The following is a 288358-nucleotide window of genomic DNA, read 5'->3' as shown; positions in this document are numbered from 1 at the left end:
TAGAGTGATAGAAATTGGACAAGTCATATCAATTCAAAGCAGAAATGACTTCTCTCCCATGGTCCTTGCTTCTATGATGTATAAAAGCAACTTTCATTCTCCTGACTGGTCGTCTCCAAGGCTTACTGCCTCTGTCTGCTAACCTAGGTCTATTCCTGGAAGCATCTAGTTTTTGTACAGTCAAATCTAGGCCTAAAATGTTTTCAGGCTCCGAGACTTATTGCTGAAGAAACTCACTCTTTGTAGCTCTTTCTGAACTCTTGACTGCCCGATTCAATCTAGCTGTTCTGGCTCAAACTCCTCTCCAAGCTGACTGATTCAAACTGGCTCTGCTTGGCTTCACATTCACTCTAACAGTCTGTTCTAATGTTCTGCTCCCTCTCATTCTCTGGCTCAACTGCCTTCACCTGTGTCTAGCTTGTTCACTCTTCAAACTGTCCCAAACTCTCCCAATAAAACTGGCTTCTCTCTCTCTCTCTCTCTCTCTCTCTCTCTCTCTCTCTCTCTCTCTCTCTCTCTCTCTCTCCTCTGTCTCCCTCTCTCCTTCCCTCTCTTTCTCTCCCTCCCTCCCTCTCTCTCTCCTCTCTCCCTCCCTCTCTCCCTTTCTCTCTCCCTCCCTCTCTCCCTCCCTCTCCTCTCCTCTCTCTTTCTCCTCTCTCCTAAGTCACCTCTCTTTTTCCTCTTCTGGGGATCCAGTTGGACATATGCTATTTTGTCAGATCTTTCTCTGATTTGTTACTTCATCTGCCTCTCAATTAGATGTGACTTTCAAACATGTGTACTTCCCATGTTTGAATTTTACCTTCATTGTTTGGGATTAAAGGTGTGCCCTAAGGGCATGTCTGCGTTCCAGCTGGACCACACAGACCTAGAAGGCCTTTAGATGTGATCAGAGCAGCCATGTTGCTGGAATGAAACCCCTCCGCAGTAATTAATGCAGGACCACCAGGCTGTAGTTGAAATTTTTTCCACTACTTTCTTCTATTTCCCCTTGGTCTTCTCCAGGATACTTAGCTATTGTTTACCAAAAAGAGTGGCCAACATCTCCACTCACAAAGGCTTGATGTAGTCGTTTTAAACACTACTAGTACTAGGCTTGGAGGAACTGAGCCCTGTTTGACTTGGTCTTTCCTTGTTATTCTGTGTAGTGATGGCCTTATGTCCTCTTATTGGAATTACTCAAGTCAGTAACTCATTTCTTCATTGCCGAAAGAAGCCCCAAAGAGTCCATTTCCTTGGAACTGTTAATGGATCCCCAATGGAAGCGTTCTTCTTGTAGAAATACAGACAGACTTGTAAGTCAGTAGAGATGTAAAAGGTAGCAAAGCCAGGACTACAGAGAACAAAATGACAGGAGTCAAGTTACTCTGTGTCTTCTACTTCCACCTGCACTAGTGGGAGGGGCTTATTTTGGGACACTAGTTCCAAGCATAAGTCTTGTCCTGTAAAACAAGGTGTCTTTAATCAGGAGAAAGAGCCTCGTCTTCTCAGACACAGGAGACAGAGAGGTTCTACTTGCAAGGGAAAACAGCAGCACCTGGTCTTTGAAGCCTGCTGTATTCACCTCAGTCCACACAGACGTCCCCCTCCTCTTCTCACAGTTCCAGTTTCCAATCCATGCCCCTAAACCAGCTTCTCTGCCATCCAAACCTCCAAACGTCGGTCGGGACTTTATCAAGCCCGTGGCTAAAAGAAACCAGCTTCTTTTAGCACCACTTAGGGAGCTCTCAGTTTTTGGATTGCTGGGCATTATTGGTTAAAGCCACAAGGCTAGTTGTGTTTGTTTGTTCCTTGTTTTACCTACTTTGTGTAAGGTTCTTTGAAGTGAGAAGCACCAACCGCCCTTGTGATTTTTGGATCATGTAAATTTTTGTTCCCAGCATAAATGTTGACTGGACAGTGGAGCAGACAATGACTTTCTCAAAACTTTGTCTTCAAGAAGGACTTCATTTTAGTAACTACAACCTTAATTTAAACACCTGTTGTTCAAAAAAAAAAAAAAACCTGTTGTTCGCTATATACCATAGGCTTTCTTTTTTCCTTTTGTTTTTGTTTTTGTTTTTTTTATTAAAGATTTATTTGTTTCTTATGTAGACAACATCCTGCCTGCGGGCCCACCAGCCAGAAGAGGGCACCACATCTCATTATAGATGGTTGTGAGCCACCACGTGGTTGCTGGGAATTGAACTCAGGACCTCTGGAAGAGCAGCCAGTGCTCTTAACCTCTGAGCCATCTCTCCAGCCCACCATAGGCTTTCTATATTCCATTATTCGCCTGATGACTGATTCTATTTACCCATTTCAGGTTTGATGGCTGATCTTAGAGTCTGTCTTATGTGTGTGTAGGAGGCAGGCACACTTGCTGCAGAGGTCAGAGGTCAGCCTGAAGGGTCATTCCTGTGGAGCCATGCACTTTGTCTCTAAGGCAGTTGACAGGTTAGGCTGGCTGTCAGAATCTCAGGGACCCGCTGCTCCTTTCTCAGAGACTAGCACGTGGCTTTTTATGAGGCTGCTCGGGCTAGCGTTAGGGTTCTTATGTCTGCATAAGAAGTGCCTTATCAGCTAAGACCCCTTCCCAGAACCTTAGACTCTATCTTCAAGGGCCCTCCTTTTATTTGTTTTTAATGTTTGCCACCATCAGTCGGTATCCAGTCCAGGAAAACCTGACTGGGTTTTGCTGTTATTGTTTTGGTTTGGATTTGTTTGTTTGAGACAGGGTTTCTCTGTGTGTGGCCCTAGCTGTCCTGAGACTAGCTCTGTAGACCACGTTAGGCTTGAACTCACAGAGATCCACCTGCCTCTGTCTCTTGAGTGCTGGGATTAAAGGCGTGTGCCAGAACTACCCGGCCTGACTCTATATCAAAAGCCAATCATGTGCACTGAGTGAGCCTGAGGCCTCAGGGTTCTCACACACTTCAGCGGGAGCTGGCAGGAGAGTGTGTAAAGTTTCTGTAGTAAGTGTGAGCAGACTGGGCTCTTAGGGGAGTGTGTGGCCCACCACATATTTTATTGGACATATGGACATGGTATGACTGTCTCTGTACTTTGATTTGATGAAATGGGTCCTACTTCTGGCTTTAAATTATATGTCTTGCTGGGCCATGGTGGTACATGCCTTTAATCCCAGCACTTGGGAGGCAGAGACAGTTGGATCTCTTTGAGTTCAAGGTCAGCCTGGTCTACAGAGTGAGTTTCAGGACAGCCATCTTTATACAGCCTATCTCAACAAACAAACAAACAAACAAACAAAACAAAACAAAGCAAATGATCTGTCTCCTCCAATAAGAGCCAAGAACTTCTTTATGCAAATTAGTCTGAACTTCTTTATGCAAATTAGTCTGCTCGCCTGGCTCTTTGTAGCCTTTGGTAGTTAGCACGTCTATGTACGAGTCTGTAAACCAATGTGGAGGTTAGAGGTTGACGTCAGATGTCCCTCAGTCACGCTCTATGTTAGTTTTTGAGACAGGGTCTCTCACTGAATGTGAAGCTCACTGATTCTTCTATACTGGCTGGCCAACAAGCCCCAGGGGTCCTCCTGGCCCCATCTCCCCAGGGTTGAGATTACTGGCCTGTACTGCACACACACAGCTGATACATGGATGCTAGCCATCCAAACTCAACGTCTCATGTATTTTACTGACTGGGCTATCTCCTTGACCCTAACATGCACATATTTTTCCCCCTATAAACTATCTTTTCCTCCCAGTGGGATTTCAAACTCTGAAGACAAGAAGCTTGCGTTATTTCCTTTCCTAGACCTCCACCCATACAGGGGAGTGGTGCCTGAAGGGTTAATGGGAGGGCCAATCATTCACTTCATTGGCTACCCCATTTGGCCTCAGAGAACTGAAATTAAACTAAAAAATAACCAAAGGAGCAGAGCTCACGTGACAGCGCTGGTGCAACAGTGAACGATTTCCAGGGATTAGCTGTAATGGGATTTCTGAATTCGCAGCAATGAGGGTTTTTTGTGTGGAAAGAGCTACATCCCCGCCTTCTGTGTTGAGTGTTGGAAAAGAGCACTGTTCAGTTGGTCCGTGGAGCTCTGCTTGGATATGGTAAGGCAACACAGAAGCAGTTTAAGAGAAGTGCTTAATATTAACGTCTGAGGTGGGGTGGCTGAGGGCACCAGTGTCAATTAGTTAAAAGTAGATTAATGATTTAGGTGTTTGGAAGGAAACACAGATTTTTTTTTTTTTTTTTAGTTCAAGCATCAGCGTATTTTATTCTCAAAACAAGGCACCGGAGCAGACCTGCGTTTGTGTCTGAAGATGGGAGAAGACAGAAGTAACTCAGCCAAGGTCAAGCTAACAGTAGTCCTCGAAGCCAGAACACCTCTGAGCCAGGGCACACTTCTGCTCGTGATCTCTTCACACCTGGATAGTGGTGGCGGCTTCAGAACATGCAGCTGCCGTAGTTCCCAGCTGTGCGAGATTCATCAAGATGCTACCTGCAAAGTTTGGGGTGTTTCGCTAAGCAAATTCAGTCTCAGGCACTTCCTGAGGGTGGATGATAAGAGTGGGTGAGGTTTCTGCTTCTGGAGGTAGAGGAAGGGCAATGAGCCCACAGAGGGCGACCTTTCCACGTGTTTACTCTCCCAGTGTTGGGGACTAAGCCCAGGGCCTTGTGCATCTGAGGCATCCATTCTACTGCCATGTCCAGGGCCGGATTCCACCGGTCCATGTGCTGAGCTGGGTTAGGTCTTAGGTTGTTGCCTGAGCCGCAGTATGGATGCAAACCTGTAGAGACCTTCGACAGCATCTTTGCTGGGGTGGTAGAAAAAACAATTTAGGACTTTAAGATGGCCGTGATAAGGCGACTCTCCCATATTCTCTGTGTAGTTCAGATTTACGTACAAAAGAATCACCAGCTGCAACCGAATCTCCTAGCAGGTAAGCCCTGCACTGCCGTCCTCACCTCTGGAGTTTCTGTAGGCGCTGCGTCTTGTGGTGATATGACAATGTCCGTTGACAGCTTTTGCCTTGCAGGCCTGTTCCCCTGCAGCCTTCCTAGAGTTCTTCCTCTACTTTCCCAAATTGTGGACCCCCTACTATCACAGAGCATGAGGTTCCCTGCAAAGGAAAGGAAACAGAGAGAGAAAGCAAGAATGTTGGGGACTAAAGCCTCAGTATACCTAAGAAGAATTTGTTTTTATAAAGCCATATGACCTTGGCGATAAGGTCAAGGAAACCAGCAGCTGCCCTGGCCCAGCTCCCATCAGTTAGACCAGGGCAACTCTTGCTTTGACCCCAGGCTTCTAAGGATATCCTGAGGCCCGGTGCCTGTGCACATTAGCTCTCCCCTGTGGCTAATAGACAGCAGCTGACACCTGGCACAGCCCCCAGGTGTGCTGTGCTGGCATCTAGACACGTGACTCACGTCGTTGTCCTGGCCCAGCTCCTAATAAGGGAGGGGATGTAGTAATTAACTTTTCCTACAGCTGTGCAAAGCATCTGACAGAAGCAGCTTCTCGGGGGAAGGGCTATCTTGGTCCAGGCTTGAAGGTCTAGCCTATCACCATGGCAAAAGCGTGGTGATGGGAGCATGATGCAACCATGCTCTGCCATGATTTATGTATTTGAAACCAAGCCCAGATGAATATTTGAAATCTCCTTTAGGGCCCAGGGATGTAGCTCAGTTGGCATGCTTGCCTAGGTCTCATGAAGCCCTGACCCCCCAGTGTCACCAAAGCTGGGCGTAATGGTGTATGCTTGCAGTCCTTAGCAGCTGAGCTAAGAAGGCAGGAAGACCAGAATTTCACGGTCATCCTTGCTGTGTAACTGCGTTCTAGAGTAGCCTGGGCTATCATGATTGTGTCTCAAAAGACAGAAACAAAGAGGGAAAAAAAATCCTGATTTGAATAGGATTAATTTGTTGATTTTACCAACGTCACTAAGTTGAATTTGTGAATGTCCTGGTCAGTCCTGCAAACAGAAGGAAAAGATGAGGAGGAGTGGGGGGAGAAAGAGAAGGAGGAGGAGGAGGAAGGGGAGGGTGTCACAAACTAGAAAAACAAGGATTTTGCTAAGTCATTCTTACCTTGGACTTTTCCAGGAGAACCCAATGTTGACTTTGCTGGAGTCGCCTCTTTTTGCACTATCTCTAACTCTTGTTTGTTTCCAAATTCCAAGGAGGGCAAAGGCCAGGTGCCTAAGATGTGGACTCTGTAATTGGAGAAATGAGAGTTTGGGCTTAGACCCGGACATGCGCATTTGGGTGGTGCCTCATGCGGGTCAGTCTGAAAAGCAAGGTAACGAAATGCCCTGCTACCGTGTTACTGTGGAATTGTAGCTGCTCAAACAGACACTGAGGAGACTGGTTCCTGAAGCTCTCTGTTAAGAGAAAATATAAATACAAATGTTCAAAGCAGAACAACTGAGGCACGGGTGTCAGGTAGAATTCTTGGGACCTGGCTTACCACCAGGTGTAAGGACACTTCAACAGCAGCAGCTGCAGCCAAGGATGTACCCAGAGGCAACATCTGGAGGGGTATTGAAGGAGAAGAAAAGGAGGGCAGTGAGGCCTTCAGGCATCCATCAAACCCTCCAAGGACAAGTAGGGAATCTGGTGCAGGGTGAGCTCAGAAACAAAGGTCAGACCAGGCAGAGGAGGGAATTAGGAACAGAGGTTGGGCTCAGAGACCGGGAGATCCCTGAGTGTGACCACCTGTGCTGTGTGGCTTGCAGTGCTCCCACGGGACGCAAACTGACCAGTGCAGTTTGCTTATGGACAACAGTTAGGTCTTTTCCTGTAGCTCCTAAGAATGCTTAGACGTTCGGGCCTGGAAGAGCAGTAACTGTCTCCCTACAATCTTGTTAGTGGATTATAACAGGGCATTGCATTTGGAGTTCTGCCACACACAGAGCCGCTTACCAGGCAAGTATTTATGAGCAAACAGGCACGAGGACTTTCCCAGGACTTAGTCTACAAACTCCATGAAGTCCCAAGCTCTCTGACCCCCTAGAGGGTCTGACAGCCTCTCATTTGTGAAGTGGGTTGAGACCCGCCCAGCTCAGTCATTTAGAGGAAACTGAAATCATAAATGGACACACAGGACCGTCCAGAACCACCGTCCAGGATCCAGCCCCAAAGGAGATGGACATCTTTCCGCATCTCACTTGTGCTCTGGACATGCAGGTGTAATCTGCAGGATGTGTACAGCATCGCCCATAAACTATTCAGTCTATACATAGTATCGGGTAATATTGTTTGGTCAATTTCAAGCACACAATGTGCCAAATAGAAGAATTTCTCTTGCCTGTGAAAATGTACTGGTTCACCCCGGAGTTGTTTATAGCCCCATTAGACTTACAATAGAAGTGAATGACATAAGTGATATGGCTTATCATTTGGGACATAATTTCTGAATTATCTTTAGAGATAAGTCCTTCCAGTCTTGTTGTGGGTTGAACTGTCTTTTTTTTTTTTTTTTCCATTACATTGCCAACATTGGCTTAAGACCCTTGGATTCAAATGCTTGTCCTGCCTCAGTATCCTGAGTGTTGGAAAGAAGTTTCTCTAGAGCCTTGATTTGCAGACAGAATTGTGGGGAAATAAATTTGTGCTGTTTCTCACCATTTCCTCGGAAGCCCTTGGCTACGACACTGCATAGCCTTTTGCTATCAGCCTTTTCCTGATCAGAATAGATTCTGGAGTGGGAAGCATGGTCCCGAATATTCAGTCAGTGCCAGGGACTGTGGGGCTGGCAGGCAGACGTATAGGACTAAAGAAAAACAACTTAAACAAAGACCCTATCTGTTCCACTAGGCAAGAATATATAGCACAGAATTTGTGTCTGTTCAGGGCACTATACCCAGGCTTCAGGGCTGCTGCTGGCAAATGGGATTCCTCACAAAAACAGCAGCCAGATGCCTTGGTGAGAGAAGAGACATTTCTGAGCCCACAGAACACCACTGTCACTTGATTTCTGAAATCAGTGGGCGTGGTGCCTCCAAGTAGCTTGGGAACACTTTATTTAAAAGTGTCCTCAAGAGGAAAGGAAGGAGGGAAAAAGGAAAAGGAGGGAGGAAAGGAAATGACATAGGTATTTGCTTCAGGCCATGTTTTCTAGGAAAATGGCTTATGTTTTGTATTTATGTATGTGTGTGTGTGTGTGTGTGTGTATGTATACATGCATGTATGTATGAATGTATGTTTGTATGTGTGTATGTGTGTATGTATGTATGTATCCGTGCATGTATTTGCCCACAGAGAAAGTTCTCCTGAGCTCATTTCTCTCCCTAGTATGGCTGGAAACAGAAAAGCAGCTCACTTCTCCTGATGGTAGAATCTTTGTATACCCTATGCCCTCTCCTCCAGGTCCTGTGAACACAATATTACATCATCAGCCTGGCAGATGAGACTGATTCCTTGTATATCATGAGGGTGGTAAAACAAAACAAAACTCTCTGTACTGGTCTATAGAGTGAGTCAAGGACAGCCAGAACCATACAGAGAGACCCTGTCTCAAAAAACAAAACAAAACAAATAAATCTCTGTAGACTAAACTTGGCACAATACCAAACACCTGACACCCTATATTAATTATAAAAGGAGATATGTCTTTGTCAGCTAAGACCCAACCGTGACCTAGGGACATTGCTCAGTGTCCCAGCATGCCTCAGGAGACCTGGGTTTGAGCCCAAGCACTACATAAGAGAGCCGTGGTGGTGTATGTGGAGGCGGGAGGATCAGAAGTTCAAGATCACCCTTTAACTACATAGCAAGTTCATGCCAGCGGGTGCTACCGAAGGACCCTGAGGTGGCCGGTCACACGCTGCCTGTAGTCAGGAAGCAGAGAGAGACGAAGGCCGCTGCTCCACTCCCTTTCTCCTTTTTACTCCACTTTTGGACTCCAGCCCATTAGATGGCACCCCACATTCTGTGTGGGTCATCTCACTTCAGTCAACCCTCTCTCGGAAACACACTCATAGGGCTTTGTTTCCTAGGTGTTTCTAAATCCCGTCAAATTGAAAACCAAGGCTGGCTTCCCAGGGAGATCCGTGCGCCACCCGCCTCCCCCAGACCCTTCCTTTATACCTAACTTCCCTGTAGCTTGGTTATCATTTACTTAATGGCTAAGAATATGTTTTACAGGTGGGTGGTGTTGGGTAGGGATGGGAATAGAGCGATAAGGGGGTGAGGGGAGGGGAGACAGGGTCGAGGCGGGAATTCAGGAAAAGACAGGTGGAATTGAAGGGCATTTGAAGGATGATATGGAAACCTAGTGCAGTGGAAACTTCCTAAAATATATGAAGGTGATCCTAATGGGGTCTCCTAATAATGGCCAACTCTTGTCACCAAATGAGGCTTCCAGTAGCAGGACTGGGTTGCATTCAATTGAGTTGTTGGCCAAGGGGGTCCCCTGGAAATCCCTAAACAAGCCAGGTTGCTAATACGACGGGCTGTTCTCTGAAACTGACAGCAGGGCCTCATTGCAGAGGACAATACCCACACAACTCACTGAATATCCGCTACGATCCTATGAGCTTAGAGACTGAAGCAGCAAGCACGGGCCTACGTGTGTGCACCAGGCCCTCTGCATATATATTGTAGCTTTCCGCTTAGCACTTTTATGGGACTCTTGAGTGTGTGAGCAAGTAGGTCTCTGACTTTTGTGCCTACTCTTGGGGTTCTTTTCCTTGCGTTTAGGTTGCCTTGTCCAGCCTTGGTGTGATTTGTTTTCTTTATCTTCTTATATTTTATTTTGTCAAGAGAAATTCTTTTTTTTTGGTTTTTTTTTTTTGTTTGTTTGTTTGTTTGTTTTTTGAGACACAGTTTCTCTGTGTAGCCTTGGCTGTCCTAACTCACTTTGTAGACCAGGCTGGCCTCGAACTCACAGAGCTCCACCAGCCTCTGCCTCCCAAGTGCTGGGATTAAAGGCATGTGCCACCACCGCCTGGCCAGTGTTGGTTTTTGTTTTTGTTTTTTTTTTTTAATATTTATTTATTATTATGTATACAGTGTCTGCCTGCGTGTACACCTGCATGCCAAAAGAGGGCAAGAGATCACATTATAGATTGTTGTGAGCCACCATGTGGTTGCTAGGAATTGAACTCAGGACCTCTGGAAGAGCAGTCAGTGCTCTTAACCACTGAGCCATCTCTCCAGCCCCAAGAGAAATTCTTAATTCAACACGTATTAAAATAGTACCAACAGTTGTTTTAGGTGCTCTGCAGCACTGCTACCAGCTTCTAAAGCTGACCCCTTCATGGTGATGGAAACAGCAGTAAGTCTTTCTTTTAATTTAATTCACATGCTGTAGAAATTTGTTATTTTATCTTCTAAGAAAGACAAAATACTTTGTTTCTTAGAACATTCAGGATACTACTAAAACAGTGTTGACTGAGTGATTCATAAAAGCCTAGCTTTCCACTACCGACAGTTCTGTTGAAGGCGCATGGGTGGTACCTGTGTCTGTGTCCTCAAATTGAAGCTGACAAGTTCTCCTAGACCTCTTTGGTGAAGGGAGTGATTTTACTCAGGATCAGAGACAAACTCTACCACAGTACTGAAAGCACATGCTAATGGTCATGCATTCAGGATTGTGTTGTGAGGCACTAACTTGGAGTGCGCCCAGCATCTACGCACTTACATTGCCTACCTGTCAGCTGCGGTCTAGATTAAGCCAGTCAGTGGTCAAGGGCTTCCTGAGGAAGCAGCATGAGCAACATGTTTTGCTAACTGACCAGGGAAAGCAGCTGACACCCAGAGTAAAGTGGAGCAAAGTCCCCTCACTTTTGAAAATCGAGTTTCCTACTAATGTGTGTCTTGCTAGTTTTATTGCAGTTACATTATATCACTGGATAAAATTGGAAAATAAGTTGCTTTTTCCTTCATTGTGCCTTTTCAGCAAAAATATATTGCGCTCTAAGTCTTTTTTTTTTCCTCTAAATTTTATTGTCTAAAAAGATGGACATGTATAATAATAGTGGTTTTTTCTTCTTCTTCTTCTTCTTCTTCTTCTTCTTCTTCTTCTTCTTCTTCTTCTTCTTCTTCTTCTTCTTCTTCCCCTCTTCCTCCTCTATCCTCCTCCTCCTTTCCCTTCTCCTCTTTCTCCTCCTCCTCCTTTTTCTTTTTTTCTTTTTTCTTTTTGGTTTTTTGAGACAGGGTCTCTCTGTGTAGCCTTGACTGTCCTAGACTCACTTTGTAGACCAGGCTGACCTCGAACTCACAGTGATCTACCTGCCTCTGCCTCCCAAGTGCTGGGAATAAAGGCGTGCGCCACCACACCCAGCGCTTCTTCTTTTAAGAAAATAAAGCTTAACTATCAAACATGGCTCTTTAAGTAAGAGTGCAAGCATGAGGGCCTGAGTTTAAATCTCTGTCAGCCATATTAAAACAAACAAATAAACAAACAAACAACAGCAATAACAACAAACTGGGGGCTGCATGTGCCTGGAACCCCGGCAGGATGGGCTGGAGACAAGCAGACCCTAGAAACTTACTGGTAATCCAGCCAAGCCAGAGCAACACACTTCTGCTTCAGTGAGAGACCTCTGGTCTCCACACACAAGTCTGCACGTGTGCACACCCCACACAGGAAGAGAGAAAAGCATCAGAGCATCCTATTCCAGTTCTGGTAACCCACCATTTTTACTCCAGGTCCATCTGGGGTCCACCCGTTTATGAAGGCATCTGCTGTGGCTTTCCTGTGCCTGTTCTCCTTGTAATGGGGCACACTGTCTCACAGCTGAAGGCACCTAGGCCATTGAATTCTGGCCAATAGAATGTGGCTAGATCAGAGTGCCAGTCTGGGGTGTGGCTCAGCTGGGAAAATGTTTACCTGGAATTCAGGGGACCTAGGTTAGACCTGCGTACCACATGGTCTCAGATCACAGCACTTGGATGGTATAGGCAGGAAGATCAGAAGTCTAAGGCCAAGCTTGGTTACATGGTGATTTTTGAGGCCAGCCTGAGATTGTCCCTGAATAAATTTTTTTAAAAAGTGAAGGAAGGTTGCTATGCTGATAGTTAAAGTGTACTGTCTTGGGCCAGGAAGTTTTCCTTACCTTTCTGATTTCCACCCATAATGTAGAAGCACAAGAGTGGGTGAGGTCACTTTAGGAACCCACACAAATGATGGAAAGTGTCACATCTGGAAAAATGGAAAAAACCTGAGATGTGACTAAGAAGACACATCCTGTAAGGTCCAGAGGTCAAAACAAAAGTGTGCCCTAGAGAACAAGAGAAGTCAAGAGTACTCATGTCACACAAGGCAGGCAGGTTGACTGTCACACAAGGCAGGCAGGTTGACTGTCACACAAAGCAGCAGGTTGACTGTCACACAAGGCAGGCAGGTTGACTGTCACACAAGGCAGGCAGGTTGACTGTCACACAAAGCAGCAGGTTGACTGTCACACAAAGCAGCAGGTTGACTGTCATACAAGGCAGGCAGGTTGACTGTCACACAAAGCAGCCGGTTTACTGTCACACAAGGCAGGCATGTTGACTGACTGTCACACAAGGCAGGCATGTTGACGGACTGTCACACAAAACAGGCAGATTGACTGTCACACAAGGCAGGCAAGTTGACTGTCACACAAAGTAGGCAGGTTGAGTGTCACACAACGCAGGCATGTTGACTGACTGTCACATAGAGCAGCAGGTTGACTGTCACCCAGAGCAAGCAGGTTGAGTGTAACCCAGAATGAGGAATGACTGCTGAAGTTAATAACATCAGGGCTATTAGTGTCTTGTCTGATATTTTCTTACGGTTAAATTCAAGGTTATGCACTTTGGATAAACACACCACAGAATGGCCGAGCATGGTGGTCTATACTTGCAATGCCCGTCCTCAGGAAGCGTGGTCAGTGTGTTCAGTTCAAGGCCATGATCTTGACTGTATAGTGAGTTTGAGGCCACCCTGGTCTCTCAGAGACCCTGTGTTGTCAACAACAACCAATAAAAACCTCACAGAGGACCCACAGACATGATGCTGTGCCCTTGTCAGGGTATCATGTAGGAGATACAGAATGTTGAGACATTTTGCTCATGGTGACATTCCCTCCTTTACAGAATCCTCCAGGCTTAATTTAATATCTTCCATTTGGACTGGCCTGGAGGGATGTATTTTGAGTCCATGATCATGTCCTCTTTGTAGTTTGACTGGCTGATGTTAGTATCTGGCCTGAAATCATTACTTCTGATGTTTGCTACAGGCAGTTTTAACTTTTCTATTATCCTTCAGTCCTCACTAACTAGAATTTACCTCGAAGAAAGAAAGGTTCCTGATTGTTGTTGAAAATAGGCTCCCTGGTGTCCTGGCTGCTGGCCAGGTGGTTTGTCTCTGACTTGAGGTCACCTTTATGCAGGAGAGAAACCAGCAGGCCCAAGGAAAGGGGGTCAACATCTTGACCCTGGAAGAAAACATCGCATTTCAGTTTCCCCCGTTGCTCTCTAAGTCTGGACCTGCTCACACTGTCTGAACCCAACGACAACACTTTTAAGGTAAGATAGAGACCACAGCACGGCTGCCTGACTACCCTTGGGTAACGCTACTATTCATCAAGTCTGAAGCGGAAGAGGAAGGGCTGGGTAATGAAGCCAACATGGAGCATTCATTTCCCGCCACATGTTAGAGGCAGTGAAAGGCCATGGCTCTCAAACCCAGCGGGAGTGAAATGGTGACCTTCATGAGCTTTGATGGCTTCAGGTAACCAAACAAAGCCTTTTCAACACACTTGGCAGGAGGCTCCCAAAGGGCCTTTGACCTCAGAATGAAACTTTGACTTGAAAGGGACTATAGTTCGTATTTTTCCTTCGCAGGCGGGCAGGCAGAGAAAACAACCTTTTTCCTTTCTTACAGCAACTGCACTCCCTCACGTAGGTGGAGAAATAAGGGCAGGACCTTTCACTGGGTGAATTCCAAGTGTTTTAGGGTAGGGAACTCACAGTTCTCCACAGTACTTCCTTGCAGATGGGCGGGGTTTGGTGAATGATTCCTCTTTGTGTCTAAACCAGAGAGGGCGCTTTGAGTGGAAACCAGTCAGTGCCTGCAGATGGGTGGCGGGACTGAGCACAGGGCAACCGGCTACGATTTCAAGAAGTGCATCCCAGAGGTGTGCCTCCCCGCACCCCCACTATGATCATCATAGATGGTTTCCCCTGCAAATTTCTAGACTTCTTTCATGCAAAAAATAAGCCTGGAAACAAATGGCTGCCCTTCAGCGGGAACATGGTAATGTAACACTCTTAACTGGAAGAGAAGAATTGACCGTCAGTTTCTCCCATCTGGCCCTGAGATCTGACATTGCTGCAAACCAAACAACACTTTCATGGTTGCCTAGACCACAGCGAGACTGACTGGGCCCTTCACCGATGTTGTACCAATAAGCCAGGAAGGTGTAAATAAATCTCTTTCTTCAGGTGGCTTCCACTGGACCCGACAGGATGAGGCTCCTCTTCCTTTTGTTTTTTTCTGTGTTTTGTTTTGTTTTGTTTTTCCAGAGCAGGTAGAATGTTGGAGGAGGGAAGTTAAGAAGTGAGCTGAGGTCTAGACCATCAGGATGGTTCCTTCCACACACGCCTGTCATTCTAGTGATATCCATGTTGATCAAATGCTACATGCTTATGGCCAGCTCCACCTCCACAGCTCAGGCCCCGCTGGTCACTGCTTCTCTCCTGGGTGACTGTAACAGTGACTGGAGATGCCCTGGTTTTCTCCATTTTGGAAAAAATTTAATCTTTTCTCTTGCGGAGGAAACCTGGTTGGATAAAAACTTTCCCATAACTGGCACTGTTGTCTTCCAAAGGAATATCCAGGGATTCTACCTCTGTCCCCTTTAATGCAATTTTTTTAAAGATGGGACCTCAGGTGGCCTAGGTTGATGTCATGTGTTGTCAGGTATGATCTAAAGTGCTGGCTCCTCGGTCCTCTCTACCTTCCAAGTGCTGGGACTACAGGTATATGTAGTGCAGGCCACTGAGCCCAGGGATGCATGGCTGCTGGGCGAGCGCTCCACCCACTGAGCCCAGGGATGCATGGCTGCTGGGTGAGCGCTCCACCCACTGAGCCCAGGGATGCATGGCTGCTGGGCGAGCGCTCCACCCACTGAGCCCAGGGATGCATGGCTGCTGGGCGAGCGCTCCACCCACTGAGCCCAGGGATGCATGGCTGCTGGGCGAGCGCTCCACCCACTGAGCCCAGGGATGCATGGCTGCTGGGCGAGCGCTCCACCCACTGAGCCCAGGGATGCATGGCTGCTGGGCGAGCGCTCCACCCACTGAGCCCAGGGATGCATGGCTGCTGGGCGAGCGCTCCACCCACTGAGCCACACCCTCCAGCCATTCTCTTGTTTTTGTGTGGCAGCCTCTGTCTTGCATGCCAAGTAGCGAAGAAAAAAGGGTGACAGGGTAACAAAGCCACCAACCAGATGTGAGAAGTGGCATTGGTGTTGTGATATAAGGAGTGAAAGACTGGACCAAGCCAATCCATCCTGCCTGAAAAAATGACAGTGTGATGCAGCTGAGTGTGCAACACACAGGATCAGACGATGGGCTTTAGAACGTTAGAAGTTCTTCAAGGAGGCAGAAGATCCCATCAGAATCTTGTTGAGGGGGAAAGGGGATAATACACACACACACACACACACACACACACACACACACACACACGCACACACACACGCACACACACACACACGCACACATTCACATGCTCACATACACACAAACACTCACACATTTATATTCATACACACACTCTCATGCTCACACACATACACAGAAACAGTCACACACACTCACACACTTGCACAAACACACACCACACTTGCACTCTTTCACACACATCTCATACACATACACACTCACACACATATACACACACTTACATACTTAAATATACACATTCACATCACACACTTACACACAGGTACATACACATACACACACATTCACACGCAGACATTCACATACTCGCATACACACCAACAAATACACACTTACATACACACTCTCATGCTCATACACTTACACACAGTCACACGCATACACTTGCACACTTGCACAAACACACACCACACTTGCACTCTTTCACACACACTTTATACACACACACACATATACATGAACTTACATACTTACACACATTCACACATCACACACTTACACACTTACACACAGGCACACACACACACACACACACATACATATTCACACACAAGGCCTTCGGTAGTTGCCAAACAGTGCTTAACCAACCAAGTCTTCAGTGTCCACTCAAGGTTGAGTGGGTTTGCAAACTTAGTGTTTGTGAGGTATTGCATCTTTCCAGGGTGGAGAGAGAGGACATAAAAACAAAACGAAACCACAGACGTTGCCTGGCATGTGTGTGTATTCTGGAGATTTCCTAGACTGCCTAGCAGCAAGCCTGCCAGAGCTATGACATCGCCATGGAAACCTAACCCTTCTTTAGAAATGCTGGACACTGGCCTGATTTCTGGACATCAAGTAAACAAAGGTTCTCTTTATCGCATTGTCCAAACAACCTCCTATTTCCTCTGCTAACAAGTACTGTTAGTTAAAAGGGTAACTATGCAGAGAAAATAAAATAACATACAACAAAATAAGCAAGAGCGAAACACTGGTAGCCATTATTTTAGTTTTCAGTGTTTCACAGAATTCATCTGAGATAACATTTATTAGGTTTTTTTTTTTGTTTTTTTTGTTTTGTTTTGTTTTTTTTGTTTTTTTGAGACAGGGTCTCTCTATGCAGCCCTAGCTATCTTGGAATTCACTATATAGACCAGGCCGAATTTGAACTCACAGAGATCTGCCTGCCTCAGCCTCCTGAGTGTTGGGATTAAAGGCGTGCAACACTGCGCCTGGCTAGGCTAACATTTAAAGGCAGGCAAAGTTATCCATGATGTGTGTGTGTGTGTGTGTGTGTGTGTGTGTGTGTGTACCAGCACATCCACGTAGTCTGAGCCAGTGTTGCGATGAGCTGTCTAGGCAACCAATGCATGTACCTGTGTGTGTGTGTGTGTGTGTGTGTGTGTGTGTGTGTAGACCAGAGGCTTGGGTGTCTTTCTCAGCCTCTTTGCTACCCTATTTTATTTGTCGAGACATCTTTTCTCACTGAGCCTGGCTCTTGCTTGCCATTTCAAATAGGCCTGGTGTTGCAGCACTGGAGAAGCTGAGGCAGGAAGATTTGCTGCAAGTTGAAGGCCAGCCTGGTCTACAGAAGTGATTTCCAGGTTAGCAAGAGCTATAGAATAAGATCTTGTCTCAGAATAACTGAATACCCACATAAACAAACAAATAAAAGGTTTTCTCCATGAGTTTCATGTAACATATATCTTACAGATAAACATTTGCTTTTGATTTGGAATCATTCATATATTGAGAAAATTATCAAATGTAAGTCATTTTTTATTTTCTGGTGTTCAATGTGAGTAAAAACGACAATGCTGCCTTTACTTGAGAGCAGCGTAAGGATTGTGGGGGTGTGGAAAAGTTATAACTTCCTCAAGCTATGCAGGATGAGGGTGGGTGGCTGTAGAGGAGACACAGACCTGGGTGGGTAGAAACTACGCGAACACTGAAACGTCATCGGGTTGTTGTGCATGAGAGCAGGGCTCATCCCGGCAAAACAAATGTTAGTCAGCCAATAGCTTCATCTCTTCCTTTATACATCATCACTGTCCATGTGGCAGCTGTGCTACTACAAACTGAAGGAGCCAGACGGAGCCTAAGATGCTAGGTTATGGATGCTCCACAGACACTGAGTTACAGACACAGACCATCGGCAACTGGGCCAGAGGTGCTGGGTCTGAGTGTCACAAAAAAGCAAACTAGAACAAAAAATCCGTGTAAAGAGCTACTCACAAGAGGCTATTGGCACTGTAAGTAATTTCAAATCTCACCCTCACTGAGGCAATCGTGTTTAGATGGAGAACAGTCTATTGACTGGTCAAAAGCCAAGAAGCAAAGATCTTCACCATTTCTATATCTGACAAAGGGCTAATATCACACACACACACACACACACACACACACACACACACACGAATCAAAAAATTAAACACCAACAAACAAAATGATCCAATTTTTAAAAATGGGGTACAAAGCTAAACAGAGAATTCTCAACAGAGGAATCTTGAATGGCTAAGAAGCCCTTAAAGAAACATTCAACACCCTTAGTCATCAGGGAAATGCAAATCAAAATGACTCTGAGATTCCATCTTACACCTATCTGAATGGATAAGATCAAAAACTCAAGTGACAGTACATGCTGGAGAGGATGTGGAGCGAGAGGAACACTCCTCGCTGCTGGTGGGAGTGCAAGCTTGTCCGACCAGTTTGCAAATTAATCTGGAGGTTTCTCAGAAAATTGGGAATAGCTTCATCTCAAGACCCAGCTATACCACTCCTGGGCATATACCCAAAAGATGCTCCACCCTGTGACAAAGACACTTGCTCAACTATGTTCAGAACAGCTTTATTCATAATAGCCAGAAACTGGAAACAACCTAGAATGGATTGGTTGAACTGAAGAATGGATAAAGAAAATGTGGTATATTTACACAATGGAGTATAGTACTCAGCTATTAAAAACAAAGGCATCATGCAATTTCAGGCAAGTGGGTGGAACTAGAAAAGATTATCCTGTGTGAGGTAACCCAGACCCAAAAAGAAACACAGTGTGCACTCACTTGTAAGTGGGTATTAGCCATAAAGTACAGGATTACCAAGGTACAATCCATAGACCCAAAGGAGCTAAGTAACAAGGAGGGCCCAAGGGAGGAGGATGCTTGGATCTCACTCCAAAGGGAAATAAAATAGACATCTAAAGTAGATGGAGGGAGGGAACTGGGTGGGAGAGGGGGTAGGGAAGGGAATGAGGGTGGGGTTCAGATTTGGGGAGAGGGAGAAAGGTGGAGGACTCGCATCGAGAACAAAACTCAGTGGGGTTCACTGCATGCATTGTCCTCGGTTGGTACAGCAGTTTGAGCAGACGCCCCCTGGGTCCAGATCTGCCAGCCTTGATAGTCTTCTTGTAGATTTCTAGGGCCCTCTGGATTCTTCTGTTTCCCCATTCTCCCATACCACTCTCACCTGGAGTCCCAGTAGCAAGTCCCAGCATCTGTCCAAATCCCCCGCTGAGTTAAGACTCTCAGAGGAATCCATGTTGGGCTAGTATCCAATTATAAGTGAATATATACCATGTGTATCTTTCTGGGTCTGGGTTAACTCACTCAGGATGATCATTTCTAGTTCCATCCAATCACCTGCAAATTTCAAGATTTCCTTGTTTTTTTAATAGCTGAGTAGCATTCCATAGTGTAAATGTACCACAGATCTAGCCAGTGGACAGCTAATTCTCCATGGTTGTATGGAGAGCAGGTACTGAGTCTGACATGAACTCTGGTGCCCCTATTTGACCACTTCCCTTTGTGGGGAGACCTGGTGACACACAGAGGAAGGGGAAGCAGGCTATCTGGATGAGACATGATAGGCTGTGGTCATATGGTGGGGGAGGAGGTCCCCTTCTGTCACAGCCTAGGGGAGGGGAGTAAGGTGAAAGATGGAGGGAGGGAGGGGGGAACAGAAGATACTAGTGAGGGGATAACAATTGGGATGTAAATTGAATAATAAAAGTTAAAAAATTTTTAAAAAATCAGTGGGGTGCATCTTTAGGAAGAGGGAGGCTTGCCGCCTCCTGTTGCCAGGTGGGACTTCCAGTGGAGGGAGGGGGACACCAACCCACGCATAAAATCTTCGACCCAAAATTTGTCTTACCTATAAGATGTGCAGGGATAAAGGTGGAGCAGAGATTGAGGAAGTGGCCAACCAATGGCTGGCCCAACCTGAAATGCATCCCATGGGAGAGAGCCAGCTGGCAGCCCTGACACTATGACACTCTGCAATGCTGGCAGACGGTTAGCTTCAAATTCCTGAGCTCACGAAGGCCTCTTGCCTCAGCCCCTGGAAGGTTGAAGCTGAGTCCTTACTGCTGTGCGCAAGTTGACTCTCTGTTCTTTTTTGCTATAAATTCTGATGTTCTCTCTCCCACCTCACATGATTATTTGGCAGTACAGTCTGGAACATCACAAGCAATACAAGAGAGCACCACTCCCTGAATTCTGTCATTTCTGGAAAAAACCCAAACAACTCCCCGTCTTAGACAATAGGAGAGTGGATCTGAGGTCATCTGGTAGTCGGCACAGTGCAGGGGGTACAGTCTCACATTGGTTGGGGACTGTGAAATCTGAATTTAGAAGGAATGTAAGGAAAATGCAAGGGATCCCATCTCTGACATGAAAGAGGCTGGAGACACAGTGGAGCAGTGACTTGCTTGTGAGGTGTGCAGGCGGTCCAGGGTAACTACATAAGTAAGGAAAATGGCCTTGAAGATTAGAGTGAGGTTTGGAGGCTTCTCTGTCAGTTCCTCAGCAAAAAGAACAGACGTGCAGCTCTTACATGTACCAAGGTGCAGTGCACATACAGTCTTGCGCTGTGGAGTATCAAGGGTGTTTTTGCCGCCAGTTTGCTAGACTTTAATTTCCCAACGTGATTACATGATTCTTTCTTGGTTAAGGTTATATAAAGAATGAGAACAGTTCTGGGACTCCAAGTTCCAAAATAACCCTTTGCCTTGTGTCCATACCCGACAGCACTCTAAACAGTTTATTCAAGGACTGATCCGGCGGCTTCTACCATCTCACAGATGTTTTTGCACACAGCTCCCATGGAGCAGGAGGAGGAGACACAGCAGCTGAGCAGCAGGCATCACACCAACAGAGGGAAACGGGCTTCCTGCTGTCCTCGGGTTGAAGCAGCCCGATGGATGGGCAGCGCATCAGTAACAGGGACCCTGGGCTAGGGAAGATGCAGACCCAGGATCCTGCCCTTGGCCGTTCTTCATGAGTATTGTAAGAGGTTAGTTGTCTTACACTCAAGGCAGTCACTTAAGGTCACCGAGGAAGCCTACAACAAGACTGTAACTCAGTGCTTGGGTTGCAGAGACTGCCATAGTGCTGACACCGGTACGGCATCATCCTCAGCCCGCATCGGCAGCATCTGAAGTCATCAGTCCCATCCCAAGAGGCTCCCGTTATGGTCTACGGGCTTGATTTGGTTCATTTTCTCTGCAAGTTAAAGAACTAAAAGGCAGGGGGAAATGTTGGCATGGCAGGTAACAGGCAGGAAAATTCGGAACACAGCAAACAGGGCCAGTATTTGGAGAAAGGCTTTTATTAGGTCTAAGGAAACACACAAGTGCAGTAGACACACAGAGATAAAGAGCCTCCACAAAGAAGAGGTGTGGCGGTGGTGGTGACGACCCAGGAAGCCAAAACCCAGCTTCTCCGCGAGGAATGGGAGCCTTAAAAGCTTTTGAAGAGTCAATGTGAAGAACTGCTGCATGGTTGACTCGGCTGCATCTGTTGTGCAAACACAGATACTGATCCAGCCTTGAATTTGTTTGCCGCAGTCAGTCCTTTAGCAGAAGAAAAGGCACACAGGGCCTTTGTTTTTTGTTTTTGTTTTTTTTTAGATACCACAGCTTTTGTTTCAGGTCTGAAGGTGAGGGAGGAGCCGGTCATCTTGGAGGTGCACCATCTTTATTACCTAGTGAGGGCCCCTCTCCCTATCGTCCATCTAACTCCCAGTCCCCACTTCCGGTCACTCGCCTAAAGTAAGGAGAACCACAGCTTTGCTAAGCAGATCAAAGTCAAGCAGGAACTGGGCTGGGCTGTGAAACAAGAAGTGCCTGCCTCTGTCCTTAGCCGACTTTCTCTCTCGCTATTGAACCTCTCCACCTCTCCGTGTCCCCAGAAAGGTCGCCTGAGGCCACTCTCGAGGAGAGGTAAGGAATTTACAAATCTAGGAGGAAGGATTCTGTGCTCAGAGGCAGCTGCCATTTTTTCCTTTCCAGTGTTGAATCAAAACCCCTCTGTGGGTGACACAAGCAAACGTCAGAGCTCAGGCGGGGAGTTCCTGTCTGCCAAGATTTGAAATAGCATCATGGGAACAAAGCTCCTATCTGGCCACCTGAGTTCTGCACGACCTTCTCACAGGTACCAGTGAGATGCTGCCCCTCGCCTCTGCAGAAGGATAGAGTGACAGTTCAGTTACAGGAGTCTGACTCTACGCTTGCACTGATGGCCCACAGGAAAACATCCAAGACGCTGCCACAAGCTGGGTCTGTGAAGATGTCCTCGCTGCTGTCACTAAGTACAGGCACTGTGCCTTCAGGGACTGTTCGCAGAGCCCCATGCTGAGAAATGCTAGTTCACGTTCTGATGGTGGCTTGCTACCTCAGTGCTACCCACCACACTAGACTGGATTCTAGCCAGGTATTGCCCCTTTGCCTCGTGAGGTCCTGAGACAAAACTCCATGTGACAAAGTGCAGTTGGCAGAGTCTGGGCAGGTGGGTGTGTCTTAGGGGCAAAGGAGCTGGAGTCAGGAGAGCATCGAGTTCCCATTTAGGAAGGCTGCCCCTGCGCCTCAGCAGCCCAGACCTCTACACAGCGTATGAGGCTTTGATGCTAAGTGGCCAATGAGAACAGCAAAAAGCACCCCTGTTACTCACTCCAGTGAATAAACGTAAGGCAAACTATTGCTTCCTTTTGGGGGTAGATATGTTCAGTTTCTGTCTCTAACTATAAGAAAGACAGCTTGACTCTTAGTCCCTCTGTTTGTTTATTTGTTTTATTTTATTTATTTATTTGTGACTGGGCTTCTCTGTGTAGCCCTGACTGTCCTGGAACTCACTCTGTAGACCAGGATGGCTTTGAACTCAGGGATCTGCCTGCCTCTGCCTCCCAAGTACTGGGATTAGAGTTGTGTGCCACCACCACAGCGAAGTCTTTTCAAACATAGCCTGGCATTAGTTAGCCATCAAGTTTCAGGCAACATTTTGAGGACTAGACAAGCTTTTCTGGTTTATTTAACTATGCAATGGACAATGATGACAATTGTACAACACGGGAAATATCCCTTTAAAAACCTTTGTGTAGGGCTGGAGAGATGGCTCAGCAGTTGGGAGCACTGACTGTTCTTCCAGAGGACCCGGGTTCAATTCCCAGCACCCACATGGCACCTCATAACTGTCTGTAACTCCAAAAGCTGACACTCGTAGACATACAGTGCACATAGAATAAAAATAAATAAATTTAAACAAATTTGTGTATGTGTGGATACCTAAAGTTATATATGTGTTTGTGCATATGAGGAGCATGCGTGTATGTGCGTGTAGCTATGGAAGCCGGGGGTTGATGTCAAGTGTCTTCTATTCCTCTCCACGTGTTTTTGTTTTGAGACAAGGTCTCCCACTGAACCCAGAGATCGCTGATCAGCTAGATTGGCTAGTCAGCAAGCCCCAGGCATCTTGCAGTCTCTGCTCCTCTAAGGGCTACAGATGAGTGCTGCTAACTTTGACCTTTCCATAGGTGGTAGGGATCTGAGCTCAGGTCTTCATGCTTGTGTGGCCGGCACTTTTGTGACCGGTTCACCTCCCCAGCTCTTTTATTTGGGGGAAGCAGGAGAGTAGAGGTGGGGAACAGGGTCGCACATATCCCAGTTTGGCCTCATAGCATCTGTGAAACCAAGGATGGCTTTAAACTTCTGATCTTCCTGCCTCCACCTTCCAAGCACTACAATTACAGGCTAGTCTCCCTCAGTGGTGGGGAGCAAGCACAGGGCCTGTGCATGCTAGGTGAGCATTCTACCAACCGAGCTACACCTCCAGTCTTCACTCAGGGTCTTCCTAAGGCCACTGAGCTCAGCGCTCTAAATGGTTAAAATGATAATTTTTTCATATTGAGTTTATTTTATCTTTTATTTTTAAAAAGTACACTAACTTTAACCATGTTTCCCCGAGGGCCAGCATGACATAGTGGGCATGAAATGGAACAAGCACAGCATATGGCCTGCCCTCGGCTCCAGAGATTGGCCCGGAGTGTCCCATGGAGCTGTGATCATTGCTCTGAGGAAGAGCTTCCTACATTACTAGTGGCTTGGTGTTAGGTCAGGTGTTTCCAGGACCTTTGGCCAAAGAACTGAAAATAAGGACTCACACAGATTTACAAAGGCAAGAAGACAACTTTATTCAGAGCCAAACAACAGCACAGATTAGAAAGAGACGCTATCAAGATTGAAAGATGGCCACATGGAGGAGAGGACTCAAGGTCCCCAGTGTTTGGACCCTCTTCTAAATGAGGCTAGGTACTAAGAGACATAGTTTGGGTAGTCCTCTACTTTGATCGATGAGGTCATATACTTATTTTTCTCATAGTCCACATATCTTCCTGTGCTGTGTCTGATTTTAGTTAGCCATATGCATACCCAATTATGCATAGGTATAGTATGGTAAATAGGGATTTATCCTAAATGTTTACTAAGAGACACAGTATATATCCCGAACCAGTTCAGCAAACCTTTAAGTTTCCTCCTTGCTAGCTGTCACTTACAGAGCTAGATAGTCCTGTGCAGCATGTTATAGGGTAAAGTGTCAATGGTCTACCCAGATGTAAACTCCGCAAACTGTAACACTCACCTGCCTAGAAAGATGTGCCCATTGGTTTGATGGTGGCATTGCTGTTATGGTGATAACCACCTGCTCCAAAATCGATTAACTGTCTACTCTCAAAAGTTGGTCCCAGAGTATTTCAAGAGGTATCAGGCCCTAGGGGTTGGGGGAAGAACCTAAGATGGCTGCTTAGTAGAATTGGTATAGCATTAAACCACCTCCTAACTATCTGTGTATGCCACATACAGAGGCCACCCTCATTTTTACACAGATATATTTCTCCTTGGAGTGAGGAGATAAATTCAAAGACTCAGTATGGTATGAGATGCTGAGAATAAAGGGGGGTTGAGCCTAGACAAGGCTTAGCCCTAGACAAAATATTTATACCGTGATGTTAAGGCTCAAGAAACATTTGAGGAAGAGGTTATGGAAAGAATGTTAGAGCCACAGGGAAGGGAGGCCATAAAATACCATCTTCTAAGCATTCAAGGCCATGGCAACCGCAAACCTACAGCAGCAGTGTGTACTGACAACTGGGTTCGTAGGAGCTGGGAGGGAAGGGACTTACAGGGCACCTTTGTTTACTGCTGAGCTGTTGACAACCAACAGATCATGGGAGGGAGGGAATGGTATTCCATTGTATACCCACTGTTGAGCTCACTGGGCTGTTACAGTTATTTCTAAATTCAGGGTCAAACAGATGGCCCTGGCCAAGTTTCGTGGGGAAGAGATTTGTAGTGTGAGAGTTACATGGGAGAGGGTACAGGAGGAGTCTCCGGAAACCACAGGATACATATGTAGAACTGTGAGGAAAAATTCTTTACTAATGAAAGCAAAAGAAAAGCAGCTCACTGTAGATTGGCCCTTATTCTATTTAACTTAATACACTGGGAATAGACTTGAGTAGAAACTGCCTACATTTGGTTGTTACTAAGGATGGGACAGCTTGTCCTATTGACGGGAGGACATGGAGATCAATGCAGGTATAAGGGGTGGAGTCCAGAGGGCTCTGAGGGCTCTGAGCACATTGCTTGGAGAGAGGTGTGTAAGCACAGTCCATGCGGGTTAAGGGACTGGAATGCCAAGTGCACTGTTACAGAGTGTTAGGTGTATACAACCAAACCCAAATAAGGTCCCAGCCTAAGTTATAAACTGTGCTCGCCTGCCTCATCTAGATGTCTTCCCCCCTTTTTTCACACTTGACAAGTATTCATATATAGCGTCAATGAGCCTGGAGCAGTGGTGTATGACTCCAAACTCAGCTTCTCTTGAGGCCGAGGTGGGAGGATAACCTGGATCCGAGAGTCTGAGGCCAGCCACACCAATACGGCAGCATCACCTGTCAAAAGAAAAACAAAACAAACAGCAGCATCAGTACCAACAAAACTGGTGATAGCTAGGGAGGTGGACAGGGTTCCTCAATATTCAACCTTAGTCACATCACCCCATCTGTTGGTGCTGCTGTCATCTCATTTATGATGTGGAGAGAGTACTGCCACTTACCATAGGGTTGCAGCAAGCTAGCATACTCGAGCCCAGCTTATACTAACTAGTGCCCAGCTTATAATCAGCGCACAGTAGGGTCAGCTACTAATAGTTCTTCTTAAGTAAAGCCACATCTGGAAACAATCCATCCTACTTCCTGTCCTTCCTGAAATTTCACGATAGAATCTCAATCATCCCACCACAGCTGGGATCATCGGTGCTATCCCTTGTGCAGCTAGAGTTTTCTCTTTGAAATGATTTTGTATTTGAGAGTTGGAGATGTACCTCAGCTGGTAGAACGCATGCGTAGCATGCATGAAGCTCTGGGTTCCACACTTGGCCCTGAGTCATACTGCCCACATGCCTGTAATTCCAGCATGTGGGAGGTTGACACAGAAGAACTGGAAGTTCAATATCATTCTTAGCTACAACAGCAACTAAGTGACTAACCTAGGTGACTTAGGTGACTTTTAAGATGTGGGGTGACAGTGATGAGATGGCTCAGCAACTCAAGGTGCTTGTCAGTAAGTCTGATAACCCAAAAGAGTTCAACTCAGGAACCACTTCTACAAAGGCACCATGTCCCCCTCCCCCCCCCACCCCCCCCCCCCCTGCCAATAAATAAATAAGTAGATAAGTAATTAAAGTATTGTAACACCTATGCTCACCTATATAGTTACACATGCTATTTATATGTAAATAAGCGAGATTTATGTATGTGTATGCTGTGTGATATGCACAGGTATGCACGCATATGTACATATGTCTATGCATATGTATGGAGATTTATTAAGCCCTCAACTACACAACCACGGGTGCTGTGGGTGGGACAGTGAGGCCCTTCACACTCAGCTGTAGCCTCAGAAGCTGCAGAGTCAGGGAAACTGGTGGTGTCACTCCAGCCTGCGCCTGAGGGCCTGACATTGAGGAGAGAGTCAAGGTGTGAGAACAGAACAGAGGGACCGCCCTCAGGCCTGCCTCTCCGCTCTGTGGGAGCCCGCAGCAGAGCAGATGACACTTGCTCACAGAGATGAAGATAGCTTTTTATTCACACAGTGATCTCTTCAGGAAACACCTTGGAAACGCTGGAAAATATGTACTGGCTACCCAGGCATCCGTTAGCCTGCTTACATTAGCACATAGTGCTAACCAACACAATTTTTTCAATCTGCAATGGGCTTAAAATAGCCTTTCTTATCTTACAATGCTCATAGGTCAGCAACCAGTAGGGCCAGGGTGGGTGTTCTCATTTTTTTGGGTCTGTCATCAAGGCGTTGGCTGGTAGGGTAGGAGCTTTGTAGTTACCACTTACTTGTGTTGTTAGAGGGTTTAGTTCCAACACAGCCTTGGTGGCAGGCCACCCTCAGCGCCTTGCCACAGGAGCCTCTCCCCACACAGTATCCTCCTTCATCAGAGTGTAATCAGTGCAAAGATGGTAAAGGAAGACGGACATCACAGTCAAGTGTTGCCTAACCTGGGAGGCTGTGTTCCAGAACTCCACCTGTTCCACTCAACAGAGACAATCTAGGGGGCAGTCAGATGGAGCAGGAGCAAGAGGGCCGTGTCAGAGCCGTGTAAGAGGTGGCTAAGGACAGGGATGCTCCTCCCAAAGTCAGCTCTACAAAAGATGAGATAAGCTGGAAGGATAACTCTGGGTGTTGTGTTATCTTGGTTGTGTGTGTGTGTGTGTGTGTGTGTGTGTGTGTGTGTGTGTTGTTTGATTTGGTGGCTTCTTCTTTTTTTTATTTTTAAGTCAAATGCGTGGGCTTTTCTTTTCTTTTCTTTTTTTTTAAGATTTATTTATTATTAATATGTATACAGTTCTCTATCTTCAGGCCAGATCACATTATAGATGGTCGTGAGCCACCATGGGAATTGAACTCAGGACCTCTGGAGGAACAGTCAGTGCTCTTAACCTCTGAGCCATCTCACCAGCCCGTTGGTGGCTTCTTTTTAAAGAAAGATTTACTATTTTAGTTATGTATATCTGTGTGGATATGTGTCTGTGACAGTTGGTGCCTCTGGAGCTGGAGTTAAAGGCAACTGTGAACTGCCAGGAGTGGATGCAGGACTTACAAATTTTCAAAGTGAGGGACTTCCTCATGTAGCTGTCACTTTGATTTTTCCCCTCACACAACCTGAACAAATGTCTATTTACCCTAGATATGGCATCAAGGAAAGAGCAAAGACTGATTCCACCCAACTCAGCTCAAAGAACTATTGAGTTTATTGGATCTGTTCACAGGAATATGGTGATTACTCACAAGAATGTGGCACTGCCCCACCCCCCCCAAACTGTTGCTGCATTGTGGGAAATGCCCACCCTCACATGAATGAAGATTTCTGCACAGAGCCCTCCCTGCAGTTAACTTTCTGTCTCCTACATACTCTGCCAGCCACCCAAGATCAGGTATGTCAGGGACAGACATATGTGCAGATGAGGGGTTGGGGAGCAGGCGGGCGAGGCCATTTATCTTGCAACCCTGTGTCATTTGGGCTCATGCACAACCTTCTCTTCCATGAATGATTTTGGCAGCCTAGCTACTTGACCGGCATGTACTGCGCAACACACATCTGTCTCCAAACAGTACACCTGGAGGGCTCAGCACGCTGTCAGCCCTCCCCCGGCTCCCCATCCACGCTGAGCTACTCCCGTCTCTGAGCAATAGTATATGTTTCCACCCCTAGTAACAAGTCAAATTTAGGCTCATGTGTACTCCCAGTGTATCCAGGTATGAAGAACAGAAGGGCTGATCTGATGGGCTAACTGGTATGGGGTACATAAGCAATGAGACAAAGCTATGTCTAGTACGCTTTCAGGAGAACTTCCTGTTTGCCATCCACGTCATTTACTCTTCTGTTGCTGCAATAAAACACAAGGAAAAGGGTCCCAGAGGAAACACAGACCACCACGGTGGCGAAGGCATGCAGGAGCACAAGGACAGCCTCAAAGTCAGGAAGCCAAGATGCCACTTTTCACTGCACACAGGAAGCAGGAAGTAAGGACAGGAAGTGGGGCCAGACTATAAAACTCTCAAAGCCCACCCCCAGGGATGTAGCTCCCCTACCAAAGCTCCACCTTCTAAAGGCTCCATAACATCCCAAACAGCACGAGCTGGGACCGAGTGTTCAAACTCACGTGCCTACGGGGAACATTGCTAATCGAGACCATTGACCATCTTAAGTCTATATATAATCGGACACACATATTATTAAAATTAGATGCGTTATGGGAAGAAACATGGACAGTAGTCAAAGTAGGGAACCACTGAAACTGCACCCATGGTACCCAACTCCTTTCTTTACATCCCATAAAGAGACCCCAGGCTGTAACCCAAGGAACTTGAGTATTGTCACCCGTCTGGCCTGTTGGCTATCTTGACAATGTACCTGCCTTTAATCTGTACTCTTGCTTTGTTCTAAATAAAAAGACCTTGCTTCTTTTGCGAATATGTGTGAACACTTATTTTGAATTCGTTGGATAAGAAGTCAAGAATCTGGTAACATCCGGCCCAGATCTCCAGCAATGGTAGCAGAGGCAGGCGCAAGAGGGAGTGACTGCAATCAGAGACTTCGCTCATCCCCTCCTTCTATGGGACATCAGCAAGCCCAATCTGGTTGACAGTCCCCAGTGGACAGTCATAACTATGATTAAATGTTGTACTTGGAAGGCAGCTGTCCAGAACAGTGCCCATTGTTACGAGATTAAAGCTTTTCCAGTGACCAACTCCACTCATTTTCACAGGAAGCCTAGGGTTATGAGCAAACACTGCTGGGTGCCACCTCTCACTTCCTTCTAGTGTCTATACTCTAGGCAGCCCTGTGTTTCTGAAGAGGCAGCTCCAGCCTCTTCAAATGATGAGTCTACACGACTTGCCAGTAAGTAAGTGGCTTAGGGCAGGACGTGTGATGTGACTTTAACTAGTAATGATGACACCTCTGTCATGGGGACACTTATGAGAAAGCTTACTCTTCCGTTCTTAAAATAAGACACAAGGCTGGGATAGGGTTCTTCTAGTCTTTTATTTTCTTTAACAATTTTCCGGCTTTTCATAGTTCTGTGGGAGGATATGATGTTTGGAGCTTTGGTTAGCTACACCATCACCAGGAGACAAAGTTATTGCCACTCCAAAGATGGCAGGACAGATATCTAGAAAGGACCTGGACCTCCAATAATATTATTGAGCTATGCATATAATTATTATGCCTCTGGGGAAAATATACTTCATTGTGTTAGGGTTAACTAATTGAGATAAAGTAATTTGTAGCTAAAAGTACCAATCTTATACAAGAATCCGCACTATCTCTGTTCAGTAGATAAACACACACACACACACACACACACACACACACACACACAAAATCATGTTTGAAATGGGTTCAATAAGTTGCTAAAATCATGCATATTTTTGCAGTGACAGTGTGCATGTCAAGCAAGTGTTCTACTGCTGAGCCTTTCCCACAGCCACAAATACCATGAACAAAGCTGTATGCATGCCTATTTTATACAGTTTCCTCTAAACATTTGAAACTCTGGTTAACATCTTTTTTTTTTTTTTTTTTTTTTTTGGTTTTTTGAGACAGGGTTTCTCTGTGTAGCCTTGGCCATCCTGGACTCACTTTGTAGACCAGGCTGGCCTCAAACTCGCAGCGATCTGCCTGCCTCTGCCTCCCGAGTGCTGGGATTATTAGAACCTTGATGTCTGGGATGGAGCTCAGTGATAGAATTTATGCTTACCACATGTAAGACCTCTGCATAAGAAAGGAAGGAGAAACACAGGGAGAACAGAGGAGAGGAGAGGTGAGGAGAGAGAGGAGAAAGAGAGAGAGAGAGAGAGAGAGAGAGAGAGAGAGAGAGAGAGAGACTGGGGTTTATTTCTACTTGTTTTTCAGATAGTCTTTGTCCTTAAATCTAATTTTATAAGATAATATAAATAACTTAAGACTGTGTAGAGCTTTCTTTATTTTCCCATTAAGGAGACTGTCTTGCAAAAATTCTTGCTTGAATAGTTAGCAATAATAAAAAATTATAGCTGGGAATGATGGTATATACTTATATAATCCCAGTCTAAGTTACATAGTGAGACTGTGTTGCAGCAATCATAAATAAATAATTTATAAATAGTAGAAATTGCCATTTACTTAATGTTAACGGGCCAAACTTACACATGTGTGCTTATACAGCTAAACATACACGTTTACGAGTGTGGATATTTACACAGGTATATAATTTCTAATTCTCATGAGAGTTTTATTGAATACATATTAATAATCCCCCATTTGACAAGGAAATGTTTTGAAAGAATATAAATTAACTACAAAGAGAAAATAGAGTATCTAAATAAGAAGACATGTCCCCTTGAGCCGGGGTGAGGTGGCTCAGTGGTTAAGAGCACTGGCTCAATTCCCAGCACCCACATCACAACCACCTGTAGCCTCGGTTCCAGGGGATCTTCTGATGCCTTCTTCTAACCCCTGAGGGTGCCAGCATATGTGTGGCACACACACACACACACACACACACACACACACACACACACACACACACACACACATGTGCGCATGCGCATATATACATATAAAACAAAAATTTTAAATGCCCACATGTCCGCTTGTCTCAAAAGCTATACTTTCCATCTTCCATAATGTCTTCCTCTGTGCTGCCGACAGCTATTTAGAAATCCAAGGGGATGGTGTGTTGGCTTCCGTCACTGTGACAAAATGGCTGAGGCAACTTAACTGGAAGAAATGTGTATCTGGGCTCAGGGTTTTAGCCCTGTTGCTTTCGGGCCTGTGGGAGAAATACCTGGTGGGGGACATCATGGCAGCATGGAGCCAGAATTTTCATATCCCAATCCGGGGGACATGCAGCAAGTTTTCTTCTGCGAAGTCCTACTTATTGTGGGTCTCACCACCTCCCAGTCCTTAGCATCTGGACCTACAGAGGAAATTTAAGATCTCAGCTACAATGGATGCCATGATATAGCCAGGCCCCTCTCCCCAGATCAACTCCCGTTGAGAGTCTAAGAGGTCCAACTGTGGTGAGGGAGCTGACAGAGCAATTTGTGCCCACATAATACTTTACCATATCTCATTTGAATCTGTGATGGTTTCAGCCCATCATAGCTCTTGCCATAAAGAACTTTTCCTGGATACAAAGATACTCAGTTCTGAGTTTTAGTTGGAGGAAGAGGAGGAGGAGGAAGAAAAAGCAAAAATTTAAATTCTCTCTTTACTGAACAGTGCTTGGTAGCCTGATTCCCTTGTGACTGACCCTCTTCTTGTGTGGCAGGTGAGTGCATTGTCTCCTCTTGGGAGAGGACATGTCAGGGTAGGGGATGGGGCTTAATGCTGGGTTTCTCCGTGGTAATGTGCTCTCATTAGAATATGTGGACCCCATGAATGTCTCAATGCCTATGAAAACACCTGGGTCAAAAAAGCCATCCGTTCCAAAATATCAAAAGAAAATCATAATCAGGTATTATAGCTGTTTGTTTAACTAAATATTTACACAAAACAGCTGATGACAACTTCATTCATTGCTAATGTTTGTACTCAGAGTTAGTTACCTTTGAAGGTGACTTGAAAGGTCTGGTTTTCTCACTGTCCAAGAATTCCCAAACACACACACACACACACACACACACACACACACACACACACACACTGCACTATTTATAGCACTATCGGAGCCTGCGACAAAACAAACAAGCTTAAATGCAAAATGTTTTCAAAGATGGTTCTCATAAAAATGCAGTGTGTATTCTGTAAGTACATTCAACTTATGGTACAATTTAGACTCACGCTCCCCATCTCAGCAGCCTCGCAGACATGTGACCTGGGCAGCCCAGGACGCCGAGCTTAGACGGACTTGTTTAATGAGTTGCTGCTGTCATCTGAGGAAACTTCATAAATTCTAAACCACGAGCCCCAGCTTTTCATTTTGTATTAAGCCCCAGCTTTTTGCATTGAGTTCCAGAAACGAGGTAGCTGATACTGTCCAGACCTCACAAAGACAAAGTCCTGGTGAGAGCTAACTTCCATTCTAAAACAGTAGAGTGGTGTTGCTTCCTCTTACAGGGAATTGCTTTCAGGACCTTTTCTTAATTCATTTGAAAAACATGTGAGAGTGTGTGTGTGTGTGTGTGTGTGTGTGTGTGTGTGTGTGTGTGTGTGTGTGTGTGTGTGTGTGTGTGTGTGTCCCTTACAAGTTGGCTGCTATGGTTAAAATGTTTATGCCCAGAATTCTCAATTTGAAATTTAATCCCCCAAAATCATATTTAATGGTGTTTAGAGACAGGATCTTTAGGGATTGAGTGGCTCAGGATTCTGTCTTCATGAATAGACTGGTCCATACTGAATCAGTGAATTAATTAGTTATGAAGGAAGGATGTTACCAGAGGATTGGATGTGTTTCGGTGAGATCCTTCCTCCTTTGATGCCCAGTGGAACATCAGGACCCTATGCGGAGTCCCTGTCAGTGAGAAGGTCCACACCAGATGTGGAGCTTTGATCTTTGACTTCCCAGCTTCCAGGGCCATAATACACATATGTATCTGGCAGCAGGGGTGTGGGAGTGTGCTGGGGTGTGTGTGACATGGAGACTTAAGAAGCCAACTCCTATAGCCAGGCAGGACTTCCAGTTGAGGGAGGGGGACACCAACCCATCCACAAGCCTTTGACTAGAATTTACCCTGCCTACAAGATGTGCAGGGTTAAAGATGGAGCAGAGATTGAGGGAGTGGCCAAACAATGCCTGGCCCAACTTGAGACCTACCTCACGGGAGAGAGCAAAGCCCCAACACTATTAGTGATATTCTGCTATGCTTGCAAACACAAGACTAGCATTAACTGTCCTCTGAGAGGCTCCACTCAGCAGCAGATCGAAACAGATACAGAGTCCCACAACCAAACATTAGGCGTAGCTCAGAGAGTCTTGTGGAAGAGTTAGGAGAAGGATAGAGGGACCCAGAGGGGACAAGAACTCCACAAGAAGACCATGGGGGCGGGTCACAGAGGTGGAACCACCAACCAAGGACCATACATGGACTGGACCTAGGCCCTCTACACATGTAACTGATGGGCAGCTTGGCCTTCATGTGGGTCCCATAGCAATTGGAGTGGAGGCTGTCTCTGACATGGACTCCCAAGTTTAAAAGCAAAGTGTTTTTGAAGAAGACTTTCATAAAAATATAGTTGTATAGTCTGCAAATGCATTTTGACATATGGCATAATTTAGACTTACACATCACCATCTCAACAGCCTTGTAGACATGTGACCTGTGCAGCCCGGGACCCCATGCCATGCCATGACAAAAGTTGCCTGTTTTTAGATCACTTTTTCCTAGCTGGGCTCCTTGTCTGACCTCAGTGGAAGAGGATGTACTTAGTCCTGATGTGACTTGATGTGCCGGGGTGGGTTGGTGCTGGGTGGGAGCTCCCCTTTTCTGAGAGGAAGGGTACTAGGGAAAGGGTGTGAGGGTGGAACCAGAAGGAGAGGAGGGAGGGGGCTGCAATCCAGATGTAAAGTGAAAACATAAAAACATCAATTAAAAGTCAAACAAAACAAGACAAATAAAAAAGTTCTCCTAGACACAAGCATTCGGGTGCAGCAATCGAAAACAGAGTAAGAAAATAGCTAGATTGTGAAGGTTGGCAAAGTATTGTGCTAACTGAAACAACACAACAACAACAGCAACAACAACAACAAAAGGTCTCCTACTAACCAACAAGACCAAGCTAGAAGGCACCACACACAGTGCTAAGAATTCATAAACAATCAATCAAATCCAGGCTAAGTGTACGAGAAGCATCAGAAACCAGCTGCACCCAGGCCACAGACCTAGAGCACACAAGCAGTACTTCAGCAGATTAAATTTTAATTGGCTGCAGGACATTTTCATCTAACGAGAGAAAGTTTGAAAATGCCCCCACTGTCCAGACAAAAGGCTGCATTTTTGTGTTTGGGGAAGCCAGGGGAGGGAACTATCCAAGCCGTATCCTGTTGATACCCGAGGCGGCTCAGAGGCAGGATAAAGCTCTGAGTGCACAGGGCAGCAGGGCCGCCAAGCACGGCATCCTCCTCTTTCCTCCAGGCCCCTGAGTCACCACCAGGGTCAGGTGAGGACATGAAAAGGACGCCTACACTGTGGATTGACGAGCAGGCGTACACCCATCCCCAGAAGTTCCCAGGGCTCACGGGACAGTGCAAAAGGCAGATGGGACCAGCCAGGAGCTGCTGGTCCTCATCAGTTCCATTACTAAATTCACTTTAACTTGTCGGCATAGTTAAAGATTTATACATGCTCATCACAGGAAGTTAGAGAACAGGAAAGTGGCACGAAGAAATCACCTGTAATTCTAGTTTTTAGAGAAATAATTGAATTATCAAAGTAACTGGATGTATTTCCTCCTGAGTTCCTTTTCAGGCAGGATGGTGTCCCAGTGGCCTGGAGTGGCTTGGCCAGATGGGTAAGAGCTGAGGGGAGCCGCTCCTATCGGTTTGTATTACTTTGTCAGGAGATCCCGGTGCTGCACCTGCGTGTTTTGCAGTATGGCAGGGAAGATTCACTCCCTCTTCCTAGTAAAGAGAGTTACAGAGGCACAAAGCAAGTGCAATTTTAATTTGTATTGTGACACAGGAGACAAATTTGCCAGCTGTTTTGCTTAGAAGTACTTAAATATCAGGTCCACGATTTTTAGTATAAATAGGATTTGGCATTTTCTATCTTTTCCAAGTCACTAGCCAGGGGTCTCAGTACCATTTGTGGAATCAGGTGTCCATTCTTTTACATTGTTGTCTAAAATTGGAGGACACTGTGTTTCATCATTCTTTTGGTGTGAGAGTATCTTAAATATTTCTAAAATTTTTTTCTAAATATCTTTGTATATTTCTCTCAATTGTCAACTTGATTTTGGGGTGAAGATGCTTGGGATAGTGTCTGGGGCCTCGTGTATACTGAACGTACTCTGTACCACTAAGCTACGTCCTTCCCTGACCCTCTAATGTCGTTTCTGCAATCTCTATTCTGTGTAATCTTTATGCCTTTAAAATTCTTGGAACTTTTGTTCCACGTAAGCCATATTTGATCTAATGGGGATTAATATTTCTCCTACGTTTTACTCCAGCATTACTGATGTCCTTGTAGTGATTTATTTAAAATTAAAAAAGAAACAATTTGTGTATATGGGTGCTTTGTCTGCATGTACATCATTGTATCACGTGCACTCCTGCTGCCTGTGAAGGTCAGAAGAGGGTGCTGGATGCTTTGGAGCTGGAGCTACACAGGGTTTCGAGCCACCACGTGGGTGCTGGGAGTTGGACCTAGGTTGTCCAGAAGCTCCAGATCATGGAGTTGGAGTTCCAGGTAGCTGTGAGCCACCTGCTGTGGGTTCTGAGAAGGAAACTCCACTCCTCAGCAAGAGCAGCAAACCTGCTTACCCAGCGAGCCATTTCTGCAGCCCGTCTTCGTCTTCTTGTTTAAGGCTGAATAATGTTCCACTGCCGTCGCTACATGTTGCAATTTGTATGCCCACTTGAGAAGTTACACTCTCACATTTATTTTATTCAGATCACACACATACAGACACACACACAGACGCACACACACAGACACACACACAGATGCGCACACACAGACACACACATACACACAGACACACACAGAGAGACACACATAGACACACAGACACACACACACAGATGCACACACACATACACACACACACACAGACACACACACAGACGCACACACAGACACACAGACACACACACAGATGCGCACACACAGACACACACAGAGAGACACACAGACACACAGACACACACACACACAGATGCACACAGACACACACAGATGCGCACACACACAGACACACACACACACACACACACACACACAGACGCACACACACGCTCTGTGAGGTTCATGTCTGGGAATAAAACCTACAGTTATTTAGTTCCTTCTGTGCAACTGCCCATTTATTGGCTCCGTAAGGCAGCCGATCCACCCAACATGCCTGCTGTTCACTCCGCTTTAGGTCCTGAAGAGCAACGCACATTTTCAGATGTAAAAAGGCGCCCAGGATTCACTCGGCAAGCACTGCAGATGGGTAGAAATAAGGATTGCCATGCTCATGTTATAAAGTGTTCCAGAAAAGTCTAACTCTGATTCAAAATGTTCTCTACCTCCATACATAGCCTGCCATGTTCAGTCTCAGGGTGTGGCTGAGTTTTAAAAGTTCTATTTGCTCCTCCTCTACTCATTTGTATGGGGGCATGTTTGTGTGTTGTGCAACCCCCCCCCCAGCCACGAGGGAGCATTCATCTGCTCATGCATGTGCATATAAAGACCAGAGGTTGACTTAGTTATCTTTCCTTATCTCTCTCCATCGTTTTGAGATGGGGTCTCTTGCTGAGTCTGGAGCTTATGGTTTTGGCTCAGGGCTGGCCAGGCCCCACCCGACTCAAGATGCTTTATTCCCCAGGCCAGCTTCCTTCTCATGGGGACCCAGCCTCAGGCCTCTAACGCAGGTGTGCTTTAAAATTGCACTTTTCACAGTCCGGACTGTTGGTTTTGTTAGTGGCATCTCGGGGTGCCGGTAAGGTGGCTTCTCTGTTGCTCTGATGGCAATGTGGGTGTGGAGTGGGGCAGTGTAGACTCCAGGCTCTAAAGGGCCACAGCTTTCTTGCCAGTCATGCTACCTGCTTGGCTTTGGTGACCTTGTGCCAGCTTTCTCTGAGGCACCTCCTGGCTTCTGCTCTTGGTCTCTTTGTTCATGCCGGCCTTGCGGTGTGAGATTGCATCAGGCACAGCACAGCTGCTGACTCACTGGCTGTGATCCCCGACTTCTGCCTGGAAGAGATGGGAAGGGGGTTATGGGGAGGGGGTTATGGGGAGAGGGTTATGGGGAGGGGGTTATGGGGAGAGGGTTATGGGAAGGGGGTTATGGGAAGGGGGTTATGGGAAGGGGTTTATGGGGAGGGGGTTATGAGGAGGGGCTAAGAGACTGAGGTGTCATAATAAGCAAGAACTTTGGCTAAATCTTGTTTTTCTCCCTAAACGGAGAGTTTATGTAATTTTGTTCTACACTTCTGTGACTCCAAGTACTGTTTGTTGTGAGGAATTAGTGAGGTGAAAAAGGTACAGTTCCCACTCAATGAAGGGTAAATATTATGGAAGAAAACAAAATTATTTTGAGGCCAACAAGGTGGCTCAGTGGGTAAAGGTCCATGACTCCAAACCTGAATAACTGAGCTGGAGCCCTGGGGCCCACGTGGTAGCAGCAAAGAGCTGATTACTTACTGTAAATTGTCCTCTGACCTCCACACGGACCACTGCATATGCACACGTGCACATGCTCATGCACACACACACACTACACACACACACACACACACACACACACACACACACGCCAAACAAATAAGTGTGTATGACATAACATTTGGCTTGGAACACAATTCAAGACCGCATCTGCTTCTTTGGAAACTTGATTTTTTTTTTTTTTACTTGTCTCTCATGAATACTGCACTTTGAGATAAATGACTTTAGTGATGGCTTAATGTAAGCAGTGTGTGTATGTGTGTGTGTGTGTGTGTGTGTGTGTGTTTGAGGAAAGACTTCTGAAATTCACAAAGTATCGGCTTTGTTTTTGAGACTGTGTCTCTCGTAGCCTAGAATAGCCTAGAACTTTCTATAGAGTGAGCATCTCCTTAAACATCTGCTTCTCCTGTGTGACAGGATTGCAGTGTGTTCCACTGTGCTGGGTTGGTGTGGTCCTGTGGATAAAATGTGGGGCTTCTTCAAGCTTTCCGAGCCCCAACAGGCTTAGGATACGGCTCTGGTGGAAATTACAATACTTCCTTTAAAAACTTATCTTTCTGCCCGGCGTGGTGCTACAAGCCTTTAATCCCAGCACTTGGGAGGCAGAAGCAGGCAGATCCCTGTGAGTTCGAGGCCTGGTTTACAAAGTGAGTCCAGGACAGCCAAGGCTACACAGAGAAACCCTGTCTTGAAAACAAAAAACAAAACCAAACCAAAACAAAAAACTTATCTTTCTTTCTTATAATGTCAATTTAGAAAACTTGGAAGGATTTCTATTTGCTTTGAGTTTTAATCACCTATAATCTCAAAATGCTCAGTGCTAGAGTTCTGGAACATTTTGTTCTGGCTGTTTAATTTCACGAATTCTGGAACATAATTGGCTTTATGGCTTCACATCACTATATGAGTGACATTTTTCTATCTTTAGTGTGTGGGACCCAAAACAATACCTAAAGACAAGAGTCTAAGTGCTGAGATGGGCATGTGGGGTGGGCCTGGAGTCCCAGCTGTTTGATACCTTGAGGTTGGGAGTTCTAGGGCACTCTTAAAAGAGCAGTGATGTGCAGTCTCAAAGGCAGAGCAGCTATGGACCAGTGGCAAAGTATAAAGGCCTTGGTTCAGTCCTCAGCCTGAAGGCAGGCCTGGAAAATATGAATATTATAGCTTATTTAGGTGGGGATCCCCACGGCACAGGGAGGTGGCGATGTGACATGGTGGCATGTCAGCTGTCCCTCCACCTCCTACGGTCTTGTTGCTTTCTTCTCTTGCTTCACTGTCATCCTTGCTCTTTGTGCTGGACGCTCTTTGCTTCGGGTTGGCTCCTGTTTTCACAGTACTCTGGCTCCGCTCCCACCTCCGAGCGGCCTTCCCTAGGTGCTCACAAACACAGGGATTAATTATTGTCTATGACTTTGCACTGTAATATCATTAAAATTCCTGAAGTGAAAGGATTGGATCAAAGGGGATGAACTCTTCTAAGACTCGCAGTGAATTCTGCCAAATCGATTTCTGAAAAGGCACTTGGACTAATTTTCTAGGTCAGCGTAAAAGTAATGGGCTTTGGTGCAGCACTGAAAAGCCTATTTTCTCTGATTTTTCTTAAAGACATTTTAATTCTTAGGGTGAGTGTTTTGCCCAAATGTCTATATGTGTACAGCATGAGTTCTTGGTACAGCCAGGAGTCAGGAGACAGTGGTGGGTCCCCTGTAACTGGAGTAACAGACAGTTGTGAGGCAAGTGGGTGCTGGGAATCAATCCCAAGTCCTCTAGAAGGGCACCTGTGCTTGGAACCACTGAGAAACCAAGGTTGTCTGCATCATCACTTGACTTTTATTCGCTCTTCTGCGGTGTGAAATGAGTGGCGTTAGAGGCTATTCGCTGGTAAGGACAGTGTTGTTCACTGAAATATAAAATAAGCCAAACCTGTAATTTTACATTTTAGTAAGCCATTTTTAAAAACCAACGTATCTAAATATTGTCATTTAAACCTACAGTCAGCATAAAACAAATCATTAGTGAGATATTTTTTAATTGCTCTATTGGTTTAAATCATCTTGTATTTTGTACTAATAGTACACTTCTGTTAAGACAAGCTACATTTTATGTCTTTAAAAATCTTTATGTGGAGTGGGGGGAAAATGGCGCAGCAAGTAAGGGGACCTCCCTCTAAGTCTGATGATCAGACTTTAGTTCCTGAGACCTACATGATGGAAGGAGAGACACAAGTTGTCCTCTGACCTCTACACCTCTACCGCTGACGCATGCCAAGAGCACACACACACACACACACACACACACACACACTCATATACACCCACAATCATAAACACACATGCTCATACACACCCGTGCACACTCATATATACACACTCATATGCACATACACTCTCGCACATGTGCGCTCTCTCTCTCTCTCTCACACACACACACAGTAAATTTAATAAAAAGCTTTAAGTCTAATGAGGGTAGTGCTGCCATACTGCACAGCCCAGGGATTTATGGTATCAGGACTTTAACAGATGCAGAAAATGTATATTCCGGAAATCAGAAGGATGTTTCCAATACGAACCTTTCAGAAGGATGTTTCTTGGTTTGGTTTTCCTGACAGCAGACCCTGAGACAAAGACTGGAGTACAAGCAGTTCACTCAGAGGTGATCCTGTTAGAGGCAGTGGAGCATAGGTCCACACACTGCAGCCGGTAGCAGCCTGTGCTGCTGACTGCATCATGGAAATAACTTCAGCGTGACTCAGTATTGCAACAGAGGTGGAATTTACTAAGAAAAGGTGAGTTTAACCATGGGTGTTAATAGAAAGAAACTTGTGCAGGGAAAGGTGTATCATTCCAAGTGTGGGTGTGGGCTTCTCACAGAGTCATGCCCAAGTGTCTGTGCAGTAGCTACACCTATGCTTTTGATGGATTCTAAGGTTACATCTCAAAGGCTTGCTAAAGACATTTACACACACGCACTATTTTCTTTTGGGGGGTGGAGAGGCAGATAATTCCTGACAAGCATAGAATAGACCATAGTTGAAAAGGAAAAAGCACAGGTCACAAGGGCTGCACAAGAGAATTAAGACACATTTATTTATTTATTTATTTATTTTTACCTGTGAATTAAGGTCAACTTTTTGCTATTGTGACACAACATTGTCACCTACAACCTTTCAATACCACGACATAACATTGTCCTCTACAAAGCTTATTCTTGAGAATCATACAGTCAAGTTACCTAAAAATTGCACATGCATAAAATTGTGTTGGGTCATATATTAGTTTCTTGTTACTGTGACAAATACCTGGAAAAAGCAACTTAAAAGGGAGGGAGAGTTTATTTTGGTTCATAGGCCCATCACGGCAGGACCCCCAGGAGCCAGCTATTTTGAATCTGCAGTCAAGAAACAGAGAGCAACCGATGCATGGGATGGTACTGACTACACAGTGGGTAGCTTTTCTCACCTCAGCTAACTCAGTCTGGAAACTCTCACCAAACACTCAGATGCGTATTTCCTCAGTCACTCTAAGTTGCGCAGAGCTGAGCTTAGCCATCACAGGCCACACTCAGAGCTGTGTTTGGACAGACTGGGCATGACTTTATAGCCTTGCTTCGGAGACTCCTAGAAATTGGAAAATTTCTAGCTAGAGAAATATAAGGCCACCATTGTCTCTTATAAAAGGAGGCATTTAACTGGGGCTGGTCTACAGCTTCAGAAGCTTAGGCCATTATCCTCATGGTGAGGAACATGGCAGCTGAGAGTCCTACCCCCAGGGCCATAGGCAGCAGGAAGAGAAATGCTCTGGGACTGGCTTGGGCTTTTGAAAGCCCAAAGCCCATCCACAGTGACACACTTCCTCCAACAAGGCCAAACCTTCTAAACCTTTCAAAGAGGGCCACTACCTGGGTGACCAAGCATTCAAATCTATGAGCCTATGGGGGCTCATTCTCTTTCAAACCACCGTGGCCATGTTTGACGGCCATAGGCATAGGTCATTGCTGTTTAACATTTTCAGTTGAAACATCTCTACATAAATGAAGTATGTCTTGATACAGGCAATCTTTACAGGAAAATTGGTTAATTATGGAATAATATGTGAATCTCGGTATTGGGAGGTTCCAACTGTACTTAAGGCTTAAGGCCTCCTTCCCTTCCCATAGTCCCTTAACAAAATAGTCCAAAGGAGAGGCAGAGGATTTGGGGTATTCATGTACCCCTTTCTAGTCCATCATTGGTCGCAGGCTGAGATATTTTGACTGATATTAAGCAAAGAGATGGGCAGGACACTTTCAGGTCTGGACCAAAACCAGACACAAAACAGACTTGAGAGTGATGCTGCCTGCTACCATAGGGCATGCAATCTATGCCGAGACCCTATCACGTTTTAAGACCCTAGAGACCTGGTGCCACCAAGATGCCTTCACGTCACCCAACCTCCATGCTAATGTGTCTTATAATGGTTCCAGTGTGTGAATGTACATTTTCATTATCCATTGTCTGTGGGTAGCCATCTAGGTTCAGCCCCTCCCCTCCAATTTCTGGCTAATGAAATATAGAGCTAGCGTCTCCGCAGTAGGATGTAGAGTCCTTGGGTACCCAGGGGTGGTAAATCTGGGACTTGAGGTAGATCTGCTTCCACCTTCCTGAGGAACCTCCACACTGATTCCCAAAGTGTCTGTACAAGCTTGTATGCCTACCAGCAAAGGATGAGTGTTGCCCTTGCTCCAGATCCTCGCTGCATGAGCTGTCATGTGTTTTATTGACCTTGGCCATTCTCACTGAAGATGAAATCTCAAGGTAGCGTTAAACTGCATTACCCTGATCCCTCTGCTTTAACTCTTACACAAGCCGAGTTAACCTGAGGTCACCCGATGCCAGCAATCTCCCATTGCTTCCTTTCTTTCATCTTAGGAAGACAGTAATTGAGAAAGTCTGGGTTTTGTTTTTGTTTTTGTTTTTGTTTTTTTTTTTGTTTTTTTCTGTGGCTGCTGTTTCTGCCTCTTTCTCTCTGTCTGCCTATAAAGCCATTCTTTTCTGTTGAGACCACGTAAACACTAACTCTATTTGTTTTAAAAAAAAAAAAAAGCCAGCAAGAAGCCTAAATGGTAATTTTGGCCTTTATCACTGGTAATTTACAATTTGCCAAGGCACACATTTCCATCCTGGGCCTTCAGTTTGGAGAGTGAGTCATCATTACAGGATGGAAACTTTCCCTTCACAGCCCCTCGGATTATGAAGGCCTGATAATTGGTGGGCCACCCATTCCCCATGGTTCAGGTTGCAGAGTGGGACATTTAGCTGAGGGACACTCTTGACAATTCCTGTTCCCTTTCCCATTCCACTCACCTGAGGAATGTAGCAGGAGAAATTAGGGATCTTCTGTTGGTCTCAGTCTGTCTGCAGAGGTTTACGCTAGTCTATACTCTATCTATTATACGCCCACCCTTTCTAAGCTGCCACAAGTGACCTTTGCTGACTGTCCTCTTGGGTCCCTCCTACTGGCTCCAGTCCAGACTCTCATTCTACTCTTCCCATCTGTTAACTCTTTACACCACCATATTCTACTTTTCTTAAATCCATATTTCACACCTAGGTCAATTTTCTCTTTCAGAAATATAGAGACTATTCTGAAAAAGTAAACTTTATTTTTCCCCCGATAGAGTTTCTTTTGTGTAGCCCTGGCTGTCCTGGACTCACTTTGTAGACCAAGCTGGCCTCAAAGTCACAGAGACCCACCTACCTCTGCCTCCGTGAGTGCTGGCATTACAGGTGTGCACCACCATGCTGGCTGTAAAAATAACTTTTATTCATTTACTTTGTTATCTTGAATGCTTGCTGAATAAGCTTACTCTTTCTAGCTCTTTCTGAACTCTGGATGGCAGGTTCAACTCAGCTGTTCTGGCTCAAACTCTTCTCCAAACTGATTGACTCAAACTGGCTTCTCTCAGCTTCTGATGGAATTGCTCTTCTTGGCCTCAATCTAACTCTAGCAATCTGTTCTAATCTTTGGCTATTCCTTAGTCTCTGGCTCAACTATCTTCACCTGTGTCTAGCTTTTCTCTACAACCTGTCTCTATAAAACTGTCTCAGTAAAAGTGCCTCCGAACTGCCGCAAACTGAACTGTCCCAAACTCAACTCCAGTGCACTACCTCTCAACTGACTGCTAATTACCTGACTCAGCTAAACTGTTGAAACTGACTGAAGTGAATCAACTCAACTCCTTTCTCTACTGCACTGTCTCCTCTACTCTCTACTGTCTCAACTCTTATATATTGCTCTTAGGTAGCTTCTCTTTCCTGTCTGTTCTTGTGAGAATTGGGAGTATCTTATTCTGCCAAATCTTTCTCTGATTTGTCACTTTGTCTATCCCTCAATTAGACATCACTTTCAAACATGACTGCTTCTTTCTACAAACCAACCTTATCTCCATTGTTTGGGACTAAAGGTGTGTATGTACTGAGGGCATGTGTAGTGGTGGCTTTAGTTTGTGTTTTTTGTTTTGGTCTCAAGTATGGGACGTGGGAGTGTTTTTCCACCTCTGAGGACAGTACTTGGTACCTTTGTTAGTGGAAAACAGACCCATGAGAGGGCATGTGATGTTTTTGATAGAAACTGTCTTGTGAGGGGGCACGTGATATTTTACTGAAAGCAGACACATGAGAGGGTGCATGATGTTTAGAAAGAATATAAATAGAACCCTATGGACAGTGAGAGGGTGCTCTTTGCATTGCTACACCTTTCCACGGTTTACATCTCCTTGCTGGTCTTCGTTTCATAGAGAGAAAAATGTTCCAGGTAACTTCTTGTGGTACTTCAGCTGAGTCTGGCCATTTCTGCTAACTCATGCTCATTAGGCAGAACTTTGCTGTTTCTCCTGGATTGTGCCGCCACTTCTGATTGTTTGGTGTTTGCTATTGGACTGAACTGCTGGTATTCTGACAACACAGAGTGGGACTGGCTCAAGGAACTACATCTAAAAAGGTTAACATCCCGCTGCTCCCATTAACCTTTGTTCTCCCCCACCTCTGGTTGATGGGTTGGAAGGGAGGTAGAAGTGTTTAAAAACCCTAAATAAAGTAGGGTTTGTTTGTTTTTTTGTTTGAAAAATAGAAGCCTACAAGCATGCCTGAATTGCAGCCAGTGCACATAGATCTAGAAGGTCTTTGGATGTGATCTCTTTCCAGAGCAGCCATGTTGCTGGATTAAAATTCCTCTACACTTTTCATGGTTACTTTCCTTGAAAGAGTACAGTTGGAAAATGAGGAGTTCAAAGCCGCCTTTGGTTATATACGATGCTCCCCTACATAGCAAGAAGGCTTCATGAGACCTGTCCCAACCCCTCCCCTCAAGTCCCCTATGAAAACAGAAACCGCAAACAAAAAGCACTTTTCCTTGGGGCTTTGTCCACCATGCATGAAGCCCTGTGTTGGATGCCCAGCACTGCACAAAACCAGATGTGGTATCGGAAGACAGAGACAGATGCAACAATAGAAGTTCAAGGCCATCTTCAGATGCATAATGAGGTCAAAGCTAAGGCCAGCCTGGGATTTGTTAAACCTCGTCTCAAATTAAATAAAAATAAAAAAGAGAAGTTCAAGTCCATAGAGTAGTTCACAGAGCCCCATGAGCCGGTAACTCCCTTTCATGCACTTGTTCCACCCAGGCAGGGCCACACTGTGACATTTTAGTCTTGTTTCTTAGGCTTTCTGTGGACACTGGCCTTTCCTGGACCCTGGGACCCATGAGCATGTGGTGACATTCTGCCCTTCCAAGCTCTTTATTGAAGCAGAAGCCTTCTTTATTAGTTATCTCCAGCTTGTTGTCATTGTCGTCGTCGTCATCATCATCATCGCTATTATTATATTTGGTGTTGGGTGTGGAACCCAAGGCCCTCTACCTCCCAGGCAAGAGCTGTACTACTGAGCTGTGCCCCAAGCCTGATGTTCCTTTAGTAAGTAACATATTCCATGATGGCTGTTGTCCACACAGAATTCTTTCCACCAAGTCCAGGACCTTTAATCTCTGACTCCATATTAGGATCTGCATACTAGAAGACTTACTAAAAGAAAAATTCCTGGGCTGTCAGATTGGCTTAGTTGGTGTCTGTTACCAAGATGGACAACCTGAGGTTGAGTCCTAGGACTATTAACCTAACTATTATTCACCTGACTTAATCGTTGACTCTGAGACTTACTGCTTCTGTCTGCTAACTAGGCCTAGTCCTGGAAGCTTCTAGCCTCCATACAATTGAATTTAGGTCTAGAATATTTTCAGCTTACTGCTGAATAAGCTTACCCTTTCTGGCTCTTTTTGAATTCTGGCAGGTTGGTTCAATTCAGCTGTTTTGGCTCAAAATCCTCTCCAAGCTGACTGATTCAAACTGGCTTCTCTTAGCTTCTGTCTGAATTGCTCTGCTTGTCCTCATACAAACTTTGTCAGTTTGTTCTAATCTTCTGGCGTGTCTGTCTTCACCTGTGTCTAGCTTGTTCTCTTTCTACAACCTGTCTCTGTGTAACTGTTCTGGTAAAACTGCCTCCTCCCTTTCTCTCTCTGCACTGCTCTCCTAAGCCTTCTCTTTCCTGTCTGTTCGCACGAGAGTTGGGCGTATCCTTTCTCTGACTCATTCTGTCCAACCTTTCTCTGACTCGTCATTTTGTCTGCCCCTCAGTTAGATGTCACTTTCAAATGTGGATGCTTCCTTCTACAAACTAACTTTACCTTCATTGTTTGGAAAAGATGTGTACTATGGGTGTGTCTGTATTCTAGCCAGAGAGATTAAAGGTGTGTGGCATCACACAGACCTAGGTCTCTGGATGTCCTTATGATAGCAGCCATGTTTCTGGATTAAAATTACTTTACATAGGACTCTCCTGTAAAGCATTATGTCACTTTCATGTACCTAGGGACATGTACAATTAACACACACACACCCCAAATAAAAATGTCAATTAAAAACAAAATTAATGCACAGATTCAGCATGAGTCAGAATTTCTTGAAGGCAGAAACTGTCAACCTATGTTTTCAGATGGCATATGTTAATATAAAATAAATATTTTCAGTTTAATGAGCCTTAAACTTCTGAGACATAATTCTCACATTATATGATCTTCTATTTACTTTTTTGTGGCCTTGGAGATCACACTCAGCCTTCTACATGCTTAACATGCTGTCTAGCACTGTTTTATTTCCAGTCATTTTTCTCTTTTGAGAAGAAGTCTTGCTAAGTTGCCCAGACTGGCTGTGTAGCCCAGGCAGGCCTGAACTTGTGATCCTCCCGCCTCAGCCTCCTGAGTAGCTGGGGTTACCTGTGACACCAGGCCTGGTAACTGTTTAGATTTTAGCATTTCCCTCAGCAAAGGCCCCACGGTTAATTAGCACCTACCCACTGAGATAAGAGGCTTGGTTATTTGTGTTTGAAGGGGATATCCAGATGCTCCTCCTTACTGTGCTTCCCTGAGGGTGAGTTGAAAGTCTTCCTTAGCCATCGACTGGGACCATCATGATGCACTGAGACACCACAGGGCAAAGGGACTTGGCCAAGTGACCCTGGACTCAAACTCAGGGCCTGAGCCTAAACAAACCTCTTAAGCTCGTTTTCTCAAGTGTTCGTTTGCTTTGTTTTCCTCACAGCAATGGGTATTTTATTTTCTCTGTTATTTCATTGCTTGGTATTTTGAACAGCTCTGTACAAATTTGTATTTGTTGTGTTTCTGTAGGGGAATCTCCATGTGTGCCACTGTGCTTATGTGGAAGTCAGAAGACAACTCGTAGGAGTCAGTTTCCCCTTCTACCATGTAGGGCCTGGGGATCGAACTCAGGCTGTCAGGCTTGGTGGCAAGTGCATTGATCCACTAAGCCCTCTTGCTGGCCCAAGCTTGGTGTATGTGAGTATGATAGACACACAAGCACAACAACAACAACAACAACAACATATACCACATCAAAATATATATGTATTTTAAAAACATAAACTTGATACATATGAATGCTCTGCCTGCTCCTATGTATGCAGACAGTGCTCATGCCTGCTCCTGTGTATGCAGACAGTGCTCATGCCTGCTCCTATGTATGCAGACAGTGCTCATGCCTGCTCCTGTGTATGCAGACAGTGCTCATGCCTGCTCCTGTGTATGCAGACAATGCTCATGCCTGCTCCTGTGTATGCAGACAGTGCTCATGCCTGCTCCTGTGTATGCAGACAGTGCTCATGCCTGCTCCTATGTATGCAGACAGTGCTCATGCCCAGTTCCAGCAGAGATCAAAAGTCAGCGCTGGATCCCCTGAAACTGGAATTAAGGACGGTTGTGGGCCAATATGTGGGTGCTGAGAATCGAACTCGAGCCTTCTGAACGAACGAAATCACTTAACCACTGAACCCATCTCTCTAGCCCCCGCAAGCATATTTTTAGCACTTTCATTCTTGCTGTTAGCACACATAAATGATCTGTTCTTCCTTCGTGAAGTGCCAAACGCCATTTCGTTACATGGCTATGACACGCTGGATGTGCCCTTCCCGGGCGTGTGCTCTTCCCCTTTTCTGAACAGCGGCGCTCTGCTCTTCTGGTGCAAGCTTTGGTGTGGACATGCACTCTCATTTCTCTTGGCCGGATTCCCAGCAGGGAGCTGCTGAGTCACCTAACTCCAGCTGCTGTGCGCTCCAGCCACACACAACACTCTGTCAGAGGGGCTGGGTGCAACAGTTTCTTCCTCCCTGACACTTGTTATTGTTTGTCTTTTTAGACGTAATACTGCATTAGCAAGCAAGTAAACAAATGCAAACAGAGGCCTTTCTTCCACCTCTGCACACTAGTGATTGGCCTAACTGTACAGCGTAAAGAAGGCATTCACTAACTGAAAACACACAGGCTCTCTCTGTACACACTTACACATGCTATACATACATACACGTCTGAAAACACACAGGCTCTCTCTCCACACCCACACATGTTCTACATACCACACATGTCTGAAAACATGCAGGCTCTCTCTCCTCACCCACATGTTAAACATATACATATATGTCTGTATGTTTTGGAGTGCTGAGCATCCCAGCCAGGGCCTCATGCTAAGCAAACACTCTACCCAGTATCTGTAAACAAACGAGCACAGCGTCTTTCATCTCTATGTTGCCTTCAGAATGCACCAGGGAGTCGGAAGGCTCACGGTCACCTGACAAACAGAGTATGAATTCCGAATGTCGTTACAGACCTGAGAAAAATAAGGGTGAGCAAGGCTCGCGATTAAGGAAGGGTGAAAAACCTTGTTCCCCTAAGGCCCCTTCTACTGAGACACTGGTTCCCGGCATTTCTCCCAAACGCCATGTCAGTTAATGTTCAGAAAAGAATGTTAAGAAGCTTCAAAGTGGCTCAGCTAGAAAACTAAAAGCTGAAGGGACTAGGTCAGAGCTCTGGCCCCTTGGAGCCTGCTAACTGCAGCAGGCACGGGGGTGGGGGGTGGGAGGTGGGGGGGGGAGTGGGAGGCGGGTCACTGGCCTTCCGGCTTTAGCAAACAACACTGGGCTAGAGATAGGAGCGTTGGAAGTTAGGTACTGCCTGTCTATTTTGGCTTATGCATCTCTTATCTGAGAGAGCACAGAAACGAAGGAAGCTCTGATTGGTCAGCTCTCATTCCCATGGAAATGCTTCTCCTTTTGCAGTGGGAACTCACGCACCAAACACCCAGAATACTGCATAATAAACTTCATTCAGTTCAAAATGGTCAGTGGTTTGCTACTTTAAGCACCTGACTTTTATTTACTCTTTTTTCTCTTTTTGGAAGGCAGACATAGCTATGCTGTGCAGGTTGACCCTTCTGCTGCCTCAGCCTCCTGAGTGGCTCAGCCTTTATATCTGTTATGAATCTATTTTCATGTTACACCATACACATGTAATTTGTGTGTGCTTGTGTGTACAAGTTGGTTGCTACTCAAGCGCCATCCACTGTCTATTTTTTGTTGTTGTTGGATGCAGGGTCTCTGACTGCACTGGAACTTATGAAGCAGGGCAGACAGGATGGGCAGGGGCCTTGTCTTCGCCTCTTGTGCTATGACTGTGTGCCAGCAAGCCAGGCTTTAGGGCAGTGGGATGAATTCGGGTCCTTGTGCTTGCAAGGCAAGTATCTACCTCCCACGATGTCTTCCCAGGCTCAAACACATCACTAGACATGAGATGAAGGGGGTCTGGGGTTCAAGGTCATCCTTGGTTATACATGGACTTAAGAGGCTAACTCGGGGTTCGTGAGACACTGTGTCGATTCTTCTCTCTCTTTAGGCATCTCTATCTAGTTAGATCTAGAACTCTCTAGGACTCCCTTCATCTTGAACTTCCTATCTTTTTGCCTCAGACTTCTGAGTGTTGCTGCCTGGTTTATTACTTTTATGTCTATTTATTTATAGACAGGGCCTCTCATGTGGGTTAGGCTGGCCAGGAACTCTCTAGTCCACCAAAGATGTCCTTGAGTTGTTGTTCCTCCTGTCTGTACCTCCAAAGTGATGAAATTAAAGTCATGGACCACCACATATAGCTTGACTTCTAAATAAATGCTTATTTAAACTAAGATGTTCTGTAAAAACCATTGCTAACAAGGCCATTAAAATAAGTACATATGGGAAATGACTAAAGAAAGTTGAGTTGGTTACTTGAAAGCTGAGTTAGTCACTCTTTTTTTTTTTTTAAATCATCAACTGGACACAACCCAGACTCACTAGGAAAGTGGGAACTTCAACTAAAGAACTGTGCAGATCAGCCTGGTCTGTGGCCACTATGAGGGAGTGTTGTATTTGAGATGGCATGAAGGCCCAGCCCACTGCAGGCCTGAGTCAGCAGGCAGCCGTCCTCAAGGCAGCTTCAGCCCCATCGCCGACTTCCCACAGCAATTGGCTGTTATCTGCAAGTATAGCCTGATACAAACCTTTTCCTCCCCAAGCTGTTTTTGGTCAGAGTGTTTTCTCACAGCAGAAGGAGAGGTGAAATTGTCCCTAGTACCATTAATTCATAATCTTTCTTCATGCAGTGCTGAAAATGGAAACGAGGAGGCGGTTCACTCAGCCACGAACGGAACCGAGGGCTTGTGATCAGGAGTCCAAAAGCTAGAACCATTTCTTACAGCGTCGGTGGTACAGCCTGCCACGTCACACACTTACTGTCCATCCCTGAAGCAGTCCAAGTTCACAGGCCAGCTTGAGTACAAATCAGATTTCATCATCACTAACCTTAAGATCTTGGGTGAGCTGGATCTTTTGAGTCTGAGTTTACTCGGTAAAATAGCAATAACCATCTCGAAAAGGGCACCGCACAAATTCAAAGCAGAGTAGGCACACAGAAAGGCACACCAAGGTGTCCTGTGACGTTGGTTCCCTTCGCCACTGTTTCTCTGCTTTCCTCTCGGGGCTCGGTGAAAGAAACATGACAGGCAGTATATCTGATCTCCCTTACCCAACCTAAGAGGGCAGCCAACCGCTCACAGAGGTCGGCCATGCCATACCAAGCAATACAGCAAAGGCCCAGAAGCTGCTCACCAACAATCGCAACATTCACTCATCTCCCCACATCCTTGCGTTCCTTCGTGTGGCCCAACTGGTCTTCACCCCTTTCAGGTCGGCAAAGGCAATCTGTTAAACTCTGTTGTTGTTCCAGGTCAGAGCCTTGGCCCGCAGGAGGGGGAACCTCCCACAGCACCCCGTTTGGTCCTGATGAGGGCAACACGCCAAAGGTGAAGGCAGCCAAAGCCAGGCAGCTCTCAGCAAGATCTCCAGAAGCGCGCAGCCCAGGGGGCGTTCCTGAGCGCGGGGGCGGGCTCAGACCGCGCCGCCCCCGCCACCTTCAGGGTGGTGCTTGGGTGCGTTTCTTAAACTTGGACGAAGTTTGCCACGGGTCCCAAGCACGTGCTGCTTCCTCGCCCGGCCTCGCGTCCTCTACCCTCCACCCCCGGGCCGCCGCCCGGCACCTGCACGCGGTCCCCGCCGTCCCCCTGCGCTCTCACGCGCCGCACCGCGCCGCTCCCGGGCTCCAGGAGGCGGCGGCGGCGCCGACGCGTAGCCGGCGCCCCCGAGGATCCCCGGGAGGCGGGGTCAGGGCGGGCCGGCGCTCGGTTCCCGGAAGCCGCTGCCTGTGAGTGAGGCTCCCGCCGAGCGGACCGGCGCCGCGGCCGGAGGTCCAGCATCCTCTCCCGCGCCCTCCCGGAACCGCGCATACCGCCACCACCGCGGTACCCCCGGGGCAAGATGCTGCCGGTGCACACCCAGGTGAAGCCCAACCCGTTGCAGGACGCCAACCTCTGCTCGCGCCTGTTCTTTTGGTGAGTGCCACGCCTGGGCCGGTCTCGCCGGCCACCGGGTCGGGATGCTCCGCGCCGGGTCGGAGGATGCGTTCCCCGCACGCACGGCCGCACACTCCGGGAGGCGGGAAGGGGGGGATCCCCGTCGCGCGTGCGCCGCGCCGCCTGCGGTTCCCCGCCGGCCACCCCACGCCTGCGCCGCTCCTCGCCGGGAGGGGCACGCGGGGACCGGGCGTTAGGCACCGGTGGCGCCCACTGGACGGCGCGGGGATCAGAGGGAGGCGCGGAGGTATCCGGGAAGGTGGACCCTTCATGCCCACCTTGGCTGGTTTCCCATACCAGGCTCAGGGCTTGCACAGCTCCCGCGCCCAAACTGCATCCCGTTCTTTCTCTTTAAAATAACCAGCTGGTCTTATCTAATTGCTGCTGAAGCTGCTGAAGAGGCCTGGACCAGAGCCTAGCTCTTGTGTCCCTACCGAAGCACCTCACCAGACATTTTTCTTTCAGCTCCACCTATTGCCTGTGTGTGGGTGCGTGTGTGTGTGTGTGTGTGTGTGTGTGTGTGTGTGTGTGTGTGTGTGTGTGTCTGCAAGGAAGTTTTAAAACCTCTAGATCTCTTTCTGGCTCTGTTGTCGTACCTTAGTATGGCTGATCTCGTGTGGGTAAAATGATGTCTTATTTACTTATGAATGGGGACACTGTTCCCAATCTAGATCTGCATGCCTTTTCCTTCTCCACTGACTTCCAGCCATAGTGGAGCATGCCTTTGCCTGTTAGATGGACTTTGCCCCCTGCCTTTGATGACTACATCCCTGTTGAGGATGAGTTTCTGAAGCCCGTGGCGTCTTAATCAAGATCTCTAGTCTTCAGAGACAGCATCCATGGCCTCGATGCCTAAAACCATGTGTTCCCTTCTCTGGCCCCAGCCCTGCCCCTTTTATTGTAGGAAACAGGTGAAAAGGCTTAGTTAGGTAAGTGACGTTCCTAAGTAGTTTTCCATCTGGTAGCCTGGGCTGGCTAGTACTCACGCTTGGCTAACTAGTATAGTTTTTATTTCTTGGCCTCTGACATTTCATCCTTATCGCATTCTGTTGTTACCTTTTTAAAATGGGAAAACCTAGGGAATTTCAAAGAGTCATTTACCATCGTTTTAATGGCATATACAGTGTGTGCAGGATCTGATTTTGGTAGAGAGGAGCATGCAGGAAGAAGGAATATGGGTGGTGTAAAAAAAAAAAAAAGACAAAACAAACAAACAAGAAACCAAAAAAACAAAAACAAAAACACCCAACAAAATAAAACAAAAACAACTCAAAGCGGGTGAACTGTCTTGGCCTCCCGAGCTTTTGGCAAGACACAGAACACTTGATGACCTTCTGTGAATGGACTTTCAAAATGTAGGTGAAGGGAGAGTGGGGCGTGGGTGGCACATACTTGTAGTCCTAGTTTCTTGGGAGGCTAACCTGGGGGATGACATAAGCCTGAGGAGCTGAGACCAGCTGAGACAATGTAGCAGACATGGCATTTTGTTATTTGTTTGTTTGAGACAATCTCACTCTGTAGCTCAGGCTGGTCTTGAGATCTTTGAATGCACAGCAATCCTCCTGGCTACCTCAGTTTCTTGTGTGCTGGGATTGTAGGTATGAGCCACCACGTCTGTCAATACCCAGTCTTAAAGAATGTAAGTAATAGCTGGGTGTGGTGTCATGTGCCTTTGAGCACTCAGTAGACAGAGGCAGTCAGATCTCTGAGTTCAAGACCAGCCTGGTCTTCATAGTGAGTTCCAGGATAGTCAGGGTTGTAGAGAGACCTTGTCTAAAAAAATTAAGTAGTGGCTTCCTCTTGCTGTCTTGGGTGGGCACCCATTTCCACTTCCCAGTTGGGGAGAAATTGGCCATCTAAGTCTGTGAAGGTACCAAGCTGAGGCACTTTGATTAACCTGTCTAGGATCACACAGCTACGGAATGTCCAGCAGGGTCCAAACCTGTGCAGTGTGGCTCCCAGGAGCTTCTATGCTGTGCTGCTTGTCCTGGGGAGCAGGCCTTCCGGTGCATGGAGTAGGAAGATGCATTTCTCAAGGGATGGTGGTCTTACAATTCCTGCCATTGAAGATGCACTCGAAGCATCCGTGGTCATACTGTATGGCATCCACTGCTGAAACAGGACAGGCAGAGGGCAGCATCAGCACCACCTGAGAGCTTATTAGAAGGTGCAGATTCTCCAGTGCCCCTCAAGACTGATTCAATAAAGTCAGAAGCGATGAGGGTCCGTGGTACGCCCCTGTGTGTTTCACAGGGAGCCCGGGTGGTGCTGATGAAGGCTGAGGTGGCCCTACTGTGCTATGGCACTCCTTCTGTTGACATCACCTGTCCAGTACTATACTTAGCAGAAGGGCCATGACTTGGTGAAGTTACCAGTGGACAGTGATGACAGCTGTCGTCTACCTACCCAGTGCACCGTTTCTCTGTATCTCAGGCTCTGTGGTTTCCTGTCGAGGAGACCTTCATTCACATTGTATCAAGGTGTATTTGATTCTTAGTTGTTGAACCAGCAGTGAGCTGAATGCTAACAGATTCATTGCTATTGAGGACTCTCCTGTCTCAGTGTTGTGTAAAAAAAAAAAAAATCACTCTCCAATTATCTCGAATTGGCTAATAAAGAAGCTAAAGAACCAACGACTGGGCAGGGGAGAAAGTAGGGGGGACTTCTGTTCCCAGGTGGGGGGTCCCAGGTGGAGAGGGGAGGGGGAGAGTAGAGAGGAGGGTGGGGATGTAATGTTGAGGCTGGACTAAGAGAGGAGGGTCTCTGGGCTGGAGAAGGTTGCTGTGCCATGAGGAGGATGTCACCATGGAGGACTCAGTGGGGACAAGGATGGAGCAGAGGTGGCCATGGTGAGCCTAGAGGATGGGTCAAGGGGCACATGCCCGGGAAGTAGGCCAGGCTAGTGTAGTTGAGTAAAAATGGATCAATGGGGCTACAGAGATGGCTCAGTGGTTAAGAGCACTGCCTGCTCTTCTAAAGGACCTGGGTTCAATTCCCAGCACCTACATGGCAGCTCACAACTGTCTGTAACTCCAAGATCTGACACCCTCACACCAATGCACGTAAATTAAAACTAAATAAAAATATTAAAAAAAAAAAAAAAAGAATAGATTGGTGTCTGCGTAGTTATTGTGGCCTATGTTTCATTGTCTGGGAGCCAAAGCTGGCACAGGAAAAACCCTCCATCCCAACAGCTTCCTTTTGCAGCTGCCTAGCTGCGGACGGGGAACCCAGAATGTGGGTTCCTGCAGTCACGCACCTTAGAGAGCAAACCTGATTTCTCACCTTCTTTCTGGAGTGTTTGCTTCAACTCCCACACTTCGCTTCCTGGATTCCCTGGCTTGGTAGCTGCCCAGCCAGGTGAGGGCAGCCAACACAATAGGCCTTCCCGGGATTTTGGTGAATTTGTAGCAGCATGCCTTGATTTGGGCTGTACATTATGATATATTGAAAATTGTGCATTTCAGGAGATGACTGTTTCCCACTTAAGAAACTGCAGACTATTGCAACACCGGGATGGGATAAGGCTGCTAATTTCAATTCGCCTAGTATGTGTGCTGGTATTTTAGCTGTCTCTTGCACCCATTTGTTGTTCGGATGCACACATTTACAGGCACACTAAGCAAAACTCTAAAGCCTGCTTGCTACACATCCTTTAGTTTTGTGGTGGACTTTGAGACGTGGTATTGTCTGACTATGGCTTGTGCAGGTGTTCACTGTTGGTGAGCCTGCCTACCGTAAGCGTATGCAGCACTAATCCGTGGCCATATAGTTTGGTGTCCTCCTCCTCCTCCTCCCCTGTCTCAGGCTGTCGGTGCTGGGGGCGGGGAGGGTTAGAGCAAAGCCTTGCGCAGGTTACACTCTACCACTGACTATCAGTCAAGCTCCATCAACATGTCTCTCTTACATCCCAGGATCACATGGATTCCTTGTTTTTTTTTATTTATTTTTATTTTTATTTTTTAGCTATTGTGTTGTTTTAACAAAGCCCACCAGAGTTTCTTTTTGCAGCTGATATAAAATAGGTACTGGATTTTTCAAAACAGCTCATCTTCCCATCACTTTTTATTGAGTAGTTTGTCATACCTGTGACTAGAAATAAATGGTGTGATATATAGCTTATGAAGTACTGTGTCCAGCCAGGCCATAGTGGCACACATCTTTAATTCCAGTACTCTGGAGGTGGAGGCAGGAGGGTATCTGTGAGTTTGAGACTGGTCTGGCCTACAGAGAGAGTTCTAGGACAGCCAGGGCTATGTGAAGAAACCAAAATAAAAATGCAAAACAAAATACAAAACAGAAGGAAAAAAATAAATACTGTGTCCAGCTGGGCATAAGAACATCCAAGGCCTACACTCTTCCATGGGTTGTCCTACTTCCCTGCTGCCCCCTGGTGTTGTCACCAACATCCAGCAAGGCCTGTGGGTGTACTCTGTATTTCTAGGGCAGGCCTCCTACCCAGGACGTCTTGGGGCTTGCAGCAGCAGATGGAAGGTTAGCTGGGAAGCACTTTCCCAGGGTGCTAGTGTTGAGGTGCTCTGGGGGACAGATGCATCTGGCCCCAGAGAGTGCTTATGTCCTCATTCTCCTGTAGCTAGCTGGCTGTGTCTCTGTTGAGAGAAGTCATCTTGCAAGGCCCATGCTGTTGTAGAAACTGCCACTGGTGATGAGACAGACTCTCTGGGGACTCTGAGCTTAGACAAAGCTCAGGACCTGGGGATAGAAATTGCAGAGGTTGGCAATGCTGAGTGTTTATTTACTTGCTTTACTTTCTGATTCCGGGTGTCACTTTTTATCCCAAACTATAGGCTAAACTCGTACCTTCTTGCCCTGAGTGCTGGGATTACAGATGGAATCCATATCTAGCTTGGCAGGGTTTAATTTTAAACTGGCGTTTTGGTGCCATATTTTCAGTATTTTTTTTAAACACACACACACACACACACACACACACACACACACCACATATACAAAACACAAGAACACACACATACACACACACCACATATACAGAACACAACAACACACACACACACCCTACCCCCCACACTACACAACACATACACACAGCATCCCTCTCATCCCCCCCCACACTCAGAACACACACATGCACCCCCCACCCCCACCCCACCCCTGCCTTATCACGTGTGAAGGTAAGAGGGCAACTCACTCAGGTCATCAGGCTCGTGGCAAGCACCCTCATCTGCTGAGCCATCTCTGTGGCCTTGCTGGTAAGAGGCAGAGTGTCAGGTTTCTGAAGGGAAAAACAAAACAAAACAACAATAACAACAACAACAAAAACCCGCCTGGCCCCCAGAGTAGGAAGGAAAGTCTCAGATGAATTTAAAGATTAACCCTTGTAAGAAATCTTCATGTTATGTGCAATATGAAGGGACAGTGAAAGCAGAGGTAAGCAGAATGGGAGCCCAGTGTCTAGCTATTAAAACCCGTATTTACCTGTCTAGTAATGACCTCCAACATGGCATCCAAAATGGCATCCAACATGCTTTTCAAAGTGTAGGTCGAGATGTAACAAGAATAAATTAATAATAAAAAATTTAAAAAAAATTAAAATTTTTGTTCAGTAAAAATAAGAAAATTCTAATGTCCCTAGCCACAAGGGACCAATTCCACTTTGAACAGTGGGAACTTAAATTTTTGAAAACATTTAGGGACAGGGAAAATTGACTTTAATTGGCAAATGTTCCAGTGGAGGTGTGTGTTTTTGTTGGGATGTGTTACATTGTATGTACATGTCTATGGACAGAGGCTTACTAAGTTTATACACGGTTCAGAAAAGATGGTTGGTAATATCTTGACTATTTGTTTTTGTTAATTATCTCAATAAAATCCCACTGGAACTAAAAAACAAAAAAAAACAACCAAAAAAAAAAAAAAAACCAAAAAGAAACAAAGTGTAGGTCATGGGTCTCCCTTGCTGTGAGGCCCCAGGGAGTCTGGTTGGGTCCTGGGGCTCTGTTTTGATGGCTACCACACATTGAGAGGCACAGGTCAGATGGGTTGGGCATCTTCTTAGGAACCTCATAGCTTGGACGTGGCTGTGTCACAGCTGAAATGCTTCCAGGTCATCAGAATACGTCATAGGTGTTTCCCATCAAGCCCAGAAGTGCTCAGTGTCTGCCTGCCTGCTCGGCCCTAGCAACAGGCAGGTGGGTATGTTGGCTGACTGAGTGTGTATGCTGGCTTTATCATAGGCCTTTTCGGTTGTTAGTGAATAAATGTGTTTTTCACAAGTGTGCTTCCTCCTGTGCTGCCTGGTTTCATGTTGACTTGACACAAGCTGGAGTCTTCAAGAGAGGAGGGAGCCCCAGCTGAGAAAATGCCTCCGTAAGATCAGGTTGTAGGCAAGCCTAGAGGGCATTTTCTTAATTAGTGATTGATGGGGTAGGGCCCAGCCCATTGTGGGTTCTGCTGCCCCTGGGCAGAAAGATGGTCCTGGAGCCTATAAAAAAGTAGGTTGAACAAAGCAGGGAAAGTGAGGCACTAAGCAGCCTCCCTCTGGCTTCTGCATCAGCTCCGGCCTCTAAGTTCCTGCCCTGTTTGAGTTCCTGTCCTGACTGCCTTCAACAAACTGTGAGATGGAAGTGGAAGGGAAAAATACACCCTTTCCTCCCCAAGCAGCTTTGGCTTTGTGTTTCATAGGCAGAATTCTCATTTCACTGCTAGCATCGTTATCTATCTAGTTATCATCCTTTTTAGCCCTTATCCTCTGGCAGCGGACACTACCATTTGGCTTTAGAGATGCCTGTGGGGTCATTCGTTCATCAGCTCACTCACCCACCCAACAAACGCTGATGTTTCCTCAAGACCCACCCAGTAAACGCCGATGCAGTGTTTGGGAGCCTCGGGGAAACGTGGTGTTTTCTCAAGCCTGGCTGCTGGCTTTTAGCTCTTTCTCTTTTTCTTCCACTGGAAGCCAAATTACCCTAAAACAAGTTGGGACCACCCTGCTCAAAAGTTCTTGTGCTTCCTGCTGTTCTCCGGAGCAAACCAGAATTCACATTGTGTCCGTGACTCCGGGTGGGGCTGCGACCACAGTTCAGCTGTGGCTTGGAGAAGCTTCTGCCAGACACTTTCTGAAAAGGGGTAGGCAGTACATGCGTCTGGCTTTGCTGCGTGCCGTCCCTTTTGCAGCGTGCCGTCCCTTTTGCAGCGAAGGACTCAACCTATTTTTACAGCTCATGGTCTTAAGTATCACTGAGCCAGGAGGTCTGATGAAAGATGTATCTCAGGTTCCAGGGTGTCTCCGAGGGATCGGCCTCAGCAAAGGGCAGGATGGAGACACTACTGAGGGAGCTGATGAACCCTGGAGAGGACCGGCCAGAGCATCGTTAACAGCGCCATCTGCGGTGCAGCCCACTGGCCTCTCGGTCTGTGGGGTTTGTCCTCACATAGCCTTCTGCCTTATTTCTATTTTCGTGCACGATATCAGTATCAGAGCTGAGTGGCTCACCGCTGCCACTTAACGGTTTTTCGTGTGAGCACTAGGAAGGAACAGGTCTAGAGAATGTCCTCGAAGGTGTGGCTGAGTCACTTGCCAACACTTTCCACAAGTGTTAGGGGAGAGATCACCTCACCTGCCCCACGGGAGTCCGGAGGTGTTGAATCTCCTGGGTGGCCATTTCCCATGAGGGAAGTGGTTGGTGTGTTGGCAGCATTTACTTTGTACAAATGCAGGCTGCTTATATTCATGAATATATTCTCAGCTTGCCCCCTTCATTTGACTCCGGGTGGAAATGACTTCCTCTTATTTAAGTTTTTGGGATAGGTTCTCATAAAGCCCAGGATGGCCTGGAACTTGTTATGTAGCCCAGGCTGGCCTTGAACTTCTGAGCCTCCTGCCTCTACCTCCCAAGTTCTGGGATTACAAATGTCTACCTCTGTACCGAACTGACAGCAGTTATCTCTACGAAGCTCACCAGCCTGTTTTTGTTTGAATTCCCTTCTCTCTTCTGATGGTGGTACGGGTTGAACGTGGGGCTCCAAACGTGTCCAGCACACGCTCTGTCACAGAACTGCACCACCAGCCCTGGTTAAGTTCTCTCAGGGTGACATGGCCAAATCGGTGTCTCTGGCTTCACTGTGGCTGTTCATCAACAAAGGAAAACTTAAAGAAAGGCCCGAGGCCAGCCCCTCCCTGGGCCAGTTTGAATTCTGATTCTAGAAGGCAACACCCAGGCACAAATAATTTTAAAAGACTCCTTCCTTCCCTTTCTGATGGACAGTAAAAACCCAGAACCACAGACTGCAGCATCCCCAAGGTCAGTGTGCTTGACTGAACCTCCCTATTTTTAGGCCAAGAGTTCTGAGCCACCCTCATCCCTTGCAGGTCTCTCTTAGCACTTGCTGACCTTAAAGGGCTGTGGCTGCTGTGGAGTTGGCTCAGCAGGTGGCAGCGGGGGCCGGGGCCCATGTGCCAGGGGTCTCGGGGATAGTGGGCTATTTGATCCTTACAGGAACAGCTTGGGGTGTGGGCTCAGCCCTCACAGTGAGGAAACTGAGGCTGGAGAGACCAGGAAATGTACCCTGCCCGCTTGGGTGGGCAGGGTGCAGCTGTGTATCGGTTCCGTGTTTCTGAGCATCCTCAACCTGCGCTGCTGTTTCTGCCTGATGCTCTGTGCAGCCGTATGGGGATGGTGCTGTGGATGATGGGGCCAGAGACTGACCTTGGGAGGAGCTCAGTGGAGGGGAAATGCCAGCTGTTCTCTTATAAAATTGCTCATCCAGTGTATGGCTTTTAGTCTGTAGGTCTTGTTGGTCAGCATGTGGCTGAGATCCAATTGAGCATTTCTGTTAATGCCACCTCTTAAAGGGTCCCTTACCAGCCAGCAAGCTCCTTCCCTTACAAGACCGCAGGCAAGACATATGTCCTGTTTATATTTAAATTTTTTTTCATTTTTTAGAGATTTTTTTTGTTTTGTTTTGTTTTTTGTTTTCCGCCTGCCTCTGCCTTCAGAGTGCTGGGATTAAATGTGCGTGCCACCACCACCTGGCATTCTTTAAGTCCTGTGAAGGGATATGTACATGTGGGGAGGCCAGGGTGTGGGTTCCTGTTGAGCTGCTCACCCCTGTCCTTAGCAGGAGCAGTGCAGGCTCCCAACTGCGAGCCGACCCCCCAAGCCCAGGTTGTCTCGTTTTTGTTTTTGTTCTTTTAAAATGTTATGTACCAGGATTTAAGTGAGATTTATTTATCTATTGATTTTTGCGGCTGGGTCTCTAAATGTAGCCCTGGCTATCCTGGAACTCACTTGCTGTGCAGATTGGGCTGACCTCGAGTTCACAGAGAGCTAGCTGCCCACCTTCGTGTGCACCACCATGTCCAGCCCTTTGTCCTGTTTCAGGTTAACAGAGGTGAGATGATTGACAACTTAACCGGCCAGGCCTGGGCCTCAAGGGGGCTCAGTGTTCACAGGCTCCAGATGTGGTGTTTGCAGGGCACCGGCTGCTTGTTCAACAGTTCGGTTTTCAACTGTAATGCCGACTCTGCTGGTACAGTGTATACCCAGTATGCATGAGGCCTGCTGAAAAATAGCGTCCCCCACTCCGGTGTGGGGCTGTGCATTGCACCAGCACTCCCCTCTGATCTGCATTCTCAGCACCCCCATCATAGGAGTCCTTTTAATTGCTCCGCATGACTGAGTCTTACTGAAATCTTTGTGGCTTAAAAAGAAAATATCTAAAGTGTTAGCTTCCTGGATCCAGAACCTAGTGTTTCCTCACTGTCATCTCAGTGCGAGGCCAAGCCACTTGTCCGCCCTGTGCCTCATCACTGATTGTAAATGATCGTGTTAGGCTTCCTCTGGGCCGCTCGAATCTGGAGTCCATGACACCCTACCTTACAAGTGAGGAGCTGGATCGTGTAGTGTGAGCTAGAGAACTCGAGAGTTCTGTCCGTGACCTTTCATTTAATACCTGTGTGATGCCGGACAGGATGCGTGGCCACGCTGGGCTTTGTTGGTAGAATAAAACTGTCTCGGGGCATGTTCTTACTGAGACGGTTAAATTTTCATGATCAAGCTTGGCTGGATTTTAAGTTGCCGAGGAGATTGGAGAGGCCCCTCTGCTTGTGTCTTGGGGGCTTTTCCAGAGATGTGGGAAAGGTTACCTTCAATACGGTAGTGCCATTCCAATTCCGTGAGCTGAGGGCTTGGATGAGCGCACAGTGGGAGAGGGGGAAAGCCAGTCTACTGGCGGCATCATCGCCACCCAACCCCTGCCTCATGTCTGGCTGGCCATAAAGTGGGCAGATCTCCACCATTTGGCCTCTGCTGGCCAGCCCCCTCTTTCCTCAAGCTGCGCTGCACCTGGCAACCACGCCTCCTTGTCTGAATGCAGGGAGGGGCCTGGCTGGGACAGGTGGGCTGGTCCTTTGCCACTTCTTGGCTGGAGCTGTTCCGTGTGAGAGCCCAGAGTCTCTGCTGCTTCTGCGAGGCTTCAATAATCCCTTCTTTGAGATTTGCTGTGCTCTGTGGCACGAGCCCCACTTAGCATTCTCTCTCACGAACATGTGGTTCCTAGCAGTTGGTGTGAGGTTTTCCAACCACACCCATCCTTTGTTGTTCATTCCGAGTGCACACATACACGCTGGCCAGGTCACCTGTCTCTTAACCACCACTGCTGAAGTCCTGCTGGAAAGACACACTTATCAACGGTGCTCAGTCCTTTACCTCAGCAGTGTGGACCTGCTGGGTCACATGCCCCGTGTTTGGGGAAGTTGCTGTTCCTCTTCTTTTCTTTGCATAGTGTTCCTTGTTGGTAGGAGCTGTTTATTTTATTTTTTTACATTTAGCCCTCCTAATTTGCCTATTTGTTTGTTGTGTTCCTCTTTTTATTTTTATTTTTATTTAAGATCAACATAGAAAAGAACACGTTTCATTATGTCATATCCATCCATCCATACCTCTTCTCAATTCCCTGGGAGTAAAGAAAAAAAAAATTCCCATAACATCTCTGTGTTTTTAAAGAACCCAAAATTTGTCACTCCAAAGACCTGGCCTATGTCAGAGGCACTAATGGTTGTAGCGACCTTCCCTGCCAGATCAGCAGAGACAGGTACTGGGAGTGAGGAAGTCACCTTGAGTGCATGGGAAAGGGGGCCTGAGATACCCCAGGATGACATCACTGGCGTTGCTTATGGCAACTCCCTGTGCAGTGACCGTGCTGTGCTTTATGTATTTGGACCAGTGTAGGCCTCCCATCGGGGCTGCAGAGGTGGCAGGCACTGTAACAGCTCCCTTACCCTAGCACCAATAACCCAAAGGCAGTACGGAGTTGTAGCAGAGAGGTACCGCCTGTGCCCCCAGCCCGGGTCTGAGCTGGCTTGGCTCTTTTACCTTGGGAAATAGCAGTGTCTGTTACACCGAAGGCCAAGCATAGGTTAATGTTTGCAATTGCAAAAGTTAAGGCCCTCGTCCAGGCTCAAAGCTGAGCCGTAGCCGAGCAAAGACCCGTGCTCTGCAGACCTAGAGATCTCGACACTTAGTGTAGTCTGCCACTTGTCAGCAGGAGTTGTGTGGCAGACGCTGGATACTTGCTGGTCTGACAGAGGAAAGTAAGAGGACCAAAGTGGAGGGGGAAACTGGAAAACTTGTTCTTAGTGAGAGATTTCTGAGGGAGGGTGACCAAGAATAGAGGGCGGGGTCTCCTAAGGCCCAGCCTGGCAAGAAACCCCTGCCCATAGAGAGGAGGTAGCTATTTAGGAGGGCTGTGCAGCCCCGGGAGTGGTATTACTGGCTAGAAGCCTCTTGTCCTCAAGAAAATGGGAACGTTTACTGCACGTATTGTTCTTGGCTGGTGCCATAGTTTGAGCAGGACCCCTGGGCCCAGATCCGCCCGGTCATAATGTTCTTCTTGTAGGTTTCTAGGACCCTCTGAATCCTTCTATTTCTCCATTCTCCCATGCTTCTCTCACCTAGAGTCCCAATAGAATGTCTCAAACTGTGGCACCAGCCAAGGACAATACGTGCAGTAAACGTTCCTTCGAACCGCTTCCCAGATCTAGCCAATGGACAGGACATTCTCCACAGTTGAGTGGAGAGAGGGGTCTGATTTTCACACAAACTCTGGTGCCCCATATTTGACCAGGTCCCCTGGATGGGGAGACCTGGCAGCACTAAGAGGAAGGATAGCAGGCTACCAAGAAGAGACTTGATACCCTATGCGCATATACAGGGGAAGGAGGTCCCCCTCAGTCACAGTCATAGAGGAGGGGAGTAAGGGGAAAATGGGAGGGAGGGAGGAATGGGAGGATACCAGGGATGGGATAACAAGTGAGATGAAATATGAATAAATTAATAAAATATATTTAAAAAAAGAAGATGGGAACGGTCTAAGGTTAAGGGGGCGTGGCCAGAGAACGTCTTTCAGAGTCAAATGCCCGGATGCTGCTGCCGGTCTGTGCTGTGGCCCCATGTCACCAGGGCTATTGGACTGGGAGCTGTAGGCTCAGCAGTAGCAGTCCCCAAAGAGCTTCTGGTCCCAGCAGGGTCAGCAGATGCAGAGGCCCCGACAGCCCTGGGGAGTGAGCTCTGGGAATGGCAGGGCAGTGCTGCACACCTGAGGCTTGAGACACCACCAACGCTGTGTTTTTAGCGCTTTGATCCCATTCTAAAAGTTTCACAGAAGGAAAGCAGGTGTGGCACTTTCTTACAGTCCTAGCACTTGGAAGAGAGATGGTGAGGAGTTCAATATGTCCTGGGCTGCATTGTCTCAAAACAAAACAATACTCAAACAAAAACAAACAGCAAAACCAAACCAACCAACCAACCAACCAACCAAAAAATCCCCAAAAGAGCCCTACGCCCCCCCAGGTGGAGTGGCAGAATTGACTCTTGAAGTTTGTCTTTATTTTAAATGAATACATTTTCTTTTTAAAGCTTTCCTTCATCTGTTTCCTTGACCTTAACCCCTCAGTTCTTACTCCCCTGCCCTCTCCTGTTAACTAAAAATGCCTAGGGCTACCCTGTGTGGTGGCATTGAGTCCATCCCTGCCCCTTGGTCCAAATGAACCATGCATGGCCTGCTGCAGTGCCCCTCACAAATATTCATTAAATAGACATTTGCTAGAAACACACACAGACACTCCTCCCCCACATACACTCTTTACAGTGTTATATAATGAATTAAGATGCCTGCATTCTCGCCCTCTCTCCTGTGCAGCAGGTGATTTATACACTTGCTAACAGGTGAGACTTCCAAAGGACAAGACCCTCTTTTACAAAGGGCAGCACACTGATCGCAGCACACTGATCATTAAACAGCGGCAAAGCCACCCATCATGGTCAAAGCCTATTTAGCTGGTTTAGGGACCACGATAAACCATAGCCCCACTTTTGAGCACACCAAGAAGAGTACCCTGCTCTGAGGGTCTATCTCTGAGGACCCTTGCTCACCCTGAGTCTTTTTCCATCTTTCAGTTTCAGATCTTGGATCCATAGGCTCTGACCCCCCCACCCTCACCCCCACCCCATGCCCCACAGATCTGGTCCTGCCTGTCTTTCCACTTGTCATTCTGTGGAACTGGGGACTCCCAAAATCCTTATGTGGAAAGCCCAGCCCCTACTATTGTAGACTGTGATTGTACTTTGAGATGAGGTTTCTAAATGGGTAATTAAGAGTGAATTAGCTGGTTGAGGCAAACTTTAACTTAATAAGGCTGGTGTCCAGATTTCTTCATTGTATGTGGACACTGTATACAAGGTGGACATCTGAGTGCGGGGAGGCAGAGAGAGGGCCCTGCCAAGACTCAGGGAGAAACCGCATCCAGGGGGAAGTAAAGGCCTCAGAAGAAACCTGCTCTGTGGTCACCTTCCATCTCGCTCTTCCTGCTTCTACAGCTGGGAGGGGGTAATTTTCTCTTTGTTTGCAGCCACCCGGGCTATTGTTCACGGTGGCCTGGGCAGAGGAACGAACCTACATGCCTTCCAGAAGCCGCAGCTAAATGAAGTGTCCCTTTGTTATTGCTAGATGTGCTGTTGTTTTAACCTGCCCTCTGTTGGGCTGAGCTTGCCCGGAGTCTTCACTGGGCACCCGGCAGCTCCTCACACAGCCCTCCCTCATTTTTCCTTCCGAGCTAATGAGTAGATTTCAGTCTTAATTCCAGAATGTCTTCAGATGTGGGACCAGATCCCATAAACTCTTCAGAACCCTCTGCTGTGTGTTGATGAGAAGCAGGAAGGCTTGCTCTGGCCCTGGACAAGCAGTCTCAGTGTTCTAAGTAAATTATGGCTCTTGAAGCCGGGTCCCTGTTATTGTTGGTCTTGCTCCCCCAGCGCCGCGGCGGCAGTGGGGTGTGTCTTTGGCATAAGTTTCTGTGTTTCTTCCAGGCTGTGAAACACAACATCCCAGGCCCATACTCTGAACTTTCTCTTTCACATGCAAATGCCCTGGACTGGTTTACTTTTGGGAAAACCCCAGAGAAGTCTTTGGCGGGAATGGGGGGGTGGGGGGGTGGGGGGGGGGGGAGTGGGGGGGCAGGGGGGCAGGGGGGTGTCCAATATTAGCAGCAACGAGAGAGATGGCTCCGCTGTTCTCTTTGGCAGACTTCGAATCCTTTCTCCTCTGTCCCTTTAAATATAACACAGGTGCTTGTTTTTCCTTAAAGGCTTTGAAAAGGGGAGATGTGTCCCCTAGGTTAAACCAAAACAGGGTCCTTCTTCATCCCTTTCCTGGGTGGATGGTGACCACTTCTGCCAGTAGCTGCCCAGCAAGTAAGCTGAAGGGGAATTCACGGAGCTGCCTCACCCTCACAGCTCCTGGGGAGGGATTGGAGGAGGAGGAGGAGGAGAAGGAGGAAGAGGACAAAGAGGAAGAGGAGGAGGAGGAGGAAGAGGAAGAGGAAGAGGAGGAAGAGGAAGAGGAGGAAGAGGAGGAAGAGGAGGAAGAGGAGGAGGAGGAGGAGGAGGAGGAGGAGGAAGAGGGTGAAGAGGAAGAGGAGGAGGAGGAGGCACATTTTTTCAGAGTCCCTTCCAGGAAGGATAAGGCGCAGCCGGAAGGGATCCCACAGAGCGGCCAGCTCAGGGACTTTGGGGAGGGAGTTAATGGCCTTTGATTTCTGGGAGCCGACCATTTAAAAAAATTTTTTTAAAGGGCTAAACAAAGCAACTACGTGGCAGCTAATACTGAACATTATGAGGCCATGGGAGAGGTGTGAGGGTGTTGTGACCCCATCAAGCCCTGACTGGCTAAATCTGGATGACGCTTAACTGCCATTTTGATTCTCTGTGGAAGTGCGCTAGGTGCATCTCATTTAGGGTCTCCAGAGAACACTCAGGTGCATTGCCTTTTTTCCTTCCTAGTATTTAGGTCCGTTTCCTGGGAAGCATTTCACAGAAAGAGGGGCTGTGCTTGAACATGAGTTTTTAAGGACCCCAGTGGCAAGTGTGGTGACCACAGTGTCCTTCCTGGGGGAGTAATTCAGAGCCTTAGAAGAAACAGCCTAGCCCTGTGTGTCCTGCACCCTCCCAGGAACTGGCGCTGGCTGTTGGCAAGTGTCAGCTCCAACTTCCTCCCTGGGCCTCGCCTCCCTCTGCCTCCTCTGCCTCCGCAGGCTTCTCCTGTCTCCGTTCTGAGGTGTGTTTCTTCCTTCAGGCTTCTGAGACCTGGGTGGGTCCCCGAACCTCCTCATAGGCAGCTTTCCTGAGACCAGTGAGAATGGCACCTGCAGCCTGGCTGTCTGCCATATTCTGTCCCCAGAGGACACTGGGGCGCCCAGGTTAAGGTGCCAACAGCAGCAGCATGAACAAAAGGAAGGGGCAGGACTGGTGAGCTCCTGTCCTCAGCTGCTGGAAGGCAAAGGCAAGGAGAGAGACGCGCTCCCTAGCGGGCTTCACGCGCAGTCTACACAGTCAGGGGAAGGCTTACAGCGAGCGGTGTGTGGTGGGTTACTGTCTGCAAACTGTGCTTTCCTGCCCTGAATCCATCAAAGTGCAGCTCCTGAAGCACACACACCACACTGCGCAAACTGTTGCTGGGTTTAACAGTCTAAATATCTCAAGTGTTGCTGGGTTCCTAAGAGATTTGGCTTCTGCTTTTGATGGTAGTGAGGAGGGTCAATGCTTTCTGGACCCAAGTCTCCCTCTGGCGTATTTTCCTATGTGGTGGTGGTGGTGGTGGTGGTGGTGTGTGTGTGTGTATGTGTGTGTGTCTGTATTAAACCCATGGACTTCCACATGCTAGTATTCTGCCACTGAACCAGGCTCCAACCCCTTACTCATCCTTGCTTTTTAAAGGAAGTGGTCACTGTGGCAGCTTCTCTCCCATTTCCCCTTCCCCACAGAGGAGGAAGATAACCGGACCCTGATTTACCATGAGATCAGAGTAATAAAGGAATTTCTAGTTCCCTGGGATGGGAGCTCTCCGCCCTCCTCACTAGAACTTCCCGGCTGGCCCTGGGCTTGCTATGTAGCTGAGCCTGGCTTTGAACTGATCTTCCTGCCTTCCCTTCCGAACTGCTGGGGTTAAAGGAGCATGCCACAACACCTAGCTTTCACTTATTCTTTCTAAAATCCTTTTCACTCCTGCCAGGTGGCCTCGGGTGTACCTGGGTCCCGCCTTGCCCGTGGACAGGACAATGTAATATTCAATAAGCTTTACGCATATTAACGGTTAGTGGCAGCTTAGTACTCTTTTATATTCTTGAGCAGGCATCTTCAGAAATGAACTATGACCTTTGCTTTCTATATAGGATAACGGCCGTGACAGCTGCAAAGCAGAGTGTGTAGTCTTTTCCCTTCTGTCCTGGAGTCACCCATAGCTTGTCCTTCGAGTGAGTCAGACTTTCAAACTGTTATACCTGGCCATTTATGATAGACATCTACTCTTGGTCCAGTCTCCTGGAGAAAGAGGTGAGTGCAGTTAATGGTGAAAAATAAGCAGCTAGCTTCAACGATCTGAGCCCGAGGCAGTGCAGACATGGCGGACAGAAGGCCAAAGTCAGGACAAACTCCCAAGTGTCCCGGTTTCACCGAGAGTCTGGGGCCTCTGAGCTCACAGGGTCCCCAGTTCTTAGCTACCTGAACCACCTGGCTGCTCTGTTGGGGGACATGTCTGACTGTCCTGCTGTGGGCAGGATGAGACAGTGGACCAGAGAGACACCAGCGAGACTCCTGAAGCCTTTGGGGTTTACTCAGGTGGCAGAGAGTGGGGAGCAGTTTCTTTGGTATTAGAAATAAGTTTGGCATAGAAAAGAAAGAGACCGCCACTCCAATTGATGTCTCTGGATAAGGCCAGTTTTACTCTTGATCAGGAGGGTGTGCTGGGAAGACGAAACACACAGACAGGAAGTGACTGTCATTCTCCTTTTGGCTGGGGTCTGACCTCACAGTCTTAATTCAGTTGGGTGGTCTGAAAAAAATTACACACAGGTAATGAAGCAAGGGGAGGTGGGGGTCACTACTTCAAAGAGAAAAGGGCACTGTTCCCGCTGTCACATTTCTAGACTATAGCAGTAAGCAAATAAGGTGGTGTGTGTGTGTGTGTGTGTGTGTGTGTGTGTGTGTGTTAAAGGACTTGTCCTAAACACAAGTTTTTAGCATTTAATAGAAGGGACTCCGACTTGATATTTTGTTCATTCGGTATGTGGGAACCCCACGTCTGAGAGGCTGGGGATTCGGGGTGCATTTGCTCTGTATTTGAGTAGACCTTCCATCTTGGTCAAGCTGTCATTTGATCTGGTATCTTTTCTGTTGCCACTGCCTTTAAATGTGTATGGGTGTTTTGTCTGCATGTTTGTCTGTGCACTACATGTATACATGGGCAATGCCTATAGAAGCCAGAACAGGACATCAGATTCCCTGGAATTGGAGTTGTAGCCATGTGTGAGCTGCCACGTGGGTGCTGGGAATTGAACCTGAGTCTTGCAGATGCAAGCTGCTCTTCACAGCTGAGCTGTCTCTGTACTCACCCATCTGAGTTGGATATTCATCCTGCGGAGTGGATGGAAGAAAGAGGAAGTTGTGTTTGATGTTTTCCTGTAGGAACCAGTTTGTTGTTTTTAACAAAATCTCAAAAGTATGATTTTACCAATAAAGACTCAGGAGTCAGATGCTGGGGTGAAAGCTCAGAGAGGCAGAGAAAGCACCCACCTGACCTTCCTCCTCAGCCGGCATCCCAGCAGGCATGCCCTCTTTTTAAACAGAATGTTCCTCCCTTTTCCCTCCTGTGTACCTCTCTATCCGTCCTTCTGGCTTTCTTCTGCTCTCTATGGCTTCTTCTTAACCTATGTTCACATCCTGTCAACTGGCTGCTTGCTCCACCTCTTGACCTATGATTGGCTTTATTTGATCCTGTTTACAGCATTCAAGTGAAAAGCTCTTGGATTAAAGGTGTGTGCTAGGGCTGAGCCACACCACAACTAGACGCAGGTTTTTTCCCCCATCAAATGGCACGGTCTCCAGGTTCACACTGTGACATCAGCTCCCTCTCCATCTCCCTACTCATCACACTCTTCCTTTCTTGGGACAGTTTAGTGATCACTCCCAGCACAGACGGCAGCACTCAGAGACTGCCAAGGGCTTCCTGAGAGTGCACTACAGGCCTTCTGCCCTTTGTGCTGTGTTTAATTGGAACACACTGGCCCCCACTTACCACTCAGGGAGCATGTCTCTTGCTGTCTAAGCTGGCTGCTCCCTCTCTTGTGGCTTCTCTTTGGTTTGTTGTGTGACTGTTAACTGTGTTTTAGAGTCTGTTGTCTTAGCCTGGCTGTCTTCAGTAACCCAGAACGGGAGTTGCATAGAGACCATAATCTGTCGTTTAGAACCTTTGGGAAGAACCTTTCGCATAGTGGATGCTTACGCCGTCATCAATTTGAATGAATTGTTATGATTCCAGCCTCCTGTAGCCCTGTCTCCAGACTCCTGGTGAAAAAAATTGAGCTGTGGGGTTCCATGTTGTCGTGTGCTATGGCTGAAGGCCCCTACCGTAGTGGTCAGGAAAAAGAGGCCCCCCGCCCCCACCATCCCCGAGTCGTGGTACTGTGTCTTGTGGGTTGGGGAGGGGGTGTCTTCTGGGGTTCTTGTCCTGGGGTGCGGGTTTCATCTGTGGGGTCTTCCTGTGCCTCATTTCTTTCCAGTGAGGCACAGGTGTCCTTGGAACAGAAGCCTGGCTAGAGTCCCCTCTGGGTTAGCTTGGAGATGGCATCAGGAAGCCAGACTTGTGATAGGATGATGGGGACAAGGGCAGGCTGGCCTGGGGATGAGGGGCTGCGCATGAGCCAAGGCTCTCTTTCACCCAGTTCCCTATCTGTTTGTGTTCTTCTCCTCTGCTTTAGTTTTTCCACCCCTGTGAGCAGTGTGGCCTCCATGGGATATTTGTCGGTGGAATTGGAGAAGGCATCATTGTTGTTGTTGTTGTTACGATGACGATGATGATGATGATGATGACCGGTTCAGAAACTGCCCTGAAATTCATTGTAGAGTTTTCTTTTCCTTCTTCATTTCCTACCAAGCAAGCCCTTTAGTAGGTTGCTGAGGGAGACTTGTCAAAGGCTGTTTTTGTTTTCTGGATCTGCAGCTATGCCGGCCGAGGGTTGGTATGTTTCTAACTCACCCATGATGCTTCAAGGCGTGAACTGGCTCAGCTGGAATTTTTCTTGTCTGCCTCATGGACACAGCGCTCGCCCACCCAGAAAGCCCTTTAACACTGAGTAATAGGTAGAAATGTTAGGGTGTAAATGGCTCTCAGTGCCGTGCGTTGAGTGCAGCGTCCCAGGGCAGGGGCCTGTAATTTGAAGTACAGTTTGTTCCTGGTTGGCAGAACATTGCTAACAAAGCTTATTTCCAGGTCTGGAGTCACAGCCGCACTTTCTACATGGAGCCCCTCGGCCAGAGAGGTGGGGTGGGTGTGGTTAGAGAAAAGTGCAACTAATTTGCATGGAAAATGCGTGGAAAAAGTCCTAAGCTAACATGGGGACGGTGGAGTTTTAGGTCAGCGCCTTCAGTTTTGTCGCTGAGCTGCTGAGGGCTGGCAAGCCTTGCTTCCCAAGCTAAAGCTAAAGCAAGCTCGACTGTTGTGGCGTAGATAGTCACCAGAGCTCAAACTCAGATCAGTGCATGTTTATCCAGCCGTTTGTCTTTTCTCCTAAGAGTGCAGGGTGCTAACATCATAAGAATTAAATGAAAACTTAGGCTCAACTACATCAACAGCAATTTTTCTTACTTACAGTAAAGCTATAGTTTATAGAACCAAATACTTCTCTTCTCAAGGCTTTGTACCACTCGCAAACAAACAAACAAACAAACAATCCTGAACTATAGGGTAGCTTAGGTCCCAAGTCTCTGTGCCAAAAATGCGCTTGAGGGGCCTTAAACATTGGAAGTTAAAAGGGAAGTGTGCAGAGTGCAGAGGGGTGCTCATCTCTCTGAGCTTGATTTCCCAGCACTGCATGAAATGTAAGTTGCTCTGTGGTCCTTCATGTGAGAGCCACTCAAGTCAGCTGTCTTACTTACTTCACTAGTGCTGTGACATGACACTACAGCCAATGCCTTCAGAGGGCAGAGTCCATGACTGACAGGCGGGCGGGCAGGCAGGCAGGCAGGCAGGCAGGCAGGCAGGCAGACAGACAGGCAAGGAGGCAGCAGGCAGACAGACAGGAAAAGGCAGGCAGGCAGGCAGGCAAGCAGACAGGGAGGCAGGCAGGGAGGGAGACAGGCAGGGAGGGAGGGGGTGAGAGGAGGGAGGGAGGGAGGGAGGCAGCAGACAGGCAGGCAGGCAGGCACTGGCTGTAGCGGAGAGCTTACATCCACAATTATGGGGCACAGAGAACTAACTGGGAATGCCATGGGCTTTTGAAACCTCAAAGCCTGTTCCTTGTTGCAACCCTGTGTCTGCTTCCTTCCCCCTCGGGTATCCAGGCTCCTTGCAGACCATCCTGGGCTGGTGGGTGCAATGCAGGATCTCAGGCACTGGCGAGTGTGCAAGAAACAGCCTTCTTGGGAGACGGCCTCAGTGGGGCATCCCTTTTAACTTGGGGAAACAAGGGCTGTATAAACCTTTAGGGAGTGGGCAGAGGTTTTTGGGATGGGTGTGCATCATTGGCCAGGGTGCTGGGGATGCCCGATTTGTATGAAGAGGAATTTAGGGTGCCTGTTGAACATGATCTTATAAGAAGAGAGGAAGTTTAACCTGGCACCAGGCTACACGGCCACCTCAGCGGAGTCAGAGGGGGACCATAGGTGTGCGTAGGCAACAGGTAGACCCAGAGCAGAGAGGAATCAGACCTACTCCTGCTGGTCTCAAGAGGAGATTTTGGGGGTTGTGGACACACTTCCACCTCACTCTTGCTCTAGCTCAGCACCTAGTGACACAAATTCTCCAACATGGCCACACCTGCTAATCCGTCTTTAACAGTTGCATCAGCTGGAGACCAAGTATTCAAATGCATGAGCCTATGGGGGCCCTTCTCATTTAAGCCATCATCTGAGTCCATAAGCGGAGACCAAGGAGAGGCCAGAAAAGTCATCACTCTCATGGGCTTAGAGGCAGGAGCAGAGCCACCTGGGTCACGTGACACCTGGGATGGTCAGGAGACAGCAAGGGAAGGGCCATGGACGTGCCTAGACCATGCCTTCGGTTGAATTCCTGACGGGGAGGTGAGCAGTTCAGGATTGGCATCTTCCGGTTTGTACATCTCAGAGGCATGCTCTTGGTGGACCCTCTTCCCTGTCTGCAGTTGGCCAGCTCCATCACAGTCAGCCTCTCCCTAGCTGGAGAAGGTTTTAAGGCACTAGAACATCATCCTGTACAGAAAACAGAACCGTTAAATGGAATAAAGTCTTTGCTGCGTTACAGTTGAGAGGGCAGCCTGATGGCTCCGGGCAGAGAGGAAACTTGCTTGGGCAAACATGTGAAGCTGGAGCAGGTGTCTTGGGGTTCACCTGAAGCCAGGAGGAAGAAGTGGGAGGAGTACATGGTGCTCAGTCAGGTCTCACCACCGGCTCCCTGACGCAGGCAAAGGAAGCACACCAAATGGCTGCCTTGTGATCTTTTCTGCCCTTCATCTCTATAGGTCGTTGATGGCACAGCCTGCATCTGCCGAGTGGGTGTAAAGTCAGAACCTGATGGGAACAGGGGCATGTCATCTGGAACTCTGCCCTGATTCGAGCTAAGTTCATCTACTGCCATTGTAGGGAGCCTGTGACGTCAAACCAGAAGGTGGTGTCACAGAGAGAAAGGCTCTGTGTTATTATATGGAATGTCAGTTTGGAGACTTTGGTAAAGATATGGCTGGGTTTTGTGGAGATTCCAAGTAACTAGGCACCTTGCTTCACATAAATTACTTTTTTAATTTGGAGAAAAATCAGGTGCCATAGATAAATAATAATTTCAACACTTGTAACCAAATTTCTTTGTGTCCTCTGTATTTTTTTTAGGACATTAGCTTAGTAGGGTTTCAAGGTGTGTGTGTGTGTGTGTGTGTGTGTGTGTGTGTGTGTGTGTGTGTGTACATGTTAGTTTTTGGCTTTAAGTAGCAAGAATCTAGGTTGGCTGGGCACACACTTTTCTTTATGCTAGAAGCTTTAGCAAAACAAAATTGTCAAAAGTAGTCTCCTCATGAAGCTTGTACCCCATACAAAGTAGAGAGGGCTGGGTTAGACTTTGTGTTGACTCTGAAACTCTGAAACACAGAATGTGGCCAGGTGTGGTGGTGCACACCTGTAATCCCAGCACTCAGGGAGGCAGAGACAGGCAGATCGCCATGAATTCAAGGCCAGCCTGGTCTACAAAGTGAATGCGGGACAGCCAAGGCTACACAGAGAAACCCTGTCTCAGGAAAAATTTAAAAAAGAGAGAAAGGAAGAAAGAAAAGATAAGCACAGAATGTGCTGCAAACTGCTTTTCCATCTCAGTCCTGTGAAAATTGTTTTCTTCCTTCTTTCTTTCTTTCTTTCTTTCTTTCTTTCTTTCTTTCTTTCTTTCTTTCTTTCCTAAGAAATGATTTCTCTGTGTAGCCCTGGCTGTCATGCAACTTGCTTTGTAGACCAGGGTGGCCTTGAACTCACAACAATCCACCTGCCTTTGCCTGTGCTGGGATTAAATGTGTGCTCCACCATGCCCAGCCAGTGAAATATGTTCTTAAAACACCTAAGCAGAATAGGTTGCATTGCCTGGGAATGTCACAAATATATTTTACCCTTGAACATCTACTATGTACCCAAAGTAGTTGCTTGTTCAGCAAATGGCCTGGAGCCTTTCCCCAGGAGTTACTTCATATACTTGAGACTTGCTTGCATATATTTGCTAATTTAGATTTTTTTTGTGCGTGTGTGGATGCAGCGAACTTCTCTTGAAGTTGGTAGGTAGAGGCATACAGGCAGTGTTCGGGGTGATCAAAACTTCCTATATTGAGGTCAGCCTGCTTTTCAAGCTGTCAGTGAATTGGAGGCCATGAAAATTCTGTTCGCTTTTCCCAGTTTTGCGTGATGTCACATCACACAGTGTACCCTGCTTCTGTTAGGACCAATGCCTGTCACATAGATAGGGCTATAAAGTAGTCCAGATGGTTCCAGCTCAGAGCAGAGCTTCCCAAGCTATTCGTGAGGGCTCTCATAAGTTGATTATCTGCTTACTGATAAGTTTGGACAAACAGGGCAATTAATACACACTGACTGCTCATATGGTGGGGGATAACGTGATGCAAATAGTTTTAAGGATTTGTAGACTAACATCCTCTTAAACAGAGCAGTGGCCTGGAAGAATAAACAGCCTCCACTTAGCTTTTCCACCATCAAACTGCCTGGTGTGTTTGTGTGTGTGTGTGTGTGTGTGTGTGTGTGTGTGTGTGTGTGTGTGTGTGTTCGTGGGGTGGGGATAGGGGGGTTATCTGAGCCAAAGGCCAGCGCTGCGTCCTGCTTTCTTGCCCCCTGCTTCCCAGCCAGTTTCGCAGTGCTGTGGCTGTGGTGGCCTTTGGTCATCTGTTTACAGCCCCATGACTGACTCAGGGTGGAAGACGCTATTTTAGACAGAGCTCAGCCAGTCCCTATCAGATTGCACATTAGCGCGAGCGATCTGTCCAAAGCCATCTTCGCCTTTGTTTGCTTGCTGCTTGCTCTTTCAGACTCGATGTAAGCACAGACACCCAAGTTAAACTCAGCCTGTGTCAAGAGAAAAAAGCAGCCACTGGCCCCTCTTGGTTGGGTCTCTTCCTCACCCTCACTCCCTATTCTGTTTATTCTTTGATGAAACAAGCACAGAGGTGCTTTGGTGGCAGCTGTGCCCTGAGCCTCACTACTAAAATGTGACCCGTAGACCGAGGGAATGGTATTCCCTGTGTCTTGGGAGACATGTGGAGTCTTTAGGGCCATCAACAGTGCACCGACCCAGAATCATCATTGAGACCCCCCAGGGAATTGATGTGTCGGGGTGGGGAGCATGGGACCTAGACCAGACCAGACCAGACCAGACCAGGCCGCTGGTGTCGTCTACCTAGATAAAACTTGTTGCTGCCTCATTCTCAGGACAGGAAGAGGGAATGGTAGACATGTGCTCACGGTGCGTGTTTCTAACTCTACCTTGCCGTGAGCACTCACCTATGTGCAAGGGTTCCTCAGAGTAGAGGTGGGATTGTGAGGCAGGAGGTCAGGGGCTGGAGAATCCAGCTTAGGGTGTGCTTAGCTGAGCTCAGTTGAGGCTGTGGTTTTCCTGTCTGTCTGCCTTGGAGCACAACATGAACGAAAGATGGATATGGTGCGGCCTCCGTGGCCGATCAACACACAGTAATCAATCAGATTTGTTACCACAGATGACAGCAGCGTTAGTAGTTGGGTTGCTCGCCTCCTAGAAAGTTCACGGCTTACTGCACACCTGATGTGAAGACCATGCAAATGTGGGCTTCCTCCCCCTTCGTTTTTTCTTTGAGCAGTGGAAGCCGCAAGTATATGTGTAGGTGGGGCAGATGGAAGGGTGTATCGAGGTCCCAAGTAGCCACCCTGAGTGCCAACTGCGATCAGCTCCCAGCCAGTCCTGTCTGCGTTCTCCCCAAAGCTCGTCTCTACTTGGAGACAGGGGTACTTGGTTGCAAGTACGGCGAGTGAAAATTGATTTGATTTGTAAAGGGGCACTGTGGAACCACTTCCCCGTGGTGGGGAGGCCTGGTGGCACTCAGAGAAAGAATAAGCAGGCTACCAAGATGAGACTTGATAGCCTATGACCGTATAGTGGGGGAGGAGGTCCCCTTCAGTCTTAGACCCAGGGGAGGGGAATAGGGTGAAAGGGGGAGGGAGAGAGGAACGGGAGGATACAAGTGATGGGCTAACAATTGAGATGTAATCTGAATAAATTAACATAAAAATTATTTTTTTAAAAAAAGGAACCTTGACTTGTTAAAGCTGCTGCACATTTGTCATGTGATTTCCACAAGTATTCTACAAGATACTTAATCATTATATGTGCACTGTCCGTCTTCTCACTTCTTGTGTGTCTGTATGTGTTTGCGTGTGCACATCCGTGTGTGGCTGCATGTGTAGGCCACAGGTTGATATCAGGTATCTTCTTTAGTTCCTCCCCACCTTAGTTTTTGTGACAGCGTCTCTCTCACTGACCCTGGAACAAACAACCCACCCAGCTGGACAGCAAACCTCCCCAGTGCAGGGCAGCACTTTCTGCTGCCTGAATGTTCTAAATGTTCTTCGTCCAGGCTGGCCCACGGGTGCTCATCTTTCTCCATCGTATCCGGGATGGGTCTTCTTCAACCAGGTCCCTGCTGCAGCCGTCACTTCCCTCAGCTGTTGATACCTCAGTCTCTTCCCCAGCAGTGCCCAGCGGTGGCCCTGGCTGCCATCTGAGGGGACACCGGGAGCGGAGAGGCCTGAACATCCTCCTCATTCTGTCTTTGGGCTTCCGTGGACTTGTTGAGGTTCCAACTTCCAAAATTTATCTTGGACACCTACCACAGTGAGGAGAGGACATTACCTTTGGCTCATTTTTTTCCTCATGTTTCCTCAGGCTGGACCAGGAACCCTGAGGCCTGGGTTCACTGTTATAATTTAGCCATTTAAATGACCATGAGTAAGCTCCTCAGGGAAGTTTTTCCATGGGGGCTCAGGGGCTTTGCTAGGGTTTTTTGTTTTTAGGTTATCTCTAGTTTAAATCCTTTCTATCTATCTATCTATCTATCTATCTATTAATCTATCTGTCTGTCTATATATCTTATCTATCTATCCAATCTATCTATCTGGGGGGGCGGGCAGGGAGTCAGAGGACAAGTTGGAGTTGTGTCTCCTTCCACCATGTGGGTGCCAGGGATTAGACTCAGGTTGTTAGGCTTGGTGGCAGGTGCCTTTGCTTGCTGAGCCATCTTGTGGGCACAGGTTGGACCTTCTGTGACTCACCAGCCATCTCAGTGTGGCTTTTCTCATGAGTACAATCTGTCGCCCTCTGAGTCTTGACCTCAGGTCTATGGACTAGAAGCCCGACAAGGGTGGGACCCGGGTTTACAGCTCATGAGCATCACAGATGTTTTCTTGCAGATTAAAACTCAAGACCCCCATCTGAGTGTTAGAGAGTGCGGCCACACAGTAGGAAGAGGGAGACTTCAGGGCGTGTCTTTTCCTCATGGCGCTGGCAGCAGATGTGCTCACAGAGACAGTGATGGGCTCATAGGTACCGTGTTGAGGCTAGCAGTGTCATCTTTGCCTGAGGAGCAGATAGAGAAGCCATGAGGACAGGAGGCTGTCGGGACGAGGAGACTGAAGGGGAGCAGATATCTTCTTGACGAGCAGAGCTGATGCAGTGAGTGTCTTGAGACGTGACTCGGCCCTCAGTTCCCAGGGTTGGTCAGAACTTCACATGGCCATGTCTCCGACTGCCTCAAGCCTGTCTTCTAACCTTCAGAGCTCCTTTGTAAGATTGGAGTCCCAAAGACACTCTCAGTTCTGACCCCAGATCTCCTGTGACCCGCTCGGGTTCAATGAGATCATCTCACGGGACTCAGGGAAGTGCTGAAACTGAACGATGGAACCAGTTGGAACCAGTCAAAGAGAGTGTCCCAGAGGGCAGGGCCTGGCTGGATCATGAAGGCACAGCTTTCTCATCTTATCCCATGGAGTTTGGCTGTGCTACTTTCTGGACATGCTAATATCTGGCACGTTGGCATAAAATGATAGTCAGTGTTGCCAACTGAGAAAGCTCATTAAAAAAAAAAAAGTTACTGTCTTGAGTTTTCTTTCTGTAGGCGTGACTGATGTGCGTGTGGGTCATGAGGTCCATCTCAGTCTTCAGACCCCCTGAACCCCAGAGGCTGGGCTGACAGCATTTGACAAAGCCCACGCCTGTCATCACATGATTGGTCTTTCTGGGACTGCCTCCATCTGTAGTCACTGTAGTATAAACTTTCCAGGGGACCCACTGTGAGTCACCTAGTTAGCACAAACCACCAGGCCCTATGATCTGGGAAATTTCCGAGACACACACACACACGGGTCAAAGTCCAGCCAAAGCCTTCATTACATAAGTTTGCTCCGTTCCTTTGATTTGACCTTCCAAACCCACTCTGTCAACTTGGAGAGCATTCTAGAGCTGGGTAAGAAAAGCTAGGAAGAGCCAGAGAGTCCAAGAGGCAAATGGTGCCTCAGAGCCCCTGGCTGAAATGTTGATGCTCTGTCTCCTGGGGGAAGAAGGGACGCTGGCTGTACCCTCAGGGCTTCCAGCCCAATCCCCCACTGCCTGGATTAGAACCTGCAGTGCATCACACATGAACTGTATGGCCCTGGACAAACCACTTTGTCTTCCGTGTGCCACTTCCCCTCCTTCATGAAAAGAGAGACAGTGTTGTTTCGTTGTTTCCTGAGGCTGGTCGTATCAAGTGACTACACACTTGATGGTTCAAAACCACAGAGATTTTACACAGTCCTGGAGACCGGAAGCCTATAGTCAGGCATAGGTAGGCCTTGCTCCCTCTGGTGACCCCGAGTGAGACTTGTCCTGACTTAGTTCGTGCAGCTTCTGGCACTGGTGATTGTTGGCTTGTGGGTGTGTGTCCCTTCATTCTCTGGGCTCCTGCTCTCCTATGTATGGAGCTGAGCCCTCCCCCTCCACACCGGCATTTTCACTGTGCCTGGTATTTTCGTGAATGCCACGGAAGGTCCCCATGAGCCCAGGAATGGAGGGGGGTTTGCTGAAGAGCGAAGTCGGAGGTCACAGGGGTCCTGAGGGAGCTGGAACTTGAAGCAGGGGTTCAGTCAGGTGATAAGAGAACTCCAAACCCTCACATTCGTTGCCGGTGGGCACGCAAAACCAGTTCGTTGGGAGATGGTCTAGCGTTTTCTTGAAAAAAGGAGTGCCTTCTTATATGACACAGCTGGCACCATGGGATTTTACCAGAATGAGTTAAAAACCCTGCGCGTAGGCATTTATAACAGCTTCGTTCATGGAAGCAACCAGGGTGCTTAGCTGGTGAACGGACACATGAACTGCTAGAGTCAGTGGTATCCAGTGTTAAAGAGAGCTGTGCTCAACACAGAAGACCCATGTTTTAAATCCGTGGTATTAGCAGAACAAAGCCAATTGGAAAAGGCCACTTCCTACAGGAGTCTGACTTTGTGACCTTCTGGTTAGAGTGGAGGAAACGCGAGAGATTGCTCAGGATAGGGAGTAAAGGAGAGATGAAAAGTTCAAACAAAGGCCTCTGTGGTTGGGAAAATGGCTGTGACTTTACAGTGGTGGATGCACACCATTACACATCTGTCCGAGCTTGGGGAATGCACAGCGTTCTGAAGTCAGCCATGGAGGAGGCTGGCCACCTGCAGCACAGGCAGACCAGTGGGCGAGGCTGTGTCTGCATGGGGTGGGGGTGGGGGGGCACACAGAAGTGCTCTACTTTTGCTCAATTCTGCTGTGAACCCCAAAGCACTCCAAAATGTAAACTGTCACTAGCATTTTAACTGAGGACAAACGAAAGGGTAGAGGCTTACAGGGGGCAGGGGGGCGGTGGGGAAGGTAGAGCCAAGCATATCAAGGCACGCTGTTGGCACAAGTTGGCAACCAGATTGGCTGTGAGGTAGGGATCTTGCTGTGACTCGAAAAGCCGGTTGGGGCTACTGCAAATACACATTGCTTCAGCTGACCTAAATGCACGCATGCTTGTTTCCCACAGGGATGATATACTTGGGGCAATGTTGAGCCTGCAGTAGGGATCTCCTTTTAATTAGGCAGATGTGAATTACGGGTTTGTTTGTGGTCCAACTCTTACGACTCAAATAAAGCATGCTCTTTTCTGTTCTTCTTGATGCACAAATCCGAATGAGTGGCATCAAGCGCTCAGGTTGCCTTCCCTCTGACCTTCCTTCCCTCCCTCCTCTCCATCCTTCTGGGCTCTTTGAGCTTGGGAGCAAGAGCCACGCCCACCTTATGGGGATCAAGTTGATCACTTGGAGGAAAGTGTTTGATTCAGCGCCAGCCAGTGTCTTGGGTCTGTAGAGCTTACCTGGTGACAGTTCAGTTTTGTTCTGTTGCGCACACAGGTGGCCTCAGGTGGGCTAGTAGGAGTAGGATGGCCCCTGTTTCTTAGAAGAGCCTCTGTGTGGTAACTTGAAGGGACGCGTCTCTTGTCTGGTCCCAGCCATGTGGCTCCGGCCATCGGGAAGGGATTGTAGGTGTGGTTCTTCATTTTCCTTTGTGAGGTGCTTCTTTGAAGAAGATGGGGATGTTTGTCTGTCTTTCCATTCACAGTAAGGTCCATGGAGTTAGTTATTTGGGGAGAGGTAGCAGTGGGGGAGGGAGGCTGAGAAGCTGTGAACAGCACGGGTTCACTCGAAGGAGGAAAGAGAAACTAGGAGACTCAGGTGAGCGGGCAGCTCTTGAAGCCCTGGCTCAGAAACATGTCCTTGCCCTATTCTTTATGTCTTTCCTGGACCCCTTGAGGTGAGCATCTTTGGGTACCACATTCCTCCCATGACCTACTGCCTCACCACAGGCCAGGGTCAACCAAGCCAACCAAACACATATGAAAACCTCTGCACAGCATGTGAGGCTCCCTGGGAAAGGGGTGTAGACGGGGGTCCAGGAGCTGGGGACATCAGGTGGGGGCCATGGAGCTTGCTTATTTTATCACACACGGGGCAGGAGGCCTCCTGGGAATGGCAGGGCTTTGCGATTTGTTTGATTTGTTTGCTTTGAGACTGGGCAAATCCTAGGTTGGGCTTGAACGAGCTGTGTCCAAGATGACTTTTTTTTTTTTTAAAAATTTTTTTTATTGAAAAATAAAATCATTCATATTACATCTCAATTGCTATCTCATCCAAGATGACCTTGAATTCCTGACCCTTTGACTACTACCTTCCACGTGCTGAGATTACAAGCATGCCCCATCAAACCCCTCAGCAGGTTTTTTGTTTGTTTGTTTGTTTGTTTTTGTTTTTTGTTTTGAGAATGTTTTGGGAAAGATGGCAACTAGGTGCCTCATGTGTGTGTTTAATGTGGTTTGGGCATGAACCCAGTCTGTAGATGCCAAAGTGGTGACCCCACCCTGAGATAGCACAGCCACCACTCACTGGATGGTTCCACTGACACTTGTGCTGAGAGAGTGATGAGGAGAGCCAGCAGGAGTCAGGTGTGCTAGGCTTTGTTCCTAACCAGGCCCCCAGGGACTCTGTGATAAAGGAGGCTCTGGAGAATTTGGAGGATTTTGTTTGGTTATTCTGTTGCTTATTGGGTGGGCATGAGGTCAGAGCCAACTGACTGGCATGCTGGAGGAGAAGCCAATGTTGGTGTTTGCCTCAGCTCTTCCCTGGCAGCATTTAGTCACCGACCAACCAGGAACCAAACACCTGCCTATCAGTTCCTCATTTCACCTTCCTCCTGAGAACCTTCTGCAGATTCCAGGCTGAGAGCCACTTTTATTATTCCTGTGTGTCACCCGCGATGGTTCTACTCCATACCACAGATGGATAATGGGCTTTGAAGCTGAAATAAATCAAAACCAAGGGCGTGCAGAGAGTGTGTTGATTTACACACTGGGCAAAGCTGAGTGTCTTCTGTATGCCCCGGGCGTGCTGGGTGTGGGATTTGCTTAGCTTTGGGGGAAAACCCTTGTTTTAAAATGGTGAACTGTGATAGCCTTTCAAACGATTTCCCTGAGTGGGAAATTTAAGCACGGGTAAAGGAAAAGATGCCCCTCACAGGTGGGCCAGTGTGGCTATTTTGCAGGCCAAAGTGACAGGCTTGCAGTTATGTGATCTTAGAGCGACAGTTGGGATGCAACTAAGGGGTTTCCAAAACCCGGGCAACTGGAAGCATGTGACGTCTATTTACTGAGATGAAGGAGGCTTTCAAAGAAGAGAAAGTGAGTGTTTGGAGCATTTAAAGAATTGAGGTCTTTATCACACACACAGGAGGAGCAGCATGGAATAGGCAGTTGCTGGTGTGAGTCAGGTGTCTTTCTTATTTATGTATTTATTAAAATTAGGTCCATTGCAGGAAATCACTCATGTAGCAGTGTTGAAACCTGTGTGGTTTCAATACTGTGTGATAACCCAAAGATGCTCACCTCAAGGAGTCCAGGAAAGACAGAAAGAAAGGGGCAAAGATATGTTTCCAAGCTGCCCGTAGAGTGCTTTAGAGTCAAACAGTACCTGAGAAGTTCTGTATTCAGTGTCTTGAGAGGTAAAACAATTTTGCTAATAAAACCTTGTCTCCCCCCCCCCCCCCAATGACACTAGAGTTTCACCCACATTGGAGGAGGGCTTGGCTCTTTGTTGTGATCTCGTGAAGACTGGCACTGGAAACTTCCCATGATGCCTCTACTCCAATGGAGCCATTTCAGAGAGATGCTGACAGGGAAAAGCAGGCTGCATGCTAAGCCATCCTACTTGTGGGAGCGTGGGGAGCAAGGGAAGCTTCTCCCAGACACTTCCTCAGAGTCACAGGCATGGAGGAACTAGATGAGGAGCAGAGGCCGCACTATTGCCTTAGGGCTTAAGGATGCCCAGGTCAGGAGTCAGGGTTTAGGGCTCTGTACGTTTCCGTTTCTGTAGTAAATGACGGGAGATAAACAGCCTACAAAGAGAAAAGGGCTTAGTCTCTGGTGGCGCAGTCACATGAGGAGAGACTCTTTGATTCATGGTTGGGACGGGAGACGGAGGGAAAGCCCCCCCGATAATGCAGCTTCCTCCCCTTACAGTTTCCGCTCCTCGTGAACCTGGGGACTAAGTTGTCAAGGGCTGCAGATCGTTTTCAGAGATTTGACTGATGGTTATTTTGAACTTTATTCTTGTTTCCACATGGATAAGGTGCGGGCAGTGGGTATGAAGTCTCTGTAGTCTATTGTTTGATGTCTCAACAATCTCTCAAATCAGTTTAGTGTGTGTGTGTGTGTGTGTGTGTGTGTGTGTGTGTGTGTGTGTGTGTGTGTGTGCATGTGTGTGCGCGCCACGGCATGTGTGTAAAGGACACCTTCGTAGAATTAGTTCTCACTTCCCACCTTTATGTGAGTTCTGGGGATCAAACTCAGTTGTTGGGGTTCAAGTGCCTTTACTGTTGGAACCATCTCCTTGGCCCAGAAGTCTGTTTTTATTTTTATTTATTTATTTTTGAACAGGGTTCCATGTAGCTCAGACTAGCCTCCTCTTTATTATGTATCCAAGGATGTCCCCGAATCCCAGACATCTCGCCTTTCCCTCCCAAGTGCTGGGATTACAGGCGTGTGCCACTACACTGGCTTCTCTCCCTCTGTCTCTGCCTCTGTCTCTCTCCTTTACATGGGCTGCAGTGGAAGTTGATACCCCAGATGTCTTCACCTTCCTCTTTCCCACGTGATTTCTCATATAGTGTGTGGTAGAGGAATGCTGGGAGCACGAGGGGTCAAGGATGGCTCATCTGTCTAAATGCCCTCAGGGATAAATTAGAATGAAGGCACCAGTTGCCCACGGTCTCCCTGACAGCCATCCATCGCTTAGCTACAGAGACATATTCTGACGAATTGTCACCAGGCGCTCTGATAATCCTGTGTGTGCTTTCTTGCAGTGTCACTTGGAGCTATAGCATCCGAGAGATTACCATAGTATAATCAGTTACTGTTCACTGGACTGTCATGTGACCACAGATACTTTATTACACGGATGGTAGACGTAATTTTTTAATCGCAGTGTGTTTGCTGGACAGAAAAGTAAACCATATGTCTCAGCCTGGGTTTTTGAGGTTTGTGTAGTGAGAGCCTGGGGGTATCAATCTGTGGCATCCGCTAAATGACACTTTGAGTCTGTGTTGAGTTCATATTTTTTAATTAAACATGATGTTTCTACATATGACACAAGGTCTCGTTGAACACAGTTATCACCGCTGCTTTCCTGCTTCCTTCTTTGTTTTCTTCCAGGGGGTTGGTTCTTGGGGCCCCTACATGCTAAGCAATTCTTGGCTGTTTATCTGTACCCCAAAGACCCTTTTGTAACTATCATGTTTCTTCTCCAAGCTGGTTTTACCTGATGATTGAAAACCAAACCCACTACAAGCCATATCTAGCCATCTTAAGCCTAAAAATGCTAATGAGTTCCACTTGGAAGCACTGACTAGGAAACGCCAGATGTTCTACTGGGAGAGAGGGTTCAGGCATGTAGGCGGCCCCTCAGACATGTCTGGGGAGTCCACCTACACAGAGCCAGGGCAGGCGAGGTGGCAAGTCTTCTGAAAACTCCTTGGGGAGGGTGGTGAGAAAGAGGCGAGCTGATTGGTCCTTCTCCGCCATCCCTTAGGATCCCTTGGGTACATGAGGCAGGGGCATTGCAACCTTGGAAGTTTACCTTGGAAGCCCCTGTTGCGTATGGCAGAGTCTTGGGGGGCTGTCATGGCTCCCAGTCAAAGGCCTGTGCCTTTGGCGTGTCCCGAGTGAGTTGTGTGCAAGTTGCCCTAGCTCCCTGGAGCTGCAGAACTAACTACACAGAAACGTCTAAGCACCACCCTTCTCCAAGGGGAGGGTGTCCCAGGGAACACAGTCGCTGGTGAAACATGCCCCCTGAAGACCCGATTGGCTGGAGAGCCAAGATGAAAGACATTTGCTTGATTCAATAATTTCACCTACCAAAGCTTTCTAGAGGGACCATATTTAATTGCCGAGAGAGACAGAGATTATATTTCTTGGCCTTCTGAGGCTTTCCCACAAAAGCTGTTCCTGTTGGCAGCGGGTGGGGGGAGGGGCAATGGGGGATGGGGGTGGGGCGGGGAAGGGCTGAAGCAACCATGATGTAGAAGTTAGCACTGTCAAGTTCCCTTGGGTGCCTTGGCTAGATCGTGACAGAGGCTGACATTTGGTTTCTGGAACTTGTGTTGTTCATAGCCACACCCCAGAGGAGCCTCTTAGCATCTGCAGATGCCCTTCCATTTGTATTTGTCCAAGGCTGAGGGAGGGAGAGAGAGAGAGAGAGGGGAAGAGACAGACAGACAGACAGACAGACACAGACAGACAGAGAGAGCACTAGCTGCTTAGCAGTCACACAGCCAGAATGCAGCCCCGGCTAGACTCTCAGGCTGAGGGCTTCCAGCCAGAGCACACTCAGACTTCTCACTGGAGAGTGCCTTTCAGGGCATGCTCATCAGCCAGCTGGAGGGCCAAGGACTTGAGTTCAGAAGAACCATAGAATAAAGGACCAAACAGGTTTTCATATCTAAGTAGTGATAAATTTCACTGGTCTATCTATCATCTGTCTGTCTGTCTGTCTGTCTGTCTATCTTATTTATCTACATATACGTATACATATATGCACATACATGATATATATCAGTGACAAATATACGCATACACATATAATTTCACACACACACACACACACACACACACACACACACACACACACAGATGATAATTGGGACTAGGGATACATAGCGATAGGTCACAGAGGTGCTGAGCTCATGTAGGCGTAGGGAGAGGATGGCAGAGGCCAAGGGAGGAGGCTGAGTCCTCAGTCCTGGGCCTGGCATAAGAACCCTAACTCCGAGCTTCTAGCCCGAAATTCCTTGGAGGAACCAAACTCCTGGGGTTGGCAGAGCTTAGGGCTGAGTTTCTGTGACTGCACCCCGATGACTTAAAAGGTTAAACACTCATTCTTGGAGCACCCCTGCCCCCCTGCTTTTGCCCATGCTATTCTAGAGGGATCAACCAGTCAGAGGAACGTGAGCTCTGCTTTAGGAGGTTGTTGGTTGTCTGACCCTGGAAACATCAATAAAATCTCATTTACCCCTCAGCTCCCTGCGCATGTTATTACTTAAATAATTCTTATTAAGTGGTTGCTATTTTCATTTTATTCGTAAAAAGAATAAAAAATATTTATATTAGATTTTTTTGGGGGAAGTCCTCTGCTTACTATTTTTTCTTTTAAAAAATTAAAAGTAATTTGTAGAAGTTACATTAAATACCTCATGTTCTAGTTTTCTTTCTGTTCCTGTGATGAAACACTCTGTGGGGGAAAAGGCAACAGAAAAGAAAAGGTGTTTTGGCTTACGCATGCAGGTCACAGCCATCACCATCATCGGCGGAGTCAGGGCAGGAGCTCAAGCCGGAAGCTGAAACCATGGAGGGATACTATTTTCTGCCTTGCTCGGGCTCACGCTTAGCTAGCCTTCTTATATACAGCTCTGCTCCACTCATCCAAGGAATGGTGCTTTGCACAGTGGGCTAGACCCTCCTCAGTAGTTAGCAGTCAGGACAGTCCTCACACAGACACGGTCCAGTCTGATTTGGGCCATTCTTCCTCGGAGTCTCCCTTCTCAAGTCACTGAATGAGATGCGTGAGGTTGACAGTGGAATCTACCTGGGCAGCCTTTCCCATCAGATAGTCAGGGGTGAGTTTTTACCTTCTCTCTGTAGTTTTTCTTTTTGGGGGGAGGGGAAGAGGGTGTACCCAGTGCATGCCAGGCAAGCACTCGACCACTGGCCGACGTCCCCAGTCTTCAGTCGGGGGTTTTCTGACCGTGCTGCGTCCTCTGTGCAAGGGCTAGGTTCTTCTGTTGTTCCACGGAGTTCCAAGTCCCCCAGTTGGTCCAGCGGGGCCCTGTGTCGGGGTTTTCTGCCCTTGGTCGTATGTATCTTCTTGGTGCCTTGACTGTTTCTGTATTTTGCCGTACGTGAAGGTCCTTGCAGTCTGTCTAGTGCTTTTCTGCCCCCTGTAATTAGCCATTTCTTTAAGAAGCTCTGTTCCTTCTCAGGGAGGATGGTATTAAGAAATCAAGAAATGGTGCCTGATGTTACAGTGCTCTCGTTGGCGGCCTCCAGGGTCTCCTGATGTGTAGAACTAGAGTGTGTGTGTGTGCATGCGTGTGTATGCATGTGTGTGCACATGAGTCTGTGTGTGCCTGTGTGTGGCTGTATGTGCCCGTGCCTTTGTGTGTTGTGTGAATAAACACGAATTTAACCTTTTTTCTGTCTTTGTATGTTTAAAATTTGGAAGTTGACAAAATTCACAACCGCGGGAGCAGTTCTGAATATGCCATCGCTTTATGTCTTCAACAGGTGGCTCAACCCCTTGTTTAAAGCTGGCCACAAGCGGAGACTGGAGGAAGATGACATGTTTTCAGTGCTTCCAGAAGATCGCTCAAAGCACCTCGGAGAGGAGTTGCAAGGGTAAGCACGGAACAGTGAGAGGAGGAAATCTGAGTGTGCACACTGTGGCTTGGAGTAGTTTTGGCTGTCTGGAGCGCCCCCTCTCCCAACATCACACACTCTCCTCAAGTTGTCCTGTGTTGGTCAGACTGTTTTGGTAGCTGTGGCAGGAGCCAGCTTCTCAGGCCCTCGACGCCTGAGCCCTGTCCGTGGAGGTGGTTTCACCCAGGCAGGTACTTAGCTTCTCTGGCTACCAAGGCTGCTGTAATCTGCAAAGCTCGGCAGTAAGTCGTTCCCCAAGGTGTTCCCCCTTGAGGCCTGTTTTTTTTTTTTTTTTCTGGTGCAACCGAGTCAGCCTCACACATCTTTCTGGGTCCCTCGGGACAATTAGCCAGTGTTTGTGCAGCATCCTCAGAAAACCCCTGTCACAAACACTTACCTGTCCTTCCGTCACCTCCCCGTTTGACTCAGTGGCAGTGCATACTGTTTTTGACTCCACTTTGTCTTACTGTAGGTACTGGGATAAAGAAGTTCTGCGAGCCAAGAAGGACGCACGGAAACCTTCCTTAACTAAGGCGATCATAAAGTGTTACTGGAAGTCTTACGTGATTTTGGGAATTTTTACGTTAATTGAGGTAAATGCTCGGTATGTCCCGGCAGCAGTCTCTGAGTGGGATGCACCAGGAGGAGGCGTGCTACTGTCACTCTTTATTAGCATGAGGGGACCTGCAGGCAGAAGAGGCTGCCTTTGGGATGGGAGATGCTTCGGTGACTGAAGGTGAAGCATGTTACCCCAGCGTCTAACTAATTACGGTGCGTTGGTAGCAGGGACGAGCACTTACTGCTGCTCGAGCAGAGATGGGGACATAACAACTGCTCCTTAGTCCAGTTCTGGGGATACTGTGCTATCTTCTCACTTCCATGGGCTCAGGCATGTACACAGTGCACGTACATCACACCCAGGCATGAGCATGCGTGCACGCGCACACACACAGACAGACAGACAGACAGACACACACACAGATACACACGCGCACACACACAGACAGACAGACAGACACACACACACGTGCACACCCATGCATACACACACATAACACACACACAGATACACATGTGCACACACACACACACACACACACACACACACGCACACACACACACACACACACGCACACTAAATACATCTTAGCAGAAGTCTGGCATCCGGTGTCATGGGAAGCTGGTGTGCTCTACTGTGAGTGCTGCTGTTCTCTCGATGCTGTAAATGCACGGAGTCATCTTTGATCAGCTCTTGAGGAGACATGTCCTGTGGTTTGGACGAAGTACATTTGGACCAGAGCCAAGAATAACCAGTGCCCAATGAGTAATTGTTAACTTCACCATGCCAAATCTGATAAGTGCTTTCCTGGGAAGGTATTGTCAACTTTCCCCTTGCAGGTAAACAAGCCTTGGTGCCATGTGCCTGGGCTGGCTGCAGTGCCCCAGAGGCCAGAACTCACTGGACCCAGGAGTTACTCACCCTCTTGCCAATGGCTGGGCCCTGAGAGCTGTACCTGCACAGGGCCTTGGTCCAGCTTAAACTCTAGTGGTCTCCTGTGCTATTCATTTTGTTCTTGTCATGGAGTAGATTGCTGGCCTAGAATTGAGCTTTGGCAGCCTGGAATCGCAGGGAGATACATGACGTCATTCACTGACAAAGAATGAAAGCCACAGGACCCTTTAGGGTTAGCCGTTGAGATAGTCTTCCTCCTAGGGGACAGTGCCTGTGCTGGTCAGTGGCCTGCTGGAGGGGATCCAGAAAATCTGGCTGTGTGGCTTGTCCCTTTGGTGGTGTCTTTAAGAGAAAAACATTTGGTTTTCAAAAACTTATGTCTGTGTGTGTTTATGTCACATATATTGGGGTGTCTGAGGAGGCGAGCTGGAGTCACAAGGCAGGTGTGAGCCTCCTGACATGGGCGATGGCGTCTGAACTCTGGTCTTCTGGAAGAACAGCGAGCACTCTTAACTGCTGTGCCATCTCTCCAGTGCCCTGCTACCTCATGGCTCCCTTAAGAACGCTGGCGGTCTCGCAAGTAGTTGGATATCCTAGCTACGGAAGTTGTAGTTCTGCAGAAGGGTGGCTTCTGGTGCAGTGGGGTGGGACATTGTCATAGGTGCATTGGGTAGCATGAGATGAGTGACCATCCAGCTTGAAGCCGGAGAGCAGGTGCCTGCTGAGCGCGGCCTGTGCATGTTGAAGGGCGCAGAGGTCGGCCCTGTGCCATCAAGAAAGGGAGGGGCGTGTTAGCTAACGGGTGCAGCTGGTCCCAGAGATTGACCCTCTCGTGGTTGCAGAGGTGCCAAGGTGCTTGTGCCAGGAGCTGAGCGCTTCCTTTGAGAGGGTTGTTCCTACTGCCTGGAGGCTGCTTGTAGCTTGGAGAAAGGTAACCTTACGACGCAGGCCCATTGGGGTGACTCGAGGGTGGGAGAGTGTGCACCCTCAGGCTCCTCCAGCCTGGCTCTTGTTTTGTTTTGCTTGTGTTGAGTGTCACAATGATGGTATTTTTTCCCCCATGGCTGCAGTAAGTCTCAGTTTAAAATGAATGACAAGGCAAGCTGCTGTCTCTGTGTCTAGATGTGTGGTGTTTCCCTGCCAAATGACATTGTGTAACCCTGTGCCGAGGGAGCTCTGGAGTCTTCATAGGTGCTTGGGGCACAAGGCAGATGTCAGGTGGGTGTCAACAGGAACCAGTGGCTGCCTTCAAGGTGGCTTTGTGTAGCTATGCCACTTCTTGGAGCATCTGCTGCCTTGTTTTGTAGTGTACCTCTGTAACCAGGCACTTGACAGTTTGCCTCTGGAACTGAGTACTTAACAGTTTAGCACTGTACACATGGAAAGCAACATGTTCCTAAAGGGTGGAACATGAGTCTGGGGTTGACCTGAGCTTCCGGTTGTCCGTAGTATCAAAGGCTGCCCTCTCCTGGGGACAGGGCGGTAGCTAAGCCCAGATGTCAACCAGATACCATTTCACAGTGAGCGTGGGTCTTGCTTAGCAGGGCTTGGGGAGATAGCTACAGGTAGAGGCGGCAGAAGCTGGGTGAGTGGGGACAGCTCCACTGACCTACGACAAACATCAGCGTCCGTCTTGTCCAGCATTCGTTGTGATTGCTGCTGGAGCTGGGAAAGGCAGGAAGGTAGGAAGGGCTGTGACAGCACAGCTAGCAGAATGCTGGCCTCTCTCTTAGGGAGTTGCTTATTGGAAAATCATGGCAGAAAAGTGGAGGATGGAGTGCCTGGTGGAGCGTCTCCCTGGGAGTGGGGATGGCAGCAGCAGTCTCAGCAGCACGACTTATGAGGGTCAGCAGTGCCCGTCCTCGGGCGATGGAGTGTTCTTTGGTGTTATGAGCAGCAGGACTCAGCACTGGGGCTGTGCTGGCTCGCTTTGTGTTCATGTGACACAGCCAGTATCACCTGAGAGGAGGGAACCTCAGTTGCGAGAATGCCTCCACAAATTCCAGCTGTAAGGCATTTTCTTAATTCGTCATCAATGGAGGAACTGCCCAGCCCATTGCGGTTGGTGCTGTCCCCAGGCTGGTGGTCCTGGGTTCCATAAGGAAGGAGGCTGAGGGAGCCACGAGGAGCAAGCTGGCAAGCAGCACCCCTTCATGGCCTCTGCATCAGCTCCTGCCTCCAGGTTCCAGCCCTGACTTCTTTCCCTGGTGGGCCACAGTGTGGAAACTCTTTTCTCCCCAAGCTGCCTTGGTCTTTTATCATAGCAGTGGTCGTCCTGACGAGGACAAGCACCAGTCAGCAGCAGCAATGGAGTACTCCCCAGTAGTGTCACCTGAAACAGCATTGGCAGTATTGCTAGGGCCCATATTCAGTGGCAGTGCTGGTAGTTCAGTAATAGTGGAAGGTTCTTGAAAAATACTTTCTCCCAGGAACCATGCATGAATCCTTTATACTTGATGCTACCTTTATTTCTTTGAGGAATTTGGTGAGGTGAGGGTGCTGGGGGGTATTATTATCAGCAAGCTCCCCAAGTCCGAGTTGTTGGTATCATGTGCCCAGGGCCACTGCAAATATAAAGACAGAGCCGAATTCTGTTTCAGACACTCTGCCATGAGCCCAAACCTTCTAGACTGGGGCCGCTCACGAACTTTACCCTTAGCATCACAAATGGCTGTTGCTTGACCTTAGCCTCAGGATAACGGTGCCAAGATGGCCTTGCAGCAGTGTTGGCACGTGACTTTGTCAATTAGGAGACTGTCCAAGGTGCAGTGTCTCCTGGGGCCAGAAGGTCATGTGCAGTACTGGAAAGTGGCTGTCATTGGCAAGTTGGTGTGTTGCAGTGTGCCCAGAATGGACCAGGTGTCTTGTGGAAAGCTGCCTTCCACCCATCACCACCTGTACTTGTCTGAGGACGGACTGCCTCGTACACTCAGCATCCTCCATTACAGAACTGCCCACTTGGCTACTGGTGGTCTTGGATGGCAGTGGCATTAGGAGGATGCCAATTGTCTGGGCAGAGGTTGAGAGCGCTGTTTTGATTGATCCCATAGGCAGGGTCCTAGAGTAGGTGCCATTTGCTGGGACTCCGGATCAAAGGGCATGGTGAGGATAGCTCTTTTTCTCTGTCCTATTTGCAGGGTCAGCCCTGGCTTCAGGGATTAGGGTGGCAGGTCTGGCAGTGCAGTGTTGGAGCTGGTGTGGCCGGCTTTCCCTGTTAGAGCTCTTACGCTGCACTGTGTTTAGATACGTTTCTGGACACTGAGGCATAATTCCCTTGATTGATATAATGATAGTGCTGGAGGCTCCCACTGATCTGTGTTTCTGCTAGCGTGACTAGCAGACCTTCCAGTGCAGTGAAATCCGGGGAGCTAAGGAGTCATTGTGTTGGGCTAGGAAAGCTTATTTTTCCTGTCAGCAAAATGAAGCACGCATTCCAATACAAATACTTCTGTTTTCACAGGCCGGCCTATTAATACTTCTGGTTCGGAGAAGTCAAAACTTAACTTCTTATGGGGTAGCTAGTAAGGATCCAGCTACGTTTCAAAAATTCACGTCCCAATGGATGTCGTGGCAAACAAATGCCTGTTACTCAAATAGGTGGGAGTTTGGGCAAGTGCAGACAGAGAGAGTGCAAGGTTAGCCTGGGCTACAGAGCGAACCCCTGTGTCAAAAGGGAGGAATCACCTTCGGATGACGTTTACGGTTTTGTATGCGTTCCTTTGCTCCTGGCTGAGACCCAGTTCCTGACGAGAGCAGCTTAGCTCATCCTGGTGAGAAGGAGGCAGTTGGTCCACTGCATCCAAGACGGGAGACAGTGACGCGTGCCAGTGAGACAGTGACGCGTGCTAGCGCTCTGCTCCATCTTCACCTTCTCTCTGGTCTTCCCACCTCAGTTGGCCAAGTCTAGAAATCCCTCACAGGCAAGCCCGCAAGTTTGTCTCCTGGGTAATTCTGTATTCTGCCAGGCTGATAGTCACTACTAGCCAGCACGGGTTTTTATCACTGTGGCTAGCTCGTGAGCCAGCTGGGACGAGCATTAGAGTAATAGCTGGTGTTACGAAGCGATTTCTCGTTTTGCGATGGTGGCTGTGTTGTCCGTTGGTCTTTGGGTTTTTAGATAGTAGATGGATGAACTCAATGTGGCATTTTTATACAAAAGAGCCATGTTTCTTGGTACCTCAAAAACACATGGAGCTCCTTTAGGAAGACAGCACAGCCGTATGACTGACCGTTCACGCCGGCAGGGCCTTCCCTGGGTGCTAACGGGGCACAGGCATGTAAGAGCTGACATGCTGCTAGCTGCAGGAGGAGCCTTGCGTTGGGATTTCTAAGTAGTGCACCACTTTGTCTTATCAGAACTGAGGACTGTCTGGAATGTTTGGAGAAATGAGTAGGATGGTGACTCTGGGCCAGTGAAGGCCAGCTCCGAGCGGACAGTGAGTTCCCGGCATGTCTGCCCTCTGTGTGCACCTCCAGGGAAATGCTATGGGGACAGAAATGACTCTGCATCCAAGGACTTCACTGTAAAGGGAGCATTGTGGGGAGAGCTAGCACAGTCTACCTCCTCACATTGTTCCTGGCCTGGATTTTGAGGTAGAAGGTGTCTTGGCTGCAGACGAGTGAAGTTGGGGACATCAAAGGAACCTCTGTGGACTCTGTTTGTGGTGCTTGCCATAGGCAGAGTGTGACGGGTTGGTTAAGCCTTATTCTCTTGATCTGTGGCAAGAAGGGCCACTGTAGTGTGACAGCCTCATCTGTTGACTTGGCTTTTGGCCAAGACTTAGGTTTTTTTTTTTGTTTGTTTTTTTGTTTTTTGTTTTTGTTTTTTCCAAGACAGGGTTTCTCTGTGTAGCCTTGGCTGTCCAGGGCTCACTTTGTAGACTAGGCTGACCTCAAACTCACAGAGATCCTCTTGCCTCTGCCTCCTGAGTGTTGGAATTAAAGGTATGAGCCACCATTGCCCAATGACTTTTTAAAGGGTTACTTTTATTTGTATGATTGGTGTGTGTGTGTGTGTGTGTGTGTGTGTGTGTGTGTGTGTGTGTGTGTACACACTTATGTATATATTCATGTGCACTACATGCATTTAATACCCACAATGGCCAGAAGAGGGCATTGGATCTTCTAGAAATGGTACTGGAGACTGTACTGAGCATGGTCAAGGCTTTTACTCTGATTTTCTGTGGTCCAGGTGGAGGCTGCCATCTGAGGTAATCCTACCTGTGGAACTCAGATCCAAGGTCAGAGGTCAACGGTCAGTTCCATGGTGATGTCTGTGCTTTCCTCAGGGCTGACTCCTGAGATGTGTCCGGGTTTGCTTTTCTCAACTCTTTCTTCTAAGTGCCCCTCTCCTTCAGCTCACCCGCCATGGGGAAGATGACCTAGGCAAGGAGGGGTGGAGCAAGCCTTTAGTAAAGCAGGTGTGGTTGGTTGTGTCCTGTGGGCTCTTGGTCACTCTTCATTAGCTTATTAATGTGGACAGTGATGACCCTGAGTAAGAAACAAGGGGAAATGCTTTGAAGGACCAATTGCTTTGCTGGAGAAAGATTTGTGTTTATAATGGCAGGAAACCAAGACCAGCAACTAAACACTGTCCTCAAACTGGATTCTTCCTGCAAAACCCAGGGACACTTTCATAAGCAGCTCTGGTCAAGACTCACTCTGCCACAATTGTCTGCAAGCATGGGGTGTCGAAAGCCATTTGTGAAGGCTGGTGTCTTAGCCACTGATTGTGGAGTTTGCTCAGGCCTCTTAATTTAGCTTAATGCTTTTTGTTTTGTTTTGTTTTTTACATTATGTGCAGAGGACTGAATCCAGAGCTCTGAGTCTATCAGGCTCCCTCTAGCACTGAGCCACAGTCTCTGTAACACAATAAAACCAGCCCCAGCTCACATGTCCAGGATCTTCTGACATAGACAGGGCAGATTACCTCAGCTGTGGATGAGGAGGCTGGCACATGTGACTTGTAAGTGTCAGACCTCTGTTATTTCCAGATACTGCGTCCTGCTCCCTCATACACTCCTGTACAGACTTCTTGGAGGGACAACAAGAAGAGGGAAATTTGTATGTCCCCACCCTGTGGTCCCTCTTGCTCAACTGCTTGCCAGCAGGGCCAAGTGTCATGGTATGTTTTCTTTCTTAGAATTTAAAGAACATTCCAAACCCACAAAACTAGAGCAGAAAGAGTGCCCGTTTGCCTGTGAGCCACACTTCCGTGACTCAGCAACTCACCTTGAGACTTGAGTTGCCCATTGCTCTGCTTACTCCATTCCGAAGCTGGTCCCATGTATCACGTCATTTATCCAAGAACATATTAATTCGTACCTTAAACAGTGAAGCTTTCCTCTGTAGAATTACAGCACAGCTGTTCCACAAACACTGTAACTAAAGCGTTACTGCCGTCAGTGTGTCTAGCCAGGACTCATTTCCCTCATGTTTTTTTTTTTAACCTGCATTCTATTGATTTATACAACTATATTGCCAACTAGGGCTTTGGATTCAAGTGTTCTTCCAGCCTCAGTTCTTAGATACTTGGAATTATTGGTGCAGGTACTTGGCATTCATTCACCCCTCCACCCACCCCTCCACCCACCCATCCATCCATCCACCCATCCATCCATCCATCCACCCATCCATCCACCCATCCACCATCCATCCAGCCACCCATCCATCCATCCTCCATCCATCCACATCCATCCATCACCATCCATCCATCCATCCATCCACACCATCCATCTATCCATCCATCCACCCCCATCCATCATCCACCCATCCCTATCCATCCATCCACCATCCCACCATCATCATCCATCCATCCATCCATCCATCCATCCATCCATCCACCCATCCATCCATCCATCCATCCATCCATCCATCCATCCATTCATCCATCCATCCACCCACCCACCCATCCATCCATCCATCCACTCATCCATCCATCATATGTTTTCTTGTGACTATGTATATAGATGTATGTCTGAGTGTGGGTTTGTCCACATGAGTACAGAGCCAACAGACGTCAGAAGAGGGCATAGAGAGTTACAGATCCTTGTGAATCTCCACAGGTGAATCTCCACAGTTGGGTATTGTAGCTTGAACTCAGGCACTCTTAACTGCCAGCCCAATTCCTTAGCACTGTTTTTCTTCTTCTTCTAATCTTTAAACTAGTAGTTCAGTGAGATGCACCTACTTGACTAAGGTGGCTTTGTGGGGTTTTTGTTTGTTTGTTTGTTTGTTTTTTTGTTTTCTATTTCTCTGTCTTTCACTCTACAGACACTTCTACTGTCATTTTTGACTTCGTAATTGAAAACGCCGAGTTGTTTCTTTAGCAGAGGATCCCCAGCCTGGGTTGGCCTGATGGCATTCCCTTCCAGAGTCATTGAACATGTTCCCCTGGCTCCAGAAGTTGTTTATAAGAAATGCAGCATATGCCTTCACCATCACTATAGGGGACCTAGCATATGCTTGCTGTTTTCACACGTGTGATGTTAGGACATGTTCCTGGTTAGCAGTGGGTAAGTCTGCTCTGGACAGCCTTGTGGAGACCCTGGGGTAACCAGGAAGTAAGAGAGTTTCTCACTTTTCTTCTTCTAAAGCTAGCTTTCAAACTGTGATGGTTCTCACGCAGCCTTTGCTGAGGATAAGGAGCTTTTTGTTGGCCCAGAGAAGAGATGGTCTTCAAAGAAGGCTGCTGTTCTTGCTTTCTCTGCTGCATTCCCACTCTCCTTTGGGAGGTGATTATATTTAGTTGTCCTTTTAAATTGTGTGTGTGTGTGTGTGTGTGTGTGTGTGTGTGTGTGTGTGTGTGTGTGTGTACATACATATGGCATGTCTGAAGGTCAAAGAACAGTTTTTTGGGAGTCAGTTCTCTCCTTTGACCATGAGTTCTAGGGATTAAACTCAGGTCACCATGCTTGCATGGTAGACGCTCTTACCCAATAAGCCATATGGATGGCTAAAGGTCGTGTTAAAAGCCAGTTCTGAATCATCTTTTCCTTTAGTAAACACCGTGCTTCCTGGATGTTGACTTTTTCCTGCTGTGCTGAACTGGAGTGCTTTTGCTATGTGGTTTGGAAACTTGTGGGGTCCCATGTGTGATGAATGCTGTGGAAGCAGTCTTCATTGAAACCAACTTACGGTCTTGCAGTTTCCACAACACGGCATCTCCAACATCCCCTAAGCCTAAGCCACAAAGATAGGGCAGGGCAGACATTAGTGATGTCATCTGGAAATGGTTTCTGCCTTCAGGAACTTCCTGTGGTGGTGGTGGTGGTGGGGTTCAGGCCCCCACATACTTTGCCAATGGAATTGGAATCTGTGATCAGTGGACTAGGGGACTCTGAAGATGCTTACACATCCTTTGTAGTCACGCCGTGTGTAGTCAGGCTGGAAGATCCCAATTCATGCGTCTCCGAGACCGTGGTGGTGATGTGTTCCCCGGATCTTGTGTATTTCCTGTTGTCTCTGATCATTAGCCACATAACCTTTGTTCCCTGCTCCCTCCTGCCTACTCTGTTCTCCCACAGGCCCACTCTTTCCCTTCCGGGTTTCACTGCAGCGTGACTTTTCTTTGCCAGCCTCTTGAGTTTTGTCTGCTTGTAACACAGATCAGAGACCAAAGTAGGACAGGAAGTGGCTTGGTGCTCAGGGAACATGAAAAGTGGTGTGCCGAAGTGCCAGGTAATGCTCGGAGGCTGAGTACTGAACGCTCCATTGAAAACCTGCTGCCTTCAAGGGCTGAGTCGGACAGAGGGTGTCAAACCCGGGCCTAGCACCACATGTGGCTCAGAGTAGCTACTCATGAGTCCCAACACAAGGCCGTAAAACTTACTTAAAACATTCATTTTTGTATGTGGGGTTCTTTTTCCTTTTAAATAGGAGCAGGAGGAGTGGGGAATTCATTGTGTGGCTCTAACTGAACTTTGTAGCTAACAGTGTGGACCAAAGGAGCCAAAAGGTTGGGGCCTCGAGGGGTTGCCTTGTACCCTAGGAGTTCTGTGAAGTTTCAGTTGGGAATTCTGCTGGCAGCAGAGGGCAGGAAGTGTCCTCAGCAGGGCACAGAGTGGCCCTGAGGATGAAGGGAGGGCGTTCTTCGAGACAACCTCTTCCGTGTAGTTCACGCTCCCTCAAACTCTTATCTTGCTGCTTCCACCTCCAAACTCTGGGATTATAGGCATGTGTCAGTACCCAGCCAGCCACAGTTTTACCTTCTCCCCAGGTTCCCAAGAAGCTTAATTTTATTCAGTTAGAAGTTTGGTAAGTATTTTTGAAGTTGTCTCATTGTTTCTTCCTGGGATGGGTGTCGGGGTTGGGATTAGAGAGGACAGGTCCATGGGAGGAGCCTACAGTACGTATTGGGCAAAAGCTAATGCTACTCACTAAGAGCCCATATACTTAAGGGGATTTTTAGATGCCACATTCCAGCTGGAACACACAGACAGTTGCGGAGCTGCCTTTCTTTGGTGACCTCTATTCCTTGTATTTACCACGCTTTCATTGTTCTCTCTGTCACTCTCACTCTCTGGGGGCCCCAGGAAGTCAGGAGAGTTGTGGAGCAGGCAGCCATAGCTCCATGATTGCATTCGGAGTCTCGGCAAATTTGGACTGGTAGGTGTTATCCCTGGGCTCCTGGTGAAGGGCCCAGGTCAGTGTGCTGTTAACCCAGCTGTTTTGCCTTATCCGCAGCCTAGGTCTCCCTTGTGAACAGCACGGCCTCCTTGATTCTCAGGATTTCATCTTAGTAGATGCTGCACAGCTATTGTGATCACCCATGCAGGTAGCCTTGCATTGATTCTCTGTACTTCCAGAAAGGTGTGATTATGGGGCCGGAAATGACAAGGAGCCTCTGAATCCCTGGAGTCTGATGACCTTGATTGTAACTCTTCTGTTGAGGAGCATGGCCTTGTGGAAGGCAGTGTATGTGTGTGTGTGTGTGTGTGTGTGTGTGTGTGTGTACAGAACGTGGGTGTTGTGGCTCACTTGAGGGAGGCAGCTCCTGTAAATGTGTTGACTGGGGACCAGTTGCTTGGGAAGACTGTTGTCCCTGTTGGGTTATTCTCGTAGCATCACATGGATAGAAAAGCAAACTTGCCGGCTGTTTGCATGTCTGCGATGCTTGGGAGGAAAAATTGTTCAAAGTTAAACATTTGAAAGATTTCCAAGCCTGGCCTTTTGTCCTTGAGGAGGAGGAGGAAATGGTGTGGCCTGTGTGTTTACTTTTGGTGACTTGGATTTGTAGTGTTTGGTTTTTTCCACGAGGGAGGGGTCTGTAAAGATTTGCGGGGAGGAAGTGGGTTAAGGGAGTAGGTGGCCGGCCTGTGAGTCAGGAGACTCTACCTGTTGTGCAAGTACTGAGGCCTCCCTCAAATTCTTCCATGCTGGACAGAAAATGGCTTCCCCTTAGCTCCTCTGAGGTGAGAGCCCCAGAGACTCCCACTGTTTGGAATAGGATTTTGATTTTTGTTTTAGAGAATAGATGGCTATTAATATTGATTTATAATTAATACCCAATGTTGTAAAGGCTGGTAGAAAACCTCTCATGCTGGGAGCTTTTAGCCTACTGTCTGTGCCATGTTTGGTTTCGCCCCCAGCCTATCTGAGTGAGGGTGGCAGTAATCCTGGGCACAGCTCAGCGCCTAGGGGAAAGAGACATACTGCACCCATCTCCCTGGGGACTCGCAAGCTCTGCGCCTTTTCAACACACCCAGTGGAAGGTCTGGGATGCACTGACATGCAGGGCTTGGGTGGAGTAAGGTGGGCAGGTTTTCTTCTTTGTCCTGTGTTTGCCCACATATCTTAGCCGATAGCAGCTGGGACAGGAGGAGGGGGTGGCATGACTGTGTCTCTTGTGAATGGGCCATACCTTCGCTTCTTGGTGGGCGGGGTGGGACATTGAGAGGCCATAAGAAACAGGGTGGATCAAGAGCTGGCATGTCTGTATTTAAGGAAAGTACTAGCCCTTTTCCTCTTTGGCTATTTTTTTTTTCTTATTCATTTTGTGCCAGGACTTACTTGGCAGCCTGCCGGTTGTGCTTTTAAAGCTGATTCTAACATGTACTGAGCATCCTCTGCCTGGACCAATCACAGTGAGCTATTGTCCTTGGGCCTGTGATTCCGAGTTTAGGCCGAGGGCTCATTTGCAGTAGTGTTGAAGCAGTTTCTTTTCTCTTAGTTCAGGAACGACTGACACATAGAAGTAAAGCTTGTGTTGGGAAAAACTGTTGTGGTTCATTTTTCTAACAAGTTTTTTTTTTCTTTCTTTCAGGAAAGCACCAGAGTGGTTCAGCCCATATTTTTAGGGAAAATTATTGATTATTTTGAGAAGTACAATTCCAGCGACTCCGTGGCTCTGGCCACAGCCTATGGCTACGCTGCGGTGCTGTCGGTGTGCACACTGATTCTGGCCATCCTGCACCACTTGTACTTTTACCATGTGCAGTGTGCTGGCATGAGGCTAAGGGTAGCCATGTGCCACATGATTTACCGGAAGGTAAGCACCCTTCACCAGAGACCTCGGAGCATTTTGGGAAAGTTTCCTGTAAGTTAGAATGATGTAAATATGCTGTGTGTTGTGGCACATGCCTGCACTCTCAGTGCCAAGAAGACTGAAGCAGGAAGGTCACAAGTTCAAGGCCACCTCAGACCGTCTGGAAAGACCCAGTCATAAAATCAAACTGTTTAATCCACGTTGCAGGAGCTTGTTCTTTGGCTTAGGCTATAAAATTTATTGTTGTTGTTGTTATTATTATTATTAATATTTATTCTGCAATGTTTCCCAGGGTAACATGGAAATCTCCTCTTGTTATCAGATTGTGGTGTTTATAGCACCAGGCAGGCTAATGGATTTGTGGTGAAATCTAGGTTAAAAAATAAACGCAGAAATGATTTTCCAGTGTTTTCATAGCTAAATCTCATAGATGTTTTTATGAATAGCCCTTTGTTGTTCACTAAACTCTTCGCTGGCCTTGAAATTGTACCAGACAGTGAACTTCAGGAAGCAGGCTCCTCAGAACCAAACCCAGGAGAGAACGCCATCCCTGAGAAAGGAAGTTACCTTTTTCCCCACCAACTGACTAGTTAGTTATATTGTATCTAATTTGTCAAGGAAACATATGTCAATACCTAGCCAAATGCAGGGCAGATTGTGGTTGTGTGTCTTGGTATAACAGGTTTATTTTGTAACTTAGAAAAAGTCGTTTTAGAGAAAACCCTAGTTTTCAACGATGTTTGTTCTCCTTTTAAGCTGTGCGGCATCTTTCTTCTCCTGAAGTTTTAATGTTGAGACCTGGTGCGATGTGCATAGCACCTTTGTGCTGGTCATGCCGCATTACTCCTGGTTTACCCTGATCAGAATAGTCATAAAGGGTCCTGTTAGGGAGCGGCAGCTGCGAGAAGTGCCAGTGTCGGGGACAGACGGCTTCATCGACCCCAGCACGAGTCATTCTACTGTGGCCTCCTGCTTTCCTGCTTTTACTTTTAAAAAATGTTATTTATTTTATTTTGTGTGTTTTCCCTGAATATATGCACACACACACAGACACAGACACACACAGACACACACACAGACATACACACAGACACACAGACATACACAGACACACACCCACAGACACACACACACAGACACACACACACAGACACACAGAGACACACACACAGAAACACACACACACACAGAAACACACACACACAGACAGACACACACACACACACACACACACAGACACACACACACACACACACACACACACACACACACACACACACACACACACACACACACACCCACACCTACCATGCCCATGGTACCTGGTGCCTGAAGACCCAGGCCCTCCTCTGTAAGAGCAGCAAGTGTTCTAGTTGCTAAGCTGGCTGGAAAGCCACTATCCTTTTTTTTTTTTTTTTTAGTTGAGTTGCCCTTTGGAAGGTTGGAATCACTGCACCGTTTAGCTTACTTTGGCTTACCTAGAACTTCCATTTGATTTTCCTCAGCAAACACAAAGTATCCCTATCGTGTCTTCCTTTGAGCGGTTTTATTAATCTTGGCTGTTCTGTGGATCGTGGAGGCCTGGCATCTTAGAATCTATTTTGGGCTTGAGTGAAGGCAGTGTTTTCTTTCTCTGTTACATGGAGCTGGTAACAGTGTCTGTAGGGCTTGCTCGTAGAGTCTTCACCATCTTCACCATCGTCATCACCATCGTCATCACCATCGTGCCTGAGGTGTGCTCTTCTCCCGTGTAGGAGGGGATTGAAGTTTCTCTATTAATTCTCTAGACCTTAATCTTCCTCCGTGCTGCTTAGTTCCCTAAGTCCACTGCGCTGTGGACGCTGTAACCACCCAGGTGCCAGTTCAGGTAATCAGAGCGGTTGCCCAGGTGAGCTCACCTGTTTTTCTTCTGATTTCCTCTGTCAGCACTTTGAAACTGGCCTTTGGGAAATCTGACCTAGCTTGGTAGCTTTGCTCACCTGACCGTAAGTAAACGTCTTCCAAGGGTATTGATTTGTCGGTATGGCTATCCCGGAAGAATCTCTGTGAAGTCCAGAGCTGCTGGGGTCAAGCAAAGGCTTAACCTGAAACTCTAGACACGTGGGAACGATGAATCTCCTCTTGTCTGCCTTGTGCAGGAAGCATGCCAATGCTTCATCTCCGGAGGCCTGCTTCTGTGGGGCCGGGGCTGCCTGGGCTGTGCATCTGGAAAGCCCTTTGCACAAGTTCTCATGCCCAGGCCTTTTTGCCCAGTCCGCGGTCGTGGTGGAAATGGAGTGACCGTTAAGCTCATGGTGATGGTGCGTGGTACTGAACAGCCTCGTGGGCTGGATCTTACATTAAAATGGCTTGTTTGAGGCAGGCGTGGGGTCCCTGTCTCAATGCCAGGCCATCTGTTTCCAATAACTTCTGTCAAGCTACCTCCCATGTACAATCTCATGTATTTGTTTATTTATTTATTTTTTTATCTGGGCCGGATTCTCCATCCACGCCGCCAGCCATGTGTTTTTCTTCCATCTAACCCATGGCAGCCTTCCTCTCCTCTTTTCAGGTCTCTCTCCTTCTCCTGGGGTGGTCTTTCCTTTTTTTTTGCCCCCCAGGATCCTTCCTCTTTAAGCCCCACCTATCTCCTGCCCTGCCCAGTTGGGATGGCTTTTTATTAAACAAAAGATGGGTCACAAACAGAAAACAATAATTAACATTAAAATATATCAAACTATCCCCCAACACTTGTTGATCTATAGAAATGTTTTGGCTGATAAAATGTTTGACATGCAAGCACGAGAGCCATGTTTATATCCCTCCCTAGACTCCATATAAAAAGCCAGGTGACATGGCAGTTTGGCCTGTCTGTAATCTTAGAACCTAGGAAGTGGAGACAGGGGAAGCCCCTGGGCGAGCTGCCTGGTGAGACTAGTCAAATAGGCAACCCGTGGGCTTACTGAGAGACCACGCCTTAGTAGATAAAGCAGAGAACAACTCATGAAGAGCCTGTTGTCACTCTTTCTGGTCTCTATGGGTGTGTGCACAGGAAAAACACACACGCACACATATACACACACACAGATACACACAGACACACACAGACACAGACACACACAGACATACACACTTATACACACACACATATTCACAGACACACACATTCACACACAGACACTCACACACAGGCACACATACAGACATAGACATACGCATACATTCACACAGACACACACCCACACACACACACACACACACACAGATAGACACACACACAGACGTACACACAGACACAGATACACACATACACTCACACACATACAGACACACTCACAGACACAGACACACACACATGCACACATGCACACACATACACTCACACACAGACACATACATACTCACAGACACACACACAGAGACACACACACAGACACAAGGACACACACACTCACACACACATAAACTCACACACGGGCACACACACACGATCTCTTGTCACGCATTTGCTTTTACAGCTTTAATAAAGTTATACTAGTGTTGGAATTTCATATTCACTCATTTTGGAAAGCCCCTGGAGAGGTGCTGTCACCTCTGTTGGGAGACCAGTGTCCTTTCTTTACTAGTTGAGTGGGACTTATGCAGCTTCAGGCCTCACAGGGTTTGCTCTTTGGCTTCTGTGCGAGGGCGGGCCAGGCTTGACGAAGATGGCGGCTCTAGTCAAGGCGAGCATGAGCGAAGGCAGCTGGGGCCCTCCATCCCCAGGGCCTCTTGGGCCTTGGTCTCTCCTTGCCTCAGAACTTGGCGCAGGGTCTTCACAAAGTGAATTTAGCAAAAGGCTAAAGTATCCGCTATGGACACACAGGATAAGGACACAGCACCAAGGAGGGAGCATTTCTCCCCTAAGATGGCTGGCCTGCTCTGCTCTGGCCCTCCTGACTTGGTGTGCAGTTTGAAGAGCCAGTTCAGGACTGTGTTCCGAGGGGTAGGTTTTGAGGTGACTGGGTTGCTCTGAGTGCCAAGCTCAGTTATGAGGTCAGTGCTGAGGATGTGAGCATCAGTCTCTGTCCTCTGCTTGCTCTATGGAATGGGCTTCCTGACAGAGCCCACTCGGGAGAGAATTACGAGTCTTTACTAATGTCAGAGTTCCTGAGGCGAGTTGGCTCTTCAGCTTCCCTTTGACGCTCTCATGGCTCTGTCTTCTGAGAATATATTTAACAATGCTTTTGCTAGGTGAATTTGAACATAAACCTGCTGGAGTGGGGGAGAGGAGAAGGGAGAGATGGGGAGGAGTAAGGGAGAGGGGAGGGGGAGGGGAGGGGGAGGGGAAGGAGGAGGGGAAGGGAACGGGGCTAGGCAAAGACAATTGGTGGAGAGTTTGGCAGTGTCCATGATGTTAAGCCCACAATTCTCAGATCGAAGTTGATTTTGTTTTTATTTCAAGCTAGTTGTAGTTCAGTGTGGACTGTATTGTCTTATGTTTGGACAGGACAATTCAGAACAGCCAACCTTCAAACACTTTGGCCTTCCCAAAGCCAGGAACCTCATGCAGCCAGGCATAAGGGTCCAGGGTCACCTGCTGGGAGGAGCAGAGACAGGAGTGTCCAGGAGTTGAGTCAGTGTAGGGCCCTGTCTCAAAAACTAAAGTAAAATAAAATAAGGTGAAGGGTGAGAGAGGAAGGCCCTCCATGCGCATGTGCACTTATGCGTACATGTGCGTACAGGAACACATACATGTGCCAGTCACTGTTGGAACCTTCGACTTTCTCTAGCATTGCGGTTTTCACATTACTGTTCTTCCAGGAAGTTGTGAAGAAATGCCCCAAACTCTGTCATCTCAAAATCAGCTATGTGTACAGGCTCTGTTCCCACCTTTGTCCACCCACACACATCTTACACAGTTACTACATTACTAAGCGTGCAGTCTATACACAGGCTTGTCACTTGTGGAGGATTGCTGAGTGAATGTGTCAACCGCCAGTAAAGCGCTGTTTAGCCAATCAGCTGGGCAGAAGGACAGGAAGTGGAAGGCGGGACTTCCTGGAGGAGAGGAGAAAGGTTGAGGGTTGGAGAGGGCATAAAGTTTTTGACGGTTGGAGGAGGATGGTGGGGCCTTGACGAGGGCCGGCCCACGGGTCATAGTGGCAAGTGCCTGGACTATATGTATGTTATAAGGTGTAGAGCAGTTTGTTTAGTTTACGAGCAGATTAGAATCAGTTCAGTCTCTGCCCGGAGAAGTGCTGGCAGCTTTAGTCTCCCTGTGTCAGTTATTTGCTTTGTAGGTCGAGTGGATACAAAATACTGTAACAGTCACTGTATGGGCTTCTGCCACCATTACCATGATCTTTTGCTGACAGCGTGCTGCCTCCTTGGTTCGTGTTTTGAGGTATATATTCCAAAACCCATCTCCAGATGGGTTTGGGGGTCATCGTGTGTGCACACAGTTGACTATAGCAGCGCTTCTTGGGTGCTGACCCTGTATTAGCAGGGGGTTATGGCATGCCTGAGGGTAGACTGTATGAGGAACTTACTGATTGCTAGCTTCAAAGGAAATGCTAGTAGGTTTTTGTTTTTGTTTTTGTTTTGTTTTGTTTTTTGCCAAAATATTTCATAAGAATTATTGTATATTTCTACCAAAAGTTAGTATGGCTCCTAAAAGAAGTATTCCTGTGTTGTGTAATATTTGAGAGTCTCCTGTTGCATTTGAATGAAGTTCTCTTTTTCTTGAGTACTTTAGAGTCAATTTAAGAGGAAGGAGGATTACCTAGATAGATTCTGTCTATCTTAGGTGTCTGAGTTTGACATATGCATACAGCTCTTGTTGTCAACGAGGTAATGATAACTTCTGTGTAGATTGTCCCTTTCTGTCTCTTTCCTGTCAGCCTTGCCTCCTTGTCCCAGCTCCAGATCAACACTGATTACATTTCTGTCATTGTAGATTGGTCTTTGCCTCCGCTCCATGGAGTAGATGGATTCGCGCTGAGGACCTTGCAACTCTCTCCCTCCCCTCTGCAGAATGCTTTTGAGCCCCCCCCCCCCCCCCCCCCCGCCCAAAACAGTCCTGTATGGTGATTGCTATTGATTTGTTGATTTATTTTGTGAGGAGAAAAGGCCTCACTCTGCAGCCTGTGTTAGCCTTCAACCCAAGGTGAGCATTCAGACTGCCGGGTCGGCGGATAGTTTTTCCTGCTTTTGTGGAATTCACACATAGCTGCTGGACTTCTAGCTTGCTTCCAGGTTTTGGCTGTTAGCAGTTAAATGTGCTGTCAGTGGTCTCACATGTGTTTGCTAGCGGACACCGTTTCTTTTAGATGAACACCCCAGAGTGGGATGGTAGGGTTCTGCTGTGGCTGTGTTTCCTTTTCAAAGAAACTGCTGAATGGCTTTTTTTTTTATTTTTTTTTTTTTATTCTATATTCGGTGCTAAGAATAAAGTTGGTTCTCGGATGTTGATTTTTATTTTGTCAATGACTAACAGACAGTATTGCATATTTCTCTGAGCTTCTTTGCTGTTCACATCCCACTGGGTGAAGGAACAAATAAAAAAGTCCACAGTTCTTTCCTTACCCATATATAAGCAGTTTTCAGCGTGCCTCCCTCTGCTCGTAGCGCCAAGATTTCATTAGTGTACTCCACTCCCAACTGTAAGGCATCCTTCCACAGGCCAGGGGTGGGCAGTCTGTGGCCCTTCCTCCGCTAGCCACCTCGATGCTGTGCTTCTGACGTCAGCATGTCTCTCCATTGCGTGTGTCTCTGTAGTCGGTGTTCCTAGTTGCTCAGGCTGAACTCTTTACATTTCTTTTTCTGACTAATTTTCTTTCAGAGATCCGGTCATGACCCTGCCTGTGATCGGGGAGCGTGGGGTGGGGGTGGGGTCTGATGACCTTGGATCTTTCATTAACTTACGGAAGTCGGAAACTATTTGGCCAGTGGATCTTTGTTTTAATATTCAAGGTTCTTGAAATTAACTTTTACTCATCATGTGAAATCGTGGATTTCATCATAACATTTTCAGGCATGTGCACATATCACCCACCACCCTCCCTTGTCTCTGAGCACTGTATCTTTTAAATTCTTCCTTGACTCAGTCTTAACACTCTTCTCTCTCAGACTGCTAGTTCACAGACCACGTGACATTGTCTCTATTCCATTTTAGTGTCTCTGTTACTTTAAAAGGCCTACCAAGAATGCCCAGTAATTCAAAACAAAACACTTTGATGTTCTTTTTGGTTCCAGAGTGTCCACTGTGTTGTTTCTTTCCTTTGTACTTTTGTTGAAAATGGCTCTTTAGTCATACTTTCCCTTAACTCTTTGGGCAAATTTGAGCATATTTTCCTCAATCCATATAGTGCTTTCTTTAGATACTTTAAGATTCGCTGTTTGACCAACTTGCCTTTGCTTTAATTGGGGAAAGGCATTGATTTTTGTTATAAAGACTGCCTTCTCGCTGTTGGTTTCCTCTCCCTGTTTCCCGTGTGCTCGAGGTTTGAAGTTGTTAAGTGGCTTGTATATTTATTCAGGTCCCCGTGTGGTCCTGCGCCACTAACCCCTTTCTTCTGAAGAACACTGGATTTTTGTGCTCACGGGGCAATTTCCCTACTGGCTGAGCACTTTGCTTCGTTCTGTGCTTCAGGGTGGCAGAGCTTGGGAAATCCTACAGTGAGCCTTCCCGGCCCGCGACTGGATAGGACTCAGCTTCCGCACCCAGTGTCTGAGGGGCTTGGCAGGCTTGGCCTTAGTTTTTCTGGGATAAGGCTAGTTTGTTTGGGGCGGGGGGTGGGGTGGTGGTGGGGTGTGTCCCTTACATCAGCACTGTCTGTGTGAGCTTTGCCACCGCTGTGATGAACAGACCCAAACAGGAGGGAATTGTATCGGCTTTTGAGTTTCAGGGGTTCGGGCCATAGTCTATGTGCCTGCCTCTGCTGTGAGCACCTTACTGGTGGAGTTGTGTGGTGAGGCAGAGCTGTGTACCGAGTGAGAGATAGGAAGCAGAGGCCGGGCAGAAGATGCCTCCCCCTGTTACCTCTCCCAGTGACCTTCTTCCTTGAGCTAGGCCACATCTACAGTTTACAGAACATCCAAAAAAGGTGCCACTTGCTGGAGGCCAAGTATCCAATATGTGAGTCTCTATGGGACACTGCGTAACTAGCGTTCTCTGAGGAGGTGGTGCTGCCCTGTGCAGTGTGGGATGCCAAGTACCAGAGTCCTTTATCTCAGGATCCAGTCCTGCGCATGACCTTTTCTTCTCTGTTATCTGCAAACATTGGCCTCATAACTGTCCTGCTCCGCTGCCGTTTATGGTGGAGCAGAAGGTGTGGGCCAGTGTAGTGTGGGTTCGACAGCCTGGATGTTTATAAGCTACAGAGCCGGAAGCTCTGTGGGTACCGGGCAGGGTGTGCTGGCACACCTGTTGTGCCTAGGGCTTACCTTCCGTGCTGAGCAGAGAATGATGCTGTGTGTCAGAAAAGGGCCCGCAGGTTTTCTTGAGTCACACAAGTGCTTTATAAGCCATGCCACCCCCTCCCCCCCCCCCACTCTCCACCCCCCTGGCGGGGGCCAGGATGTCACCTCTAGCCTTTTCCATTACTCCAGGAAAGGTCTTGTAAATCTGTATGTTGAACTTCTGTCCTCGGGAACATTTGGAACATGCTGTCTTAGAGGATGGTGGCAGGCACAATAGTTGAGGGCCCATGTGGCAACAGATGTGGCCTCCTTGACGGGGATGGGACAGCAAGAAGTCTGCGTTCTGTTACCTGTGTACATGCTGAACTCACAGCGGCGATGCCAGAAGTTTCTGCTGGTAAAACCGCTTCGCAGATGTGTAATGAATTCCCATCCTCTTTCAGTTTTTTTTGAAGGTATCTATCTAGATTTAGGGTTTGTAGTTGGTGGTTATTTCCTCCCAGATCTTCAAAGGTAATTGGTTTGTTTTTTTTTTTTACGACATTTCAACCACGAAGGTTAAAAGTCGCGGTACAGTGCACGAAGCATGGAACAGAACATCTCAATGGTCCGCCAGTATCAGTTACGCGCACATCCTTCTGCGCCGTCACTGCCTCTGCTGTTCCTGGAACCCCTTCCACCTTGCAGAACCAGATCATTGTAGCCATTAAATACTGACTCCCGTTCTCCACCCCTCTCCTTGTCCCCAGCAATCACCATCCTGATTTCCAGCTCTGTGACCTGGTACACGCTGAGCACATCGTTTATGAGGAGCCCCGAACAAGGTCGAGACTCAGTAGGCCTCAGTTCCAGTGCGGGAAAATAGTGCAGGCAGGTCATTGTTTGTGGTGCTGTGTCTTCAGCTCCAAGAACGCATCATCTCAGCTGTTTTTATGTCCTTGCTTCCTCCTCTGCACTCCCTCAGGGACCCATTAGTAAAAGCAGAGTCACTCTCTCTGTCCCTGTCTCCTGCAGGCTCCCAGATGTTGGCCTGTGGTTGCGCCTGGGTAACATCATCTTTCTGCCCAGATGAGTAGGGAAATGCAGGGTTTGAGGGAAGTAGCTTGACAGCGACTGTGCTTCCTGCAGAGGGCAGCCCTGCGCTGGGCCTCTTCTCCTGGTGGCCTTGTTCTTTTTCTTGGAAAAAGTTAAGAATGTTTGGTGCATGGCACAATGTACATTACCTAGACCCATGATCTCAAGTCTGTTATTTTTTTCTCTTCACGGCAGAAGGAATGTTGCCTCAGGTCTCTTCAAAATGTCCTAAGTGGCTTTGGGGGGAAAGGAACGAGTGAGGGAGCTAATGTAGTAATATTAAGAGGTCTGCATTGCTGTGTATGGTTTATCACCTGCTCAAGGGCAGAAAGTAAAACTGTACACACACACACACACACGGTTACAGTGCATGTTTGGAGGTCAGAGGACAACAATTTTTGGGAATTTGTTTTAGGGATTGAACTTAGGCTGTCAGGCTTGGAAACAGCCACTTTTACCCACAAGCCACCTCTCACGCCCAGTATTTTGCTTTTGACTGATTTTCAGTAAAATTATATGCCATGGAAGGTCTGCTGATGTCATATTGCTCTTCCCAGTTGCTCTTGTGGCCAGAAAGAAGGCACATGATGAAAAAGAATTAATGGAAAACTTTATGGTAAAAAATAATTGTACATACAACTGTTATAAAGGAATTGACTTTGGACTCACATGGAAGGTTTTATTGTTAAACCTGCCATTTTCCAGAAGACATAAGGTATAAACACATTTTTTTGTAGTTTCATATTTAAAGACAAATCAGGACAATATAAAAGGAATTTTAAGAAGATTCTAGAAGTCTGTCTTTCTGTCCATCCCCTGAGAGGCATGTTCAATTTCTGTTGTCACCAGCATTATCTTGTTGGGGTTGTCACACTGTTTTCTGCCAGCTGATCTTCACAATTGTGGTCCCACCTTCTGTCTTCTCACTCAGTGTGACGTCTCTTCCAACAGAGGGCTTGGTGGCAGAAGGGTTTGTGTGTGAGAGGCCTGTCCGTTATCCTGTGGGGACGTGAGTCCACTTTGAACAGACTGCACATTGTCCTCTTTTTCATGATACCTGTGGTGCTGCTTAAGTTGAGTGTGTCCCCTATAGCACTCCACTGAGGACACTCACTCACCAACGCGCCTCTTCTTAGTTCACAGTTCAGTTTCCTAAGATGCGTCCACATGCCAGGGACATCCGAGGACCGCTGAGGTGCACAGTAATTGCGTCTAGCATCTTTCCCAACCATCCTATGCTTGTTGAACCTGATTGACCATGCTTTGATTGGGCTGCAGAAGCACTGGGCCTCCCAAGGCTTTAGAGAGGCCAATATCAGGAATTTTTGGTGGCTTTTAGCAAGCCTGATCTCTCCGGGAAGGGGACGAGGGGAGGGGATGTGGAGGCTTCTATGCATTTCACTCTCTTGCATTTTTCTGTGTGCCTGACTCTCAGCATGACCTCGGAGCACGGATCTCAGGGTCCCCCCCACCCCCCCGTGCCCCAGGTGTGTTCACATGGTAACGCTTGGACACACACTTATCCAGGGCCAGACAGACCTGGCTAAGAGGTGGGGACACAGGGAGTGGTGGTGCTTTGGGCAGGTGACTATTGCACCCTTCAGAGCTGGACAGGTTGGCTAGCCATGGGCCGTCAGATAACTGTTAGACTACAGAGAGTGGCAGGTTGTTGGCTTTGTCTGTACTTTGTCATTTCCTTGAGTCAGTTTCCCTCTGCAGAAGGAAGGAGCAAGACCGGCCTCGTGTGGCAGTTCCCCCGTTAGGCTCCTATTGCAGGAGGATGTTGGGCAGATCCTGGATCCTCCCTTTGAAAAACAGCATGCCTGTCTGTAGATTGCGCAATCATAAGGACAGCGTGACAGCGTCTCCAGGCATCTCCAGCGCATGGTACTGGGAAAACACAGGTGGTGTTCTGCTTCAGGGAGCTCAGCATGCCCGTCATAGTTGCCTGTCACTGTCCCGCTTCATTTTCCTGGAAGCTGCATTAGGTGGCAGACGGGGTGGTGTCATGGACTCTAAATGCTGACGGTCCCTCAGTTGTTTACACTCTACTCTGCTTTGACCTACTGGTCTCAAAAGTAAGGAATGGGAGGGATAGTGTGATGGCCGTCTGAGGGACAGGTGTCAGTCTGATAACAAGGGACAGGAGAGGAGAATAGACTGTGCACAATCCGAGCACACAGGCATGGGGCCCTTTGGGAGCACTGAGGGTCAGTGGCTCTGGCAAGAGTGAGGTGGTGAGCAGTCTGCAGTGTGACGGCCATGAGGTTTCTCCATCACCAGAGAGAGACTTTCAGGGGGCTTCTGCTGAGATGGTGCTGGACGCTCTGCTAGCCCCGTGTTGCAGCTGAGGTCCTGACTCAAACAACCTAAGGAAGAGAGGAAGGTTTATTTCTGCTCACAGTTGGAGAGTAGAGTCCGTTGTGAAGGGGACGCATGGCGACAGGAGCAGCGTGTGGCGCATGGCGCTGGCAGTCAGGGATCACAGAGAGATGGGGGTGATGCTCACCTCTGTCTCTGTTGTGCAGCTTAGCACCACAGGCCCTAGGATGCTGCTTGCATGGAGGGTGCCCACATCACCTCCCCAGACCCAGGAAGTCTGTCACAGACAAGCCCAGATGTTTGTTTCCATAAATAATTCTCATTTTTTTTTCAATTAAGATCAGTCTTCACAGATTCCTGAAGCGAAAGCACATTCCACCAGTCTATAAAAGTCACTTCCATGAAAACTAAGGACAGTTGTCCTCAATACTGCCCACATTGATGCATGGTATTTATATATGCATAGTTAGGTTTATGTTTCCTGTTTTCTGCTAAAAGTAATCCAGTTAGGAAAAATAGTTTATCAAATGAATAGGAGATACTGTTTGCTTTTTATTTATTATTATTTATTATTTATTATTTTTAAAATTTGTTCATGTGTGTGACTGTGGGCCTACTTGTCTGTATGGTAGCTCAGGCTTGCAAGTGCCCTGAATAGGGCACCACATCCCCTGGAACTGGCATTGTAGGGGGTTGTGAGTGATCCCCGGAACTGAACCTTGGTCCTCTGCAAGAGCAACCAGTGCTCCTAATGGTGTGTGTGTGTGTGTGTGTGTGTCGCCACTCACAGGAGGTCAGTTCTGGTAACTGGACTCAGGTCCTTGGACTTGGTAGTAAGAGCCCATACCCGCCGAATCATCTGGCCCAGGCACTGCTTTCTACCAGGCCTGACCACGAAGTGTCTGAGCATAGTCTTTGCATTTTTATGCTTGATTGTCACTAGGATTCTTGGGTATGCAAAGTAACATCTCTACCCATATTTGGGGATTCCAGTTTTTCTTTTCTTTTCCTCTCTCCCTCCTTCCATCCCCTTTCCAGTGCTGGAATCAAATCAAAAGCCCTGAGCCTGAGAGGCAGCTGCTGTGTCACTGAGCCGCGGCTTCAGCCCTGTTTCTCTTCCTGTAAATAGCTTCCGTAGCTGTTCTTCAAGGTTCTGACTAGATAGCACCCTCAGGCTTTGCTCCTGTCTTTCAATCTTGTCCTCCCTCGAGTTCCTGCTTCGTTCTTCAGATTGTAAGTTACAGAAATAAGAACATAGTTTTGCAATGCCAGATACTTGAGAGGCTAAAGCAGGGCGGTCACAAGTTCAAGGCCACACTGTGCGACTAGGTGAGATCTTGTCTCAAAATAAAAAAAAATAACACGAGGGGTTAGGAATACAAGTCAACAATGGAGAGATTACTCAGCATTGTGAGGTTTGAATCCTAGTTACACACACGCACACACACACACACACACACACACACACACACACACACACACTCACGCATACGTTAGTTATTCTGAAAGTAGGCCAATTGAAGCTATTGTTAATTGTCAATTATTTTTTTAAAATTTCGGATGTGAATTTTCAGGTCTAGAATGCTGTTTTGTTCTTTTTGATGGTGTCCGTTTCCCTCCTAAAATCATGTATCTAGTTATTTGTTGTAGCATGCTTTTCTTTAGCTCCATAAACATGATTACAGACGTGGTTTTATACTTCTTTCCTCATGCCATGAGCTGGATACATGTGCATCTTTCTGGTGACACCCCCTCTGTGATTCTGGGCCACTGTCCTTTGTTTTGTTGTTTTTTTTCCTTTGCTTGGGTAGTAATCTCTCTACCGTGTTGAGCCGGAGTGTTAGACTGTAAAGAGTCCAGGTTTCAGGGCACTGGTTTCGGTTTCTGATGCTGGTCCTACCAGAATGGTTTTGTCTGTGTTTTGTGTATCTCAGCTGTAGGGCACCTATTTCCATGCGGAACACAGTCCAAGGGCCTGGCCAGCCCTGTAGACAGATCTTTATCAGTAATGCATGGCCTTCCTGGTTAGTCAGTGAATGCCCAGGCAGTCAGGAGGAAACTTTTGTGTTGTCTGGGCAGAGCCCTGGCGTCTCCCAGCCATGCTGACCTCAGACTCCCACTCTGGCACTCAGCCCGCCCCTGCACAGTGAAGGCCTTGGCAAAGAACCTTTGGTAAGCCAGGCGTGGTGGCGCATGCCTTTAATCCCAGCACTGGGGAGGCAGAGGCAGGCGGATCGCTGTGAGCTCGAGGCCAGCCTGGTCTATAAAGAGAGTCCATGACAGCCAAGGCTATATAGAGAAACCCTGTCTCACAAAACCAAAAAAAAAAAAAAAAAAAAAAAAGAACCTTTGGTAAATTCCCATAAAAAATCCTTGGCCCATCCTCTGTGGCTGTGACCCACAGACTCTCTGTGTGCCTCTCCCACTCAGCGTGGGCATCTCTTTTCCTTGGATTGGGGGAAATGCAGGTGTGCTTGGACAAAAAATGGCCCCAGGGCAGAAAGCCAGGCGAGTCCCAGCCCGCTCTAAGTTTCTTTCCCTCAGGGCTCACAGTCCTGCAGGGCCTGTGGTCAGGGCCTGGGGACAGCTGGTTCCTGTGCTGCTGGCTGTGGAGTGGAGGGCAAGGCCAGCAGACCGGCACCAGTTAATTACTCTGATGATGGAGGCCAGGCTCTATCAGCTGTGTTTGTTACTGATAATATTAAGGGCATGTCAGTGTTTTTTGTTATTGTTGTTTTTGTTTTGTATTGTATTTGTGTTTGACTCAAATGTATTATGAGAGATTTCTAAAAACAAAACAAAACATACTAATTTTTTTGGACAGATTGCACAGCTCTGGCTAACTTCTGGAATGTCCTCCGTGTCTGGACTTCCACAGCCTGGGCCTTCCTTCCTTGCCTTACAGATCTGCTTGCTGACAAGCAGCCCTGCACAGGAGAGGGTCTTGCCTTTGACACATTTGTCACAGGTGTCATTGGTGACTCATGGCTGTCAGTGCTTGCTGCTGACAGTGGTGGTCTGAGTGCTGAGTCAGATTGCATGCAGTTGTGCTGACTTTCTTTTCTGTTTGATGATGATGATGATGATGATAGTTTTTTGAGACAGGGTTTCTCTGTGTATGTAGCCTTGGCTGTCCATAGCCTTGGCTGTCCTGGACTTGCTTTGTAGACCAAGCTGGCCTCAAACTCACAACGATCCGCCTGCCTCTGTCTCTCGAGTGCTGGGATTAAAGGCGTGCGCCACCGCGCCCGGCTATTTCTTTCTTTCTTAATACTCAATTCAGGATTAGAGTATGGTATGCCTTTCTTGTGGTTCATCTCATTCTTCCTTTATTCATTCATACAGGCTTCTTCCCCCACCTCCAAGGTCCGACTTTACAGATCAGTGTGGCCTCTAGCTCAACCCTCCTGCTTTTACCTGTAGAGTACTGGGGTTTCAGCATCATGGGGCCATGCCTGGCTGTCATTTTACTTTAACTATTAGCATTAGGTCTCAAGGTTGGCTGTGATGCTGCACGCCTTTAATCCCAGCATTTGACAGGCAGAGGCAGGCAGATCTTTGTGAGTTCAAGGCCAACCTAGCCTACATAGTGAGCTCTAAAACAGCCAAGGCTACATAGAGAAACTCTGTCTCAAAATAACAAAAACAAATCAAATTAAAGTTAGATATCAAATACTCACTCTTAAAATATACAGTGTATTTTCTGCATGCAAGATTGGCACATGTTTGAATATGAACATTGGGGCTAAAAATATTTTGAGATAGCATCAGTGATCAAGGTCACTGGCTTCTGTTTCTTTCTGTAACACCTGTATGCTCTTGCTAATGTACAGGGTGCTGCTGTTGTTTTCTTTCTTGAGACAGGGTCTCATTATATAGTCTCAGTGTGTGTGTGTGTGTGTGTGTGTGTGTGTGTGTGTGTGTGTGTGTGTGTGTGTGTATGTTTTCAGAACTGGGAAGAAAGAGGCTTGAGGCCAAGTTTTAAACTGAAGATAGGAAAGAGGGCGGTGGTGGCACAGGCCTTTAATCCTAGCACTTAGGAGGCAGAGGCAGGCAGATCTTCATGAGTTCGAGGCTAGCCTGGACTACAGAGGGAGTTCCAGGACAGCCAGAGCTGTTCCACAGAGAAACCCTGCCTCAAAAAACAAAACACAAAACAAAAACAAAGAAACAAACAAACGAGCATTAAACAGAAAATGGTACAATATATACCAGGTTTTATTAGATTTTCTTTTTTTTTTTTTTTTTTTTTGATAGATTTTTTTTCTCATATGCTGTACTCTAATTAAGGTTTTTCCTCACTCTTTCCTTCTAGTTCCTCCCCACCTCACCTACCATTTATATCAACCCTCTTTCTGTCTCTCATTGTAAAGCAAACAGGCTACTAAGGGATAATAATAAAATAATATAAAACAAAACAAACACCTTAGAGTAAGACAGAACAAACAGACAGAAGAAAAAGAGCCAAGAAAAGGCACAAGACACAGACTTAGGCACAGAGACCCGTTGGTTCTCATACTTGGGAGGACCATAAAAACACAACACCAGAAGTCGTAATGTCATAATATCATACTGTATTTGCAGAAGACCTGTAGTACTAAAAAAGAGAAAGCAAACAAACAAAAAATAAAAACATAAATAAAAAGGAAACTAAACAATAAAAGTTCCGACACGGCGCTGTGAGATAAGGCTCCTCCAGAGATGCTCTAGGCTCGTTTCCGTCAGGCGTCCTGTAGGGCATGCAGCCTACCCTTCCCCACTGAGATGCCCTTGTTGAAAACTAAACTGTCATTTCCAAGTGGTTATCAACTGGAGACTGCTTCTGCGTCAGGGCCTAGGGCGTGTGTCCACTCTTCCTCTCAGCTCTAGGACCCCATCTAGTGCAGATCCATCCAGGCCCCGGCCTCCCATATAGTCACACATTTTCATTACTTTTTTTTGAGAATTTCACGCATGCACACAACACATCTTCATCAGTCCATACCCGCTCTTTCCGTGCCCCCTCCCTGACATCCCTACCCTTTGCCAACTTCATGTCCTCTTGTTGCCTTTTCTGGCCCACTGGTGCCAATTTGTGCTTTCCGTATTCTCACATATATGGCGCCGTCCCCTGGAGTGTGGCTTTTCTCTTTCCTGCCTTTAGGTCTGTACCTTGTTCTGTAGCCCGGGCTGGCCCTGAACGTCTGTGATCCTCCTGCCTCTGTCTTCCAAGTGTCAGAATCACAGGCAGATGCCGCTTTGCTGAGCTGTTTTATGTCTGGAACTGTGTGTCCGCATGGATTTGCTCACGTTTAGTGGTTTGGCTTGTGTCTGGCTTCCCTTTCCATTCACTTAACGGCTCGGCTTTAGCTACTTCCTGCCTACCTTCCCAGCCCAGTTTTGGGTCTTCTCTACTTGCCTGTCCCATCTTTCTCTTCTCTGTGCTCCCCTGACCCCGATACATGCCCTTTGTCCCCTGAAGCTGTCTCAGCCTCTGTGGTTCCCCGACCACCATGCTGGTGCCTCAGCGTGTGCCCCCTGCCCCTCTGCCTGTGCCCTCCATGCTGGAGGAGGAGCCCTCCCTCAGCGTGTGCCCCCTGTCCCTCTGCCTGTGCCCTCCATACTGGAGGAGGAGCCCTCCCTCAGTGTGTGCCCCCTGCACCTCTGCCTGTGCCCTCCATGCTGGAGGAGGAGCCCTCCCTCAGTGTGTGCCCCCTGCACCTCTGCCTGTGCCCACCATGCTGGAGGAGGAGCCCTCCCTCAGTGTGTGCCCCGTGCCCCTCTGCCTCTGTCCTCCATACTGGAGGAGGAGCCCTCCCTCAGCATGTGCCCCCTACACCTCTGCCTGTGCCCTCGTGTTGGATCACAGGCCTTCTGCACAGGCCTACCGTAGTCTCTGGAGAAAAAAAGCTGTGTCTCACCAATCGTGGGACTCCCTGGGCCTCTGGCTCCTCTCCGTGGCAGATAACCAGTAAAGAAAAGGGGAGCTGTTCTTCTTTCATTGTGACTCAAGGAGACAAGTTAGGGCCCGTTAGCATATACAAAGCCGGAAGCCATGACCGTGTGTACTTAAGTGATATCTCACAGAGAAGTAATACCTGATTCAGTGTTTATAATCCAAATCGCATCGTTTTTATCTCCCTTCACAATCTCCCCACTGAATTGTTGCAAAGTTTCTTCGGTAGGCTATGAAGTGCAAACTGATGGTTGTTCATGAAAACACAGAGCTGGGATTTTCTTCTGCTTCTTTCAGCTCCCTCGCTGTCCCTGGAGGGTACGACCGTCAGTGCCAGCCGCTAGGACGGCCATAACGAGTCATCCTGGCTTTTGGCACATGACACCCCATGGAAATACTTGTCTCTGTTTCCTACGCTTGACAGAGTGTCGTTACAGAGCACGATTCTCCATTTGTTCCTTGATTCCAGGCACTTCGGTTAAGTAACTCGGCCATGGGGAAGACGACCACGGGCCAGATAGTCAACTTGCTCTCCAACGACGTGAACAAATTCGACCACGTACGTTCCATCTCTTGTCAGCTCGCGCCCTAGTTCTTTTTCTCTTTGACCTGTTGGGATGCGAGGGGTTTGGTGTAGACTGGGGCCTTTTTGAAGTTGTGAGAAAGGTGCTTTAAAGCCTCACGCCTGTGTTCGGCATAGATGCAGCAAGACGTGTTGATCCCGTAGGGTCCAGCTTTGCTTTTCTAATGTTGCCTGCAACGCACCACTCACTACAGTAAGTAAGGCAGAGAGCAACTTTATTAAAGCAATAATACTCTGGAGGGGCTGCCCCCCCCCCCCCGACCTTTAGCTATGAGGCGGCTAGCTAGTTGCCTTTCTCCTTTCCTAAAGGACCAAGTTTTGGGGGGCAAGCATGTCTAGTATAGCCCCTCTATGCGGTGCCTGGTACATAGGAACACTTTGATAAACCATGACACATAGTGATACCTAACTAAGAGTCACGGCTTTCCTGTCCACACCCGTTTTTTAATACTGAACTTACAGATTGATTTGTCTAGCTTCTGTTCAGCTCTCTACCGCACTGCAGCCACCCCCCCCCTTTCAGCTTTTCATTCATCAGACATAAACTTCATCCCCTATTAGACTTGGGGACACACAAGACACTTGATCTGGGAGAAGGTCTCCTCTTCTGTTAAGAGGTTCAGCACACGAGCAATGGCTACCGAATGTGAGGGGGTCTCCATAGCACAGGCTTTTCTGAGGTGTTGGGGAGACTCAAGGGAGATGGGGTTCAGTTATGTGCCTGAGGTTGTTCCGGGGATCACTGCTCTAACAGTGAGGAAGAAAAAATATTAGCATCCTCTCTGGCATGGTGCAGTACAAGCCCACTGTCTACCGTCCAAGTGTGGCATCTGCAGTGAGTACCTGCCATTCTGCCTCAGCAGATTGAAGCCCGCTGTAACCTGTATGGATTCTTGTCTTCTTGTCTGGAGCATAGTGTTCTAGATGCGTTTATATCGGTCTTGTTTCATTTACAGTCCTAAGTATGTGTTTGCTTCGTATCCGCAGGTGACAATTTTCCTGCACTTTCTGTGGGCGGGGCCGCTGCAGGCCATCGCAGTGACCATCCTTCTCTGGGTGGAAATAGGAATTGCCTGCCTGGCGGGCATGGCCGTTCTGGTAATTCTTCTGCCTCTGCAAAGCTGTATTGGGAAGCTGTTCTCATCACTGCGGTAAGAGGGATGCTGGACCGAAAATATGTGCTGATTGGTTAACACAAGCCACCTGCCTGAGACTGCTACCCGGAAGCGGAAATAAACGCTTCTCATATTCTCTGCTCTGTGTATGCTGCAGGCTCTTCAGGCTTAGCTGGGTTTCGAGGGTGGGGTGGGGTAGAGGGGTTGGGACGGTACTCCAGCCATAAGCCAAGGGCTGGTCTTCAAAGGGCAAGATGAAGCCATAGGCTGGCTGCTCCCAATTGTCTCTTCAGTGTCACCACATAAATAGCATCCTTACTGTAAGTTACATGTATAGCTGTTAGTCAAACCTAAGTGGCAAAGCGAGTCCAGGACAGCCAAGGCTACACTGTCACTGTCTCGAAAAAACCCAAAACTACACAAACAAAACAGAAGTGATAGTAAACCCAATTATTTTATGTCTGTATATTTTACCACATCCACCCACCCATCCATTTGTCTATTGCGTGTCTGTGGGGTGGGTACACTCGTGTCACCATGCATATGTGAAGGTCAGAGGACAACTTGCAGAAGCATTTCTCTTCTTTTACTGTGTGGGTCCCTGGGGCGGAGGGACCTCAGATCACCGTTCTTGGCATCTCACAGTCCCAATCCAGATGTTTAATAGATTCAGTCCACACTGCACGTTACGGAGCTGTGCTCACATATGCACATGTGTGCATTGTTTCTGCCCCAATATTTCCACTGAATTACAAGCCCTCGGGGGCCTTTCTGTTCCTGTCTCCCTCCACCTCTGTCAGCTGTGTTGCTTCAGACTTGGGTGTCTGTTGCCCTCCCTTCCCACGTGGGGGGCCTCTCAGGGAGGCATAGTGGTTGTGTCAGAGTCATTTTTGGGTTCTCCTCCAGCAAACATTGAAAATGCCCCATAATAGTCAGGGTTGGCAGAAATGAATGATTCCTTGTGCGGCCTTTTATGTGTGTGTCGTGTGTAGGACCCACCCATGTTGTGGGAGTGTAAGAGCCGCAGGGCCGCCGTGGACTCTGGGTCCCTGCCTGTGCCTGTGGCTGATACACAAAGGTTGGCTGCCTTCGCTGTGGCTCATGTGTCACATCGTCCCCTCAGGAGTAAGACCGCAGCGTTCACTGACACCAGGATCAGGACCATGAATGAAGTCATAACGGGCATGAGGATAATAAAGATGTACGCGTGGGAGGAGTCATTCGCTGACCTCATTACCAACCTGAGAAAGTGAGTCTTGGTGTAGACCGTACTGTGTGCTGCACTGTGCTATTTCTTAATTTTACTACCCTGCTGTGATACTTGTCACCCCGCATGTGGCAGTTGTTACATATGATGACCCAGGACATCTGTTTTAACTGGGGCTTCTGTGTATCACATCACTCCTAGGCAACGACTTCATTTCTCATTCTTCCTGTTTGCTTTTTGTTGTTTGTTGTTTTGCACCTGGCACAGGGCGTTTATAGCCTCTCGTAGCTCTGGACTCCGATAATGTCTGTGTCTACATGTGGGGGACATTTCAGATGTCAGAAGAAAGAGTGAGACACAGCCGGTCCTCTCTGTGAGCTCAGAAATGTGCTAGAGGAGAGAACAGCACGTCTAGAACTGTAGATTCCCCCCAAGACCTTAGCCAGACAGATCTGGCACAGCGCTTCCTGGGGCAGCACAAGTGTAGACTCACGCGTGCCCTGCACAGCCTGCTCTCTACGGGGATGCTGTGATCAAGCTCAGGTCTTCACGCTTTCTTGGAAGCTCTTTGCAGCTGCGCTCCCGTCCCCACAGGCACTTTACCCTGATGGGTGTATACTGCCTAACAGAGGTCCTCATGCGCGTGACATCGATGTTGACATTTCTGTGTGAGTATATGTATTTTCTCTCTCTCTCTCTTTTCCAGGAAGGAAATTTCCAAGATTCTGAGCAGTTCCTACCTCAGAGGGATGAACATGGCGTCGTTCTTCATCGCAAACAAGGTCATCCTGTTTGTGACCTTCACTACCTACGTGCTGCTTGGCAATGAGATCACGGCTAGCCGCGTCTTTGTGGCGATGACTCTGTACGGTGCTGTCCGGTTGACGGTCACCCTCTTCTTCCCCTCGGCCATCGAGCGAGCGTCGGAGGCAATCGTCAGCATTCGGAGGATCAAGGTGTGTACGATTTGTAAGTTGGCCGGTGTCTTTTGAATCAAACGGTGATTTCTCACTTGGCGTCACTGTCTCCGGCGGACACCAAACTGTTCGTCAGTCCCAAGTGATGTATATATGTCCTAGCCTTAGGTATAGAATGCTAAAAGTCCAGAAGAATTCCTGATCGTTTATAGGCACAGTACGAATACCAACAGCATGGGGCTCTTGATAGAGATGGTGAGTGCAGGAGCGTGGGGATTGCGTCAGAGCAGGAAACGCAGGGAAATCCCACCCTTCCTAAGGCTGCGACCCTTCAATACAGCTCCCCATGTCATGGTGACCCCAGCCAGAACATGATTTTCGTTGCTGCTTCATAACTGCAATTTTGCTACTGTGTGAATCATGATGTGAGTATCTGATCTGCAGATGGTCTTAGGGGACCCAAAGGGTCTTGACTCATAGGTTGAGAACTCATGTGACAACTGGCAGGAGCGAGCACAAGCCTGAGTTGAGTGACATCGTCTTTGGCCTGGAAGCGCTCTCCTCCTTAGAGAGGCAGCGGTCTGAGCCAAACAAACCCTGGTTTAAAAACGTCTCCTTCCTTCTTGGATGTTTGCTTGCTCCTCTCTGGTGCTGCCTCTTCCCTCCAGTCTGCTTTTAGCTTTTCCTCACTCTTCTGAGATCCTTTCTCTAGCAGGCGTTACCATTGATTTTCCTGTGTAGCTGCGCCTATGACTTTGAACTGCTGGGGGCAGGTGTTTTTATAACCTTGACACTGTTCTGGTACGTAATGGTGTTAAGTGTTGGTGTGTTGATGAATATGTCTAGAATGGTTGGTTGGTGCCATGAGAGCCGTGGGCACAAACTTTGTTTTGTTTCTGGTTCTTGGTAGTGCTGGTTGTTCGGTGCCAGATTTCCACTAAACTTAGTGACCTTAGGGGAGTCATAGGGGTGGGGGAAGAGGGCTTGCCATAAAAGCTGGGAGGTTTTTTTTTTTCCCTTTCTCTTTATTTTTTTTTTAAGTTTCTAATTTTTTTTTTTTTTTTTTTTTTTCACTTTCAAAGTATCAGTTGGAGTTCTTGGGCCTAAATTGTGTAGCTAGATCACTTCCCAGGAGCCCTAGGACATTGAGAGGAGAGGAGTAGAAAGAAGGAAAGACCCAGAGGACGGAGAGATGTGTAACAAGAAGTTGTCTTCTAGGCTGGACATAGCTCTTATGATGGAACTCATTGCAGATGTGCAGATGTGCAGATGTGCAGATGTGCAGATGTGCAGATGTGCAGATGTGCACGGGCCTGGGAAGGACTGAGCCAGTCTAGTTTCATCGGGGTTAGAAGAAGGGTGAGCCCATGAGCCCGGCCTTCCCTGAAGAACTGTTGGCAGTTAATGCTTGTTTGTGGGAGTTGTGCCATTTTCCTCAGCAGTGTGGCTAGTGATATTTTGCCCTTGCTTCCGTCAACAACCTCACCCACCTTCTGGGTCATACAAAAAGAAGACACGAGTGTCAGGAGGGCTTATTGAGAAGGCGGGCTCCGCAGGAGGGGATGAGGGAGTGGGAAAGGGGGTAAAATGACTACAATTTATCATATACGTACAAGAAACTGTTGCACATTGTACATAATTATTGCCTATAGAATAGCACAGTCATATAGGGCTAGCTCTAGACCAGACCTGAGTTTATCATTCCTTCTGACAATGATCAAACAGCATTGTTGAGGTGTGGTCCATGCTGTTTAATCAATTTTCTTTGCTTTTTTTAACTTTCAAATCCGGGAAGACTATTTTGGGGTATATACTGACCCTAGCACCATTCTACGTAGATAATACAGAACTTTGCCTACTGTGGCTTCCCATGTAATTTCTGCTGTTGATGCAATTGCTTCCCCAGACTTGAGAGCTCTGTATGGGTACCACCAGCCGGGTTGTCTCGTAGTCCTTTGCACATAACAGTGGTCCCTGGGTACTGGCATTGCTGTCCCTGCTGTACAGAGCTAGTACCTCTCATAAGGCGACAGTGCCCAGCACACAGCTGCGATGTGACAGAGCTAGGATCCCGCTGAGAGCTCTGGCCTCTGAGCCGCTTAGCTCCTTTGAGGGTGCAGAAGATTTAAGCATCCAGCCTTGTAAGAAGTCCCTCTGCTTCCTGCAGACGTGGACATTTGAGGCTCTCCTGGCCTCGCTTTGTTTCTAGTACATGTCCCTGCTCTCGGTTATATTCCATATCCATCCCCACTGCTCCGTTATTTTCTCCATGAACTTGGCCTTCTGAGGACCCCTTCCTTCTGCCTTTGAATTCAGGCTTTATTGATGGATGGGACCTTGGGTCAGCTTTCACAGTGGTACCACACGGCCCACAAGCTCTGGCTACATCATGGATGGCAGCTCAGTGCTGTTGGTAGGTAGGACAGTTACAGGATGTATCGATTGTTACTGTGACGGCAGTATACCTCGTGTCCTTGTGTGAAGGAAAGGAGATGGTGGGTATAGGAGCTGGAAGGCCACTAAGATGTGTTAAGTGTGATGTGTGTAGGGACAGGTTTTGAAGCAGGTGCTCAGGGTGCCATGACACCTGGCTCAGCTGTGTCGAGGACTACTGTAGAGGGGGGTAGACCAGCACAAAGGTCATATCAACAGAAACGAATAGTGCTCATGGGGCTTGTGAAATTGGATTTCTTCAAGAGGAGAAACTTGAAGAGAGATAAACTGTGGTGGAACAGGGGAGAATTGATATCTGGTCGACCTCGAGAGATCCGGTGCCAATCAGGGATGCTACCGTTAGTCTTAGCGTCACACCTGTCCACCTGCCTCCTTGCTGGACGTGGGCTTCTGCAGGCAAAGACGGCAGCCCTAGTCATATAGAGGCTCCGGTGTGGCTGGCCTGTGCGAATGAAAGCAACAGATTACATCTTATGCTACTGGGATCTTTGAGAGAGATGCATAGGAAGAAAGAAAACAAGAATTCAGTTTTTATGGAGGATTAAAACAGTATTATGGTTGGAATATAACGTGTTCCATTCCCCTAGCTTGGTCCCCAGCCAGAGGATGCCATCATAGAAAACTGATTGGATCAGGCGGGCTGGACCTAATCAATGGATTCGTCCATCAGTGGACTCCTGATTGGATGTCACCATTGGGAGGTGGTGGGAGGAGTTTTCTGATGTGTGTGAGCCCCATTGGAGAGAGTGGGGTGCTGTGGGAAGCTGTTCTTAGAGGCTACGTCTGGATGTTCCTGACTTTACTTTCTGGATGCTGTGGGGCCAGATGCCTCCTCTGTCGCTTGTTCCTCATACCGTGGGGGTCCAAAGCAATAGAGCCAGCTAGCTTCATGTAGTATTCTCTAAACTGTAAGCCAGGTTGTTTTCTCTGTCGTGAAAAGTGACTGGCCACGGGGTGTTACACCCAAGTCTGTAGCCTTTGGGGCTGATAGGCTAGAATTGTAAGACTGAGAGTATTCTTATGTCTTAGAGTGGAGATGACCTGGGTTGTTTCCTTACAGCCGTGCTTCTGGGCCCATTGCAGCTGCGTGCTTGGTTTGCCTGTGGGTTCAGAATGCTGCAGTGCAGCCCTTCTCACACGTCGGCTACTGTGAGGGTTCATGTACAAACTGGATGTCTGAAGCAAAAGATCCCTGCTTGGGTCACATTCGTGGAGGCTGTAGGTGACAGCAGGGCCATGCGCCCTCAGAAGCCAGTAGGAGATAGACTTTTCTCTCCTGCCTAGTCTCCAAGGGCTGCCGGGTACCATGCCAGCTCTGTGCCCGAGGCCACGTGGTGGTTTGGTACCCGTGTGTCTGTCTGTCTGTCTGTCTCATCTCATATAACGAAGCCAGTTGTGCTAGATTTAGGGCCCACACGTGACCTTGTCTTTGTTACATCTGAAAGGATTCTGTTTCCAAATAAAGACGCATCTCAAGGTTCTGGGTGTCGTAAGGACCAGCGCACGTTTCTGAAGGGAGTGACATATTGGTTCTAGTCCCATAACAAAACACCAGAGCTTATGCAGAAAGCTGTTTTTCATAGTTCTGGATGCTGGCAGGTCCAAGGTCAGGCATGTTTGCCTGCTTTCTGTTTCTCATGGCCTTTTGCTCTGGAGGTTGTGGGGCGTTGTGTCCTTATGTGCCAGAAGACGAAGAGAGCTGGATGCTGTAGGAAGCCTGTCTCATAACAGCTTTGATCCCATTCACAATGGCAGAGCCTGTTCTGTCATTTAATCATCACTTTAAAAATAAACCTACCTCTTAAAAATTTGTTTTTTCATACTAGGCTTCAAGCCAAGGTCATCGCTCAGGCCATATAAGTGTATTAGTACCCAGTTAACAGGCTCACATCATTTTCCCATCAGTGTCAGCATTTATTAATTTTTATAAAATACTGGGTTTCCTTATGGCATTTTGTATGTATATAGAACATGTAATACGCATTACACTTTGATCATCGCCGGTTCCCTCTTCCCTGGTTTCTCTCCCTCTAAGCCCCCTCCTTTTACTTTCACGTATTATCTTTATTGTTTTCTCTTTTCCTTTAGTTATTGTTGTTACAAGGATACGTAGTGAGTGAAAGCGGCCTTCACAGGCTCAAATGCATGCTCAGGCCCTGGCCGAGGCACTGTTTGGAAGGGTTGGGAGCTGTGGCTTTGTTGGAGGAGGTGGGTCACGGGGGGTGGGTTTTGAGGTTTTTAAACATCCACAACAGGCTCATTATTTTTCTGCCTGCTGTCTGTGGATCAGGATGTGAAGGTTCCAGCACCATGCCTTCCTGCACGCCTGGCCCCCCCCCCCCCCCCACCATGATGGTAGTGGACTAACCCTCCGAAGCTGTAATGAAGTATTTTCTTTTATAAGCACTACCTTGGTATGGTGTCTATACACAGCAATAGGACAGCATGCATACGTACATAGATGAGGAAAACCATCTAGTCCACTTAGTGCTGTTCATGTGTCTATGTTTCTAGGGCTGGCCACTTGGCGTTGGAGAACCAGCTGGTGTCTCTTCCTTGGGGAAGACTGACTCGCCCCCTCTCTACAGTCTTGAATTGAACACTTTCGTGTTGGCCATTAAGTTTCAAGACACTGGGAACGTACTTGGGAGGACACAGGTCATTTTATTATGAGCTCCAGGCTAGTGGGGTTCTTTCTAGTATTAGGAGCCCTGAATTATCCCTGTCTCCGGTGCGTGTGGCCTTATGGGGAACACACAGGATGAAGGCTGTAGGTGGATTGAGGAAGGTCACTGTCATCCATGAGGTGTCATCTGTGAAGATAATTCTCACCCATAGGCCTCAGATTAGGTCATAGAGTGGTACTTGGCCACCTATGAAGCTGAGAAAAATGGGCCTTGTCCAGCCGGATATTGAGAGTTTTGTTTCTGCAGATGATTGACATCACATTTTGAAGACAGCCAACAGTTTTTTGTTTTTTTTTTTAAATCAATACACTGTTGCAGGGTAGGCTTGGTCTAGTCTGTTTCTGTGCCACTTTAGTTTTTAATTTTTATATTTAAGCTTTATTTTATGATACATTGTGGTGTGAGCCTGTTGTCTTGTTAATGTTGTTTGTTTTTTCCTTTTCTTAATCTTTTATTTATTCTCTTTGAATGAGATTTGTATATTCCATATTCTCGTGTGTGTGTGTGTGTGTGTGTAAAATCTAGGTCCTATTCGTGAACAAAGACATGATATTTGTCTTTCTGAGCTCATATGTCTTGGTAGGGTCATATCTGGTTCCACCTCTTTTCCTGCAAATGACCCAATATTTTTTTAATGGCCAAATAAAACTGCATTATATTATTTCTTTCACCATTTGTCTGTTGATGACTCCCACAATAAGTCAGCTGTTGTGAGTCATGCTGTGATACACAGATGTGCACGTGGGGTTTCCCAATGACGGAGTGTGACCTGAGAGTTGTCAGGTGAGGTAAGCCCTTTCCTTCCCAAGTTGTGTTTAGCACAGCAACAGAAATCAAAGAGGACAACCACCGCAGCATCTCTCCAGCCCTCTGCATGGCATCTTTTGAGAACAGCCAGTGCTCACTTATTGGGAGACGATGTTGAGGCTTTTGGTATTTAAGTTTTTGAGTCCTTTATATATTCTAGATGTTAATCCCCTGTCATGACTGGCTTGCAGAAAAATTTTCTTCCATTCTTCGGCTGTCTTTTAACTCTGTTGTGTCCTTTGCTGTGTAGAAGCTTTTAGATCCCATTTGCCAGTTCTCGTCATTAATTTCCTCAAACTCCTTTTCAGAAGGTCCCTGCCTGTGCTTGCAGTTTGAAGTGTTTTCGGTTTCCTTTAGCAGTGTCAGAGCGACAGGCCTGGCCTTGAGGTCTTTGATCCGTTTTGAATAGATTTTCGCAGTAGTTTTCCCAGAGTGAATTATGCTTAACATTTGAGGAAGAGCATGAAAGCCTCCTCCTGTTACTAGCAGATTAAAGCAGTGGGCGGGGCTCTGCCCCATGGACCAACTGCTAACCAGGGTGGAACACAGAGAAGTAGCCTTTCCTGCTGTGAGAAGATGCTTTCAAGATGTATTTTAGGATACGGAAATGACCAAGCATGTGCTGCAGAGAATGGTGACCTTGAGGCTACCCAGTGGTGAGCCATGATAATGTTGAGTTGGCTTTCACAAAAGGGAGGCAGGCACATGACTGGGTCATGTCGTGACAGGACATAGGGCATGTCAGGTAGATGGGCAGAGTTGGCCAGCCTTTGCTGCGGTTCCCTGCACTACCTGTACTTCTAGCCTGACTAGATTCTTCCTGGGAGCAGCCTTTGGCTTTCTTCTGGCTTTAGCATGATGTTTGGCACATGGTGAGCATCTTGTAAATATTTATCACACCGTCTTCCATGTGTTTACTGTCAAAAACCAAAACCAAAGCAGTACCAATGCCCAGCTCTGCATGTGTTCAGTGTCTTATCAATATTTTCATTCCAGGAAGGAGCTGCTGAGCTCATTCAAAACACCACCAAGACTTTGCTCATGTCTCTGAAACTTGTGTGCATGAAAGCCAAGAGATGTGTGTGCATAATTTATAATCTGTTAATGCATAGCACGTTCTGATATGAACTGACACTTTGCTTCTAAAGTATTGTTATTAATGTCTTTATTTATTGTGTGTGAGGGGACGCATGCGATGTCAAGGCATGCATGTGGAGGTCGGAGGACAACTCATGGCAGTCTCTCCTTTTATCCTGTGGGACCTAGGATTGAGCTAGCATGGCAGGCTTTGTGGCAGGCACTCTTACCTGGCCCCATGAGTTGACACTTTAAGTATAGTTGCTAAAATAACCTTTAGGCTGTAAGAAGTTTTACACTGTATGCTCTGGGGAAATGCTGGATTTTAATTTGTGCTTTGTTTTTGTGGTTAAAGCAGTTTGTGTTTTTCTTTTCTCTAGAACTTTCTGCTACTTGATGAGCTCCCGCAGCGCAAAGCCCAGGAGCCATCTGACGGCAAAGCCATCGTGCACGTGCAGGACTTAACCGCTTTCTGGGACAAGGTAATGGCCTCGTGACTTCCAAGACACAGTGGGTGACTCCAGTGAAACCGAGTTTTGACAGTTTTACAAATTCTATGACAGGAAATCAGCTCATCGACTGAAAATTTTACAAAAACTCTCAGAGAGTCCAAAAAATTGTCATCCGAATGAATTTGGAAGTTGCTTTAAAAATACTATTTTAGTGTATGTGTGTGTTTTATACATGTTTCTGTGCAGTTGCTCACAAAGGTCAGAAGAGGGCACGGGATCCTCTGGACCTGGAGTTGCAAGTGGTTACAAGACACCCCTTAAATACTGGGAGCCAAACCCAAGTTCTCTGGAAGAGCAGCCAGTGCTCTTACCTGCTGAGCCGTTTTTTCAGCTCCTGAATGTTGCTATTTATCTCATTTTCAGGAACATTTTCACCATTGCCTTGGTTTGAACCAAATGTCTACATTTTGCCACTGGTAATATTAGAACGTGTGTGTAGGGGTCGGTATGGGATGGTTAACTGCGTCCATCCTAAACTGTCCTAGGTTTTCACCTTGTTTCCACACTGTCTTACAGCATATTGAATAGAACCCGCGATTTGCATTTTTCAGGGGCTCAGAATGAGGACCCAGTTATTCTGTTCCTCTGTGTGGAATACCTGAGTGGCAGCCTGCAGGGAGGAGGCAGCAGGCTGGCACAGGAAGCTCCCCGGGTTTCCGGGTGTAGGGTTTCACATGTGCCAAACAGACAAGTAAGACTGGCAAGGCCAGCAGGGTTCCCACACTGGATTAAGTGGGTCACCCCGAAGAATAGGAAGACTAGCAGAGCCATGGCGCTGTGAGGAAGCGCTCTGTCCTGCAGACTTTGTGGCCCCTCTGTTCAGTGCTCTGGGGGTCTCCTGCGGCTCAACATTGGCTTGGCTGTGCAAAATTTCTTCTCAATGTGGGAAACACAGTCCGCTGAATGGGAGCGCGAGTTTGTAAGATGAAGCCCTGGTAGATGAGGCTACCCAGAAATTAGCAATTCCGGGAAGGTGCTCCCAGCCCCAGGGTGAAAGGGAACACCTCTCACAGGGAGCCCTACTGACCCCAGAAGCTGGGGTTGCAGCTGCGTGAGAAGGGGGTGCTAATACAACCTGCTCAGATCGCCGCTTTCCGTGGCTGAGCTTGAGTTGGCAAGAGGGCCTAGGAAGTAGTTTACCTGAGTTTAGGATACAGCTGAGAGCCAGTTAGAAGCTGAGGAGAACTTCCCAGCTTTCCCCTTCCGTTGACCCGTGGTACATGTTTCGAGCCATAGACTCCTACCCATGTGTAAGCACTGGGTGGCCTGCAACACGTTGCCCTAATTCTGCTGTAGTGCTGGCGGCTGTCCCCACAAGCCAGCAGTGTGTTTCCAGATGTGGAGAACCACACCCCTGGATTCTTCACATGGGGAAATTCCTGCAAGGTGCTTTACCTGGCCTGGAAGTTTCTCTTTAGCTGCTCTCGGCATATCTCAGCCTACATTTAAAGCGTTGATAGGGAGGCCTAGCAGTACACAGCAGAGGAGGAAGCAGGCTATCCGGATGAGACCTGAGATGACAGGCTGTGGTCATATGGTGGGGAGGATGTCCCCTTCAGTCAGAGGTCTAGGGGAGGGGAATAGGGTGGAAGAGGGAGAGAGGGTGGGAACAGGAAGACATCAGTGAGGGCATAACAATCAAGATGTAATCTGAATAAATTATAATAAATTTTAAAAAATGTTGATAGGAACCATGGCCAAAATGACACTGTAAAGTACCCTAGGTGAATGCTGCTGGGTTAGACCCAGCATGAGGTAAGGGTTGGGTGGGGTGCGGGAGAGGGGGCTCAGGGGAGATCTGCTAACCAAGTTTCCTCTCTCTCCAACTACAATTGTCCTCACACTTGCATTCCCAGGCAGAGGAGTGCCACCTGTTTCCCTGGCTTTGTCTGTGTGATGACCATGGCCCTTGTTAGGGCTTCCCTTTGGTCAGCTCCAGATAGGTCATTGGGTTGGGGAGGGGTACAGGCATTGGGGGTTTCCTGGGAGGTGGAGAAGAAGGAAGGACATGGGCGAGCACTTAGGAGACTCTCTCACAGCCCCCCTAGGGAGCACCACTAGGGAAAGCGCTTCTCGCTAACCCAGTTCCCGCTCACAAACTCTGCCTTTGTGTTTCACAGTTGAGGGTCCCAGGGGACCTGCCCATCTTCAGGAGAGCTGGGTTCACTGTTGTCATTTTGCCCACTGTTGCATCTTTAGGGTGTGGCTCAGCAGTGACGGCTCATCCTTGTTGGCATCCCTGTGGGAGGTGCCTGGACCCTTGGCAGGGGTGGGGCGGGTGGGGCAGGGTCGGGGGGGGGGGGTGCAGTAGCCTCTTTGTCCTAACACAGAATCTGTGACTCCCCTGCACAGGAAGGGTCTTCAGAAACTCACTTTCTAGAGTTCAGATGGCCGTGCAGCCTTCTGTTTATTCTCACTGTGTTTTTTTGCGATGTGTAGAACCATTTTTCTCAGTGTGTGGCACAGAACAGCAGTGCTATAGGAGAGCGCCTTGTGGAAGGGCTGGGGTTCGGATGACCACAGCCTTACCTGTGTGGTACCCACAGCTGTACCCAGTGGGCAGTGTAGGTGGGATCAAGTCTGGGAGTAGACCCTCTCAGATCAGCCCACAGACAGCAGTTACCATCCATTGGGTGTGCTGCCTGAATGTGTTGATGTTGGATTTAGACAAAAGCTCTCATGGTTGGCCAATACTCTGACGGCCTGTACTCCACTTAAGCCATCCTTCTCCTTTCCTACACCCGGTCTCTGCTGACTGGAAAGGAGCCTCAGTCTGGGTCTGGTCCATGTACTCCATTAAGACCCCTGTAGCGCACACACAGGATCTCAAGTGATCTTGCAGCATGTGGTAGTTCTACACAGATGGGAATTTGATTTGGCTCCCTGAAGAGATTTAACAGAGAAGCTGTGAAACAGCTTGAAAATGACCAATGATTAGTTTTCTTGAGGGTTAGTTCAGGTTGAGTGCTTCGCCTGCAGTGTTGGAGTCAGATGCTCCAGAAGACTTTTGATGCGCACATGGACATAACAGGGGACTTTGAGGATGAGGCCCAAGTGTAAACATGGAATTATCTGTGTTTCCTGTCTACCTTGTACACAGAGCCTGAACACAGTTTTATCCAGTGAATTTACATGTGGAGTTTCATACCTTGTGCTGCCAGCAAATTTCACTTCAAAGAACGTACAGTGCTAGGTTTTTAAATTTGGAATACTTACACAAAACATACATAGAGCCTTACGCTTTCTTATGTCACGTGTAGATTTCTCAGGAATGTGATTTCTGACAGTGTAATATGCCCTAGCACCCCTGCCCCCTGTGTTGTACCTCCATGGTGGTTATAGTAGCAGGATTGTGCTGACCCTGTTCCGCGTGACAGGCCACACACATCGCCGTGTGTGCCACATCGCTTTGACGCTCTTGCCTACGCTAAGCTTAATGTCTTATTTTTTTGTTGTTAAACTCAAGCTCTTGTTACAGTATTTGAACACATTTGTAGAACTTATTTTCTGTGGTTGATTTCATGCTATCAAATGTCACAGTTAAGGATGGCGTCAAACCGCTCGGCGGCGAGGGCTGGGCATGCTGTGTGCTTCTGCTGCCATCTGGCGGGAGCAGACGGCACCGCAGGTGGAAACTTAAGGTCCCCAATGAAAATTTAGGAATGATTAAAATCTTCCCACATTGGCTGTTCCATTAAAAACATCTTTCTTGGCGTGTAAGTATGAGCCAAGAATCTCTCAGCACGGTGTTGTTATTCCTGCTGCTTAAATTCTGCACTCATATGGAAGCTGGACTGAAGTTTATTTAAATAAATTGACTTTATTTAAATAAAAGGCGCGAAAAGGCTGTCAAGACATAACATCTTAAGTGAGGAAGAAATGAGCCGTGTTTGCTTATCAATGGCTGTAGGCTTATTTCTTCTACCTTTTAAAATGATTCTATTATTTCTTTAAAAATGAGACATTTTTGTAACCTTTGCCTCGTAGACATTAGACACTCCAACCTTACAAGGCCTTTCCTTCACTGCCAGACCTGGGGAACTGCTAGCTGTGGTCGGCCCAGTGGGAGCAGGCAAGGTAAGTGTTCTGCTTCGTCTCCACGTTGGCTCATTTGGAATTATTTATGTGACCACCAGTCAGGATGGGAGGACTGGGAAAGTGGGGCCACAGCATGGTTCCTGCTATGCCTGCACAGAGAGGCACAGGCCCGTGCAGCTGTGGGTCCCGGGCAAGGCAGGCAGTCTCAAGGCGGTGTCCCCCGATCACCGCAGGCACACACGGTAGAGGATTCCTTCTGTGCGTGTTGAAGGCCTGCAACTCAGAACTCCTTCCCAGTGCATCCTGTGTGTTGTTGGTGCATGGCCTGTCTGGGACAAGCGCTTGAATAGAGGGGACCTGCATTATTGGGGCGCAGCCATAGCTTCACTCATTTATGTCCGGCCTCTGTGTTTCTGCTACTGTTTTTTTTGTTTTTTTTTTTTTTTTTTTTTGGTTGATGAAGGATGGATTGAGACTGGGTCTCAAAATGGCCACAGTGGCCTCAAACTTGGTATGTAGCCAAGGGTGACTTTGATCTTCCTGTTTCTGTCTCCCCACTACAATGCCTGGCAAGGATCATTAGTCACACATAGTCTTTCATATAGTATTCTTAACTGCATATAGTTGGCCATTCTGCATAGCACTGCGTGGTGTGGCGGGGGAGGGACAGGTTGTCACAATCTATTTTTGGTTTTGGTTTTGGTTTTGTTTTTTTTTTTTTTTTTTTTTTTTGTATTTTTATAAACACAACTTTACTGCGACCAGGGAGGCTATTTCCGTTTCGTTTCATTTTGTCGCCTGTAACTGCAGCTTCTAGTGCTGTTTTAAATGAGAAGCTGGCGCTTGTCACGCTGCCAAGGCCTGGCAGTGCCCGGAGCTTGGTGTCTTCTGTGCTGACGCTAACAGCGTACATGTGTCATAAACTCTCTTCCAGTCGTCCTTGCTGAGTGCGGTGCTGGGCGAGCTGCCCCCTGCCAGTGGGCTAGTCAGCGTGCACGGGAGAGTTGCCTACGTTTCCCAGCAGCCCTGGGTGTTCTCGGGGACCGTGAGGAGCAATATTTTGTTTGGGAAGAAGTATGAAAAAGAGCGATATGAGAAAGTGATCAAGGCCTGTGCTTTGAAAAAGGTGACGACTTTTGCGTTTCCTGTATTGTTTTCTAGTAATGAGATTGTTAGCTTAAACGCCTGGCTTTGGGGAGATTTTTAAGTTAGTATAGTACTTAAGCTAAGCTCCTGGATGCCTGTCTGTCCCCAGTCATCACTGGTTTGTTTGGTTGTATTAAGTTCTGTTCACTTTTAACCACGTGTACCCTTTTGTGCTGATCGTCAGACCCTCGGCCTTGCTCACACTAGGAGAGTGCATCTGTATCGGTAATCCGTAAGTGAGAAAGAAGTATTCATTTTTATCTCATGTGTATGGCATTTGCCTGCATGTATGGGTGTGTACCATATGCACACTTGGAGCTGGCAGAGGCCAGGAGAGGGTGTCAGATCCCTTGGACCTGAAGTTACAGATGGTTGTGAGCCACCATGTGGGTGCTGAGAATCGAACCTGGCTCCTGGAAAAGCAGCCAGTGCTTCTCAGCGGTGAGCCATCTTCCTGGCACCTGACCTTAACCTTTATAAAGCACTGAGCAGCGGCAAGCCCTTGCAGAGGTGGGGAGGTCAGGGTCCTGACCAGTGTTTGCTCGGTTCTCTCTGAACTTTTGAGGCTCCACCCCCATCCCCACCCCACACTTTTCCTAAGGGAGTCTGGACCTTTGGTATTTCATCTGTAAAGTTTTTTCATCATTTGTGTTTAAAAGAAGTCCCTAGGGGTGGGGTTGGGGGGGCGGCAACCACAACCATGTCATGTATAAGGAAGTGACAAAACCGCTTCTGCTACGTTCTGGCGGCCTGGGTGGTGCTGGGCTCCGCCTGGTACAACGGAGAACAAGCTAGGAAGAGGGTTATAGCCCCGGCCAGCTTGTGCATTAGTTTTTTAAAGAAAGAAAATGTTTCAGCAACTTACTTTTTAATTTTGTAACATTTCACCAGGAGAGGGGAGGTTTTCAGAAACGACTTTGAGCCTCCCAGAAAATAACAAGATGGAATATTTTATTACACATGGCGATTTTAGTAAAATTGACAGATGACAAAAAACAAACAAAACAAAACAACCTGAGTACACCTGATAGGAGAATATAAGCTGGCAGGAAGACAAAACCCAGATGCCTACAGATACCGCTGCTCACTTTGCCTGTAAGAATTAGTCAGTAGCTTGTAAGGGATCATCTCCGGGCCTGTTTAGAGCATCCTGGACACTCAGCTGTTCTTTTATAGTGGTGTGGAAAAGGCTAGACAGATCTCCTAGAGGTAAGATGTCGAAGGCTTTATAGTCAGGCCTCCTAGGAAAGTGTAATTTCACGTGATCAACAGCTGGGGTGGCATGGATCGTATTGGTTAGTGGCTTTTTATGACAATGCAGAAAGAAAATAATGAGGGCTTGTGTTTTTATAATGGCACCAAGTCATTTATAACAACAATGCAAACTAGATTTATATTCAGTAGTGAATATACAAACTCAGTAAGAAAAGAGGGGAACTAACTGCAGAATAATAGATCTCTTGGATTCAAAGTGTTCATTTCTCATTGGCCGTCTCTACATACCTGTCACTATCTTTGGTGCGCTCTCTCTCTCTCTCTCTCTCTCTCTCTCTCTCTCTCTCTCTCTCTCTCTCTCTCACTCTCTGACACACACACACACACACACACACACACACACACACACACACACACCCATACACAAATTTACACAAATCTGGAATCTTTTACCAATTCCGTAGTGTATCAGATGCCACTGTTCCCACTTAGTCACCTAAACACCCCTCCTTCAAGTTGAGTCCTAATCCTGACTCCTGATTTCATTCCCCCTGGGCCTAGCTGCTTCTGGCTTGAGGCTGCTTTAATGGAGAATGCACTGGAGGCTTTGGGTGATAGAGAGAGGAGAGGGTGGGAGACAAAGATGCGAAGGCTTTTCTCTTTACTGTGTGTTTCCTCCCCTTCCCTCACCCCTCCTCCCTGCCCTCCCCAGCTCTCCCTTCCCTTCTCCCCTTCCTCACCTCTCCTTCGTCTCCCCACCTCTCCACTTGCTCTGTGTGCACTTGCCCATGGGTGCTGGCCCTGTCTTAAAATGGCTCATAGTTTTTCACTAAATCAGGGCTCTTGTCATAAAAAATTATATGTGCAACCTCCACAGGTGGTTCTTGCCTGTGGCCGGACCTTGCCCCTGATAATTACAGGCAAAGCTAAGAATAAATATTTCTCATATGTGGGGTGTTTTAGACCTGATTCTTATTCTGTTATTTTGGGAGTGTTTTGTCATTTCCCTCCAAGATTCTTTACTTTGTCAATTTAATTTTCAATATAAAAAAAAAGTTGAATTGGATACTTTCCTAGATTCTCAAATGAAAGTTTAGTTTTCTTCTTTTGTCTCGCATGTCACAAAAGCTTGCTTAGTCCACCTGCCCTGTGCTCCTGTAGATTTTGTCCACCACTTCGCGGTGTTTGTGAAAGCTCGGTGGACAGCTGAGTCAGAGATGTGTGAAACAGTTGTGAAGGCACACGTGTTCCTCCGCTCCATCCTAAACCCTGCTGATCTGAGTCCTGGCTGACCATCCAATGGGAAATGACAAACCCCAGCTCCCCCTACCCCCCTAACTCTCTTACCCCCCCCCACTCCCCTAACAACAAGTTTCCTCTATTCTTGGAGCTTGCTGCCTTACTAGCCTTTTCATACCATCCATCTCCATTATAAATGCTTCCAGGACCTGTTTCCTTTACTGCCAAAGTTACTGTGCTAAAAACAATGCCGAGTCTCTGGTCATTGCTTGGCACGTGTCTTTTAAAATAGTTATGTACATAAATCCTCAGAAAAATGTAGCATGGATGTACCCTGAGTCCTTCATTGTCGATCTCACACACACACACACACACACACACACACACACACACACACACACACACACACGCTGCCACCTCCACCTTGGAAACTCTGATGCTAGGTATAAGGTGACTGGAAAGTGACTTGAAGTCCTCCCTCCTCTGTGTCTCCCTGCAGGACTTACAGCTGCTGGAGGATGGGGATCTGACAGTCATAGGAGACCGGGGAGCCACGCTGAGCGGAGGGCAGAAAGCACGGGTGAACTTGGCACGGTAAGTCGCCTCTCCGCGAGCCATTCCGCACGCGCCCTGACGGAGCTTCAGGCGTGGGCCATGTGGTGTCTGCGCACCATGTCAGTGCCGGGAAGAGCTGGTTTTGAATAGCTTCATAGATCCTTTGAGTGAACATCCAGTTACTGAGAACCACGGTCCCGCTACAGTCTGATTTTTTTCTTTGCCTTTCAGGGCAGTCTACCAGGACGCCGACATCTACCTCCTTGATGATCCGCTCAGCGCTGTCGATGCGGAAGTGGGCAAGCATCTGTTCCAGATGTGAGTCTGTTCTGCCTTAGGTCAGCTCTGTATTCCAGGGCCCTTCCATGTGGGTCCCATGAAGGATTTGTAGTTTCTACAATTTCATCGAGGCTCACATTTATGCTCCTCTTCTGTTCTCCTCCAGACGACCCATTTTACAAATCAAGGTCAGGGTAGAAAAATAGGGAAGGTGCTGTGAGCGCAGCGACGTGCTCAGAGCCCACGCGTTAGAGTTCTGCCGGTCTTTCCTCTAGCTTTTTAAAGTTCGTAGCCCGGAGCCTGGCAGACCTGGGCCCTAGGAAGAAGCAAGATGGACAGGTTTAAATTGAAGGAAGGAGATTGGCAGAGCGGTAGTGGGGAGCCGGCCCCTTTCCCCATAGTTTAAAAATAAGATTTGATTTATTTCAATGTTGTGTATATATGTGTGTGTCTGATGAGTGGATGCCACATGTGTTTAGATACCAGAGGAGGTCAGAGAGGGCACTGGGTTCCCTTGGAGCTGGGGTTAGAGGTGGCTATGAGCCACCCGACGTGGGTGCTGGGAACTGACCTCTGGTCCTCTGCAGGCGCTCTTAGCTGGCCATCTCTCTAGCCCCTCCTTCAAAACTCTCTGCTTTGAGTGAGCACAGCATAGACAGAGCCCACATGGAAGGGGCTCGTTGGCTCATGTTAATCTGTAGGCTGGGAGATTTGGAGACACCAAGAATGGGCTTTCATTCCTTCTGGTAAAGGGAGCAGTAGACACAGGTATAAAGGCTTGGATGAGAAGGCCCTAGAAAAGGGCGGAAAACGCACACTCACCTCCACGTTATACAGGGATTAGGAGTCCCTGAAATGCTAAGGCCTAGGTAGTGGGTGCCAAAATAAAACACAACACATAGTGTGACTCACATGTCAGAACTTACACCTTTCTGAGCCGTGGCGGGTGGAAGGTTGAGGTTAAGTTACATGTTTGCTCAGTAGCCACCTTTTCCCTTTTTTATGCTTATGTGTCTTTCCCCAGATGTTCTCTCTCTTGAGGCTCTGTCTCTAAATCATCAGGTAGTGAGCTTCAAGTTATCAGTTAATAACAGATTTCCAGCAGAATGACGCTGGCTCGTGCGTGTGCTCTGGTAATTCTAGGACAGAAGCGCAGGGTCACCTACTGAGCATGGCCTTCCGGGGCTTGGTGCATGATGGAGAGTGACTGCTTCTGTACCAGCGCGGGATACAGATGTGCCTGCTGTTGTGGTGATGTGGTGATGTAAGCGTCTGGAAGTGGGTGGTAGTGGAGGCTGGACCGTAGTGCGACTGCACTTTACACGTGAATCAGAAGTGTAAAACGGTTACAGTAGTGACGATTATGGCGCGTGCATTTTACCACAATCAAAACAAAAATGTGCGCATGGTAGTGTTGAGTCTACCAGAATGCAGAAAGCAAGCAAGAGCAGCTGGCGCTTGGCTTTGACCCAGCTCTCTCATCTGACTCCTCCCACCCCTTTTTCCTGCCTGCTTTTGATTGTGACTTGATGGAATTTGCTCTGGACAGAATCCACCCTTTGTCACTTGGGTGATCCCTGAGTGGATCCACTCAAATTTCCCATCAGTCAGAGACTAATCCTGGGTGGGGTGCTGTAGTAGAGTCTCCTGGGAGGAGAGAGGAAGGCGTGTTAACTGCTGGATAGCGGTATGCAGACCACAAGGGCAACCCCCCCCATTCCCCCTTTGAACACGGTGTTTATAAGGTCTTCTCGCGCCCTTAATGTTTTAATGGCTTTGGATAGACACTCGATAGGAGCAAGATGGTTGGAACTGTTGCTTGCTAATCAGAAGCACATTCATTGGGGGAAACTTGGAGCAGGGAGCGCGCGAATGCAATTTAGGAAATCGCTCAGCAGCAGCTGGAGGATGTTCTCAACGGGTTAGAAAATTGGATTGAACAATACGCTGTGGAAGATGGTGGCCGTGGTGAAGCTTAGAAATGCCAAGTGTTTTCTATTGAACGTGGACGAGTTACTCTTCTGTTTGCCATTAACAGTTTTTCTCCAATCGCAGAGATACATCCAAGGTTATGAAGGATTGTGAGTTTTACAGCTATATGTTGCAAACGCAGGAAGCAGAAGGCTGGTGACTCTGGCTGGTGCCAATCTGATCTAGCTGTGGGTTTTTCCCCTGCGTTTTAGAAAATCTTAAAGTTGCAGATGGCTGCCTCTTCCATGATCTCCTCAGGGCTGTCCTAACTAGATCTCCCACACCGCTGCCTCCCTCATCACTTTGGTGTGGATGGGCTACTATGAGACAGTACCACAAGTGGGTGGCTTGTAAACAGCAGCGATGCCTGTCTCGTAGCCTGAGGTGAAGAGCTAGCAGACGTGATGTCTCATGAGGACCTGGTGATGTGTAGACAGATGGCTTCCTGCTTTGCCCTAATGGCAGAAGTGGCTCATCCATTGGGTCTCTTTCACAACACAACCACGCCAACCCTGTCCGTGACAGCGGAGTCCCACGGAAAAAGCCCCACTTCCTCCTACGTCACCCTGGTGATTGAGTTTCAGGGTCTGAACCACAGGGAAGACAAAAGCCTCCTGAAGAGGATGGTGGTGGAGGCTGGACCATAGTGCTTCGCTTCCTGCTTCAGGCCTCAGCACTCTCACTATTGGGATGCTTCTTCCCTTTTAAGATTTGTAGATATTTTTCCTCCTAAAAGAAGAAAATTTGCTCCCAGAATGGGGGAGTAGGATTGTTGCAGAGACTGGTTGTGGCATTGTCATTCACTTTCCTACCCACTGTTATTTAGGAGACGAGGTTGTGGGGTGTACGTTAGTAAAAAGAGTTTCTGAGGTTCTAAGGCTTGTTCAATCGCCTGGTTTTTTAAATTTTTTTTTATTCTCATTATTCATTTTCGTTGTTGCTGCTGTTTTGAGACAGGGTCTCATGTAGCCCAGGCTGGCCTCAGACTTGCCATGTAGTTGAGGGTGTCCTTGAACTGCTAAGCCTCCTATCTCCACCTCCTTGGTACTAGGATTGTAGGCCTGCGCCACCACTGGTGTATGTGCTGTGCCGCTGGGGCTTAAACCCGGGGCTTCCTGCATGTTGGCCTGTGCACTCGCCCACTGAGCTGTGTCCCGAGGACGTGTACATCGCAAGTGACCACCTAAGCAGCCATCTAGGGGAAATGCCAGCATTCCTACGCGATGGAAGTCTGTCACTTCAGGAAATGCCAGCATTCCTGCGTGATGGAAGTCTGTCACTTCAGGGTGCCTGCATCACAATAAGATAACCAGAACTTTAGTTGAGTCCTGTTTTGGAATATTATTTTTTGTTTAACTGCTTTTATCATGTGCCACTCAAATTTCAAGGTTTTTTTTTTTATACTATGTAAATATGTGTAATTTTAAAACTAAGTTTTGGGAGAAAAATCGGCATCCACAGCCTTTTCTACTGGGCTGCTTTTCAAAGTTTGCTAGAGCAAGGCTCGGGCACTGCTGGTGAGTGTGAATTCTTAGTCCAGATTATTAACTTATTTTTGTATTTAATTTTTAAGATTAATTTTTATTACTTTTCGGTTAAGAGCATGTCTCTGTGATGTGTGGGCACGTGCACATGAATATAGGTACCCGCAGAGGACCTTGCATCCCTGGGAGGTTCATGCAGGCTGTTGTGTACTTATTACCCAGTGTGGGCATAGAGAAATGAACTTGGTTCCTCTGCAAGCGTGCCCACCGTTAACTAACTAAACCGTCTCTCCAGCTAATATTTCATTTGTATTTAAACTTCTTTTACAATATACATTGCTGCTGTGTTGTCATTTTCTCATATGGCCCGAACTCCTGTTCTGCAGTTGGGAGATGCCTGTTATAATGTGTTTTCTCCTTTGGTGGCTTTTACCTTTGCAGGTGCATTTGTCAGACTTTGCACGAGAAGATCACCATTTTAGTGACTCACCAGCTGCAGTACCTAAAGGCCGCCAGCCACATCCTGATACTGAAAGATGTAAGTAATTTCTTCTTTTTTTTTTTTTAAAGCAGAGTTGGAATTTGTTAGGAGATTTTTAACGTAGATTTTAAGCAGTGGCCTTCAGAGACAGGAAAACACTTGAGAAGAAAGTAAAACCCACCGAAGAGCAAAGCTGCAGGTTTCTCAAAGGCACGTTGTGCGCGTGAGGAACTTAGATGTCCAGCTAGACCCCCAGGTTTGTTGAAAATGGGCTTTCCCATCTGGGGATGTCCAAGGGACTTTTAGAAATATCACTATGAGGGGACGTGGCCCCACTGGATGGCCCCACTGGTAGAGTGTACGCCTGGCACACACAAAGGCCTAGGTTCTAGCCCCAGCCCCCCATAGATAGATGCACTGCTGTACTCCTGTAGCCCAGAGACAGAGGCAGGAGCACCACAAGTCCAAGGTTTTCTTATATAAAGGACACAAGGTGAGATTAGGATACAGGAGACCCTGGTTCATGTATTCTTCCAAACAAACAAACAAACAAACAAATAATAACAGAAGCCCCATCAGAGAACAGAGCTGCCACTCACACGCTAAGCCCGAGTCCTTGTGCAGAATGTAAAAGTACTCCCTCAAATGTACAAGCTGCTCCAGTGAGATTAAAGATGATAAAAATGTTGTTTTCTTAGAGATTTTTCTTTTCTTTCTTTTTTTTTTTCATGACCTAAGGTACAGTAGATGATTTGGAAATTGCAAATATTGAGATATCTCCCATCTATCCTTGCATTGTCATCTACTGTTTGCCTAAAGAGTATCTATCTTTTATTAACAAAACCAGTGACTGTGTGAGCACACCCTGCTCTGAGCTGCCTGGCCACTGTGACCACTTGATGCTGCTCTGCACAAGTGCTTTGGAGTGCCAATTCATATCACAGTCACATGCCAGGTGATCCCTGGCCATAGTAGGGCCTCCATTCTACTCAGAGGAGATATGATGGGGCTTGTGGGATGGTGACAGTATTGCCACGCCTTTACCTGGCAGAGGTACATCTAGGCAGGAGAAAGAAATAGCGTGCAGAGAGATGGGATCAGAGCACAGGACATCGGCCTTGCATTGACATGGCCACTGTTGTCGAATGTGTGGCCTAAGCTGTAATCTCCCACCTCCCACAGGCACCAGGGTACCCTGAGAGCCTATAGCAGAGGCGATTAGGAGTTGCTCTTGTAGTTCAGAAGGCAGAGGGATGTGGTTGCTAGGTCAGTGAGTCAGTTTCCTAGGACTGCTAGAACAGAGTGCTGGGCACCAGTGGCCGAGTATGTCTGCCGGGCTGCATCCCGCTGCTCTGAGCTGTCTCTGACAGCTCTCAGGGAAGATCCATTCTTGCCTCTTCTACCCTTTGCTTTCCCTGCGGCATCCCTCGGCCTTCTTCAGCTTGCAGCTGCAGTGTTCCATCCTGTCTCTGTCTTCACAGGCATAGCCTGTGTTTGTCTGCTCGCTCAGTCCTGCTCTCCGGTGGCTCTCCTTTAACTTGATTGTGTCTGCAAAGATCCTGTTTCTTCTCAGTGAAGTCACTTTCACTAGTTGCAGGATTCAAAGCCAGCACGTCCTGGGGGGCGGCGCCACCATTTAGCCCCTGACAAGCCACCCGCTTTATTGAGGTCAAAATTAGCATGAAACTTCCAGAGCTCTTTGCCAGCCTCATCTTTTGCTCTGGGGGTGGGAGGGGGTGTGGGGGGGGGGCGAGTGTCAGATTCTTCCTCACAGAAAACAGCCTCCCTCCTCCGGCACCTGCATGGGCTTACTGCTCCTTCCACTTTATTCAGCACTGAATTAGCCACCAAGAGAATAGTGCTTCTGACAAAATACAGCAGACTAAAATATGAGATTAAACAAAAACACATCACGTGGAGGTCGGACAAGATAAACTAGCAGAGGGAAAAGCGCCCCAAGAGCAGGCACAAGACTCAGAGACCCACTCATTCGCATACTTAGGAGTCCCTGAGAGCACGAACCTGAAGGCTGTAATATATACACAGAGAACTTGTGCGGCCCCTGTGAGTCCTGTGCTTTGCTGCTTCAGTCTCTGTGAGCTCAGGTGATTGGGAGGGTCCTGTGCTCCTGGTGTTCTCCATCCCCTCTGGCCTTTACACTCTTCTGCCTCCACTTCTGTGTTCCCTGAGCCCCGAGGGAGAGATCTGATGGAGAACACAAGTCATTTCATAAGGAGAGAGGGTTAAGGATGCTGCGCCTGCGTGGGCTCCCTTCTGAAGCACCCTTTCAGCCGCAGCTGTGGCAGCTGTAGGCGAAGGGCACAAGGAAGAGCTCACACTGAGAAGAAACACAGCGAGGCCCCATAGTCCTTTCTGCATGTAGGCCTTTCTACCAGGCCCCACCTCCCAATGGTTTCAGAGCCTCCCAGCAGTGCCCTCTAAGGACCAAGCCTTACCCTACACAGCAAGGACCACAAATAGTTCAGCTGTATCTAAGCCGTAGGGTCCTTCTGTCATCTCTGAGCCAAAAATGGGAATGACAAATGAATGTTAGCCAGAGTTAAGAATGTGTGTGTATGTGCAGTTATTCTTGGAGGGACAGATTGCACATGGCTGTGGCACACGGCCTGTGCAAAGGTCCACTAGTGCTTCCTTCATACTTACTGCTGCTACCGAAGAGAGGTGAGGGAGCTGTCCGTTAAATCTCCATGGAATAAATTCTCGCCACAAAGATTATAAAAGGCAGGATGACTACCCCCTTAGCAACGACTTAGTGTGTCAGCCATTTCCTATTCCCAGAGGGAAGATGAGCTCAGATTCCTCAAGCTGGAAAACAATTAATGTCATGGGCAGAGAGCTGAATATTCTGCCTGCAGAGTCAGTGTGTATGAAATAGTTTTGTCACCTGTCCGCACACGGCACATGGCAACCGCGATTGAGGTCCTGCCTCCTGCACATTGCGAGTTTTCAGTGTTTAACAATCCACTTATCCACTCACAGGGACCCTAGAGAAACTGAGGCCCACTCTTGCTATCAGTGTGGCCCCTGTGTCTAACAGCAGAGAGGATGGCTGCCCCATCTCTCTCTGAGTTGTAAATCTTGTATTCTCAGGAAATGTCCTGATGTCGTGTGCAATACTGATTGATCCCCAGAGGAAGGGCTTTAAACACGCCTGCCAATCAAATCTTATCTTCTAAGTGCAACTACATAGGGCGCATCAGGAGTAACTTTCTAGTTCTTTACCTATCAGATCATTAAAACCCCGAACGTACTGGGATTGTCCTCAGTGGACCACCTTGACTGGGCGGGGTGAGGTGGGCATGGGGGTGTAGATGAGGCTCAGAACGTTTGCTCTAACCTGACCTGCCCTCAGTTCAGAGCCTTTGATGCGGTGCCCCGACATTTTCCCAGGGATTTGTTTGCCATTTTAGGTAAAACCATTTGGGTCTCTCTTCGTGGGGTAAAACATTGTGAAGATATTTACACATTCATTCCTGCTTGGTCAGGAAGAATCCACCGGGTTAGATGCCATGTGAAATGTTGAGTCTTTTAGTGGGAATCTGAAATTTGGGGGGGGGGGCAAGTGTCAGTTGGACGCCATGAAGTTTGTACAAGTCCTGTCTCTGAGGGGGCAGGTGGCCAGCTAAGGCTGCGTAAGTGCATCCTACGTTGGCACATGTTCTGGGCGCCTCCCTAACTCGGTGGATTCTTCCACCATCGACACCTTTTGTTTCCCTCAATGCCTGTGGTAAGGCACAATGACAATTGGTTTTATGTTGCCAGGCACCTAGAATTTGTCAGAAAGCAGGATTGTCACTTAGGTGGCTGGGTTACTACCTGCTTGTCCGCTATTATTCCAGACTCAAGAGCAGTCATAATTGAGGTCGCTGGACTGAGGCCAAGTGATTGGTGTTATCAAGTGCAAATGTCTGCGTCTGAAATTGCTTTTGTTGCAGGGTGAGATGGTGCAAAAGGGGACTTACACCGAGTTTCTGAGATCTGGCGTAGATTTTGGCTCCCTTTTGAAGAAGGAGACTGAGGAGGCTGAGCATTTCTCAGCCCCGGGAACGCCGACGCTCAGGAACCGAACCTTCTCCGAGGCCTCCATTTGGTCCCAGCAGTCATCCAGACCTTCTTTGAAAGATGGGGCCCCAGAGGGCCAGGATGTGAGTCTGCCTTCTTTTACATGGTTCTGTTGGCTCCCGGAGACGCTATGACTCTGTTGATGGCTGTTTCGTTTGTCCTAAAGTTGAGCCTGTGATTCTGAGATGTTATGCAGTGTCATTGACGGGACTGAAATAGAGTAAAGCCAACAGCCCTGGCTGCGGCGTGGCCTTCCCGTGGGTGTGGGCTGGAGAGCCTCCCAGACGTCCATCGTGGCTGTGCTATTAGAAGTTCCAGAGGTCTCTGTGGCTCGTGGATGTCTGAAGTCTAGGATTTACCATAGGCGAATCTTAGCTTTTGCATCCATAAGACTGAGCATGAACAGCACCTTAGAGCGGCTGTTGTCACCCTTCCTAACGCTGCGACCCTTTAATACATGATCCCCATGTTGTGGTGACCCCCTCAACCATACGATTTTCACTGCTACTTCACAACTGTCATTTCGCTACTGTCAATGAGCCCTAATGTAAATGTCTGTGTTTCCTGATGGTGCCGGGTGACCCCTGAAAGGGTCGCAACCCACGGGTTGAGATCCACTGCCTCGGACTCTTGCTGACAATAGCTCTTTGCCCTATTTTGGATGTTTTATTTGTTAGTCAAGAAGGATGCAGATCTGGCAACCCTAGCACATGACAGACAGTTAGTTCCTCCCTCTCCTCCTTGTCCTAGCCCGAGGGCCACATCTTCACCCGGTAGTCAGCACAGACCCAGGTCTATCTTCAGCTCATATGAACCTGCACCACATTGACAGCCTTCCAAGCAAGTATGCGCTAGTGCTCCTTTAAAAGCAAAGTCACCCTGGCCAGCCAGAGGTGGTGCACACCTTTAATCCCAGCACTCGGGAGGCAGAAGCAGGCTGATTTCTGAGTTCAAGGCCAGCCTGGTCTGCAGAGTGAGTTTCAGGACAGCCAGGGCCACGTGGGAAAAAAACTATTGGGGGGGGGGGGTGGGGAAAGAAAGGAAGGAAGGAAGGAAGACAGAAAGAAAGGTATTGGCATGGCAAGGATTTGGATGCCTTAGAGATACCAAGGTTCAAAGGAGTTCCAAGTTGCTTATGTGAAAGTGCTGCACATGCAATAGCCAGTGTACTTCTTCTGGGTGTTTTAAGGCCTCTTTAGTAATCTAGAGACTTAAAATTAATCTAGTTAGTTACAATTCACGATACAATATACATGCTATGTAAACGCTTGGTCCATGATTACTAGTGAATAGTGGTAAAGAAAAGTGTCCACACATGTTCAGCACACATGACGATTTTCAGTTTGTGAGTGCGGAACCCAGCCATGCCAGGTCTGACTACACAGATAGCTGTCTTTGCCATCCGAACCCTCATTCTCCAAATCTCGGAGCCCGGATAATTCCAATATTCGTGCATGTGTTGTCCAACCTCTCATGTAGAGGAGGCTCCAACTCAGTTACCTTCTTTGGCTAGTGGCGTGGACCGTCTGGTTAGCTTTTGGTGCTCTTGCTGCTGCGGTTGAGTTCAGAGACTCGCATGGGCAAGCAGGCACCTCCCCATGCACCGGCCCGCCCTCTCATGTAGACCTGTTGCCCAGAGCTTGGTCAGTAGTCGACTTTTGAAGAACTTTCGTGTTGTGGTTTTTAGCTTGCACCCTTTCTATTCCTTCATAGACAGAGAACACGCAGGCAGCGCAGCCGGAGGAGAGCCGCTCAGAAGGGAAAGTCGGCTTCAAGGCCTACAAGAACTACTTTGCTGCTGGCGCGTCTTGGTTTTTCATCATCTTCCTTGTTCTGCTGAACATGGCAGCTCAGGTACATGATGACCTCTGTGCCCTCGGTGTGATATTTGCGCGTGCACATTTTTTTGCGTGGCTGATGGCCCTGTGCCGCCCACTCAGGATTCACGCCGAGGTACGCTGGCTGGTGAGGGAGCATGATAAGTGATGCTAACTGGAGTTGGAAACTGTATAGAGGGAAAAAAAAGTGGGGGCACCTGTAGGATCTAGATTACTTAGTTGTAGCCTTGGCGCCTTGTCTGCAAAGTTGGGTTTACATAGACCTGAGCCAGCTCCGGCCACCCGATGTCTCTGTGGCCACCCCCCTCCATGTTCCCCTTCTTAGAAGTTGTGAGTCCTAAGCAAGAGATGAAGAGGCCCACATTGTGTTTCCCTTTCCTCCTCAGGTTTTCTACGTTCTTCAGGACTGGTGGCTCTCCTACTGGTGAGTCCCTCTGATCTGAGTTAAAGGCTGTCGGGTCCATGAGTGGCTTCGTTTCTCTACAGGTGTTTGGGGAGAGCTGGGGTTTGCTGGGCCTTCTCTTCTAATCTTAGTCATCTGATGAGGAAAAAGTGGTGTCTTGCTGGTGAGGTGTGACCCACAGTGGTCTATACCCACATCTGGTCCTCGACTGCATGTTGGGAACTGAATGTCAACATTCAAATCTTAAAAGGCGGATGCACAGAGTACTGTGCGAGCCAAAGACTGCTGTCTAGCACATTTCTCTTCAACTGAGGCTCCTTTTGTTTTGTATTTACCTGAATCTATACCTTACTTTTTTTTCCTCCCATTTTTCTTTCCGTAGGGCAAACAAGCAGGGTGCTCTGCGTAACACTACAAATGCAAACGGAAGTGTAACTGAGACGCTAGACCTTAACTGGTACTTAGGGATTTATGCAGGTAAGGTTTAGTCATTCCTTCTGTTATACTAAGGCCTGAGGTGCTTACAATGAGCCTGTGTGAGTAACCAGAGCTCCTAGGAGTAAGTCAGTAACGCCTTAGCAGATTAGGAGACTGAGTCGCATTTACTCTGTGAATTAATTAGAATAATTATTAAAAAAAAAAATCTACCAGAAGAAAGAGGTTGAATGAAGACTCTTAATTTGCTCTGTACTGGATTTTGAAAGTTAAACTAGGATTGAGCGTTCAGAAAACCAGCCACTGGAAATATGGGGCTATTGTCTATTCTAATAGGTTGTTTTAGCTAAATCTTCTATCGTTCTATGGATGGGCAGGGGGATTAGAGACGGATACCCACCCCGTGGTTTGGATTGTTCCAATTCTGATGGAATAAGCCCAGGCCTTTATTGAACTTGGATGGAATCCACTGGCAGCAAGAACCCCCAAAACAAGCATTATCCCTCACAGGTATGCAAAGCTCCCCCCAGCACCCCTGTTCATCTCTCCAGCTTCAGTGATTCCTGAGGAGGGGAGCTAAGCAGGGAGAAGCCCAGTGTGTGGGAATTAGGACTGCTCTTTCCTGCCTCGAGATCAACAATGTTATCACGTCTCCAACTGTGTGATTAATTTAACATTTGGTTTGCCAGACTAATATTCACACCGCACTCTGTTTTCACAAGAGTGCCTGGGATATGTGTAGAGTTACTTACTTTTAAAAAGAAAATCCTCATCTAAAATTTCAAGTATTCCCACAAGGAAGCGTGCTCTCGAGCTTTCCTTGGATAAAAATGAATTATGTCTGTCAGAGCCCACTCACTGAGGTTTGACACTTATTTTCTTGATCTCTTGCTAAGAAAGCTGAACCCCTTGACTGGTTCCCATCCCAGCTGGTGCACTGTGCAAGACCTAAAGGGAACAAGGCCCATTGTCTATTCAAGTAGCACGGGGGTGGGGGAGGACACGCGGAGGGGTGGCTCAGGGAAATGCCTGTGTGTGTGGAGTTTTAGAACTTAAGCTGCTTTCCGTAGTTAACACTGTGTTGTTAGAAGGCAGCATCTTTGCCACACCACCTCTTCTCACTCTGGGACACAGTATGAGCCCTGAGCGAATAGATACCAGGAAAGCAAAGGTTAGTGATACAGCCCAGTGGTATAAGGCTTGCCTCCCGTGCATAAAGGTATTGCACTCTTAGCAACACACACATTGCACTCCCCTCAACATACACATACCTGTGCAGCATAGTCATTGAAGCATGACTTAATAACACACACAGTTTAAATGATGCTCATTTAAAATAATCGAGTTTATATGAGACTCATAGTGGGTGATTAGTTACCTATTTATTTATCTTTTTTTTTTTTTTTTTTTAATTCGAGACAGGGTTTCTTTGTGTAGCCTTGGCTGTCCTGGACTCACTTTGTAGACCAGGCTGGCCTCGAACTCATAGCGATCCACCTGCCTTCCTGAGTGTAATTATCTTATGTTAAAACATGACTTACATTTTCTCACAATTCAACTATTTAAAAGTTTTTCCACGAGCAACTTAACGTGGTATTTTCAAATTCTTTAAAGCTACTTGGGCACTGACTACAAGGGAGTGGTAAATCCTTCCCCTTCCCTGGTCGTGTCACACGTTGACCTCAAAACCCACCACAGGGTTAGACTTAGGGACTTGGAAGTAATAGCTGGGGGATGGGCACAGAAGGGCAGCCTTCCTCCGACTGTCTTTCTTCTGGTTTTTTATTAGAATGTGCGATTCGTTTATGAAGCCTGCAGTTTATACTTTATCCGGCCCCATATACATATATATATATATATATATTCCAATCCGTGAGATAATCATCGTAATTTTTGTCACTGTTCTTATAAATATATCATGCTCGTGCAGAACGTAGGTGTTTATGGGATAAGGTATGTAATGTCTTTATAAGCACCCTGTTTTCTCCAGAAGATTTTGTTCTTTATTTCAGGCTTGACTGGGGTTACAGTCTTTTTTGGCATAGCAAGATCCCTGCTGGTGTTCTATGTTCTCGTGAACGCTTCCCAAACTTTGCACAACAGGATGTTTACGTCCATCCTGAAAGCCCCGGTGTTGTTCTTCGATAGAAATCCAATAGGTAAGTCAGACAGTGCAGCGCGCTTCCCAGTTAAGTGTGTCTTGCTGCCGCGCTGAGGATACGATGACGTTTTGGTCTTCGGAGAAAATCACTTGGCGTGTTTACCCGTTTTCTACAGCCAGCGTCCCTGGTGCTTCTCTCCCACAGTTGCATGGAGTTATCTCAGTGTGTGCGAGCGTGTAACAACGCGTGTACATTCCATTAGCTGAGTGAGTTGTGAATTCAGGTGTCCGGGCTCGCAGAGCTACTGCATGCCTTGCAGGCAGGCAGAGTCTAGTTGCACAGGTGCTAAGTCACCTACTGTGTCCTGGCAATCTTACGTCATTGGCCTGTACCACCGTCGGGGATGGTCTCACTAGGAGGAACGTTCTCTGTGCAGGAAACGAAGGGCTGTGTACTATTCATTTCCTGACTAATGAGGCCTTGACGATGAGGCTGACTTGACTGGTATTGAAGATATGCCCAAAACCCCCAAATGTAGTCACCCCCTAGTAAATATTTTTTGACTTTTTATTTTATCTTATTTATTGTTATGTAGTATAAATACATTAGTTATTTAGTATTTTTAAATAGTATTTGTACTGTAGCTCTGGCTGGACAGGAAGTCACTGTGTGGACCCTGCTGGCCCTGAGAACTGGTGACTTCTCTCTCACCTTTTCCTCACACATGCTGAGACTCTAGAGTGCACACTGCATCCACTTTAACTCTGTTTTGGGGGCCTGGAGAGATGACTCAGGGGTTAAGAGCACTGACATCTCCTCTAGTGTAACTCTGCTTTTAAAATGAGCAACAGAAACCCCACTTTCCTTCTTTGCCAGCTGCTGTTTCACCATCACCCGTGACTCTCCCAACTCTGTGGCCTGAAAGTGGACTCTGTGCTAATGAGATCCCCTGTACCCAGTGGCTGGAGGGAGGCCCCATGATAGTCCTCCGACCCACTTGCGTCTGCAGGAAGCTTCCTGGGCCAAATTCCTAGAAAGTTGTTAGTCATCATCACAGATCCTGGTCGTCAGGGGTCAGTGGTGAGGCGTGAGGCAGCTTTGTTTATGCAGGTGATAATTATCAGAAGCTACTGAGGAGGCATGTGGCCTAAAGGGAGCGCAGATGACTGTGGCTGCTGGACCAAGAACAAAGCATTTGGACAGTATCAGATGAGCAATTTTCAAAGTAGGATGTGTTGGTGAAAAGTGTGGACCCTGTGCCAGGGGCATCTTGGCACTAGTTCCTTGTGAGAACCACTGGTTATGGCTCTAATGATGCTCAGAGGCCTGTCACTCAGTCTCTCAATGTCTTGGCATTCATATGTGGGAAATGGGGACTCTGTCCATCCCCATCTTATTAAAAACTGAGATTTAAGCAGGTGAATGATTTTAGGTGCTTGAAGTGGCGCCTAGCCCTCCCTCCAGTCCCAGCGAGTGAGCATGAGTGACAGGGACAGTGGTTCAATTTTCTTACCTGTGCGATGAAATTCTGGCCTTTCTTGTTTTACATGATTGTTGGGAGGACTGAATGAGACAATTCTGGGAAGTTCCACACACACATTAATCCCACACATACTGTGGGCACGAGGGAGAGCCCACAGAAGGAGGAACAGCAGATGCCACATGCAGTCTGGCTGGAGTGGCGGGCAGTCAGAAGGTAGCTGGAGGTGCCAGTGCTGTGAGAATGGAGCTGCTCCTCGTGGTGGCTAACGCGGAGCTGCAGGTACACCTGGAACATTCAGCGGGCTGTACTCTGCTGTGAGGCTCCGCTCTTCATGTTGGGGGCCTGCACACTTCTCCTGGTGCTGTTTTTCTTATTTATTGAGGGATTTGGGGTTCGGTCTAAATCTCAGGTGACTAATCTTATATCAAGCTTTTCCCTTCTATGTGTATTAGCAGGACTTTCTCCATTCAGTGAAAACAGAGCCCAAATAAACCCCAAAGATGTTTGACACAAATGTAAACATGAGTCATTTACCTTTTTAGTGGAATACTTAAGATGAAAAAAGCAAGTTAAAAACCTTTTTAAGTTCGCATTTGAACAAAATCTGAACACTTTACAATGGTGAAAGACAGACACATCCAGGCCATGAATTATGCTGTGAATATAGTCTGCACCCTGAACTATCCATGTGCTGTAGTGCTTGTCCAGCGTGTGTAACATACAGTGTGCGCAGAAGCATCCCTGTATGCCACGCCTCCTCGGTCACACAACATGCCTGCTGAGCAGTGTAAAGACACAAGAAACGTATCTTTAAAAGTGTCTCTTCAGAGAGCCCTCGGGAGCACCCAGGGTCAGCTGGAGTGTCCTGCCGTCTCTGCATGCCAGCATCCTCCTACACTTTAGATAACTTAAGGGGACTAGAAAGACTTTTGCCAGCGTACCACGTCCAGTAAGCGAGATGTGGGAGGAGATTGGCATAGAAACGTGAGGTGGAGCCCATAGGGTGGAGCTCTGCCCCGCCCCATGGGCCCTCCCCACTGGCTGATGTGTCTTAAGCTCAGCTTGGCCCTGACCTGGCCCTTCCATCTCTTCGGGTCTCTGCTTGTGTCAGAGTAGTCTCAAGGATGATACTCTGGAATTTACATGTGACTCGTCCCGTCAGTCATGGGGTTTCCCTGCTCGCCACCCAGGCGTGTTGTCTCTCGGCCTGTGTCCACTCACTCTCCCCGCTGGAGCTGAGCAGTGGGTGACTTTTGCACTTGTTCCGAGACCCAGGCCTTTGTCCCAGGTTCACTGACTGGTAGCTAAAGGAGAGAGTGGGGGCAAACCTGCAAGTCTAGTGTCTTCTCTAGGATGTGTCATGACTAATTTCACCATCCCCTGTAGCTGATGGCCACGGTCACACCTCTCTATGCCATAAGATGTGAACTTTCTCTGTGGAGTCCACGTGTGAGTGTGCACGGTTAGCCGCAGTATGTTTGTGTAATGTGGCCCCTGACTGTTTACTTATGTTTTATAATCTGATAGATCTTAAGCGCATAATTAGGACCAATTTTGGACCAGGACAGTGTGTGCCAAGAGCCAGCTCCCCTGTTCTCCTCATCACTGCTCCCCCCTTCCTTCTTCTCACCCCTAGTTCTTTTCTGTCCTCTTCCCCTTCACGGTGCTGTGGTGACGGTGATGGCGATGCCGACGGTGTACATCTCGTACAGAGCTGCACCCCGCCCGCTCCTGCCGTATCTGAGTTGGAACTGAGTCGAGCACTGTTTATTGTCATCTTCCGGCTCCCTTTCCACCTCCCTCTTCCTCCTCAAAGCTTCCCTTCTGTCCTAGCACTTCAGTGCAAGATCTCAGTAAACAGGCCGCACACAATGCTGGGTCTAGGGTGGTAAAGGAAGTAACAGCAGGATTTCTCCTGCGCTCACCAACAGGTTCTCCTGGTGGGAGCCAGGCTGCTTCTGGCACTAGGCACAAGAGGGCGACATGAGCTGCAGAATCACTGGAGAGCTAGCTGCAGAGCTCTTGGATGGCAGAACCCGGGCCCGCTGTTACAGCTGTCTTGGAAACGGCTTCTTTTCTACTTTCTGTCTTTGTACAGTGACAGAAAATGTTTTTTTGTTTTTTGTTTTTTTTTAAAGGCATTTGTTTTTGCTGTTCATCACGCCCGAAACAGTTAGCTGCATTAAAGAAGCTTGTACGTGCTGCTTGAGGACACCCAGCATTGCAAAGACCTGTCTTGAGTCCCGCTCAGCACTGTCTGGACTGGTCTCTAGGCAAAGGCTGTCCTCCATCTCCTAAAGGGTCTGTTCTGACCGGCCGCTGTGTTCCTTGCAAAACACGAGTCCAGGGCAAAAGATGATCACTGTGCCTTGAGTTTTAGTTCCACAACCATCTCAATCCACAGACCTTTTACTCCGTCCAGTCGCCTCACACACCCTTTCGCTTCTGGACACAGAAGAAGGCCTGACTGACGGTCCTGTCTTCTGTTGCTCAGTTTTGGTCACATAGATTCATAGAAATATTCGTTTGCCGTTATTTGTCAGTGGAGGCACTGGTGCCGGCTGGCGTGCTTGTGTGTTTTCTCTGGGAGGCACGGAGTTAATCTTGGGTGATGCCTGTGTGCTCGCTCCTTCACGTGGCAGATGTTTCTGCAATGTTGTGTGTGTGTGTGTGCTAGTATGTGCATTACATAGTATAAAGAAAAGTATCAATTTATGTCATCATTTTAAGAAATAAGTATATGAGATATAAGATACTGGGAAACGGAAGAGAAGCACTGACTTCTGTTGATTTAAAATATATATTAAATAATATAATAACATTAAATTATATATTTTTTGATGGAAGTAACCACTGAGAACGTCACCAGTGGTCCTAGATTTTAAGATAGACACACTAATGTCCACCCTAACAAATCTGGAGGTTGCACAGTGACTAAGATTCACAGCTCGACTGAGGGGGAAGTTGGGCTCCTAGACGGCTTCACAAAAGTTAGCCACTCTGAGTTAGGCTGCGCGAGCATCTCAGGGCTGGCGGAGGGCTGCCAGTGGTTGGCACCCTTGTTCTCGTTCTCCAGCCTGGGAAGGGAAGCCTTGGAGTCCAGGCCCGTTGCTAAAAGACCTCATGGAGAAGTGAAAAGGAAGTTGAAAGCCGCATAGCGAGCATTTGTACCGTCAGCAAGGGCTGTCTTGCTGGAGCATATATAAAACCAATTGTCAACACACCTCACCTTTGCCAGAAAAGCAAAAGAAGAAAGTCCTCAATAGAGAAGAAATCTAATTGCAGGATACCGGCCTGTTTATTCAGTCCCAGTGACCACTGGAGTTCGTGCTGAATGCATATTTTAACACGTATAATGCAGCACTGTCAAAATTACCTTGACAATAATAGGTCTGTTAAATTATAGCTCTATAAGTTTGGAGGTAAAATGGCTCTGCTTAGCACACATTAATCTATGCCTGTTCACACAAGTGCTTCTGCCGAGCAGGTAGCGTGTTTAAACAAGAAATACTGGTCTTAAAACCTCTGATTTATGGGAGGCGTTCTGACACAGCGTCATTCAGACGATTTACAAGGCAAGGCTTCATGTTAAAATATCTCACTGGTGTCATCACTCGTCACCAGCGTAAATATTCAGCAATGGTGCTGGAAATTGGTGAGGTGCCCGTTTGTGCCAGATTGCTCGCTGTGTTTCCTTTCAACTGAGATCTGTCGTGGATATGGCTAAGAGAAACTATGATTTCTCTTCCTTGAGTGCAGACGAGCTGCAAGAAACCAAGAATAAGAATAACAGTGCCCTGACAGCTTTCATGTACTCACCATGCCCAGATTGGCTTTAATTATGCCATAAGGCCTCCCGGGCTTCTTTCAGACCTTTTCCTTGCTTTATGCGCATTGTAAAGAATATATTTATATGTACATTAGTTGCTTTAAGAGGCATTTTCTGTTCAAAGGAAGAAGTTAGTCATCGTCAGAAAAGCTTTGTTGCAAAATAAAAACACACATCTCCCCTTTCATTTTTTTCCCTGTTAATAATAACAAACGTGAGTGAGTACAAAAGGAATTACATAGAAGATTGCATTAATCATAGTGATCCTCAAAGGCCACATAAATATTATGTTTTCTGGTCTGAATGAAATAGCTAATGGTTTGAAGTGGGTGTGGCAATTAAGTCCTGTCAAGTTGTCACATATTAAAAATAATTTTTTTTTTCACATAACAATGGTTATATGTACTTAAATTCTTATCAGGGGTGATATTAAGTGATATTTTATGGGAGTTGCCCATTTACTGCTAATAGCACAATAAAAGCCTTTGTTATGAGTTTAAATAGTTACATAGTTACATAGATTTGATTGCTGTTGTTATTTCATCAGTAATCTCTCTAAGTGAGATTATTATAGTGCTTTTTTACAGCTGGTAAATATTACACTGTTTTAAATCTGTTAGAGTGTTTGGATTGCTCTTTATTCATTTTTCCCATAATAAATTGTACGTGTAAATACTGGCAGCTCAATCACACACACACACACACACACACAGTGTGTGAGAGAGACAGAGACAGAGACAGTTGGAGAGAGACAGACAGACAGACAGACAGACACACACACACACACACACACACACACACACACACACACAGAGCATGCGAGAGAGACAGAGACAGTTGGAGAGAGACAGACAGACAGACAGACACACACACACACACACACACACACACACACAGAGCATGCGAGAGAGACAGAGACAGTTGGAGAGAGACAGACAGACAGACAGACACACACACACACACACACACACACACACACACGGCATGCGAGAGAGACAGAGACAGAGACAGACAGCCCGGTGTTTGTGGTTATCCTAAAGAATGTTTAAAACATAAGATTTGGAAAGCTGTTAACTTGTTGAAAATAATGATCTTGTTCTATTTCAGAAGATTAAAAGGATGACATTTTGCTTAATTATTTTAAGTGATTTTTCCACGAAGGCATATAATAAATATTACATGCATATTTGTATTTCATCTTTGTCCCCTCTATTATATATGTTATTCTTCATTTTGCAATGAACAAACTGGGGGGAAAAATCTAAATATTGGCATCATTGAGTCTGTGACATTTTATCTCACATAAAGTATAATTTTTTGTTTGCCTTTATACAGAAAGTACTTATCAAAATAATAGTCACCTCTTACAGTAAATTTGGATTTAGTATCTGAGTATACTGCTAGCCTTCTGAGTCTGTCTTCTCTGAAGGTAGGCAAGTTCTATGGCTGTGATGTAATGCCTTATACCGTGAGGCACCCAGTGGTTTGGAATCTGTGGTGTTTAAATTTCTAGCTAATTTAGAGCTAGGCACATGTGCAGTCCTTGGCTGTTGCCATCTGGGACTCGTAGTCCACGGGCATTCAGGGCTGCTGTTGAAAGGTTTCTCTCCACTGTTAGTTCTGCAGCCAGAAATGCTCCAAGCAACAAGTGCGTGGAGGATTCTTCATAAAAGTCTCTGCTCTGCAGCATTTCGAGGGAAAATGGAGTTGGGAGTTCTGTACCAAGTTCATCATGAATAAATCTGATGTTACGGAGTCTGGCGAGGGGGAAGCAGAGTTTGGGGTGCTGTGTGGAAGCCAGTAAGGTCTTCCTAAGTTAAGAGCTGTGTTCTCCTCCTTTTTGCCTGTCGTAGTTAGTCACGTGTGCCCCACCTGGGTCTTGTGTTGGCTTCGCGCTCTTCAAACTTATCTGCTGCTTTCTTACCGCATTTCTCATATTCAAGTTCAGGCACTTTGTACTTGGTGAGTGAGTGCGTGTTGGTTTGACAGAACAAAGGAAAGCCTCTATGTCCCCAAGCTACTCCCAGAAAGAACAACGGAGCTCCGAGATAACTAGGATAAAATTACAGCCTTTTGTTTTACATTTAGCATGAATATAGGATTGAACTCTGCTTTCGTAAGAGCAGCTGACAGTACGGTACGGCGGACCTCGTCTGCAGGTTGGGAGGGCACAGACAGAGGAGCCAGGGTTGGTGCTTTGGACGCTGCCATCCATGAAGCTGGCCTAGGGTGGTAGACAGAGCTGTCAGACACCTAACACATTTCTTCGAGGCATCACTGGTAGTTGAAGGGAACTTTCAGTCTTCCCGTAGCTCGGGGTTTGAGTACTTTCATAGTTGGGTTTTATACACTGTGTGGCCCCAAGAAATAGAAAGGAGAAAATGCGTCCGTTTTGAGACATCAACAGACGTGGTCAGACGATAGTGGGCAGGAGGCTGAGGCGGGTTGAGAGGTTTGCCTGTTTCTGCCTGGTGGGAACATGGCCTTGTGGTCGCTAAGGCACTCACTTCAGTTGCCTCGTCCTTTGGCCTCCAACAAGTAAAAAGGAGTTTCTTTTCTCCTCAGACATTTATTGGACATCTGCTAGGTGTCTATTAAACCTCATCTTCACAGGCATTGGCAAGCCTAAATAGCCACAGACAACAGATTATTTTAAGAAAACATAAAAATAAACCAAACGCCATCCTGCACCACTATTGCCTGATTCTGTATTGAGTGGATGTGGATTGGATAGTTCAGAGTTGTGGGCGGAGCTGTAGATGCGCAGGGACACCTAACTCACCATCCCTGACATCAGACACTGGCCCTGATTTCATAAAGTTTCTGAAAGCTCTTCTGGTACCTCAAGGTCAATTGTTTTCACACCGAAACCACACTAGTGGGGGATGGAAGAGTTGGGAAGCAAGTACATGAGTCTGTGTTGAAGATCGCAGTCACTGAGTTTATAGCAGACTCAGAAGGCTCAGCTGTTATCCAGACACTTTGCTGCCCCATCGCAGGAAACAGCTCAACCCAGGGAACGCAGGAAACAGCTCAACCCAGGGAACCGGCTAAGGCGTCCAGAGTTAACCCTCGAAGTCTGGGCGGGAAAAGGGATATATGCAGTGGCGTTTTCACTGTTAGTGATGTTATCTTGCAGTTAGCCATAATCCAGTGAGTACTCTTATTCTTGGAAACCAGGGTTAATCTTGGAGGGGGAAAAAAATCCCCGTCTTTAAGTAGAAGCTCTTTAATATCTAGAAGAAAGACTTGAGAAGCTTCAAAGTGCACTTTGAGGGGAAGTTTATTAAAAATGCTGTGGTTGTGTAGAAAGCTATCACAAAATCAGTCTCTCTGTTCTGCAGAGGCTTTGCTTTCATTTCTCTTTCTTTTTTACATTTGCATTTTAATAGATTATATCACGAGGGCAAATGTTTCAACCTCCTGAACACCTGGAAAGTCTATTTTAGACTTGTTCTGGGTGTTTGGAAATCTTCAGCCAGACATTGTTCCATATTCAGTCACTCTCATTGTGTTGGGGAAATCCTGCCTGCAGGTCTGCCTTTGCTGGAAACTGGTGCACGGCACAGCTTTTTGGAAAACATCCTTAGAAACAGTGGCCCTGCCCTGCTGGGGCTGCAAACCCCTCTCTCTGGCGTTGGGGTTAGTGGCTAGTTCAGGACTTCCCTTTGAACTTGAATTGGAAGTTAGATTTCTGATTTGGTAGCTGGACTCTTTACCCCCGGCACCCCCCCCCCCCCCCCCCGGTTTTTCGAGACAAGAGTTTCTCTGTGTAGCCTTGGCTGTCCTGGACTCTCTTTGTAGACCCAGTTGGCCGCGAACTCACAGGGATCTGCCTGCCTCTGCCTCCCTAGTGCTGGGATTAAAGGCGAGTGCCACCACTGCCCGGCTCAGTGGCTAGACTCTTTTTGCACTCAGCGGAGCCTATAATCTGATCTCAAGATTTGTAGGCCAGTCAAGAGCAGTTGTTTTTTTGAGACAGGGTTTCTCTGTGTTTCCCTGGCTGGCCTTGAACTCACAGAGATACTCCTGCCTCTGCCTCAAGAGTGCTGGGATTAAAGGGGAAAAATAAAGAACACTCTACAAATTTGCATGCTGTCCTTGTACAGGGGCCATGCTAATCTCTGCACCGGTCCAGTTTTAGTGTCTGTGCTGGCAAAGCCAGCACATGGTGCGAATCTTCAAAACTGGGCTTGGTGTGGCCATGTTGGTGGGCGGAAAAGGAACTCGTTCCTTTTGGTGGTGGATTTGGGGTGCTGAAAAGTTTTTCTCCCTTGACTTTAAATAAATGGATGTTGACATAACTTGCCGGAGCTAGTTATTACACAGGGCGGAGCAACTGGGTAATCTAGACATCACCTGCTTATCCCAAAGTCAGAGAGACTTGGGTTTCTTCAGGACTCACGAGCTGTCCATCCAGGCAAGTACACTCAGCACCTCTCCTACATTAGAGAATTTAAAAACTCCATGTGGAGCTGAGTGTGGTGGCACGCGCCTGTAATCCCAGCACCCAGGCAGAGGCAGGCGGGTCTCTGTGAGTTCAAGACCAGCCAGTTCTACAAAGCAAGTCTAAGACAGCCAAGGCTACCTAGAGAAACTCTGTCTTGGGAAAAAACACTGTATGTGAAGAGTTTCAGTTCCCTTGATGCCACCTTCTCCGAGCACTCTCCTTCCACACTCCAGAAGTTACAGCAGTGCTAAGCTGTCTAATTGACTTAGCTTTCAGGAACGGATCTTTCTGGGGTTTTTCTTTATTAAAATTGCTGAATGTTAGTTAAGATAAAGTCAGAATGTGAGCTTTTGTGCTGCAAAATAGGGCTGCCTCAGACTGGGAGCGCCTCATAGCTTTGGGTATACGTTGCGCCCCCGTCTTTTCACCCCTTAATTTTCACGGTGGTGGCTTCTGATTTGTCATCAAATTCGAGAGGACTCTGGCTGCCCGGAGTATCTTCCGGGTTGAAGCAGGTGTCGTCAGCAGTACTCATGTTTCTGGCCCCGGTGAGATTTAGTGTCTCCTGGTGCAGTGGGTTGGAAAGGGGCATAAGACAGGAAGTTTGGAAATGAACCGATAAGTAGAATTTACCGCAGGAACCGCAATGACCACTTCCTTTATTTCCTTGTGGAGGTTTGGAACCAACGCAGCCTGTGATAAAAAGCATAACTTTAGAGCCTGCCTACCTGTCGGCAAATCACGGCCTCATCATGCCAGGCTGTGTGGCCTTGTCAAACTGCTTGCAACATTATATGTGGCACTGTGTGTGTGTGTGTGCATGTGTGTGTGTGCGCGCGCGCGAGCGCGCGCAGTCCACGTGTGTGTGAATGTGATGCAAGACAATTGCCAGCACATGTAGTTAACATTGATTTATTTTTTATTTTTTGACCTTTTAAAATAATTCCCCAACTTACAAATTCTAAATAAATATGCTAGATAGCTTAGTTATTATTTTTTTTTTCTTATGCTGTTTTTGAGTTACTGTTTTGTGACAAGACACCAAAAGCCACCAGCCACTGAGGGAAGAGGTGAGTTTAATTTGGTGTGCAGGTCCGAGATTGTCACGGAGTACGGAGAAGAGTAGCAGCTGGAGCAGGAAGCTGAGAGTTCACATCCTCAAACATGAGTGTGAGACAGAGGAAGTGAGCTTACGTGCTCAAAAGCCAGTGACGTCCTTCCTCCAGGCAGGCTGCTCCTCCTGAGCCCCCAAACACTGCTGCCAACTGTTGAGCTCTCTGGGTCTGTCGCAGACATTGCTCGTTCAAACCGTTAAACGGGTGTTGATAAGTAACGTGTACGTGTGGTGTGTATGTTTTCCTGGCTCTGTGGGAAGTAGGGGAATCACCTGCGACTAACAAGCCTCACACAAATACAATAGTGTGTGCTTTTGTTTCCTTGCTTGTTTTGTTTTTGTTTTTGTTTTCAATGGGTCTTAGCTTTATTCCAGAGTTCGTTTGAAACTTAATTTGGCTTTACAATGAGAGCTCAATTTTGCATGTAAGTACCAAACGTCTGCTTTACTTTTTGTTTGAAAATGATATTGACTGAAGTGCAGTGCGGAAGTCTATTTGCAATTACGGAAAGACAGTTTGAAATTTGGTAAATTAAGTTCTATTTAAACGGCACTTTGGAATTGTTTCAGGTAAGTAGATAGTTGTTCTTCATCAGAGTGGGAGAAACTTTATTTATTTATTTATTTTTTGATGCTATTTCAGGTCAAAATGTAGAACTTCCATGTATTCACCTTTTTCAAAAAGCGTGAAAAATGACAAATTTCACAAGTGAAATTTAAAGTTGACCCCAGGCAGCTTCAGATTGTTGAGCCTTCAAATTTTATTCATGGGGTGTTTTCAGAGACACTCTGTGTGGCTTGTTCGCTGCAGCTAATTCTGGGCAATGCTTCCACATGTCTGTCAGGCGGGCACTCTGATGCTTCAAAACTTCCTCTTGCGCAAAATACAGCTACAGAGGCCTGAGAAGAAAATGAGATCTCTGGTTGGTTTTCTGAAGCCATGGGTTATCTTTTTCGAACACTTGAAGGGTGTAACAAGTCAAACAGGACAAAAATAACTCCCTACTACATCAACTGCTCCATTAGCATTAATAAACCAACCATTAAAATGCCACAAATTACTGGCTGATTCTAATAACCTTGAGAGATAACAAGATACGCAGCTTTGGGTGGAGAGACCTAAGAGAAAAACTCTTGCTGGGGAGTGTGTCTGCAGGCGGGCAGCCTTCGCCAGGCCCTGGACTAGAGTCAACATCTGTCACGTCAGTGTCTTCTCCACGCCCTGCCCCATGCTGACGCTCAGTGACCCTGTTGCACTATAGGATTTGTCTAGTAATAATGGAATAAAAGGGTCAGAACTTTAAAAAGCTAAGAAACCCCAGAGCAGGCAGTTTGGGAAAAGACACCAGAGGGTTTTTCAGTGTTCCTTTCCCTACTATGCCTTTGATGTCTCAGAGGTCAGTCATACGGCAGGTTGTGTCTGTTGGCAATTAAAAATCAAGCGTTTTGTCAACCTGGATCAGCCAAGAGTGGGACAGATTTGGCCCCTTCCTGTGTCCTGTCACTTAATAACATCATCTTCCATTTGTGTTAGCAACTTAAATGTGTCCAAATGTTGTCACTTTAGTTATTTCCCTTCACCTGCAGGCTTAACAAAATGACAACAAACAAAACAAAATGCCCGCTCTGGGCCCTGCTTCCTGAGTCTCTGTCTGCCCTACTGGTCTGCAGTGCCCTTTGTCCTCTTGCCCAGCCCTCTTGGTACTGTCCCTGTCTGTCTGTGCAAAGCTTGAAATAAAAACTTAAAGGACAAGATTCCCACGAATCACTGGCTAACACGAGAAAGTCAGCAGTTACTAACTTCTGAGTGTATCTGTGTACTGGGGATTTGGCACAAGGTGCCTGGCGAGTGTGCTCTTTGCTGGCCACAGACATTTTCCTTATTTATTTTGGGTGCAAGTGTGGCATGTGTACCTGTTTTTTTTCTATATGTGTGGGCGAGGTCGTGTGGTACCCTGAGGTCAGTCACTCTCCATCTTAAATTTTGAGGCAGCTTTTCGCCGAAACTGGAGTTCACCAATTTGGTGACGACGCTGACCACCTGTTCTGGCCAGAAGCCCCAGGGGTCCACCTGGCTCTGCCACCCTTCCTCCCACAGTGGTGCCGGCCTTACTGACTCACAACCCTGTGCTTGGCTTTTACGTAAGTACTGGGGACCTGAACCCGGCTCCTCCTGCTTGACTGACAAGTACTCTGCTGCCCAACATCACTGACACCCCCTTTTATGTTTATAATAAACTTTACTTCATGAATTATGCCCCGAGGAAGATGAGCAACAATAGCCAATAATGGGTTAGATTAGTGATAGTATACTATAATTAAACGCATTTAGAATTTTTGAGTTATTTGCTTCTGGAATGTTCCATTTAAAGTTTTCAGGTCAAAGGTTACTAGAGTCATGGATGAGGGTGACAGTGTGGTTCAGGACTCCCTGTCCTCAGTGCTCTGTGTCTGGAGGACTCCGTGTTTGCGCAACCGCGGGAGAACAGTCTCCGAGAAGCCTTAGTTCTCAGAATGCCCAGTGTTCATAGTAGACGTTTTGATCAAGCAGTAGAAAATGATGGGATATAAACCCAATTCTAGCTGTTTTTTATTTCTTTCTTAGAAAACTTAAGTATATGTTATTATGGTTTTGTGTGCTTTTGGAAAGCCCATTGTCCATTTCTCTTATGTTTTTATGGTGTCTCACTTGCTGTGGCTGTGATGAAACCTCCCAGTGGCGGGAGCAGGAAGCAGAAGGACCCATTTCATAGCGCACACAGAGAGCAGGAGGAGGGTCCAGGGTCCACTGCTTAATCCTTGCCCCACGTGACACACTTCTTCCATCAAGGTTGTCCCTCCTAAAGCTCGCCATGACGTCCCCAAACAGCAACACCAACAGGAACCAAATGCTTAAATCCACGAGCCTATGGGGCATTTCTCCTTCAAACCACCATGCCTGGTTAGTGGTAGAATCAACGTTACCAGGAGATGGGCCTCTGGGCGTGTCTACGGGGCTTACCTTGATTACATTAATTGAGATGGAAAGATCTGCCCTCTGCTGCCCCTGCTGGGATCCTGGGCTGTGAAGGTTCCTCATGGTGAATGGAGTGTGACCCACTGCTTCCAGCTGTGCCCCGGGGCTCCCTCACACTGACGGACTAACCTCCCCCCACAACTGCCAGCGCAAATGACTTATTACTCAAGTGATTTGCCTTTGCTGGGGAGTGTTAGTACAGCAACAGAAAAAAGAAAGTAAGAAAATGGTTGTTGCGGTGTTCGTTTTGAGTTACAAGTTCCTAAGTTCTAAGCCTGCCTGGCCGGTGGCCAGCCCATCGTTTCTCGTGTGTTAGTCTGAGGTAGCGTTACCTCTGCAAGGTTTCTGCTTCCCTCCTCCGCCTCACTCCTCAGGATCCTCCCACACAGCGACTGCAGCACACTAACGTGTGCGCTGACGTCACTCTTCCTTGGGTAACCTGCCGTTTTGTCAGGGGTCGGATATAGAACTTCACTCACCCTGAATCCATGTTTATGAATAGACCCCCTCAGAAATCTTCAGTTCTTTGACCCTTTAAACCTTCGCGCTGTCTTTGATAAGCTCGAGGACACACTCTGGACCTGGACAAAAGCAGGGGGACTGTTCTGCTTAGTTTTTCATTGTCAACTTGGCGCAACCTAAACCTCCCTGGGCAGGTGAGCCTCGACTGAAGAGTTACCTCAGTCATACTGGCCTGTAGTCGTGTCTGTGAGGAGTCACCTTGACAGACGACAGGTGTGGGAGGGCCCCAGCCCACTGGGTGGCACCATCCCTGAGGTAGGTGTATCTAGGCGCTCTGAAAAAGCCAGCAGGGAGCAAATGAGAGATCAGCAAGCAGTGGCGTTCCTCCATGGTTCCTGCCTCCAGTCTCTGGCTGACCTCTCTCAGTAATGATCGCCACCTGACCTGGAAGTTTAAGGTGGAATAAACAAACCTTTCCCTGCTCTGTTGCTTTTGGTCAGAGTGTTTTATTGGGACAGAGAGCAAATAGAAGTATCTGAATGAGGGGTCACAGGAAGGCGGGGCTTAGCTGGGAAGTCCCCAAAGTTCAGGAAGTACAGAGCTGCCTTCTGATCTGAGCAGGGCAGCACTGTGCTGGCTTGCTCCTCCCCACCCCCACCCCATTCCCACTGCCATCTTGATTCCATCTCTTAGCATGTTTTGTGCGCTTGTGGCCAAGGTCGGCTTTGACCTCCTGAACCTTGCGTCCGCTTCCCACGGGCTGGCCTGACAGCCATGTGCCACCTTACCTGATGTATGTGGTGGTGCATTAAGATTTTTCACACGCCCCAGGCAGGCGGTCTACTAACTCAGCTGCGTTGCCGGCCCCGCTTTACAGCACTGGATGTATTAACCTGTACAGCCTGAGCCAGCTGGCCTGCCACCTTTGCCTCCTGGTTGTAATGTCTTGGTGAATTAAAACTCCCTCACTCCTTTCTGATGAAAATATTACCAGTTTCCAATTGTGACTAGTAGATCCATTCAGCTCTAAGGGGACCTTTCAGAGGTGAGCCCCGGGGCCTTTCATCTGAGGGAGTGGAGTCTGTGACAGCCGGAGAGAGATTGGATCCTGTCATGATTTTATTTTATTCTGAGCCTACATTGGTATTATTTAATGCAGCCAAGTTTTTGAATGCCAGTAGAGAACACAGCTGAGGTCATGGTCTGAAGGGACTTTGATGTCCTGCGGAAGCCCGACTTTCCCCTAATATGCATGCAAAGCTTGTGCAGTACGGCTCTCAGGGGATGAGTATTTGTCCCTGTGGGTTACAATGGCAGACATAACCTGTGAGGGATGGGAAATGTCGGGCAGGGTGTGGGTTTGGAGGGAAAGGGGTAAGAACGAGGATGAAAAAAAAAATTAGCCATGGAAATCTACAAATACAAGGCTGAGAATATTCTTGCAGACTTGTCAGTGGGTTTTTTTTTTTTTTTTAAACCAGAACTGCAGGCACAGTCCCACATTCTGCAAATGGAAAATTTCTGATTAAAAAAAAAAAAAAAAAATATATATATATATATATATATATATATATATATATCAACCAAATGATTTCGCATTCAAACCCTTTTCTCCTCACATAGGAATTTGTACTCTCTCCTTTAGCTCACAGAGTCTGGGGTGGGGAGGGCGGGCGAGAGAGAATGCTGCAAATATGATTGATTCTTAGGGCCACTGCTCTGGAAGTCTTTGGTACCCTGAATTAATGAAGGAGTTTGGAAGGAGCAAACTGTGTGCCTGCAGGGTAGTTGGGAGGGTGTGTGCATGTGTATACATGGCATATGGAGGCCCGAGGGCAACGCTGGCCGATTCCCTCAATGGCTCTCCACCTTATTGTTTGAGACAGTGTCTCATGAGCTGGATCTCACCAATCCAGCCAGGCTGGCCGATGAGCAAAACCCAGGGATCCTATTTCTGCCTCATCGGGCATGCTGCCATACCGGCCTATTTACAGGAGCGTCGGGGGAGGGGGGGGGCGGGGGGCTTCAACTCAAGGCCTTATCCTTGAGCTGCCACCTCTCTAAACCCCCCCCCCCCCCAGGTGCCACCTCTCTAACCTCTTCCCCCCAAGCTGCCACCTCTCTAAACCCCCCCCCCCCAGCTGCCACCACCCCCACCACCCCCGCCCCGAGAGAAAACTGATTTACTTGTCAGGTAATGTGTTTGCAGATTCCTTGCTGGTCTGTAGTTTGCATTGGACTCATCTGTTGACTCTTGTTCAGCTGCTGGGGCCAAAGACCACCTTGTTTTCAGCCTGTGGGGTCCTTTCCTGACCACAGCGGTGTGAACAAAGAGCTCCATCGGTCGGTGTGCCCAGTGTGCCGAACAGTGGGTTGGCATGCCCTGGGGGAGTAGGGGTGCAGGTCGGTGTGCCCAGTGTGCCGAACAGGGGGTGGGCACGCCCTGGGGGAGTAGGGATGCAGGTCGGTGTGCCCAGTGTGCTGAACAGGGGGTGGGCACGCCCTGGGGGAGTAGGGGTGCAGGTCGGTGTGCCCAGTGTGCCGAACAGGGGGTGGGCATGCCCTGGGGGAGTAGGGGTGCAGGTCGGTGTGCCCAGTGTGCCGAACAGTGGGTTGGCGTGCCCTGGGGGAGTAGGGGTGCAGATGCTCATTTTCTGTGGCTGACATCAGCAATGAGGAGAAACTCTCAGAAGTAGTAGGCGCTACGGCGGGCCTGAGGAAGTGGAGCTAGCTATCCCAAGAGTGGGGACTGAGGGGGGAACCCCGCTTTGGTGTGGATTGCAGAACAGATCAGAGTGAGAGCAAGAGATGGGAGGTCAGCACTGAATAGGTGAGTTTCCGTTTGTGCCGTTGGCAGCTTTGTACCAAGGGGCGTCACAGGGAAGGCACTTACTGGTGTACCTGTGATGAACCACAGAGTATTGGAGCTGGATACAAGTTCTTTCTCTGCAGAGCACCTACTAACTCGGGTGTTGTACTCGGGGTGCGGGGTGAGTGAGGCAGAGCAACTGGACGGGACACTGGGTTTGGTTAAATGTGTTGAAGCTGCAAAGAAGGAACGCAGGAGGAAGAGCAGGACGAATTCTTCCCTTTGCTGCGCTTTATCCTGCCTTGAGGTGGAGGCAAACCAGAACCGTATAAATGTGCGTGTCTTTTTGAGCACTCGCAGGCCCATCGGGCACAGGCTGCGGAGGTGCCAAGGCAGGGGGCTCCTGGGGTGTTTATTTTCACTACCCCCCACAAGCTTACCCCCAATGCTTTTATATCAGGGCCAAGTTTCTGGGTTGCAGCTGCCACAGGAACAGGCTGGAACATTGCTCTTGTTTTGAACTTGACCACTGGTGATCTTTTATTGTTTTCCCACCTTTATTGACATACAGGTTTGGTGGCCTTTTTTCGTCCTTCCTCTGGAGGGTCAAGTGTCAGGCAGACACAACATTGGTCTCAGCACCCATGATGGCATCCCACAGTGCCCCTTCTCTTGAGTGGGGACATACTGCAAGTGCCGGGTTCTGTGTACATCCACTAAGCCTTCCATCCGTGTCTGGTGTTGGATCAAATCAAGCACCATGTCTCAAGCTAGGCCAGGAGAGCTTCAAAACCTCTGTGCCCTTGGTTCAGAAGCACCTTGATGCGCACTTGGGAACGCAGGTGTAAGGTCAGATAGCATGAGGATGGACGGGCTGCACATGTGGAGGGCCAGGAACCCAGAAGGGTGTGGGCAGGGGCTAAGGCAGACTGGAGAAGCATGGGCCTTTGGTGTGGAGGGTCGTCGGTAAAGCTGAGGTGTGAATGGGTGCTTGGCCCGAGGATGAGCCTGGGACAAGGGCAGGATGTGGCTGGCAGGCAGGGAGGGAGGGTAGAACACCCAAGTGTGGGGGGTCAGGGGGTGGGTGGGAGGGTCAGGCAGGTGCCACACTGTTGCTCTGTCCCTGGAGAAATACGATGCCATTCTGTGTGTAAGATGCCTGTCGGCCTGACCTTTCAATGCATGTCCAGTCTCTGTTTTATTGGGAAATATATAACGGACTAGAACTTGCTCCATCACAATTTTGTTTTTATTTATCCGGAACAGGAAGGTGTCTTAACACATCACAATTTTGCAACTAAGTGACAACTAGTTCGCATTTAACCACACTGTCTGTGAACTGGGCAGCACTTACGACAAATTCTACCATTCTCCTTTTACTGTTGCAAGTGCCTGGCAAAGAGGCATAAACCAGCCTACTAGATGATTCCATAGTGAGTAAAACAATGTCTGCTCACGTGCATACTTAATTTGAAATGGCTGAAAATGAGTATATTGTCTGCATTTATTTTTATTATAAATAATGGTTGATAGTTCATAAACATTCTTCTGCCTTTGGCTGTTTAAAGGTGAATCTGAGTGAAGTCTGCGGAGTCTGCTTGTGTGTGGGAAGCAGCTACAGAGCGCTGGCACGCCGCTTTCTGAGGGACTCCATCCCTAGAGGCCTTTTCTATCTCAAAGGCTTTATCATAAGGGAATGATGAGGCATTTTCTTTTAAAAATAAAAATGCTGCTGAGCGTTTTCCCTTCCTCCTCCTTCCTTCACAAATAATAAAACTTTGGTGCCTAATCAGAGTTCCAGATGTTTGTATGTATTTATTTATTCGGATATTTATAGTGTCTTTGTCAGGCATTTTGCCTCCCTGGGTGCATTCCAGAAATTTTAAAAAACATACATGGTGAAGCCACAAAGATCAAAGACCTGTGTCTTGTGAACTCTCTGCAGCATGTCGGGCTGGGGCAGCCCCTAAAATGATTTGTATTAGGAGAACAGAGGGAGTGCTCTCACTGTCCACATCGTGTTTTGTGGAATGTTCTGGCTGGAAGCAGAAGGACCCATTTTTCTTGGAGTCTTTCTCCTCTGCTGAGTGAGGGCACTGCTTGGAGACATCCCAGCAGTGCCGGGCCTGTGACCGCCCCAGCATCCGTAGAGTCATTGCTCTCTGTGTAGCCTGGGCTGCTCTATGCTTTGTCATCCTTCTGTCTCAGACTCTTATTTTTTATTTATTTATTTATTTTATTTATTTATTACTTATACACACAAGAAGAGGGTGTCAAATCACATTATAGATGGTTGTGAGCCACCGTGTGGTTGCTGGAAATTGAACTCAGGACCTCTGGAAGAACAGACAGTGCTCTTAACCTCTGAACCATCTCTCCAGCCCCTGTCTCAGACTCTTAAATGCTAGATATGAGCACGCGCCGTCACACCATCCTACCTGATTTTCTATATGTTTCTGTGTACGCCCTTGCTATTTCTCCCTTCAAAATACAGAAACTATTTCTTGATCTTCTTGCGTATCACCTCTGCTGTGTATAACATTAGACTGCTCACCACAAGTATGGTTTCTGTTTTCCCATTATGTCAGGAACACAAAATGTCTGCATCAGCGTGGGAAACAGTATGGCTTCTCACTGTGGCAGATTAACGGTGATGCTTTAGTCTCTGTGAAGGAGAAAGGCAAAGCATCAGCTGAGCCCGGCAGGAGGAACCGGTGTTGTGACAGCCGTGCTCTGGGTAGGAGCATCCTCTCAGGATGGCTGGGCTGCTAAGGAAGAGGCCCCTGTGAACACACAGCCTCTGGCCAATAAGCACTTTGCCTTTGATAGCTACAAGGTGGCACACGGCAGATGTGCTCCTGGGGTCTCCCTGACGCTCCAGGCTTTTTAGGTGTTTGACTTAACAGTTCTCTTTTCTTCTGCCACTGTGCTTCCCAGCCTTAGGTGAGAGGGCAAGAAAGTAACTGCTGCCAGGCTGTTGAGTTCAGGCCTTGAGGCCGTGGGATGCTGTCTTCTCCAACTCTGCCTTCTTGGCCAGACACTCTAGCGTCTGTGCCCACCCCCGAGGATCCTGGCTTGCTAGTCAGTTACCTGAGAAATGTAACTTTACCTCCATTTCTTTCTCCACCAGTACTGCTGTGAACGCCCTTTAGCAAAGCTCCTGGTGGCACAAACCATGGTTATATAATATTCCCTTTAAAATTTCAGGTGTCCTTTAAATATTAATAAAATCTTTTTCATTTATAAAATGTTATTAAATTATCTGAACGGTCGTGTACGGCTGACGTTTTAAAGCAGGCCCATCGTCATGCTCTGGTTCTGTTCTGTTAGAACAGACTGGATGACATTTAAGAATAAGTTTTCTGTGTTTTGCATCTATAACGATTTTGGGGCTGCTAAGTATAGCATATTTTCCTGTAATCACTTGTGGTTAGTGTTTATGAACAATAATTGAAATTCATTACATAACTGTAAAGTCAGACTGCATGTGGTTGTCAAAATAGTTTCTCTTTCTAACTTCCGTGGGGTTTTTCTTTGGGTTTGTTTGTTTGGGGTTTTTTTGTTTGTTTGTTTTGTGGGTGCCAGGGATGGACCGAGGATATAGCGGGCATGCTAGGCAAGCAGTCTGCCACTGAACTGCCTTCCCAGACTTTACCACTGTTTAGCGTATTCATTAGACTATGAATGGTGTCTTAATTTTTATAGGAGAGTTGCTAGGTTTTATTTAGATCTGAAATACTGGGTTCAAGGAAAGAAACTTAAATCTGAAAGTTACATTTTTAAAAATAGTCTTCATTAGCATTTTTTTTCTCTAGACAGGGTCTCCTCCTGTAGCCTAAGCTGGCTTCAGACTGGCAGTGCAGCCGAGAATATCCCTGATCCATCTGCCCCGCCTACAGGTGCTGATGGGCACACACCATTAATCTGGTGCTGGGGCTCGAACCCAGGACCTGTGCATGCCAGGCCAGACACCACCCACTGAGCCACATGTCCAGCCGCTCTCCTCAGCTTTTAAAGTTTAGTATCACTGCTTCCTCATGTTGTGGATCTTTAAGAAAGTCTCTAAATTAAGCATGACCGAGAACATTTCAATCGGGAAACCTGGCCTACCTCATGCTGTTGTCACAGCAGGGTAAGTAAGTGAGCTTTGTCTGAACCCTCATTCCTCTGACCCAACCTGCTGAGATTTGCCAACAGCTTCTGTGCTGAGGAGAAAACATTTACCCAGTTATTTTACCCACTGTCTTTTAAAAATAAAAATAAAAAGGAAGGCATGTACTATGCAGACACGAGCCTCTTGAGGGCTGGGGTCAGAACCTGGTTTTGGCCTCAAGTTCAGACATAATAGACTAGTGGGGCCGATACACTGAGGGTGATGCCCTCGAAGGATGTTGGCATTTCTTTGTGTTTAAGTCTGCCCCTTCTTCCCTGCCCACCTTGCTCCATTGCCCCCATGCATACCTGGAGCATCCTTTCCTGCCCATCCAAGATCAGGGAACTTGTGGTCACCTAAATCCCATCCTGGCATCACGTTTCTTGGTGCGTGCTCTTAGATACCATTTTCTAGCATTTTCTGCTCTGAATTTATGAGCCGTCCCCCCCCCCCCCATCCCACCCCTGCCCTGTGGCAGAGGTGTCTTTGTATAGCTTGTGTAGATGACTTCGCTTGTCACCACGGGAAGCCCACACTCCTTAGACAGATGTGCAGAGGGAGCCCCCAGTTGAGCCTCTCTCCCCATCGCACACCCCTTTATAAAATCGTGGTACATCTTCAGCAGCTGTTTGGCTTTCTGTTTTTAGGTCACACAAGTCACGGAGGGAAAAGACTGGTGGCGCCTCCTAAAGGCCGTTAATCGCGCTTCTGGTCGCGGAGACCCACTAATTACTGGGTTCGGATGGGCCTCCCTGACCTGGCATTGTGTTGGAAAATAGGAGGCTTTAGTGACCCTGTGATTGTGTTGATTTAGTCACGTCACCCGTGGGGTGTGATTCCGTCCGTGTTGGTATTTTGCATCCTAACTTGGAAGTGTTTACAAGGCACTGAAAGGTGGGCGCAAAGCGGGCCCCGGAATGTGGATGGCATAATGTATTTTTGAGGCGGGAAAGCTGGTGGTGCTTGGCTGAGGGGCAGCCTAAGCTCTGCAGAGTGAGGTGCAGGAGAGCATCTCATCTGCCTCTCCTTCTTCGTTGTGGGTTGGATGCCACTAGTGTCCTTCTGGTCCCTCTGCTCTCAGTGGACAGTATAGTCGCACGCGCACACCCCCCTCTCAGATGGTAGCACGGGATGCTGGGACTGGAACTCACCTCCAGGGCTGGTGCGCTGGGGGTGACGTGTATATGTATTGAGTGGAACACACTGTTACAGTTTATTTCCTGTTGATGTGATAAACACTGTGGCCAGAAGCAACTTGGAGAGGATGGAAAGTGGCTGATTTCGCTTACACACACGGGCCACAGTGCATCGTGGACGGAAGTCAGGCTAAGGTGCTCAAGCAGGAAATGAAGCAGAGGCCACGCTGAGCGCTACACACTGTCTTTCCTTCCCTGGCTCATGCCCGCACAGCTCCCGCACACAGCCCACACCCACCTGCCTAGGGACAGTGCCACCCACAGTGGGCTGGGTCCTCTCATATCATACCGGTAAGGACGGTCTCTTACAGACACAGCCACAGGCCCATCTGATGGAGGCACTTCTTCAGGGGACCCTGTGTTGTGTCAAGTTGACAGCTAAAACAAACAAACAAACAAACAAAGCCGAGTGTACTAACTAATGACAAAGCTAGTGGTCCAGGTTAGAATGGACGCGTGTGACAAGACAAAGACAAAACAGAATTTACTATGCTACCCAGTTTTAAGTGCAGTGACGCCGAGTACAGGAGCATCACTGCACATCATGTGCGCACAAGCATCTTCAGACTGACCCTATTCCAGGACCCCCTGGCTCCTGTTTGTCCCCCACCCCGGCCTCTGGTGCTCACCTTGAGTTTGACACTCTAGGTACTTCCTGCAGGTGGAGTCTACTGTTTCCCTTTGTGACTAATGTCTTCTGGCATCATGCATGTCATAGCAAGGGTCGAAATTCCCTTCCTTTATAAGGCTGAGTAACATTCTGCTGTGTCCATACGGCACACTTTGTTTTGTCCGTTCACCTCTCATTGGACAGGTGGGTGGCTTGACCTTTTGTGACTAACGCTGCTGTGGTCATGACTGTACTGTCACCTGTGTCTCCACTTTTATTTCTTTTGGGTGTCTACCCAGAAACAGAATTGCCGGATCATTACAATCACGGTATGTTTCCTGTCTGGTGGACCCGTCGCACTGTTTTCTGTGGTTACTGCAGCATTTTACCCTCTAGCCGTCTCCACGTGGCCAGGGGTTCTTAGGGTCTCTGGCTCTGATGATGGCCCTCCTCCTGGCTGTGAAGCATGGAATCCTTTCTTTAGTCAGTAGATGATACAAAACATCTTGATGTCCTCGGTGATGGGGGCAGCTTGGTCCCCCGAGGCGGTGAGGCAACGGTCTCCAGAACAAGCACTAGGGATCCAGGGCTCCTGTACTGAGAGTGTGGGTGTGTGTGCTCTTGCTGGTCCCCTCGTGTCCCCTTATCTTCCAGGACATTCTCTTTCACTGCCCACACTTGGAATTTAGATAAAATGCAAACTGTACTTAGATTTATTCACATTTTCTCAACACCTTCCCTGCCTTTCTTTTGACAGGGTTGGCATAAGAAGTCTTTTTCAAGTAGTAAATTAATTTAAGTGGCACGCACCCCACCTGATTTTTTTTTTTTTTTAACATGTTGGCAGTTTAGATAAATGGATATTATAATCGCTGAGCATTCTGGCTTACAGTCCAAGGCAGACTCGGGAGACACTACAATAGTGATAATATCCTGTCAGTCTGGGGCAGAGAAGGAGAAGGGAAGAAGAAAAACCCAGGGCATGTTTTCTTATTTGTATTTATAAGATGCCTGTGGGGAAGCAGGAAATGCCATGTGGCGGTTTACATGGCTAAAAGCAGAAGGAGGGAGATAAGACCCTGAGGATGCCGTCTTGCGGGCCCGTGGAGGGGATACAGGGCAGGCCGGGGAATCGGCAGCTGTGCCTGTCGCCAGCAAAGATGCTCTCCCCCTTAAACCCACCATTTCCTTGAAGAATGTGGTCTATTTTTAATGACTTTATTGATTTGACGATTGGGTTACAACGAACTGTATTTATTGCTGAAATGTTCCGTTCCCGTCAGCACTTTAATACGCATAAATCTACTTTTGGCACCACTTTGATAGACTGTAAAACTGCTTATATTTGCAGGAAAATTTGTTTTGCCACGGTATGTTTATGTTAGATGCGGTGTGACTTTTTTCCCTCCTTGAAATCATTTTGTGTCATAGCTTTAGCTGAGGAATAGACACACTCAGGGCTGCTAACATCAGGTGCTGTTGAGGCAACATAAAACAAAATGAAGCTGAGAGATCACAAAAAAAACGTTTTCAATTTCATATAGTCAGTTCTCTAATGCCTTATTTTTTACTGTGTATGAAGATGTCACAGTGTTTACCTCACACACTATATATATATATTGGATAAAGTAAGTGCCTAGAATGTCCTACAGTTACTGTTATAATCTGCATATGGTTTCAATATTTTGCATATAAGAGGCAGTAAAGGGGGACTTGATTACCCATTGCTCAGTGTATGAGTGGAGCTAAAATAATTTCTATGAGACTTCTTAGCTTTTTCATTTAAATAATGGTATATCTAGTTAGATTTGATGTATTTTAATGAATGTAATTTTGAAGCATGAACTACATATATTTAAAATATCTTTTCCACAAAGTTTTTTAGTACATACTTTCTTCTTCAATGAGAAGTATAATTTTTATTTAGTTAGTTTTTGAAATTTTTATTTAATTATTTATTCCCAGATTAGGGGTGGAACCCAGAGCCATCTGCATATCCAGACACTTTACCATTGAACCCCACTTCCAAGTGAAATTGTATTTTTATCTGTGTGATATAACCAGTAATAATCTGATTAATTGTGGTAGGGTTAGACCGCCCCCCCCCCCCAAAGGCAGCTGAACGCAGTGTAGAGAGAAGTGTGCTTAGTGGACTCCTCTGCAGTATTACAGCCACCTCTGCGATCTCTACTTCAGATTCGAATGCACAATGAAGTGCAGAGGTCCCGTTTTCAATAAACAGCAGCGCCTGTGGGACCATGGCAGTGCATGGTGCAGGCGCTGGTGCAGGCGACCCCGGCAAATGCTGAGCAGCATTCCTCTGCTTGACGCCGCCTCCACAGGAAGAAATGAACTTGCAGCCTGGTTATAGAATCCCGAGCAGAGCTTAGAGGCCTTTGGGAGTTATCAGCTGAACTTGAAGTGGGGCCGTGGGTTTTCACAGAGAAACTGTGTTATAATGGGACATTTAATTTAAAAGAGCCTTGTTGATAAGGGAGGCAAAACTGTCCTATGGGTTTTTGCTAGGCTGGCAAGTCATGTGGGTTTGTGTATGTACTGGGTAATCACTTTCTTTCAGGGAGATGGCCCCAGCATCTCTAGGGGGTGGGAGAGAAGGTGGTTCTGCGTCCGCTCCTTGCTCGGCATGAGCAGAGCCTCTAGATAGGTGTAGTCAGCTGCCCAACCCTGCAGCTCTGCAGATGGGAAGAGAAAAGTTGTCCCACTGTAGTGTTCCAAAGGCTGGGAGGACTTGCAGACGCCCTTGGGCCTAGGAGCAGCTGGAGCAGCCCAACACGCCATGATTCATGCAGCTGAGCAGCCTGCTAAGTGAGGGAGAAAGGGGTATCAGGGATCACAGGTTGATGTCTTTTTATGGGAGAACAAAGCAGTTTCGATTCTTTCACTGTTGAGTTTAGCTCAGCCATTGTGTGGCAAAGGAGGCTTTAATGAATCATTGTTTACCTAAGAGCTCGCCAAGTATTTGACCATTAAATAGTCTCTGGTGTGTGTGTAGCTCTCTGACATCTCTTATTTGCCTGTGATTAATCGGCATCGAATTGTTATTTAATTACCTCCGTAGAAATCTAAGAACAGTTTGTGTTCTGATTAAGTTATTTGATGTCATAACGAGCCTTGGAGCTGGGAGGGTCAGCTCAGCCTTTGGATGTCTTGCCTCCAAGAAGGCCAGCTTCTTCTGTTCATGGAAACTCACAGAAGCTCCCCCCCCCCCCGAAGTATTGAAATCTCAGAATCACAAATGTGTTTTTTACTTAAAATGTTTGACACTGCGAACCTACGTCGCAAGTCTGTAAGGCTTACATGGAAACTTGTGTGAAGTTATTAATTGGCCCGTGTTAAACACTTTGAGGAAGAAGCCGCCAAGCCTGTCCCTTCCTACGGTCCAAACACTTCACACGGTTACCTCCGGGCGATAGCAATGGGGGGATGCCCCGCAGCCGGATGCATTGAAAATGTAAGAGACGGTTTAGGAATGGCTGGCCCAGTGAGAGGGGATGAAGAGCTCCCGTGTGAGGTACCCATGTGAGGTAGAGTTTGGAGCGATTAGGGTTGAGCCTGGAGAGTAGGCAGAGTGGGGGAATGGAAAGGCAAAGCTAATGGCACCCTGACACACGCATGGCATTCTCAAGGGAGGGGACTGAGCAGTAGTACCAGATGCTGTCGGGAGAAGTCAAGAAACAGGAGGCTGGAGAGCAGCGGCTGCTGGCCTTAAGCCTGCCAACTCTGAAACTCAGTTGGGAATGGCCAGGTGGAGAAGACATGGTGGGCCTGGAAAAGACCTGGGGGCCGAGGAGGGGGCGTGGGGGTATTTTAATAGTTCAGAATTCTTTGTGAAATCAGGCGAGGGTCTGCCTAACATGTGCCCAGAGCTTTCCCTAACTGACAAGATAAGTAAATTAAAGCAATTACAGTACTGTGCCCTGTTGCTACAAAGCTTATCTGGACTTTAAAAAGATGTAATACGGTAGCTGGAAAGGACGCTCTTTGTAAACATTTTTTTAAAAGTCCTAACAAAGGTGTACACGTTTACAGTTAACACAGTGTAGCCAGGTCGATGTAACATCTGTTGGCATTTCCCAGGCATTAAAATGACATGCTGGAGGTAGAAGTGAAGATCAGATTTGGGTGTTGGTTGATTTGTTGCCAGCACACCTTCGGTTGTTTTACATAGGGCAGGTAGTGGGAGGGCCCATTGTTTTCAAGTTCCATCATGTCCTAACGCCAGATGTTTTGCTGTCCTATTTTTGAGCATTGTGTACACTCCTGTAAGCGTTAGAGATGGAAAGAGCTGATTTTGCATGTCAGATGGCAGTTGCCGTTCAGGGCGATCTCATCATCAAGTTGGACGGCGGCCTTTGTGGAAGTAGAATTCTTTGTCCTCTTCACAAGTGCTCCCTGTAACTGTTGCCATCTTTATGCGATCATGTTTTTGAGGCTGCTGCTGTGTATTTTCAGGCCTTCATTTTTTGTCCCCTTAATACTTACTTTTTCTGAACTGATTCTTGAGCTCGTGGCCGTGAGTGACAGTCAAGGAGACTAAATAAGAAAAAAAAAAAAAAAAAAATCCCACTTGTTGGACATGCAAGTAGTACATTTCAATAGCAGGAGGGGTCAAATGGTTGCCAGCTTCCTGTTCTCTTAGTAACAGGAGTTCTTAGCTCCCTGTGCAGTTCACAGCTTAAGAATCCCCCTGACATCGCATGCGAATGTCTGAGGGTTTTCCAGTGCACAGGCTCTGTAGCTTTTTGTTATGCCTGCCTTATTCCAGAGTCCCAATCTGGGGGTCTTGTAGGGATCTGCTCTTCCTTCGTCCTATGTGGGGCCTGTGACTGATGCCCCTAGACATATATTGTGGAAATTCATGAAGAAAGAAGTAGCCTGCTTTATCTTCCTGCTCTTTCTTCTTCTTAATGTGTAGAGAGGCATCTGATGGTTCCTTCAACACAAAGATTTCCCTAGGTAACTCAGGAAGTGTGTGTCATCCCTCCAGGGCAATTCTCCACCAAATTTCTGGCCACAAGCATGGGATTTGCCTCGGGTCACACAGCATGGCAGGGCCTGAGATCAGGTGGATAGCAGATCTCTGTACCTGACTAATCGATTATGCATTGTATTAGACGCGCTGTGCATCCATTCATGTGCTCTCTTGTTAGTAGAGTCTGTTTACTCGCAATGACTTAGGCAATTTTGTTTTGAGGTGGAGTGACTTTGAATGGTTTGCTTCAATTGCTGTTAGCCAAGAGAGAGGCTTCCTGAAACTCTTCTGGCCGGGGTGACAGTTAAAGTATTTAGCATCCGACACAGCCACCATTAGTCAATCAGAGGCAGGCAGAGGCGTCCATGGCAGGTTTGTTCATAGCCATTCATGCCAGCGTAATGCCTGCCCAGCCTGACACTTTGCTGGCTCGCTCTTCCTAGTAGGTATTTAGTAGAGCTTGCAGAAGTGTTCTGTAAAGCAGCAGCATCGTGTCATCGGTGTGTTGACAAGAACACACCTTCTGAATCCCCATAATACTGGGTGTGAGTCCAGCTTGGCGACTTAACAACTTGAAGCTAATTTCCTTGAGTTAAAAATTTTCATCTCAACATCTCGGCTGCCCTGTCTTTAAATAGGGGCAGTATCTCTGCCCTAGTTCAGAGATGGTGTGCGTGTCCTGTTTAACAGTCTCTGGCATTTGATGCCTGGTAAGGATGGTGTTTCAGAAACTAAGTATGAACGAACCCAAGTGACCCTAAGAAAGCCTCGCTTTGGTTTTGCGTGGTGAAAGGTGCAGTGTGAACTGGCATAGGCTCCGTCAGAGAGTCAGAGGTGGGATCGCTCTCCCGGGCCATGTTCTGTAGAACCTACTGGATGTGCCTGGAGCTGGCTTGGAGGTGTAGAATGCCTTCTCACTCCAGTTCGCCCTCCCCTGGCCCTTGCCATACTTCCTCCTTTCAGACATGCTCTGAAGAACCATGGAAGAAAGACACAAACGAGACCTTTTCTGTACTGTGGGGCTTGTCATTTTTGTCCCACTGGATGACGTCATAGAGCCATGGTGCCGTTTCCACGCCTCAGTCTCTGTCTCATTGGCCACATAAAATGGAGGTGGCAGTAGCTTGTGACAAGAACAATGTACCACACGGTTATACAAAGCCGAAGTCCTTGGGGGTGAGGCCTACTCTCGAGTAAGGAAGACACAGCAGCCGTTAAAACCATCTTGAATTGGTTGGTCTCCGTGAGCTGGCTCTGACGAGGGGAGGTGGGCTGCATGGTGGCTGGAGCAGCTGGTTGCCCTGGGATGGGGACCGAGCATGTGCTGGTCCTTGAGGACGTTGGAAGACACTCCTCCGGGGCACATACGCACTGTGCCATTTGCATCTGTCCTTGGATGCCTGCCTTTTTTTTTCCAGATGGGAGTCCCTCACAGGGGCTACATCATCATCCAAAGCCTACCGCGTAGATAAAGAAGTTCAGGTTGGTAGCAGGTTTCCCCGAGCTGTGTTTGTGAGTAAGGGGGCTACGGCCTTGGCAGATGGAGCTGCGGTGAGGATCTGAGTGAAGGCACACGGCCAGTAGGCGTACCTGGCTTCTCTGCGCCCTTCCCCAATGTTCCTAAAAGCTTGATAGGATTGTTCTTATAATTAAGATGCAGCACTCGGGAGGCAGAGGCAGGTGGATCGCTGTGAGTTCGAGGCCAGCCTGGTCTACAAAGTGAGTCCAGGACAGGCAAAGCTACACAGAGAAACCCTGTCTCAAGAAACACCCCCCCCAAAAGATGCAGATTAGGTTATTTTAAATGAAAAGAAAACAAAAAAAACAACAACAACAAAAAGCCACTCTCAAAATGACTTTCTTGTCTTCTATGACCACAGCTGTTCTGATAGGGCCTAATGACTCAGCTGGGCTCTGCATAGCGATCTCTGCCTTGGACCGTCCTTTGCCCAGGCATGTGTCAGTGGTCCTTAGGGTAGACTACTTGGATTTAGATGCCACAGCTTACCACTTGCATCCCTCTTTCTCTGCTCCCCCACCGTTGGCTACAGGCCCATGGTAGATAACCCGTCCTCGGCGCCCAGCCTAAGCCAGGCACTTCTGCCTCCCAACTCTTACTGCTCTCTGTAGATTCTCAATCAAAGGCAAACTCTACAACTCAAGTAACCCACTCCACGCCCATCTCGATGCTCTCGCAATGGGGCTGCGGGCCTCACACATGCCAGGCAGGATGTAAGCACACACCAACAGCTCATCAAAGGTACCCTGCTCTTGCTCCCAAGGTAGAGTATGGCATGGGCTGGTGGAAACGTTGCTTGCCGGTGCCTGAGTCTTCCTCACCCCCTCCTTTTCCAGATCCCTCCTCTGTTTTCATGTCTCACGGCCGTTAAAGATCTATCTGTATGTATGATCTTGGGTCCTCGAATGAGAGGCGATAGGCGGCATTTGTCTGAGTCTGGCTTAGTTCACATAACATGGTAATTTCCAGTTGAGTCCACTTTCCACAGACTATAATTTCATTCTTCTCTATGCCTGACTAAAACTCCCGTCTATGTAATACACCTCATCTTCTTTAGTCACTCATGTATTGATGGGCAGCTGGACTGGGTCTGTGTCTCGGACTCTGGCTTTTGTGAATAGTGAGGCCATGACTATGGATCTTTGGGTATCTGGCGTGTTGAGTGTGAGTCCTGTGGGCGTACTGCCTAGGATGTGCATGAGGTCAACGGTAACTCATGGATGGGTGCTTTGCTGGAAGAGCCATCTCCTCACTTCCTAGACCAGCGGTTGACTGGCTTGTTTGCTATTTAGTTTTTTGAGTTACTTATATTATTCTAGATACTAATGCCCTGTCCAAGCATCCTTTAGAGCAGTGGCCGTCAGCCCTCCTAGTGCTGCGGTCCTTTAACACAGTTTCATTGTTACGTCATAACTGTTATTGTGCTGCTGTTTTGAATCATAATGTGAACATCTGATGTGCAGGACACCTGATCTGATATGTGACCCCCCCAAAAGGGTCGAGCGAGCCCCACAGGTTGAGATCTGCTGCTCTACAGAAAGGTGTTGCTGGAAAACTGGGTATCCACGTGTGATGAAAGAGTAAAGGCGGGGTCCTAGCTTCCACTCTGGGGCGGGGGGGGGGGGGAACGGGACAGATCAAAGACCTTCCTCTGAGACCCAAAACTGATAAAAGAAAGAGTGGTTGGGGGAGGCGGGACTTCAAAACACAGGCACAGCTACAGACTCTATAGACACCCGCAGCAGCTCAGGAAGCAACACAAGAACTGACAAGCAGGATCCAGTGAAACGAAAAGGTTTTGCACAGCTAGGAAAATAAACACGCACCAGAACGCCTGGAAGAAAATTGTTGAGGCGGATTTTTTTTGTTTGTTTGTTTGGTTGGTTTTTTTTAAAAAATGTGTTTCGAGTGTGCTGTCTGGCCTCTAATTCTGGGCATGGTGACCATGCTGAACCGGGGTGCTGGGGTGCCACTTCACAGAGAGGCATGCAGGTAATGCCTGGGGCCTGGGTTCGAGTCCTGCACAGTGACACTAAGTGAGACGGGCCATCTGAGTGCGTGCAGCAGCAGTGGCGGAGGGAGAACCCAGTTAAATGAGGGGTACCTGTGGCATCAGCAGGTTGCTTGTGAGAAATCTAGAAAGGCTGTGATTAAGTATATGAGGGGCTTCACGTCCAGAGAAATTAGAGGTTGTGAGGGCAGAGTTAACAGCAGTAGCGTTTGAGTGTTCTGAAAGGCGCAAGGCTGCGTGCCTGTAATGTAAGCAAGCGAGCTGTTCTCCAGGGACACTCCTTCCACTCACGCGCCTCCCCTGACACGTTCCAATGAGGGACCACATGTCACTGAGGAAAAAGAGGCATGGTAAAAGTGTGGAGGGAGCTCACAAGGATTTGATCTGGAGACCTCTGAACAAATGTCTGTGAGGCCTCACACATCATGACCCCAACTAACTCAGTATCTGCTGCAGAGACAGGAGCGTCTTCTGCAAACACTGCCCAGCCTATGTGTTTCCTGTAAGGAAGTTCCTACGAGGCCCTCCTGTTTCACGCTCTCTCTACTCTCTGGAGAGTCAGGGTGAAGGCTGGTGGGGGGGGGCGGACTTTGGCATGTGGTTGTTGGGTTGGATGTACGAAGATGGCTTTTCTCAGTGGTTTCTGTTATTGGGATACCTTTGGTACCTCCGAACTGAAGATTCTTGAACCTAGTGCAAAACATAAAGGAGTGGATTTTGTGTAGTGAACCATATCATCAACATTGCTTTTGACCTTTTTTTTTAAGGCCAAATCATACATCCGGTATGTCCGGTATGTGTGGTGCCTCTTGTGAGTGCGAGGGTACACTCGATGGCACAAGGCCTCCAGTGTCTTCCGGCATCACTCTCTGCATTGTTGCCCTGTGTGTGCCCTGGGACAGGGTCTCTCACCGAACCAGAGCTTTGCGGCTTACCCTTGGCTGGCTGGAGGTTATGCAGGCCACTTGTCTTCCCTTTTGGGGCCCGCAGCTTTCTGCCTCTCTGGGTACCAGGGATTCCATTCAGGTACTTACTGGGCGAATGCTTCTGCCCACAGAGCCGTATTTTTCTTCTTTGAATATTGTTTCCTTGTGAAGTCAGTTCACGAAACCCATTTGCCCATTTAACTGTAGTGTTTTCTCAGATGTACCTGACTTGAACTACCCAGTCTTGTCCATCCACGCCTGGTCTAGGGCACAGTAGACAGGGCCTGATCTTGGGCACTTAGGCTCCGCCCCAGCTGTCAAGCCAGGATCCTCACTTAACAGCTGAACTTCCTCTCCTAGTAGCATGTTCTAGAATCTGGGTGACAGTCACCATCCCAACTTTCCGTTTGTTTGTTTTTGAGCACTTGTTAAGAAAGCGCCTGGCATCTTGACAAGGAGTCTTTTATACTCATGGGCCCATTTAATCCGCAGGACAAGACTCGAAGGAGGTGTTGCTGAAAGCTAAGAAGAGTTGTCACTGGGCATGCCAAAGATGTCAGGAAATGACACTTTTCTGGAGCCTATGTATCCTAAGCTTGAGGCAGGAAAATTGAGGCCTGCATGTCTCTGGTGTGCACATCCCATGTTCCCAGGTAGAGCCCAGGTGCTCTGGAAGGATTTCAGGGGCAGCAGATGTTCTGTCCCAGTGTTGGCATAAGTGGCCAGGGGCCCGTGTGTCACGTCTGCACCACGGCCTTCAAAGCATCAGCCAGAAAATAGCTCCGGGAGGCCAGCCTGCCTGCCTGCCTGTCATCTGTCTGTGTGTATTTTAACGTTTAAAATGATATCATTCAAAATGATGTCTGCTAGAATCCAGTTTTGATTGGTCCCCTGTGAAGCCTTCGCTACGCATCTTTTTCTTGGGTTCTTCTCCACGGGAAATGCAGTGGATGAGAGGAACTGATCTTTAGTGGTGTGGTTTTGTTTGCTTCCTGGCCTACTTTTCTCTCGTCTCCTTGGGTGCTCAAGCCTGCGGCTACCATCCTTGACACCCGAAAGGATGACCCGGACACTGGTGCTGTCCTGGCGAGGCATCCTCTCACTCGGAGGCGGTTGAGTTTTCCTGGGATATGAGGTCTAATGAACCATCCTGGGGGGGGGGGGTTAAAACACTGTTGCTACAATTTACATTTAGAGAAATAAATTCTCATGATTAAAGAAAAAACTGGCATAACAATTGGATTCGTTGATTTCTGTATTGATCTTCCTTCTTTGCACTTGCGTTGACCTAGATGAGGCCTAAAAATGAAGGAACTGACCCAACAATGTCACAGGTTTTTTCCATTTCTGTGTGTGTGTGCGCGCGTGTGCACGCGTGGGGGGGGGGGGACACACACATCACATGTATACATTTTTTTTTTTGAAATCAGGGCAACACTGTAGTTCCCTGTCCAGCGTCATTTGGTGTTATTTTTGTCTCTCCTTAGGCATCACCCTGTATTCTTTCTCCTTGTCACGGATATCGGCTTATTTCACATGAATGCATAATATAATATTAAACACATATGCATTTAAAGCATTGTTTTGATTCTGTTTGCAAGTTGTTTCTCTTACGGGTGTGTCTGGGGAGGTGTGTAACATCCCCTGTACTTGCAGGAAGGATTTTAAATCGTTTCTCCAAAGACATCGGACATATGGATGACTTGCTCCCCCTGACGTTTTTAGACTTCATCCAGGTATGTAAAGTAATAATACTATGCTCTCAAATGCAGAACAGCACCTTTTTTCTTTCTCAAGGCCTTTCCATGAGGGGAAGGGGTGGCCGTGGGGCTGGAGACCTGCAATATTATCTTAACAAAAGGCCGTGTTTGTAGAGGGAAGGTGTGGCTGGGTTTCGGAGGCTAACTTGTCGTGAGTAATATCGCATGTAGGAGTGGCTGTGCATTCGTGTCAGGGTTGGTTCATGGCAGCTACATGCTGGTAAGTGGCTTTTCATCTGCCTCCCAGGTATCTGGCGTGGATTCGATTCGCTGTGAACACATTTCATAATATAGAAACAATCACCCCTCTCACGGAAAGATAGCACAGATTAACTAAATTATGCATTGTATCCGCCATAAAGGGCAAATATTTACTGCACCATTTTTTTTTTTTTTTTTGAGAGGGGGTGGGGTAAAACCAGGTGTGGTTACTTACAAAGAACAGATTAGCAATAATAAGGTGAAAATAATACTTTGTTAGCAAGGACAATAGAGAGCGGTTATTGCGGATTCAAAGCCTTAAATGCAGGCATGTTTAAGCCAATAATAGGGAGTACAGGATCAAAGTCTTCTCAGAAACTGTCTGTTTTTGTTTTTCTAGGCAACTTTTCTTTTCACACGTTGATTGCTCTGTCTTAAGGTGTCTTAAAAAAAAAAAAAAAAGTATCTCACAGAAATGCCTCCTTTTGGCTTGTTGTTTTGTCTGTGAACCTGGGTCCAAAAGGATCGTGTTGGGTCACCACATCACTCATCTCCTCTTTTCAGCATTGTTGCTTCTGTGGCTTTACCTGTTTTGTTTTGCTTTCTTCTGTCATATAATTCTGTCTGCTTTTCAGTGACTCGGGCGGGGATCCTTTTGTTTTCCCCCAAGCGTTTATTTTGGAGAAGAAATACATCTATCGAAAGCTGTGCAGATTCTTAAACCCCAGCTGCTTGTGGCTCACTCACTGCCGTGAGACTGAACCTTTCTCATTCTCCCTAAGTCTGCCAGCTGTTCCCGGAAGCCAATCTGCGGGCTGGAAGTGGATGTGGAAGCGTGGCAGGGGGTCTTGCTGGCCCCTCCTCCTTTCTCCCCCACTCCTTGTCGCTCAGCTCCAAGCTCAGGTTCACTTCTAGAGTCACTGTTCTAAAGAACTAAGTGATTACTTAATTTAGAAAATTAGCTGTGTTTAAAGAAGAAGGAGAAGAAGAAGAAGAAGAAGAAGAAGAAGAAGAAGAAGAAGAAGAAGAAGAAGAAGAAGAAGAAGAAGAAGAAGAAGAAGAAGAAGAAGAAGAAAAATCAGTGGTAGACCTACAGTGATTGCTGGGATCCCTGTTAGTCACAGGGAAAGGGAACCCAGGCTATCTGACTACCAGCCCAGGCTATCTGACTGTAAACAGTATGGCTCACAGGTGAAGACACTTCCTCCTTACACCCTTCCTGGGCTCCAGGCTGAGCCTTTGCACCACAGATAAGCACTTTCTGCTCCTGTGAACTTATTTTTAAAATGTTTCCTACTGGGTTGAGCTATGCTGTTTCACTCCCCAGAAGCAGCCTTTCACCACAGAATTCTCTTTTCCCCCCTAGAATACAGATAACTTTAAGCACGTGTTTTGACAGTGATTATTAATTAGTTCTAGAAGAGTTTACAAAGAGCTCCGCTTCGCCACAGCCCTGAGCTGGGCTGACGCTGAGCTTCTGGTGGCCCACGGCGTGTTTAGCAGAGTGAGCCTGGCTGATTAGCACTCCGCCCTGTGTCCTGTCTCCCACGTGAGGGGTGAAGCTTGTGTGTGCTTCCTGATTTCATCCTCAGCGTTGTGAGGAGGGAAAATTGCACTTCAGTTTAACCGGACACACCAGGGCCTCTGTTCGTCACCTGCTCAGTCTTGGCACACCTGACTCTTGTTGACTGCTTCTAGTCCTGGTTAGCCGAGTTCTAGAATCTACCAAAAAAAAAAGGTGAATCTTGATAGTGCTGTCTTCCCCAATAGGAGTTTTAGATAAAGGAAAATTCACTTATCCAATGCAGTACAGATCTGCTGTCACTTAACTTTGTTTGCAGGTGTCTTTAATAACCTTCCCATAATCCTGTCAGGAAGAAATATTTTCTCCTTTTAAAAATAGTATCAGCTAAATATAAAAGCACTGATCCCCTGCCATTGTGGCTGATGCTTTGAGGGACATTTCCCAACATTCATTGTTTAAATGGTTGTCAGGAGGAATCAACTGAAACCCAGGAAGCAGCGCCCTGGCTGCCTTTTTCCGCCTTTGCTGGAGGATTTGCATCTGGCGGCTGAGTGGCCTTCTCACTAAAGAATCACTGTGATCATTTTGAAGTATTTGGTGCCTGTTGCTTTAGGATCCAGCAAAGATTTTTTTTTTTTTATGAAAGCCCCCCCCCCACACACACACAAAATGAATTTAACCTGCCCTCAAAGAAAGGCCAACAAAAATCTAAATGTAAATTGATTTTTTTTTTCTTTTTAAGTCGAATTGGAGTCTGTCAGGACGAAAACAACCCAGTGGTGTTCTGGGACTCTTAATGGAATCATGTAAACTTAAAATAAACACTATTATGGTAAGCACATAGAATGAAAACTAATTTTCCAAATCAAATACATTATATTCAATTCATTTTCCCCAATCAACCAAATGTTTAAAACCTGTTAGTTATAACAGCAATCTTCTGGAAATTAATTAGAAGCCTATTAGCTCTGCTAACTGAGGCAGACAGCAGGGTTTGCTCCTTACATTTCTAAGTAGTCTCTCGAATTAGAGTGCAGCAGGGTTACAAAGCAGTCAGTCTGCTTGGCTCACCTGACGGCTGTGCTCAGGACTTGGTCTTTCGGGGCGTGTGGGAGTTTGGCAGGAAGTGGCTTGCTTTTGCAAACAATTTAACGCTTATCTTTTAATACATTTAAAAACATTTGGACTAAGAATGTAGCTGTACTGGCCTTGCATTCCTGAGACCTTGATTCTGTTCCCCGTACCACACAAACAAACAAGAAAAGGACAACAAAACAACAACAACAACAACAGAAATTTGATAGTCAACAGATAAGCCGGTCAGGTCAGGAGACCAGTCACCCTGTCAACAGTAGCACCCACTTCCTTGCCTGGACCACTGAGGGGGATGGGATTTTTTTCTCAGGTCTTGTGTACTGGCGCATAGGGTCCCCTGAAGGGTTTTCTTAGCTCTTTTCAAAATTGATCTCAGTAGCAAATGTCCCGCCTACCAGTGCTCTTAGTGCCAGTAGCCAACACAGCTACTGGCATCAGGAGGCTCCAGGTCTTGATGCCTCTCATCAGATCTTGAATTACCAGCCGCTCTCCTATGTACAGGGATAGTACTAGCTTGGCTGAGACAGCTGAGTTCAGATGGAGGTGGGGATGAAATGGTGCCTGTGGTGCTGACCTTCAAGGAAGTGAGCCTTCATCCAGCATCCTCTAGCTAGAGTGAACGTGGCAGCGCATACGCTGCCAGGGAGAGTGGAAACCAAAGTTCACAGCTGAAGTGACTGAAAGCTTTTCTGGATGACAAAGAGCGGATAGCTATGACGTAAATCGTGCAATGACAGCCCTCCTGTGAAGCGCTTCCCCCCCGGGGCAGGTGCGCTTCATTGCCTTTCCCCTTTCCTGGGAGATGATGACAATTTAGTTGGCTTCTAAGTCAGTTCAGAACTTGAGCTTCCAGCTGAGTGTGAGGCTGAGGGATTGAGGGGATGGGGCCTGAGGACAGGGCCCCTTGTTTGTGGCATTGGAGCCTGGAGTCCCTGTGCTCTGAGGAAGCCACACCTCTGATGGGATGGCTACGTGAAGGAAATTCTGCTTAATATGTGAACAGTGTCCTGGCCACATGGAAGTCTAAAGTTGTCCTCAGCGGTTGGTTTGTGTGTGGACGGACATGGCTGGGGTTCTGAAGTGTTAGTGTCAGTTGTAGTGATGGACACTCTGCAGTGACGGAGCCTGTGTCTTTGCCGTCTGGTGTCACCGTGAGAAGTGTGAATGGGACAGGGGTGAGAAGAGATGTCCAGGAGACCGGGCTCTAGGTGTGGATGCATGTGGCTCACTAGTGACTGAAGACAGAAAACTGACAGGCAAAGGGGCAGAACAGAACTAAAAGAGTGTTGTGAATAAAGTATAAACGTATGGTTGGAAATAATATCATAGAATACAGAGTTATATTGACGTTGCCAATGGCTGCCAGAATCCTTTTCTTTCTTTCTTTCTTTTTTTTTTTTTAGTTTTTTGAGACAGGGTTTCTCTGTGTATCTTTGGCTATCCTGGACTTACTTTGTAGACCAGGCTGGCCTCGAACTCAACACGATCCACCTGCCTCTGCCTCTCCGAGTGCTGGGATTAAAGGCGTGCGCCACCATGCCCGGCTCAAAATACTTTTTAAAAATGTTGTTCACACATGTTTCGTTTCTTTAGTTTTTTTCAGTAAATTGCAACTACTTTGAGTAAAAACAGGATTTCTAAGAGCAAGTCCGCCATCAAGACAGAATAGGTTTTTTTGCAGATTAAAACTAGATGGTGTTATAGAAATAGGAATTAAAATATCAGTGCCATAGAGGTATTGGTCATCCACCCTCAGACATCAGAACTCAAAGTGAAACCGAAGTCTTAAAACTGGTTGTGTGTGTGTATGTGTGTGTGTGTGTGTGTGTACACATAAATACATATATGCACATATATACACACATACACATCTATGCACATACACACTGCAGCTTTAAGGTCAACTAACACTAGGGACATCCTGGCCTCCACGTGACTCAGCAACAACTGCAGAGCTTAGTCCACAGGATCTCTTCCTCGAGAGCATGAGGCCTTGAGCTTCATTCCCAGCGCCGTGTTAAAACCCTAAGAAAAATCTGGCTGTGGTAAGGCCCTGTCTCAAAAAACAAGGTGGATGACTCCTGACAGCACCTGAGATTGACTTCTGGCTGCCATGCATGCAAACACACATGTGCTGGGTACCCACACACATGTGCACACAAAGATAGAACTGAGTTTTTCTTGGTTGAGTCATATTCAACTCCTTGCCTGCCTGGTATCAAGAGCAATACTTGTAAGGACGTGTGCACAGGAAGATGCTGGGGCTTTCGTGTAGAACGGCCATCAGGATTTCCTGAGCGGAGTCCTGTCAGGTGGTAGTGTGTTTTCCTGGGTGGGGGAGAGGGAAGGGCGGAGATGGAGCTTGCGTTCTCTTCACTTAGAAAGTAGTGGCTATTTCTCTGATGGGGAGTAAGACCACTAGTCTCATCCAGGTATGTTGGAAGCTTCCGTGCTTAAAGAGAAAACAAAACAAAAGGCAAACCCAAGAGAATAGGCATATTGGTGTTGGGGGAGCCACAGGAAAGCAGGCGTGTTAAATGCCAAGATGTTAAGAGGGAAGTGTGGATTCTATCTGACGGGTCCCTGGTGACGCCGAGTACAGCATGTAAGCAGTTGAGGCTAGTTAGGAGAGAGTCCTGTTTGGAATTCAGGGTGAGGGGTACGGCTGGGCCCTTGAGCTGTTTAGTCTTTGTGGAGGGGACAGCAGGGGTATAAGAGGTGTCACATATGTGCGGGGAACGTTCATCTGTGAGAGTGAGTGTAGAAAGCGAGGGGCAGGGCGAGGGCTGCCTCCCCATCCTCCACCCCCACCCCAGAAATGGGATCAGAGAACATTGCCTGAATCGAGCAGGGAGCAAAGCTCAAACGCTCTTCCCTTGGCTTATCTGGAGCCCTCTCCCCTCCTGACCCTAAATCATGTAAAATCTGATTGTCATACAAGTTTGAGGACTTGAAAGGCCTGAAAATGAGGCAGGTGGTGATGGCAGAGAGGAGGTTGACAGGGCTGGCCTGAGGAGAGCCCTGTGAAGAGAGTGCAGTTGGAAGGTGTGCTGCCCAAAGCTTCCGCAGATCGCTTGCCTCTTTCAGCTGAGGAGGCTGGCAGGGAGCGCTGAATGCCAAGTTAAGATATAAGTCAAGTTTTGACGATTTCTGCTTGGCCTTGACAGGTGTGATAGAGCTCAATCATTTTAATTTTCATCTCTGCTGACTAATTTATTCCGAGCTGTCTCTCATCTACTTCTGTCTTGTGCCCTTAAATCAAATCTCAGGCGTTAAACTTAGCATTTTGTAATTACGAGGAAGACCTGCCCATCGCGAGTCCTGAGTCCTTCGTTCCGTCTGCTTTCCCACCTGAGCCACATGGTGTGTGGAGCAAACCACCCTGAGCTTCTGAACGCAGCAGACACCTGTGCTTGAAATGTCAGCATCTCAGCTGATTCCAGCGCTTAACTAAGATTTCTTCTCCTGAACCCGAGAATTTAAAATGTTTCCAAAGATGAATCTGCTCAGTGGATAATCTGGTTATAGCCCCCTCTGAGGCCAGCATGGGAAAGCCCACTCCGGGCCAGTGGCTTGGCCCCTTTCCTCACTGGAGTGCCCCCTTGAACCCTGGATCCAATTAGACTTCTTTTACTTTGTTTGCCTGGGTTGTGTGTTATAAAGGGCAGGGACCATTCCAGTGACCCACACCGAGATGGTAAGTGTGAATCTGTGTCTGGGCGTGTGTCCTGTGTTTGTACGCAGTTACTGCCCTCCAGGTACCCTTTTCCTCTGCAAGGGTCTCTTTCCTGGTGGTGACTGTGTGAGTTGCTATCTGTATTGCTGTGACACAGTATGAGACAAGAAGGAACTTAGTAGAAAGTAGGCCTGGCATAGGGTTACTCTCAGGGCTGGTCCTCCCAGCTCAGTTGGACACGTCCAGAGGTGACTCTCCACCCCGCTAAGTGATGATCAACAGCACTCACCACAGTGACCCATTCTTTTGTTTGTTTTAAATTGACTTTTATATTTTAAACTCACACACGCACAAACACATATACACACATATACATATACACGCACATATACATATATTCACACATATACACACACACACACATATGTCTGCCCTGTATCATATCACCAAACCTTGATTTTATTACATAATGACAGCATTCCTTTCTGTGAAGAAAGGTTTGATGTGTTTAGTTTCAGATAGCAGGATTCTGTTGCTCTGTAATATGTGCAATGAGTACATGTATGTGCCCATAAACACATTGAACATGCAATTACAGTGTCTACATGTGGCTTTTCCACAAAACTGCTCCTTGGGGAACTGTACTGAAAAGATAATGTTTGTGGCAGGGCTGGGGAAATGACCAAGTACTGAAGAGCTTGCCGCACACACTTGGGGCCCCTAGAATTCCTGAACTCGGTCACCTCAAATTCCTGTGAAAAGGCCAGGCTTGGAGCCCCAGGAATGCAGAGGTGGAACTGGGAGGCTCCTTGAGACGTGATGGCCAGCCCAGCTGGACCAAGGAGCTTTCCGTTCAGTGAGAGACCCTGTCCTGAGATAATGCAGAGACGGGACTGGGGAACATGCCCAACAGCATTAGCCTCTCACTGCGCACACACAGGCACACACACATACATGCACACCTGTGCACATGTTCACACACACTCCACACACAAATGTTTGTGTTTAGACGTGTTGGCTTCTCATTGCCTAGGAAATTCACTGTAGCCAGGTTTACAATTTTTTCCCTAAGATATTTATAGTTGAGCTGGGCATGGTGGCGCACACCTGCAATCCCAACACTTGGGAGGCAGAGGCAAGAGAATTTCTGTGAGTTCGAGGCCAGCCTGGTCTACAAACCGAGTACAGGACAGCCAAGGCTACATAGAAAAACCCCGTCTCGAGGAAGGGGAAAAAAAAAAAGGAAAGAAAGAAAGAAATATATAGTTGAGCCTATACAGAGTTAGTTCATTGCGTGAAGCCCTACCATATAATTTAAGAGAATGTAAGGATGTGTCACATATACATTTGTCTCCTTTGAAGATGTTTTCATTCTCAGCTGATAGGCTTTCCTGGCCCTAACAAGCAGGGCCGTTAATCTGGTTTGCACACCGCGTGCTTGCTTCTGGGTCAGCCTCACACTTGCTTTCTCCAAAGGGTCTGCCTTTAGGTTTCTCTCCTAGTTCTGCTTTAGAAGCCCATTCTGTTTCACCTGTGCTCTCTTCTGGGGCCACAGCAGCGCCTCCAGGGTGGCCAGCAGGTTGGGGTGCTGTACTGAGGGAGCCACGCGTTCATTGTTGTCTTACACTCCACGTCCAGCCCTGCTGGGGCTCCAGCTTCACGCAACATCCTGCGCATGGGGGAAGTCCCGCCGGTGTCTGCCAACTGGAGGCTTTTCTAAGACACTGTCCAATCAGAGTTGTGGATGAAGTGAGGGTGAGCAGTGAGGTCGGGAGTAGAGCCTTCTCCCTGTTTGAGTGAAGACCTAAGTAGAACCGCCAACTGCAGACTTGTCTTTGACCCTGAGGGCAGAAGGCAGCCTTTACCTTTGACCCTGAGGGCGGAAGGCAGCCTTTACCTCCCACTGGCTTTATTCCTTTGCTCGTGAAGGTCCAGCTGGGTCCTCGCTCGTGGTGGTTTTCCTCCTGTTTTATATGGCACTCAGAGCTCCTTTCTCAGTGCTGGCAAGTAGTCTGCCTTCTGTGGGTGATGCCTCATGATTACCCCAAGAGTCTCACTATTCATCCATGATGCTTGTCATTGTAACTTTATGATGGCATACATACCAACAAATCTGTTAAAATGTAAGGAGTAGCTCGACAGGTTGAAAGCTTGGGAAAGACTCAATAACAGCTTCACTAAGGCTCGGTATGGGGGCGCACACCTATAACCCCAGCACTCGTGAGGCTGAGGAGGCTCTCTTGACCACCCAGCTGGACTTTGACCTCAAACCTCTAAAACACTCAATTAAGCATTCTTTTTATTTCCTGCTTGTAAATTAGGTTCAGGTGGCGTCTTAGTCACCGTGTTACTGCAGTGAAGAAACATGACCAAGGCAGCTTACAGAGGAGAGTGTCCCAGCGAGGGCTTGCTTTCAGTTTTAGGGACTTAGTTCACAGCCAGCAGGACAGGACTGGGAGCACGGTAGGCAGGCATGGCGTTGGAGCAGTAGCTAAGAGCTCACATTTGATATGAAAGTTAGAGGTGGGGGTGGTGGGGAACAGAGACAGAGAGACAGACAGACACACAGACTGGGCCTGGCGTGGGATTTTTGAGACCACAAACAGCTCAGTCACATACCTCCTCCAACATGGCCACGTCTTGTAGTCTGTGCTGAAGAGCTCACCAACTGGGAACCAGACATTCAAATATATGGGCCTGTGGTGGGGGCGGGGGGGGGGGGTGGCTATTATTGTTTAAAACACCACAGCTGGGATTATTAAAGTAAGTGAGGGGATATTGGAGGACTACATGAAGACCCTGTACAAAGAACTTCCAGCCCATTATGTATAAGACATCTCAGGAGGCAGAAGCAGGCACATATCTGTGAGTTCAAGGCCACCGTGGTCTATGTAGCAAGTTCTAGCCCAGGCCTGTACATGTTTTGAAATGAAAAGGAAAGCTTCAAGGTTTTGTTGAAGCTATGGCCTACATTCTTTGGTCGTAGCTTCTGGGGTTCTTTTGTAGTCTGCCTGGAGTTGGACAAAGCTCTGAGGTGGTCCCTGAACCCCAGCATGTTGAGAGGGCACACGTGGCAGGAAGCCCAGGTCGTGGGGTATTTGCAGCGAGACGATGGTGTGGAGTAATGGCACATGGTGTTGTGGTAAGGGTTAGATAGGACAAAGGCAGTGAGTACAGAGAGGCCAGGCCTTGAAGAGACTGTGTCTCAAGTGACAGTCCTTAAGTAAGATTCAGAGAGCTGAGCATTCAAAGTGAAGGATTGTGATGGCACAGAGGCAGAGGGGTTCACCGATGGAGACATGCTCTCACGTGGGGCATCCACACGAGAATGCCATGGCTCTGACCATGGGAGAGGCCATCCCTCAGGCATATGTCAATCACAAGACACTGTTTTTTAAGCAGTAGATTCTCAGGTATCCCAGGATGGCCTTGAACTCACTATGCAGCCGAGGATGGCCTTGAACTTCTGATCCTCTTGTCTTCAAGTCTTAAGTCCTGGGATTAGGAGGCCTGAGCCACCATGCCCAGCTTACGTGGTGTTGGGAGTTGAACGCAGCAGGGCTTTGTACATGCTGGACACTGAGCTCCATCCTCACCCCATGGATATGGCTGAAGGCCACCAGATCTGGTTATGTTCAGTCACATCGCAGCTGCTGGATACCGTGAGCTGGTCTCAATTCTAAGTGATGAGGGTCAGACTGTTTTAAAAAACTAATGCAGGCATTCTCTTTTGTCTTCCTACCTGAGGTCACAGAGCCCTAAAAGGTCACTTCAAGCAATGCTCTCGGCTCTTCAGGAGGAGCTTCAAGGTTAATGCTGTGAGGGTTGAGTGTGTGGGTGTAGCTGACGAGTGGCACTTAAAGCCTGAGTTTCAGGTATCCTGTATGGTAGAGTTGGGGGGCCTAGAAACCTCCCTCTCTAACTCAGGTGCTGAGTGCTACCACTTGCCAGGTCTCTACATCCTCACAAAGCTACATACTATACAGCTCTAGGGAAGAAAGGAAGGCTCCTATACCCTAAGGACTGCAGGGAAGATAAGTTGCCACCAGGCCAGTGTAACCATCTTTCTTTCCTTTAGCTGTGACTTATGGGTAAGATTTCAATATGTTGTACAGGCTGGCTCTTAACTCTTGTGTTCAAATAACCTTTCTGTCTCGTTCTCAAGTAGATAAAGCGTCAGGTCTTTTGCTGAACACCCTCCCACACAGCTCCCCTCCCCCCCCCCCGACGCCATGTGTACCCCCTGCACCACCCACTGTCCCCTCCCCCAGGTACAAGGATCTAACCCAGAGCTTCAGCACTGAGCCACATCCCAGTGATGTTTCTAGAAAACATGCTCAAGTAATAAAGGGCATGCCTTTTAAAATACGACATTATTTCTAAGTGAAAGAAATAGCTCGATGATGGTAATCATTTTATATTCTGTTGTATTCCATCAAGGTAGCTGTGTGACACGTACAGACCCGTAAGCGTGTGTTCCGGATGTGGGGTTTGTTGGTACTCATGATTTTAGTGGCTATTTTCCATTCAGCCCCACCCACACTATTAGGATCTGTTGTTTCCAGAGTTGACCTTTGAGCAGTAAATATTTCCTATTAATGTAATTTCCATACTGTTTCTAAAGCTTCCGTGGTGCCCGGTAGCATCAAGTGACGTGTCTTACTTATCTGGAATTCTGGTAGCTAACGTCCTCACTTCCAAACAAAACAATTGAGCATGAAGTCAACGAGGCAAGAGTAGCACTTGGCATTTTAGTGGGATGTGGGGGTGGGTGTTTCTCTCGAGTGTGCAAACTTGCATGCAACTGCCCTCTGCAACATGCTGCTCGCTGCTCTAGGAGAACCACACTGCAACACTGTTCTTCCCCCACCTCACTCACTCCCCTCATTAAAAAAAGAGGGGGTGGTGGGAGAGGGGGGAGAAAGCCAACAGCTTGACTGGGCTTAAATAACTGACTTTTCATATCCTTTCATGGCGCACAAAGAGCTAATCCTGAGGCTACTTGAGCCACCAATGCAGGCAGTTGTGGGGACCACCAATGAACGTGTCACTCCCCCCCCCCCCCCCCCCCACAAAACACATTGACTGCTGCTTTATGAAGTGAAAATGCCAAAGGAAGTGTGAAAGAGGAATCCTCAGTCGCTTCTTTCCTGGGGGGAAGTGGGGAGGAAGAAAAAAGCTGCTGCATCTGGGTATGGAGAACAAAGCCAGCCTAGGGCCTGGGGACAATAGGCTGGGTCACTGGCTTTTACAGGAGCATAAGGGTGGAACCGCCTGACCCTTGCCTCGCTTTGTGTGGAGATGTCAGGGAGAGTGTGTAGAAAGCATACTGAACAGTGACTTTGTCATTTGGAGATTCCTGCGGTCTGTTCACCCCTGCCCCACACTCCTGCCTTCAAATCCCTCTCAGACAAAAGATGGTTGGTGTTAGTTTGGTTGCCTGGAGCCCCCCCGCCTCCCATTTTCAGAGATTTCTCTCCTTTAAAAAGTAAACTCATCCATTTTAACAGAATCACAGTGTTTTTGTTTGTTTGTTTGTTTTCATGCTTTTAGAAATCAACAAAAGAGTTTTACTCGGTGCATTTGCCAGGAGGGAATCCTCTGCGAAAGTGCCAGCCACAGAGATAGTGCTTGTGCCAGCTGCCTGGCTGAAGTGGGTCCCCTGCTTGTAGACAGTTGCAGCGGGTCCTGGAAATATTGACCAGCACGTGACCGGAGGTGGGGGTGGGGGGCTTGTGTGATTGGGGGACGGCATTTACGCAGCCCCATGTTTACTATTCCTGGACCTTTCTTTCCTTAATGAAAGAGGAGGTGGTTGGGATTTTGCCAGTCAGACAGTTAGCACACTTGGTAGTGTGGTGACTGTCGCTGGGGACCCTCCCAGGCTAGTAAGCTGGCAGCCGATGATCCAATTTGTCCCAGCATGTGTGTTGTAGTGATAATGGTTGTAGTTTAGCAAGCAGGTAATTAAGATTTAAAGAACAAAAAAATCTAAAGGATCTCGTTCTTATATCAAGCCCGGTGGTATTCTACGAGAACACAGGATTTTGCACCCTCACGTTGCTGGATGTGTGTGTGTGGTCCAACAGTAGGGGCTATTCCTGTGCCCTCTCCCCTTGGGATCTCACACTCTCAGCTCTCCTACACAGCTCTTAAGTGTGGAGAGGACACTGGCTACATATTTGCTTATGGAAACCTCTAGAGTTTCTGTGCACTGCTGTTCTTGGCTGTGTGCATTTTTGTCAGTGTTTCTGGTGTCTCGAGATTAGATGAATAAGAAAGGGTTGGGGGCTAGTGAAGTTATTTCTGTTTTATGAAAATCGCATACTTTCTATTTTGTGTTTTTTTTTTCTGCGTGTGTGTGTGTGTGTGTGTGTGTGTGTGTGTGTGTGTGTGTGTGTGTGTGCGCGCTCAAGAGCATTGGTCAGAGGACTTGTGAGAGGCTGTTCTCTCTTTTAGGTTCCAGAAATCAGGTGCAGGTTTTCAGGCTTGGCAGCATGCACCGCACCCCATTAGCCATATTGTGGGGCCCCCACACTTTCCATGTTATGCGTGATGTGCCTTTTTAAATCAACCTGGGCCACGGCTCACCATAATAAGTACCATCTTGGAGCTTCTCCTGATTCTGAACTTCGCAGCTTACTTGTTTTCCAAGCCCCTTCTCTGGTTCCTGATGGGGGTATTTGCTTCAGCCTCGAAGTAGATGGTATAGCCTCTGCCCTCGTGGCACAGGGTCCAGACACTGTGAGAGACAGCATGCAGGGCTTGGGAGCTGTGTTGGTTCTGAGGTGCATGCTCACTTCTACACTTAACCTGGGATTCCCCTTCCCCATGGTAGATGTACCCATTCTTGGCGCTGCCCGTGCATTGATGCGAATGGAATTCTGATGATGTCAGTTCTTTTCTACACTGTCAATACCCTCATCAGGATTTACCTACAATAACATAAGCATTCCCTTTTGGCTCACACATCTTAGTAATCATATTTGTCTCTGTAACCCCCACCTCATGTGAGAGTAGAGCATTCCTGGTACCCCATATGATGGGCTCTGCAGCCTGCGTGTAACGCCACACCACCGTCAGATTTCTATTCCTGCGCAGTAGGTAGTTTTCGGGGCTGGAGTCTTTGCTTTTCAACTTCTCAGTTCCATGCGTGCTTCAGTGATGAGTTCTGCTCGTTCATTCCTTCTCTCTCTGCCCCTTCTGTCTTCCTCCCACTCTCTCTCCCTGTGTGATAGCACTATGTGGAACATGGCATATTTTTATCCATCTGTTGATGGCCATTTTGACTGTTGTCGAGTTTTAAGAACAACCCTTCTTGTGCCAGTATTTAAGTGCACATATGTTGTCATTCCTTTGAGATAAAATAGCTTGAGTAGGGTTTCTGTGCTTTGGGTAGCTATATGTTTACTAAGGAAAAAAAAAAAAAGAAAAAAACTATCGAAAATTTTTCAAAATGGTTGTGCCATTTTGCTCACCCGTCAGGAATACTGGGGTACTTGAACTAGATTTGATTCTCCTGTGTTACCAGTTTATATTTTTATGTGTGTGTTTATGTCTGTGCTCAACATACGTGTCTATGTACACACACACACACACACACACACACACACAGACACACACACACACATACATACACACACAGACACATACACACACACACACACAGACACACACACACACACACACACGAACATGGGGGCGAGAGTAGATGTTGGCTGTCTCTCTCGGGTGTTACAGTAGGTATGGCTGACCTCACTGTAACCTGGGCCCGCGTTTCCCTGGTAAGTAGTGATACTGGGGTTTTTCTTGTGCACATTTACCAGCCACTTGGAACTTTTTGTGTGTGAAATTTTTGGTTCATATCTCTTGCTTATGTTTTGTGAATTTATTCCTAAAATCTCGTTATGATTAACTCATTGGTATGTGTGTGTGTACGTACTTTGAATTCTAATAAGTTCTCAATTTTTTTTTCTAGCATATGATTTTCTTGTGTGTGTGTGTGCGCGCATGTGCGTGTGTGTGGGTGTGCGCGCGTGTGCGTGTGTGTGTGTGTGTGTGTGTGCGCGTGCGCGTATGTATTTTTAACAGCATCTTTTGGTCAGTGGGCTTTAATTTTGATAAAGTCTAATAACATTTCTTTCCTTAGTGTATTTCACAGCTATTTTTGTGTGTCCTAAAGAATCTTTGCATGTCCTAAGAAGTATAAAGATACTTTATTTGTGTGTGTGTGTGTGTCTGTGTGTGTATGTGTGTGTGTGTGTGTGTGTGTGTGTGTGTGTGTGTGTGTGTGTGTGTGTGTGTGTCTATGTGTGTGTGTGTGTCTGTGTGTGTGTGTCTGTGGTGTGTGTGTGTGTGTGTGTGTGTCTGTGTGTGTGTGTGTGTGTCTGTGTGTGTGTCTGTGTGTGTGTGTGTCTGTGTGTGTGTGTGTGTGTGTGTGTGTGTGTGTGTGTGTGTGTGTGTGTGTGTGTGTGTGTGTGTGTGTGTGTGTGTGTGTGTGTGTGTGTGTGTGTGTGTGTGTGTGTGTGTGTGTGTGTGTGTGTGTCACTATGGAGGCTAGAGTAGACGTTGAGTGTCTTTCTCAGTCACTACCACCCTTCTTTTTGGCATGTGAATTCATGTATAGTGTGTATATAAATGCACTTAAATGTGAGCCAGTGAGTGTACATGTGTGCATAAATATATACATATGCGTATGGAGACCAGAGGCTGACGTCACATATTTTCTTTGAATTGTGACCACCTTATACATAGAGGCCAGGTCTGTTAATTGAATCCAGAACTCTTCTCTTCAGCTAGCTCACTTCTCCTGGGCATTTCCTAGATCAGCCTTCAACTTGTTAGAATTACAGGCCGGTTACTGCACTCACCTGGCATTTATGTAAGGCCCAGGCGACAGCCCTCACCTTGTGTAGCACATTCTTGCATAGCCACTGAGCCATCTCCTCAGCCCCTCCGTCTTATTGTTACTTTTGAGATATGGCCTCTCAGCCATACTAACGGTTTGAGGTAGCTCTTCACCTTTGTTGTTGTTGTTTCCAGATAGGGTCTCAATGTGTGGCCCTGATCGTCCTAGAATTTGCTAAGCAAAAGTGCTGGGGTTGCAGCCATTATCAGCCCTACTTTAATCTGTTTCTACTTTTCCAAAAGCTTTGCATATTTCAAGGTAGTTTTGGTATATGGAGTGAGCACTTGTTGGTTGAGGCTCGTTTCTGCTCTAATATTCGTCCACATTTGCTAAGACTTGCTTACATGAGATTGTCTGGAAGTCTTGGCTGACAACAGTGTGAGCTGCTGCTGTCTATGTACTGTCATTCTTTCATGGGTAGCACAGTGACTTGGCTACTGTTCATTTTACAAAGACTTGTGACCCTCTGAGTTCTCACTTTGCTCCTCTTTGTTAAGATTATCTTATGCGCTTTTGTCTTAATTTTTAACTTCACCTTGGGATATATATATATCCTTACTTACTTTGGTTAATATAGTCCCTAAGGAATGAATTGATTCCGTCTTTCTGTTGCCAGATGGACCTGATATGGCACATCTGTCCACTTACTTGGGTTTCCTCTAACTTTCTCAGAAGTGTTTTATAATTTTCAGTAGATACTTCTTCCATCCCCTTGATCACATTTATTCCTGAGTGTGATGTTTTTGGTTTCTATCTATGAGAGTGTTTTATTTTCTAGTTGTTTGTGGCTAGCTTATAGACATACAGATTTATGTATATTGATAACATATAATTGAGCTTAATTCATTTTGCATTTTCTGCAATTAAAGTGTTATGTGCTGCCAAAATGAGCACTATTTTCTGCAATTAAAAAACAATATTTTGCTGAATGTGGTGATGAGTGGTGCCCACCTTTAATCCCAGGACTACATACTGAAACTGTGTGTGTGTGTGTGTGTGTGTGTGTGTGTGTGTGTGTGTGTGTAGGTGTAGTTCCACTTTACTCTTTTTTATACTTGTAACTTTTCTTGACTTATTTCTATGGCTGGAGCTTCTAGTATAGTGCTAAATAGGATCCATTGACCTTCTTACATGTTTAGGGGGATTTTTCTTTTTTCAGTATTTCTCACTGACAGGGATGTTAGTTGTAGCTGTGTATTGTGGGAGGGTAGCTGTTTTGTGTTGAAGTAGATACCTGTTGTCAGGCTGGGAATGTCTCATTTACTGCTTTATTTGACAAAAGCATTATATCAAATGTTGTTTGTTTGTTTTTTGTTGTTGTTGTTACTCTGTGCCTGAGGCAGATATGAGACAGAGTTCAAGTAAAGAGCGGAGTGAGCCCAAAGTATAGATGGCGTGATGGCTCTATGGCTAGAGGACGTTTTTAACTCTGTCTGAAGGAAGCATACGCTGGCACATGTGCCCTCTAGACCAGCAGCAAGATAACCCCGCAGATAAAGCTGAAAGCAGAGTGCAGGGAGATGCCTAGAACCACCCCGCGAACTGACAGCACTTTGGGAGAGGAATACCAAGAATCCAAACAGGTCCTTGTGGCTAAAAGTGTTCCTATGAAAAAGAAATGCTTTTGAAGTCTGTGTCATTAAAGTATGATATTCTAAGGGAAACTCTTATGTGTTTTGTCCTGGTTTTATTCCTTTGCTTTTAGAGGCAGGGCCTATATAGCTCAGGCTGGCCTGGAAATCACTTTGTAGCCTAGGCTGGCCTCAGCCCCACAGTGATCCTCCTGTCTCAGCCTGCCGAGGGCTGAGGCTACTCTTACATAGCCTTAGAGGAAACCCATCGTGGGGACCTGCTGTGCGCTTTACTGCCATGAGTACAGGAACACAAGGTGTAAATATCCACCTTTCATTTGTGCCCTAAAATTTTTACATATTTGTTAAAATTAAGTTCACTCTTTTTTTTCTCCTCCTCCTCTTCCTCCTCCTCCTCCTCCTCCTCCTCCTCCTCCTCCTCCTCCTCCTCCTCCTCTTCTTCTTCTTCTTCTTCTTCTTCTGTCACTTTGCTCTGGGGGATTAAAAGCCTTTGTGAAGAAGGGAATGGAATTCTCAGAAAATAACCCGCTAAAGTCTGGTTTTGAAAAGCAAAATGTCTTGCTGAGGAGGCCCTGCCTCTCTGTTTGCCGTTCTAGACGTTGCTGCTTGTGGTGAGTGTCATAGCTGTGGCTGCTGCCGTGATCCCCTGGATCATCATACCCCTGGTCCCGCTATCAATCATCTTCCTGGTCCTCCGGCGGTATTTCTTAGAGACGTCAAGGGATGTCAAGCGCCTGGAGTCTACAAGTGAGTCCTAAGGGGTGTGGGTGAGTATGACAAATGCATCAAGTTTCCACAACCAAAAAGAGCCCTAATGAGGGGGATCTGCGACAGTCTGCCGGCTGACTGACGCTGCTCCAGCTGTGACGGTCTGCCGGCTGGCTGACGCTGCTCCAGCTGTGACAGTCTGCGGGCTGGTTGACGCTGCTCCAGCTGTGACGGTCTGTCAGCTGGCTGACGCTGCTCCAGCTGTGACAGTCTGCTGGCTGACTGACGCTGCTCCAGCTGTGACGGTCTGCTGGCTGGTTGACACTGCTCCAGCTGTGACAGTCTGTCAGCTGGCTGATGCTGCTCCAGCTGTGACAGTCTGCTGGCTGATGCTGCTCCAGCTGTGACGGTCTGCCGGCTGACTGATGCTGCTCCAGCTGTGACGGTCTGCTGGCTGGTTGACGCTGCTCCAGCTGTGACGGTCTGTCAGCTGGCTGACGCTGCTCCAGCTGTGACAGTCTGCTGGCTGGTTGACGCTGCTCCAGCTGTGGCGGTCTGCCAGCTGGCTGACACTGCTCCAGCTGTGACAGTCTGCTGGCTGGTTGACGCTGCTCCAGCTGTGGCGGTCTGCCAGCTGGCTGACACTGCTCCAGCTGTGACATTCCAGCTTGGTGAGCATTCATACAGCAACTGAGCATTGCCATCCATCCATCAGGGCTTGTGGGGAGCACGTGGCTTCCCAAGTGCGACTTTGCAGCTTAACCTGAGAGAGGGGACGGTGCCCTGTGTGGAGTAATACTTCCGGAGGGCACAGACCCATCTCTGGTCTTCGTGGCTCACCTCCTCACAAGCACAGGAAGCATTTTCTGATAAATAAAATATTTCACCATAGGTTTGAACTAATTTAGAAGAAACATAATCAGGGAACTTTTATTTCCTTGAAGACTCTGGACATGACAAAGGGTGGAATAGGTTGAAGAGGCGAAGGGTGTCAGAAACGTTCCCTTGTGCTGGTGGTCACCGAGTTGGTACATCTTTCCATCCAGCGCTGAGTGTGGGCAGGTCCCATCAACTCGTTCATCTACTTTGAGGAGCAGTGGCGGAGAGAACAGTCCAGAATAATTTGGTCTACTGCTCCATTTAACTTCTAGTGTTGGAATAAGAAGGACAGTCAATTAATTCTCAGATTAATCACACTTTCCTGTAGGTACCCACAGAAGATGGATTAACCGAGAATGTGTCTCATTGTGAATGCAAAAACATACTTCATTATTATTAAAACCATATGCACGGAATTCCTACTTTAAAATGTATAAAGATAATAGGAGAGAGAGAGAGAGAGAGAGAGAGAGAGAGAGAGAAAGGAAGATGTGTATAATCTTCTTTAAATTCTTTATTTCTGTGGATGCGTGTGTGTGTGTGTGTGTGTGTGTGTGTGTTTGTATTCTTGGAGGCCAGAAGAGGGCATTGGATCCCCTGGAATGGAGTTACAGGTGGCTGTGAGCTGTTATGTGGGTGCTGGAAGCCAAACTTGGAAGAGTGGTCTTAACCACGGAGCTGTCGCCCCACAGCCCCAGGAAGGCAGGAGATGTCTGGATTAGAAAGTGTCCGCGATGAACAATTGCTAGACCTTAAAGCCAGCTCAGCCTTCTGAGAGCGGAGCCAGGACGCGTTGCCTTATGTGGTTATATGTTCATCAGGACAAAGGGTCTTCCCTTCTCATCCCCTCATGCGTGTGTGCTTAAAATAAACTCTAAAAGAGACATGTGTCAGAATTACGTAAAGGAAAGCAGGTGACACTTCACAAAAGCTATGGAAAAGTGGCCAGTCAGGAGGAGAGCCTGTTAGACTGCTGTGAGCCTCACGTTGTGACATGTTTCAGTGGAGGCCGTGTTCAGAGCGCAGACACAGCTGCTGCAGTGCCAGGGCTCAGAGAAGTCTGAGGGTAAAGAGGAGGCACTGCTGGGGGGCTCTCCTCTGCGCAAGTCAATGCTGGGAGCTTTCCTCTGCGCCTGTCACTGCTGGGGAACTCTCCTCTGCGCCTGTCACTGCTGGGGAGCTCTCCCCTACGCATGTCACTGATGGGAACTCTCCTCTGCGCATGTCCTTGTCTTTCTTCCACAAGTTTGTTGCAAAGGAAGCTGTGAATATATTCAGAGAAAGGCTGCCCATCCCCACAAGGCAATATGGACTTGCGTCAGTGGCAAGACCGAGCCTTTTTGTTTTAAATCCGTATGGGATTTTCCTTCTTGATATCCAGGACATACTTTGTACAGTTTTGACCTAGAAATTCTCGAAACTTTGTCCAGGTCCTGCTGGACTCGGGGTTTGCGGCGACCTAGCTGGCTACAACAATAGCTTAATGATGACCATCTGAGTGAGTGTCTGTGTCACAGCCCCACTGCTGCTTGTGTGGCCACTGCCATAGTCACTAACAACAACAACAACAAAACAGCTGCTAGTTTGCTGTGACAAGACAGCGCAATCCTGTCTCATCCTTGTGCTTCCCTAGGTGTTTAGAGCCCCAGAGTTTATTTGTAGATTGCACGTCCTAACTGCCTCTGGAACCACAGTTGGGCTTACTGAGAGTTTATCACAAAGCTTTTAATTTTGATTTTTGCTAAAGCAAACATTTACCGTGGCCCCTGGTAGAGAACTGCATAAAACCTCAGCAGCAGTCGGATGCTTGTCTCAAGTTGACACTGTCATTTAGTAATGCCTAGACTGTGAAGGCCTATGCCATTTCTATCAGGGTACTGTGATCTATTAGCAATGTCTGCCATGGGCACCAGCTAGCAGAGTAGTAACGTATGCCACATAGTTTCAGGACCTAGATCCTGGCATCTGGTCTTCTAAAGAGTTCTGTGTCAGTTTCTCAAGAATATTGTTCAACTTGAGCTGTTTACCAAGAATTCCAGTAATGGAAATACCAATTAGGTATTAGCCGAGTGAGATTTTTTTTCCCCCCTGTGTGACAAAGTTTAGAGAAAACTCCATCCAGTAATGCATAGAATATTTAGATTATCCTCTTTTTGAGACACTAGCTTAGATTAAAAGTACATCTAGCTGTATATAGAGATCTGGGCACCTCCAGTGCGTTCTCCCTTGGCGAAGGCTATTAATCTCTGCCCTGTGAGGTTCTCATTGCCTGAGGTGGCACTTGGAAGTCCCCGCTGGCCACTACCAATGTCAATAATATAATTTTGTGCACAAAGAAGTTAAATGGCATCCTGGGGTGATCCTGGCCAGGCAGGAATGTGACCTGTACCTGTCTTCCATGCTTCTGTCCTGAGAGGAAACATAATCCCTTAGGTGTGTCCCAGAGAGTCCTGGAAAACGCCACAGCATTAAGAAATGTACGGTCATATCTGCCTGAAATTGCTGCCAAAAGCCTTCAGCACCCAATAGTCTATTTCAGGATATTCTTGGAGTGATGGGGGGAAAGTCAAGGAGACCCCCCCCCCAGACTGTAGCGTGCTAGTCACTTGACATGATGGTTCTCCCCTCCCCCAGTGGATCAGCATGGAAGGAACAGGCTTACCTCTTAAAGGCCCAGGTCTCTGCAGTGCCTCAAGAGCTCTCGGGATGGCATACAAGATGGCTGAGGGGATAAAAGTGTTTGCTTGATCATCTGTCTGATTCCCCTTCTGTCCTGGAACCCACATAAAGGTGGAAGCAAACCAATTCTATGAAACCATCCTCCAACATCCACAGGCGTGCTAGGGGGTGTACGTGCCACTCCCACCCCAACAAGTTTTAAAAAGTGATCTTGGGGTGCATTTAAGTACGGAAGTTTCCTGGGATACATTTAAATACAGAAAAATGACACTGAATTTTCTACTGCTCAAGGCTGAAGTGATAACCTAAGCCCTAAAACAGACCTGTCCTCAAACTCAGCCATCAACCCTGTGGTGACTTGGATCTAACAAACTGGTGAGGACAGCCAGGCTGACACATGACTTAGTGGCCTTCCTGGCCACCTCCACTTCTTACAGCGTCATCTCTGTTCATGTCATGGTATCACTTGCCCCAGAAGTGAGGGCACAGCTCTTGTGTGTTCTCTGGCATTCTCCTGATACTGTACCTAGCCTGGGATTTAGGTCATCTAGGCAGATGCTTTATTTGTAGAGCAACAGTCCCATGGCAGGTAGGATGTCCTCTGAGGCCGACAGGAAAGGGTGGTGTGAGCCTCTACGTCTTATTGCTTGGAGCCTCAGCTCAATCCACTTAGTCTCCCATACACATCTTTAGAGTTCAAAGGTAAACCAAGCTAAAATAAACAAGAAGCAGACATTTTGTCTGCATACTGAAGGAGTGCGGATAGCACGGACGACAAAGTGAGAGAGTGAAAGCCCAGGTGCCTTCAGAACCACGCCCAAACTTCATGGGGTTCTACACAGCGGTCCCAGCAGGCAAGTCTTTAGCCAGAGAATGTTTTCTTTCAGGAAGGAGTATCATAGGGAAGGCTTCCTTCCGGTGGTGCCCACGGGAAGGTGGTGTGGTCAGGGAGGAGCAGGCAGCCACGCTCCCCGAGGAGGCTGCCCGTCTCTTCCGACTCTAGCGTCTCGTCTTTGGGACTGCATTCTTTCCTCCATCCTCCACCAGGGAACTCCAACTTACGTGGTAATCCTTTTTTTTGTGCACGTGTCCCTCAACACACACCTCACCAGCAGTCTGTGCAGTGGTAGTGTGCACAGTAAACGTGTCGCATGAGACACACAGGCACGGGATGCCCAAGAGAATAGGCACGGGTTTTCTCTTGGTTGTAGCATATTTGTGGCCAGCCTGGGTTGCATGAGGCCCTCTTTCAAAAAACAAAAAAGCCAAAACAGAACAAACGAATGAAATACATAAATGGCTTGTCTCCTCTGAAACCAGTTTTCTGGGTCACAGCTCTTTGTATGCTCTGGCCCCAGGACAGTCTTATCCACAGTGCAGATAGAGCCTGCTAGGGAACCATCCTGACCTGGCAGTGGGCTGCCCACCTGTCACCTCAGGTGCGCTGGGACCTGGTGATCACGATGCAGTGTCCTGGAAACACGGAACCTGTTGTAGGACACACATTGTCCGTAGTCAAAGATGGACAAAGGGGAATTTGACCTGTGAGTTCTGATGAGACGAGGAGGCCACTGAGCGCCTGGAAAAGTAAGGACAGTGATACGTGCCACACGAGCCTCCGGCCTTGCGGGTGTGGTTCCAACTAAGTAGCCATAAAGACATCTTTTAGCTCTTGAGGCTGAAGTCAAGGCCAGGCCAAAGATGTCCCCTCTGGGCCAGTGGTATAGGCACAAGTGCAGGGTGACACCCAGGCACATGGTGACCGTAAAGGACTGTTCACAGTACCAGGCAGAAGGAGCTTTTCTGGGACGCACCGAGGAGACACCTGTCCATTTGGCTTACTTGATGTCTGTCTGTCTGTCTGTCTGTCTGTCTGAGTCAGGTACTCTTTTAGTTACTGGGAATCAATAGCCATATGCCACCCCTTAAATTATCAGTCCACGGTGGGAAAGATGCATGCATATCTCACTGTAATATCTTGTGATAATTCCTCTACTGAAATTACTTTTTAGAATATCACTGGCCAAAAAATTAAAATAGTCAATGAAAAAAATGACTTCTTCCCAAGGAAATAACTAGGAGGTACAGGGAAGAAAAGACCTTGAAGGATGGTTAGCGCAAGGAACAGGAAACTCGATTTGACTTTGGTCCAGGCTCTTTAAAATGAGGCATTGTTGACCAGCGTTGCGGGGGGGGGGGGGGGGGGAGTTGGGGGGGGGGGGGACAGGCGAGCCTTCTCCAGGCTACTGGGAGAGTTCTGACTGGAAACTCACTCAAAGCCTGTTAGGAAGCCCTGAGAGTGCTGCTTCGTACTTAGGATCTACACCCCTGGGGCCGTGGGAGGCTGGGGTGGGCTGTGCGTCCGTCACTGAGCTTCCTGTTCTGTGTTCATGTTCACTCAGCACGGAGTCCGGTATTCTCCCACCTGTCGTCCTCCCTTCAGGGACTGTGGACCATCCGGGCTTATAAAGCGGAAGAGAGGTGCCAGGAGCTGTTTGACGCACACCAGGACTTGCATTCAGGTGTGTCCGTTTCTGGAAGTGGTGTCGAAAGCTGGCCGCTGCCGTTCTCCCAGACTTGACTCCTAGGGGCAATTAGCTTTATAAGCCAGCACCTCTGCCTGCTCCTGGACTCGAGGCTCTGAACCCTCTCAGACTGAGAGGCTTTCCTCTGATTGGCTTGCTTAGTCCTTCCACCTCTGTGCCCTGTGGCTCTCTGTCTGTTTGGCGATGGGGTCAGCAGACGTATTTTTCCCAAAGGCCCCACCTGTTTTGTGTTTTTGATGACTGGGGGCACTTAAGAACATGCAAGTCATTTGGGTACAGCCCCTAAGCCATGTTCCACCCCCCCACCCCAGCGTGTATGGAGGACTCAAGTAAGGAAAGTGTTGGAGGCAAATTGAGGGCTGTGTTCTTTGCTGTAGAACATCTACTGTCAACTTATATGCTGATGGGCTTCGGATTATTATAGCCCAGCACTGCAAAAAAACAGAAGGCCGTTTTACCATTGTTTTTTATTATGATTGTATATCTGCTTGTTACCCCTTAGTTGTGTCTTATCTTGTTTTGTTTTGCAAAGCCTCTGTCCTGCCTGGGGAGCGTATTGTACATTGCTTTGTGTTTCCTGACTCTCTGGAAATGTTGAGTGTGCAGCCTTGCTGCCCTACTCTGTGTGCCCATCCCATGGCCTTGCTGCCCTACTCTCTGTGTGCCCATCCCATGGCCTTGCTGCCCTACTCTGTGTGCCCATCCCATGGCCTTGTTGCCATACTCTGTGTGCCCATCCCATGGCCTTGCTGGCCCTATTCTGTGTGCCCATCCCATGGCCTTGCTGCCCTACTCTGTGTGCCCATCCCATGGCCTTGCTGCCCTATTCTGTGTGCCCATCCCATGGCCTTGCTGCCCTACTCTGTGTGCCCATCTCTCCACCCCTCACATCCCCTGCAGTTAACTCACCGGTACTTACTGTGGTTCTCGAACCCAGAGGCTTGGTTCCTGTTTCTGACGACGTCAAGATGGTTTGCCGTGCGTCTGGATGCCATCTGTGCCATTTTTGTCATCGTCGTTGCCTTTGGGTCCCTTGCTCTGGCAAAAAGTGAGTGCAGATGTGAATAACTATTTATGGTATGATTACAATTTATAGCTGTGTTTACAGTTATTAAATTAAACTCTTGCCACCTTGTCTAATGGCACACTCTGTGTGGTTCTAATAAAGTGTGTCAAAGCTTTTACAGCATGTCAGGGTGGATGGGGTCGTGCAGTACGGCCCAGTGCGAGGGTCTGGTTAGGCTCTTTTTATCTGTTAGAATGAGCTGCGGTCTACTCGAATGGCATTCAGGCAATTCCTGGCCTGGTAGGCCAGGAGATGTTTGTCCAGCTAAGGGCGTTCCCTTTGAACCTTGAGACCTCTTGGTTTGTTAATGAGCCTGTGCACACGGGTGAAAGAGGTGCCCAGCAGGACGAGCTCTGTGCTCAGTGCCAGGTGGGTACCAGAAGAGCAGGCGTTAGCACGTGTGGCAGGGATCCGCCACGCCTGACGTCTCTACCGTGACACCCCTGGATTACAACATATATTAATAGGACGATGGGGGCCGTAGTTTGCTCTCACAAGCACTGGTTCTTAGAACACACCATCTTGTTTGCAGTGGCTTCCCACTGTGGTTTGCTCCAGTCGCAGGCAGTGGGATTTTGTGACAGGCTTCAAGCCATAATGACGAATCTGAGTAGTGACATCATTGTACCTCACACGTGCAAGGCCCTTCCTTAAATATGTGTGAGTCCTACTGGGATTAATAAGCTCGTCTAATAGCCTTTCCGAATTCTTAACGGGCTTTTAAAATTGCATCATGATCTCAATCGGTAAGCAGAATGTAATTATTGTATTTGCATGCAACCCCTGGGCCCTCCTGGCAAAGCAGCAGAATGCAGTGGGTTTGTGTTACGGTTGAGACTGACTGTCCTCTGCTTCCTCACCAAGCTTTGGATGCTGGACAGGTTGGCTTGGCCTTGTCCTACTCCCTCACGCTCATGGGGATGTTCCAGTGGTCTGTGAGACAGAGTGCCGAAGTGGAGAATATGGTAATGTTTATCTGATGTTTCAGCCTTTTAAAGTTCTCTGTGCCATTAAACAACATAAAAGCAATTCTTATGTAAAATATTAAAACTGTTATTTTTGCATCGAAGCTAACAGAGTAATTTTTTTTAAGATCCTACTTCCATCTGTTTAATGTTAATGTAAAATAAAATGTATACATCTTTTTCTGTGTCTCATGTATGCTATGTCAGCAGGTTTTAGATGCATCACAAGCTGTCTTCAGATGTAATAAATGCCTCTGTAGGAGGGAAGTTCTGAAATCCTAGAGAGGATATAAGCTAATTTCTCGGAGGCCTGTTTATTTTTGTTTCTTAATGGGTAATTCCTCATTCTTGGAAAGAGAAGAATTCAGTATTTTAGTTTGTTTGTTTAATTAATAGCTCCCCCCCCCCACCTCCCCCATTCCTACCCGTTTACCACCAGTTTCAGCATCTCTTCTCCCAAGCCTGGGTAGAGGGCAGGAGGCCCCAGGGTCACTGCTGTTCGCTCCTGGGAGGACAAACTCCCATCTCCAGGGAGCTTCTCAAAGGCAGCAGGTCATGGCGACTGTAGAAGCTTTAATCAACATAGACTTGCTTTGTCTTCAAAACATTAATCCCGGCTTATGAGATGAGCAGTGGCCATGACACGCTGCCCTTTCTCCTCTCTCACACAGTAGGGCCTGTTACAGTGAAGCCTGGAGCTGTGTGAGGTGACGGGTGTAGAGTGAATAGCCATTCTGTAGCAAGGAATTATCGACTGAAGGTCACAAACTCTTACAAAACCCTTTCACTTTAGTGTTTGCGGAAGGTACACGTGTGTGTATGTCCGCTGCGCGTTCATGTTGCCTGTGTATGCACACGCATGGAGGCTAGGGGTCTGTGTAGGGGGTCTTCTTCAAGCACCGTTCACCTGATATTAGCATAGATGCTGGGATCCAAACCCAGCTCTTTATTTTAAAAGCCTGCACAGCAGTCTGTTTACCCACTCTCCCCCGATTTGTTTTTTCTTTGACTCAGTGTTATCATGCTGAAGGGATTGTCCATAAGCAAGGGGTTCGGTGAGGATGAGCAAAACTGCAAATCATCAGGGCCCTCAGTAGCCTTGGTAAACGTAAAGCCCCAAGCGGCCCTTGCCCAGCGGTGTATAGGTGAAATATGCCCACGAGTGAGCCCCTAGGTCCTGACCGTGTGCATGCCTCTTCTCCTGCAGATGATTTCTGTCGAGAGGGTAATTGAATACACGAACCTAGAAAAGGAAGCGCCTTGGGAGTGCAAGAAGCGCCCACCCCCAGGCTGGCCCCATGAGGGAGTTATCGTCTTCGACAACGTAAACTTCACCTACAGCTTGGACGGGCCTCTGGTGCTGAAGCACCTGACTGTACTCATCAAGTCCAGAGAGAAGGTTGGTTCAACCCGTCTGGCTCCTCCAGACTCTCAGCTAATGACCTAGGGCAGCGCCTGCGAGCCCACTTCCTGCTGAGACTGTCAGCAAGGCTCTCCCGTCCTCTTTGGATGCCAGTCAGTCCAGCCGCTAGAGATAAATGGACCCTGTGGTGGAAAACTATTATTTCTTGTTAAAAAATAATCTCCAGGCTGGGCATGATGGCACACACCTTTAATCCCAGCTCTAGGGAGGCAGTGGCAGGTGGATTGCTATGAGTTCGGTGCCAGCCAGATAAACAAAGAGAGTTCCAGGACAGCCAGGGATACATCGAGGAAGCCTGTCTTAAAGAAAAAAAAAAAAAAAGAAAAGAAAAAGAAAAAAGAAAAGAAAAGAAAAGAAAAAGCCACTTAGTAACGTTTTCAGTTATTCTGAATATAAACATAATAGTTTTGGTTTTTTTGTTTTTTTTTTTTTTTTTTTTTATTAAAAACTTCCTCATTGTTTGAGGAGTCTTTCTTTATTCAGGAAAGCACCCTGGTTTGAGGTAACATGAGCACTAGAAGCTCCTTTTGTCCTGTGGACCTGAAGTCTGCTCCTTTCCTGTTAGGGCCAGCATTGTGCTTTATACAGAAGGTAACCTTTCCAGTGTTTTCCTTTTTCAGAGCCCTGCCATGGCTGACTATGGCCATGAGTCTGTAACTACCCCCATTAAGCTCTTCTGTGGATCATTTACAGCCCTTTTCATTCAGATAAACTATCTCTGCCTCTGTGAAAGTGTCTTCTTTCACACCCTCTTCTAGACGCTTTAAGATAGTGCTTTGGTTTTGTTTCTAGACAGGGTTTCTCTGTGTAGCCTGAGCTGTCCTGCACCGGCTTCGTAGACCAGGCTGGCTTCGAACTCACAGAGCTCCGCCTGCCTCTGCCTCCCGAGTACTGGAATTACAGGCGTGCACCAACACGCCCAGCTCAGATAGTGTTTTTGTTGTGTCCTTGTCCATTGCAGCATCATTCACAATGACCAGAAGGTGAGAGCAACCTAAGTGTGCATTGATAGGCTAGGCACAGTGTGGTGGATGCATCCGCAGATGGTATTCGGTCTTACGAGGAAGCAGGGAAATTCAACACAATCCACAGCCAGAGAAACACAGTGCTCCAGGGGCCCACTGTACCATCCAACTCCTAGAAAGATGATGGAAGACAGTGGGTCTAGGTGTGGATAACAGTGGAGGTTGCAGAGCCGTATAAATAAGACTTAACACCATTGACCTACATGCTTAAAATAGTTACAAGGAGAATTTTGTTATTTTCCCACAATTTAGGAAGTGCATAAAATATTTAAGAGGGATAACTAACATACTTGTCAACTTGATGAGATTTATAGTCCCCTGGGAGATGGGCCTCTAGGCAGGCCTCGGTGCGTGCTGGGGGATGGGGTGCCTTAATTCAGGCGGGGAGACTGGTCCACTGTGGGTGGCGTCATTCCGTGAGCTGGGGTCATGGACTGTGTGGGAAAGGAGAAACCGAGCTTGCACAGGCACTCGTCGCTGTGTCCTGGCTATGTGAGGCAGTGCAAATACCTGCTTTATGCTGCTGCTGCTGCCATGAGGGCCTCACCATGGTGGACTGGAGCCTCGGCTGCCAAAGGGAACCCTTCCTCCTGCTTCTGTCAGTGCAGTGAAGATAAATACATCTGTGCATTTCGCTGCAGGTTGTTTGTTTGTTTGTTTGTTTGTTTTAGCATTGTGCCATGGTTTTCAGTTCTGGATACAGCCCATGGCATCCTAGGGCTGCCTTCTCGAGGTGACAGAACATCCCATGCCCCTCCTTGCTCCCCGGTAGACAGGCAGCATCCTGCAGGGCACAGGCTAGATACTGAAGACAGCTGGCTCTGAGCATGAGCGAGTGAGAAGCAGTACGCAGGCAGGGAGAAGCCGGTAACAGAACAGTCCTTAAGACACCTCCTGTTAATAACCTTATCCTCGGTGGGCGTGGGGAATCCCCACCTCCTACCCCTTTTATTTCTGTTTCTGCGCATTGAATCCGTGTCAGGGTTAGGTCATCGCTTACATGCGATAGGCAGACATTCTGCCACAGCTGTACACCCACCCTGAGGGTTAAGTGCTTCCCAAGTTGCTCCTTCAAACTCTCTCTACCACCAACCCATTTAATGGCCTAATCGCGGCTGTGATTTAATGAGCGATACCCTCGTGACATGAAAGAATAAGTGTACAACTTGGTGCCCAAAGGGTATGCAGCGGGCCGCGTTAGTAAGTCACTTGGCAGAAGCCGGATCCTAATTATTTCCACAGCTTCCTTGTAGGTCTGAAGATGGGGTGGATGACTGTGTGGGTAAAACACAAGCTGCAGCTTTGATGGAAGCCAAGCCTCTCCGATGGTGCCTTGACAGCTCTGTAGGGTGTTTGCATGCTTGCAGACAGTGTGCTTATCAGATCTGACGTTGCAAGCGTAATTCTCTTAATTTGCACATGTCTTCAATTTCCCTGGGAGCCACAAAAGATGAATTATATAAGGAACTCTGTTGAACAAGTTAGAAAACAACGTATAGCCCCAGACTTGTAGTCTCAGATCCTAAAAATTCCCCCAAATTATAGATTACCTGAGACGCTGAAAGGTAGAGAGGAAATTGAATTTGAAGGCTGAAATGTGTCTGTCATCACTTCACTTTTGGCTTGTGTCTTGTCCATCCCGCGGTGTCCATTGCCTTAGTTTCTGTGCGTTTGGAGGCGGCCCACACCCAGGCAGCCGCATCATGGGGTGTTCTCTTTTGCCTGTGTCCATGGGGTTTCCCCGCCTCTCTTACACCTACTCCCAGCCCCCTACTTGCTGGCTGCCTCTTTGGTGTTGGATTCCAGTACAGACTGGAATGTGCCAGCACTGCAGAAATGGAGCCTTGTTCTCCTTCAGCGGCTTCCTCTGAAATCCCTGCAAGTTATGGTAAAGAAGAAACTGTGATCACAACTAACCAGGCTCCTAATTTCTGGAAAGAACAAAAGTCAAATCAGTAGCAGCCTGGGTCTCCAGGTCTCTAAGCACTGGCTGCATGTTTCTTTCTTTTTTTTTTTTTTTTAATATATTTTATTAATGTATTCATATTACATCTCAATTGTTATCCCATCCCTTCTATCCTCCCACTCCTCCCTCCCTCCCATTTTCCCCTTACTCCCCTCTCCTGTGACTGTGACTGAGGGGGGAACTCCTCCCCCTGTATATGCTCATAGGGTATCAAGTCTCTTCTTGGTAGCCTGCTATCCTTCCTCTGAGTGCCACCAGGTCTCCCCATCCAGGGAACTTGGTCAAATATGAGGCACCAGAGTTCATGTGAAAGTCAGACCCCACTCTCCACTCAACTGTGGAGAATGTCCTGTCCATTGGCTAGATCTGTGTAGTAGGGCTTCTAAGTTTACCGCACGTATTGTCCTTGGCTGGAGCCATAGTTTGAGCAGGACCCCGGGGCCCAGATCCGCCCGTCATAATGTTCTTCTTGTAGGTTTCTAGGACCCTCTGGATCCTTCTATTTCTCCATTCTCCCTTGCTTCTCTCACCTAGAGTCCCAATAGGAAGTCTTCCCCTCTGTCCCACTTTCCTGGTAAGCGAAGACTTTCATGGAGCATGCCCCTTGGGCTAGTACCTGCTAGGCAGGTACAACCAAGTGTGTAGGAACCCGGCAGAAGTACCTGCAGAGTTAAGGATGGGCACATTGGTCAGGAGTGTCACAGAGTTTAGAGGCTGAATCTGTATGGGATATGAGTCCTTAGAGGCCCCAGGAGTCAGGGCAGGAGGCACGATGTGAGACACAGTGGAAAACCTGGCTGTCCTTTAGGGATCTTGGAAACACTTGGGTGGGGCCTGTGCAAGCAGCGGGTGCCAGTGGAGCTCCAGAACCGGCTTCTGGGGGTAGCCTGGCAGGGCTTGCTTCTTTTGAAGTGATTAGACCTATTGCTCACTAGTTCCATGCCTAAGGATTTTATTTCAGGGAAATAATTAAAGTGGCTTTGCTAAGATGTTTCTCCAAGAATATTTAACATGACGCTGCTCATAACATCAAAATATTTTGTAAGCAGCTGAAACATCCACAAGTAAAAGATTTACTAGATTAAATAATCATGTACACTGTATTACATGTGCCCTAAATATTTATACGAAATAGTAAATGCCTACACTGTGTGACAGTACATCCATATTAACGTCATTTTAAAAAATATGAGCATGTGTCTTAGGAACACACATCTGTGACATATACACACATGTATATACGTGAGCCCACATGTGAAACATTGTTCTGTCAGAGTGCTGAATTTAGGGTTAGTATTTATTTACTTTCCAAATGGATTGCACTGATTTTTTTTTTTTTTTTGCACTGATTTTACTTAGGATGAGTTTACTTTATTCATTTTTAATGTGGCCAAGGATATTAAAAACAAAGGGATGAGTTAGGAAATGGGCTCTTCAGAGCTTGTTGCCAGGCTGAATGGGAGGAAACTGGACGTATGATGGACAGTTAGAGCCTAGGCTCTTGCCAGAGAAGAAGCTAAGAGGTTATCGGGAAAGTCCAAAGCAGCAGCTATTTTGAGTGTAATGTTTGATATTGGTCCTACTGAGCAAGGGCACTGGATATTAGTCCTACTGAGCGTGGTCAGTGGCTATTGGTCCTACTGAGTGCAGGCATTGGATATTAGTCCTATTGAGCATGGGGCATTGGATATTGGGCCTACTGAGTGTGGGCATTGAATATTGGTCCTACTGAGCGCAGGTATTGGATATTAGTCCTACTGAGCGTGGGACATTGGCTATTGGGCCTACTGAGCATGGGCCATTGTATATTAGTCCTACTGGGTGTGGGGCATTGGATTTTAGTTCTTTTTTTTTTTTTTTAAGATTTATTTATTTTTGATACAGTGGTCTACATGTATATCTACAGGCCACAAGAGGGCATCAGATTACATTATAGATGGTTGTGAGCCACCGTGTGGTTGCTGGGAATTGAACTCAGGACCTCTGGAAGATCAGTCAGTGTTCTTAACCTCTGAGCCATCTCTCCAGCCCTGGATTTTAGTTCTATTGAGTGTGGACGTTGGATATTAGTCCTGCTGAGCATGGAGCATTGGATATTGGGCCTACTGAACTATAACATTGAATATTGGTCCTACTGAGCACAGGCATTGGATATTAGTCCTACTGAGCATGGGGCATTTTATATTGCTCCTACTGAGCATGGAGTGTGAAGATTGATCCACATAAAAAGTCTAGCATGTTGAGGCTGGGGAGATGGCTCAGCTGTTAGGAGCATATACTGCTCTTCTCGAGGACCAAGTTCAACTCCAAGCACCCACAATAGGCAACTTCAAACTGCTTGTAACTCCAGGTTCCAGCATTCTGCTATGTTGGGTACCCATGCTCACATGCACATACCTACATATGTGGACACATACACACACTCACACACACACACACACACACACACACACACACACACACACACACACACGTTGCTGTGATTGTTGAGGACCACCTCTGTGTGTCACTTTGTGGTCTGACCATAAACTTGGTGATATCCTTGGTATCTGGGAAAATCCATCAGTTACCAGAGAAAGGCTTTTAGATGGTAGTTTATTGACTTTTTTTGTTTTGTTTGTTTTGTTTGAAGCCATCTTAAGTTTGCAGCTTGCAGTTCTGTAGCCTGGCCGCTCTCAGCATTCCTGTTTTTTGTGGTACATCCGGATGTCCCCTCATAGGCTGCAGCGGTTTGGGTTTTCACCAGTGGCTCAGTTTTTCACATGTCATAAACATGGATTAACAGAGATCTCAAAAACTTAGAGAAAGCCGCGTTTCTTACAGTTATTCTCTGAAAGGCCATTGCTGATTGTACTTGAAAGTATTCAAAGGATATGACATGTCAGCGCATATTCAGTAGATGGTTGAGTTTGGTTCTTCCACATTTAAAATGTGAGGTGGTTTTTGTTTTTTGTTTTTTTAATCCACTGAATTAATTTACAAGTGATGGGAAGCATGCCTGTGCCCTTCATTGGCTCCAGATTTTTAATAAGGATGATGTCATCTCTTTGGACTCTTCTCAGCAGTTAAGCTCACTGGAGAAGAGGAGGCTCGTTTTCTGCGCTTGGGTTTAAGCATACACTCCCCCAAGCCCGTGTTTCCAATCAGGGTTTGGCCCTGAGCAGCATTCACCTGTGCTGTATTGATCCTTTGATCTGATTGTCAGTACACTTCATTTCTCTCCGCTCTGACCTTAATAAGGGGAATGATTCCTCACACCAATCTTTCCCAAGGGGCACTTGTTAAGTATTAGTTGGTTTATAAATACCCTTTGCACTGCTCGGATGAACGTAAACAGCGAATGCTTTTCGTGGTCCTGCCGTTGTTGGTCTCACTACACATGTTTTGGCTTCTGGTTGCTGTCTTTTAAGATTGGAAGACCTGCATTTGCGGATCTGAAGGTATTTCCTCTCGAGCCACAACCTAGCCAGATTGTTAATAACCAGAGGCAATTTAGTTTCTCTGTCAGAGATGAATTCGTCGTAAATGATAGGACGCTGGAAAGGACAGGGCTTCTTTTTCTGTGAAACACTTCCGTGGTGGGCAGGTAACTCCTTCAGAATTACTCGAGCAACTCTCAAGGTTCTGCAAAGCCAGACTGTGGAAGCAGCTCAGAAAAACCATCTTCTCCTCACCTACTGAGGATGCCGCTGGCAGCCCTGCCATTCTTAACAACTCTTCCATGCCCAGTGGGCCTTACCCAGGGGCACGTTGCCCACCAGAGGGCATTGAGGCTGGAAACGTAATAGAAAGTGTCACAGCTCACCTTTGAAAATGGCCGTGCTCACCTCAGTTGTTTGTATATTGCTAGCTGTAATCCCTCCCCCTGGATCTCTTTATAGGTTGGAATTGTGGGAAGAACCGGAGCTGGAAAAAGTTCCCTCATCTCAGCCCTTTTCAGATTGTCAGAACCGGAAGGAAAAATCTGGATTGATAAAATCTTGACAACTGAGATTGGACTTCACGATTTAAGGAAGAAAATGTCAATCATACCCCAGGTATGCAGGTTAGAGTGTCCGCACGTTTCTTTTGCAGGAGTACTGGTGTTGTAATTGCTTTGAGTTTTATTGGTAGCTTTTTAATTCGATGAAAGGGTTGATCCTTTTAGCCAATAGACAATAAAGCGTACTTCAGCAGATATTTTCATTGGGCATTTCATTTCATTGTGTGTGTGTGTGTGTGTGTGAGAGAGAGAGAGAGAGAGAGCGCTAGAGAGAGAGCTAGCTAGCTATGGGGAGCCTTATATAAGGAAGCAGGGGTGTAAGTGTATTGAGGGGCACTTGCTGCAGGCAGGGAGGCTCCTCTTTCCCTCTCAGGGATGACCGTCTCCATGCATGGTCTTCTGTGGAGCTGAGGCAGGCTGTGAGAGCCACAGCATGTAGACGCTCTGTAGGCGCTCTCAGAATCTGAACATTTGGGAGGTGACTTTACCCAGGGAGGGGCCACAGTGTCCTGGGGGAGACCAGGGAAGGTTTGCATCTCTGAACACTGTCAGGCAGGTGATGTCACCTCTGACAACTGCCATGGAGGGTGCGTGCTTCACACAGGCCCATGACCTGGCCACCATGGGGGTGGAGGTTCGTATTGTCATTTCCTCCTGGGCTGATCTTGTGATCTTTCTCGCTGTTGCATAGCTGAAGATGTTTAGGCAGTGTCTGGAGACTGATTACGTACACACTAGAAGCTTTAGCTCAGTTTCCTGTTGAGTTGCTTTTAGTTTTACCCAGTGTAATTCAGAAAGTCTTTATTGAGTAATTACTATCTTCTAGTTAGACAGCCACAGGCAGCACAGGGCCTGACCCCACAGGCCTGCAGCCTGCAGCCCTGGAGCCTGCCTGCTTCACCCTCGCCTCAGCTTTGACGCTTGCATGGACTCAGCTCCAGGCTTGCTGTTCAGGGTTTCTAGTTTGGCGTGTCCTCACACTCCGTAATCATCTGGCCATCGAGGGGAGTTGGGAAACCCCCCCCCACACCCACACACACACACTCGTTCCTGATGTGAGACATACAGAGAAAAGAGACAGAGGAGAAAGGGCCAAGCAGCTGTGCTTTCTGAGCATGTGCCCAAAATGGGCCTCTAAGTGTTTGATTGTTTATTATAAAGTGCAGAGAACCTAACACCCAGGGAAAAGGAGAATCTGAGCTCTCAGTTTGTGACTCCTACAGCTGTGGTTTCCTACCCTGACCTGTAAAATACCGGAGCTATGTCCCTCCCCTCTCCCGCTACTCCACTATGGTGAGGTTGTGGAGAAACTAGAGCTCTGTGTTTTACGGGTGGGAATGTCAAATGTACCATTGAACATAGCATGGGGGCGCCTCACGAGACTGATGATAGGACTGGGAGGGTACCCAGCAATTTCACTTGTAAGTGTGAGTGTGTATGCGTATATGCAACACACACACACACACACACACACACACACACACACACACACACACACGAGATCCAAAAGCGGGGTATGGCAGAGACATTCGTTCATTCCAGTTGGTAGCAGTGGTATTCACAGTAGCCAGGAGGTGGAGGCCACCCAAGTGTCCGTCAGCAGACGAATAGCTAAAGACACAGTGCGGTTTATACAAGCAGTGGGAAGTTGCTCGGCATCAAGAAGGGAGGAAATCCTGATGCATGCTCCAACATGGGCAAAGTCTAAAAGCACCGTGGTGCTTGGAACCAGCCGCTCGCAGAGTAGCAGGTAGTGTGTGGTTCTGCTCGTAGGAACAGTGGTCAGTTCGTGGGGACAAAGTAGAGTGATGGTCATTAAGGGACTGAAGGAAGGCTGGCATGGGAAGGGGTTTTGTTTAATGGATCTAAGGACTGGTGTGATCGGTGGTAACCACTACAAAAAAAAATAATAAAAAAAATTTTAAAGAGAGAGAGAGAGCACTTAGTACCACTGCTATGAAATGTAAAATGATTGAGGAACGGGGCCAGCGAGACGGCGCGGGGAGAAAGACACATGCGGCCATGCCTGATGACCCAAACACCATCCTCACTGACTCCCGTGAGTTGTTCTCTCGCTCCACAACTGCACCCCGGTACGTGTGCGCCTGTGCACCCTCATGTCAGTAAGTGTAATAACAACAATAAAAACTGAAACGATTAAGGGGCACATCTCATGCTGTATGTAGTCTGAAAGGTTTTTTTTTTAAAGATCAAAAGACAACCCTTTTAAGAAAAAGAAATGGAAGCAGTCTTCCATCAGATAAAGTCCCTCTGAGCACTAGAAGCATAATTATAATAGAAATAAGAGTTCAAATCCCCAAGGGCTGTCTTTTAAATCTCAGAACTGGGACCAAGAAGGCGCTGCATGTCTGTAAAGTCCTCTCATGTCCCCGGATGGAAGGATCTAGAAATGCGCCCCATGCTCCTTTTAATGCTTCTTGGTAAGAACGAAAGAGCTCTAAATAAAGAAGCAGCGTTAGGCGATTCTTGGCTCCAAGGGGACATTTTGGAAGCACATCTGAGCGAAGACTAAATACACCTTGACGTCACCAGGTTTTGGTTCGGTTCCAGGAGTTCCCACCCTCGGTTTTGTGCGAGCGTTCCATGGATCTGCCCCTAAGAACGCATTCACAAAACAGGGCTGAGCTTTGGATCCTTGTATTCCGTGGTCACCCAGTGCTGTGAGCCGGAACCTCTCTGTTCCTGTCTCCCGGTGCTAGTTGGCTGATGTAAGGAACAATTTGGAGAAACTGTGCAGTGTATAAAGGGCTTGAGGTAGATCGTTTCAGGGCACGTCCCGGGTGTCAACGCGTCCCACATTGTCATCCTTCTCCTAGCTGGGTGTGAGTGGCCTTGATGAGGTCACCTGGATTCCATGGCTGAATTCTGTCCCTTAAACCAGGTCTGGTAATTATTACCTCACAGACTCTTCATGAAGGACCAACTGCATGAGAACCTGGGGGAGGCCCACTGCGTGCTTCTTAAGGATGTCCAATAAATAGCAACTTGCTATAGTGCCCGCCTTTAGGTTTATACACATTCTAGAAAGACTTGGCTCATTAATTTCAGTTTGTGCTTTTGTAATGCCTGGTGATTTTTCTATATATCGAATTATTTATGTAAATTAAAGTTAGTGAGGCAGAAAAAAAACCCTCCCAAACTTCGCAGACATTACTTAGAGGCATACAAAAACTCATGGACACACTGCCCATCAGGTGGAGGGTATCTCTATGGTAAAACCTGACAAATGTCATGGTGTTTTGTGTTTGTTTTTGTTTTTGTTTTTCTCTCAGAAAAACAAAGCTTTTCCTAACAACTGGTCTGTATCCATTAATACTGCATGGGCTCTGTGAAGCCCTTCTGTGTTTGTGCCCCACCCTGTCCACATTTCTTTAACTGCTTGTTACAGCTGAAACACCACCATTCCTCACGTCTGTGGGATCCATCCTGTTAGCCTTCTTCCCAGTCCTCAACCATCCCCAAAATTCTGCTCTGCCCTCATTTGACAGAGCTGAAAAGTCAGGCAGACTCCAGACTCCTCCACCTCCTGACGCTGTGGACCAAACTGTGTTCTGTGGCCAACAATGAAGTCCATACTGTATCCCAGAGGCCTTGTGGGTCACACGGGTGCCTCCACACATCTGATTGCTCAGAAACAAGCATCTCATAAGGCAGTGTTGCCCCACCTTGTGCCGCCGATATTTTCAATTCTATTTATTCTACCCTAGTTCATATAAAAGGCAAAATAATGGTCACGAGCCACAAAATTGATTTCATGAGCCTGCTCTTTGAAAATGCTGTGTGGCTGCCCTGCCTGTGTAGACTGCTGCCTGCTGCCCCGTTAACACCCTGGGAAGGGTGAAACTTTGTCATTGACGCCATCGGAACTCCGCACCAGCAGGCTCTGCAGTCATGTTGCCGATGAATATTTTTTTATTTTGGAGTTTAAATATGTATTCTTATTGCTATTTATTTTTAAATATATTTTATTAATTTATTCATATTATATCTCAATTGTTATCCCATCCCTTGTATCCTCTCATTCCTCCCTCCCTCCCATTTTCCTCCTACTCCCCTCCCCTATGACTGTGACTGAGGGGGACCTCCTCCCCCTGTATATGCTCATAGGGTATCAAGTCTCTTCTTGGTAGCCTGCGCTCTTTCCTCTGAGTGCCACCAGGCCTCCCCATCCAGGGGAATGTTTATAATCAAATGATGTCATTTACTTTCTCTCCACCTTACTGAGGAAGGGTTCCCTAAACGATAGCCAAAGAAAATAAGTAGAGTCAAAATAAAGTCAAAAGCAAAGCAAAGCCAGGAGGCATCTTTTCCTAAGGCTCCTGGCTCAGGCAGGCGCTTTGAAAGACTGGTTTGTGAAGGTTGTTTTGCCAAAAAGATCCAAGTGACACTCTGCACACAAAGAAAGTCACGGCAGACACAAGGATTCACCGCGAGCCATCCATGAGCTAAAGCAGTGACAAGGTATGGGCCACTCTGCTTCTGAGTTGCAGTTCTAGAGGAGCCTGGCGAGCATCTTTCCCTTGGCTTCCTGTTCGCTCTTCTGAGCCCCTCCCCTTAGTTGTTGGTTCAGGTTCCACCAGCTGTGAACCCAGGGGCAATTCAGAGGTAGGGGTTAAGACCAGAGTGCAGTCCCAAGAACGGTGACAGGTCTGGGCGGGGCTCTTGCGTCTCCTTTAATGAGTAAACACTTGGAATAAGCCAACCAAGACAGGGCCCAACATGTGCCGCCAGTGTAACTTCCTTTAGCAGAACAAATGGCGTCCCCTGTACTTCCTCCATGTCCAGCTCCACCACCACCCCCGCTTCCGCTCACCCCCCACCGCCCAGAAGAGAGCAGATGAGCACACTGCTTCAGGGAGTCAGATGAACACACTGCTTCAGGGAGTAGCTTATCACAAAGCATCTGCAAATGTGGATTTCAGAGTTCTTTCCGGGTAGAATTTCTTTACAACCAAAGCCCTGTCTTTTTTGGCACCAAGGAAATGTTCTCAATCAAAGAGCAATTCGCAGTTGATGTGCGCCAACAGCTGTAATCTTTATCAGGATCAAACAGATTATTTCTGTATGTTTAATAGATTCCCTTTGTTTGTACCAAAACAAAAGCCAGGTGCTTTTTCAACAGCCCACTTTTTTCTTTCTGTCTGTCTTTCTTTCTTTTTTTTTTTTTTTTTTTTTTTTTTTTTTTAAATTCCCCTGAGCTTTTAATGCGTTTAAAAGGTTAACCATATCTGCCGTGTCTCTTTAAGGTCCCTTTCTGATCACCTGGTGTGTGAGAGTGTGTGTGTGAGTGTCTTTGTGTGTGTGTGTGTGTGTGTGTGTGTGTGTGTGTGTGTGTGTGAGTGTGTGTTTCAAAGAGAAAGGAGGGTAGGTGTGCTGTTACTGGTAAAAGAAATACAATTGGATCCCAGCCTAATGCAGTTCGCCTTTGTTCCAGCACACTGAAGTCTTCATTAAAACCCATGGCACTGCTCCCTGGAGCTGCTGACCTTTTTGTATTTAAAGACGACTTTACAGGACTTAAATTCTTCTTTCTTTGTGGGCGAACAATGTTCTTTTCTTCTGAAATGCACGAAGATCGGTTCATTCAGAGGCTACAGGATTAGAAGAAGAAGAAAAGAGAAACTGAGATTGAGTGACTTCAGGTGACTCCACCTTTGAGACAGGGAGGTGCTGCCCACTTAGGGCCTGGGGTAGGAAGGGAGCTTGGCAGACATGTCCACAGCACTCGAGCTCCCTGTGAGGACATAGTTTAGGACAGGGATATTTCCTATTTGGTGCCCCCAAAAGGGTTAAATTAAACATTGAACTTTAGTTTGTTCCCTTGTAAGCTTCTGTCTTGGCCTCTTGTTGGCCTAAGTGTCTGGAGTTGACCCGGTTGGATTTCTTCTTAGCATAATGGAGGTCTAGCTTGCAGTCTGCACATTCAAAATGGCTAGTAAACCTGTCGTTTTCAGGACCAGGCTTATCAACTTACATCCCCACCGGCAGGGTGGCATGCCCAATAAGAACATGTGCTGTGTTAGTATCAGCCACTGCTGAAAATGGTGCAAAGGATTAAAACATTTAAACCTGATGATGAAAAACAGGCTGGATATTAGTCTTCTGGTTGTATTGCTATATTGAACTTGGGATTTCTTTTTCCTAATTTTACCATGCTACCTAACGGGAGGTTAAAAGAAAACTCGTTAAACTTGCACCATCAGAGAAAATACACTAAGGCTAATAAATTGGCTTGCCTGTCCCTCCCACTGATCCTCACACTGAAATCTTCTGCCTGCAAACATTTTTACAGCACTTATTTATAAGAAGAGTTTGTGAAGTTCATTAGGAGGCGGGTACTTATTAAATAATAGTATCTATCAGAAATGATAATTAACTTGACCCTTATCTCCTCTCTCAGTATGCGTCTGCTATGAGCACTTTTATTACCTTTTGGAGATAATATTAGGCTTTTTTATTTGGCAAGTGGATAAAGAAAGTGAACAGTGTGAATCATACATGTTGGCATAGTAAAACAGCCATTGTGAACAAATTACCTGCTAGTTTTAAAGAAAATATAACTTCAACCAGTAGCTTTATTAAATCACTCTCGTTGCTCAACAAGTCTTGATGAAATTTTACTTATGAAATATGTACCTGGCATGTTGTAACAAAGAAAATTGCTCTTATTTACTTAATTATTTTCTTCTAATATTGCTAAATAAACATGAATGATTGCCCAATATTCCCTTTAAGTTGACAGTATAGATTTAATATAGGCCTGTATTTCAGTGAACAGCCATCTAGCGATAATTAGCCCAACTTCCCAAGGGCTTCCTGTCAGGTTGGTGGCTCAGGGACTCACTGTCCTGCGAGGAGTCTCACACAGTCCTCAGATATATCCAGGTGAAGGAGTTTCCTGGTGAGAGAAGGTATCAGGACAGGTGTGAGAACCTGGTCCTGGGCTGGAGGGTTGGATCAGCCCTGTGCATCCCTGTGGCTGTTGTCTAGACAACCAAACCACCACTCCTCCCTGTGCTAATACGAGGACCATTGGTAAGACTATGCAGAAGCAGTCAGCTACATACATTAGTGCTCAACACGGGGCATTGTAAAAGTCTAGGAGATCTTTGCCAGCGTCTAGACCTGACATTTTAGATGTGATTTTTGCTGTCTGGGAGGAACCTGAAGGGGGAAAAATGTTGAGGTGATATCAGCTATTGTGGACAAGGAAAATGGCATGTCCTTAACATAAACCAACAGGCCACCTCTCACTTCTCATTTGAGCTCAAAACTGATTCTCGGACCATGTTTACCTCAAGCTCCTGTTCACTCAACTTCAGAGCCACTCAGCTGGGACCCCTGAGTGGCATATCAGCCATGGTTGACCTTTGTGGGGAGGTCAGAAGAGCATCAAAAAGAGGAGGGATGGCTGGTATGGGGAGTCAGGAAAGATGACAGACAGCAGTGTGCCTTCTCTGAACCTCCTATAAGCAAGAAGAGGAGTTACCTAACTTGTTAGAACCTGAGTTGAACTCTCTCTTTCTCTCTCCCTCTCCCTCTCTCCCGCCCTCCCTCCCTCCCTTTTCCCCTGTCTCTCCCTTCTGTGCGTGTGTGTGTGTGTGTGTGTATGAAACCTGAAGTTAAAAGTATGATGTTCATTGCACTGATAAGACATTCCCACCATATGTAGATAGCTAAGGAGTCTTTCTGTAATATTAAGCATAACGTTAGGTAGGCCTGTTGTGTTCATTCAGTTCAATTCGGTAGCCATTTTCAAATTTCTTATGACTGCTCAATCATCTTTGCACGAATAAAATACAACAATGATGTCTGTTAGTTTGGAGGTTTTGCTCAGGGGCCATATTGGGAGTTGATCCCCACTGTCCCTATATCCATTTCTTTTTCTGTCACCAGTCTAAAACTAAGAAACAATGACAGTACCAGACTTTGAAGAAAAGTACTCCTCTTCCTCCTCCTTCTCCTCCCTCCTCCTCCTCCATCTTCTTCTCCTCCCTCCTCCTCTGTCTTTTAAGTGTTAAGGGCCCTGCTTCAAAGCTAGGTGACTTCTCACACCGGTAGGCCCGGAGCAGTTCGCTTTCCCTGAAAACAGCCCATTGTGCTCTTCTCCGCTGCTCTTGCCTTATGGCCTGGGTTGTTAGAAAATTCTAAGAGAAAACTTGCAGAACCTCCCATAGTACACACACAAGACGCTGCCTTAAAGTCTGGAAGGCAGTGTGTGACCCAGGGGCAATCTCATCGTGAGCTCCCCCTGAAACAAGAATGGAAGATGTCTCAGTGGCCGCACTTGCCTCACAGTGGGTTCCCCTTACCTCGCCCTTGTAGTCAGTAACGAGGTTCCGTGAGCCAGGCAGTCCCGATGCGCAGACAAGATGGGGTGGGGATCGGCTGGTGCCGCATGGGAGGTCATTCGCATGAACAGAGGTGCCACCAGCCCCATGAATTCACATCCTCTCTGATCCAAAACTAGAACTAGAACACGTCCTGTCGGGTCTGCAGAGATTCCAGTCCAGAAGACTCTTTACCCACAGAAGAAAGCAAACAGCTTTCACCCCAAGTGCACACTTCGACTGAGCCTGTCAGGGTTGCAAGCAATTTCCAAGTTACTCCAATAAACACATCTTTGTGTTTATTGCCAGGAAAATGTTTTTTAAGGATCGGAGGCCACTCTCCTCAGTCTCCTCTTAGGATGGCACACGGCCACACTTTCTTCTGTTAGCGTTCAGTGTTTAAGAAGGTGTTTCGGAGCACATTTTGTGGGAAATCAATAGAGACGACATTTTGTAAGCAAGCGTGTGACACCTTAGAGATGATGGTTGTAGTGGATTTTGGTGCATTTGTTGCCCTTTCTAATCTATTCTGAAAGTCAACTGTTCTGACAGCCGACTCCTTTGGGCTCTTAGGAACCAGTTCTGTTCACTGGAACAATGAGGAAAAACCTGGACCCCTTTAATGAGCACACGGACGAGGAGCTTTGGAAGGCCTTAGAAGAGGTAAGTCACACAGCGCAGCTTCTTTGTCATTACCTTCGGTGTGCGTGCATATGTAAAGAGCATTTTGAGGGAGCGGGGGCGGGGGGCTTTGCTTAAACTACCTTTACTTGCCGCTTGGGGAGCTTTGATGGTGTGAATGAGTGTAAAGTGTATGTGGTGGTGATGACAATGATAATGATGATGGTGATTGTGATGATTGTGATGATGATGATGATGGTGATGATGGTGATGGTGATAATGATAGTGATGATGGTGATGATGGTGATGGTGATAATGATAGTGATGATGGTGATGATGGTGATGATGATAGTGATAGTGATGATGATGGTGATAGTGATAATGGTGATGATGGTGATAGTGATGATGGTGATGATGATAGTGGTGAAGATGGTGATGACGATGGTGATAGTGATGGTGATGATGATGGTGATGATGGTGGTGATGATGATAGTGATAGTGATGGTGGTGATGATGATGGTGATCATGATGGTGATGATGATGGTGATCATGATAGTGATAGTGATGGTGGTGATGGTGATGACGATGGTGATGATGGTGATGATGATGATGGTGATGATGGTGGTGATGATGATAGTGATAGTGATGGTGGTGATGGTGATGATGATGATGATGGTGATGATGATAGTGATAGTGATGATGATGGTGATAGTGATAATGGTGATGATGGTGATAGTGATGATGGTGATGATGGTGATGATGATAGTGGTGAAGATGGTGATGACGATGGTGATAGTGATGGTGATGATGATGGTGATGATGGTGGTGATGATGATAGTGATAGTGATGGTGGTGATGATGATGGTGATGATGATGGTGATGATGATAGTGATAGTGATGATGGTGGTGATGGTGATGATGATCCAAAACAATAAGCTTCATGTTGTGTTTTAACTTTCCGAAGCCTGGCTGGCTCAGCTGATACATTATCTTACTTGTCCTTTGCAAAGCTCAAACTCTGCCAGTGATTAAATGTCCTATACCACTGTTGTGAGAATTCTTGCCAGGGGAAGATAGTTACACTGTGTCTACCCACTCAGTACCTCATAAGGTCCCAAGAACAAACCAGAGTTCACTTCCATCAAAGGTCCCATGGGAACCAGTGAGTTGATGAGATGTTTTTTTGTTTTTTGTTTTTTCCTAAACAGAGCATGGGTGACAGGGGTTACAGGCAGAAGAGTAGGTGACCCTAAAGCCCTCACTCTGAAACATGTGCACCTAGCATGGATGATGGCTTCCCTATGGCTTTATTGAGGGAGCCCCTCCCCCCTTCCATAAGCCTTCCCCAGCCTGTATATACTCTAGGTCCACCCCAAGGCCGTGAACAGTCAGGGCAGAATTGCGTCCAGATGGACAGGAGGAGTGACTGGAAATGTACGTGAGGGTCCAGTGACACTCCTCCGTGTCACCTCCTTCTATGGGGGAGTGTCAGCAGTCCCAGACACTGACAAGGAGGCCCAGCTTAGCTGTTCTGCTCCGAAGGTCACACTCTAGAGCAGCTGTTTGTTTTACCGCTCTATTTTCTGGGAGCATCTAGGAAAATAAGGCATTTGTTTTCATTATTATCCGAAAGAAAAATGACATCATACAGTGCTTTGGAGTCTGACAAGAAAGTGTTCATAAAGACACATTACACAGGCGGTCAGAGTGGTACTTACTGACAAACCTGTCATTGTAACGCCACAGAGTGAGTTCAGCTAACAGACTCCTGGAGCCTTGGGTAAGTTTCTGTATTGATACCTTTAATTTTGGAGGATTTTCCTGTTATTTGTGTAGCGCGTCCCTGCGGACTGCTTCTTGGGGATTCCTTACCTACGTAGGCAGAGGATTTTGGCTGTTAAGGCACTTCAGGTTTACAAGTTTTAGCATAATTACTTTACAAGTTCACTCTAGTTCTGCAAATTAATTGTAAGCTGCTTAATAATAGAAATTGTATCTTAGACTGTAATCCCTCCTAGGACATGGTTTAGCTTTTTAACTTTTAAAAAGTAAGCATTTAATAACCACATCGTGGTGGGCTGATCTCTTCATTTCAGAGAAGTATGCATGGCTTATTTCTTAAAAACAAAAACTGAAAAACACAAAACCTCAGAGATCGGGGATCCCCCCCCCCCACCATTATCACTGTTATTGTTTTGAAGTAGCATATTCGTCCCTGTCACCCTTTCTGGCAAGCTCTGAAGCCTTCTAACCTGAAGATGGGCCTCACTGGGAGCACACCAGTTTGGCGGCCTGACGGATTCCTGTCAGGAATTCCTGCTTCTGAAGCCACGTCGGTGCCCAGCCCTTACGCAGCCATTGAAGGGAATTTGTGTTCCTACCTCACCAGCTCCCGACTCGGATGGTGGCTGGTGGCCTCGGGCTGCATTGGAGTTTCCAAGATTTTTCTATAGAAAAGTTCTAAGAGAGACGGTGTAAGGAGAGTTAGACATCAGCTACCCCCAGAGACTCGGAAGACAGGGCAAACCAGCAGCAAGATTGTGGCACACCCTGAAGCAGCCAGGAATTACTAGTAGACCATATTTGTCTTTGCTTCAGAGCTTACATTTCTCTTCAGAAACACTCAGTAAGATCACGTTAGAATCCGTCCATGAACAGTGAGGAAATGCTCACTGGGAACCTGCCCGATCAAAAGGCATCTTCAAACTTGACTGCCTTACACCTTTTTCCATCTGTCATCGACAAAACGAAATTTTAGTAGTGACTCACACACAACTCAAAATGAGGTGGCGGATGTGTTGGACAGTTTTGAGGGTTACCTGTGCTTAGACTCACCTGAAGCTGCTGCAGATAGTTATGGGGAAAGACACAGGCCCAGGCCAAGCACAGCGAGGTGTCCACGCACTGCGTTTGGGTTACCCTCACATATCTCTGTCATTATTTTTTTTTTTCTAGAAATGCTTTGCCTTGCTAATATTTTTTAGGAAAGAGTTGGATATTTTCTAAAAGTTGGGATCAATATTGTATTTATAATGGCTGCAGCTGCCAAGATTGGTGTAACTGCTCGTCACCTTAGTTTTTGAGATGGTCTCTCATTGAATCTGAGGGCTTACCAGCTGGACTGCATGCCTAGCAAGGCCCAGGCCTCCTCCTGTCACTGCCTCCTCAGAGCTATGATCACAAGCCTATACCACCACATCCTTCCCTCTTCTAGGTGGGCTTGGGGAATCCAATGTCAGGTCCCTGTGCTTGCAGCAGGCACTTTACTGGCTGACTGAGCCAGCTCCCTAGCTGGCCTTAGCCATACATGTATTCTGAATCACATGACCTAAGAAATCTTGTCACCAAACTGTTCTCATTGCTTGAGTAGGGGTTATAAAACAAAACAGCTAGTGAGTCTTCTGGAGTTCTTCCCCCGCCCAGCCCGCCCGCCCTCCCCTCCACCGCCCCCCTCCCTCTCTCTCTCTCCCTCTCTCTCTCTCTCTCTCTCTCTCTCACACATACACACACACACACACACACACACACACACACGTCCGTATCTTTTCTGACATTTTCAAACTTTTCCAATGCTCTCACATTCTTTCATCTTCTGGGTGGTGAGAAAGCCACGGGCTCTCAGAAGATGAAGAAGTGCTGTGAGGTCTTCCTGGCAGGAGTTAGGGTTGTATGGCCCCAAGTGTATGAAGTGGAGTCAGTGCTGGTGGATCAGGGAGTCCTGTGGGATCCCTGGGTTCCGCAGTGACGTTACAGCCTCCACTTGGACCACAGCATAGTGCTGTGTGTTGGTCTGGGAAGGTGCCCTGGAAGGGATTGACCATGCTCGATGCCATGTGCGCTCCTTGGCTCTCTGTTGTCTCTATGACTTCTCTCTTTACATTATATCTGAACCAGAGGGGATCCTGCCCTTCCATGAGGGCTGGGAAACCTGGTAGCCTTGGCCGTTCTTTTCAGAGTAGACTAAAGCTTGACTGGGGGGGGGGGCTATGGGCTTAATGACGCATGTGTAAGAAAAAGGGGAGAACAGGAAAGAGAGGGTGGGAGCCAGCCAAATGCCTGACCCTTTTATAAACAGTGTTAGTGCAAACAGATCCCAAGTCCACAGCGGGCTTTACTTGAAGGTCCCTCAGAGCGTGCTGCGATTTTCAGCTTCCTAACAACTTCAGTAGAAAGAGAAAGAGCTACATTCTACACACCTCCCTGTCTCCCTTGGGAATACCAGAGACAGAAGACAAGTCTGGCATTCAGAAGAGAGACTGTCCTGTGAGTAGATGTTGCTACAATTAAGTGATCAAGGCAGTTAAAACTGAAAGTGGATCAGCTGTGTGGTAAATGTTCTGCAGTAAATCAGCCTGGACGCTGGAGCCAACCATGAAGAATCGGTGCGAAAGTCACCCTGCTGTGTCCCACAGGGGTGCTATCTGTTAGGACGCCATGGTGCAGGAATCTGAGCGTGCAGGAGATGCCCACAGCGAAGCGTGTCCCTCAGCAAGGTGCCCATCTCCCACAGCCAGCCCATCTCCCCTAGCCCATGGCTCCCCAATCCCCCGTTACTTGTGGTTTCACTGGGTGCAGGCCAGGCGTTTCTCTCTGTTCTCCAACACCCTGCTGAGAAGCTTGTTAGAGGAGAGAGAGTTGCAGACGGACAGACTTGGCCATGGCACATGGCACAGGGTTCTCACCCACACCCAGGAAGCAGAGAGAAAGGTAACAGGAAGTGGGGTGAGGTGCTAAGCCCTGGAAGCCCGCCCCCAGTGACCACCTCCACTAGGGCTGCACTCCCAAAGCTTTCTTAGCATCTCTAAACAGTGGCACCAACCGGGGCCCAGGTGTTCACATACGTGAGCCTGCCAGGGACACGTTCCTTCAGACGCCCCGGCAAGAGGGCAGAAACATCACGGATGAGCATCCCTGCTGACCTGGGAGGGACCCTGGGGCCTTTTCTGTGCCATGAACATAGCAGGGAACATGTTTGTTGTGATAACTTGGGGGTGACGGGGGGAACGTTTTCAAATATTTTCAATTTCATTGTATTTTACTATTTTTTCTAAACTTAAGTATAGTCTGAACTATTCTGTACTGGAACAAATAGTTTAGAATATTATAATTGGATCAATTTTCAGAAATAATAATTTTTAAATCCTTTCCTTGCTTTAAGTATGGCTATTTTGATATCGTAGGCCAATTAATTTTATAAGCCATGTGTTTCTTTTACAATGCGGTTTAACGTGATTGCATTTTATATAAAGTATATTCATATGAGTTTATCTTCTGACTTGTAGAAACAGATATGGATGAGGCATTCTTGTGGTTTCTATCATAGGTTCAAACAGTTATTTACCGAGAGCTTATTGCATCGTAGATTCTTAAACTATTACGTGACCATCAAGACAGACAGAACACTCCCACTTGGAGCTGAAATTCTTGTGGAGAAGTTAGGACACCAGCAAATGCTTATGCATACAGAATTAAGACTGATAAATGCAATAAAAACACAAAACGTGAATAGAGCCAGATGATGACATGATTGCTAACAGGCCGCATTGTCGATTGATCTCTTTGTAGCAAGCACTGCTCTAAATACTTAGATGTGGTGACTCACTGTGTCCCAGCAAACAACACTGCAGATAGGCATCTTGGCCATGATGATAGCACTGTGTCTCATTTGCGGGTGAGGACGCTAATAAGATGGGGGAAAGTCAGGGACTTGTCATTGGAGGACCAGGTGGGACTTCAGCCCAGGCTTCAAAGCTTCACCTTTTTCATTTTACACAGTTAAAATCTGGGCTAGGGAGATAGCTCGGTTGGCAAAGGGCCTCACTACAAGCTTGAGACCCTGAGTTCAGGCCCCACAGGCCCACTCATCAGTCTGCTGCTCCCCTGTTGAAGAGTACTGACACTTCGTCCAGTATCTCTCGAGGGTAGCCCAAGTTACTCCAGAACGAATATTCACAAGACTGAGCCACTCCCACCCCCCACCCCCCACCCCATGATGCCATCTGGTGGCTTACGACTCAAGCTTTCCCAAGACAGATTGCTGGGAGCACAGCATAAACCGGGCAAGAAGAAGCTGTACTGTGCTCGCCTGTCCCTGCTCGCTGCCCGCTGTACAACACCTATGGGGTTGACGTGTGCGTGCTTGGCAGCTTTAGTGACAGGAGACCGAACCTAGGAGGAACAGGTTCCAGGGGACCCGACATTGAAGAAGGAGTTCCCAGTTGCTTGAACTCTTCAAATGGTCTCTTGTAAATTAAAATCTTCCAACATGTCAGCATGCCTACAGGACTGTTTCCTCAAAGGATGATGCATCCTGCAGTAACTCCTGTGCAGAATGTTTCTTGAGGGACTTGGTCATAGTGGCTTCTTTTTACGTTTTCTATAGTGTACCTCATAAATGCGAAGACCTTCAGATCTCTGAGGCGTCCATGCTTTCTGGGAAGAGGGTCTTGGTGGATGTCATGTGGCAGGAAAGCCGTCAGGGTGGTAGGGTGGGTGGGTGGCTCTGAGCTGCACCAACTTCATTAAGGAATAATTTACATTAGAAATTACTAGAAATGTGGTTCAGTGACTTTGATGATTATGGGTCATTACAGTGGTCACCTCATTATGGTTAGCCATCCACAGCTCTTCAGTGACTATGTTTTGTCCTTCAGTCGCTATGTTTAGTCCTGTGTTTTGTCTCTTGCAGCTATCTCTTACCTAACCATTCTGAAGGGACATTCTCAGGACATTGAATGGAATGGACATTGTAGATAAGAGAGCTCATCAGTTAAGAGCAACTGCTGCTGTTGCTGGGAAACCACATTCTTTTCCAGACCACACAGCTCACCATCACCTGTAACCACAGCACCGGGGTATCTGATGTCCTCTTTAGGCCTCCATAGGCACCTGCATTCATGTGCATGCATGCACGCACACACACACACACACACACATACACACACACACATACGCACACACACACAGAGTTTAAAAATTAAATCTATTTCACTAGGGAGTAGTCTTACTTGACATATTTACTGTGCACACACAGTGTTGCTCATGACCCAGAACCGACAGACAGCGCTTGGCGACGGTGGCTGCCGTCCTCATTGTGCGGCTCCGGGAAGCAGTACTTCGAAGTTCTACTCTTGAGGAGATTTGCCTAACAGCTTATTGATGAAAGTATCGTTCTTTTGCCCACATCCCTAGGTGCAACTTAAAGAGGCCATTGAGGATCTTCCTGGTAAAATGGATACCGAGTTAGCAGAATCGGGATCCAACTTCAGTGTTGGGCAGAGACAGTTAGTGTGCCTCGCCAGGGCCATCCTGAAGAAGAATCGGATATTGATCATCGATGAAGCGACAGCAAATGTGGATCCAAGGTACAGAGCTAAAGGCTGCAGTGGATGTGGTGTTGAGTCTGATTTCTAAACATGGCCCACGGGGAGGATTTAATGACTAAGGAATGTGTCTGGGTGTGTCAGCCCTTTGGATGGGTGATGCACTAACGTCTCACGCACAGAATTACTTACATGTTTTATAAAAATCGTCTTCTGGTACGTGTGTCTCACTGTGTACATGCAAACACGCCAGGGTCCAAAACCTAAGACCCTTGTGACTCCAAGCGTTTCAGAAAAGGATGCTCAGCTTGTGTTCGGGGCCTCCCTAGTGAGCGATCCCCAAATTCCAGTTCTGTCGCAAACAGTTTAAAGGGAAAAATCATCCGCATGGCTTCTAAGTTGACCTTTAGATCTTAGTTTTTTTTAAAGGGGAGGGCGTATAGGTGTGCTTGGGCCTGCCTGTACTCCTAGCATCTGAAGCCTCACGGAGGAGGGTTCAAACCCACCTGAGTGGCACAGAGAGTGCGGCTGTCTAGAAATAATAATAACAAAGGCATTCGAAAACACGTTAAGGGTCATGCAATCTTTTACATTTTTATGTTCCCCATCTTTGCTGGATTAAATGTGACTTTTCCTCGTCTTTGCTGGATTAAATGTCAACTCTGTGATTCCAGGACGGATGAGCTGATCCAGCAGAAAATCCGGGAGAAGTTTGCCCAGTGCACGGTGCTCACCATCGCCCACCGCCTGAACACCATCATCGACAGTGACAAGATAATGGTGAGTCCTCCTCCCCACGGTGCCCTCGATGCCCACACTTCCCACGCACCCTTTCTGGTACGAGCTGGTAGGACCCCCCCCCCCCAGCAAGCTAATCCTTGGTTAAATTTTCTCCTATTTCCCGCAGTACCTCGAGTGCATCAGCATTACTACACAGTCTCCCTGTGACGTATTCTTTTCTATACGTCTGTATTTACAGTTATTTGCAGGATCATTTTAAGGTGTTATATGCCCCTATGAGAATGTCTCAAACCTAAGCAATGAGTTACGATATTGTTTCATACTCCGTAGTAGTAAAGACAGTGTCTGTTTGTGCATGGTCACCCTTGTTTCTGCTTCCTTCTGAGGCTGGAGAAACGGCTCAGGAGTCATGAGCTCTTATGCTGGTAGGGTTTTTGTCACAAGACTCGGGCAAGTTCTCTAAGCTCGGTGCCCAGCATTCACATGTAGAGAGATAGGAAGGCTGTGTGCACGGGGGAAGAATCACTCGTGGGATTGTTTTACGGGTTGCCCTGGTTTGCTTTCTGTTGCTCTAATACACGCCGTGACCACAAGCAGCTTAGAATAAGGGTTTCTTTCGTTTCACCTCATACTTTATAGTCCATCACTGGGGGAAACCAGGGCAGAAACTGGAGGCTGAAAGTAAAGCAGACGACACGGAGGAACGCTGCTCACTGATTTCTTCTCCGTGGCTTGTGGCTTGCTCAGTCACCTTTTTTATACAACCCAGGACCGCTTGCCTGACCAGTAGATCCTAGGCATGTTCTGTGTCATGTGCCTCACTTACCAGCTGCAGGGAAGGACAGGACCGTGCAGAAATGTCAGCTGGTCGCTTCTAAGCCTTGTCAGTCACTATTTAACCCACAGGTAGGAACATCCAGTGCCCCTTTCACGAGTCACCTTTGTTGTTGTTGCTGATGGTGTTTAGTGCTTGCCTTACCGGCATCTCCCGGTAAATCCTCAGAGCCTATTTTTTGTTTGTTTGTTTTGTTTTGTTTTTTGTTTTCTCTCGTTATCTGTGTCTAAATCCTTAGGGTGGTTTGACACAGTAGGTTGTAATCTGGCCTTTCTCTCCCTTTGGAGCCTCACTCCGCTGCACTGCCCCTCTCTGTTCTGTAAGACAGAGCCACGGCTGGTCCTTCGTCGTGTGTCTGCTGTCTTGATTGGCAGTTGTGTGTTTTCTTCCTCCTGAATGTTGGAAGCTTGGACTAAGAAGCCAGCAGTGTAGAGAGAGAAAGGGGCGGATTTGGGGGAAGTCACTAATAGTGTGACTAGACCGTGGCAGATTAAATGTGGGGTCTGAGAGGAGAGGGAGGTCCACGGTAGCTTTTCGAGGTGAAAACCTAGGCACTGAGATACGTGGATGAGACGTGTGAAGTCAGCATGGGTGAGGGTTCTCTGTGAGCACGTGACCTTGCATTCCCCTGTGACATTGCCCCTCCTACTCGGAACGCCAGTGTGGGAAAATCATCCCTGTGAATCCCTCTTCACCGGCTCAAAAGCCACGCCAGAGGAGAGCCCACCAGGAAATGGAAATATGGTCAGGTGAGCTGCTTTCTGTTGTTGTAAGAATGACACAAGATCCCAACTCAGGGGACCCTAATGACACGCATCGAGTTTCAAAGATTGGGACTGAGATTCTGATTTGTCAGTTGTATTCTAGAACTTTTGATGACACCACAGTTTTCAGTTCAGGAGGACACAGTGTGTCTGCCAGCTTCCTGTTACTGTATCAAAATACTGAAGATAATCAGCTCTTTAAAATGAAAGATTTGCTTGGCTCCAGAATTGGAAGTTTCCATCTGTGATTATCTGGTTCTGTACTGAAGTGGTACATTAGCAAAGCAGAGCCAGGATCCCACAGTCCCCTTCAGGGAGGCCACCCACATTCTCCTAGAACGCCCAGTAGGCTCCCCCACCTCTTAAAAGTTAGCACCACCCACCGTGGTCACTAAGCTTTTAACGAGACAGTGGCCATCAGATAACCTCAGGATCAAACTACACAGCCAAGGGCGTTCACTCTGTGACCTCTAAAGTTTGGAACAGTTTTTGCTTTAGAAATGTCTGTTCCTTTTCTAGAAAAAAAGCTTTCTGTCCTGTGATTCTAAAGCATCAAAGACACGCGCATGTGCCTCAGTCAGTGTTCTGCTGCCTGAGGAGACACCATGGCCGAGGCCCTTAGAAAGGGAAGCGTTGCTTACAGTTTCCCTCATCATCGTGGTGGGAAGCAGAGGGGCAGGGTGCCAGAACACAGTAGAGAGAGCCTCCCACACTCATCTGCAGGCAGAGGTGGGGGAAGGGAGGGACACAGGGCCTGGTGTGGGCTGGAAAACTTCAGAGTAACACACCTCCTCCAACAAGGCCACACTTCCTAATCCTTCCCAAACAGTTCCACTAATGAGGGAGCCAGCATGCAAACATAGGCGCCCATGGGGCCCCTGTTCTCATTCAAACCACCACAGCATGCCGATCAACCGCAAAGCCAGATGTGCCAGAGGGCAAGGGCCAGGCTCTGGGAGCGGCTAGGGAAGTGATGCTGATGGAGGCCAAAGTAGCAGCATGTCACCACAGAGTGGCCTGGCTTGCAAGAGCTTCGGGTGTAATAATTACCCCTCATCGCTCTGCTGAGTGAGGTTGGGTATGGTTTTGTTTACTGTAAGTCAGTCAAACAAAAGGCTTGCTGGGAAACAACTGTGACCTAATTAATGACTCCATTTATGATATGACTCTCCAAAGGGATTTTTTTAACCAGTTTTGGTTCATTAAGCACCGTTAATGTGTCAGGCTCAGAACTCTACTTTATGAAGACGTTCTCTCAATTTTAACTTTATTAAACATGCTACAGTCCCTATGACAGCTAATTTCATCGCACTCACTTGCTCAGTTGCCACAAAACAGTGGAGCAAGGCAGGCAGATTGGAGCGCCTCTTTCTCCCTGTGCTCAGCACCATCCACATTAGATGAGGCTTCTTCTGGCTCACTTAGGATTGGCTGGACAGTCGACGGCAGTGCTCCCTTCCAGCCCTCGTCCATCCACACAGCTCTGCTGGCTCTCCCAGTAGCAAGAGCGAGAGACGCCTGAGAGGGTCCACAGCTGTTACCTCAGCCTGGGTTACACACCCTCCCTGTCAGTAATCAGGGACTTCTTGGGGAAATAAATTATAGAGGAATGCAGGTTCAGAGTCTCGGGGCTGTGGCTCCCTGTTGACAGGCCACATGTAGTCTTATAATCTTTACCTTTCTTCTTAGTTGTTTTCCCAGATAAAATAAAACTCTAGTAAATGTAGTAACACAGCCAGCTCGAGAAACAGAATAGCTCAGAACCAAGTGGATTTCTATTTAATTCTAATTTTCACCTTTGTGGAACTTTTTGTTTTTTAATTTGATCAAAATTTTGGGCATCAAAAAAGTTAAGAAAGAAAGAAGAGGAAAAAAAGTCCCTTCAAAAATATGCTTACAGTTTCAAGTCAGATATTTGGGGCACTGCAAATAGCTAATACGGAAGCTCACACTCCAAAAGAAGAAATGCACAAGCGAGAAGTGAGGTGTCACGATCAAGGCTTGCTTACTGTTTTTGCAGAATAGAAAATCCATCATTTTTATAAAGCAGTTTGATTGACTGCCTTAGTCTTTTGCATGGGAGAGCCCTGTATTTTAAAGCTGCAGTCTCTCTTTTCTCAAGTGTCAGAAGGCGTGGTTATGCCCTGTGGATAAAGTGGATTGAATGATTTTGAAACGGGTCCATCTAATTTTCACATCTGGGACAATTGCCTGGGCTGTGCAGAGATGTAGGTCTGATAACACGTCTTTGCTGAGCTCATGTAACTGGCTGACTCATCCAATATAATATATTTGTCTTTAACCTGCAAGACATCTGTGAGCAGTTTGAGGCTGTGGTTCCTGGAGAGATCTGGGACTGAGACACTGCTGTCATAGACACAATCCAAGGAGGGGTCTGGGAAGAGAGGGGGCCTAGGTAGAACATTTCATGAGACTTTTCATGTATGTATGTATGTATGTATGTGTGTGTGTGTATGTATATATGTATGTATATTATTTATTTATTAAGTATACTGTGTTTTGCCTACATGTAGGCCTGCAGGCCAGAAGAGGGCACCAGATCTCATTATAGATGGTTGTGAGCCACCATGTGGTTGCTGGAAATTGAATTCAGGACCTTGAAAGGATGGATAGTGCTCTTAACCTCTGAGGCATCTCTCCGGCCCTCTTATAAAATATATTAAGAGAAAAACAGAAAATTCACTTTTTCTATACAGACAGAACATTTGGAGTGGCTTTATGCTTGTTTGGTCTGAAGAATCTAGACTGTTTGATGACATTATAAATATAATGGCTGAGTATGTATAAAAATCTATCTCTGTCTCTCAACAGCCCATCCCCACCCCCCACCCCCGCCAACCATGTGCATCGCCCCTTGAGTCTACAGCAACTGCCTATCCCTCCAGCCTTTCTCTTTCCCAGTATCTAACAGAGTCAGTACCTTGCGTCTCTCTTTGCTCCCTTTTAAACTCTGCCTTGCCTGAGTTGTCAATTTGTAACATGTGGATCCCCATGCCCTTCTCTCCGTCCTGTCATCTTACCGCCCTGCATCTTCTGCTCCCAACGCCAGCTGCGCTCTTTCCCTCTCGTCTTCTCACACCCCGTTGCCACTGAGTGTGACCCAGCTGTGTCTCGAGAGTCATCTCCTTTGATGCTGGTTTTCAGCCCCTGTGTGTTGAGAGCTTGGTGCCTGTGGTTAGAGCCAGGCTTTGGGGATGCGACAGTGACCTTACCCACCTGCCTTGTGCTGTTTGTGTCCTCCCAGCTGTGTTTTTGTGTCTGTCCTGTTTACTGGTCCATTCTAATCCTCCACCCCACCCTCCCCGAGGCTCTTCCTCAGAACCTTGTCCTCCACCTCTGGTTTGCTTGTCTTGCCCCCCCCCCCTTTTATTTAACCTTCTGTGATGGCTGCTTAAATGTTTTTGCCAATCTTTAAGAAAAGGCTCTGTAAAGATGGGGTGGAGGCCCCGTGTGTGCCTCTTCCACAGCAACTAGCTTAATGACACGGAGGCACTGAGCGTGTGATAAACATGCTGAGTAAATACACAGATTTAAGGTCAAGGTTACCTGAGATGTCTTCCAGTATGCTGTGGTTGTATATACCTCATTCGTTATTAATCATGAAAATTAGAATAAAAGTTCATGTTCTTCATTTGAGACTGCATACCAGGCACACAGGCTATAATCTGAATCTTCAATATGGTAAGATATGAGTGGAGAGGGCGCAGCAATATGTTTCTGCTTAGAAGTATGTTTTCTTGAACCTGGCAAAGTCATATGATCCAAATGAAAAGGTGTCGTGGGAATGTAATTGTTTTAATTTCTCTGTACTGTTTTCTTTTTAAATAAATGTTTTGTTCTGGAGACTCATATGAGCCTGAGTCCAGTGCTGCTTGGCTCTAGCCAGGGCACAGCCTTCAATGTCTCCCACTTCAGCGTTCATCTCACAGGGGAGCACTGTGACTAGCCATCTTGTTCTTCTCCGAGTCTCCATTCCTGAGATGGTGCTGTTGCGGGATGGATGAGTAAAAGGAGGCGTTAACTTGTCCATCTCTCTCGTTTGGGAGTTAACAGCACTGATGTCAGAAGTAGTCTATAGGCAAACCATAACCATCTTTATTTTACTTTTCAAGTATAGAGACTGATGCTGGGACTGCGGCTTGGCTGGTTGGGCTCTTGCCTCGCATGCCCCAAGCCCAGGGTGTGTTCCTCTGCACCATATAGGCCAGGTGTGGTGGCTCACCTCCGGAATCCTACAGGCCAGGTGTGGTGGCTCACCTCCATAATCCTAGCACCCGAGAGACAAGGGCAGAAGGATGTAGCAGCCTCAAGCCCCAGACTGTTACTAGAGTGTGACGTCAGGTGCAGGAGACGCTGTCTTTCTTTGCTTTTGTTTACCTGTTTTTTGTGTACGGGTGTTTTGCCTGCTCGGATACCTATGAAGTGATGCATTCCCGGGGCCTGTGGAGGCCAGTGGATTCCCCCGGTCTGGAGTTATAGCTGGTGTGAGCTGCCACGAGGGGGCCAGGACTTAAACTAGAGTCCTCTGGGAAAGGAGCCTGTGCTCTTAACTGAGCCATCTCTCCAGGCCTGACTCTCTCTCTTAAAAACAAAACAAAAACATCCTGGACAGAGATTTCTCTTTTGTTATTAATTTCATATCTCTGCATGGCACTTACATAACTGTAACTCAAGTCCATTCACCAGGGGCGCGCGCACACACACACACACACACACACACACACACGTGCACATTTGTATGCAGATGCCCACGGAGTTCAGAAAGGAGACTAATACTGAGGGCAGAAGTCCTCCAAAGTCTACAGGCCCCACATTTAACCACTGAACCATGTCTTCAGCCCTGTTGACACAGGGCCACACACACAAACACGGGGACACACACGGGGATGCACATACACACATGGACACACAGACACACACATACATGCACACACAGATGCACACATACACATATAAATATTTTTAACTCATTAAACTTCGCAACACACTGAAGTACACATTGCCGAGCTGTTGATACTGAGAAGCTAAGAGGTTATTTTTTCAACGGTCTTCCCGTCACGTATGTTACAAACCCTCCGCCTTCTGAGGGTGTTTTCTGGCTGTGCTTTCACAGTGACGGTCGGTTTTGAGATCTGCTGGTCTGAGTGGCATTGGTGTGTCTCAGACACTGTGGGAAGGGGAAAGACTGTCTTACATTTGAATACATTCAATATTCAAAAGAGCAGTCGTTATAGATTACAAGCAGTCTATTATACCCAGAGAATCAGTGTCTGCCTCTGCAGTGCGATTCTGTGTTTGCCTTTTGCAGTGCGATTCTGTGTTTGCCTTTTGCTCTTGCGGAATAGAAAGTTCATCATTTTATAAAGTAAATTGACTCATTTACTTAGTCTTTAGCATAGGAGAGACCTGCGTTTCAAAATTGTGATTTCCCCACTTCGTTAACGTCAGGGGGAGTGGCTATGCCCTGTAATGCGATGCTTAGGCAAAATTACACATTCGGGGCATCTAAATTGGCGTGCCAAATTATAGGACATTTTAATTATTATGTGGATGTGACAGATTCAATTATTCTTGAACTCTTTTGAGAAAGCTGCCCTTAGCAGCAATTCACAGTAGTAAACAAAGATTAACAGGAAAATGCCCTTTGGGGGATTCAATAAATGTTTCCGATTAAATACCGTGGGCCAAATTAACGGCACTATCTAGATGTGGAGACGCAGCCCAGGCCCTGCTTATAGCTTCAACGCATCCGCTTAGGATGGGTTTATTCTAAACACAGCCTAAATGAAGAGCTAAGTACCATTTAGCATCAGAACTCTTTCCCTAGGTGCGTCATTTGGACCAATTGTCTCCAGCTCTCTCTTCTGTCTGAAACCATTAACCAAAGCCACTAATAAGCAGAAAGGCCAGGTGAAGAGGACCTCCCTCCGCCCTCCCGTCCCCAGTGCAGATTAATGAGCAATCGAAGGGCTGCAAGGCAGGCAGCCATAGGGAGGGAGAAGGAAGCTGGGGAAAGGAAGGTCAAGGACAGATCTTCGGCCCCTCAGACACCCCACCCCCACCCCAGCCCACCCCCGCATGGGCTGCGTGGACCTGAGATCACCAGAATTCCACGCTCGGTCCTTTAGTTGCTTCTCTAGTTGTATCCAGGGAGTAAACAGGATTTCTAGCAATTTCTTCTGTGCACAGCAGAGCTGACAATGCCTGTCATTCACACCAAGGATAACAAACCACAGCTTGGGGGTAAGTTTAGGACACAACTGATCGGGGCTTACACACACACACACACACACACACACACACACACACACACACACACACACCTTTCAGCCCACCTTTCAGCATCCTAAAGAAGTTCCAGAAGCTGCTCAGATCCCAGCAGCCAGGCAATTCTCTGCCAGGCCACTGGTGTTTGGGTTTTCTGACATCACCCACGTTCTCAGTAAACAAACAGTCCACAGTTTCTTAGCTCGTCATATATGTGTGCAAACCTCTCAAAGCTCGGAGTCTGAGGGTTTTAAAAGTGCCAACTAGCAGACTCCCCCCTAGTAGACTTGGAGAGTATAAAGAGCAGCAGACAGCAAAGGAGCTTTAATAATAGTCTGGAACTTTCCTGTAACATTATAATAATAAAAGGTCAGGTTAGGCCTTTGTTTGCTTGGTAGCTCAAGGTAATCAAACCCTTCAAGGACCCGCAGGCCTCTGCCACCCAAATAGACTGTCTGTATTCTCCCTAGCCCTGCCCCTTTCCGAACTATTGTCTGTGTGATAACACATTGCTGCAAAACATTGTGTGTCTCAGTGGGCTTCTTTCTGCTGACCCCCAGGTTTTAGACTCAGGAAGACTGAGAGAATATGATGAGCCATATGTTTTGCTGCAGAATCCCGAGAGCCTCTTTTACAAGATGGTTCAGCAGCTGGGCAAGGGCGAAGCCGCTGCCCTCACCGAAACAGCAAAACAGGTGAGTTCTTCGCCCGGGAGCCTTAATTACAGTTTGTCTCACCAGTTTTTCCCTCCTCACCATTTGGCACCAGGGGTCTGGTAAAAAGCACTGTATGCCCTTTTCAATTATAAGCCTCAGGAGACAAAGCTTCAACACGTCCAGGGTTGAAGTCAGGTCTCCCAGGACTTGGCAGGAGCACCAGGGGAGGGCGTGTGCGCATGTGCACGTGCGAGCAGGCGTGCCCGGGAGGGAGGGAGGAGGCCCTGCTTGCAGACTCATCCCATTTCTTTCTCATTGATGCTTAGCACATTGCAATGCAGGTGTTGTTGGGATACATCCAGGAAGTTAGGTTACAGTGAAAATGGAATCTTGTTTGTTCTAGAAAGATCAGCCAGAGAAACATCTAGGTTGCTTTTGTTCTGCATTTTATAATTTGTAAACTGTTATTGCTTGTTCCCGGATATCTCCATATTTCTTTGTTGAGTTTGGGTCCAAAGACACTTTGTTTCTCGTCTTCTTCCTTCTGGGGAACATAAGCTTGTGAGCCGGGTATAGTCCGAATTTACCCCTTCAGTCTACAGCCTAGTGTGTGTGTGGAGGTGGGAAAGCTTTCAAGAGATCCAGATTGCACGGGAGCTTTCCAACATGAATATGTGGCACTAGCTACCTCAGGCAACTGCGCCTCGGCTTAAGGGACTTGGTGTCATACAGCCTGCCATCAGGTGCGGTTTCGACCTTCATTCTTCTCTGTGTCCCTCAGATTTTTCAACACCATAGGCAGGATAAAAATTGCTTGGGATTGTGTAACGTTTCTAAGTATCTATTGAAGACAGCGCAACAAGAAAACATGTTCCAGGATCCTACCAGTCCTGTGTGAGCAGTTCCGCCTGAAGCCTTGCTTCCCCTTCACCACTGTTTCAGCCATTGCTCTTGAGAGATGCGGAGAGAGCCGGGGTGGAGTTGGGTGGTGGAGAATCTGCCTAGAATGCACAAATCTGCTCCATCCCCAGGACTGCAGAAAAGGGAGGCGGGGTGGTGGGGGGGGGGGGGGGGGGGGTGGTGAGGGGGGGCGCGGGAGCCGTGTCTTCTGGTGCTTTAATGAATCCCACTTCCATTTTAAAAACTTGTAAGTAGGGCACAGTTGTTAAGAGCCATATGATGCTCAGTCACGCTGGCCAGAGTTTAGCTCGTTGTTCTCAGATGACAAACCAGGCGGCCTGCTTACACAGCGTGTGTTCACCCCCGCAGGTGGACACAGTCACACAGACAAGACGCACACTGCTAAAAAAAAATGTGTCTGTGTGTGTATAAAAGTACCTGTTAGGGGTGGGTGCGCATGCCTTTAGTCATTGGTGATTCTATCAGGACAGAGATGACCAGCAAGTGTCTCCTCCAAGGCATGATGGTGTTGAGGAGGAGGAGGAGGCTGCACCGTGACCCAGGGCCTTTTAAATCTGCTTGGGAGGTTATGGCTTACAGAACAGAAAGGAAGTACCCCAAATCACACAGCCAGTGAGAAAATGGAGGCCCAGTGTTTCAGACCAAGGCTTGGGCCACAGCGCAGAGTTTGTGCTCTGAACTTTTTGCAAGGACTCACACTGGTGACTGAGTGGAGAGACTGCCTCTGGAATGCTGTGTTTCTAGAATGTCCCCCAGCCATGGATGTAAGCCCTGCCTCGCCTCTGGTTCTGGTTCCATCTAGAGAAAGATGGAGGGGCATACAGAACTCAGCTCCTGTTCTTTCTGTGCACATGAGGTTCATTCAGGACAGGTTGTTGGCATTTTATGTGTATGAAATCAAACATCCATGCGCCTTTCGCAGCTATAGACCACTGTGGGTCAGTCTGCTTCAGCAGGCTCTTCCAGCTCACAGAGCAGAACTTGTTCCCATGAAGGGCCATCCAAGTCACATAGTCCTCACCCTGTAGGTTCCTGTCTAAAGAGGTTGTCTCGGGCTCACGCTGGGCTTTTCCTGTAGATGTGGCCCGTGCGTGTAAAGTAAAGAGTGCTTTGCAGATGCATTAGTACAAGCCTAGTGCTTGCTGGACTAGCACAGTGCATCTTTTATAAGTCATGCTGTATGAGGGCCACCCTGAGGACCTCATTTTAATTTAACCAGCTCTTTAAGGGCCCTGTCTACAAGTGTGGTAACCTTCTGGGGTACTAGGGTAAAGACACTGAACTGTGCTTTTCAGACGAAGGAGACCTCCACACAATTGACGGTCACTCTCTTCTTGGATGGAGCAGACGCTATTGGGATGTCCCACTTTCTTTGTTCCCGCTGTGTCATGGTGCTGCCATTTCACCAGCCTGTAAACTCACCAGCTACAATCCCAAACTTACCAAGTCCTGACACCCTGGACCTGTTTGGATAGGGCAAGAGGCGCTCAGCACGCATTGGTGTCACATAAGAGCTGTCGACGCCTCTGCCGTTGAGAATCCATCTGCAGTACAGATAGATAGGGTCTGAAGTGCCAACTGGATGCTTCACACTGTGGGAATCACATAAGATAGTAGACGTCCCGGGGCTGCGAAGTGTATACAGCATTTGCAGATGAGAACAAGTTGGAAGGGTCTTCAGGACAAACTCTTTCCTCGTGGTGATACCGAGAGGCTCTTCTACACCGCGTTTGAGGTTATGTAATTAACGACTGTTTTTAATAAGCAGCCTACAGGTGATATGTGCCAAAGGCACAAAGTTCAAAAAAAATGTATGTTTAACAAGCTTTTTACACATGCATGTTCGTCAGAGCGTACACATGCATGTGCTCATGGGTGCATGATGGGTATGTGCATATGGAGGCCAGAGGTCAAGGGCAATATTGTTGGGAATGCTGTCCACCTCCTTTGAGACGGTCTCGCGTGTGGAGCTCACCAATCAGGCTCGCTGGCCCAAGATTTCCTGCCTGCACCTCGCTAACACTAGAGTTGCCGGTGTGTGCTGGCTGTACCACTCAGATTTTTACCGCAGTTAGTGCAGCTTGAACTCAGGTTCTCATGCGCCTGTGGTGAGCACTGTACCCCCGCCCTCAACCACCCCTTACCTCCACCCACCACCACCCCACCCACACCCACCCCTGTAACTTTATAAGTAAAAAGTAACTCAGCGGGCCATTCTGGCCTCCCACTTACAGCTCCTCCCCCTAGATAGAGGTTTGCTGGCTTAATGTGTGCCTGGCTGAGGGTATACTCAAGTGTACCTTTTCTAGATGTCAAACACAAAGAAAACTCACCCTTCCCTCTCAGTTTATCCACATGTGGTGCTAAGGATTCAACCAAGAGCCTTATACGCTAAGCACGCATTCTACCACTGAGCTAGAGCCCTCCTTGGTTTCTCCACTGGGCGTTGTGTCTTTGTGTTCTCCATATAGCTCTCTCATTCTCTGCAACAGCCACAGCTCAGTTATCCTATTGCCATCCTTAACTTCCCATTTCCCCCTCCAATTATAGTAGTTATTCCTATCCCAAACATTTAGTTTATTTGCTGTTTTACTGACTAGTTTATTATCTCAAGTTTATTTTACTGGTTATTAAGTTCTGCTTTACAGATGATCAGTTTCTACTTTTTATTGATTCCTTCTGGTCTGGGTTTGTTCTCCTGTTATTTCTGAGTAATTGAGTGCTTTTGTTTGTATTCTTTCTTACTTACTAATATAGAGTTAATTATAGCCATTATAACTGTAACGTAATAACCACAATAACTATGCTAATCGTAATGTAAGTATTTAAGGCTGTGAATTTTCCTATGAGCACTGCTTTAGCCATACCTCAGTAATAGGATTGTTTTCTATTTTACTTAACATTTACATTGCTTTGTGGTAAATAATGTTTTCCATACTATGTTTGCTTACTTGAAATTACTCAATCTTTCCTGTGCCCCAGTATCCTGGAAATCTTTGTAAATGATTTTTGAATTCTCTATTTTAAAAATTATTAGCCTAGTAATTTTTCTTAGATCTGCTTTATTAATTACATAAAGAGTCTTCTCTGCTCCTACGTTAGTTCTTCTCATGTGAGTCCTATGTAGAAATGCATGCCCCGTACAGGTAAAGTATGCCTCTCTTTATAATTTCTATCACTTTTACTTTGAATATTTTTATTATTCTCAGCTTGCAGATGTTACTTCCGCTATGAGTTATATTGCCTGCAATTCAAACAGTTTTTCTATGTTCATTTTAGGCATTTGGCTTTTAATTCTAGCCTGCTCAAAACTAAGCGATTTTTTTCCTCTTCATCTTGTCTTCATTTGCTCTGTGTGTCTTTGTCATTATATCCAGAAGTGTGCCTTCTGTACAGCCATGGAGGTGGGTTTTGCTCTGAGGTGTGATCCTAGCCTTTATAAGGGGATGGTTTTAACCCATTTACATTTATTGAGGTCATAGTATGTGTTATCTCTAATGGCTTTGTTGTACTATACTTTCAGTGCTTTTCACATGTATGTTGTATTACCTTTGCCAGTTTTATAAAGCTGTTTCTCCTTAAGCTTCTTAATATATTAATTCTCAGTCATTTTGCTTGCTCACTCAGTCTTACTCTGATGTCTCACCATTGTTCTGCAGGAACTAATCTTCATGCTGTTTTTGGTAAACACCTTGTTCCATCTTGTCCTCTTTCTCTTTGCTGCTGACCTCTCAGCTGGGTTTCATCCTCAGCTGTTGCTTTGCCTGTGCTCCCAGGGGTCTCTCTGCACAGTCAGAATGCCTGTGCTCCCAGGGGCTCTCACGGCACAGTCGGAACGCCTGTGCTCCCAGGGGCTCTCACGGCACAGTCGGAACGCCTGTGCTCCCAGGGGCTCTCACGGCACAGTCGGAACGCCTGTGCTCCCAGGGGCTCTCACGGCACAGTCGGAACGCCTGTGCTCCCAGGGCCTCTCACGGCACAGTCGGAACGCCTGTGCTCCCAGGGGTCTCTCTGCACAGTCGGAATGCCTGTGCTCCCAGGGGTCTCTCTGCACAGTCGGAATGCCTGTGCTCCCAGGGCCTCTCACGGCACAGTCGGAACGCCTGTGCTCCCAGGGCCTCTCACGGCACAGTCGGAACGCCTGTGCTCCCAGGGGCTCTCACGGCACATTCGGAACGCCTGTGCTCCCAGGGACTCTCACGGCACATTCGGAACGCCTGTGCTCCCAGGGCCTCTCACGGCACAGTCGGAACGCCTGTGCTCCCAGGGGATCTCACGGCACAGTTGGAACGCCTGTGCTCCCAGGGGTCTCTCTGCACAGTCAGAATGCCTGTGCTCCCAGGGGCTCTCACGGCACAGTCGGAACGCCTGTGCTCCCAGGGGCTCTCTCTGCACAGTCAGTTCCGACTGCATTGTCATAACTGTCATCTGCTCACCACGCATTCCTCCTTATCCTCAGCTTCTTGTATTCCTTTCTGCTTTTTATTTGTCTGTTTTACAGATAGCATTCCACTCTCTACATTATCGTTACCACTTTTCACTTCTGAATAATTTTTTTTTCCAAAATTACAGGATGTTTGCTGATAGGAAATTGTTTCTGATGAGAAGGTCTATAAACTTTTTATTTCTCTGTATCTCTGGTGTTTAAAGTGATTTTTTTTTTAAGTGTAAGATTTGATAATCCATTGCTCGATAATCTAAAAAGAAGGCTCAGCCTCCAGTGTTGTCTAAGTTGACAGTACTACCAGGTGGAGTCTAAGGTTAGATCCTGCCTTCATGTTGAAGAGCTTGAGGCCATGAGAACCACTGTGAGTGAGCCAGAGCCCTTCTGGCTAGTGAGAGTAAACTGACCGACCGTCTTGAGCCAGAAGTCAACACACCAAGCGGTGCCTTATAAATGTGGTATAAATACCGCGTCTTGTCCTCTGCCCACGAAGGGAAGGTTTTAGAAGGCTCTGTTCCCACTTGGAGGCCTGGTGGCTGGGTTAATGACTGACCTTAGCTTCAGCCCACACTGGAGAAACTGGGAACAATCTAAGCAAAAGAAAGGAAAGAGAGAGAGAGATTCCCTCACTCCGGGCTTGAGCCTTAGAGCAGTGCCTCTTTTTGTCTCTTTTCCCTGCATTCTGGTGGGGGCATCTCTACCATTTGCCACATGAAGAGATGGAGGCGGAAGAGCCCAGCTAAGGCTTCAGAGCTACAGCCAGCAGACGCTGAGACCCCAAGCTCCCGCCATCTCTCAGCCTGCCTCCCCGATTGCCCTAGTAACTCCGCTAACATTGTCTCAACAACAGCACCGGAGATTTTGCCAAGATCCTATCAGAGGGTCCAGGAAAGAGAATCCAAGTTGAAGTGTCCCCACCTACAGTGTTACTTTCCGGGCACTAAGGGGCTGCTTCTCTGAGCGGCCTGCATTAGCACGCCCAGCGCTTTGCTTGATGTTCTCAGCCCGCAGTCTATAGCACCACCATTAGTTAGTTCCTGTGAGGTAGGTCCTTGTTATCTGCTTGACAGCTGAGGCAGGCAGGGTGGAGGGAGGGAGGGAGGTATTGCGGTATCAGCTGGCTGCCCAGGAGAAAGAGACTAGTCCCTTTTAGCCTAAGCTGAGCCACAGCTTGAGGGCTCAGTAGAGAAGGTCAGCCATCTTTCGGCTTCACCCCCTGTACTGTGAGTAGATGCCTTGAGGCTGGGAGTCTCAGTTGAGTAGTAGAGCATCTTGCCTAGCGTGCAGGAACCCCTAGATTCGGTCCCCAGCACCACATTGTTTTCTGTTTTTAGCATACGTAGTGATCGTGGCACATGCTATAAAATCCTAACATTAGGAGGAGGAGGAGGCAGGTGTTGATAATTTGAGATCATCCTTGGCTCTGATAAGTTCAAAGCCAGCCTGAAATACTTGAAACTCTGTCTCCCAAAAAATAAAAAATTAAATTTAAAAAGAGATGCTGAGCCTCAGTCATGCCAGATTGAGACTGGCAATGTTTATAACAAATTATCCAGATTGTGTTATAAACATGATAGAAGTCAAATCAGGGATTCTATATTCCTGAGATGGTTCTCAGCAAGGCATTCCTGATGGGAAAGCCAAGACCATTTTAGTTCATGTGCATGGCTGTTTTGCCTGCACATATGTATGCCCACTATGTGCATGCAGTGCTCACGGAGTCCAGAAGAGGGCGTCAGATCCTCTGGAACTGGAGTTACCGGCAGATGTGAGCAGCCAGGTGGGTGCTGGGAATATAAAGAGTAAGTCGGTGCTACAAGTAGAACATTATGATAGGCAGATTTGGGCCCAGGGGTCCCGCTCAAACTAAGGCACCAGCCAAGGACAATACAGGAGGTAAACTTTAAACCCCTTCCCAGATCTAGCCAATGGTCAGAATATTCTCCACAGTTGAGTGGAGAGTGTGATATGACTTTCTCACGTACTATGGTGCCTCACATTTGACCATGTCCCCTGGAGGGGGAGACCTGGTGGCACTCAGAGGAAGGACAGCAAGTAGCCAAGAAGAGACTTGATACCCTATGAGAATATATAGGGGAACGTAATCCCCCTCAGGAACAGTCATAGGGGAGGGGAATAATGGAAAAATGGCGGGGGGGGGGGGGGGGGAGGAAGGGGAGGATACAAGGGATGGGATAAACATTGAGATGTAACAAGAATAAATTAATAAAAAAGAAAAAAGAAAAAAAAAAGAGTAAGTCGGTGGAGAGTGTGTAAAATTTGAATATACAAACACACCAAAAAGAACAAGTCCTATTTTTGAAAGCATGTGTTGAGGAAATAGTCTCCATTTTATTCCAGTAGGACCTTTCTTCTTCAGTGACATTTCTTTCGTAAATTGAGTCTTCCATGCTGTGGTATTTAGAGAAGTTTGTAAGTAACCCAGGGGAGATACTCTAAAGATGGAAGCCTTTCTGTAGCATGTGAAATCCACTGATCCTACTGGTACCTCTGTTGGCGGCACCCATGAATGCATTTACAGCTGGAGTTTGTGAAGGGGACCCCAGCTCGTGACATGTGCCTGCTCAGAGAGACCTTGCATTTTCTGTTTTAAAGGCTCAAACAAAACTTTTCCCTTTCTTCTTTGAGGAAAAAAATTACATTTGAAGTCCTTTTTCACCCAAACACATTTGGAGATAAGAGCTCACATGTCTTGACATTATTTCATTTTGTAATACGCATCTGTCAAGGAACCCAGATATGATACATCCGCTAAAAACTGATGATTGCGGAACAGAGAGACATGACAGCATTTCATTTTCCTTATTTTCTGATTACACATTTATCAGAGAACCTGTATCTCTTCTATTTCAGCTTGGAATTGGCAGAATTCAGGAATTCAAAGGCTTGGCAAAGAACTGTCCTATTATTTGGTATCATCTTACATTTTAGAGAAGTCGCTTGGTCGGGTCATTGTCACAGCATTTGCTTTTCTTTTCATTATTGTGGTCCGCTATCCACAGATCGCGTTGCTATAGGCCCCGCTACTGCCGTGCTGCACAAATTAAGTGCCGGGGTATTTCATCCATAGACGCCAGAGCCTCAATGCTTGTCACTCAGAGTTTGTAATGTATAGGGATTACAACGTGATATTAACATCCGAATCCATTGTGCTCATTTTATGTGCGAAAATGAGAAACTTCAGTGCAGATGCCCGATTCCCTGTCCTCTTTGTCCCCCCTGTTTTTAATTTATCTCCAGGTTTTGAGTCAGTAAAATGATTTTGCTTATCAGTTTAATGGCGTGATAAAGCATATCTGTGAGTCACAGTGAACAAAAGTAAAGTGGATCTACGAGTTGTTTGGCAGTTGTCCTGCCACGCTGAGGGTTTCCGGCAAGGTGGTATTTCACGGAAGGTATGCTTGCCTGGCCTTCTAATTGCGCCTCGGTGAGCGCTGTGGTTTCCTGCATGGAGAAAGGCGTTGCCTCCCAGAGGAAGGCTGGGAAATGGTGCTCACGGTCTTCCTGTGCTTGCCTCTTGCCCACAGGTGTACTTCAGAAGGAATTACCCAGACATTACGTTCACCAGCCCCGCGGTTACGAACACCTCCAATGGACAGCCCTCGGCCTTGACGATTTTTGAAACAGCATTGTGACTACCAAGAAATAGAGTCCGTCCCACCTGTCTCCTCCGAGGGCCCCACACTTCACAGACTACGACACACTTGGTTTCCACTATGCCGCAAATCCTTCACACACAAGATACTGGTGTCTTTGGATTTTTTTTTCCCTCCAACTTTGTTCAGTGATTTCAGGTTTGGTTTTGTTTAAGCGTTCCAGCTGTTCTTTCCTAGCCCAGTTCCGAGGTGCAGTCCACCGACAACGGCTGTCTACCAGGTTTTGTGCCTTAACAGACTCTAGGGCCAAAGCCCATCCTTTTTACAAGCTGTCACAGCAGTTTGCTTCTTCGTGTTGCCTTTAAAAGTATACCCTCCAGTTGTATCAGGGATTCTATTTACTTGAAGACTGTGTGAAGTTGCCAGTTTGTCTCCCTACTTTCTTTGACATAGCTAGGGCCCATTATGTCCCCACAAAGGCCTCTGGCTAAAATAGTACAGGTAATATTTACAGGCATAACAACAGCCATGACAAACCACATAATTTTAGTAACCACATAAATTAAGTAACATTGCAGGAGATACTATCCCGCCGCCCACATATATATATGGCTAAAGTGTGGAAGGAGATTCACGTTGGAAAATAAAATTATGCTTTCTCAAAATGGCGGCCCTGGTTGGTGGTTGATGAGGGCACACCAGTGCTCCTCCCAGTTAGATTCGTGTGCGTGGACTGCTCTTGCAATGATGGCACTGTGACATATCCCCTGGAACGGAGACTCTCGGGTGCACAGTGCTAATCTCATTTGGCTTTTGTGAAATTCTTTTAAATTGACATGCAAAGGCTCTCGCCACCTTGTGAGAAACCTGAAAATGGTTGCGGTTGTCCCTGTAACCATGTGTCACGTGATCAGGATGTAAGCAGAAGCTTCTCTCTCTAGACTCCATCCAGCTTTGTTTATTTCTTGACCACTAGTGGCAGGTCTTGGGGACCTTCTGATTAGTCAATCAACAAACCACAACACTTCCCACGACCTAATCTGTTTCATTTAATGACAGGTCTTAAATTCTTCGGGGTGGTGGTGGCAAAGGTACATGTTGAGTTCCAGTTACTAAAGGTTTTTACTGTCACAGTTTAAAGTGGACTCTGCATGGCCTGTCACAGTAAACCACCCTCAAGCTACATATGTTAATATGTAGACACACTCACTTAGGTGCATATGTGTGTATGTGTGTATATCAACATTTTGTGTGAGTGTGTGTGTATGTGTGTGTGTGTGTGTGTGTGTGTGTCAGGCTTTTGACTAGTTAACAGAACAAAGCCATTTTATAAAATGGAATCTCAGAAAGCACACACACACCAAACCGCCTGAACGCGTGGAGCACAGTGACTGTTTGAGTCTTGGTTTTGAGGAATCTATAGTTAATGTAATAATGTACATTTGTTTCTTGTTGGTAGTCATGGTTAGTGTTTCAAGAGATTGAGATGCGACAGTGACAATAATAAGGTTTGAATTGTTTGAATATTTAGGAATGTCGTACATGTACATGTGTTTATGTGGTCTTCAGAGATTAAAGGCGGTCATACAAATGCGTTGCTTCTTCATTTCTATTTCTACACCATCATAGTACAAACCAAATTCAGCTGAAAGAAATGACAGTTTTCGTCTCCATTTAGAGATGAGTTCAACGAACTGACTCACGTCCTTGCTGGCAAATGCCCGTGAGCCTCCATGATATCAGACATGCCTCCCACTGCCACCTGCTTTTCTTGGCTGCTTGGGTATACCAGGAAGTCCAAGTGGCTGGCGGTGTGGGTCACAGGGACCCTGACACTGTCGCTCCTGAAGTTGCCCATAACCCTCCTTTCTAGAAGAGAAGCATTAGCTCTGGCACCCCAGGTTTGAACAAGGATCCAATGGTTACGGTTTTTAGGTTTGTTTTTGTTTTTTTTAAGGTGGCTTTTCTCTCACACTAACAGAAAGACCCTGTTGCTGCAGTTCCATCTGAAGCGCTGTTGAGTCTGGGTCCTCAGCATGGGCAACCTGGGCCAGCAACTTTACCAGGAACTTGTAAGACGTCAGATTCTTGTGGCCCGTCCACTCAGACGTAAGAGAAGCCAACCTGTGCTGTGGAGATCAGTGATCTGCCTTGTGAAGCCTTCATGTTATTCAGCAAAAAGTAGAGCTGAACCGAGAAGGCCCAGAGGCCCCTTAGGAAATGTTAGTTCGATTAGAGGTGAGTAAAAGGCTTGAGCAGGCACCTCACTGAACATCCCAATGGCGGCACAGGCGCCTTGCCTCACTGAACATCCCAATGGCGGCACAGGCGCCTCACTGAACATCCCAATGGTGGCGCCGGGAAGGCGCTCAAGAACACAGTTTAACACCATGATTGCAGGTGAGGCAAAAACTAATATTATGCCTGGCGTGGTGGCACATGCCTTTAATCCCAGCACTTGGGAGGCAGAGGTAGGTGGATTGCTGTAAGTTTGAGGCCAGCCTGGTCTACAAAGCGTGTCTAGGACAGCCAAATCTATACAAAGACCCTGTCTCAAAAAACAAAGCAAAACAAAACAAAAAACACCAAAAACAAACAAAACAAAACAAAAACTCTAAGACTATTAGCAGTTTACTCCTATAATACTGCATGAACTTATTTGTCAAAAGACAAACAAAAAAATCTACAACACTTTGGGCCAGTAACATGGCTCAGAGGATAAAGGCACTTGCCACCAGGCTTGACAATTTGAGTTTGTTTCCTGGAACTGACATGAGGAGAGAACCAGCTCCTGAAATGTGGCCCCTAACCTCCAACTGCATGCGCACAGACACATACACAAAGCACACGCAAGTAGGTGGATATTTCTAGAAAGCCATCTTGATGACACTCGCTCAAGCTCCAGGCCCTGTGATCTGTCCCTCTCGAGGGCATGTACGCATGCACTGAAATGTGCTCAAAGATGTCATCAGGAATATAACTCCAAGTATTTCAGCCCCAAAAAACACAGCGGGGTTCTCAGCAACACCAGATTGTCAGGTGCAGAGTGCAGCCGTGAAGGAACAGTTACAGGCACAAGACAGGAGTTTTACAAACATAGTCTCATTTCAAAGATGACCCCAAAAGACTTGCTCCATTGATACAAAATTTAAAAGATGGTTAGAACGGCGCTGTGGTGAACAGGTTCTCCATGGCATGTATTTTAGGAAGCTAAAGCAAAGGCAGCCGTTAGGGGTGGAGAGTTGGCTCGGAGGCTGAGTGCTGCACAGGCACCCAGGCACCACACCACAGGGCAGCTCACAACCGTCTGCAATCCCAGTTCCAGGGGAATCCAGCACATAATAAAACAAACAAGGGGATTTTAGGGTACTTCGATGACCCCACCACCACCATGTGTGTTGGGGTGGCTGGGTTGGGTAGCGTTTAGAGCACTTGTTGGGCCTTTTGAGGTGTCTGTAGCTTTAATGTGCAACACTTCACAGTGAGTCGCTCTTACCCTTTATCTCTCAGAATCTCAACGTGACCAGGTCAGTCTACAGACAGAGAAACATGGCCTGAGCACAGTAAAAGTGACCCCCGTCTGCATCTGGGAAGTTCTGTCTGCTGAGTTCTTAAAATGCAGGGCTGTTCTGGGCTTATCTTGTAGCCTGGAGCAAGCAAAGCATGTGTAGCTCTTGGTCCATGTGAAGCCAAGGTCTGCGTTTGCCCTGACTGATGCGTTACATGTGTTCTACCGGGCATGCTAACATGCTTAAACCCTAACTGATGTGTTACATGTGTTCTATAGGGCATGCTAACATGCTAAACCTTGACTGATGTGTTACGTGTATTCTATAGGGCATGCTAACATGCTAAACCCTGACTGATGTGTTACATGTGTTCTATAGGGCATGCTAACATGCTAAACCCTGACTGATGTGTTACATGTATTCTATAGGGCATGCTAACATGCTAACCCTGACTGATGTGTTACATGTGTTCTACAGGGCATGCTAACCTGCTAAACCCTGACTGATGTGTTTCATGTGTTCTACAGGGCATGCTAACATGCTAAACCTTGACTGATGTGTTACATGTATTCTGTAGGGCATGCTAACATGCTAAACCCTGACTGATGTGTTACATGTGTTCTATAGGGCATGCTAACATGCTAACCCTGACTGATGTGTTACATGTGTTCTACAGGGCATGCTAACATGCTAACCCTGACTGATGTGTTTCATGTGTTCTATAGGGCATGCTAACATGCTAAACCCTGACTGATGTGTTTCATGTGTTCTACAGGGCATGCTAACATGCTAACCCTGACTGATGTGTTACATGTGTTCTAAAGGTCATGCTAACATGCTAACCGTATGAGCAGAAGATTTTTAACCCAGGGTTTAATCACATCCATGTGCACAGCTCTTGCTTCCACTATTTCATCTTCCAGGGTGTAGAAATAAATATTTGGGGTATTGATATAATAAAAATCCTCCCCGAGGACCAGTTCTTTGGTCCAGGTTGCAGGCTGGCTTGTGGAATGAAAAGTAAGATGGATTCTGGTGTTTGGGGTGCTTATTGGTAAGAGCAGAGGCGGCCCTTGGGATCCACAGAATAGTTGGGCCTTTATACTTTTATCAGTCATCATGTGTGGCTGTCCCCTTGAGCCACAAAATGACAGATGTTTGTTGAGTGAACAGCAAGGACTGGCCTTTAAACTTCATAACTCTTGAGTTTTAAAGGGGTAGCCTATGGTGACAGATTCCTAGTGTGGAGGTCAGTAACGCAGGCCAGTGGGTAGCGGTTCTCCCTGTGTCAGTGTAATAGCTCAGGATTACAGAGGAATTTACTGCTGAGAGGGAGAGGTTTCAGAAACTGGGTGCCAGGGCAATGAACTGGGACTGTCCTTGAAAAGGGGGGATATGGTCACCTTGTGGCCATATATGGCAGCCACATCTTTAAGTCTCTGGGCATTTCCAGCTCCTTCATCTATAGAATGGACCTAAGTCCTGCCCTTTATTATTTGTCTTTGGTTGGATGACTGAGGGACTAAGCTCCCAGGGAAACACAGAAGACAAGAATTCAGAGGTAAATGCGTTACCCATGGATAGGGAGAGGGGTCTCCTCCTAAAGATAAGTGTGGGTGACGGTAGCTTGGCCAACTGAAGGTAAAGCAGACACACAAGGACCAAGAGCTGAGAGTCAGGCCTCCTGCCTCCAAATCCGTGGCCCCCTTGTGCGTTGGATGCCTGGGTTTGAATCGGAGCTCTGCCTGCTGCCTGTACTCCCTGTGCGTGCCCTTCGTTTCCACAACATTGGGGCAAGGACAGTGGCTTTCTCAGAGGACAGTTGTAAAGACTGGAATGTAAGCTGCTCAGCAATAGTTATGCTCAAAACGTCACCTACAGCCAACACACATTGTATAGACAGTCCATAATACTGGTGTAGGAAATTCAGCCTTTGACATTACAAGGACAGCCTAACTCATGATGAACAGACCCCTTTTGTCTGTTAGTAAGGGCTCTCTAGAGGGACAGGGACAACGGAATGAGTGCATAGGATAAAGGGGGCTGTTAGATTGAAGTCCACTGAAGAGCTTGGGCTAGCCAGAAGTGTCCAGCAGCATGCCAGATAGGCTGAGAGTCCAGTAGGTTCTTGATCCACAAAGCAGGATGCTCTGCACTCTCAATCTGGAGCTACAGGCACTGGCCTTCAGTCTGTATTGGAGCTTGAAGGAATGAGCCTAGTGTCAGCAAGGAGGGCAGCAGCAACAAAGCAACACTCGCGCCCAAGAAGCAAGGACCAACAGGCAGGACCATGGCAAGGATTTTCCCTCATGCACTTTCTATCGGGACTGCTGTAGAGGGCGCTGTCGATTCTGGGGGAGGCTCTTCTCCATCAGTGATCCTTTCTGGGGATGTCTTGCAAGACTCTCCCAGAGGTGTCTCTCCCCGTTGATTCCAGATCTGATCAAGTTGACCATCAAAAGTATCCATCAAGGGGCTGGAGAGACAGCTCAGTGGTTAAGAACAACTGTTCCGCAGATGTTTCTTCTGCTTTGGTTTCCAGCACCCACATCAGGCCGCTCACAGCCATCTATAACTCTAGTTCCAGGGGATACATTGCTCGCTTCTGATCCCCGGGGGTACCAGGCATGCATGTCATGCATGTAAATATATGCAGGCAGTACACACAAACGCACACATACACTGCACACACACACACATACACACATGCTCACACACACACACAGTCACACATAAATCCTAAAAAGATTATCTACCATGAGGGACCTAGAGACAAATTTTAACTTGAATGGCAGTTTCTGTGGTACAAACTACATCCAAGCCATGGCTGGTAGACCACCTGTCAGCTTACAGTGGATCCCAAATTTAAAATAATTCAAGTAAAAATGTATTATTCGTCCCAGATCATTGCAAAGCATAGCTTTAGGTTAAAATCTGGTATAGAGTGAAACCTACATCTTTATTAACCTGGGGGATGTTATACTATGCTGGCCACACTTAAAACTAAACCCCAGGCTTTCAAAATGCTCCATTCTTCACTGGTGATGTTCTCTATTAGAAATAAAAACTTGTCGTGCTGCTAAATGCTAAGGATTTTAAAAAATCTAAAATGTCATTATAACAACTAATATATCTATATATATATGTCCTCCCCCCCCCATCCTCCTGCCTCCCCCAATCTGGATAGCCACTCTGAGTTCAGCGTTAGGTGCAGGACTCCATATATATATATATATGTTTGTATACATTATATTCCTGAATCAACAGTATGATCTTAGCTGAAGACCACGCTGAGGACACAACGGGCACTGTGAGAGCATCAGAGTTTATATGTGCAGGCTGTTGATCTTCCTTTAAAACTAGAAAGATTTTTTGGCTAAGTAGGTTTTCATCTTTTAGATTTAATGTCCTGAGAAGAACAATCTCCTTTTGAAATTAAAACAGTGGTTTGCTGAAAGCCACGATTTGTTGATTTGAATTTAGAACTCAGAAGCTGATAGGGGCTGGTGAGATGGCTCAGCGGTGTTTTGTGGCAGGCCTGGACTCAGTCCCAGCGTCCACACTGGCCAGCGTACAGCCACCTTTAACTCAGCTTTAGAAGTTCCAGTGTTCTCTCCTGGCCTTTTGGGATCCAGGCACACACATGGTATACATACACATATGTGAACATTGACACATTTTTAAAAATTAAATTTTAAAAAAGTAACTCCCACCTTTGTTCTGCGGCCCAGTTCACTGTATGGGTCAACACTGAAGACCTTTCTATAAGAAAAACCAGGATCAAGATCAAGACAGAATCACTGGGTTCCAGCAGCTCCCCAGGAAGTCCTGACTAAGCTCAGTGTTCCACTTGGCAGCCATCTTCACAAAGCCAGCTGGGTAAATCACAGTGACCCATCGCAACAGATAAAAGGGGATTGATTACTGTAAAATCGGTGTTTGATTCAGAAGTTAATCATAGTAATTTGGGGAGACAATCACATGAGAAACATGTAAAATTAAATTTTGCAGATGACGTTGACAAAAACTAAAACGAGTCCCTGTGAGGTAGTGTTTATATTGTGTCAGGTGTGTTTTAAGTAAGGTAGGGGAGGCTGCAGAAGGTTAAGATTGTTTTTTTTAAAAAAGTTTCATTTATAATAATCACTTAAAATTATTTATCCATGCTAATTCCAACTAGATTGGGGGCATGGGTGTGTGGGCAGATGGACTGATGGAGGCTTTTTGTGACAAAATGACAACTAACAAGTATAGACGGTTTGACAGAAAAGTACCTGTGGATACACTGTTGTCACCAGCAATCCAAACTGTTCCAGCATTGGGTTTGCTAAGGGAGCCTAGAACGGATGTTTGGGTAGAAACAATGTACACTCATGCACGGAAGGGGGGAGATTTATGTTTGCCATAGCCAATCAGGCAGGCACCGTCCCAGCCACGCAGCCAGGTCTGTCCTAAGGAAGCCAGCTAAAGTTAGCCTTAGCAGGGGCCAGCCAGCATGGTTTCTCCTGCTGTGTGCCGTGGTGGTTATGCCTTCTCACTGCTGTGACCGCCTGCCAGGAAGCATGGCCTGAGGCCTTCAGAGGTCCAACAAACTCTAACCGTGGAAGTTCTCCAAGACACCAGCCTGTGCACCTTAAAACTGTCTTTAGCCATCAAAGGTCGCTGACTTGGACCAGTTTAAGTGGTAACTTAAAAGACAGGGAAATTAATGCACTGTGATCCTGGATTAAAAACAACAACAGTAAAGACAGTAGTGACAGGTGGTGACATCAGGGTAAAAGCTGTACAGTTGCTAGTAGAGTTTTACCAGGCTGAAGCTCCTGAGTTTCTTTGTCTGACATGCTGTGTGAGAAAATGGCCATAGGAAATGCACACTGGTGTGTGTAGCAGGAAGGCCTCCGACTACTGCAGCTTATCCTCCAGTGGGTAAGCAAACATAGTCACATATGTGTGTGTGTGCGCATATACACAGTATACACATCTCACATGTATAGTATATGCCGCTTTGTACATGCTAACACAACCGCTGGGATTTCATGTGTGCTGCCACCTTGATGTGCCCAGAAGATGAGGTGTCCTTGGAGTCATCCACCACCTCAGGCTCTTACACTCTTTCCATGGCTCTTCCGCGATGCCTGGGCCTTGGGTGAGGGTGCAATCCGTGTGCTCCCTTTAGGGCTGAGCGCCCTGCAGTCTCTTATTCTCTGCACTGACTAGTTGTGGGCCTGTGTGTTAATCACCATCTACTGTAGATAGATGCTCCTCAGATGTGGGTTGAGCAATCCATTGACCTTTGGATATCATGATAAGGCGTTAGAGATCTGTTTAGTATTATGTCTATTTAAGAGCATAAAAGTAGCAGGTTTTCCCCTAGGGCCTATAGGTTCTTAGCTTGGTAACGGTGCTTTCTAAATACAAAAGCTAATGTTTAGTTCTTTTCATCACCTTTCTTAGTCACCTGGTCAACCCATCAGACTCCCCTGGTAGTGGGCTGTATAAGGAAGAAACATCACTGTGTTGTTGCTACTTTCATATGTTGCAACCAAGCCAGTTATGCAAGCACTGAGGTTAAAGGCTGAGTCCAGGCTTCCATGATTCCAAATAGGAAACAATTTCTAAGAAAGATCACCTTGGTGATTTGAAATCGTACTGGAAAACACATTGAGATGTCTGACTTGACAAACGGAGTTGACATCTCTGGTTGTTGTAAAGCCCTCCTGAAATCTGAAGGGTGTTTGTTGTTCCTCTTAAATTTATTTCCATTTTTTCTTCCTTATTGTTTTATACACAAACACGAGGGAACTGTATTCTCCAATTTGCAAGGATTAAAACAGAAAGCAGTATCTCTTGGCAGGAATACAGCAAACCAGCACTTTCAAATTAAGTCAGGCCTGCCGGCACATGCTTTAATTGCAGCACTTGGGAAGTAGAGACTGACGGCTATCTATGCACACAGCACAGTGAGTTCTAGGCCGACTAAGACTACATAGTGAGACCCTATCTCAAGAAGCAACTAAATAACAATAAACAAACAAACAAAAAGCAACAACATGCTGGCAAAGTTGTGGAAGGCAGAAGGAGAGAAAAGATTCCCTGCAAGTTGTCCTTTGACCTCCACACATGGGCCTTAGTATGCAAGGGCCGCAAACACTTACAAATAAACAAGTGTAATAACCACAGGGCTACCTAGCCTAGAGAGGTACCTCAGCAGTTAAAGGCACGTGCTGCTCCTGCAGAGTGCCTGAGTCGGGTTCCCAGTACTTACGTCCAATGCTTACTACTGCTCCATGGGATCCATTGCGCTTTTCTGAGCTGCACAGGCACTGCACTCCACAAACACACCCACGTATAGGCAAATGTGTAGACACCAATTAAAAATAAGCCTTTAAAAAAATCATTGCTGGTTTTGGTTGTGGCTTGTCCAGCAATGGCCACCTCCCCTTGGTGGGGAGGCCTGGTGGCACTCAGAGAAAGAATAAGCAGGCTACCGAGATGAGACTTGATAGCCCATGACCACATAGTGTGGGAGGAGGTCCCCCTCGGTCTTAGACCTAGGGGAGGGGAATAGGATGAAAGTGGGAGGGAGGGAGAATGGGAGGATGTAAGTGATGAGATGACAATTGAGTTGTAATCTGAATAAATTAATAAAATCAAAACAAGAACAACAACAAAAAAAAAAAAAAAGGAAAAGAAGAGAAAAGAAAAAAGAAAAGAAAAGAAAATCATTGCTAAAGAGTTACCAGCAGTGAGCACAAGCTATTTGATGTTGGTGCACCGTCGTAGTAGCTGCAGCAATGGCCTATTCCTTATCAGTCGTTGATGAAATAAATAACAACTACACAATGGATGGAGACTTGTTGCCACACCCCTTTGGGGGAGGTTCCTAAGAGCCCTTCTCAGGCAGAGGGAAGTGATAAAGCAGATTTTCCTGGGAAACATGCTGTCTCCCCAGATCAAAACCATGCTGGGCTTCTTATTTACATGTGTGGGGGCCCCGAACTGTGAGTGACAAACTTCATAGACAAACACGAGTGAGCCTGACACAATAGGCTCATTTTGGTGGAGTTTGGACTTTCAAGTTGTTCTCAAGTTACCTCGGCTGCTGGGGTGAGGACTACACCAACTGGCCCTCCTGGCCTCACAGGGACCACAGCCAGAAGACAGGACAGCGGTCCATAGATGAAGCTCTTTAAAAATATTAACATTGTCATTAGCTTATACTAAACTATGCATAATAATGGGTTTCAGTCTGACATTTTCATGTATTTTGATCATATTCAACCTGTTACCCTCTCTTTTTAAAAACTGATTATGTGAATTTGCTGTTTTCTCATTTTTTTTTTCATTTATATATTTACAATGCTGGGAATCAGACTCAGGGCCTCATGCATCCTCATTAAGCACCCCAGCACCGTGACTTTTTAACTGTGTCTATTCATGGGGAGGCGGTACATGTAGATTGTATGCAATGATGAGGTCAGAGTAACAAGTATCTCTATCATTGGTCCCTCCCCCATTTTTATGGTGAAAAATGTACATTTAGATTTATCTGGCAAGACTTTAGATGGTGCCAAGTTTGTTAGAGCAACCTGGTGTTAAACTGTTAAGAAAGCTACCTACTTCTGCCTCCTTAGTGCTAAGATTGCTACTATACCCAATTCAACTATCTATGAAATTTTCTTTAATTGACTTGTTAGAAACTTGTATTATCTCCCTTTTATTTATTATTATTATTATTATTATTATTATTATTATTATTATTATTATTCAGTTTTTTGAGACAGGGTTTCTCTGTGTAGCCTTGGTTGTCCTGGACTCACTTTGTAGACCAGGCTGGCCTCGAACTCACAGCGATCCGCCTGCCTCTACCTCCCAGGTGCTGGGATTAAAGGCGTGCGCCACAAGGGCCTCAGTGCTAGGGAAGTGCTCTGCCACTGAGCAATCTCCCCAGCCCATATACCTTTAACTAATTAGAAGATTTAAAGTTGAAATGTGCCAAGCCTGGTGGCACATGCCTATAATCCTACCTCTTGGAAAGTGGAGGTATGGGAGGACCCGCTGTAGTTCAGTGTTAGCCTCAGTTACACAGTGAGTTTCAGGCAAGCCTGGGGTTTGAGACTCTCATGTTCTCATTACAAACAAACAAGTAAAATTGTAATTTTTATGGGCTGGAGAGAAGTGCTTCCTGCTCTCCATCAGTGGGGCATGGACTGTGCCTTCACACCTGTGTCTGCTAGGTCTGTAATATGGCCTTGACCTCCATGGGGACAGTGCTGTCATCTGTCTTCATGGTAGACTCAGAGGTCAGGAGGACTTGCCGCTGGAGCAGTAATCAGGCTTGTTTCTCCTGGGGACGGGACATGTGGGTCCTCTTTCCTCTGGAATCGTGTCATCACTGCTATTGGTCCTTTTCGACTTCATCTCTGGGAGAGGAGGGCGCTCTCTTCACTTTTGGTACCCGTGTCACACAAAGGCCAGTTCTCTTTCTCACTCTTACCCCCACTTCTCCAGCTTCATGGGTTTCCTGATGGCTGGTCTTCAGATGGAGAGAGCGCTTTTGAGAGAGAAGGTCCTTGGAGCTGTCAGCCATGCCTAATAAAGACAACTCACTCACGTTGTGCCTCACAGGAGTCTCTTCTTCAGGGATGATTTTTGAGTTGGCACACCACCAAAACTGCCCATGTAGTGTGTTTGGAGAGGTCTTGGGGCCCTCAAGATAAAACAACCCATGCTGATACTAAAGGAGTCATCACTGTCCACTCATGCGGATGTCTGGTGTGTTTGAGTTCCTTTTTAAAAAAATTATAAGTATTTCGTTGGCATCTGCACCATGTGTGTGCAGTACCGGCAGAGGCCAGGAGAGGGCATCATCCCCTAGGGCTAGAGCTACAGATGGCTGGTGAGCCCCCATGTGGGTGCTGGGGCTCAACACTCTAGAAGATCAGCAAGTGCTCTTAACTGCTCAGCTGTCTCTCCAGCCCCTTGAGTACCTTTTCAAAGCAAGAAACTGAAGTCTTTTGGGGGGGGAGGGGAGAGTGGGGGGAGGAATTCGAGACAGGGTTTCTCTCTAGCCTTGGCTGTCCTGGATTCACTTTGTAGATCAGGCTGGCCTTGAACCTCTGCCTCCCGAGTGCTGGGATTAAAGGCATGTGCCACCACGCCCAGTTTAAGAGACTGAATTCTTCTGAAGACAAAAACCATAAAGTTGCCAATCCTTCAGTGTGAGAGAGTTTATCAAGTGCTTTCTGGTGGAAGCAGCAACAGATGCCACACACTGTTTGAGAGAGTAGGTGTTGCTGACCCATCCCTGGAAGGACCTGATGTGATTCATCACCACAAAGCAACTTCAATAACCAGATTTCATAACATCAAATCACAAGAAGGAAGTTGCCAGTCACCCCGAAAGATTTATAGATAAGACATGAGCAGCTGAATTGGCCTGTACCTTGCGCCACCAACTACGCCTGCCCAGCTTGCCTGTTAATCCAGATAATCTCTCAGATCCATCCTGGATGAGAGCTGAGGAAAGATGGTGAGGATTGGAACAGGGAGCCACCGTCTGGGAGAGAAGGAGGTATAGGGAAGAGAGCTTCCTGATAAAGACAGGGTTGCCTGCTTAAGTGGCCAACGAGGTTTGGGCATAGTCAGGCCTCACTCAGCAGAGGCGGGCTAGACATGGTGTCTGGACCATAATGGAGGAATAATCAATGCTGGTTGAAAAAAAAAATGAATGGCTTTCATACTGAGTGTTAGCAGAACAAGTTCAACTCTGTTTGTTCAAGAAGCTAATCCTTGTTTTAAGCAAACAACTGTCACCAACATCTCAACATAAAAAAATTTACATACATGTATAATAAATTATAAAAATAAAATTATATATATATATATATATATATATATCAGATGTTGTTTAAACTTTTAGATGACTGACTAAAGATTATGTATTTAAGTATCTAAGAGTGCTGCATTACATTGAGTCTCTCCTGCTGAATTTTCTCTCTTAACTTAGGACACGTCTGCTAGCTGCAGGGCCCAGCCCTAACATTTTCTAGCCCAAGGCGAGAATGTGGTTAGCAGCCTCCAACCACGAGTCTACATAGGTAAATCTATAAACCAATTCAATGAAGCACCGCAACCAGTATGTGTTAACCGCCCACTGCAAAACTCCCGCCCTACTATCTGGGATTCCTGCTTCTGTTTTAGAATTCCTTTTTAAAATGCTAAGTTCCTGAACCTGCCGTTTTAGTTTGAAATAGGGAGGCATGTGAGAGAGTCCCACAGCCTTGCCCAGGAGGGCTTCGTGTACACAAGAATACTCCAAATGACACAAGCAAAGTCTGGCCACTCCTTCTACCCTCACAAATGGCTCAGACCCTGGGTGACTCGCACTAGTGGTATTGCCTTATGCTGCACCCTCGCAAGCATGGACTCAGGCAGGAGGCCCACACAGGTGTTCGAAGGAGGCTGGCACCATTTGGGCAGGGTCCTTTATGGTTCCTACATACCCTGCCTGATTTAGAGCACTGCTCCTGGAACTTGAGTGTACCCCTACCTGCCTGACAGAGGCCGGAGCGAGGCATGAGAGCTTGTATTTCCAAGCTGCCAAGCAAAGCCGATGCTCTCACGGTTTGTGGGTCACACTTAGACAGCGAGAGTCCATAAGGACGAAACCCTAGATGGGTGTGTTCTTTCTGTTCTCCGCGAGCTCAGAAACCCCGCACCAGGGCAACCTGCAGGAACCCAGGAGAGCTAACTAGGGTCCTCTAAAACAGCCGGGCTCAGAGCAGAGGGCCCCTGTCAGGGTCAGGGTCACAGGTGGGTTCTAGGCCCTTCTTTGCTGCCATCCCCCTGTGCCAGCGCGCTCTGTTCCCACACTGCCGGCTCCGAGTCTCCTCCGCTGGCTCTGCTACGATTGTCATCCTTTGATCTCCCACCCACTCTCCCCAAAGTCAAGTTTCTCTTGGCTCCCTGCTCGGCCGCTCCTCCCACTCCTTCCCACACTTTTCTCTTGCGACACAAAACAAATGTAAAATAACATTTCAAAAATATTAAAAATCGATGCTGATGAAATCGTGGTTTTGTTTTCTTGGAATGGGAGGCTGTAGTGACAACAATCGCAGATATGGCCTGGCCCGCGCTGAACCATTGTTTCTGGGCAGACTCCTATCTCTTCACCTGAAATCAGGTTTTTCAAACAGAAAAACGTTTGCTGGATTAGTTAGGGCAGACTAAGTTTTTCTCCCATATTTTTATTTTGACAAGACTGTGAAAGCTGTTATCTCCTCATCTAATGGAATCAAACAGGCTGCTAAAAATAACCCTTGCGAGCTCTTTTATTACAAACGGGGGGAACAACACCTCCTCCCAGCTTGTGGCTCTGATCAGCTTAATCCTTCAATTTCGCTGCAAGTGTTTGCACGGCTTTGGGGTTCTTTTCTTTCCAAGGCCGGCTTGCTCTATTTGGCAGAGTTATTTGAACAGGTGGCTTTGCACACCCTATGCTAATGGAGGCTTTTGTCTTCCTTCACTCAGCAGAGGGAGCCGTTCAAGAAAGAAACGGTTCTTTGAAGCTAAACTATTCACACCTGTTTGATTTTCGCCACTAGAATCACAATACCAAGGCAGGCAGAACTTCCTAACTGGACACAAGAGATGCTAAGTCCTTTGCTTCTTTTAGAGTATGACTCTCCAAGAGCCACTTTCGTTGTTTAGGGCCAAGCATCCTCTGGCTTCCGCCAGGCAGCGAGTCGGCTTTACGGAGGGTTTGGGAGTGCCTCGTTCATGAAAAGTCGGGCGCGAAGCTTCAGGAGGACTCCTCAGAGCTAGTTCGCCGGCTTGAGCCCACTTCCCCGACCCCTTTACCCGGGGACACGAACTGCGGGCGCTCCCGGCAGGGAGCGTGTGCGCGAGCTCGGGGCTGCGCTTGGCGCGCGATCACAGCGGGCCCCCGGGGACGGCCCGCGCGCTCCCTGGCTGCAGATCACAGGCGCCGCCCTCGGCCGGCCTGCGCGGGAGCCCGCCTGCTCCCTGGCGCGCGATCACAGGCCAGGGCTCCGCACCCCGAGGGCTGGGAGGTGGCGTTGCAGCGCTCTCGGTGAGCAGAGCAATGGCTGGCGCGTTCCCACGGGGAGGCCCGGGACCAAAAGCACGGACTTAGCTAACTCCCCTGAAAAATGTCCTCCACGAGTGACAAGGTGGCGCCAGCAAGGGAGGCTAGTGGGTCTTCCGCTCCTAAAGCGGCTTTGTAGACACTCCCCATTTTGGCTGCTTGGTAGCTACTTTATATGAACACCTCCCGGCACACACTTCGAGACAGGGTCTCACTGTGTAGCCTTGGCTATCCTGGAACTCACTCTGTAGACCAGGGTGGCCTGGAACTCAGACACCTGCCTGCCTCTGCCTCCTTAGCGCTGGGACTAAAACGCACGCGCTCTGGGCTGAACATGGCCTTTCCTAGAACTATGGTTTTTTGCATCCTGTTAGTTCACGGGTCTCGTAAAAAGAATGAACGGAGTAAGTGCCTTGCAGTAGGCGAGACAAGCTTGGAAAGAGATCAGATTTGTGGGAGTGGCTATGGTGATGGTCTGCCCCATTTTCTACAGGCCTGCAGAGCAGCCTGTGTACTCGCTCGCGCGCGCGCGCGTGCGTGCGTGCGTGCGTGTGTGTGTGTGTGTGTGTGTGTGTGTGTGTGCATTGCGTGCGTGCGTATTGAGTGATGTGCAGATAGAGGGATGAGGTTGACATGGAACATTGCCTATTGCTCTCCACCTTCCTCAATGACGTAGGTCCCCTCAATTGAACCCAGAACTCTCCAACATGGATAGTCAGGCTAGCCAGTTTGCTCTGGGGATTCTCATCTGCGCCTCGTGCTCGGAGTTGCCTCTCCAACTAAGCACTTCTGTGGATACTGGAGACCCAAATTTCAGTTCTTATGCTTGTTGACAAGTGCTTCAACCATTGCGCATCTCTCCATCCTAAATTTTATTTTCTCCTCCTCCTCCTCCCCTCCCCCCCCACTCCTCCCATTCCTCCTCCTCCTCCTCCTTCGTCTTCTTCTTCTTCAATGCAATTTTAGCATGTCACTATGAAGAATGGATCCAAGTGGGGACAAACAAGGACCAGAAACTGGTACGGGTTAAAAGATAAACCGTGTGGTGCTTGAGATTCATAGCAAATTCCAGAAACTTAGATAACTGCCATGTTAATTGAGCACATGCCTTTTGGGATGGACCTTGAATCTCCCTGCTGTATTCAGGAACATGTACCCTAAAATGGAGAAGGAGGGAGGACATAACTTTTTTTAAAAATCTATTTTCCCCATGTTTCTCAACTCTCAGGACATTCCACTGCAGGACTGTGATATCTCGAGGGTAGCACCCAGAGGTCAGACTTTCTCCAGGATCTTTCCAGAAAGTCATCTGGCCAAGGATTGGTGACATATCTGACAGGCCATGTTGACAATCTCATAAAAAAAAAAAAAAATGCTATTTCCACTATGCTTACTTACATTTTTTTCTGCTTCTTTCTGTCCCTTGCTGGCTCGGGGGGGGGGGGGGGGCGCTGTGATGACCAGGGCAGTAGAATGAGGGACCGCCCCTGTCTGCCCTGTCAGGGACAGTCTCACCGTCCAGTCACTGACTGCCCTAAAATCTCATCACTGTCATTTTGGAGACTGACCTGGGGGACGTTCTTGGGGGGCAGCCCTCTGAATGAACCTGGCTTCAGGATGACCCAAGGAAGTTTCGGCTTGACTGCCTCCAGGTTAACACCTTTCAAAGATGCTTTTCACAACATGCATTTCCCAAACACTCTTATTAACCTCAAAACAACAGGGTAGGGGGTGGTGGGGTGGGGATGGTGTGGGTGGAGGGGTGAGGATGGGGATGGGGTTGGGGGATGGGAGTGGGGAGTGGGGGTCGCAGTGGGAGAAATCAACATATCATTATAAGAAACTGTATCTGATCAAATGCATTACTAAAGTCCGTTGTTTTGGTTTGGTTTGGTTTTTGGTTTTTTGAAACAGGGTTTCTCTGTGTAGTCTTCACTGTCCTGGACTCACTTTGTAGACCAGGCTGGCCTCAAACTCACAGCGATCCACCTGCCTCTGCCTCCTGAGTGCTGGGATTAAAGGCGTGCGCCACCACTTGATTTGGAGTGTGTACTGTGTGACAAAAGGAGGGTTTGTCTGGGCTCACCGCTCAAGGCACAGACCACCATGCCAGGGAAGGCTCCGTGGAAGGAATGTGATTCCGACTAGTCACACTGCTGTCACTGCCACGAAGCAAGAGCAGTGAGTGCTGCTCTTCAGCCCCTTTCTCTTGGTTGACTCAGTACAGGACTCCAGCCCGCTGGAGTGCTGCCAATATTGGGTGTGTCGTTACACCTCAACTAACCTAATCTAAGTTTCCCCCTTACAGATATACCCAGAGTTTTATCTTCTAGGAGATGCTAGACCTCGTCGAGTTAACCACATTGACCACCACGAAGCGCTTTATCTGTAGAGAATAGATGTTATGGCAAACAAAATTCACTAATTATAAATGTCTAGGCTGATAAAGCTTTCAAATGTGCACAGTCATATGACCCTACCACAATCAAGGTGGGTGACACTTCCGTCTCCATTTAAATTTTCCTAGTGTTTTTAAAGTCATTCTGCTTCTTGAATTGCCAGTCTTATTATCAGGTGTCATCCAGAAATTTCTTGTCACAGACTATGGTATAAATGTAAAAATATGGTTTATAGTCCTTGGGGGTCCCTCTTCTTTCACTTAGAAAAGAGGCTTTGTAAGACCAGTGTCTTGTGACATTATAGTTTGTAGGCTCCTGGATGGCCACCTACTCTATGGATGTATGGAAAATGATTTAACAGTTCACCAGCTAGTTAGTGGGTACATAGGTTGGGTAATGGGCTTGAAGATGGGTCCACATTTACAACCTTAAATATTTCCTTCTATAGCAAAAGGTATGTTTATTGAGGATCTTAGGAGAGGCCAGACTTCCCTGGGTCAGCTCTAAAGGCCAGAGAGGCAGGGGCAGGTGAGAGAGAGGCACTTAGAGGGCCCAAAGGGAGACATAGTTGGAGGAGGAGTAGTGCTCAGAGCCTCAGGGAATGGACAGACATCTCTAGAAGACAGGCTCTGCTCACGTCTTGCTTTTGAATTACTACCTTCCAAAACTGTAGGATACATTCTGTTATTTCACACATTGACAAAACCCTCCACTCTCCAGACTCTTTCTCACTGGCTTTGGCTCTTGGCAGTCTTTTTACTTTCAGCCGTTCTAATGAGTGTACAGAAGCATCTCACTTGGTTTTAATGTGTGTTTGCCCGAGAGACATTGGACATCTTCACACATATTTATTGGCTGCATCAATTTTGTTTCGTTAAAATGAAAGCTTTGGCTTAATTTTATTGTGTTTTTAATAGATAATGTATATGTGTTTAGTGTGTATCACTGTAACTTCGTTTTACTGAGAATTGGCTACATCAAGAATAAAACCGCCTATTTGGGTTAGAATTTTTATCACATCGGGCAGACATTCAGTGGCCTCTGTCTTACGCCTCCCTGCAATGGGTTGTCTGGAACAATGGGACTGAGTCGGAATTTGGTATCAGCTGCAACATTGGGTCAATTCATTTCTTCTATTTTTATTGGAGCCTAGAGACTATCCTAGGAAAGGAGAGGAGGGCACAACCTGCATGTTTTGCAACATGTGGGTGCTCTTGCAATGTGCTGCTCTGAAAAACATTAATTATTTTGTCTTGGAGAGTTCACCATCCAGTTCCCCAGGGACTCAGTTGCTCAGCTTCACGATGTTCAGAGCCACAAAATCCGGACTGCTTTTTGTTCCAAATAGCCCTCTTTCCGGCATTTCCACCTGGAAGCCCATGCCATGAGGGTTTTGATGTATAGGGGCACTGGATGACATCATTGCTGTCTCCTGGATTACAGGGTTCGCAGCAGGATGGGAGCTGCCGAGTGGAATGCAGGGACAAGTGTTGCTTTTCTATCTTACTTGCCTTATGTGGTTTTGCTGCTATTTGAGGCAGGACCTCACTATGCAGCCCTGGCTGACTTGGGACCCACTATTAGACCAGACTGACTTAGAACTCACTCACGGAGACCTGTTGGCCTCTGACTGTTGAATGCTGCCATTAAAGCTGTGCGCTGCCATGCCTGGATGTCTTGCATGCTTTTAAAACACATTTTAGATAATATGTATCTTTGCAGAACCTCTTCTTAAAAAAATATTGTCTGAGATTATAGAAGAGTTGAAGAAATCATATCACAAGGAGATTCTTTAGGAAATTTAAAATACTCATTATTCACAAAAAAAAATAAAAAGAAAAGAAAAAAAGAAAAGAAAAGAAAAAGAAAGGAAAGAAAGAAAGAAAAGAAAGATTGGAGAATTTCCAAATGAGGAAAATGTAAGGACATTCCAGTTTTACAGCCTGGTATTATGATGTTTAACACTCTACACATATGTCGTCACTTGAGTTTTGTTTTGTTTTTGTTTTTGTTTTCAGAGACAGGGTTTTTCCATGTTAGCCTTGGCTGTCCTGAACTCACTCTGTAGACCAGGCTGGCCTCGAACTCACAATGATCCGCCTGCCTCTGCCTCCCGAGTGCTGGGATTAAAGGTGTGCGCCACCACACCTGGCTGTCACTTGAGTTTTTGATCTTAGCCATTCTGACATGGAATCTCCAAGTCCTTTTGATTTGCATTTTCCTGATGGCTAAGGATGTTGAGCATTTCCTTAAGTGTTTCTCTGCCATTCAATATTCCTCTGTTGAGAATTCTCTGTTTAGCTCTGTACCCCATTTTCAATTGGGTTATTTGGTTTGGTGATGTTTAATTTTTTTGAGTTCTTTGTATATTTTGGATATTAGCCTTCTGTTGGATATAGAGTTGGTGAAAACCTTTTCCCAGTCTGTAGGCCACTGTTTTGTCCTTTTTGACAGTGTCCTTTGCCTTATAGAAGCTTTTCAGTTTCATGAGGTCCCATTTATAAACTGTTGATCTGAAAGCCTGGGCTGTTGGTGTTCTGTTCAGGAAGTTGTCTCCTGTGCCAATGAGTTCAAGGCTCTTCTGCACTTTTTCTTCTAATATATTTAGTGTGTCTGGTTTTATGTTGAGGTCTTTGATCCACCTGGACTTGAGTTTTGTGCAGGGTGATAAATATATATGTTTACATTTTTCTACATGTAGACATCCAGTTAGACCAGCACCATTTGTTGAAGAGCCAACTACCTATGGCCCAGAGGGGCCTGTGGAGTCTGAAGCACCAACCAAGGACCATGCATGGACGGCACCTAGGTCCTCTACACAGATGTAGCGGATGAGCAGCTCAGGCTTCCCCCTAGTAAAAAGAACAGGGGCCGTCTCTGACATGGACTCTGCTGCCTGCTTTTTGACCCTGTCCCCCTGACGGGTCTGCCTTGCCAGGCAGGGGAAGACAAACTCAGTCCTCATGTGACCTGGCTGGGGTGGGTGGGGAGGGGGCCCCTCTTTTCTGAGTAATAGGGAAGAAAAAATGGGGAGGGAGGGTGAGACTGGGAAGAGAGGAGGGAGGGGACTATAAATTAACAACAAGGACAAAAAAAACCTATATATTTCTTAATTAAGAAAGAGACTAGAAGAAATGGGAAGATGTCTAGAAGACAAAGGTGAAAACAAAATGCCATTTCACGATTCTCTGTTTCTTGATTTCTCAGTTTCTCTTTTCTTTCTCTGCCGGTCTCACTGTCTCCTCCCTATCTTTGAGCTAGGCAGCTGTTCCCCAGATTCTAAACCCCTGATGAGCACCCCATCTTTTCTTCCTCATTAACGAAGCAGGGGCATGTTGCTCTGAAGGGATGTTGTGATGTAATTAAGGCCTCAAGTCAATTAACCTGAAGGTAGGGTGAGTTGTGGGCGCTGCCTCTGGGCCTAGAGACCCGGATGTGGATGTGAGGGATATGGTAGAAGCCTGTGGCAGGCAGGAAGTGTGCAAGGCCTCTGGGAGCCAGAAGGAGCCTCTCCAGCAGCCTGCAGGAAAATGGAGATCTCAGACCGACAGCCAGGCAGCCAGGAACGGAGCCTGGCGGCACCCAAAAGAAAGCCAAGGCAGGTTCCGCCTTAATGTCTCTCATGATCTCCCCCTCGGAGCACAGAGCGATACCCTAACTAGATGTTCCTTAGTTCCCACCAATGGGACTAAACTCCTCACAGAACAACTCAAGGGAGAGAGAATGTGCTTTGGTCTATGGTTTGAAAGGGAGGGCATGATGGGGTTAATGAGGGCCAGAGGCGGTGGGGGGAGGGGAGGGCATGTGACTGAAACTCCCTATACCCCTGTGGTCCAGCAAGTGGGGCTGAAAGCCATGAAGTCTGCCGCTAAGGCTCTACTCAGCCAGGCAGGCTCTAAGTCTAGAAGGCTCCATAACTTGCCTCAGCAATGCCACTAGATAAGCCCCAACTATTCATACACAGGAACCTGTGTTATTCACACCATAACAACAAGAAAAACAAAAAAACAAAAAGCAAAAAACAAACAAACAAACAAAAAAACCAAAAAGCACCCACAAGCAGTCGATAAGATACCTCACTAGAATTTCTCAAAGGTTCATTATCAAAATACTGTGCATAGAGTTTTAAATAGGATGAAGCTAGGAGCAAAGGGCCACAAGATGGGCAAATGTGACACGGTTTCTTAATAGGACCCTTGGGCAGAAAAGGGAAATTAGAAGGCGTTACTGAGTGCAAACAACACTGAGGTTTTGTTAACTGTCAGGCACGATGTTGGCACACGGTTTTAACACGTGCACTGCACTGGTGTAACATTTACAAGTGGGGAAATGAGATCTATGAAACTTTTTGGTAAATCTAAAACTATTCTAAATAAAGGGGCTTTTAAAAAAGAATAATGAAAATTATATATTTATTTTATAGAGCTTGAGGCAGTACAAGATTATAGTTGCTATGGAGAAAAACAGGCAATGGCTATTAAGTAAAAAATCTAGCATTAATTAGAAATAAATATATTTTTTGTTGTGACTTCATTACTAAAAGCTCTACCTGAAAAAGAACAAGACAGTTGTTCCTTTTTATTGTATAGAAAATAAATTATCAGTAAATATCAATGTACGTTGTCCAGTTTCTGGGTTTAATCATGCCTGCCTTCTGTATCCTGGACTTGCATTTCTCGTTACTAAGTACATTGCCTATAACCTTTACCAACGGCACAGGGATAAAGATAAAAGCTGAACATTGACCACCCAACTCCTTAGCTTGAGACCTAATCCTTAACATAGAGCTTTAGGAGGCGGGCAGGAGGGAGATGATTATGTTCATATAAATTCCTGTATGCGTGAGTTCTTCATGGTGGAGTTAGAGACCAAAGACCTTGTTTTCTGAACTCCCCTGTTTCTTCTATCTACCCTGCTACTTCCCCCCTCTCCACCTCTCTGAGTCTTTCCTGGCTCCACACCCTGTTCCTCGCCCTCCCCTCTTTCCTTTCTCCTCTTCCTTCCAATGGCATGAAGGCACAGCAAGGACCTAAGCACCTGCAAAAAGAGGGTAGTCTTCTCCAGGACCACGACTGACCATGCCCTTCATCTTGAACTTTGGTCTCCGGACCTGTCGGGAATAAATGGCGACAATTTAAGCCACACATGTGGGGTAAAACACTTCCCATATCAGGTTAAGCAGACAAAGACAAATAGTAAAGAGAATTCTGGGTTGTTATAAGCCCGGAGATGCGAGGCGGTGGGGGTGGGGGGTTGGGGGGTTGGGGGGGGATTGGGTTCTATGTCAGTTGCCAACCTGGCACTCTGTAGGACGAACTGAGAGACCAGCCTCTCTGTGCATGGCTGTGGGAAGACCTACCTTAAACATGGCCAAGACCATACTTTGGCCTGGAAGTCCTGGACTAAATAAAATGAAGAAAGAGAGCTGGACCCTAGAAAACATGCATTAGTTGCTTTCTGTTTCTTGATTAAAGATACACTGTGACCAGATCCCTCAAACTCCCACCTCTGGGACTTTCCTGCCATGGTGCACTCTAATCTGAAACTTCTAGCTACAGTAACTCTTTATCTTTCAAACTGCTTTTGTCAGGGTATTTGATCACAGCCACTTTGTGGCTGTCAGTTTTCTTGGTAATTCAGCTGGGTATAGAATTCTAATATGAGAATTATTTTCATTTGTCATTTAAAACACACTATTTCATCGCCTCTTTCTAGAACCTATTCTTGATGGAAAGTCCACACTAATTCTACTGCTTTTATTATGTTTTTTTGTAATAGTTTTAATAATTATTTTTTAATAAGATTTATATTTTTATGTGTTTGTATGAGAGCCTGCATGTAGGCACGTGCGTGCTTGATACCCATGGAGACCTGGGAGAAGGTGTCAGATCCCACTGAAAATAAAGTTACAGGTAACTGTGAGCCTCCTCGTGTGGGTGCCAGGAACTGAACCCAGGTCATTTGCAGCAACATTGTGTGCTTTTAAGCACCGACCTATCTCTCCATCTCCAGCTGTTATAATTCTTGTCTTTGATGATTTATTGCTTTTGGTCTATGGTACTCTAAAATATGATGCTTTTATTTGGCTCCATTTAGCATTATTTTTCCTAGCTTTGGAAAGCCATGCACTTCACTGCCACTGGAGTGCTTCCCAAGCTTTGTCCCTTGGAATATTGCTGTTCAGCTCTTCTAGACAGCATCTCAGTCTTTACTGAAAGTAAATCTTCGCGTGTTTTCATCTCTTCATTTTTGTGCTGAATTCCCAATCCAACTGGTTGATTTAATCCAGTGTGCAATTTAGTACATTTTTATTACATTTAGCTCACTTTTACTTGCAGTTTCTGTTCTTTTCCCTATACTCTGCTTCCTTCCCCGTTCTACCCCCTTTTGGCTCCAGCAATGCTAGGTAAGAGACGGAATGATCTTGCTTCGTTATTTCATATGGTTTTTAATGGGTTATAGTTATTTACATAGCTCATTGATAAACTTATATCTACTATTGAGGAGTCATTTTTGGATAGCATACTTTTTGTGTGGAGTGATTTCTGCTCTGAACTGTGAAATACTTGGCTGACTTTCTAAGGACTAGTTTGGCTGATGTATTTTGAAATTTTAAAGAGTCAGTTTCGGTGAAATCAATCCTCCTCCCCTTTCTCTGTTCCTTCCCAGGGTTTCACTGTGTAGCCCAGGCTGTCCTGGAACCCTCAGCCTCCTGAGTTCCTGGCAGTGGGATGCAGACGTGTGTCATCATGCCTGACTTGTCTCCTCTTTCTTAACTATGTATGCCCATCCGGTGCTCTGGTAGGTTGCCTTCATCACTTCCTCACAGGCCTCTAATCTGTAAGGGCAATTGTTTGTTGTTATCCGTTTGTTTTTGTATTGCTCAGGCTGGTTTCAAACCTTCAATCCTCCTGCCTCAGCCTCCCAAGTACCGGGTACTATGGGTGTGCACCTTGCTGAAATCACACGTAGGTCTTATTGTGTGATGTTGAGGGTCTTGAAAAATAGACACATCAAAATATGGTGAAAAGAGGAGAGGATTCCACCAAGTTCTGCTTGTGCACACATAGTAACTCTTTCCTCTCATGAAGACTGCCACGCTTGATGTGAACTATGTTGTTCATGGCACATTTTTTTGTTTTGTTTTGTTTTTGAGACAGGGTTTCTCTGTGTAGTCCTGGATGACCTGGACTGACTTTGTAGACCAGGCTGCCTTCAAACTCACATAGATCTGCCTGCCTCTGTCTCCCAAGTGCTGGGATTACAGGTGTGCACCACCACACCTGACTTCTATGGCACCTTTTTTTAAATTAGCCTTTTTCTCCCTTTTCAGAGAAATCAGTGACTCACTCCCAGGTGTGAGAAGTAATCCTGGCCCCACCCTCTGTCTCATATGGGGTAAACTTTCTGGCCATGGCGTCTCACTATTGAGCCCCCTGGATGTGCTACCAACAAGTCATGAATTTGAGTCGGTGTACAATTTTCAAAACAGACCAAACACTTGATAAGATCAGATACTGACTGACCTTCAAGAGATTTGTTCTCAGTTTGAACTTTCCTGGCTCCAGCTGTTCCCTAGTCTCTCTCATTTGGGAAGGAACCCATGTGGGTGAGATACTCTGACACATAGCTGCTGGTTAGTTTACCAACAGGGGATGACAAGGCACTTCTTGACATGGGTGGGAATACAGCTTCCTTTTCCTTCCCTGGATCAGAGAAGCATGGCGTGTTCCAGTGTGTCCCTTCTACAGCTTCCTCCTCACCATGGCTTTCACCAGACACCAGATCCTATCTCTTACCCACCTCCACTCCCCCATCCCCCACCCCTGTCAGTTCAATCCAACACAGCACTCTATTGTTGACAGTACCTAGGTCTCACGCTCATGTGCTGTTCTAGACTCCAGCCTTTCCGATGTGATGGAAATGTGGGTGGGTTGGCAGTGGAGCCTGTCCCCCACCCCTCCACTCCCCCACCTCCAAGCTCTATAGCCTAAGATGTATTTTCACTCGTTGATCCCTCCCTCCCTCCCTCCCTCCCTCCCTCCGTCCCTCCCTCCGTCCCTCCCTCTTTCCCTCCCTCCTCCATTCACAAATCCAACAGTGTGCAAGACATTCCCATAGCCACAATAACTTTTTAAACACAGGGCCACACATTATGTCAGAGTCCCTATCTTGTAACTTCCTTCCTTTTAGCCCGCCTGCTGATAAGATCGAGGCTGAGGCCTTTTATCTTACCAGCCCTTATGTAACTTATCAATGCTCTCTTTCCCAACACTTCTTATCTTAATTGATCCTCCTCCTTCCTCATCTATTCAATTATTATTTAGCCTTCAAAATTCATTAAAGCATTTTTTTCCACCAAGAAGCCACCTTTGTTCTAATTGACATGTTCTTGGTATACAATTACTCTAGAGCGTTTGGTACAACTTATACCAATAACTTTGCTGAGCACTTTGTTCAGATTGTTTTAATAATTCACATTGAGCATTCAGGAGCGATTGTATTATATACCTTTTTCACAAATTAGAAAAGCAAGCCTCAGTGTGTTTAACGTGTCAGGTCCAGGACCATAGAGGAAGTGATGGAGCTGTGCTTCTGCCAAAAGCACTTCAAAGATCAGCAGAGACCATGCATACGAAGACCCTAAATCTGAGCAAACAACTGCTCTTGCCCTGTGCTCACTTCCACGTGAAAATCTTGCTCTTCCCATTTCCCCACTGACTAGCACAGTGTCAGGAAGGAACGACATTATTCTGTTTCGACTGGTGATACCTTCATGTTCACAGATGCTGAGCTTCCTACAGAAAAGTCAAACTTAGCCAAGTGGGCTGGTGCTTCACAGTCCAAATTCAATATATCAAAGACATTAGAAAGGAATCTCTTTTACTTTGTTTTGTTTTGTTTTGTTGAGACAGGGTTTCTCTGTGTAGCCTTGGCTGTCCTGGACTCGCTTTGTAGACCAGGCTGGCCTTGAACTCACAGCGATCCTCCTGCCTCTGCCTCCCGAGTACTGGGATTAAAGGCGTGCGCTACCACGCTTGGCAACAAATGACTCTTACTCATCTCTAAAATAGTCCCAAAGAGCGTTTGGCTTTTCTAGGAAAAGAAATTTTCCCTTTGAATTTTTGTAGCAAAGCTTACATTGTAATCAAAACAATATAGTAAATTATTGATGTTTATTTTAGTAATGTTGCACCTCATCCTCAGAGCCGTTTCCAGGTGCTTCAGTGACGTTTGATGTGACTGAGTACGTGCTGGCTGTAGTCCCAGCGGGCCTGGTGGAAGCTCAGGCAAGAGAGTAAAGAGTTTCAGACACACAGATCTGTGTCTCAGGCAACTGAAACAAACAAACAACTAAAACTCCATGGGTTTCCGGTGGAGTGAGTGGAAGATGGAAGTCTGGGAATTCGGAGCATCCTGGTGAGTTCTGTCTTACCAACCAAGACGCTCTGGAAGGATGGATGCCGAGCCCATGTCAGAGGCTCTTCCCTTCTCGTTACTCAGGCATAGATGTGGGGATACGCGGAGGCTCACTGGATAAGGGTTTTGTTTTGTTTGTCTTTGTAATATATGCCCTTTAGAATCAGGTGGGCCTAACTCTAATTTCGGTTCTCAGTTTGCTAATGTAACTGGACAAGTTACCAAAGTTCTTTCTGCTAAGTTTCCCCATTTGTAAACTACAGATAGTTTTCAACACTACAGCACTAAGCAGCATCCACACACCAGTATGGCCTTGCCAGCCATGGATGCTGAACTGCTTCTGGAAGCCTGGCTAGTACTCTCCTGCTCCAAGCTCCCCGAAGGACTTTCCTATCAGCCACCTGCTCTGGCTTCTCCCACAAGATTGCCTTCCTCAGAAGTGCCTGTGACCCAGTCAGTAAGGGATTAATAACGCCTGATACAAGTGTGGGCCTTCAGGATCTTGGGCCAGGTCCAGGGACACTCCCAATTTGCTCTCATTCATAGGTGAGTACCTTAATATTTTTAATATTGTTATATAGTTAATTGAATTGTTGGGTACAAAGTGATTTTTCTATTTATAAAATCATTTGCGTAGTTCTAAATACATAATATGCAATGCCTGGCATTTGAGTGGAGATTGATTTTCCTATTCTGACTTTGGATCCAATAAGTTATTTTTTTCAGGCTGTAGACCATACTTTCCATGCGTGATACACCTGGAGATGGGGTGTGTTGTGTGATCAACACTGGGCTTGGGGTGTGCTGTGTGACTGGTTTTGACTGATTGAAATATTTCATCTCTCTTGAGATGATTGGTACCACAACGGTTGGTACAGGAATGTGGACGTGACCCAACATTTATCCAATGACTCAAGCTTAATCTAGCCTTTCTTTAAAATGAAAGTCTTTATTTTTTAGTGTGTGTGTGTGTGTGTGTGTGTGTGTGTGCAAGAGAGAGGGGGAGAGAGAGAGGGAGAGGAGAAGAGGAAGAAGAAAAAGAAGAAGAAGAAGAAGAAGAAGAAGAAGAAGAAGAAGAAGAAGAAGAGAGAGAGAGAGAGAGAGAGAGAGAGGACAGCTTTTGGCAATCGGTTCTCACTGTCTCTGGTGAATTCTAGTTTGTACCTCAGGTTGTCAGGTTTGTGCCACAACCATTTACACCCACAGAACCATCTTCCCTGGGCCAGTTCAGGCTTTTAAGGAAAAAGACATGAAGAGGGCTTCAGAGCAGTGGCCAAGCAATGCCTGAAGCCCTCTGGCTCTAGGAATGCCATGCATCTGATAATAAAAGTCACATTTGCTGGGAAGACATGGCAGCCCGTGATGTCACAGAGGCCTACCACCCAGACAGACTGCACTCAGTGATGAAGTTTTCTAGACCACTGGATAATTCAAATCAGAAGAAGAAGAAGAAAAAAAAAAAAAAAAAAAAAAAAAAAAAGGAGAGCCACCCAGCCCTGCAACAGTAGTGCTACTCCTAGTTGACTGGCAACTATCACTCATTGGCCTTTGGGATGTTGAACATTTCTCTTGTCTTTAGTGTATATAAAACAAGTAATCAAGCAGGTGAGAATTCTGCAGTGGCCCAAACAACCCAAAGCAACTGGCTGTGGGAACTCTACCTCAGACGATGAGTTAATGGAAAATTATCATGTGTAAACTTTTTTCCAGTCCCCGCCCTCTACCTATCGGGCATCTGAGGGTAGAGATACAAGGCAGAATCTCTTGGCAAGCCTCCATTCAGGTTTCTGGAACTCACTTCCATATCCATTCAGACAAGCACTGCGGGTGAGAGCTGCCTTCTGTGAGCACATCTGTGAGGAAAGTTTTAAAATTCCCCTTGCAAATCTTTTCTGGAAAACAAGAGGTTTCACAATTCCCACTGGTAACTGCTCCCCAAAGAGCTATTGTTAGTTTTAGAAACCTGCTTGAATTCTGAGGAATTCCATTGACCTAAGGCTGTATGACGCCACACATAAGCCCTCAGCTCATCCTACTGTGCAACCGGGCAGAGCACTGCCCCCGTGACTCACTGTAAACAGGGGGCTTTTTATATTTGGCAGAAAGGCTTGCTATGGAGCCCTTTCTCCCAGGTTCAGTTCGATTACAGCTTGTGGCTTTCAGTTGAGTATACTGCAGAGAGAGAGAGAGAGAGAGAGAGAGAGAGAGAGAGAAAGAGAGAGATAAAGAAACAGAGACAGAGAGTCTTCCGTATACCTTGGATTGCATAAATTGAAGCATAAATACTGGCAAACACTGCAGGGTTTGTCTCATGTGTGGAGGGGATCGCACATCTAACAGTAGACAAGGACAGACTAATTCTCACTAGAAGCTCGGGATGATAGAGGCTGTGGGGCAGAGAGAGGCTGGAAATGAATCCCCAATTCCACTTAGGAGGAGGAAGTGCCCATGTCCAGTAGAATAGAAGGGTGTTTGTAGCTCACAAAACTAAATTGTGTTTGAAAAGCACTAGAAAAAAGGAACCTGAAGGCTGAGATGAGAGGGAGATGCTAACTATTCTAGTCACTATTATATATCTTATATATGTATTAAAAATCATACTGTATTATGTCCTGGAATTACATTTATTAGGACTTGATCATTAAAAACAGAAGTGAAGAATAGGCCTGAGTAGGAAATTTGTGGAAAATATGCAACAGAGTGTAATGGAATATACAAAGGGGGAGCAAAATCTATTATGCCTAATGTGTTTTTAGTTTTTTTTTTTTTTTTTACATTAATTTATTTAGTGGAAGTATGGTACGTACACACCACAGTGCATGTGTGAGGGTTGGGGGGATGACTTTGGAGGAATCAGTTCTTTCTTTCTGCCATATGGATTCTGGGGCTCAACTCAGGTCACCAGTTGACATTACGAGCACCTCCACCCTCTGTGCCTTGTTGCGGTCTCCCATGACACCGTTTGTCTGTTTGTTTGTTTTCTGTAGACAAAGCTGAAAAACGGAGACCTTCTTGGGTCCATTGCATTAAATGAGAGAAGCTGCAGCGAAGATGAAGGACCCACAGACTCCCAGTCATGGGATTATTTCATGTGAACGTCTGAAACACATGAACTCAGGGATCTAAACTGTGCAAAGAGTAAACATTAAGGTGCCAGCACTGTCCCCCAAAATCTTAACTTTGGGAAGCAGTCTTTCGGCATCCACTTTTAATCCTGAGGCAATTTTTAGAGAAAGAAAATCAGATGAAATGTACCCAGCCACTTCTAATTAAGCAAAGGACAAAAATAATGTGCCTTTCTTAACACAAAGGAAAAAAAAAGACAATTGGCTCCATATTCCTCTGACGAAAAGGAAGCCTCTCGGTTTGTCTCTTCATGTGATGTTTTTGTAGATGTATTTTTAAACGTGAACATTTCTAAGATAAAGGTTTAAAAGATCTCTTTTTGGAATAAAGCACCTGAACCATAAATTACAAGAACAAAAATAACAACAGCAGCACACTCTCCACAGAGAACGGCGGCAGAGCAGTTGAGTGCCTCCGCCATTCACGGAGACTTGTTGGAATGGGAGTGGTAAGTCAGTGAGATGACCACCTAAAATGGGGCTGGAGACTAAAAACAGAGAACACAAGTTTGGTCCCCAACGCTCCCACTAGGCAACTCTCAATCTCCTGTAATTCCAGCTCCAGGGGATCTGATGCCCCCTTGTGGCTTCCACAGGCACCTACACAAATGTGCACACACACACACACACACACACACACACACACACACACACACACACACACAATATTTAGAGGAAACAATAAGAACAAAAGCTCAGGGCTTAGCACTGAGCAATAATGGGCGTCATTTTTGATCACTGGAAGACCTTAACTTACTTCCTTGGGGTGGTAGGGGGTGGGTGGGACGGGGAGGTTCCTTGTGCAGCTTTTTTAGAGAGCTGGACCCCGTGAGATACCACTACCTCCCTGTGTAAATCTGATGTGCCTCCAGGGTCAGGAGCTGCAGACACGAGCACCACCTTGGAACTTTCAACAGTGGTAAGAAATGGGCAATCTCACACCAAGGAGCTGCCCTGCATACATAGTGAGACTTGCACCCAGAAGCAAATGGCACCGCAGGGCCAATGAGACCAGCATCTGGTTACAGACGCTGCCGGCACTTCTCATCGGCACTAAATGTGAGTGAGAAACTTCATCACCTGAAAAACACACACAGTACCTTAATTTTGTTGTTAATGAACAAGGAAAGCAGACATGAGAAAGTGCGCCTCATTCTTAACAGATGTGGTGGGCTGACACGATCGCCCAGTGAGACTCATGTGAAACCTCTTGGCTCAGTGACTGTCACCTAGCAGGTAGGGGGAAAGGTTTTTGAAGACCTACTTAAGGGTTCTGAGAGGAGAAGGAGGTAATTTAAAATGATCCACGTAACCCCTAGATTCAGTGACAAGTGTCCCGCAGAGAGTGAGGTGGGTATGAAACAGAGGAGTGCAGAGAACACACGGGAAGTCACTGCGGAGCCAGGGTGGGACCAGAGTCACGTGGGCACAGCTTCCAACAGCGCTGTGCTGGCTGACAAGGCAGACAGGAGTGGCAAGCGGACTGGACCGATTCCTCAGCCGCCTGTGTTAAGCCAACAGATTTGCCGCTATTTCTTACAGCAGTCCTAGGAGGCACAAAGTAGGTTTCAGTGACTGTGGCTTTGCTTCAGGCTTGTGGGGCAACACCCAGAAAAGAAGGGTCGAGGGTCACCTTCGGACAGAAGCAAAGCCCTCTGGGACTTGTGGTGAGGGGTGCTGGAGGAGCTGCTCAACTTCCTTCTCCCCAGGGAGACTCTCAGTGAAGTGTCCAAGAGTGAGTGACAAGGACATGATGTACTGAAGCCATATGGAACTGAAAACAGTTCTGTGGTGACTTTAAAGGGTCAGTGTACGGCTACATGTAGCCTAGCCACTACACCTTTAGAAATATGTCCAAGGAGAATGAAGACTTCTGCCCACACAAGGCTTTGCAATGAGTTTTCACGGCATCTTTAGTCCCGTATACTCAAAAGGAAAATGCCTCCCGTGTCCTCAAAAGGATAAACAGAAGAACAGAACTTGGGCTGGTGGGATGGCTCAGAGAGAGGGTAAGTGCTTGCCGAGCCTGAGGACCCAAGTTTGATCTCACGTGATGGAAAGAGAGAAAAACAAAATGTTTTACAGATCTACACAAAAAAGTACTAGTTGTCAACAAAAAGCCATTTATGGATATCGTAAGCCGCTTAATTATCAGAGCTATTGTTAAGTTAGACTGTGCAGTCCAACTCCATTTGTACACTTAAAAGGTTTTT

General features: G+C 47.2%; 1 protein-coding gene and 1 non-coding gene across 2 annotated transcripts; one reads left to right on the top strand and one right to left on the bottom strand.

The window, feature by feature from the left end:
- The first annotated feature begins 52326 nt into the window (after nucleotides 1–52326).
- Abcc4 (ATP binding cassette subfamily C member 4) lies at nucleotides 52327–255948 on the top strand. Its single transcript, XM_051160966.1, has 31 exons — nucleotides 52327–52576; nucleotides 89046–89156; nucleotides 89650–89770; nucleotides 101894–102118; nucleotides 120298–120387; nucleotides 121399–121562; nucleotides 122650–122775; nucleotides 123440–123689; nucleotides 131056–131157; nucleotides 135175–135264; nucleotides 136160–136351; nucleotides 139325–139419; nucleotides 139612–139698; nucleotides 143556–143652; nucleotides 147552–147761; nucleotides 149392–149532; nucleotides 149903–149940; nucleotides 150302–150396; nucleotides 152367–152513; nucleotides 186684–186763; nucleotides 204381–204531; nucleotides 210453–210572; nucleotides 211534–211644; nucleotides 212527–212627; nucleotides 213835–214026; nucleotides 220923–221078; nucleotides 229948–230037; nucleotides 237187–237359; nucleotides 237992–238097; nucleotides 246506–246640; nucleotides 255515–255948. Exons 1-31 carry the CDS (start codon nucleotides 52503–52505, stop codon nucleotides 255620–255622), a joined length of 3978 nt encoding a protein of 1325 aa, XP_051016923.1. The 5' UTR covers nucleotides 52327–52502; the 3' UTR covers nucleotides 255623–255948.
- LOC127202440 (U6 spliceosomal RNA) lies at nucleotides 161833–161936 on the bottom strand. The gene has a single exon (XR_007832317.1). It is a non-coding gene; the product is annotated as a U6 spliceosomal RNA (small nuclear RNA).
- Nucleotides 255949–288358: the final 32410 nt, after the last annotated feature.

The sequence above is a fragment of the Acomys russatus genome, chromosome 18 (genome assembly GCF_903995435.1).
Source record: "Acomys russatus chromosome 18, mAcoRus1.1, whole genome shotgun sequence".
In the NCBI taxonomy this organism is placed as follows: Eukaryota; Metazoa; Chordata; class Mammalia; order Rodentia; family Muridae; genus Acomys; species Acomys russatus.
This window is presented reverse-complemented; position numbering and strand designations above follow the sequence as displayed.

Excerpts from the sequence above, each read along its gene's own strand:
- Abcc4 (XM_051160966.1), top strand. The coding sequence starts at position 52,503 with ATGCTGCCGGTGCACACCCAGGTGAAGCCCAACCCGTTGCAGGACGCC. Across the intron at positions 136,352-139,324 it reads AGGCCTGTGCTTTGAAAAAG|GACTTACAGCTGCTGGAGGA; the intron begins GTGACGACTTTT and ends GTCTCCCTGCAG. Across the intron at positions 211,645-212,526 it reads GTCCCTTGCTCTGGCAAAAA|CTTTGGATGCTGGACAGGTT; the intron begins GTGAGTGCAGAT and ends TTCCTCACCAAG.